General features: G+C 41.8%; 2 protein-coding genes and 1 non-coding gene across 5 annotated transcripts; 2 read left to right on the forward strand and 1 right to left on the reverse strand.

The window, feature by feature from the left end:
* The first annotated feature begins 11,111 nt into the window (after positions 1-11,111).
* On the forward strand, positions 11,112-161,732 carry LOC140068392 (poly [ADP-ribose] polymerase tankyrase-1). Of its 3 annotated transcripts, none has more exons than XM_072113995.1 (27): positions 11,112-11,890; positions 22,092-22,316; positions 60,771-60,866; positions 75,216-75,252; positions 76,467-76,542; positions 88,435-88,529; positions 92,048-92,114; positions 96,000-96,186; positions 99,155-99,276; positions 100,258-100,349; positions 101,024-101,102; positions 107,915-108,086; positions 110,153-110,232; positions 117,228-117,373; positions 119,241-119,406; positions 120,025-120,244; positions 121,794-121,903; positions 122,389-122,577; positions 122,729-122,966; positions 124,823-124,905; positions 142,406-142,526; positions 143,538-143,635; positions 145,190-145,264; positions 145,730-145,835; positions 150,090-150,276; positions 156,654-156,810; positions 160,098-161,732. In XM_072113995.1, exons 1-27 carry the CDS (start codon positions 11,314-11,316, stop codon positions 160,182-160,184), a joined length of 3,888 nt encoding a protein of 1,295 aa, XP_071970096.1. In that variant the 5' UTR covers positions 11,112-11,313; the 3' UTR covers positions 160,185-161,732. The 3 variants fall into 3 exon arrangements, with proteins under 3 accessions (XP_071970096.1, XP_071970097.1, XP_071970098.1); XM_072113996.1 differs by having other exon boundaries at positions 117,231-117,373; XM_072113997.1 differs by lacking the exons at positions 11,112-11,890; positions 22,092-22,316 and adding an exon at positions 32,793-32,900.
* Positions 161,733-162,022: 290 nt separating this feature from the next.
* On the forward strand, positions 162,023-162,169 carry LOC140088024 (small nucleolar RNA SNORA79). The gene has a single exon (XR_011850053.1). It is a non-coding gene; the product is annotated as a small nucleolar RNA SNORA79 (small nucleolar RNA).
* Positions 162,170-201,319: 39,150 nt separating this feature from the next.
* On the reverse strand, positions 201,320-215,224 carry DUSP4 (dual specificity phosphatase 4). Its single transcript, XM_072113999.1, has 4 exons — positions 214,665-215,224; positions 207,615-207,757; positions 207,038-207,257; positions 201,320-204,068 (listed from the first exon to the last, which is right to left on the reverse strand). Exons 1-4 carry the CDS (start codon positions 215,056-215,058, stop codon positions 203,692-203,694), a joined length of 1,134 nt encoding a protein of 377 aa, XP_071970100.1. The 5' UTR covers positions 215,059-215,224; the 3' UTR covers positions 201,320-203,691.
* Positions 215,225-288,358: the final 73,134 nt, after the last annotated feature.

The following is a 288,358-nucleotide window of genomic DNA, read 5'->3' on the forward strand; positions in this document are numbered from 1 at the left end:
GCGGAGAATTTCCATACAGGAAATTCCATCCAGTATGGAATTTTCCTGGATAAAGACAGCTGTGAATGCAGCATTCAATACATTGAACATTTCCTGATCCACCATGACCCACAATTTTTTCCTCAAAGGTACTGCAATGCTACATGCAGCTTCTCATCAGGATAAAAATATTAAGTGCTTCACATTCAAATTAATGAGGCAATGTTCAAATGCTTATAGAGTAACTATAAAAGTTTTTTTCCACAAATTAATAGCTCTTGGTATGTAAAATAACTTTGCCTATTATCGTTGTTACCTAAATCCAACAGTTTTTTTGCTATACCCCTCAGATTACCTCAGTTCTGCAGGTGCTGCTTCCTTTGCCTGTGCTAACCAGCCCTAGAGTCTGTACAGTAAACAAACTCTACAAACTAGTCGGTTTCATGGGAAGGGTGGGACTGCTGCTCCTTGCTCACAGAGGAGGAGGTCAAGAGACAGAGCTTTCTGTGTATGTGGCAGAGCTGGATGTGTTCAGGAATAAGGATATAGATGTCTCCTGCACAGAATAGTGAGATACAAGATTTCCCCTGTTCCCTTTCAGTTCCTCCATCCCAGTCTGTTATTTTACAGAACTTTCTCTGTCTCTCTCTGCACCTCATGCTGCTCCCCTCCCCCACCTAGTCATAAGCAGCTCTGTGCAGATAAGCTACTAACTCTTAGTGCTCACACAGCACAGACTATAGGCTTCTTGTAACTGGTTTACTTATGATTTCTACCACTTATTACATGTCCCCTACTGTTAAAGATATTACACTGGACTCAGACGCCATCTTACATATTGTCGGACATTTTAAAGTGGCCTTGAAGCACACAGAAAGCATCTGTGTTGAGTGGGGGAGACAGAGCTGACAGCCTAAAAGACTTCGAATTTTCTTGTGATAAGAATACAAAAAGACAGTATGATGTGACGTCCTCCTGTGTACCCCACGAACAGACTAAGCAAGAAGAAGCCCCCAACTTTATTACAGAGCCTACGTCTGACTTTTAGGAAAAAAAAAAAAAAAAAAACAACAAGTGTACCTGACTTTTGTTTGAGACTTGGAGTCTGGCCAGAACTTTATAGAGAGCACAGAACACTGAACTAGAGATGGTTGAGAGAATCTTATATGTCTAGATGAGATAAAGCGGAGACCGGTGTTAGCAGACTAGAGACGTCTCTGGCAGACTAGTGACAGAAAGCCAGGAAGAACAGAGACTAGTTTCACAGACCGCGCCAAAGAGAGACTGAGAGAAAGTTGGGTTCCGTCGACACCCCGACCCAAGTGGGCGTTACGGGGAGGAGACATTACTGAAGTGACTTCCCACACTCTAGGAAACGTAGACGGCCCCAACAGGGCGGGACAAGGGGGTGGTAATGGACAAGGATGTCAGCAAGAACAGTCCCCCTCTTCTGAAAGCCCCCCCCCCCCCCAAATAGAGTTTGTGCCTTTCATTGTAGAACTCTTCCCTGTTGGCAAATGTTTTCCTTTCTGTGCCCCTACATGAGGAGTACCATTACCTATTTGCCTTTACCAGTGTAGTATTCCAGTATACCTGGTGCAGATTCCCACAAGGGGGGTAAAACTCCCCCAGCCAGTACTCCATACTACACGGCCCTATAAGGAGTAGACTGGCAGACTAGCCCCTTACTGGATGTTCTCCTTATCAGTATGCGGAGGACCTACTGTTGTTGTTTGCCAGGATGCATTTATTGACCTTATGTGTTTTCTGTTCCAGAAGGGTTGCAAAGTTCCCAGAGACAAACTCCAATACTGCCAGGAGAAGGTGGTCTTCCTAGGCCACTTCTTCTCAGCCACAGGCTGATACCTGACAGAGGGAAGAAAGCTGGCAGTCCAGAATATGCCCCTGCCCTGAGGCCCTAAGCCTCTTCACATGTTTCTAGGACTGGCCAGCTCCTGCAGCCTGGGATAAGGTCTGCTGCCTCGAGCCTGATGTTGCCCCTTGATAATTGAATTGCCTCTTCTCCATTTGCCCTTAGTCAAGAGGCAATTGATGCATTCCATAGCCTTAAGGTGGCAAATCCTGTCTGCACCGGCCCCAGGCACATCCCACTGGATCAAACTTTTGTTTTATTTTGCACTGAGTATCTAGGCCAGGCCACAGGTGTCGAGTCCAGGAACGTGGTGGCCTCCCCAGTGGCCCATTATTAGGCCCGGTTAGACTCAGTCATGAGGGGAGCCCCTCAGGTGTCAGTAGCTGCAGCCAGCAATCTGCTCAGCAAGGTCAGTGAGTTGCAAACTCAAACCCCACATACCTTGCACAGTGTCCTCACCCAAGTACAGCCCAAGCATCTGAGCAAAGGCCAGACAGCTCAGACTCCAGTGTGCACTCCTGATTCCCCAGGATACACTGATAAGGTGCACAGCTCTGAATCCTTCATTCTATCGCCAGTCTTCCAGGATTCAGAGGGGGGGAGAGAAGGGTGATTAACCCAGATGTTGAGTTTTTTCTCATAGATGGCTCCAGGTCTGCAGGAGAAGACAGACGGTTCTACACTGGATATGCAGTGGTCAGTAGCGCACATGAGGTACTACAAGCAGAACCACTCCCTCCACACAGGTCAGCGCAGGAGGTGAAGTGACGGCACTCAGGGAAGCGCTACAGCTGGCGGAAGGTAAAAGGGCGAACATCTATACTCAAGGTGTAGTCCTGGGGTCTAAACACGACTATGAACCCATATGGAAGGCTAGAGATTTCCTCACCTCTGCAGGGAACCCCTTTAAGCATGGCACGCTGGGTAAAGAGCTCATGGATGCTCTCTTACTTCCACAAGAGGTGAGGATAATAAAAGTAAAAGCACACACAATTTGGTAACTCCACAAGCCAAGGGCAAGTATGTGGCTGACGGGATGGCGAAGGCAGCTGCACAGATGGAGCCCAGAGACCGTCCTGAAGTCTCAGCGGTGAGTTATGAGCTAAAAGTTTGATCCACAGGTGCTCCAGTCCCTGGTGGCCCGAGAGTCATCAGAAGTGAAGGGAGTGTGGAGTAAAGCTGGAGCCCAGATGCCGATGGGACCTGGATGCTGGGAGAGAGGGTGTGCCTGCCCAGAGCCCTGCACCCGACAGTAAGTCAAGTAGCCTACAGACAAATACACATCCAAAATGGCCATGCTAGTGCTCATAAACCATAAGTGGTTTGCCCGGGCATTACTACCCCTGTCACTAGACTAGTGAAAGCCTGTATAGTCTGTGCCCGCCACAACCCGGGTAAGGTGGTAAAGACCCCACAGAAGGTGACACCCAAGCCGCTGTATCCCTTCCAAAGACTGCAGATGGATTTTATCCAGCTACCAAAAGTGGTACGTAGGAGTACGTGCTTGTGTGCATTGATCTCTTTCCAGGGTGGCCAGAAGCTTCTCCCATGACCAAGGCTACTGCCAGAGCTGCAGCCAAGAAGTTGGTGAGTGAGATTTTTCTGCAGGTTTGGACTTCCAGAGACCATAGAGTCCAGTCGCAGAACCCACTTCACTGGACAGGTAAAGACCTAAAGCCTTGTCCCTCCTGGGTGTAGAAGAGGCCCTGCACACCCCTTCCCGAATTAGTTGTGGGTTTGAGAGACTAAACGGCACTCTTAAGTTAGAGATCCGGGAGGCCATGGAAGTAACAGGGAAACCATGGAGCGAATGCTTTCCTGCTGACCATCATTCAGTTAGGACCACCCCCAACAGAAAGATGGGATTGTCCCCCTTTGAAGTATTTTTGGGCTGTGCACCCAGACTAGATCCCTACTAGGAAACCAAGTGGAATATGCCATACAGTTGAGCCAGGCCTTGGAAAAGGTCCGCAAAAGTGTTTCTGATTACTTTTTCAGATCCAGACAGAGACCTCTGGATGCATAACCTGAAGCCTGGAGACTACGTGGTGGTAAAGAGACGCACCAGAGAGAGAGAGTCTGGAGCCTCGCTATGACGGTCCTTTCCAAGTCCTGCTGGCCAGTGCCACGTCTGTGGAGCTAGAGGGAAGTTAGCACGCTTCCCACACTTACTATTGCAAACTTACTTATTCTTCTTGCTAGCTGGTCTCTTCTGACTGACTGTATGCTCAGGGACACCCCAACCATGACTATCACTGTATCTATATGGGTGACCAGGATGCCCCCAGGGTAGGAGACTTTACCTACGGTTGGTGCAACAAGACAATGACCTTCTTTAACATTGACAGCACAGGTAACCCTGTATTAGCAGTGTCTGATGTACAGGATTTGTGGGGATAGGAGAGTCAGGTCAGGCCTAGAGGCTGGGAAGGTGAGTGTACGGTGATAACTCTTGTGCATTCCTTCCTCCTGATCCCCAGGGATAAGTTTGATCGGACACATAAAGTAAAGGCAGAGAATCCCAAAGGATTCTGGAGGTCTTAGAGAGAAGCGCCTAGATGACAACGTTTTTATAGATACAGTGGGAGCACCAAGGGGGGTCCCAGATGAGTACAAGGCCCACAATCAGATATGGGCAGGTCTAGAGTCCATTATTCCCCAAAGATGTTGGTTGGGTTAACTGGTTGTATTGTAATCAACAGAGATTTGTGATTGTATTCGAGATGCTTCCCAGAACCCCATGGCTTTGGACATGATCCTTGCTGAGAAGGGAGGAGTCTGTAAGATGGTGGGAGTGGCTTGTCGCATGTACATCCAGGATGACATCGCCCCCTATGGATCCATTACCCATGCACTTGAAGAGATTGAAGGACTGTCCAGGGAACTCAAGAGAAACTCTGGGGTGGACACTTTGTCCTTCACTTTGTGGTTGGGGGATTGGAAGGGTTTCCTTTAAGTGGGGGTGATATTGGGGATTGTGATTTTGCTCTCGTCACTTATTGCGTGTTGTGTGGTCCCCCTCATCAAGTCCACCATGTCCCAGATGGCCGTCCAGGTGGTAAGAACCATGACAGGAGAAGTGCCGGTGTGGAGGATACCGTCTTGTTGAAGAACCAGCCTGTTAATAAACCCATAAACTATGGAAACACAATTATGTAATTTGAGTATGCAGGCCTGTAACCCCTGAGTGACTGGCCTCCAGGGGATCTGGTGAAGAGTTAACAAGTCCAGCAGGTAAGGGCTTAGCCTACCTGTGGGTACCTGGAGTTTGAGGAGGTCACTCTGGACAACAGTTACAACAATGTTAAAGATATTACACTGGACTCAGACGCCATCTTACATATTGTCGGACATTTTAAAGATTCAGCATTATTTCACATAACTTTGTGTAGTGATAACTAAGTTTGGGTGTTTCCCTCTGCACACAAAGACTTAGTGCTCACTAGCACCACCTAGAGGAAGGTATCCAGGCGAGCACCTGGGATGTTTCAGTATTTGCATGTAGCCAATAGTATTAGACTCCTTTGTGTACTTACATCCAATAGTGTTACATTTCCTGGGTGAGAACACCCAATTATAGTTGCTGCTTTCCTAATTACACGCCTTATGTAAAGTGCCTTATGGTTTTCTATAAATGTCAGTCCCTCAATAAACTTATCAGTCTTGTTGCTAACTTCCTGCAAGGACAGGTTTTGTCTTCCTTTCAAGTTAGTCAAATTCCAGCGCTGGACACAGACTCATTTAATTTGAAAGTCACCTTACAATGATTAGGGGTTTGAGCCCCAGATATAAATCTATAAGACCTACTCCTCCATGTGATGGAAGCTGCCACGTTGTCACCATATACATCCGGCATGTGCACTTCGCAGTGTTCAGTGGATTTACTTGTGGGAAACTAAATTGATTTAACGCTAATTTACTTTGAGAGAGAACACAAGGCATCATGGGCAAGCTGCCTGGCATCAGCCTGAGGGCATAGACTGACAGATAGTAGTCTCCACCCACTTCACCTCTGGTGAGAAAGATTTTTGTCAAAAACTTTCAGAACAGAAAATGCCATAACTTTGGAAAGAAAAGGACATTCAGCACAAAGTAGGCCTCGTTTTGTTTGTTTTCAAAGGGGGAATCACATGTAATAATTTGGTAAAATCACTATAGCTTTACAGTTATGCTTTAAAGAGTGGAGATTTAGTTGATTAAACAAGAACTGAAAAAATGCAACCTGACTTCTCTACAATCACGCGGACCCGAGCGCTCAAGAACCTTCAGGACACTCGATATTCTACTATCAACGTATGTTTATTATTTAAAAAATAATAAAAACGCACTGCTGCGACGCGTTTCGGTCCGGTACTCGGACCTTCTTCAGGCAGTATAAGAAATTACACAGTCTGCTGTTACAAATATAGGGAAATACCGGAAACAAAGGCTTTCGGTGACTGCTTTAGCTTCCGGTTCGGAGGTTAACCGGGAACGGTAGAACATAAATAACTGTTTTTAAATAAAAATTCATAAAATCTTCTATGTATGATAAATATTAAAAACATTTACATATCCACGTATTGGTAAAAAATACATTAATTCAAAAGTAAAAACTTTTTTTGTGTCTTTTCAGTGTGTATCAGATGATAAGCTAATTGTATCAAACTAGATAGGAGAAATGGTAGGATTTTACCTTAGCGGGCCTCGTGTTGGTAAAAGAGTGGCCCCAGGTATTATTCAAATTAATTCCATCTCGGGGAATTTAGATATCACTTTGGCCGGTAGCCTTGGTGATGCATGACGCTGTTGTAATGTGCGCGTCAGCTAAGGAGGCCGAGAGGTTACACTTCGGCTGGTAGCCGTGGTGATGCATGACGCTGTTGTGTACGCGTCGGCTACGGAAGCCGAGAAGGATCAAAGGACCACTCGCGGCAAGCGGACTGGCGCTGCCATTACAGCGCTGCAGAGTTACGCTGGAGAATAGATGAAAAAAGCTGCCCTGATTCCTCACAAGTGAACCATAATACAAATGGACCATAGTGATTTGAGGTAGGTATGATTAACCTTTTTACGGGGGTATACTAACTTGTTGGATATATTCAACATTAGTTATTAGACGGATTCGATCACTTCGTTTAGACCTAAAGGGTGAAGAGTGCTAAGCTTAAATATCCAGTAGGACTCTCTTCTATTTAGGGTTTTGACTCTATTCTTTACGTCGATTGGAATTTGCTCAATGGGGATTACTGTGATTGTTCCAAAGTTTTTCTCGTGTTCTAAAAGTAAGTGTTTCGACAGACTGTGTTTTAGATACCCTATTTTTGTTTTGTGTCTATGGCCGTTCATCCGAACTCTAAGTGTCTGAACGGTACGCCCCACATATTGTAGACCACAACTACAATTTATAAGATATATAACAAAATCAGAGGCACATGATAAATTTTGTTTTATATTGAAAACCTCTCCTGTACTATTTGACGAGAAAGTGGTAATTCCATCTTGGATTACATCGCAGCACATACATTTTGTGTGCCTGCATTTTTTAGTGCCAGATGTAGATTGTTTTTTGGTATCTTTGGTTTTGATCTTTCGTAGTTTGCTGGGGGCAATTATATTTTTTACGGTAGTTGCTTTCCTAAAAGTAATTTTCGCATGTTCGGGTATTAGCCCTTTTAGGTAGGGGTCTTTTAGAAGTACCCCCCAATGCTTGTTCAGGACTTTCCTTATATGATTGCTCCCTTTGTCAAAAGTTGTGAGAAAATTAGCTGAAAAAGTTTGTAATGTTTCTCTGTTTTTCAGTTTTGGTTTCAGACAATCCTTTTGTGTGCGTTTCAGGTTCTTTGTATATGCCTCATTTATAATAGGTATCGGGTAATTTTTTTCCTTAAATTTCTCTTTTAGTTTTTTTGATTGTTCTGTGTAGTCCGCAGTGTGGGTACAGTTTTTCCTTATACGGTGGAACTGGCTAAATGGAATATTTTTTAGCCATTTTTGGTAGTGGCTACTTTTATAATCCAGAAAACCATTGCTATCCACTTGCTTAAAATGGGTTCTAGTTACAATGTTTTCTTTGTTGTGAGTGATTTCTAAATCTAAAAAGATTGTGGTATTTTTATTAAAATTTTCTGTAAATGTGATACCCCATGAATTGGTGTTTAGCTGGTTTGTAAAGGATCTGGCTTCTTCTTTTGTTCCCCTCCATACGAAGAACAGATCGTCTATATATCTTTTATAGTAGACGACGTTCGCTGTCCATTGAGTCGAGCCATAGATATATTGGTCCTCGAACCGCCCCATAAAAAGATTTGCATAGCTTGGGGCAGCTCGAGTTCCCATGGCCGTACCACATTTTTGCAAATAGAGTTGTTCTTCAAATTGAAAATAATTATGCTCAAGTACAAATTGTAGACTTTCTATCAAGAAATCAACTTGTGTTGGTGGTATGTTTTTAGTTTCCTCCAGATACCAGCGGGATGCTTCCAGTCCAAGATAATGTTTAATATTAGAATACAGTGATGCGATATCGAGAGTAAGAAAGCCATATTCTTCTTTCCATCGAAAGTCTTCTAAATCCGCTATTAGGCTGGTAGAGTCTCGTAGATAGGACGGAAGCTCTTTTACTAGTGGTTGCAGGAATAGGTCGATGTAGTGTGATAGATTGCATGGGGCGGTTCGAGGACCAATATATCTATGGCTCGACTCAATGGACAGCGAACGTCGTCTACTATAAAAGATATATAGACGATCTGTTCTTCGTATGGAGGGGAACAAAAGAAGAAGCCAGATCCTTTACAAACCAGCTAAACACCAATTCATGGGGTATCACATTTACAGAAAATTTTAATAAAAATACCACAATCTTTTTAGATTTAGAAATCACTCACAACAAAGAAAACATTGTAACTAGAACCCATTTTAAGCAAGTGGATAGCAATGGTTTTCTGGATTATAAAAGTAGCCACTACCAAAAATGGCTAAAAAATATTCCATTTAGCCAGTTCCACCGTATAAGGAAAAACTGTACCCACACTGCGGACTACACAGAACAATCAAAAAAACTAAAAGAGAAATTTAAGGAAAAAAATTACCCGATACCTATTATAAATGAGGCATATACAAAGAACCTGAAACGCACACAAAAGGATTGTCTGAAACCAAAACTGAAAAACAGAGAAACATTACAAACTTTTTCAGCTAATTTTCTCACAACTTTTGACAAAGGGAGCAATCATATAAGGAAAGTCCTGAACAAGCATTGGGGGGTACTTCTAAAAGACCCCTACCTAAAAGGGCTAATACCCGAACATGCGAAAATTACTTTTAGGAAAGCAACTACCGTAAAAAATATAATTGCCCCCAGCAAACTACGAAAGATCAAAACCAAAGATACCAAAAAACAATCTACATCTGGCACTAAAAAATGCAGGCACACAAAATGTATGTGCTGCGATGTAATCCAAGATGGAATTACCACTTTCTCGTCAAATAGTACAGGAGAGGTTTTCAATATAAAACAAAATTTATCATGTGCCTCTGATTTTGTTATATATCTTATAAATTGTAGTTGTGGTCTACAATATGTGGGGCGTACCGTTCAGACACTTAGAGTTCGGATGAACGGCCATAGACACAAAACAAAAATAGGGTATCTAAAACACAGTCTGTCGAAACACTTACTTTTAGAACACGAGAAAAACTTTGGAACAATCACAGTAATCCCCATTGAGCAAATTCCAATCGACGTAAAGAATAGAGTCAAAACCCTAAATAGAAGAGAGTCCTACTGGATATTTAAGCTTAGCACTCTTCACCCTTTAGGTCTAAACAAAGTGATCGAATCCGTCTAATAACTAATGTTGAATATATCCAACAAGTTAGTATACCCCCGTAAAAAGGTTAATCATACCTACCTCAAATCACTATGGTCCATTTGTATTATGGTTCACTTGTGAGGAATCAGGGGAGCTTTTTTCATCTATTCTCCAGCGTAACTCTGCAGCGCTGTAATGGCAGCGCCAGTCCGCTTGCCGCGAGTGGTCCTTTGATCCTTCTCGGCTTCCGTAGCCGACGCGTACACAACAACAGCGTCATGCATCACCACGGCTACCAGCCGAAGTGTAACCTCTCGGCCTCCTTAGCTGACGCGCACATTACAACAGCGTCATGCATCACCAAGGCTACCGGCCAAAGTGATATCTAAATTCCCCGAGATGGAATTAATTTGAATAATACCTGGGGCCACTCTTTTACCAACACGAGGCCCGCTAAGGTAAAATCCTACCATTTCTCCTATCTAGTTTGATACAATTAGCTTATCATCTGATACACACTGAAAAGACACAAAAAAAGTTTTTACTTTTGAATTAATGTATTTTTTACCAATACGTGGATATGTAAATGTTTTTAATATTTATCATACATAGAAGATTTTATGAATTTTTATTTAAAAACAGTTATTTATGTTCTACCGTTCCCGGTTAACCTCCGAACCGGAAGCTAAAGCAGTCACCGAAAGCCTTTGTTTCCGGTATTTCCCTATATTTGTAACAGCAGACTGTGTAATTTCTTATACTGCCTGAAGAAGGTCCGAGTACCGGACCGAAACGCGTCGCAGCAGTGCGTTTTTATTATTTTTTAAATAATAAACATACGTTGATAGTAGAATATCGAGTGTCCTGAAGGTTCTTGAGCGCTCGGGTCCGCGTGATTGTGGAGAAGTCAGGTTGCATTTTTTCATTTGGAATACCATCCCCGGTGACCCTGGAATACGGAGGACGGGCTTCAATCCAAAAATCGAGCTGCCAGGACCCATTGGACCATAAGGATGATATGCTGATACTAACCATGGAATAGGTGAGAGTCCACCTGGACAAATCTTCTATCTACACATGCTCATCGTTGTTAATACACTAGGAGAGCGCTCTTGTCTTTTTATCTCCCCTGTTCTCTCTCCTATTCTCTTGGAGGGAGACTGCATAGTGTGCAATCCACTCTGCTCCCAGGTCTTACGCTTAAACAAGAACTGTAAACTGTTGTGGGAAAATGGCATTACTGGCCCAACTCCGCTAAGACCACCAATCTATAATTTAACATAACGTTGAGTTTACTCTTTTTCATATTCATACTGTACCAGTTCTTATTGTGCGAATAAAGCTGATTCGAAAAAAACACCATAATTATTTTCATCCTGTCCCGCCCAGCAATAATGTTAACCAATAGAAACGTGCGCCAGCCATCCCTGGTCACACGTAGAGACGCCTTTCCCCTTAATCCCGCCCCTTCCAGACTGGTACAGTGTTGGGATAATTTTTTTGTTTATGCCCTACTTGCCCCGCCCATGTCGGTGACGTCACTGGTTGAGCTTGCGCCCGGTTATTGTGGTAGGCCGCACGAACTGGACCGAAGAGGGGATTGAGGAGCCTGCCGTCCCGTGTATTACTGTACGCGGGGGCAGCAGTGGAGTTGACTCCAGTTGTGAAATGGCGACGATGACTTCCCGGCGCTCCCAGCAACAACAAGTGTCCGGAGCAGCTGGACAGCAGCCTCCCCCGTCGTCCTCCTCTCCTCCTCCTGCAGCTCTGCCGCCGCTTTCCTCAGAGCCACAGACACCTCCTCGCAGCCCGGAGATGCCCCCAGCATCCGAGCGACAGGGCCCGGATTCTCAGCCAGAGGGAGAGGCATCTCCTCTACCGGGGTTCCTGCCCAGGCCGCTCTCTCCTCCTCCGGGTGAAGCCGCTGCCATATTGTCCCCCAGCTCGTCCTCTGTGCCCCCAGCGCCGGCACCCAGCTCCGGGAGCAGCAGTAGCTCCAGCTCGTCTTCCTCCAGCCTGTCCTCCGGGGGCAGTCCGGCAGAGAGCCCAGAGAGCGGGGCTGTGGGAGGAAGTGCCGGCATGGGCCCTGGGGGGCCACTGAGTGCTGTGAGCGGAGCTTTCCGGGAACTATTCGAGGCGTGCAGGAACGGGGACGTGTCCCGAGTGCGGAGACTGCTGGAGCCGGGAAACGTCAATGCCAAGGACATGGCTGGCAGGAAGTCTACCCCTCTACACTTCGCTGCAGGTCAGGGGCATGTGTGTCTGTCAGCCGGCCTAGTCATAGGGTCAGGGAGCCCGGGAGTCATTGTGTGTGTGAGGACAAGTGACCTACATGCAACTGTCATGTGGCTACTATCCTCAGGGTCCATGCCAAAAACCCCGGGGTTGTCCAAGTACAGGGCACTACTCCTCCTCTGCAATTACTGCTACATTCTCAACTCCAGCCACAGATAGAGCACCATACTGTAGTGTAGGATGCACCTGCTGTGTTGTGGAAATGAATTGGATCATGATATCATCCCTACTATTCTTGCTGTCAATGAATGTGAACATTCATCATTTACACAGGAAGGCTGTCATGGTGCTGCTCTGTATCTGCACAGATAGTTCTCCTGTGCTGCATCTTTGAATGGGGTTTTTTATTTGATATTATCTGAAGAAGTGATAACTGATCATTGAGTAACCTGCAGATGATATAGTTATTTTATTTAACAGCTCTTTATAAATTGCTTGGTAAAAAGGTAATTTGTAAGAAAATGGTTATTCTGCATGTAATATTGACCACAATACTCCATTTTTATACATTTGGAATGAAGAAGAAGGGTGTTAGACTACAGTTAGTGTTATTTAAATTGCCACAGCCCTTGCTGTTTAGCTATTTAATCTAAACACTTATTTGTAGAAGCCAACTGACTAACTGGGTTATGAAATTCAGAGCTAGAGTCACGGTGCTAAATCTCACCCAATAGTGAATGTGTTTGCATTGTAATCCAAAAGTTAACGTGGCCATGTCAAGGATTGGCAGACACAAGCGCAACCGCATTCACGAACATTAGAAGTACAATAGCTTTATCTACAGGATTTCCACTTTTCAGAAAAAGCCCATCTCTGGAGGGCAGCTCACAGCTCCATCAGGGATTTGCAACCCCAAGTTCTGAAATAATTTTGTTGTGTGTGTGACCAAAACCCAATTGTGCTCTCAGCGGTCGCTTACAGCTCATGTGAGAAATCATAGAAGTGATCACTGAAGTTTGTGAGCAATACTTCTAGTGCACTTGAGCTATATGGCCTTTCCTATGAGTGATTAGTAGGAGTCCCTTCAGTCTGTCCTCCATGGGGGTGATAAAATGTTGTTTGGCTGTGTAATTTTCTTGTAGCCTTGGACTAAAGAATGTCGTCTTTCACTGACAGAACGCGTAAAAATAATGAGGTGACTATAAACAGTGATTGCATATGGTTTTGCAATGTTAAAGTTAAGACATAAAAATATGAATAGATGCATGTTAGGCTATGTCAAGACCTGTGTTGTGGTTTGATTATAACCGGCAGGCAGTGACTGTTTCCAGGTCATCTGACAAGTCGGTTTATCACGCATTTATAAACTAGTAATGTATTTTATGAAATGATATCTTCCATTTATCTAGAATGCTTCCTTTAGAATCCAGTAATGTGGGTTTGAATTTGTGCTGGTCAGATCCCTTGGAATGAGCTCAGAGCAGTGGATGGGAGTCCTTGCATTGTTGTGAATTAGGATTCCCTGACTGTACAGTAGCACTAACTTTTTGGCAACTGTCGGTGTTGCTGTTCAGTTGACAGACAGACAGTCCATCATGTTGTTCTGAGATGCAAGGACTCCCATGCTCTGCACTGTGATTGGTCCTTGGGATCTGACCCTCACAAAGGTAGGTTTAGATGAACCGAACACGTCTGTGTGGAGCAGGCCAAAGGCTTGTTGTGCATTTATGTTAGCAAAATGTAAACACATTGTTAACACTATGTAAATACTCCATAAATACAGTGCGTGCACGATTATAAAAGCATCAGGAACATGAATTGCAGCCATGTGTTAGGTTCTCCTTCGCTGAAGATGCATCCAGACTGCTGAGTCTTGATCCATTTTCATTGTGTTTTGAAATACATTGTAAATGCATCTGGAAAAACACATTCCAAAACGCATTGTGTGAACGTGTTTGCTAGATTGATGGGATTGAACACTGCTAACCTCAACTGTCTTGACATGCTGAGTTCTGTCCAGCTGCTCACCACTCTGGCTAGCCGAAAGACAGTTTGTCGCAAAAACTCACTTGTGTACAACCGTGGAAACAATCAGATTTCCAAAAAGTTCTTAATTGTGGGTAGAAATACCTTAGATGGTGTCTTTGGACAGACCCCAAAGTCCACTTAAAAAAAAATTAGCAAAGCTAAAGGTACGCCTCGGGGAACATACAGCTGTGTGCTGGAGAAGAGGAGGGATGAACGTTGCTCTCCTCTCGCCATATAGTAGCGAGAGCGGCTGGTGCCATAACACGGCGAGATATAGGACATGCCCTTTATTTTGGTATATATCTGTTGTTTTCCGAATAACAGAAGTGAGGAGGACATAGGATGGATTAGTAAAGGGAGAGTTGACATTTCATGCAGTTAGCGAGTATGATAGGCTTGCCTTAAGAGATGGGTTTTAAGAGCACGTTTGAAACGTTGGAGGGTGGGTATTAGTCTGCGAGTCCAGGGAAGGGAATTCCAGAGAATTTGTACAAATCGGGAGAAGTCCTGGAGACATGCATGAGAGGTTTGAATTAAGTTTCAAGAAGAGAGAGGACATGATGTTAGAGCCAGCAGAGAGACAATCATTAGTGTTCTGGAGTAAGGCAGGGCTGATGTTACGTGCAGAAGTATATAGCTGGGTGTCATCAGCATAGATCAACCATACCTGTTGATAGTTTGTCCAATGGGGGCAGTAAAGGGAGAAGAGAAGAGGACTTGGACTGAGCCCCAAGGAACCCCGACACTGAGAGGAAGATGAGAAGAGAATGCTCCAAAAAAGGAGACGCTGAAAGTGTGGTCAGAAAGATGGGAAGAAAACCAAGACAGAGCTGGTTCAGTGGAGTGCATAGAGTGGAAACCAGATTGTAGGGGTCAAGGAGGGAGTTGGCTGAGAGATAGCAGATTAGTAGACTGTACCAGATGTGAGGGGATGGAGTCAATGATGCAGGTAACGGTTCGAGCAGAGAAAAGGAGCCTCGACACTTCTTCCTCTGTGAGTGGCTCAAAGGAAGAGAATGAACAAGATAAGGTACCAGAGTTAAGGGCATTAGTGGGGTGAGTGGATTGAGCAATTATTTCCGAGCTCATACAATCAATTTTATCCTTAAAGTAGGCGGCCAGATCTTCAGCCCCAAGGCTGCACCTTTGGTGAAGAGTATCAAAGAGCCTTTTGGGGTTGTAAGAGAGGGGATATTAGATTAGTAAAATAGACCTGTTTAGAAAGTTGAAGGGCAGAGTTATGTTTTTAGCATAAATTTGAAGTTTAGAAAGTCTGCAGATGTGCGCGATTTTCTCCACAATCCTGGAGCACTGCAGAAAGAAACAAGTTTTTTCGGTGTGTGAAAGTTGCCTGTGTCTGTGTTGAAAATTTCAGATAGTGAGTGGTGCCATCTCATCTAGCGCGCTTCTAACAGTGTGATTATAGTGATCTGTAGCCAGGTTTGGACAAGTGAAAGATGAGATGGGGGCAGTTTAGACTATAAGGTTTCTGTGAGTTCTATTGCACCTGGGTACCGGTAATGGGTAATAGGATTTGTAGAAGGTGAAGGATTATTGAAAGTAAAAGAAAGGAGGTTATGGTATTATGGTAAGTGGAAAGGAAGAATTGGTAAAATTAGATATTGAAGAAAGTCTGGAGAATACCAAATCCAGGATGTTTCCCTCATTATGAGTGGGGGAATCGAACAGTTGTGAGAGACCTAGAGAAGTAGTTATTGCTAAGAGCTGCGGAGGGGGGGGGGGGGGGTTAGAGAGAATGGGAGTGTTAACAGGGATGTTGAAGTCTCCCATGATGGTTGGAATGTCACAGGATAGAAAGTGAGAGAGCCAAGAGGCAAAGTGGTAAAGGAACTGATAGGGTGAGCCAGGAGGATGGTGTACCACAGCCACACGTGTAGTATGCCTCCCTGACAATTCTCAGGTCCGGAACAGTGAGAAAAGTGTAATCCACCATGAGGCAATTCTGCAACCCAGGAGTCATCCTGCTGGATCCATGATTCTGTGATGTCCACCAGGTCAAAGGACTTAGAAAGAAAGAGATCGTGAAGAGATTCTAGTTTATTACACACAGAGCTGGCATTCCATAGGCCACATTTATAAAGGGTTACGGCTGGAGGAGAAGGATAGGATACACCGAATATTTATAAGGTTTAGAGATTTGTAAGAAGTTATTTCTTGCTTCATAGCAGTAGACTGATAAGTTAGTATGGTTACATAAAGTATATAGTGTGTGAGTGAAGAAGTGAGGCATTGATATGGATAGTTGGTACTAGTGGAATAGATGGACGGTAGGCAAGTAAAACAACCATAGCAAACAGAGAGAAAATGGAAAACTTTTTTTAGTCAAACATAATTGTTTATTTTTCTCTGCCATCTTACCTGTCTCCTGCCCTGTAACTGCAATGTATAACTGCAGCCGCATACTTGTCAGAATATTATTATACTTAGCAGAATATTATGCTAAGCAAACAAAGAATGCAAGCATCCTATACTACCACTAGATGTATACACTGAGGGTGCAGTCATACGTTCAGTTTTTCTGATGCAGTTTTTGATGCCCAAACCTGGAATGGAGTAGAAGTAGGAGGGGGAGCAGCACCTTTTAATTATTTGTCTCACCCTTTATCATCCACACCTGCTTTTGGCTTCAAAAACTGCATCTGAAAAACTGAACATGTGACCGCACCCAGAGAAGACAAGAAACCAAGCCCTCATTTTGCTTGTAAAACAATTAAGTTAGGAGACTTAACAAATGTGGATCAAGTTCTAAACAGAGAAAAACAAACTTGTTGAGGGGCATAAATAAACATTAAATCAGGTAGGACAGAGAAGGAGTCAAATGTTAGAGAAAGAAACAGACACAATTAACAGATATATACCATTGCAGAAAGTGAGACTGGAATCAAAGACAGTAGATGGGTGAAAAATGGATTTGTCAATCGGAGATATATATTAAGGGTCCTTCGTATCTTCAAAAGTCAAGATAGAAAATAGACCACCATTTAGACATGCATACTTTGTCCTGTGAGACTGGAATCAAAGACAGTAGATGGGTGAAAAATGGATTTGTCAATCGGAGATATATATTAAGGGTCCTTCGTATCTTCAAAAGTCAAGATAGAAAATAGACCACCATTTAGACATGCATACTTTGTCCTGTTTCCAACGTACTCTTAGGGTGATTTCACACTTGGAGTTTTTAGGCTGTTTTTGGGCCGTTTGCGTTTTCAGATTTAAAAACTGATGCATTTTTTAACGCTTGCGTTTTTTACTTTAAAACGGCCCAAAAACGGCATGTGTGACATCACCCTTAGGCTTGTTGCATGCCTCAAGTATGCTCGTCCGGCAATGCTGCTCAAGGGTCAACTACCATCCGAATGTTCTTTACTAAAGGAAATAGTAGGGGCACAAGGCAAATGTGTAAAAATAATTCTGTCCACTTTTTTGTTGTCTGCTTATAATTTTAAAATTCACATATAACAATATCCAATAAAAATTTGGTATCCCTGTGATTGCACCAACCCAAACAAGAAAGGGGAGGTGTCATTTGGAGTTCACAGTGAAAACTGTAAAAATGTTGCATTTGTTCCACAATTTCACTGCATTTGGAATTTATTTTCATGCTTCCCCAGTTCCTGGTATGGAATATAAAATACTTTTACTAGGAAGTACTTGTTATGCAACAAAGAAGCCCTCATAGAGTGCTATACACAAAAGTTATGGACTTTTAAAGGAAAGAAGAAAAAATTAACACATAACCAAATGGGATTGGCAGAAAGGGGGTAAATAGCTTTTTAGCTAATTGCCTACTGTAGTAGTATTACACCAGGGGTGCACCTCCCGAGAAACTACAAATAACACAAATAACTTAAATAACTTATCATCCCTGTCATATTCTGGATAGTAGCATAAATACCCTCACCGAAATGATAAATAACACAGGCCCCAGGACAGATAATGACCCCAAAATATGGCTGCTAATACAGACCACAGACTAGAAAATGTTTGGTAATGGATGGGGCTACCTATGATTAATATTACGCTCATGTAGTTAGACCCTGTGTTGACCCTGGGACTTGAACCCAGGGCCCCAGCACTGAGACAACCTCCCTCCTGGCCACCTTTTTTTGTTTTAAGAAGTCTCGGACAACCCCTTTAATGATCTGCAGACATATAAGAAATTGAAAGGGGACCCTACCAACTAATACATAAAAGGTCTTGGAGAATGGGGAAGAGGTTCTGGAACCTTGAGTGAAAAGGAGAATCGTTAAATTAACCCCTTCCCGACATTTGACGTAATGGCGGGAGGTGGGTTCCTGTATATTGTAGCCGACACCCGCCTCTAACATCTGAGATCGGAGGATTCCTTAACCCCTTACACGCCACAGTCCCGCTTGACCGCAGAGTGTAAGGCGAATCGTAAGTAAATCGGACCCCCTCCCCTCTTCCGAAAGCCTGTTACAGTTATACATTGAGCTTGTGCAAAAAGTGTTCCAAAAAGTCATCAAAAGAAGTAACTTGTGCCAAAATGGTACCACTGAAAAGGACAACTCAACACGTAAAAAGTAAGCCCTAAACCAGCTCTGTCAACCAAAAATTATTAAAGTTATGTCTCCAAAAACAAATGAGATTTTCTTATTAGTTTTTTTTATTAGTATTACAGTAAAATTGGAAAAAAAGTCTAAAAAAACTATATAAATAAGTTACCACCGTAATCGTAGTGATCTATTGAATAATACGGCCCCCAAACAATATGAAAAGAAAGGAGACCAAACTTGACCTTTTTCTTTTCCTCTATACATTCAGGAGTTAATGAAATGTTGTGGAAAATAAGCCCTTACGTCCAAATTGCCAAATAATCAAAATCAAATCAATCAAAATAGATTGTATAGCCAATAAAAAGTGACAATGCATAATCTGCTCTGACTATCGCAGCTTCCCTTCAATGCCCTGGCGTGTGTCCATACTGCTGTTTACCACCACATATGGCGTATTGTTATACTCGGGAGGGATTGGGTATCAAACTTTGTGGAGCGTTTTGGTATTTTATCCACTGAGAATGTGTACATTTTATGAAAAACATTCATTTAGCAAAAACATTTTTAAAGGAAACCTACCATTTAGAATGGCAGGGGTAAGCTGTAAGTACCGAGCACCAGCTCAGGGTGAGCTGGTGCCGTTACTTACTTTCGTTAGTGTTATAAACCGCAGTATCGCGGTTTTAACACTTTTTAAACTCTAGACCAGAACAGGCTTCGGCGCTGCGTGCGCGCGCCTACATAGGAAATAGCGGAGATGTTGCGCGCGCGCCTCTCCTGCTCTAAAGTTTAACTGGTTCATGGGCTGAGCCCTCTCCATAGCCGGTAAGTCTTTGCTGCATATTGCAGCAAAGGCTTACCGGTAACATCCGCGATCGGTGCTAGCGGGTGTTTTTACAGCGTGGGCTGCTGGCAAAGCTGCCGGCAGCCTCAATCAGATAGCGGCGCATGGGCGCCGCCATCTTACCTGGGATCGCCGCTCCCCGTGACGTCATCGGGGGGCGGCGATCCGTCTCCATGGTAGCCTCGGGTCTTCCGAAGACCCAAGGCTATTTCGTTTTAACCCCTTCATTACAATGTGCTGATAGCACATTGTAATGAATGAGGAAGAAAATCCCCATATACTGCCATACTGTAGTATGGCAGTATATGATAGGATCGATCAGACAACCTAGGGTTAAAGTACCCTAGGGAGTCTGAAAAATAGTGAAAAATATGATAACGGTTTTTCAATGCGTTTAACCCCGTAACGGAAAATAGCGCCCAAAGTCGAAAATGGCCCTTTTTTGCCATTTTAAAAAATTTAAAAAAATCTATAAAAAGTGATCAAAAGGTCGTACAGTCCTAAAAATGATATCATTGAAAATATTATCAAATTTCTCAAAAAATGACACCACCCACAGCTCCGTACACCAAAGTATAAAAAAGTTTTATTAGCGCCAGAAGTTGGAAAAATCAAAAAAATTATTTTTGTACAGGAGGTTTTAATTTTTGTAAATGTATGAAAACATTATAAAACCTATACAAATTTGGTATCCCCTTAATCGTACCAACCCAAAGAATAAAGTAGACATGTCATTTGGGGTGCTCAGTGAAAGACGTAAAATCCAAGCCCACAAGAAAATGGCGCAAATGCGTTTTTTCACCATTTTCATTGCATTTGGAATGTTTTTCCCACTTCCGAGTACATGGCATGGAATATTTAATAACATCATTATGAAGTGCAATTTGTTACGCAGAAAACAAGCCGTCACACAGCTCTTTACGTGTAAAAATAAAAAAGTTATAGATTTTTGAAGGTGGGGAGTGAAAAATGGACATGAAAAAACAGGAAAGGGCCCGGTCCTTAACCGGTTAAAAAGTGTTAAAACCGCGATACCGCGGTTTATAACACTAACAAAAGTAAGTACCGGCACCAGCTCACCCTGAGCTGGTGCTCGGTACTTACAGCTTACACCTACCATTCTAAATGGTAGGTTTCCTTTAATTTCAAAATTGTATCCGATTTTTGTTTTAACGCCTGTAAAACAATTAAAGGGTTAACAAACTTCATAAAAGTTGTTTTGCGTAAGTTGAGGGGTGTAGTTTCTGTAATGGGGTAATTTATGGGGTTTTACTTTTTATTTAGGCCTCTCAAGGTACTTAAAACTTGAGCAGATACCTCACACCTTAAGTTCAAAGCCCCAAAAATGAGAGGATGCGCACAAATCTATGTTTACATAAAGTAGACATTTGGTGAATGTTCGTTATTAACCCCTTAAGGACGCAGGGTTTTTTCGCTCATTTCTCACTCTCCACCTTCAAAAATTCATAACTTTTTCATTTTTCCGTGCACGGAGCTGTGTGAGGGCTTGTTGTCTGCGTAACAAATTTTACTTTCCCGTGATGTTATTTATTATTCCATGCCGTGTACCGGGAAGCAGGGAAAAAAATTCCAAATGTGGAAAAATTAAAAAAAACCCACATGTGCGTAACATTCTTGTGGGCTCAGTTTTTACGACTTTCACTCTGCACTAAAAATAACACCTCAGCTTTATTCTTTGGTTCGGTGCGATCGCGGTGATACCAAATTTATACAGGTTTTATTGCGGTTTAATACATTTTCAAAAATTAAACAAATGTGTACAAAAAAAGGAGAATTTTTTCTTTGCCATCTTCTGACGCTAATAACTTTTTCATACTTTGGTGCAGTGAGCTGTGTGAGGTCATTTTTTATGAAATGAGCTGAAGTTTTCATTGCTACCATTTTGAGGACTTTGCAACATTTTGATCACTTTTCATAACATTTTATAATGTCATGTGAAAAGGTATAAAAGTCGCATTTCGGACATTTGGGCGCCATTTCCCGTTTCTGAGGTCACCGCCGGTTATAACCGTTTTTATACTTTGATATATAGGGCATTTTGGGACTCGGCAATACCTATTGTGTTTGTGATTTTTATTGTTTAATATATTTTATATCAGTTCTAGGGAAAGGGGGGTGATTAGAATTTTTTATATTTTATACATTTTATTACATTTTTTAAGTTTTTTTTTTTTTTTCACAATTTCTTAGAACCTCTAGGGTACATTAACCCTAGATAGTCAGATCGTTCCTACCATATGAATGAATACAACTGTATTGCAGTTTATGGCATTTCTGCAGAGTATACATAACAATGAGCCACTGGCTCATTGTAACGAATCTGCATAAACCAGCCTTGGGTCTTGGGTCTGATGAAGACCCGAGGCTGTCATGGCAACCGATCGCCGGCAGCGTTTTAAGTGCCGCTGGAAACTTTGGCGGCAAAGAAGAGGTTTACTATATGCAGCAAAGCCCATCTCTGTATGAAGAGGGCTCGTGATTAAAGAAAGGCATAGAGAAAGGGGATATCCCCAAAGTTTAAGAACAAAAACACAAGTGAAAGTATGAAAAAATATGATAAGGAGGATAAAAGTTCACATCCCATTAATCCTGTATTTATAACAAAATACTTAAAGGAAGCCCTTAGATTGAAATCTACGGTATGTTACAGAAACATTGGTACATTGTATGTGGTGATCCGGTTTTGGGGGAATTAGCACCTTCTGATGAAGGTTAAGGTTTTCTCACATTTTATGTAGGAACTGTTCAAACTAAAATGTTCTTTATTTTTTTATCTGTAGGTTTTGGAAGAAAAGATGTTGTGGAGCATTTGCTGCAGACAGGAGCAAACGTTCATGCTAGAGATGATGGTGGTCTCATTCCTCTGCACAATGCTTGCTCCTTTGGTCATGCTGAAGTTGTGACCCTTCTTCTTTGCCAGGGTGCAGATCCCAATGCCAGAGACAATTGGAACTACACTCCTTTACATGAGGCTGCAATTAAAGGAAAGATAGATGTTTGCATAGGTGAGTTGGTACTGAGGTGGGCTCAGTCTTCTAGTCATTGTAATTTTTACTTACAGCATTTTGTTTTAAGCAAGTAAAAGCATCAAGATAGGGATGGACAAATGTTAAAACATCATTAAGAATGTTTAAAATGTATTTTATCATGTTAAAGTAAACTTACCATCAGGAATCTACCTATTAAGGTAGATGTGATGGTAGGTTTCTATTAACATGCTAAGTCTTAATCTTCCACTAATTCTATAACACTTTCTGACCTTATCCATACTTTATATAACTAATTAGCTGTAGCTGTAATTTTTTTATGTATGTCGCTCTGTGACCGGTTTCTGGCTCTGTGACCGTCACTTTGTCTATGGGGAGATTTATCCGAAGTGTCTGAGAACAGAACTGCTTTAATTGCCTATGGCAACCAATCAGAGCTCAAGTTTGATTTTCCCACAGCTGTTTAGAAAATTACAGCTGATCTCTGCTTTGTTTCCATGGGCAACTGGAACAGTTTTACCTCAAACATTTCTGATAAATCTTCCCTTATCTCTGTATCCCTATCCATATTAGCTAACACAGAAGTGTCTTAAACTCATTGCCTATAGTAACCAATCAAAGCTCAGAGCTTATATTAATGACCTGTAGCAAAACAGCAACCAATCACGGCTCAGTTTCTAACTGCCACAGCAGCAGCAGACAGTGGATCCTGTATATGGCGGTTAATAAGTGTATTTTGGAAAGCCCGTGTTGAAAATTTCAGCGCAAAATCTAGTCTATGACATTCCCTGAGTCACAGAGAGTGGCACTGCAAAATTTTGTGAGTGTAAACTCGATGGTGCAGATTCTTTTAGCGAACACTCACACATTCATTTATTAGATATTCCAATTTTTGGCAGAGGCTAATGCATGGAGTAGCTTCTCTGGACTGTGGGACCAAGGGCTATTCAACACCCTGCTAACCACTAGCCACCTACCTTCAGGTCCGCAGCGTTCTTTGGTGCACTCCTTACTTATTTAAGTTCTGTGCACGCCAGTGTGCAGGCTGCTGCCACGAAAAGTTTGTGCACTCTGCCGCCAGCAATGAGTTACTGCTCATATGCAGAGCTTGAAGAAGTCGGTGATTAGAAGAAGCAGCAGAGGCTAGCGGGCATGAAGTATCCTTTGCTCCTACAGCCAGGAGAAGCTACTTTATGCCCCAATAGCCTCTGCCAAAAATGTGCATATTAATTAACTGGTTCGCGACCGCCCGCCGTGTATTCACGGCGGCGGTCGCGTCGCGCTGCATGGAGAGGGCTCACGGGCTGAGCCCTCTCCATAGCCGGTAAGTCTTTGCTGCATTTTGCAGCAAAGGCTTACCGGTAATATCCGCGATCGGTGCTAGCACCGATCGCGGGTGTTTTTACAGCGTGGGCTGCCGGCATCTTACCTGGGATCGCCGCTCCCCGTGACGTCATCGGGGGGCGGCAATCCGTCTCCATGGTAGCCTCGGGTCTTCCGAAGACCCGAGGCTATTTCGTTTTAACCCCTTCATTACAATGTGCTGATAGCACATTGTAATGAATGAGGAAGAAAATCCCCATATACTGCCATACTGTAGTATGGCAGTATATGATAGGATCGATCAGACAACCTAGGGTTAAAGTACCCTAGGGAGTCTGAAAAATAGTATAAATAAAAATAAAAAAAAGTTAAAAAAAAAAAATTATAATAAAAAAACCTAAAATTTCAAATCACCCCCCTTTCCCTAGAACTGACATAAATATAAATAAACAGTAAAAATCATGAACACATCAGGTATCGACGCGTCCGAAAATGCCCGATCTATCAAAATATGATAACGGTTTTTCAATGCGTTTAACCCCGTAACGGAAAATAGCGCCCAAAGTCGAAAATGGCACTTTTTTGCCATTTTGAAAAATCTAAAAAAATCTATAAAAAGTGATCAAAAGGTCGTACAGTCCTAAAAATGATATCATTGAAAATATTATCAAATTTCGCAAAAAATGACACCACGCACAGCTCCGTACACCAAAGTATAAAAAAAGTTATTAGCGCCAGAAGTTGGCAAAATCAAAAAAAAATTTTTTGTACAGGAGGTTTTAATTTTTGTAAATGTATGAAAACATTATAAAACCTATACAAATTTGGTATCCCCTTAATCGTACCGACCCAAAGAATAAAGTAGACATGTCATTTGGGGCGCTCAGTGAAAGACGTAATATCCAAGCCCACAAGAAAATGGCGCAAATGTGTTTTTTCACCATTTTCATTGCATTTGGAATTTTTTTCCCACTTCCGAGTACATGGCATGGAATATTTAATACCATAATTATGAAGTGCAATTTGTTACGCAGAAAACAAGCCGTCACACAGCTCTTTACGTGTAAAAATAAAAAAGTTATAGATTTTTGAAGGTGGGGAGTGAAAAATGGACATGAAAAAACAGGAAAGGGCCAGGTCCTTAACCGGTTAAAGTGTACTTCAGGTTAGAATTATTATTATAATTCAGTATTATAGAATTAGCGAAAGGTAGTTTAGGGCTTAGGATGTTGTTAGAAACCAACCATCAGATTTAGGTAGAATCCTAATGGTAGGTTTCCGTTTTTTATAAATCCAGGCACTGTGACTGTGGTAATCTTCTTAGGTTTGTGATCCATGGCCTCCTTCCTTCTAAAATCAACCTTTAAATGAGTCTGATCAACTACCCTAGCTCCTCTGTGATCTGGCTTTACAGACTTACACTCTCACCCCCCTTCTTCCTTAGCACTTGTGCAGTATGCACTTTCTGCCTAACACAGTGCATGGGTCTATGAGTAAGTGTCCCTGGCTTATCATGCTTGATTTTGATGGCAGATTTCCTTAAGAAAACTTACATTAAAATCTATAATTAAAAAGCTTTGTCCTTATTACTAAATGGTCCCTTTCCATGGCTTCAAAGTTTAAATAAATAAATAAATAAAACCAGTTTTTAAACTTGTGTGCAACTCTTCTGATGTGAGTCCACAGACAGTGATCCGTTGGAACTAGTACTCAGGGACCATCTGCCAATATTCAACTACACACATATACAGCTACCTTTACTTTTACATTCTGGGGCAGTAGAAAGTTGAACACAATTCCTTGCTGGAACGTTGAGAGAGACACACAGACAAGAGAAATAAAACTTATGCTTCCTTCAGGAACTGTTTTCAGAGAGTTGCATGCCTCTCACTCTTTAGGAGGCAGGACATGGGGTATACATACTGTGTATATGGCAGCTCTCCACCTCTAGGAACAGAGGGCATCAATTAAAGTTTTTTTTTTTTTTTTTTTTTAGAAGAATGCGGTCTCTAATCCCACAGAGGCTTCAGTGAAACCTGTAAAAACAGATATCTAAAGCAGTGTGGAAATAATGTGCTTAGATCATCAGGCTATACGGTCTAGCAACATTTTTATTTAGCTTCTGAATATTCTACTTATATCTGACACATAGAAAAAGAAAGATGAGACCGATCACAGATGGATATAAGACACAATGACACACTCTGCTGTGCCCCCATCCCTTCGGATACAGAGGTTATCTTGTCTGTAGAGTTGCTTCTGTCTGCTCTTCACGCTGCTGGAGAGGAAGTGTCTCAGTGCTGTAGTGCTCACTGCCTCCTGCCTCTCCCACTTCAGTACAAGAGAAGCTTTTCATGTAAGAGGAATCCGTCCGACCACGGTCAGGAGCAGGGCCGGCTTCAGGTTTTAGTGGGCCCCTGGGCGACAGAGCCTTAGTGGGCCCCTCCGTGGGCCGCCCTCCAGTGGCCACACTGCGCTCCCTCCCCCTGCGGACACACTGATCCCGGGGACACACTGATCCCACCCCCCGGGGACACACTGATCCCACCCCCCGGGGACACACTGATCCCACCCCCCGGGGACACACTGATCCCACCCCCCGGGGACACACTGATCCCACCCCCCGGGGACACACTGATCCCACCCCCCGGGGACACACTGAACACTGATCTCCTCCCCTGCGGACACACTGAACCCGAGCAGCATAGAGGCATAAAAGTGATTGATCCGGATGGTATCTTATAGCGACACTGGTACAATTGATCCAGTACCCCGGCACTTGCCCGGGTTTGCCGGGTGCTGGCGCCGGGCCTGGTCAGGAGTTTATGGTCGCATCCAAGGAAAACCAAAATGTAAACCCAGTACTGATAGATGGGTTGGATTTATTTCTGAAACACTGTATTTTTGTTAATTTGTTGGGTTTGCTTTTCAATGTGGCATTGTTTGAATATAATAGCATAATATGTAATTGTACTTATACATATGGAAGCTTTGAATTTTAGTGTGGTTCTCCTTATTTTTCCACTGCTTTAGTCAACAATTCATAAATTCTTGAAGTAGGAAATTGCCAGTAAATTTCCTCCTTTGCACTTACACAATAGGAGCAGGAACCTTTAAAGTAGCTGCTTCCCCTCTTAGGCTGGTAATCTTGTAGATGTTTCTAAGATGATTGCAGGTTAGAAACAATTGATTTTTTTTCCCAGCTCCTTGTATGTAAAGCATATTGTTAACAATTTAAGTGTGCTGACATGTGACTGCAATGTATCCATCTTTCAGTTTTCAGAAAAATGTTCATCTTTTTCCAAACTCTGTTTTATTTCTTTTTACTTTTGTAAATCTCATGTAGTGATAAATGGACAAAAATATTTGAAATTGACTTCTGTAGCATATGGTTTTATCGAAGATTCCCCCTACGAAGAAATACCACATACTACTGTTTATTCCAAGAAATAGAGCATGCAAAATAGAAGTATATGCTACATTAGCTAAGTTGGGCAAGAAGGAACTAGTTAAAAAGAAGTCAATATCAAATGGATATCCACATATTTAGGACCTTAGAGGGAACCTGTCACCACATTTTCACAAATACAGCTAATGAAAGGTTCCCATAGAGTCATATTAACTGACACCCAACATTTAACTAAAAATTGTTTCACTTGCATCCCCATAAATCAACTTTATCTTATATTACCTGCCATCAGAGTGGGCATGTTCAGCTCAGCCAGTCCCTCCCATTTACTCCTTCCCATGCCTCTTCTAAGCATGTCTTGTCAGGTTTGCAACGTCTACCCCATTTATGTATCTGATTACATGAAATCACTGCAGGCCTCTTTAGACTTCTTCTCCTCCCCATCCTCCATCCAGATACATACATGGGGGTAGACCTTGCAAATGTAACTGGGTAAAGGACCTTGGATAATGTCACCCTGGTCACATGACATGAAGTGCCAATGATGTAACAGAGCTCTCTCTCAATGTTCCACACCTATCAATCAGGAACAAGGAGGCAAGGAAATGGAGGAACATTTCTAATTCAGGAGTCACTGTAATTGTACTCCTCAAGGGAGTTGCTTGTAAGCTTACTAACTGATTTCTTAACAGTGCAGCTATAGAAAGGAATCATTTGGGGTTAAGGACAATGCTGTTTAATCAGTTTTTATTTAAGTATTTATTTTGGGTGAGTTAATTTAACCCCTTCCTGACGCGCGCCGTACTAGGAGAGGCCTCTCCATAGCCGGTAAGTCTTTGCTGCATATTGCAGCAAAGGCTTACCTTTAACACCCACGATCGGTGCTAGCACCGATCGCTGGTGTTTTCACCTTGATCACCGCTGCCGGCGGCTTCAAAAACATGGCGGTGCATGGGCGCCTCCATCTTGCTGCGGATTGTCGCTCCCCGATAACATCACGGGGAGCGGCGATCCTTCGCCATGGTAGCCTCGGGTGTTCCGAATACCCGAGGCTACTTCGTTTTAACCCATTCATTACAATGTGCTAGTTGCACATTGTAATGAATGGGGAGTAAAATCCCCATATACTGCCATATTGCAGTATGGCAGTATATGGTAGGATCGATCAGACAACCTAGGGTTAGAGTACCCTAGGAAGGCTGAAAAATAGCAAAAGTAAAAATAAAAAAAAGTTTTTAAAAAAAAATTATAATAAAAAACCTAAAAATTCAAATCACCCCCCTTTCCCCTAGAACTGATATAAATATAAATAAACAGTAAAAATCATAAACACATTAGGTATCGCCATGTCCGATCTATAAAAATATAATAACGGTTTTTCACTGAGTTTAACCCCGCATTTTTTTTGCCATTTTGAAAAATATCAAAATTTTTATAAAAAGTGATTAAAAGGTCGCACAGTCGCAAAAATTATAGCAATGAAAACGCCATCAAAATTCGCAAAAAATTACACCACCCACAGCTCCGTAAACCAAAGTATGAAAAAGTTATTGGCGCCAGAAGATGGCAAAATCCCCCCAAAAATTTTTGTACTGGAGGTTTTAATTTTTTTAAATGAATGAAAACATTATAAAACCTATACTACTTTGGTATCCACATGAGCGTACCGACCCAAAGAATAAAGTAGACATGTCATTTGGGGCGTACAGTGAAAGCTGTAAAATCCAAGCCCACCAGAAAACATCGCAAATGTGCTTTTTCACCATTTTCACTGCATTTGGAATTTTTTTCCCGCTTCCCAGTACACGGCAGGGAATATTAAATACCGTCACTATGAAGTGCAATTTGTTACGCAGAAAACAAGCCGTCACAGAGCTCTTTATGTGGAAAAATAAAAAAGTTATAGATTTTTGAAGGTGGTGAGTGAAAAAAACAAAATAAGGCCAAGTCGTTAAGGGGTTAAACGACAGGTTTTGTAACTGAAATCTGTTTGGATTAACACGCTAGCTGCTGTGACCAAACAGTTAGCCAGCCTCCCTAAGAAGTAGATTTAGATCTGGCATCATAAAGTTTCTGCTTGGGCCACAATGGTGCCTGCGTTAACCCCTCTGCAGCCACCTCCAAACTTGTGAGGGGTTCCTGCATCTGGCCTGTTGATTATTGTGCTCGCTGCATATCGAATGGTTCTAAAGTTCCGCCTGCTGGCAGTCCAGCATACGTATCTACTAAGAGGTTTAACAACCTGATGCATGAGGATTATGCACTCATTACCTTTAGACCACTAAGGCTATCTTCGGGTGTAACTATGCAAGGTTTTTTTCCCGTTTACAGTACAGGCGGTCCCCTACTTAAGAACACTCGACTTACATACGACCCCTAGTTACAAACGGACCTCTGGATATTGGTAATTTATTCTACTTTAGTCCTAGGCTATAATGATCAGCTGTAACAGTTATCACAGGTGTCTGTAATGAAGATATATTGATAATCCTGATTCTTATGACAACCCAACATTTTTAAAATCCAATTGTCACAGAGACCGAAAAAGTTCTGGCTGGGATTACAATGAAAAAATATACAGTTCCGACTTACATACAAATTCAACTTAAGAACAAACCTACAGACCCTATCTTGTATGTAACCCGGGGACTGCCTGTACTTGCAGCTTATTTTATACTATGGTTATACAGATGGTTTTAAAAACATCTAACATCAGTTTGACTGATGGTAGATGTTCAGCATTAGATGCCCGTTTCTCTATGCACTGATTGGAATAGGTTTTAATGTATAAAGAAACTGTATATTAGCTCAGAAAATTACTTATAAAAAAGCACACACCCTGTTTTGGAGTAGGCTTACAGCAAGGGAGGACAGAATATGTTAAAACCCGGGAAAGCGGAGAGACGCTTGGGCAACGTCAGCCTCCTGCTCATTTAAATATTTTTTGAAAGCTTAAACAAAAACTGTTCCAATTAGTGCATAATGAAACGGCATCTAATGCTGGACATCTACCATCGGTCAAACTGATGGTGGATGCCCTTTAAAGGGGTTTTCTCACAGAGCAAGTAAGGCACTATTCATAGGATAGAGCATAACTTGCTGATCGTTGGGGGACTTGGATAATAAGAACAGGACACGAACCCCTTTTGCATTCTGAGATGACCAGAGCACTCAGTTGATCATGCACAGGCTTCTCCATTCAGGTTTTTTTTTTTTGGGGGGGGGGGCCTGTTTAAGGTCGTCGTTGGCACCTTTTGAGTTATTTTCTTATATTTTGTGCAACATATACACTTTTCCCTGATGAACCCAATAAGGCCAAACCTGTCTTGTTGGGGCTCCTTCTCATTTACAATATACAAATAGGGTGCTTTTTAACTAGTTCTTGGCCAGAAAAAATTTCCATGTACAAATAAGAATGTCAAAATTATGATTTAGAACTATCTAAACCTCATGGGTGCTCTGTTTTGGGGTAAATGAAAAGTGTTGTATGTTTGCATTAAAATTACTTACAGGGGTATTCCCACTATAACACGATTCTTAAATATACTCAGGACAATAAAATACACATTCTCTAATTCAATGTTATTACAAAAAATTGTAAGCATTTCACATATATAATTCCAACCTGTCTCTAAAGTACTAGTGTATACAATTTTGGTTCTCCCTGGATAGGGCTGTACAGTCATGGCCATAAGTTTTGAGAATGATACAAATGTTAATTTTTACAAAGTCTACTGCATCAGGTTTTATAATGGCCATTTGCATATACTCCAGAATGTTATAAAGAGTGATCAGCTTAACAGCAATTAATTGCAAAGTCAATATTTGCCTAGAAAATGAACTTTTCCCCCAGAACACATCTCAACTTCATTGCAGGCCTGCCTTAAAAAGGAGCAGCTAACATTGTTTCAGTGATTGCTCTATTAACACAGTTGTGGGTGTTGATGAGGACAGGGCTGGAAATCAATCCTGTCATGATTAAGTAAGAATAACACCACTGGACACTTTAAAAGGAGGCTGGTGCTTGGCATCATTGTTTCTCTTCTGTTAACCATGGTTATCTCTAAAGACACGTGCAGTCATCATTGCAGTGCACAAAACTGGCCTAACAGGGAAGAGTATCGCAGCTAGAAAGATTGTACCTCAGTCAACAATCTATTGCATAGTTAAGGAATTTAAGGAGAGAGGTTTCATTGTTGCCAAAAAGCCTCCAGGGCGCCCAAGAAGGACCAGCAAATGCCAGCACCGTCTCTTAAAAGTGTTTCCGCTTCGGGATCGGACTACCAGCAGTGCAGAGCTTGCTCAGGAATGGCAGCAGGCAGGTGTGAGTGCATCCGCACGCACTGTGAGGGGGAGACTCTTGGAGTAAGGCCTGGTGTCAAGGAGGGCAGCAAAGAAGCCTCTTCTCTCCAGAAAAAACATCAGGGACTGATATTTTGCAAAAGGTACAGGGAGTGGACTGCTGAGGACTGGTACAGTCATTTTCTCTGATGAATCCCCTTTCCGATTGTTTGGAAAAACATCTGGAAAACAGCTTGTTCGGAAAAGACAAGGTCAGTGATACCACCAGTCTTGTCTCATGCCAACTGTAAAGCATCCTGCAACCGTACATTTGTGGGTTTCTTCTCAGCCAAGGGAATCGGCTCTCACACATCCATGAATAAAGAATGTTACCAGAATGTCCTCCAAGAACAACTTCTCCCAACCGCCCAAGAGCAGTTTGGTGATCAACAATGCCTTTTCCAGCATGATGGAGCACCTTGCCATAAAGTAAAGGTGATAACTAAATGGCTTACGGATCGAAGAGATTTTGGGTCCATGGCCTGCAGAGGTCCGGAAGAAGAAGGGCAACACTGCAAATATTGACTTGCTGCATTAGCTTATTCTAACTGTCAATAAAATCTTTTGTTACTCATAATATGATTACAGTTGTATTTCTGTATGTGATAAAAACATCTGACAAACACACATAAAAACCAGAGGGCAACAGATCATGTGAAAATATAATATTTTCGTCATTCTCAAAAATTATGGCCATGACTAAGTCTTCTGTCTATGCTCAGACAATACCCTCTAGCTTTTCTTGCATTGCTGGAGCAGGGGGAGGGGTAGGAGGCAGACAGAACACTACAGACCCAGACACTTCCTGGTTCGACTGTGCCTTTACAGCAGGGTGGAGAGGACACAGGAAGAGCTGCTCTACATACAAGACGAGCACTGGATCCCAGGGGAGGGATTAACATAGAAGTGCTTACTCTTATTGTGTCTGCATAGAGAGACCCTACCCACACTCAAGAATTTTACACTGCCCATCACTAAGTTATAGATGCTAAAACTGCAATAAAACTGAGTAAAATTGCAAAGAAAGGGGTCAAAAATGAACTTTATTGTGTAAACATGACTAGGGGATTAAAATTAATCTGGAGTCTCCAAGCACTGCTTTTGTTTCAGCGACCTGTGGAGGAGCGATTGGCATACTGTAATTGTCCTCATATTAATGGTAGTTACTGAAACCACACAGTCCCGGTTATTGCCGATGAGTTTAGTGTTATGTGAATTGTTTCTGGTTTATCTCTATGCATTCATTTTATAACGAAGATCAGAAATGCTCTGTATTAATATAATCCCCTAAAATTAAGCTGCGCCTAATCCACCTATATCATTTGGATGCATGACATGCAATTTTCAGGCGGGGGTTGGGAAAATACTTGATCTTTCTGGCAATTTAGAAATATAATCGTGTGGGTAGCTCTAGCCCACCAAACTCCAAGCTGCAGAGGCTGAGCTAAACATGAAATTAATTTTGCTAAAGAAGTACAACAAAACCTGTGTTAATAGAATATTACTTGCTGGAAACAATGCCTTTTCAGGTAAGAAATATGTAAAGGGTCTGTTGGAATTCTTGGATGTATACATGTATGGAATGTTGTATCATATAGTAGGATGTACAGTAGCATAGCATTTAGTTTAGCTGGGCACTACATGAAAATCATATCATTTAAGTAATAGGAGTTTTTATATTTTATTGTTTTGTTTTTTAGTAGACTTAAATGCTTAATTCACTATTTATTTTGGCTGTTGAATTGTTTGTTTTTCTTTATTTGTTATTTGCCAGCTTTTTGGTTGTAAGGTTGACCTAGCTTTCAACTTCTGGACTAAAAATAAGTGTAAATGTATGTATCAAATTCATTTTGAACAATAAGAATAATCCTGCATGATAAAACTTCTTTTCACATACTATTTCAATTTTAAAAGGGTATTTTATGAATAACTTTGTGTAGAAAATGATAATGGCATGTGAGTGGATTTGTAAAGTGGACAGTGTCCAGATTTGGCTGTATGTGAATAGTATATTTATGGATAAAGTCTGACATGTCATATTCATCTCTACTGCCAATTAGCTGATATATCTTTAGGATCCTTGTTAACGTCTTTTATTTCTGCTGCTGTAATTTTATGTAATTCAGTCATTTTACTTTGTGTAAATCACTTGTTTATATTTATGTAAATACTGTGTAGCTTGCGATGAAATAACTCATGACCAGAGTAATTAGCTTCATCTCCTTATGCGGCTCCAATTCTGCTTCACTTTTTAGCATTTTCTCCATCATTTAGTCTCCTGCGTTGTTTCTGACAGTTGCCATCTACTATGCAGTCTTGAGCTGCCACAATTCATTTTGTAAATGAATTTCTTTAGTTTTGCATAACATTTTGCATATACAGTACAGACCAAAGGTTTGTACACACCTTCTCATTCAAAGAGTTTTCTGTATTTTCGTGCCTATAAAAATTGTAGATTCACACTGAAAACTATCAACGTGGAATTCTATACTTTGATTACTGCTTTGCACACTATTGGCATTCTCTTGATGAGCTTCAGGAGGTAGTCACCAGAAATGATTTTCACATCTCAGGTGCCTTGTCAGGTTTAATAAGTGGGATTACTTGCCTTATAAATAGGGTTGGGACCATCAGTTTTGTTGTGCAGAAGCTATTTGGATACACCGCTGATAGTCCTACTGAATACACTGTTAGAATTATACTATGACTAGAAAAAAAACAGCAAGTTAAGAAAAAACAAGTCATCATTATTACTGAAGAAATGAAGGTCAGTCAGTCAGAAAAATTGGGAAAACGTTGAAAGTGTCCCCAAGTGCAGTTGCAAAAACCATCAAGCCCTACAAAGAACCTGGCTCACATGAGGACCTCACCAGAAAAGGATGACCAAGAGTCACCTCTGCTGCAGAGGATAAATTCATCCAAGTCACCAGCCTCTGAAATTGCAGGTTAACAGCAGCTCAGATTAGAGACCTGGTCAATGCCACACAGAGTTCGAGCAGCAGACACATCTTGCAGCGACATGCTATTCCATCCGGTTTGTGTTTAGCTGGACCATTTATTTTTCAACAGGACAGTGACCCCAAACACACCTCCAGACTGTGTAAGGAATATATGACCAAGAAGGAGAGTGATGGGGTGCTACGCCAGATGACTTGGCCTCCACAGTCTCCAGAACTGAACCCAATCAAGATGGTTTGTGGTGAGCTGGAACACAGAGTGAAGGCAAAAGGGCCAACAAGTGCTAAGTGTCTCTGGGAACTCCTTCAAGACTGTTGGAAGATAATTTCTGGTGACTGCTATCAAGAGAATGCAAAGAAGTAAATCTAAGTAAAAGGTGGATACTTTGAAGAACCTAAAATATAAGACATTTCGGTTGTTTCACACTTTTTTGTTAAGTATATAATTCCACATGTGTTAAAGGGGTGTTCCCATCTGGTCATTTAGATTTAATTTAATTATTTTTCCATATGTAAACATTTCTTCAATTGGATGTTATTAAAAAAAATGTTCCCCTGTGAAGATAATTTCTCATAAATGTAGTCATGTTGTCCATTAGAAACGAGATAGCTTCCTCGGATACGACCACCTCACGTTTTGGCAGCGGTGGCCAGACATGGGCTATTGAGTTCTGGCTGACCATCTGGCTTCAGGGTTTATTATCACAGGACAGCTCTAGTATATGCAGTAACTCCCAGACATTTCATATACAAAAACCTTTTGTTTCTTTGTGCAATAACTCATCCGAGGTGGTCATATCCAAGGAGTCAGTCTTGTTTCTAAGGGACCATATGACTACATTTATGAGAAATTATCTTCACAGGTACATTTTTTTTTAATAACCTCTTATTGAAGAAATGTATATATATAGCTGATTAATGAAACTGAATGTCAATGCCAAGGCGAGAATATCCCTTTAATTCATAGTTTTGATGCCTTCAGTTTGAATCTACTATTTTTAAAGTCATGAAAATACTGAAAAATCTATGAATGAGTAGGTGTGTCCAAACTTTGGGTCTGTACTGTACTTCATTTCATTTAAAGTTATGCTATTTTGTATGTGTATATGCTCTTTGGGATATTTCACTTAGACTGCCCTAATAAGGCTGCTCGTTACCTCTAGGGGATGATGAGATTTCTTTTCTCTAAATCCTGATCCTGATAAAGAAGTTTATTCAAACATGTGAATTAGCCTGAGGTGCAAGATGAGTTGTAGAGTTGAGTCCCACAGTCTGTTAGATCTCTGCTTGCTGTATACTTTCTGTAAATAAAAAAACAGTCCATAGCTATGTGATGGACACACATAGCTCCCATCACATGAGCATGGAAAGGTTGTGCAGTAAGTACATTGAAAAACTGTGTCCTTTCTCCTTACATAAATGAAAGCCAAATTGCCTTTAACCCTTTCACGACCCGTGACATAATAGTATAAAAGTAAAAATTTTAAAAAAATTTATATAAAAAAAAATTCAAATCCCTCCCTTTTCCCGAGAACTGATATAAATAAACAGTAAAAGATCACACACATTAGGTATCGCTGCATCTGAAAATGCCCGATCTATCAAAATATAATAACTGGTTTTCACTGCATTTAACCCCTTAACGGAAAATAACGCCCAAAGTTGAAAAGGGCACTTTTTTTTGCCATTTTGAAAAATATAAAATGTGATCAAAAGGTCGTACAGTCCTAAAAATGGTAGCATTGAAAACGACATCAAAAGTCGCAAAAAAAAGATACCACCCACACCTCTGTAAACCGAAGTATAAAAAAGTGTAAAAGTTATTAGCGCCAGAAGATGGCAAAATAAAGAAAAAATTCTACACGAGTTTTTAATTTTTATAAATGTATGAAAACATTATAAAAACCTATACAAATTTGGTATCCCCATGATCGCACAGACCCAAAGAATAAAGTAGACATGTCATTTGGGGCGCTCAGTGAAAGCCATAAATTCCAAGCCCACAAGAAAATGCAGCAAATGCGTTTTTTCCACCAATTTCACTGCATTTTGGATTTTTTTCCCCGCTTCCCAGTACATGGCATGGAAGAATAAATACCATCACTATGAAGTGCAATTTGTTATGCATAAAACAAGCCATCACACAGCTCTTTATGTGTAAAAAAAAAAAAGTTATAGATTTTTTTTTTTTTTTTTTTTTGTGGGGAGTGAAAAATGAAACCAACAAAAAATGGTGAGGTCCTTAAAGAATAAAAGAAAAGCTTGCACATTTGCAGTCTGAGAAGAATGGAGAGGCCCCATGTGCGGGTGGTTTGGGATTTCTTGAATTCTAGATTTAGCAGTATAAATTCTATAACAAGCTAACTTTAACCCTATTACTAACCTATTACTTTGGTCGTTGTAAACCGATGGTGTAATATAGTGATAATCTCACAGCAATTAGCAAAATAGAGCTCTTGCCATGTATTTTATGTTCAATCATGCCATACCATGTACTGTTAAGTGTGGGGGGTGTGGGGATTTGGCCCAGTAGAGACCGTGGTAGCGGGGTGCTGGGATGCAGTTCAAGACAGTGACACCAGGGTACAGTCCAAACAGGTCTCGCCTGCGTTTATTGCAGCAAAAATAAACCAGCCTTTACATTCAGGTATTTGAATAAACAAACAAAAAAAACCTACCCGTCAGGGTGCTAACTATACAGATAGTCCACTAACTCACACTAAACAAAGATCACGTGGCTGCTCCAGACACACAGGTCAGGGCTGTGTCCTCTCAGCCTCCTTCCACAGAGAGACAACCCACTCAACTCTGCTGAGTCATTTTATCCAGGCTAATTAGGCTGTTCCCATCACCTGTGTCCAAGGTGCTGGACAAACACACCTCAGCACTAAGGCCTTGCATAGAAGCAAAACCTAGGGGAAACATACCGCCCATCCACAGTTAACCCCTTCAGTGTCTCACATACCCTCCCCCTCTGTTTGACCCTGTGGGGACGAACATTTTTGGCCATCAGACAGTGGGTACGGGATAGGGCATCGAAATTCCCATGCAGCTTTCCTGCTCGATGTTCCACCGTGAATTTAAAATTCTGGAGCATTAGGAACTACCTTGTGACCCTGGCGTTCCTCTCCTTGGCCTGACTCATCCAGGTTAGGGGAGAGTGATCAGTCACTAGTGTAAACTGCCGCCCTACCAGATAATACCTCAGGGATTCCAGAGCCCATTTGATCGCTAAGCACTCCCTCTCAACTATACTATAGTTCTTTTCAGGTGTGAGCTTGCGACTCAGGAATGTTACAGGATGTTCCTCACCCTCCACTACTTGGGACAGGACAGCCCCCAAGCCCACGTCAGAAGCGTCAGTCTGCACAATAAAGGTCTTGGTGAAGTTAGGGGTGATCAGTATCGGTCCCTCACACAAAACCGTCTTAAGTCGCTGAAACGCCCCCTCAGCCTCTTCACTCCACTTTACCATCACCGCCCTGCTACCCTTAGTCAGGTCAGTCAGGGGTGCCGCTATTGTCGCAAAATCGGGGATAAATCGGCGATAATAGCCCACTATGCCCAGAAAAGCCCTCACTTGCTTCTTGCTCAAAGGTCGTGGCCACTGCTGGATCGCCTCTACTTTATTTACTTGGGGTTTGATGACCCCTCGCCCAATACGGTACCCCAGGTAACGGGCCTCTTCCAGACCCAGTGCACACTTTTGGGGGTTCGCTGTCAGCCCTGCTGCCCTCAGGGAGTCTACCACTGCTTGTACTTTGGCTAGATGACTCTCCCAGTCGTTACTATAGACTATGATGTCATCTAAGTAGGCCAAGGCATAACTCCGGTGAGGTTTTAGCACGAGATCCATTAACCTCTGGAATGTGGCGGGAGCCCCATGTAGCCCAAAGGGGAGTACCACGTACTGAAAAAGCCCATCAGGGGTAACAAAAGCGGTCTTCTCTTTAGCCCTGTCAGTCAGGGGTACCTGCCAATACCCTTTTGTCAGGTCAAGGGTGGAGAAGAACCTAGCCTGGCCAAGTCGTTCTATCAACTCGTCAACCCTGGGCATGGGATAGGAATCAAATTTGGACACCTCGTTCAACTTCCTAAAATCATTGCAGAACCGTAGGGAACCATCAGGTTTGGGAATCAACACAATAGGACTCGACCAGTCACTTTTAGACTCCTAGATAACCCCCAGGTCTAACATCTGCCTGACTTCTTCGGATATGGCAAGCCGGCGCGCTTCAGGGACCCGGTAAGGTTTTTGGTGTACCCGGATGTGGGGTTCGGTTATGATGTCATGCTTGATGACTGAAGTACGTCCCGGTAACTTAGAGAACACCTCCATATTTCGGAGCACAAACTCCCTCGCTTCCTGAATCTGGGCCCTGGAGAGGGACTCCGAGATCCGTACTTCAGGCACCTTGGCATCGGGTACACCTACCTCCGGTGTCCCCTTCTTGGAGACAGACGCCTTCTCTACTCCCATGGCCATCAGGGACTCTCTTTCCCTCCATGGCTTTAGGAGGTTCACGTGGTATATCTGTTCGGGTTTCCTCCTCCCCGGCTGAGATACCCTGTAGGTTACCTTCCCCACTCTCTCCATGACCTCATATGGCCCTTGCCATTTGGCCAAGAACTTGCTCTCCACGGTGGGCACCAGAACTAGCACTCTGTCGCCTGGGTTAAAGTTCCTGAGTCTGGCTGACCTATTGTAGACCCTAGACTGGGCCTCTTGTGCCCTTGTCATGTGCTCCTTTACAAGGGGCATTACCGCTGCTATGCGGTCCTGCATAAGGGAGACGTGTTCTATCACACTACGGTGGGGGGTCCTCTCCTGCTCCCAGGTCTCCTTGGCTACATCCAAAAGCCCACGTGGGGAACGGCCATATAACAGCTCAAAGGGTGAGAAACCCGTGGAGGACTGGGGAACTTCACGTATGGCAAACATCAAATAGGGCAACAAACAATCCCAGTCCTTCCCATCTTTGCTGACCACCCTCTTAAGCATCCCCTTCAAGGTCTTATTAAACCTCTCGACCAGGCCATCTGTCTGAGGATGATACACAGAGGTGCGGAGCTGTTTTACCTGTAGTAACTTGCACATCTCCTTCATTACCCTAGACATGAATGGGGTACCCTGGTCAGTCAAGATTTCCTTGGGGAGGCCTGTGCGTGAGAACACCTGGAACAGCTCCCTAGCAATATTTTTGGAGGAGGTGTTCCTTAATGGAATCGCCTCGGGATACCGCGTAGCGTAGTCCAGGATAACTAGGATGTATTGGTGCCCCCTGGAGGATTTGACTATGGGGCCAACCAGATCCATTGCAATCCGTTCAAAGGGCACTTCTATGATCGGTAGCGGGACCAAAGGACTCCTGAAGTGGGAGACCGGGGCAGTAAGTTGACACTCAGGGCAGGAGCTACAATACCGGTTTACCTCCTCCCACACCCCGGGCCAGAAAAATCTCTGCAGGATCCTTTCTCGGGTCTTCTCAGCACCTAAGTGCCCTCCCAGCACATGTTTGTGTGCCAACTCTAGCACCAGCCTACGGTGAGATTGGGGTACTACAAGTTGCTCAACCTCCTCACCCCGTATCTGGTCGACCCTGTACAACAGTTCCCCAATAATCACCATTCGGGGGTATATTTTATCAGCCCCTGGTATTTGGAGTACCCCATTTATCACCTTAACGTTCTCCCGTGCTTTAACCAAGGTAGGGTCCTGTAGCTGTGCAGCCCCAAAATTTTCACGGGAAATCTCAAGGTCCAGCATGTCGGCCACCTCCTCGTGGCCCTCGACCTCACCAGCTAGGACCTCTAGGGGAGAGAATTCATCACATGGGGTCACCCCTACTGCTGGTGTGTGTACATCGGCCTCAAAGGGTTCAGGGGCCAAGGCCGGACATACCTGATGTCCATTATCTGCAACAGCACCTGAGGTGGGTCTTCGTCTCCAGAGGTCCCAAAACACCGGTAAGTCTCTGCCGATAATAGCCTCATGAAAAAGGGTCCCCACCACCCCCACTTCATGGGTAACAGTACCACAAGGGGTATGTAGGTTGATGACAGCCGTGGGATATTCGCAAGTGTCCCCATGTATACACAACACTCCCACTCTCCGCCCACTGTATAGTCCAGGATCAACCAAAGTTCCCCGCACCAGGGTGACCAGACTCCCTGAGTCTAGCAAGGCTTCCACTGTGTTACCACCGATTGTGACCATGCATACTTGGGGTTCTGCATCCGTGACTGACTCAGCCGCCAGAACTGGCCGGGCAAACAGTGACACTCGCCGGGTCTGGTTGCAGTCCATTGGCTCCACTGACAGTGGACAGTTGGCAGCAATATGGCCCATTTCATGGCACCGCTAGCACTGGATGCGGCCATGACCTCTGTCACGAGCCTCACTGGGTTTCTGGGTATCCACGCCCCCCAATGAACCCCCTCCCAACCTGACATGTCTCCCCTTTTCCGCAGTAGCAGTCTTACCAGCTGGTTTGGTGACCCTGTCACTGGCACTGCTTCGTGTCGGAGAGGTAAGTAGAAGGTCCTCCGTAGCCCGATACCTCTCTACTAGGGACACAAGCTCCTCAGCTTTTGTGGGACCGGCCTCTCCAACCCACCGCTGGAGCCGAGAGGGCAGAGAACGGGTGAATTTGTCGAGGACCACTCTCTCTACCATCTGTGCGGGGATGCAGTCCTCTGGTTGTAGCCACTTCCGGACAAGATGGATCAGGTCATGCATTTGGGAGCGTGGGGGAAATTTTTCTGAGTAAGCCCACTGGTGGACCCGGCTGGAGCGAACTTGAACGGTGACCCCAAGACGAGCCAGAATCTCCACCTTTAGCTGGGGGTACTCACGGGCCTCCGTTTCACTCAGGTCGTAGTAAGCCTTCTGCGACTCGCCGGTCAGGAACGGTGCCAGGACATCTGCCCACTGCTCAGCCGGTAACTCCTCTCGCTCAGCTACTCGCTCGAACACTGTGAGATACGCCTCCACGTCGTCGGTCGCCGCCATTTTTTGTAAAGCCTTTTGTACTGCAGCCCGTGCGGAACGCTGGACAACCGGGTACCCTTGTAGACCAGTATGGGACCCCTCAGTAGTCGACGCTTGCGGTGCTGCCATAATGCCAGAAAACTTCTCCATCATCAGCTGGAACATGGCTCGGGACTCCTCCTGCTGTTGCTGGAGCATGGCTTGCTGCTGTCGGGACCTCTCCTCCTGCTGCTGGAACATGGCTTGCTGCTGTCGGGACCTCTCCTCCTGCTGCTGGAGCATGGCTTGCTGCAGCTGCCGATTAGCCAGGGACTCTTCCTGCTGCTGCTGCTGCTGCTGCCGATTAGCTCTGGCCTCCTCTTGCAGGTATTTAATAAAGTCCTCCATCTTGGCTTTATCCTGCACTTTGCCTGCTGCTTTCACCCAGGCCATGCAATGTTGCAGGATGTAGCGAGCCTTTCAGGTGTATGTCTTTTTGAACTGCCCGCAATCCGAAGCACCATATGTGGGGATTTGGCCCAGTAGAGACCGTGGTAGCGGGGTGCTGGGATGCAGTTCAAGACAGTGACACCAGGGTACAGTCCAAACAGGTCTCGCCTGCGTTTATTGCAGCAAAAATAAACCAGCCTTTACATTCAGGTATTTGAATAAACAAACAAAAAAAACCTACCCGTCAGGGTGCTAACTATACAGATAGTCCACTAACTCACACTAAACAAAGATCACGTGGCTGCTCCAGACACACAGGTCAGGGCTGTGTCCTCTCAGCCTCCTTCCACAGAGAGACAACCCACTCAACTCTGCTGAGTCATTTTATCCAGGCTAATTAGGCTGTTCCCATCACCTGTGTCCAAGGTGCTGGACAAACACACCTCAGCACTAAGGCCTTGCATAGAAGCAAAACCTAGGGGAAACATACCGCCCATCCACAGTTAACCCCTTCAGTGTCTCACAGGGGGAATTCAAATGCTGTAACATTGATGAAAAAATGCATTTGCACCATCTTCATGTGGGCTCGGTTTTTAAGGCTTTCAACTGATTAATCTCCTTTTATACCTAAATATCTGCAGGTATTATTGTGTGTTAATACATTTTGATAAAGGGATTTGGGGTTTGGGTCCTTTTTCCCTTCGTTCTATCCCACCCCTTAATCTGTGCTATTTATTGTAAGCACCCACTCCAGTCCTTGATACATCACATGAGTAACATATAACATACTTGTATATAAAAATACATGTGTCAAAGTAACTACAAAAAATAAAATACAAAATACATAGAGAACCCAACTACACACACAGGCCTCCTCATCTGCCCCCTCCTGGATTCCCAGTAATGTATACGTATAAACTATATATTCTAAAACTACAGCAACTCCTGGGTAGATCCCAAAGCAGGAGTCACATCCAGTACCTGACCACATAGAGCCTTTTGCACAGTAGCATCTATATATTATGGGGGAATTGCTCTGGTAGATAGGGACACACGCAGAGTTAAAGTCCAAATCAAGTGTTAATTCACACTTCTTTGTCAACACAAATTCAGCCTTGGCTTAGGCTCATGCAAAAATAAATCCTGCCCGGCTGGGCACTGCCTAATACAACAATTGCACCTAACTATACATGTACCAGGCTGCCTGGCACACGTTCCTGGCCAGCAGAATATCAGGAGGCACTCAGTTACCTTTGCTGTGTGAACACGGTCCAGCCTTATCTGGATTGTGCCTCTCTTACTGCTTCTGGCCTGCAGACTAAATCAGGCTCTAATGAGGTCTGTGACTCGCACCTGTGGGCTATACAGAAACCCAGGACCAAAGCCCGGATGGAGAGCGAGTCCCACTACCAGCCTATCCCTACTCCATAATAAGCAGGCCCAGTACGGACATTACAAAGGTGTCTATGCTAGCTAGGCCAACCTAGATTAATCTGACTTCTCCGGCTTACCACATGTCTGCATTAACCCTGGGGTTACGGCAGACAAATCCAAGGCTTTTACCATGTACCTTTGATCTGCCTGTAGGACAGAAAGCGGTTCTCCCAAACGACACCTCTCACTTTCTCACAATATCTAGTCCTCCAATACACGTGCACGACACAGATCCACATGTGAATGGGATATGGCTACAGGATGTAAATGTAGTTACACTAATATATACACACTCAGTTATGTATATATGGTATAATACACCAGGAATATCTATAGGTACATGTATAAAGTCTTCTATATTATAATTACTCTTGTAAAGTTATATACACAGAAAGCGCACACACAATATAATCTGGTTCCTTGGGGTAAATGCTTCTCCAGGATGTCAGGAAGCAGAGAGTAAGATTTCGCGTTTCAGCAGCCTAAATATCCCTGTGTGCAGCCACTTGCCCTCTCCCCCCAGAATTCCACCCTAAGACGACTCAGGATAGACCCCAGTGTGTGCAAATGGAAAATCTCACCCTGGTTCATGATGGCTTCTTCCTGTTAGAAACAATGTTTTCCTGTAGCACATTTTGGAAAATGAAAACCCTTTGCAAAATGAAATTACAGATTTTCCCCTACTTAAAGAGAACCCGTCATGCAAAATAACCCCCTAATCTAAATATATTTTCATAAACTGCCATTAGAGAGCATTGCCTCTATCCCTTCATTGTCCCTCTACATGTCTGTAAACCTAAGCAATGAGGTCCTAAAGCTGTATGCAAATGACCTGTGAAATGTCCAATGAGTCATTAGCATATTCAAGCTGTCCACCTTATTCATGAGTGGGAGGTACAGCCACACCCCCAGTGCTTGACTGACAGCCTGTGTAATGATGTGATGGCTGCTCCATGTGCTTGCTGGTGGCCATGCCCCCTCCAGCCTGTGTGTGCATGTGTGTGTGTATAGGAGAGATACAACAGCTCCAGGCAGCCATGTTATAGCAGAACATTTTATTACAGAACATGTCTCTGTGTATTAGGAAGATGCAGCATGTCAGCAAATGCAGCATACAAACTAGCAATGCACACAGACACATGAGCAGGGGGAGGGGTAACATCACTGCCTCTGACCATGTGACCCACCTCATTTACATAATAAATAATAGATGATTTTATAATGATTAATGTATGAATTGACTAGATAAAGGCTGTGATGGGATTCTTGTGAGCTGCTCCAGGTAGTAGTGACAGGACTAGTGACAGAGACCTGATGACAGGTGTCCTTAAGACGACCCCTAGTTACAAATGAACCTCTGGATGTTGATAGGTTACTGTACTTTAGTCCTGGGCTACAATAAATAGCTGTAACAGTTACCACAGCTGTCTGTAATGAAGCTTTACTGTTAATTCTGGTTCCTATGACAATTCAACATTTTTTCAACCAAGGAAGGGTAGGGATTGGATGAGGAAGGATAGGGGAAACAATCCTATATAGCATAACAATCAATGTTATTTAGGTGTAAAAAGGCATCTAGACCCTTCTTGAAGCTCTCCGCTGTCCCTGCTGTGCTCCGGTGATTAAACCTTGGTTTCTCCAAACGGAGACAGTGCCCCCTCGTCTTTTGATTTGATTTACCACCATACCACCATATTACCATCAACTTTACCATCAACTTACCACCATATTTTTTGTATGGACCATTCATATATTTATATAAATTAATCATGTCCCCTCGTAGTCGTCTCTTTTCCAGACTAGATAAATCTAGTTGTTTTAATCTTTCCTCATAACTAAGACCCTCCATACCCCTTATCACTTTTGTGGCTCTACGTTGAACCCTCTCCAGCTCCAGGGCATCCTTTTTATGGACCGGTGCCCAGAACTGGACAGCATATTCCAGGTGTGGCCGAACCAGTGCCTTGTATAGTGGTAATATTACATCCCTATCACGAGAGTCCATTCCACTTTTGATACATGACATGATCCTACTAGCTTTAGAGGCAGCTGATTGACATTGCATGCTGTTATTCAATTTATGATCTACTAGCACCCCCAGGTCCTTCTCAACAAGGGACTCTCCCAGATTTACTCCCCCAAGGACATATTTTGCCTTTGGATTATTGGCCCCCAGGTGCATAACATTACATTTATCCACATTAAACCTCATTTGCCAAGTGGATGACCAAACATTCAGTTTGTCCAAGTCACCCTGCAGCCTATGAACATCCTCCATAGACTGTATTACACTACACAGTTTGGTGTCATCTGCAAAAATAGACACAGTGCTATTAATTCCTACCTCTATTTCATTAATAAATATATTAAATAGTAGTGGGCCAAGCATAGAACCCTGAGGTACACCACTCATAATTGGTGACCATTCCGAGTAGGAATCATTGACCACAACTCTCTGGATACGATCCTTCAGCCAGTTTTCAATCCAATTGCAAATGATTTCTGCCAAACCAATAGCCCTAATTTTACCTATCAGGCGTCTATGAGGGACAGTGTCAAATGCCTTTGCAAAGTCCAAGAACACAATATCCACAGCTGCTCCTTCATCCAGGCACCTGCTCACCTCTTCATAGAAGCAGATAAGGTTAGTTTGACAACTTCTATTCTTAGTAAACCCATGCTGGCTATCACTTATTATTCTATTTGATGTCACATACTCCAGTATGTAGTCTTTTACTAACCCTTCCAACACTTTCCCCAGAATGGAAGTTAAGCTTACAGGCCTGTAATTGCCTGGCGAAGTTCTAGAGCCCTTTTTATATATTGGCACCACATTTGCCTTGCGCCAGTCACTTGGCACCACACCAGACATTACGGAATCCCTGAAGATTTTAGACAGTGGTACAGCAATAACAGAACTGAGTTCTTTAAGAATTCTGGGGTGTAACCCATCTGGTCCAGGAGCTTTGTACACATTGGGGGATATTTATCATACGCTGGCACTCGTGCGCCAGCGTATGATAGCCCCGCCGCTACAAATTGGCAGCCCGATACATAAAGAGGCTTCTGCCTCTTGATGTGTCGGGCTGCCAGGGCCTGGCGTAGAAAAAAACGCAACCGGAGACTTTTCACGTTTGAAAAGTCGCCGGCAGCAGCGAGTGCGCAGGCGCACTAGCATTTGCGATTATTTCAGGGCCTCTGCGCCACTGGCGGTGCGCAGAGGTCCTGATTAATATCCCCCATTGACCCCATTGATTGGATAATGCCTACATTCAGCCAGTCTACTATATTACAGGGTGCATGACCAGAACTGGCACCACCCAAGTCAGAAATTCTCTCTTCTATTGTATAAACGGAGCTAAAAAACCTACCTAAGTATCTCCGCCTTCTCTTGGTCTCCAGTCACCGATGCCTCATTTTCAGAATAAAGGGGTCCTGTTGTGACCCATTTTTTTTTTTTTGCATTGATATACCTAAAAAATTTCTTGGGATTTGTTTTGCTATCTTTAGCCACCTGTCTTTCATTTTGTATTTTGGCTGATTTGATTTCCTTTTTACAGATTTTGGTAAGTTTTTTGTTAGTATTGAAAGCCTTAGGTGACCCGTCAGATTTATATTTTTTAAATGCCCTCTTTTTCTCATTAATTGCCCTTTTAACTGTAGCTGTAAGCCACGAGGGGTGTAATCTAGCCCGTCTATACTTGTTACCTATTGGAATAAATTTAGAAGTATAATGACCCAGGATAGATTTGAATTTCTCCCATTTAACATTAGTATCACCATGTGACAGTATCTGATCCCAGTCTATATCCTGTATTGCAGCCCTGAATTTTTGGAAATTAGCCCTCTTAAAATTCAAAGTTTTCGATTTTCCCACCTGTTTCTGCTTTTTAAAGTTTAAGAGGAAAATAATTATATTATGATCGCTGTTCCCAAGGGGTTCCCGGATACTGACATTTTGGACAATCTCCGCATTGTTAGAAATCACAAGGTCCAACAATGCGTCACCTCTTGTGGGATCTTCTACAAGCTGCACCATAAAATTATCCTGAAGAATGTTCATAAAATGTCTCCCCTTCACAGATGAAGACGAGCCCTGACCCCAATTTATATTTGGAAAGTTAAAGTCTCCCATTATCACTACGGTCCCCTCCTGTGTAGCCCACTCCATCTGTTTATTTAGGTGACCCTCTATTTCCTCAGAGATGTTAGGGGGTCTATAAATTACACCAAAAATAATTTTCTCAAAGCTCTTTTGGCTTTGAATTTCAACCCACAAAGTTTCAGCCTCCTCACACTCGGAGACCACTGACTCATTCACAATCGCTTTTAAGTCTCTTCTGACATACAGACATACACTCTTGCGGAAAGACAGGGCAAATAGGAGGGGAGGTGGTGTAAAACCTTGAATATTAACACCCCAATCATGCGATGCATCAAGCCATGTCTCTGCTACACCAACAACATCTAACTGTTCCTCTAATATCAGAGCCTCAAGCTCGCCCATTTTGCCTGTGATACTTCTGGCATTTGTGAACATACAATTTAATTTTCCACAGTTATTTATCTGATTTAAAGTAATTTGACTGGCACATATATCCTCACCACTGTTCTGCAACTTGTGGATCTCCTTATCCACTGCCTTAGGCCCCCATACACCGCCCACATCACCACCCACCAACATAACCTGCCCCCTCTCTGACCTGTCTACCCCTTCAGTGTCTTCCTTTTCCTCCTCCCCCGAGCCTAGTTTAAATACTCCGCCACCCCTGCTAGGATCTTCTCCCCCAGCACAGCAGCCCCCCTTCCATTTAGGTGCAAGTTATCTGCGGAAAACAGCTTGCACCCCAGTAAAAAGTCAGCCCTAGTCAGCCCTAGCTCTAGGAACCCAAATCCCTCTGCTCTACACCAGGATCTGAGCCATGCATTTAACTCCCTGAGCTCCCGCTGTCTGCTCTGTGTAGCGCATGGCACAGGTAGAATTCCGGAGAATACTACCTTGGAGGTCCTTTCCTTAAGCTTTGAACCTAATTCTTTAAAATTATTCTTCATGCTCCCCCACCTACCATCTATTCTGTCATTGGTACCAACATGGACCACGACATCCCCAGCCCCTCCCAGTAATTTATCCGCCCTTTCCACTACAGGTCATTTGAATACAGCTTTAGGACCTCATTGCTTTACCCCTTAACGACTTGGCCTGTTTTAGTTTTTTCACTTCCATTTTTCACTCACCAACTTCAAAAATCTATTTTTTATTTTTCTACATTAAGAGCTATGTTATGGCTTATTTGCGTAACAAATTGCACTTCATAGTGACGGTATTTAACCCCTTAAGGACCAGGCCCTTTTTCGTTTTTGCGTCTTTATTTTTCACACCCCACCTTCAAAAATCCATAACTTTTTTATTTTTCCATGTAGAGAGCTGTGTCATGGCTTCTTTTCTGCGTAACAAATTGCACTTCATAGTGATGGCATTTAATTGTCTATGCCATATACTGGGAAGCGGGAAAAAAAATCTGAATGCAGTGAAAATGGTGAAAAAACGCATTTGCACCGTTTTCTTGTGGGCGTGGTTTTTACGTCTTTCACTGTGCGCTCCAAATGACATGTCTAATTTCTTCATTGGGTCAATACGATCACATGGATACCAAATTTGTACAGGTTTTATAATGTTTTCATACATTTACAAAAATTAAAACCTCCTGTACAAAAAAAAAATTCTTAATTTTGCCGTCTTCTTGCGCTAATAACTTTTTCATACTTTGGTGTATGGAGCTGTGGGTGGTGTCATTTTTTGCGACTTTTGATGACGTTTTCAATGCTTTTATTTTTAGAATTGTACGACCTTTTGATCACTTTTTATTGAATTTTTTATATTTTTCAAAATGGCAAAAAAATGCCATTTGCGACTTTGGGCACTATTTTCCGTTACGGGGTTAAACTCAGTAAAAAAAAACATTCCTATATTTTGATAGATCGGGCATTTTCGGACGCGGCGATACCTAATGTGTTTATGATTTTTACTGTTTATTTATATTTATATCAGTTCTAGGGAAAGGGTGGTGATTTGAATTTTTAGTTTTTTTTAATATAATTTTTTATTTATTTTTTTTTATTAAAATTTTTTACTATTTTTCAGACTCCCTAGGGTACTTTAACCCTAGGTTGTCTGATTGATCCTACCATATACTGCCATACTACAGTATGGCAGTATATGGGGATTTTGCACATCATCTATTACAATGTGCAGATCGCACATTGTAATAGATGGTCTAAAACATGATAGCCTCGGATCATTGTGTGATCCGAGGCTGTCATGGCAACGGATCGCCGCTCCCCGATGACGTCACGGGGAGGGGCGAACGGAGCCAAGATGGCGGCGCCCACGTGCTGCCGGCTCGTTAATGCCGCCAGCAGCTTTGCCGGCGGCGATGAAAGGGTTAACACCCACGACATTGTGAAGCAAGCACCCGGCGTGTATGAAGAGGGCTCAGCCCGTGAACCCTCTTCATACTACCCCATGCGCAATAAAACGTACAGGTACGTCTTATTGCGCTATGGGGTTAATATTCCATGGCGTGTACTGGGAAGCGGGAAAAAATTTCCAAATGCAGTGAAAATGGTGAAAAACCACATTTGCGACGGTTTCTTGTGGGCTTGGATTTTACAGCTTTCACTCTGCGTCCCAAATGACAGGTTTGCTTTATTCTTTGGGTTGGTACGATCACGTGGATACCAAATTTGTATAGGTTTTATAATGTTTTCATACATTTAAAAAAAATTAAACCCCCTCCATGCACCGGGATGGGAAGGGGTTAAAGAGAACCCGTCAGGCAAATTAACCCCCTAAACTAAATATAACTTCCATTATAAAGCATTGCCTCTATCCTTTCATTGTCCCTCTACATGCCTGTAAATTTAAGCAATGAGGTCCTAAAGCTGTATGCAAATGACCTGTGAGATGTCCAATGAGTCATTATCATATTCAAGCTGCCCGGCTTTTTCATGAGTGGGAGGCACAGCCACACCCCCAGTGCTTGACTGACAGTCTGTATAATGGTGTAATGGCTCCTCCATGTGCTATCTGGTGCTGGCGGCCACACCCCCTGCAGACTGTGTTTGTATAGGAGAGATACAACAGCTCCAGGCAGCCATGTTATAGCTGAACATGTCAGGTACATGTGTAACTGATGTCTGTGTCTCACACATGTGTATAGGAGGATGCAGCATGTCAGCAGATAAAGCACAGACACTAGCAATGCTTTACTATATGTTACACACAAACCTGTGCAGGGGGAGGAGAGGGAGAGGTAACAGGGGTGACATCACTGCCTCTCACCATGTGAGCAGCCTCATTTACATAATAAAGAAAAGATGATACAATGATTAATGTATGAATTGACTAGATAAAGGCAGGGATGGGATCCTTGTGAGCTGCTCCAACGGGTAGTGGTTACAGGTGTCCTTTAAGTTTACAGGCATGTAGAGGGACAATGAAGGGATAGAGGCAATGCTTTCTAATGGCAGTTAATGAAAATATATTTAGTCTAGTGCAGCGATGGCAAACCTTTTAAATACCAGGTGCCCAAACTACAACCAAGCCCACCTATTTTTTGCAAAGTGCCAATGCGACAATTTAAGCAGTAACTTTTTACTTCCTGCTCTGTCACAGGTTTAAATTGTATAGGCCCCTGAGGACACCAATACAGTAGAAAGAAGGAGAAGAAGTTTGGATTATCATTGTAGCTTTTTTCCAGGTTGCTGCCTGGGACAGCAAGAGGCCTTGAGTTCAGTCTGGTGAACTCTGCGCTGGGGTGATGGTACGGTGCCCATAGAGAGGGCTCTGAGTGCCACCTCTGGCACCTGAGCCATAGGTTCGCCACCACTGGTTTAGGGGGTTAATTTGCCTGACGGGTTCTCTTTAAATCACTTACTTTTCCCAGAGCATATTTATACATTATAAAAGTAAAAGATTTTTAGAATTTTTTAATATATTTTTTCCTAAAGATTACATATAACACACATCTACAAATCAAATCATGTGAAAAATATGTTATTGGGGGGGGGGACATCCAAATGTCCATATAAATGCGTTTTTTGACTTTTTTTTTTGTCTCCCTTCTTTGTAATTGTAATTCTTGATTATGTTGGAAACCCCCTTGAAATGTTTACTGCTCTCCTTATTTTCTTTCATGTACAATTGATAAGGTTTGTGAGTGTCATTGATAGGTCAGTGACAGTCTGGAGTTGTTCCATTGCTAACCTCAGTGTATATAAATAGGCATAATGTGGCTTTCGTTTTCCCGGTGTATTAGTTTTTATTTTTAGCTGGATGATGACCTTTTATTTTTGCTTTTTCCTTTTTTTTTTTAACTCTACCCTGGAAATGTATTTTATTACTTCATTCTTTTATTGGGCACTATTATGCCATAGTACATTGTCTGGTTAACATGCTTTACAATGGTTAATGGAACGGTATTCTGTAATAAGTGATAGTGGGTCTACAGTATTGCTTGATTACAAATGGAGAAATGTTTCCTAATGCTTGTCACCAGGAATGTCATTTATAGCTAGTTACTGGTTCCAATAGCCTATGTTTTGCAGATTTTAAAAATGCATCTATCAGCATTCTGAATAACTGCCACTACTTTACAAAATGTTTTCACATTACCGGACTCTCTGCCAGCAACTGCAGCTGTAGCGACCTCAACCTCCTCATGCATTCTTGCTCTCCCCCACACCATTCCCCTCTCTTCCCTGCCTTCTTAATGTACACAACAGGAAGTGAGGAGGAGTGAGGGAGCTAAATGTGTGTGGAGGTGAGTAAAAATGCAAAGACTGAGACGCTGGCTGCTGGCAGGGAGCCGAGCTAAATGAAATAAAGTTTTATAAAGTAGAGGAAATATTCATAAAGCTGATCAATAAATATTTAAAATCAGCGTAGCAAAGGCTATTGGAACCTCTCTCCAGTGAAAAATTATATTCCTAATGACAGGTGAATTTTAACCAGTTGCCACTCCTGGACTTGGCTAATTACGTTCCATGCTGTAAAAGTACCTCCTGGAACCGTTGACCGTTTAGCTCTACATCGGAGCTGAAGTGTCATCCGGGAAAACACAGGATTTCAGCAGTAATTTACAGCCAAAAACCCAATCTACATCCCCTCCCCCTTTCCCCCCCAAAATACGTTGCTACATTTTCAGCAAAATTGTATCACTGAAAATGCACCACATCCGGCAAAAATAAGACCTCACATGGCAACATGAATGGAAAAACTAATATTTTATAGCTCATAAAAGTGCGCCTATGAACCAGCTAAAAAACACTAAAACTGGCTAACACATACTCCTTTCCTTCTGCGCCCATACAACAAGTAATGTCCATTTGTGGGGTGTCCCTGTAATCGGGATGAATTGCATAACAAATTTTAAGATGGGTTTTCTCTTTATATGTTTTGTGAATGTGTCAATTGTTGGGATTAATGAATGTATTACTGAATTCAACTCCATTTTGTTTTAACTAGTTCTCGACCGCCCGCCGTGTATTCACGGCGGCGGTTGGGTCGCTCTGCATGGAGAGGGCTCACGGGCTGAGCCCTCTCCATAGCCGGTAAGTCTTTGCTAGCACCGATCGCGGGTGTTTTCACAGCGATGGCTGCCGGCAGCCTCAAAAAGATAGCGGCACATGGGCGCCGCCATCTTACCTGGGATCGCCACTCCCCGTGACGTCATCGGGGGGGGGGGGGGCGGCGATCAGTCTCCATGGTAGCCTCGGGTCTTCCGAAGACCCGAGGCTATTTCGGTTTAACCCCTTCATTACAATGTGCTGATAGCACATTGTAATGAATGAGGAGGAAAATCCCCATATACTGCCATACTGTAGTATGGCAGTATATGATAGGATCGATCAGACAACCTAGGGTTAAAGTACCCTAGGGAGTCTGAAAATTAGTAAAAATAAAAAAAAGTAAAAAAAAAAAAAAATTATAATAAAAAAACCTAAAATTTCAAATCACCCCCCTTTCCCTAGAACTGACATAAATATAAATTAACAGTAAAAATCATAAACACATTAGGTATCGATGCGTCCGAAAAGGCCTGATCTATCAAAATATGATAACGGTTTTTCAATGCTTTTAACCCCGTAACGGAAAATAGCGCCCAAAGTCGAAAATGGCACTTTTTTGCCATTTTGAAAAATCTAAAAAAATCTATGAAAAGTGATCAAAAGGTCGTACAGTCTTAAAAATGATATCATTGAAAATATTATCAAATTTCGCAAAAAAAGACACCACCCACAGCTCCGTACACCAAAGTATGAAAAAGTTATTAGCGCCAGAAGTTGGCAAAATCAAAAAAATAATTTTTGTACAGGAGGTTTTAATTTTTGTAAATGTATGAAAACATTCTAAAACCTGTACAAATTTGGTATCCCCTTAATCGTAGCGACCCAAAGAATAAAGTAGACATGTCATTTGGGGCGCTCAGTGAAAGACATAATATCCAAGCCCACAAGAAAATGGCGCAAATGCGTTTTTTCACCATTTTCACTGCATTTGGAATTTATTCCCCGCTTCCCAGTACACGGCATGGAACATTCAATACCATCACTATGATGTGCAATTTGTTACGCAGAAAACAAGCCGTCACACAGCTCTTTACGTGTAAAAATAAAAAAGTTATAGATTTTTGAAGATGGGGAGTGAAAAATGGACATGAAAAAACAGGGCCCAGTCCTTAACCAGTTAATTACTATGAAGATCTTCTATGGTTAGCAAACTTTCTAAAAGCTTTGAGGGGTGCAGATTTAAAAATTGAGAGCTATATTGGGGGTTTCTAATGTTATAAATGGCAAATCTCATTAAAAACTATAATGATTTCCAAAAATGTCAATTTTGAAGTCCTCTTGAAAATCCGAAACACTAATGTTCAGTTTGTAAACTGCGTGACTCCAAAATAAAAATCCAGACATTTAATAAAATGCTGAAAACCAGAGACATATATAAAATATATTATTTAGTAACTACTTTGGTTGGTAAAATTATCTGAAAAGTAGATAATTTAGAATTTTTGAAAAATGGCAAATTTTCAAAAAATGTAAACCTTTTTTAAATAAATGCAAAACTTATCAGCAAAAATTTACTGGTAACGAAAAGTACAACAAATGCTGAAAAATCACTGCGATGCATGTCAGATTACAAAAAAATGAGGCTGAGCCTTGGAGGGCACCTGTCATCATACATTAATCATTCTAAAATAATGTCTTTATTATGTAAATGAGCCTGGGCAAATCTTTCCTTTTCTCCCCTTGCTCTGGTCTGTGTGTAATGTATAGTAAAAGCATTGCTAGTTGTTGTGCTTTATTTGCTCCCTGTGAGAGACAGACATCAGCTCCACAAGTACCTGCTGATACACTAGTACCTGATATGCTCTCTTTTCCCATACACATGCGAGAGGCACAGACATCCGCTCCACAAGTACCTGACAAGCTCTTTCCTCTTATATACATGAGAGACAGACATCACCTACACAAGTACCTGACTTGTTCTGCCATACACATGTGAGAGACACAGACATTAGCTACACAAGTACCTGACATGTTCTGCTATAACATGTGAGACACAGACATTAGCTACACAAGTACCTGACATGTTCTGCTATACACATGTGAGAGACTTAGACATCAGCTACACAAGTACATGATATGTTCTGCTATACACATGTGAGAGACATGGACATCAGCTACACAAGTACCTGACATGTTCTGCTATACACATGTGAGAGACATGGACATCAGCTACACAAGTACCTGACATGTTCTGCTATACACATGTGAGAGACCTGGACATCAGCTACACAAGTACCTGACATGTTCTGCTATACACATGTGAGAGACACGGACATCAGCTACACAAGTGCCTGACATGTTCGGCTATACACACATGTGAGACATCAGCTATACAAGTACCTGACATGTTCTGCTATACACATGTGAGAGACACGGACATCAGCTACACAAGTACCTGACATGTTTTGCTATACACATGTGTGAGGCACAGACATCAGCTACACAAGTACCTGACATGTTCTGCTATACACCATGTGAGAGACACAGACATCAGCTACACAAGTACCTGACATGGTCTGCTATACACATGTGAGAGACACAGACATCAGCTACACAGGTACCTGACATGTTCTGCTATACACATGTGAGAGACACAGATATCAGCTACACAGGTACCTGACATGTTCTGCTATACACATGTGAGAGACACAGATATCAGCTACACAAGTACCTGACATGGTCTGCTATACACATGTGAGAGACACAGACATCAGCTACACAAGTACCTGACATGTTCTGCTATACACATGAGACACATCAGCTACACAAGTACCTGACATGGTCTGCTATACACATGTGAGAGACACAGACATCAGCTACACAAGTACCTGACATGTTCTGCTATACACATGAGAGACACATCAGCTACACAAGTGCCTGACATGTTCTGGTATACACATGTGAGACACAGACATCAGCTACACAAGTACCTGACATGTTCTGCTATACACATGAGAGACACATCAGCTACACAAGTACCTGACATGTTCTGCTATACACATGAGAGACACGCCTGTCGTTTTTTTTACAAAAAAACCCCTACTGACCTGGCGAGGGGGCATGGCCATTATGATATGGTGGTGCTCCTGCAATAAATCCTATTATAAATCTGCCCCCACAGGCCGCAGGGGGTGTTTAAGCCAGAGCCTGAAGTGTCACACCATTATACAGGCTGTCAGTCAAGCACTGGGGGTGTGGCTGCGCCTCCCACTCATGAATTAGCTGGACAGCTGAATATAATAATGACTCATTGGATCTCTCTCAGGTCATTTGCATACAGCTTTAGTACCTGATTGCTTTAAGAGTACAGGCATGTAGGGGGACAATGTAGGGATATTGGCAATGCTTTCTAAGGGCAGTTTATGAAAATATATGTAGTTTTGATGAGTTAATTTGCTTGACGGGTTCTTTTTAAGCTATAAACTATCTGCGTCCTAAATGGGTTTAAGGGCATTTCACTGCCTGTTATTTATTTTTTTATTTTTTTGTAAATTTGTAGCTCATGCAAGTATAACAATATAGAGATTTTCTACTTGCATACATACCGTAATTATCTATAATTAATGGCAAATGTATTTTCTATAACGGTTTGTGTAAGCTGTTTGATAGAAGCAGCGTGTGCCATTTTGGGTTGAGCTTTGTTTTGTAAGAATGTGCCATGGTGTTTGAGGGGTTTATATGCAAGACATGAGCCATGGCTGCCAAGCAATGAGTCGTGTCGGATGGAGCAGTATTATGTCAGTATGAGACTGTGTGCCTGCTGCTTCTCTGTTACATTTGTTTGAAGGAAAAGAGGGAGGGATGAGAGAAACTCTGTATCACTGGATACCCAGATTTCTCGTTGTGATGCAGAATCACGTGGTGCTCACATACCTTGACTAGTCAACTTGTTGTTTTTTATCTGCTCATTTGAGTCTCTTGCTGTCGTGGTTCACTAATAAATAGACAAAGAAAGGGAGAGAAATGAATATTCATTATAACATTATGCCGAGGAAAGTCTCTGCTGTGAGTACCCACACATTTCGGTTTAACCCCTTCATTACAATGTGCTGATAGCACATTGTAATGAATGAGGAGGAAAATCCCCATATACTGCCATACTGTAGTATGGCAGTATATGATAGGATCGATCAGACAACCTAGGGTTAAAGTACCCTAGGGAGTCTGAAAATTAGTAAAAATAAAAAAAAGTAAAAAAAAAAATAATAATAAAAAAACCTAAAATTTCAAATCACCCCCCTTTCCCTAGAACTGACATAAATATAAATAAACAGTAAAAATCATAAACACATTAGGTATCGATGCGTCCGAAAAGGCCTGATCTATCAAAATATGATAACGGTTTTTCAATGCTTTTAACCCCGTAACGGAAAATAGCGCCCAAAGTCGAAAATGGCACTTTTTTGCCATTTTGAAAAATCTAAAAAAATCTATGAAAAGTGATCAAAAGGTCGTACAGTCTTAAAAATGATATCATTGAAAATATTATCAAATTTCGCAAAAAAAGACACCACCCACAGCTCCGTACACCAAAGTATGAAAAAGTTATTAGCGCCAGAAGTTGGCAAAATCAAAAAAATAATTTTTGTACAGGAGGTTTTAATTTTTGTAAATGTATGAAAACATTCTAAAACCTGTACAAATTTGGTATCCCCTTAATCGTAGCGACCCAAAGAATAAAGTAGACATGTCATTTGGGGCGCTCAGTGAAAGACATAATATCCAAGCCCACAAGAAAATGGCGCAAATGCGTTTTTTCACCATTTTCACTGCATTTGGAATTTATTCCCCGCTTCCCAGTACACGGCATGGAACATTCAATACCATCACTATGATGTGCAATTTGTTACGCAGAAAACAAGCCGTCACACAGCTCTTTACGTGTAAAAATAAAAAAGTTATAGATTTTTGAAGATGGGGAGTGAAAAATGGACATGAAAAAACAGGGCCCAGTCCTTAACCAGTTAATTACTATGAAGATCTTCTATGGTTAGCAAACTTTCTAAAAGCTTTGAGGGGTGCAGATTTAAAAATTGAGAGCTATATTGGGGGTTTCTAATGTTATAAATGGCAAATCTCATTAAAAACTATAATGATTTCCAAAAATGTCAATTTTGAAGTCCTCTTGAAAATCCGAAACACTAATGTTCAGTTTGTAAACTGCGTGACTCCAAAATAAAAATCCAGACATTTAATAAAATGCTGAAAACCAGAGACATATATAAAATATATTATTTAGTAACTACTTTGGTTGGTAAAATTATCTGAAAAGTAGATAATTTAGAATTTTTGAAAAATGGCAAATTTTCAAAAAATGTAAACCTTTTTTAAATAAATGCAAAACTTATCAGCAAAAATTTACTGGTAACGAAAAGTACAACAAATGCTGAAAAATCACTGCGATGCATGTCAGATTACAAAAAAATGAGGCTGAGCCTTGGAGGGCACCTGTCATCATACATTAATCATTCTAAAATAATGTCTTTATTATGTAAATGAGCCTGGGCAAATCTTTCCTTTTCTCCCCTTGCTCTGGTCTGTGTGTAATGTATAGTAAAAGCATTGCTAGTTGTTGTGCTTTATTTGCTCCCTGTGAGAGACAGACATCAGCTCCACAAGTACCTGCTGATACACTAGTACCTGATATGCTCTCTTTTCCCATACACATGCGAGAGGCACAGACATCCGCTACACAAGTACCTGACAAGCTCTTTCCTCTTATATACATGAGAGACAGACATCACCTACACAAGTACCTGACTTGTTCTGCCATACACATGTGAGAGACACAGACATTAGCTACACAAGTACCTGACATGTTCTGCTATAACATGTGAGACACAGACATTAGCTACACAAGTACCTGACATGTTCTGCTATACACATGTGAGAGACTTAGACATCAGCTACACAAGTACATGATATGTTCTGCTATACACATGTGAGAGACACGGACATCAGCTACACAAGTACCTGACATGTTCTGCTATACACATGTGAGAGACATGGACATCAGCTACACAAGTACCTGACATGTTCTGCTATACACATGTGAGAGACCTGGACATCAGCTACACAAGTACCTGACATGTTCTGCTATACACATGTGAGAGACACGGACATCAGCTACACAAGTGCCTGACATGTTCGGCTATACACACATGTGAGACATCAGCTATACAAGTACCTGACATGTTCTGCTATACACATGTGAGAGACACAGATATCAACTACACAAGTGCCTGACATGTTCTGCTATATACATGTGAGAGACACGGACATCAGCTACACAAGTACCTGACATGTTTTGCTATACACATGTGTGAGGCACAGACATCAGCTACACAAGTACCTGACATGTTCTGCTATACACCATGTGAGAGACACAGACATCAGCTACACAAGTACCTGACATGGTCTGCTATACACATGTGAGAGACACAGACATCAGCTACACAGGTACCTGACATGTTCTGCTATACACATGTGAGAGACACAGATATCAGCTACACAGGTACCTGACATGTTCTGCTATACACATGTGAGAGACACATCAGCTACACAAGTACCTGACATGGTCTGCTATACACATGTGAGAGACACAGACATCAGCTACACAAGTACCTGACATGTTCTGCTATACACATGAGACACATCAGCTACACAAGTACCTGACATGGTCTGCTATACACATGTGAGAGACACAGACATCAGCTACACAAGTACCTGACATGTTCTGCTATACACATGAGAGACACATCAGCTACACAAGTGCCTGACATGTTCTGGTATACACATGTGAGACACAGACATCAGCTACACAAGTACCTGACATGTTCTGCTATACACATGAGAGACACATCAGCTACACAAGTACCTGACATGTTCTGCTATACACATGAGAGACACGCCTGTCGTTTTTTTTACAAAAAAACCCCTACTGACCTGGCGAGGGGGCATGGCCATTATGATATGGTGGTGCTCCTGCAATAAATCCTATTATAAATCTGCCCCCACAGGCTGCAGGGGGTGTTTAAGCCAGAGCCTGAAGTGTCACACCATTATACAGGCTGTCAGTCAAGCACTGGGGGTGTGGCTGCGCCTCCCACTCATGAATTAGCTGGACAGCTGAATATAATAATGACTCATTGGATCTCTCTCAGGTCATTTGCATACAGCTTTAGTACCTGATTGCTTTAAGAGTACAGGCATGTAGGGGGACAATGTAGGGATATTGGCAATGCTTTCTAAGGGCAGTTTATGAAAATATATGTAGTTTTGATGAGTTAATTTGCTTGACGGGTTCTTTTTAAGCTATAAACTATCTGCGTCCTAAATGGGTTTAAGGGCATTTCACTGCCTGTTATTTATTTTTTTATTTTTTTGTAAATTTGTAGCTCATGCAAGTATAACAATATAGAGATTTTCTACTTGCATACATACCGTAATTATCTATAATTAATGGCAAATGTATTTTCTATAACGGTTTGTGTAAGCTGTTTGATAGAAGCAGCGTGTGCCATTTTGGGTTGAGCTTTGTTTTGTAAGAATGTGCCATGGTGTTTGAGGGGTTTATATGCAAGACATGAGCCATGGCTGCCAAGCAATGAGTCGTGTCGGATGGAGCAGTATTATGTCAGTATGAGACTGTGTGCCTGCTGCTTCTCTGTTACATTTGTTTGAAGGAAAAGAGGGAGGGATGAGAGAAACTCTGTATCACTGGATACCCAGATTTCTCGTTGTGATGCAGAATCACGTGGTGCTCACATACCTTGACTAGTCAACTTGTTGTTTTTTATCTGCTCATTTGAGTCTCTTGCTGTCGTGGTTCACTAATAAATAGACAAAGAAAGGGAGAGAAATGAATATTCATTATAACAGTATGCCGAGGAAAGTCTCTGCTGTGAGTACCCTGTGTTTCCCAGAGATCAGACGTTGTTTCTGTTTTCCTTGTACAGTATTACTGCAGCACGGCGCTGATCCCAGCATCCGTAACACCGATGGCAAATCAGCCCTGGACCTGGCTGATCCTTCAGCAAAAGCTGTCCTTACCGGTAAGAATTACCTTCCTAAATTGCTTGTGGTGTTGTGTGTTGTGCTTCTGATTTCTCTGCTTTCTATTCTGTCCTAATAATACCCTGTTTTCTTTTACACTGCATTTCTAAATTGCTGGTGTAAAATGTCTTGATTCTGTCATTAGTCATTGTTAACCCTTGTTGGAAGTTGATGATTTTCTCCATGATTATAGTTTCCTGTTAAGTGGCAAAAGAAGGCAATTTGATTTGTGAAGTAAAGTAATGAGACTTGACAATAAAGTGGGAGGGATATTGAGCATCAGCTGCCTGTGCTTTCTATGTATCAGATGTAATCAGTTTATCCAGAGTTGTATGTTATTGGCACAGTGATTTGTAGGTAGCATTATGTACCGCCAGCTCCTCCACTTACATTCACCATCACCACCCCAGGGATTAATGCTGTGTTTTCTGCCTTCGATAATGACTGGGTTCTACCTTTTATTTCTGCTTAAAGAACATAAAACAAAATGTAAAGCATCGCTTTGTGTCCTCTGTATCTTTGCTTTTATTTTACGTGGCCTGAGCTCTCCACGTAATTTCTTCAGGGGGATGCAATGAGCAGAACCGTTTTTCCATCCTGAGCAATTTGTCACCAAGGATATCAAAAGCATATTAGTAAGTGAGCAAAGCATTCATGATACGCTGCACGGCCTGAGGGAAAGGACAAATGTATTTTACCCAGCACACTGTCTGGTAACACTCTGCATTTGATTGTGTAGGATACTAAGATGTTGGTGGTTCATATGCTTCTTGCTGCTATTTGCTGTGATAAATGGCATCAATTGTGCCGCCACCTACAGTGCTTAATGTGGCAGGCTAGAAAAACTTCTCTTTAACAGAGCATATTTTATGGCTACACTGGGCAGCTGAAAGGTGACTGCACAGCTAGTCCCAAACAGATCTCTGCTTAGTTCTTCCTCTCATTTCCTGAACTGTTTACAACAGGCTATGGAGGTATTGATAATGATTTGGTCTGAATTAAGTGGAGGAACACCGCTGGTCACCTCAAACAATTCCATGTGCTCTAAACTTCTGGAACACTGCGTCAGAAATACTGCCCTTCAGTATTTTCCCTTCTCATGTTGGAGTAACTTTCATCTATTATACAAGTTTATAAATGAAATGGTAGTTCAGCAAAATTGGATTGGCATCCTGTATGAGGCAGAGGAGTTGATAAGTGATTGCCCTAGTGGATCTGTAACCCTGGATGTTTTACTTATGCTGGCGTCAATAACAATGCTTGGCGTTCTTTGCTCACTTTAAGAACAGGTGTTGAGGTTTTTTTTATTTTGTGTCTTTAATGTATGGCATGGGTCCTTCTTGCTATCAACATAACTCGATTTTAAGTAGCTTCCTTTCAATTACTGTCAGGAAAGCAATTGATTTCGTCTCCCTAGCGCCCATACGATTGATGGGGTTGGTTTGAAAAGCTGCATTGTTGACATGCTGGCAATTAACTGCTGGTAGTCTGTAACGCAGCACAAAAGATTGGCATTCACCTTCATTGTGTGCAATGATTATCTGTTTCAGATAATGGGTAACTGGCAGCCATGTTTGATAAGTGCGTACTGCAAGATCTTATGGACTGTTGTTAAATATATCCTTGTTTGTTTAAAATGTCTGACCATATTCACCAATGAGTACGTGAAGATTAGGGTGACATCTGCCCTATAGGCTTCACTGTGTAGAGGGGTTTTTTTTTTCAATCATGGATGTTAAAGGGGACCTGTCAACAGAAATTGACCTAATAAAACACTACCAATATGTTGAGAAAATCTACTTGGAATAAGATGTAAATTGGTTGTATAAAGTCAAGTAGGAGGAGATTTTAACACTGAAGTCCAGCTCTCTCTTAGTCAGAAAGTTCCCTTCTCCGTAATTGATGGTCTTGCATCAAGAGACATCACTACCCAGATCTTCTGAAGTTCAATGCATGATGTCATTCACAGAGGAGGAGGCATTCAGAACTACCCACCTTGACTTCAGTGGTAAACTCCCCTGCTCCTTGACTTTACACAACCAATTTACTGCTCACTTAAAAGATGATTTTCTGGATGATGCGACCACACAGGACCATGAAAGAAACAATAACTAGAAGGTGTTGTGATGCTTGACAATATTCTGGTAGTGGTTTATAAGTTCAATTGCTGATGACAGGTTCCCTTTAATGCTTGCAGCCAGGATGATGGAGAGAAGGAAGAGCTACTGCTCCCATCTGCAAAATTGGGTGATGATTTTCATAGATTGCCCCTTTTACCAAATACATTGCTTTCATTCAACCCTCGGTAAAATCCTTTTTTTTTTTAAAACAAAGCTGAATGCAGGAGCTGGATAAAATCATTCTCCTTCCCCTTCTGGCAGGCGATAATAAAGCTTCTACTTCTCTTATTATATTTGCATACTGCTATGCTACTGCAGAGACTTGTATCCTACTTTGACAAGCAAGGTAGAAGGCAGATAGTCCACTATCACTCAACCCACACTGGAAATCTGTGCAGAGGTTTACAGAGGGAGGTGTAGAGGGTTGTGAAAACCCTATTATCACGCATGTGATGCGGTTTTAGGCATGTGTCATAATAGACAATATAATATGCAATCATACTGTTAGTGTAGCACTGGGTAATAACAAAAAAATTTGCAGCTTAACCCCTTAATGACCACCGTATCAGCTTTTTACGGTGGCCTTTATGGGTACTTCTTCTGACGGGGCACCTTTCTACGTTGGGTGGGTCAGAAGAAGACAACGGGTCCTGCATGTGCAAGTGTGGGTCTGGTGTGTGCCCAGAGGCTGCCAGCTTCTCTTCATGCTGGGTTCCCCTTCCTGACAGGACCCAGCTGTAACGAACTGACCATGCATAAGTGCAGGGAAAAGACTTGTTTAAACCCAAGTCTGGAAAATAAAAAAAATTGTAAAACAAAAAGTAAAAACCATTTTATAATAATAATTAAATATGATAAAAGTCCCCTAATCAACCCAATACAAAAACAATCTAAATCCATATCGAACCCGCTAGGTGAATGAAGTATTAAAAAAAAAAAAAAAAACTTCCCGTAATATTAAATTTTGCTTCAAATACTCTCACAAACAATAAAATTTTGTAGAAACTGAAGAGAGTTGACACTCACCACGATCGTTAAAACTTCTTTCCTTTTATTACACCTTCATAAGAGTCGTGCAACAATTACAGGGAGGGGGTACACAGCAGGAGACAAAAACGCAGGGACGAGTCGTTTTGCGCAATCCTTAGCGCTTCATCTTTCATCCTTAGGCAAGATAAAGCGCTAAGGATTGCATGAAACAACTTGTATCTGTGTTTTTGTCTCCTGCTGTGTACCCCATCCCTGTAATTGTCACATGTCTCTTATGAAAGTGTAATAAAGGAAAGAAGTTTTATGGATCGTGTTGAGTGCCAACACTCTTCAATTTCTACTAAATATTATTGCAAGAATTCTGTTATATTGCTTTTTATAAAGTTAGAGCACCACCACAGAATATTTTGAGCGACACGCCTGTGAAAGTGTTCCATTGCATATATGTTATCTTCAAAAATGACTGGGGAATAGTGCCCCTTATCTCCCCTGTGTACAAAACTCTCACAAAAAATGTTCTAAAAAGTTGTGTGCCCTAATATGATACAACTGAAATGAACAACTCATTTCACAAACAATAAGCCTTCAACCAGATCTGTCAACAGAAAAATACAGAAGTTATGCCCCTGAAAAGTTGTCGATCGTAAAAAAAAAAAAAATTGATTTTCTCCAATATTGGTTTTGCTCAGTAAAAGATAAGAAATATGATATAAATTAGGTATCACCCTAATCGTAGTGAACCAATGAATAAAGTAAAATAAAATATTATTCTTATGTTAAGGCAAACAGGAAAAAAGTGCTAAAAATCCTAAATAAAAATTGATCATTTTGTTTGTGTCCCCCTTTAAATAATTAACAAAATCTCATGAATAAGCTATAGAGCCTCAAATTGAATTATCTATACATAGTATCTCACCCCGCAAATAATAAACCGTCATATGTTCACATTATCAAAAAATTTTGTAGCCTGTACAATGTGACATTACAAATCTGCTGTGAATGGCGCTGCTTCCATTCTATGCCCAGCCATGTGCTCATACAGCAGGTTACCACCACATATGGGGTATTGGAACACTCAGGAGAAATTGGGCATTAAAATTTACAGAGCATTTCATCATTTTATTGATTATGAAAGTGTCATTTTTGGTCTAAATGAATGTAGTTTAAAAAAAAAAAAAAACCCATGTGAAAGGGTACTATATACTGTACTCTATGTATGTGATCACATGAAATCACAGCAGCCTCCATGGAGGATGGAGAGGAGTAGAAGTCCATAGAGCAGTGATGGCGAACCGTTTAGTGACCGAGCGCCCAAACTAAAACCATGACCCACTTATTTATCGCAAAGTGCCAACACAAAAATGTAATTTGTGATTTATACTCCCTGCTCTATCACAGCTTTCATTCATATCAGCACCCTGAGGACACCAATAAAGCAGAAAATAGGAGAAATTGGATGATCATTGTACCTTCCCTCCAGGGTCCCATAAACATGAAGAATTGTCAGGGCCGGAGCAGGAGCTACAATGATAATGCAGATCTGTCCACACCTTCCCACTTCTCCAGTTGTCCCAAATAGCGCTGTCACTTTAAAATACCTCTGTGCACAGCAAGTCCTGGGCTCTCTGGGACTGCAAGAAAATACCTGGGGTCCTCTGTGGTGATGGCCTGGGTGCCCACTGAAAGGGCTCTGGGTGCCACCACTGGTACCCGTGCCATAGGTTCACCACCACTGCCATAGAGGCTGCTGTGATTTCATGTGATCACATACATAGAGTACATAGTGGTCAGATTGATGCATTATTAAAAGGATAAACTACCTGAGATGTCGTCACTGGTCACATGACATGAACTGGGACCAGTAAGGAGGCATAAGGAATAGGGAGGAGTAGATGGGAGGGGCCGGTCATACAGGACATGCCCCCCCTCTGATGCCAGGCAATATAAGATTAAAGGTGATTTATGTGGATGGAAGTGAAACTATTTTTAGCTAAAAGAAGGATGTCAGTCAGTTATTAGAGCTCTATAGGAACCTGTCACTGGCTGTATATGGGCAAATGTGGTGATAGGTTCCCTTTAAGGATGTATGAAGTAGGTTCATGGGCTGAGCCCACTCCATGTATATTGGCACATCGAACACTAGTGATGGTACAGATCATGCGGGTTAACCTTTTTAAGTAAAAAGTGTAAAAAAAAAATGTTCCCCTTGAACACAGATAAAAATAAACATGATACATACCGGTATCACAGCATCAAAAAATTCAATGTTATTGTTCCCAGTGTGTAATCTCAAGAGACACGGACAAATCTCCGAATTACCATTTTTTTACCACATAAAATTTCAGCATGATGATGTGTAACAGTGACTGGGCAGGCTCATGTGTCCACTAAGTCCACAGAAGGTGCTGCAGCAGTCAATGAACCAGTGTACATGACCAATTCAAACAGGATAGTTGTGTACCTTTCGTTATACCAGGTAGCATGTATTTGTTTTTTGTAGGAGTGACAATAATCTACTGTACTTCATGTGCACTGCCTTTTTTATTTTGTGATGAACCGCCACTCTGGAGTTCAGTCACTGGATACACTTGCACTAGGGAGTCCTCACAGTTTAGCCTATAATGCCCACCTACATACTCAAGATGTCATCTTTGTGTTAATCTACTCCCAAGCACTCAACCCACTGCCACTGCCAAGGAATTTACTTAAAGGGGTATTCCCGTCTGAACATTCACATTTAGTTTCATTAATCTTCCATCTATAAACATTTCTTCAATTGGATGTTATTAAAAAAAAGTATCTGTGTGAAGATAATTTTCCATAAATGTAGCCATGTTGTCCCTTAGAAACGAGTTAGCTTCCTCGGATATGACCACCTCACACTCTGGCAGGGGTGGCCAGACATGCGTTATTGAGTCCTGCCTGACCACATGGCTTCAGCGATCATTACTACAGGACGGCTGTAGGACATGAAGTAATTCCCGGATATTTCATATACAAAAACTTTTTGTTTGTTTGTGTAATCCCTCCAGCAGTGGTGGCAGTATCCGAGGAAGCTATCTCGTTTCTAAGGGACCATATGACTACATTTATGGGAAATTATCTTCACACAGGAACATTTTTTTAATGACATCTAATTGAAGAAATGTTTATATATGGCAAATTAATGAATCTGGATGTGAATGCCCAGACGAGAATACTCCTTTAAGCTAAAAAGGCCATGGGCACCTCATTTGCACAGGCAGTGCACGCTAGTAAATCACGGAGAACATGCAACCACTAAATATACTATGCTAAAGAGCCTGGTAACGTAAATCCCTTCTGAAACTTAGATTCTCCAAGGCTATAGGAAGAGGCTTAAACTTTAATATATACGTATAGATACAATACACCTAAAATATAAACTTGTCAGATAAGAAAAAGGTTACAAACAACATATATACAATACATACAAACAGCTCCAAAAATATAATGGGATAAAAGAAACAAAATACCCTTTCTATGGAGTAGTTACTGGGAACGCAGCAAAGAAAATTCATCAGCCTTCCGGTGATGATGGAGTTCCCAAGACTGACAAAGGGGTCTTCCTAAAATCATAGGTATTCTGAAATTTGACTGGGTTCCCACACAGCTATTTTCATGAAACTCAGGATATAGGTGCACCCCAATCTTTTTATCCTCTACTGTAACTGAGGAAACATAATCATGAATATGTCCAAGTTATGGGACAAATATGATTCTCTTTGTGTGTTTCTTTAAGGACAGCAGATATATTTGTGCCTGCTCATTGTAAGTTGGGTAGACTTTTAGCCAAAACCCTGCATGCCGCGAAGGCGTTCACATATGTAGCGCTGATGAAAAACCTCTCAGGTCTCTGCGTCCATAAAACTGAAGATGGAGCAGCTGCTTTTCATGATTACTATAGCTCTCTTTATAACCTACCCCACCATCCTCCGCCTTCAGAACCACTTACACCCTGAATTTTGTAGTCTTTTTGCAGAAATTGCAACAGGATTTGGCTAATTGGGCTTCCAAACCATTCTCGAGGACGTGTAGAATAGCCTGTGTTAATATGACCGTTCTGCCCAGGCTTTTGTACTTGCTCTAGGCTACCCCCTAGCAACCAATATAGCAAACTGACAGGTATCTCGAGCCATTACCTATAGGTGTCTTCTCTTCCCAAGGATTCCTAGGGCGAAGCTGATACATAGGAAGCTCCGGGGTGGGCTGGTTGCAGAGGTTACGATGTGGTGTCAAGACTGGCAGGGATACATCACATGTTCCACAACAAGAGGAGTAAACTGTGGGTGCACCAACAGGAACAGGTTTCACCCTCACCTCTGACAACTCCACCCTGGTTGCCTATATACGCCTTAGACCACAGACTATTTAACTTACCTGTCATAGCCTACCAAGTGCAGCTGACCCTCAAAAGGTGAGACTCCCAACACAAAACTTTTGTTGGTCCTATGACTTCAATTACACACAACCCTGGTTTCCCACTGAGCTGATTTTCTTAGACCTCATAGGTCCCAGGCTTCATTAACTTTCAAAAGCTCCTCAGCAAAACGTGACAACCTACATAAGACAAAGGGATGTCAGGCCCACAGTGTCCTCCCAGAACGAAGTGGAACTACACACAACTGACACATTTCTAAAACGTGCAAGGGAAGACTGAACTTGCGGAGATCTCTCTTACCCTTCAAGGCACTATGTTGCTAATTTTTTCCATGCAATCTCAGTGCTATACAATCTTCTGCTAGATAAGTGGGCAGGGTTTGAGAATCCAACTGTACAAACTTGGGAGTCTGTAATTGGGACAACCTATTCTCCTGAGGATCGGGCAAAGGTTATGGAACTCTGCCGCACTCTCTTAGGCAAATCTCGGGAAACAAACTACAAAGTTTTATCCCATTGGTACTGGGTCCCTGCTCGCTTACATAAGATATGCCTCTCATGCCCAGCGGCATCTTGTCGATTTTTATTTGATTTTATGATACAAACAGACAATTAAATGTACATTACATTGTAACATCAGTGGAGTGTACCTTATAAGAAGGCATATACGAATATGTCCTATTAAGGGCCTCCGCTTTCAATGTCAGCTCCTAAGGGTAGGGTCTATCCACCTTAAAGTATAGCAATCTATATATTCACTGCCTCCCTTGTCTCCACGTGCAGGCTTAGAAAGTTTGTATTGCAGATCTAATGTATTGCAATGTAGCAATCGCTATTGCAGTCCTTGTGTGTCCATCTGTTTCCCCCAAATTTTCTCAAATTTGGCTTTAGAGTTTCTTTTCAAATATGAACCATATTCCAGTACATTGTTCACCCTATCTACGTATTCCCTTACAGACTGAAGCCTTGGCCTTATCTAGTGTGCAGCTATTAACTTTCTAACTTGATACAGGGATCACTGAATCCCTACAGTGTTGATGGTGATAAGTTATCTACACTCACCAGCCACTTTATTAGGTACACCATGCTAGTAACGGATTGGACCCCCTTTTGCCTTCAGAACTGCCTCAATTCTTTGTGGCATAGATTCAACAAGGTGCTGGAAGCATTCCTCAGAGATTTTGGTCGCAGATTTGTCGGCTGCACATACGAATGCGAATCTCCCGTTCCACCACATCCCAAAGATGCTCTATTGGATTGAGATCTGGTGACTGTGGAGGCCATTTGAGTACAGTGAACTCATTGTCATGTTCAAGAAACCAGTCTGAGATGTTTCCAGCTTTATGACATGGCACATTATCCTTCTGATAGTAGCCATCAGATGTTGGGTACATTGTGGTCATAAAGGGATGGACAGGGTCAGCAACAATACTCAGGTAGGCTGTGGCGTTGCAACGATGCTCAATTGGTACCAAGGGGCCCAAAGAGTGCCAAGAAAATATTCCCCACACCATGACACCACCAGCCTGAAACGTTGATACAAGGCAGGATGGATCCATGCTTTCATGTTGTTGAAGCCAAATTCTGACCCTACCATCCGAATGTCGCAGCAGAAATCGAGACTCATCAGTCCAGGCAATGTTTTTCCAATCTTCTACTGTCCAATTTCGATGAGCTTGTGCAAATTGTAGCCTCAGTTTCCTGTTCTTAGCTGAAAGGAGTGACACCCGGTGTGGTCTTCTGCTGCCGTAGCCCATCTGCCTCAAAGTTCGACGTACTGTGCGTTCAGAGATGCTCTTCTGCCTACCTTGGTTGTAACGGGTGGCGATTTGAGTCACTGTTGCCTTTCTATCAGCTCGAACCAGTCTGCCCATTCTCCTCTGACCTCTGGCATCAACAAGGCATTTCAGCCCACAAAACTGCCGCTCACTGGATGTTTTTTCTTTTTTGGACCATTCTCTGTAAACCCTAGAGATGGTTGTGCATGAAAATCCCAGTAGATCAGCAGTTTCTGAAATACTCAGACCAGCCCTTCTGGCAACAACAACCATGCCACGTTCAAAGGCACTCAAATCACCTTTCTTCCCCTTACTGATGCTCGGTTTGAACTGCAGGAGATTGTCTTGACCATGTCTACTTGCCTAAATGCACTGAGTTGCCGCCATGTGATTGGCTGATTAGAAATTAAGTGTTAACGAGCAGTTGGACAGGTGTACCTAATAAAGTGGCCGGTGAGTGTATACCCAGAACCTCCAACAAGCAAGAGAGCGGTAATGTTGGTATTGTGAACGAGAACATTTTACCCAAGACTGGGCCCGAGTTTTAACTTTAATACCCAAAGTATCCAGATTTTTGCCTGGAGAACTTCCCAGCAGTGCTCCTTCTATCCATACTCCCCATCATCCGCAATAAGGCTAAACGCTCCATAGTTGGTTTTCTACTTGCCTCCAGAACCATATTCCCAAAATTGTGGATGACCACTCGCACTCTTTTGGGCTCAGACAGATTCCCTGAGGTTCTTCTACTCCAAAGGATGGAGGAATTAACTGCTTATTTGAATAACACTAGAGAACAACTTGTTCTCACTTGGGGCCCTTGGCTAGATTTTAAGAATTCCCCTGAATACTCCACCTTCCAGTGAGATTTTTGCTTGATATTTGAAGTGCTACTCCTGCTCACAGCTTTCCCCTCCCCCACCTGCCTTGATCCTATTTGACTACCTCTTAGACTGTCCTTCCCTGTCCGCCCTGCCTCATCCCTTTAGCCATGTCTATTCTGTGTTTAATTGCTTTACCTTGTAGCGTTGCACCGGTGCCAGAATTTTGAGTGCGATACGATACTCGATACAATACATTCAAGAAAAGAAAAAAGTTTTATCTGAATGTTTAGGGTGCGGTCACATGGGGCATTTACATTACATTTAGAAATGCAATCCAAACATCTGTGGGCACATCTGTGCACACATCTATTCACAAATGCATTTCCATTGAAACGCATGCGATCAATAACAGTGATTTGACAGGAGACCTTTAGTGCTTTATGACAGTGTAGTATATATATTGCAAAGGTTATCCTGGCAATGTTAATATAAAATAGTATACTAAATAGCATAATTTAGGGCTCATTTAGAAGGGCATTTTTGATGTCTGTACCCTATTCTGGGACAGGAGCATCGGGACCGCCCGAAGCTGAGTATCTAAGTTTATTTTTCTTATGTGCTGACCAAACTGGCTACTGGTTGGCTACTAAAGGGGGCTGGCTGGCTACTAAAGGCGACTGGCTGTATAGTACAGGAGACTGGTTGGCTATATACTACTGGGGGCTGGCTATGTATGGGAGGCTGTGACCAATGCATTTCCCACCCTTCTGCTTATACACGAGTCAATGGGTTTTTCCAGTTTTTGGTGGTAAAATTAGGGGCCTCGGCTTATGCTCGGGTCGGCTTATACTTGAGTATACTGTAGAGCCTTGTGTGTGGGGAAGCCCTCAGCGACACCATATATGGACAGATTGTGCGTGGTCCCTGCTCTGTCACTAACCTGACACATTTCTCAAAAGGTTTCCCTTCCCGATGTCTGCTCTATGGGAATACCCTGCAGACACATTCAGTGCCCCAAATTACACAAACCCGGTATTCAACCAGATCTGACCCACCTGAACGCGAGCTTTGGGTGTGTTGATCAATGTATTTGCTGTATGTGCTGTCGATTTTGCTATATGATTCGCGTCCGATTCGGCTGTTTGTTTTACATTTTATCGTATGCTGTCGCACTTGGGACACATTCTTGCCTGCGTACGATAGTACGATGCCATACTCCACTGTTCCTGTAGTGCTAATGAATCGTTCAATAAAGGAATATTTTTAAAAAATCAGTTTGTATATTTACATGCAACTCTTCTGATGCAAGTCCAACACCACTATGTGAGTCCAATGAGGCCTTGTATATACCGTGGTTACTGTCCTACTTCGTTGTTCCTGTTTGACAGGTCTCACTGCTACAGAACATGGTGCTATGTGGAACATGAGAAAGATCTCTGTTGCATCATTGGCCACTTCATGCCATTTGACCAGGGAGATGTCATCTAAGGTCCTATTACATTTGCAATGTGTACCCCTTGTTATGTATTTCCATGAAGGCATACAGTGCTCATGCCATGATACAGCAATGTGATCAGATATATACATGGATTAGACTTTGCAAACGTTGCACAGTTTTATTTTTTTTCCTGGAATCTGCAGCAATAATTATTATATAAATCCCATTCACAATGTGGTGATGTGAACCAGCTCTAAATTGCAATGTCCACATCTCTGTTGCTTACTTTCAAATTCGGCAACAAATCTGTAATCTGTGACTAAGTGTCACGGATGGATGATTGTAACTCACCTGTCAATGACACACAGGATACATGCTCATGTGCAGGTAGCCTTATGTGTAGTTTATATTATTCCCATTCAGGGTACACTGGGTTAATATTTTGGAAGTATGGGTCCATGTGATCTTGGATCACTGCCTCAGTCTGCTCTTACAGCTGCAGTCAAAGCTGACTCAGATGCATTTTTTGAACCCAAAAGCAGGTGTGGATCATAATAGGTGAGGACTTATCATTGGGAGAAACTACTCCTCCTCTATTTTCACTCCACTCCTGGTTCGGCATCAAAAACTGCATCTGAAAAACTGAACGTGTGGCTGCAACCTAAATGGGCATTCTTATTTCTAGCATTTATGGCATGTTGTCCAAGAGATGGCAATTTCTGGATCTCCCATATAAGTGAGAGAGCAAGCTCTATGTGCTCAACAATCTCCCTCCTTACTATGGCATAAATGTTTGAGATGGAAACACCTCAGTAAGGATTCAGAGAAGTTTTTTCACAGCCCCTGTAACTGCAATATTTTATAAATATAACTGAAGATTCAAAAAAGATGTGAAAAGAAGTGAAGTCGCTTGCATATGGACGTAACCCTCCATTTTCTCTGTGCCTATGCCCCTGTGGGCCGTATGGAAATAAAATATTATTATAACAACTGTAATAATTATTTTGTCAGCAATTTAAGAGCCCGTTTTCTTCACTTTCAGATGTTCGTTCACCCATCAGTATGCGTAGGCAGCAGTACAAAAAATGTTGCATTTTAGTTTCACAAGTTAGAATTATAAGCTGCAAGAAAAAATGGATTTCAATACGAGAAAACTCATATCTGAAAAAAAAAGTTACAGTTCATATTCTCTACTTGAATAGCATTTTTGGTTCTAATGTCATGTGTAACTTGTAGTCCCCCTATAATAATTATTATGAGGAACCATTCTCATTTTTCCAGGATGTGCTGGTCCTTTTTTATTCCTCTTAGAAATGCATAAATGATGATGGCGGTGTGATGGGGTGTTACCATTCCTGTTGCCAAAAGGGTGCTCCTACACTTTCTGCACTATATGTCATGTGACACCCACATGGCACCTTCATTGCAGTAAAGCCAGATGGACAATATACTATGGATTGTGCTGTTTTACGATGGATTGCCACTGGTTTGGATCTTGCGCGGGCTCTTATGCGGGGCTCTGACAGTAGATCAGGTGACCTTGTACTGTCTGCAGGTTTTATTGGCAACCCCTGTAAATAACGCTCTATCATTATCGATCATCGGATTCCCACATCATGAACATTTGTGTATGGTTTATGGCTTAGATGCACCTGCTAAATAGTGGATGGCATTGCTCTTTTTGGTCTTCAAATGGTCAGCACAGTTGACACATCATTTTTGGGAAAAATATATAAATTAGTTCTAAATGCTGAACAAGTGTGTAGTTCGACCCTGAAATCTGAAGGAAATGGTGGTGTAAATGCACGAAAGTTCACATACTTATGCATGCTTGTTGTGGAATTGGCTTTCATATACTTGGCAAAAATTTATTTTTATATGTGTTACTATTTTTTTTTTCTGTTGTGTACTGAATGTATTATGAATTATATATTACATATCCTTTGGCTTAGAGAAGGTTAATTCAGAGCATCTATGACCTTTTCTATTTTCCTAATTTTCATATCCCTGCTTCTTGTGCTTGTAATGTCGTATTCTGTGTCTGATATAGATTGGTCATCTATTTGATGGGCTGCATTATCTGTCCGCTGGCAACCACTTGTTTACATTGCAGGTCTATAGAATATGTCTTACATTTGCTTTTGTCATTCTCAAACATATCATGTTTTCCGATTGGATGCAGTAATTCTCCTCTGTTCATGTTGCTCTTCAGGCAATCTAAAAATAAATGGCAATGCACAAAGGAAAAGAAGTAGGTAGATGTATTGATGTGTGACATCCCCCAGAGAGGCTTGTTTGCATAGGTTAGGGGTGGGGCACAGATGTGACTACTAATTTGTACCATTCGGAGATATGCTCAGTGGCTTCCTTTTGTCTGAATGCCTTCCACTTACCATGTGTACTGTGACTGCCCGTTCACGGTAGCAGGGGAGGGTGTAATGAACGGAGCAGAGAGACATTGCCTGTGGATGGCATGCAGTTGCTGGAGCAGAATGTGTATCTGGACACATAATTTTACATTCATTGGCTGTCTAAAGAAAGCCATTTCATGGGAGGATTGGACAAGGAGCTGCGTCAATTTGCCGCCCGTCTCCAAGGCACTGATGATGCTGCCTTCACAATCTGGCTAACGTCACTGCTCCATCACCCAGCCTGGGTGTGGGCTTGTTGCTCTTCCCCTTCTCTCTCCTCCTTTTTCTCTCCCCTTCGTTTTTTCTCTTTTATTTTGTTCTTGGATAGCTTGTACATTTCTCCTCCAGCCTCCTACTCAATGCTAACAGCATGATATTTTGCAATCATTTAGGTGAATACAAAAAGGACGAACTCCTGGAAGCTGCCAGGTGAGTGCCCTTTAAATTTCCTTTCAGGGTAGTGAGAATGGGAAGAGGTGTGGGGGGGGGGGGGGGGGGTTAGGGGTAAAAGGATACAGCCGGCTTACAAGCCTTACAATGGCATTGCAGTGTTATTGTTTTGTTGGTGCTCACTACACAGCTGGCCAAGTTCATTAGTATGGATCTTTGTACACTTGGCTGCCTGTGAGAAACAGAACAGGGGATTCATACAGATGACATGCCAAATATTGTGTCTTTTACGATGATGTTATATGATGCTTGGCGGAAATGTATCCTGCCTAGACTTCCCCCCTAAGCAACAGAATGTATCCCTCCCATAGTGGTCTTGTTACCTGTTCTTGATGGTTAAGACCTAATGCTGCAAGTTGAGCACAGGATTAAATATACAAATCTTCCACTAAATGATATATTTATTTTATTGTGTATTCATATATTGTATGTGTGTATGTATATATGTAATATTTTTATATTAAATTTGTATGTGTGATATATATTATATACATACCCACATAATATACATATACACACACACATACACACACACACAAATTTTGTGTAATTAAATTATGCTGACTTTTCCCATCTCCAAAGTTACACGTTATGTGATTGAATTTGCCCTCACTTCCTTTTGACATAACTAAAATGTACCTTTACAAATATTTTTTTTAATTGGTCAAATTAAATAATATTAGAGACAAACATAATTGTTTATGCATGCATTTGATGAAAAAGTAACAGTGAGGGGCCTCTTTTAGAGCCTGTTTGTTTTAAATAAATTAAAAATTAAAATAAAAGCCAGGTGTATGACATTGTGGATCTGGTAAAAAAGTATTTTGATGCTGCATGGATATGAAGGGCAGATGAAGAAGTCATTGCCATTAAGGAGTTCCTTAGTAGACCTAGCGCTGGACGAGTCTGGGCATTTTTTACTGCATCTACTTCACATTGTTGGTGGGATGCCATATAATGGTTTTAACTATAGGCACATATGGGATTGGAGGAGCTAGTCTTATAAAAAGAACATACTTGTGCATGTCTTTGGCACAGGTTTTTTTTCAGAACGGAAGTTTTTAGGTACTATTTGCCAGTTCTATGCCGCTTTCTAAGAATTCCCTCAGAAGCCAAGAGTGTATTAAATGTGTTTAGATGTTTCATTTGGAAATTCAGTTATGTAATATGTTTAATGTTTTCCATTTTTGTAGGAGTGGAAATGAGGAAAAACTCATGGCTCTGCTAACACCTTTAAATGTGAACTGTCATGCAAGTGATGGACGCAAGGTGAGCACCCCAGTGTATTCACATGTTTGCTTGTAGTGTGCCAAATCCTAAAGATAACAGAATTATTTTTTCACATCATTAAAGGGATTATCCTCTTTCAGCAAATAATTCATATTGTTTGTGTAATGAAAAGTTATACAATTTTCCAATATACTTTCTGTATCAATTCCTTGTGGTTTTCTACATCTTTTCTTGCTTTCCTGCTATAGGAAGCTTCTATGTTTACTTCCAGTGGACAGAAATCGGACCATGGTCACAACGGTGTACGGCTGGTTGGTACCACAGAGAATAATCCAAGCTGTATGATATAATGCATCTGCGTGTTCATCGCGTGACAATGGTCATATCTCTATCCACAGGAAATAAACATAGAAGCTTTCTATAGCTGGGCACCAAGCAAAAATGCGAGGAATGGATACACAGAGTATATTAGATAATTGTAAAACTTTTCCTTACACAAACAATATCATGTGGAGCGTACATCAGCAGCACTCTGCAATTTGCTGCTGATAATGAATGGGGTGTTCCTCCAGTGATGTCACTGTCCTAATATGGGCAGTGACATAACGGAATCCTGCCGAACAACGTATGCGCTTGGTGGGGCTGTGAGGAGGGATGCAATACACTGCCTCCGTTCCCCATAGTCATCCATTGCCTCCGATGAGCGCGTACGTTTTGGATGTTCATGATGTTAAATGGCAACAACTGTGCCTACGTCTGCCACCATTTGTCAATGTATACACGTCAAGAAAGCATGTATACAAAAGTGTAAAAAAAAAAAAAGACAAAACATCACAAAAAGGGGTGGGCAAAGCGTGTCTGATTACATGCTCAGTGGACCTCATGTTTCTATACTGTTTCACAGAATGTATGGAAAATGTATACTGGTTGCTCTATGCAGTAATTAGTTTCTCTAAATTGTATCCCTGGTCTTTGATATATTAAAGGTAAATAATATATTGTCCGACTGCTGCTGTAAAGCGACTGTGCACATTGCATCTAAAGCTTGCTGCCTATAAAGACAGGTTTGCTTTAAATAACCTTTTGCATTGTAAAGCAGCACATCTGTATTTATAGCATGCTCCAAATGTTTTACTGCAGAATTTAATAAATTGCTTACCTTTGCTTACACTATGGCTGCAGGCTCTGCAGTTAAGGTCATGGACAATGTGATAAGATTACTAAGTAAATTGCAAGTCATTCTTCAGACTATTAATTGGCTAGCAAAATAAACTTTTTATCTAAATGGGTAACTTTTCTAGTTGGGTAGACCCTTGTGTCTTTTAAACTGGTCCCATCCTCTTGCTCTTTTCACTTGGTGTTATCAGAAGCAATAATTAACTGCCAATTAGTGATAATGGAGCTAAGTAGTGTTGGCAGCACAGTGATACGTGACTACATAGATGTAAGAAAAACTGCACCAATGCTGTCTACAAAGCTTAGCATTAATTCCACTTGCTACTTAACTAGAGCCTTTTGTACAGTGCATTTTAAAGATATTGAGGCATGTTTTAATATTGCTAAAAAGTATCACTGAACACAATTGTAATATTTCTGCCCTAAAATAAGTTTCCTGACACGGGCATGTGAGCAGTGTTAGTAGTGTTTCTGTGTAGGGAAACTCTAATGAGCCCCCACGGTTTAAAGCTCTAAGGCCCTTCTAAGTATTTGTAACTTTGTTAAAGCTTTGCTAACATCTACCACATTTTAGTATTCTCTTTTGCATGTTTCATAAGGCCTTTCACACTGCTGTGGTTCTTGTATGACTCGGGGACTGACCACAGTGCCCAAGACTCCTTGCATCATATAAAACATGATGCATAGAGTTACTGCATCCCTGCAAAACAGCAGTCCCAAACTGTAATCATCTTCACAATTTTGCGGGAAGCAAGGACTTCCTGCATCATATATAACTATAACATATGCAAGTAGTCGCGTCCCTTGCATGTGGCCAGTGGAATCTGGCCAGTGCATTGTCCGTGATTCATGGGATGACCACAGCATTGTAAAACAGTCCACTGGGTATACCTGCTGTTGCACAAAACGCAGGTGCACACTATCTATGCAACAGAGGCCAGCGGTGACTGGAGATGAGGAGTTACACATGTGGGAAAAATTGCTGGTAGCCCTTGTTTAATGAATGAAAAACTCACAATGGTCACAGAAATGACTTGACCCAAGTAAAAATTAATTACGTTTCTATGAAAATAAACAACTTAAAGGAAGACATTGCTTTTCATGCTGCAACAGAATTTTAAAAAATCTGAAAATTATGAAACGAGCCAGGACGGAAATGATGTTAACCCTGAATAAATTGTGAGCAAAGGGACTTGTTAAATCCTGTTAAATCAATCGGCTTATACTCGAGTCAATAGATTTTCACAGTTTTTGGTGGTAAAATTAGGTGTCTCTGCTTATACTCAGGTCGGCTTATACTCGAGTATATACAGTATGTACGGTAACCCGGGACCGCCTGTACATTTTCTTTTGCAAAAAACAAAACATAGTACTTGGAAATGGTTAAAGGAAACCTACCACTTCCGATGGTTCCTCTAAGCCGCAAATGCCGTGCACCAGCTCAGGGTGAGCTGGTGCCGGCGCTTATCTTCCTTATGTTCTTAAACAGATGTAAAGCGTTTAAACGCTTTATTAATCTTTATATAGGAAGTGGCTTCACCACACCGTGGTCCACGCTCGGCGCACCATGAAAATGTGAAAAATCGCACTTAAAGTTCAAGCCCCATATCATACTACAAAAATGAGAGGATGCATAAAAAACCATATCCACATAAAGTAGACTTTCGCTGAATGTCTGTTATTCATTTTTTTTTTTTTTTTGCTGTTATGACTATGTGTGGAAAAAGTAGAACATTTTGAAATTTGAAAATTGAGAATTTTTCCAATTTGCCACCAAAATGTTTCAACTAACATGAAGTACAAAGTGTCACAAGAAAACAATTTCAAAATCACTTGGATTTGCTAAATCGTTCAAAAGTTATAACCACGTATAGTGACACGGGGAAGATTTGAAAAAATGGGCCGTGTCCGGAAGATGAAAAGTGGTTTTGGCATTTAAAAGGTTAAGCACAATTTTTATGTAAAGGTTTTCCTATGTGCTTGTATTTTCAGAGTGTTCTAAATTGAAATGTCTTTGCTAAGACTATTCTATATATGGTAAGGCTATAACTAATTACTTTATTCTGACCTTGAAATTTTAGAGGTTATGCTACTTTTTTTTTTAATCATTGTATATTGTGAATACACCGACACTAGTTTTCAGCTTAATGACCAGACATTTTTCGAATCTTATATGTTTCACAATAATTGGTTATAACTCCGGAACGCTTTAACATATGCAGGTGATTTTGAGATTGACACATTGTACTTCATGTTATTTGTAAAATTTAAGTGATAAGTTTTGAATTTCAATCTGAAAAACAAATTAAAATTTGGCAAAAGTTTGTAAAAATTCTTCAAGTTTGAATTGTTCTGCTTTCCAAACAGGAAGTAAAACTACCCAAAAAGCTAAATAACTAACATTTCTGGAATGTCTGCTTTATGTTGAGATGATATTTTATGCATCCTCTCATTTTTCTGGGATGTTATGAGGTGCAAAACTTTAGGTGCAATTTTTCTGATTTTCATGAAAATCACCAATACTCACATTTTGAGGGACAACTCAGCTTCCAAGTGACTTTGAAAGGCCTAAATAATAGTAAATCCCTGTAAATTACCCCACTATAGAAACTTCACCCCTCAACATATGTAAAACATTAAATTTATTAACCCTTTAAGTGTTTCACAAATACATTCATTTAGGCCAAAACTCACAGTTTCATAATGACTAAAATGATGAAATACTCTGCAACGTTGTATGCCCAATTTCTCCCGAGTGTACCGATACCCCATATGTGGTTGTAAACGTCTGTATGGGCGCATGGCCGGACATAGAATGAGCGCAATTCACCGCAGGTTTGTATTGTACAAGCTTTAAATTTTTATTTTTTTTGATAATGCGGACACTTGAGGTGAGATACAATGTATAGATAATTAATTTGGGGGTCTATAGATTATTCATTAGATTAACTATTTAGAGTGGGACACAAACAAAATTATCAATTTTTATTTTTGATTTTTAGCACTTTTACCCTCCCGCTGACCGTAACGTATAATAATAACATATAAAAATAATATTTTATCTTTATTCTCTGGTTCACTACAATTACGGTGATACCTCATTTATAAAGTTTTTCTTATCTGTACTCAATTTTACTGAGCAAAACCAATATTTTTCAAAGCCATAACTTCTGTATTTTTCTGTTAAGAGAACTGGTGATTATTTTTGTGAAAAGAGTTGTTCTTTTCAGTCGTATCATATTAAAAGCGCATAACTTTTTTTGATCACCTTTTAGAACATTTTTTGTGATGGTGGTTTGATGAAAGATTGTATATTACGGAAAGTTTTCCGTGGATTTTTTTACGCCGTTCCCCGAGCGGGTTCATTAGCGGGATTTATTTACTTTATTTGCATTTTATGTGTAACTGGGGAGATTATGGGACTTTTATTTTATTTATTTAATTATTATTATAAAAAAATTACTTTTCCATTTTTTACATATTCCATACTTGGGCTTGAACAAGTGTTCATCCTATTGCTCAGTTACTTACAGCTGGACCTCTTATAAGGCGGAACCCGGCGAGGAGAGGAGCCGGGAGCCTCTGGGCACTCCCTGGACCAAAGGGCTGCGACAGGAGGGATCAGATCCCCCAGTAAGCTCACCAGGGGGGTCCAATCCACGGGAAACAAGGGGATAAACACCCGGGATCAGAGTTTTTATTGCTGGGTCTGGGCTTTGACATCACAGCCCGACACCGGCACCAGCGAGGCCCGGTGTCCCGAAATCTTCTTCTGACACGCCGCCATAGAAAGGTGTTGCGTCAGAATAAGTACCCTTGCTGACTGCCGTAAAAAACCTTGGCGCTTCAGGAAGGCTCCTGACAAAAGTGGCAAATGATCTCTATACTCTTTCACCAGCACTGTGTTCTGTTACTTAGCAGCAGTTCAAAAAGTTTTGAGATTTGAGGAAGTGTAGTGGTAAACAATTTTTTTTTTCATTTTCCACTAAATGAAATTTAATTAGTTTTTTTTTAATCACTAGAGTTCATTAAAGGATCTAGCAGAAGTGTCTTAAAAATAATAGTGTGTAAAACTGAGATAAAAAGGCTGTCAATTTACAAAATAGAAGGCAGATGGTGTCAGTATGGTTCTATCCACAGTTGAAGAAAATGGGACCTGTTGTCTTCAGTTCACATTCACAACAGATACACGCCTCTAGCGATCATACTCTTATGCAAACTGAAATCTGTGAAAATGCAAATATGTATTTCATGCTCAAAAGCTAATGTGTGTAATGTGACAAGTAAAAAGATCTTGCCTTCTATTATGTCATTTGCTATATATGCAATCGGCTCCCCCATACAAGTAGGTTAACATCATGGAGGAACCTTGACAGAAGCAAGTTCTTGCTGACAATTGGTCCAACATACCTAGGGCTGTTTAAATGAAGCTTGCATAACTAGAAGTCGGTGTAATATGTCTTTCATTTGACATCAGGCAGTGGGTAAAAAAATTAAAGTAGAGAACCCGGCAGTCAGCACCATCAACGCGATAAATTGGTATATGACTATATGTTTGTTGTGTTATATACTAACCTGTTTCAGCATTCCTGATTGCTCCAGTGTTAGATTGTTTGAGGGACAAGGAAGCAGTGCCGTTACACTGTCCTATGACTCTCCGACTCTGGGTCAGAATGATTGCATTCTGGGGGCCGGATTGATGCTGCTGTAATGAAGACTTCTAGCCTCCCAAACAAGCAACCAAGAACAAGTTAGTAAATGATGGCACCCCGCGTTTCCATGCCATTGTTCTCATGTTTTTTTGTACAGTTATTTCCTTAAAAGCATATTTAAACATACCTATCTACCATCTTTAAAGAGGACCTGTCACCAGATTTTGACCATTCTGAGTAACCATAAATCACTGCTCTGCCTTCTTGTACTTAGGGACCGTCTGCTAATATTCAACTACAGACATATAAAGCTCTATTTACAGATGGAAAATATTGTGTCAATTCATTTACACGGTGCCTTATGTTACATTCATGGCATGTGACCAGTGACGACATCGCAGGTCCTTCAGCCTTCTAAGAATAGCAAACTGTACACCGTGTATGCGATTACATGAAATCACAGCAGCCTCCATGTAGGATGGAGAGGAGTAGAAGTACATGAAGGCTGCTGTAACTTTGTGGTCAGATACATGCATGGGGTACAGTTTGCTATTGTTAAGAGGATAAAATACCTGAGATCATGTCATGTGACCAGAGTGACGTCAACTGTGACCAGTAAGGAGGCATAAGGCATGGGAAGATTAGATGGGAGGGGTCGGCCAAGCAGGGCCCCCCCTCTAATACAAGGTAATATAAGATAAAAGGTGATTTCTGTGGATGTAAGCAAAAAATTTTGTCAGTCACTTAATAGAGCTCTACAGGAACCTGTCACTGGCTGTATATGTGCAAATGTGGACAGGTTCCTTTTATTGGGTTTCCATGTAAAGTTGCTTTTTTAAATCGGGGGTTCCAGGATTGAGCTCATACATTTGTAGAAACCGGATAATGGGCAGACCATCATCGCATTTTCATGAACCTCTCTTTTTTTCAGCAGTTTTAGGGGTTAGGGGTTTTTTTAAAGCTCTTAAGTTAAATAGATATGTCAAATAAATTCTCTTATCTAGAAATTGTCATTCTTCTGAAATTCTGTATACTTAAAGGGAAGATCTAAGCTGTCAGCTAGAGGAATTGCTCCAAATATGACAGATAATGTCAGTGAGCTCTTAAGTCAATATCCTTCTGCTGCTTTTTTCCTGTAGAATGGAAATGCAAGCAGTGACGTCAGTGTGTGTCTGTATCCTTCAGAGTCACCTTTGTAGTCCAGCATTGTAATGAATCTTGTTGAAAAGGACAGTACACATTTTTATGGATGCAAAAGCTCACAGTATAGCAGAACTGGGAACATTGGGAGGATTTAATATATTTCACCATCCATGAAGATGTACAGATGTGATGTAAATATAAAATTGCAGATGATCCACATCTTGCATATTTCTAGACATTGTAGATAATAGGCTTTTTATTAACCCTTGCATGGTAAGCGATGGATATTTGTGATGTGTGTTCTGGATAGATCTTTGTTCTAATGACCTCACGGATCCTATATGAGATCACAGCGATATAGGAGCTGTAATGGCCAGGTTCACTAATGCTGCAGCTACCAAGATAATACCTAACTTTTAATCCAAGCAACATAACCTCTTAGATATAGCTACAACATCTTCAGTATTTTATGGTGGAGGGCAGTCTATTAGATCTTTTGTGCCAGTGAAATGGAAAATAAGCTATTTTTTCCCAAAAAAAATTCAACCTTAAAAATTAAACCAGCAAAATTATAATTTGTACTACAAGAAATAATGTCTACACCAAGTGATATTGGGTTTCCTTGATGCACCACAATTTTGGGTGGAGTATCCTTTTTAACATGGCCTCTGGAAAACAGCGTCATCGGGCAGCAACGATTTGTTGCTATAACAGACTTGGGTCTTTATAAGACCGAAGGCTGTATAGCATCTGAGCATTTGTTACAATGTTCCAGCTGCACCAATATATGGTAGGATCAATCACACAACCAAGGGTTAAAGTACCCTAGGGGGTCTGAAAAATAGTAAAAAAAAAAAAATTAAATTAAAATTTAAAAAAAACTAAAAAATTCAAATCACCCCCTTTCCCTAAAACTGATGTAAATAAACAGTAAAAATCATAAACTTGTTGGGTATCGCCGCATCCCAAAATGTCAGATCTATCAAAATATAGTAACTATTATTCCCAGGGTTTAACCCGTAATGTAAAATAGCGCTACATGTAGAGTTGAAAAGGCCAATTTTTCTCCATTTTGAAACATTTTAAATAAGTGATCAAAATGGTAGCATTGAAAATATAAACTCATCTGTTAAAAAATAACACCACTCACAGCATGTACAGTTAAGTACAAAAAAGTTATTAGTGCAAGAAATTAGCAAATTGAAACTTTTTTTTTTTTTACAGGAGGTTTTAATTTTTGTAAATGAATGAAAACATCATAAAAGCTATAAAAAAAAATTGGTATCCCTGTGAAGATTATTTGAAGCAGTAAAATCCATGGTGCAAATGCATTTTTCACCGATTTCACTACATTTGGTATTTCTTTCCCACTTCCAGGACATGGCATGGAATATTAAATACCATCACTAATTTGCTATTACGGAGAAAACAAGAACTCGCACAGCTCTTTACATTAAAAAGTTCCAGATTTTTGAAGGTGGGGAGTGAAAAATCAAAACTCAAAATTAACAAAGGGCCTGGCCATTAAGTGGTTAATAAAATGTCTAGCAGCAGCTGCCCCTCATTAATAAAATGTCCACAGCAGCCTCTCCCCATTAATGAAGTGTCTATGGCAGCCGCCCCTCATTAATGAACTGTCCACGGCAGCCGCCCCTCATTAATGAACTGTCCACGGCAGCCGCCCCTCATTAATGAACTGTCCACGGCAGCCGCCCCTCATTAATGAACTGTCCACGGCAGCCGCCCCTCATTAATGAACTGTCCACGGCAGCCGCCCCTCATTAATGAACTGTCCACGGCAGCCGCCCCTCATTAATGAACTGTCCACGGCAGCCGCCCCTCATTAATGAACTGTCCACGGCAGCCGCCCCTCATTAATGAACTGTCCACGGCAGCCGCCCCTCATTAATGAACTGTCCACGGCAGCCGCCCCTCATTAATGAACTGTCCACGGCAGCCGCCGCTCATTAATGAACTGTCCACGGCAGCCGCCCCTCATTAATGAAGTGTCCACGGCAGCCGCCCCTCATTAATGAACTGTCCACGGCAGCCGCCCCTCCTTAATGAACTGTCCACGGCAGCCGCCCCTCATTAATGAACTGTCCACGGCAGCCGCCCCTCCTTAATGAACTGTCCACGGCAGCCGCCCCTCCTTAATGAACTGCCCATGGACCATTTTTTGGGTTACAGATGATTTTGAATATCAAGTGAAGGTTTGAAACTTGACCTCTACTCCAATAAATACCGGTAATTAATAATGCATGATGGGTACTACTAATGTAAATGCCCCTTAGCATGGTTTTTAGGTTTAGAGTATATTGCAGCCTGCACCTTTTTCTTTTCTGGTTGTTTGTCTGCCCCATATTGAAATAAGGATCTGGTGCAGACTCTGGCTTTTTTTTTTTTTCCGTGTAAAGCTCCTCCCCCTTCACTAAATTAATGGGAAAATCTAACAATATGACATGAAAATGAACAGCCATATATTTGAAATACAGCTATTTACATAACATGTGGCCTTTATAGTAAAATTCTACTGCACGTTTTAAATAGAAAATATCTTCTGATCTTACATCATCTTACATGTAGTTAAGTATATTTTATAATACCCTGCAATAATGAAGATGGGGATAATGCTCAAGGGGACAAGAAAACCCCATTTACCAGTTGACAGTTACTGGACAGTTACAGGAATATAGAGGCTCTGAATATTATAAGCGAATCGCTAGTTGAACAGAACTGGGATGTATATGGTCTTTATGGGAAGAACCCTTACTTCAAAATGTATTCAAGTGAATGCCACAATGATACATTTGAAGCCCAGTTGCCTTCTTCATGATAAATAATTTTATTTGGGTGTGTATCTTTTGGCTTGTTATGTGTGGCAGTAGGTTTTTGTGTAAGTAATATATGTCTTATAATACATATGCAACTCTTCATCATGTCTGTCCAAACTAAGCTCCTCTACTTTAACACTGAGCTCACATGTTTCAGCATTGATTTTAGAAAATCAATGCATAAATCTGCTCCAAAATCACAATGTTCCATCAGACAAAGGTGTAAATTAATAATAATCTCAATTGACTCGTTGCCTACTTCCTCTTCCCCTTCCACTCTCTACATACTACATTAAAAATCAGTTTTTTCTGTAAGTTTTTGGTAACAAGAATTGAGCAGAGATTTCTTGTTTTCACTTCTTTTTATCCATGCAAAGTTAATGACCATTTTAAAATAGAAAACAAGATGAACTGTAATTTTTTTAAGCACTTTTAGACACTTTTAAAAGTGCACCCTGTCTTTTAGACCTTTTTTAATTTTTATGTGTAGAGACCTTTCTTTGTAACAAATTATGCTTCCTAGTGATAGTATCTAATATTCCATTCTGTGTAATGGTAATCGAGGGAAGGGGATTGAGACATTTATGAGGCATTTTTGGTGGACACCTTTTTACTATGCCCTCCAAATTCCATTACAGGGTTCACTGCTGGGAATGTACATTTTTATATTTTGAAAGATGGGGACTTTTTGGGAAGCTGTGATACCTGACATGTTTATGATTTTATAAACCAAACAATTACAATAACTCTCCCGCACTGTTTTTAAATTCCTCCAATCTCTCAACTCAAAAAAATATATAGAGGGGTGATATATGGAATAGAGTGCACCTATAATAAAATCTGTGTAGGCAGAACAAATCAATAAATTAAGGATAGAATGTATGAACACCTTCAAAATATATAAAACGGAACTAAAGCTCACCCCCTATCACATAATTAAAAAATAATGGTGACAATCCTTTTTGGTATTGAACAAGTGCAACAGGACTGACGGGGAGGTACATGTATAAATTAAATGTCTCTGGTTGAAAGCAAGTGGATATATGATTTAAGTACCCTAATTCCAACTGGATTGAATAGTGGGTTGAGGGAACTTTGCTTTCTAAGAAGAATGAACAACTTCTAAGTTAACAATAATAAACTCACGGACAGCAGACACTTTGGGAAGCTATAAAGATACGAGGAGACCAGCCATGCCCAATTTACTTCTGCTCACTGCCTGGTGTCCTAATTTGGGACAACTGGCTGGAGCAGGAGCCACAGTGCTGTGCCTGGGGCCCTCTTTGCTTGTACCTGGAGAAGATTTGCACCTTTTGTTCTCTGTGGGATGTCTACAAGACATCTGTGTCTTTAGCTTTAGTATTCCTTTAAAAAAAAGTAGTGTATACTGTTGCATTTGCCTTCAAAATAGTTTGTTCATTTTGTTCATGAATCATTGAAACAAGGGAAGAAAAAAAAATCTCATGCAAGTTACATAAGGAGAAATGCTCATAAAGAGAAATGGTGGGTGGGTGTGTGGTTGTCACAAACATAGATTCCAATTAACAGTTTTCTTTACAAACTTCAGTGAAGATACTCCCACCTATTTTTTTAGAGTCTAGTCCACAGCTTGGCAGGTTTTAGTACTTAGGATTCCTTGTAAACTACTTTACATAATGTAATGGGAAAACACTTTAGAGACCAGTATTGCCTACCATCTGTTGAATTGGAAAGGTAAGCTGAGCTTGTTCCCGCATCTACAATGAAGGTTTTAAATGTTTCTTCTTGTCCATGCATAGTATAGTATAGTAGAAAATACAAGGTAAGATGGCAGTCATTCATTAAATGTCATTTTAAATAAAGTGAAGTTCACACAATTTATTGATGATGAAAGTGTTAAAAAATCTTGTTGCAAACTGGCGATTTCCTGCGTTAGAAAGATTTTTATTTAAAAAATCTTTTCCCTGACCATATGTGACTGAGAACTGTAGTCTGACTTCCTTTATAATAACCACATGCCCCAATAGAATACAGGAGTGCATGTGTTTACTCCTTTATTTGACTTTATTACATAATTGAAGGTATTTGTATAGTTTTGCATATTCATTTTTTCTCTATGTCCTTCTCTGTGTAACTTGACTTTCTAGTCTACACCCCTACACTTGGCAGCTGGCTACAATAGAGTCCGAATCGTCCAACTCCTCCTTCAACATGGTGCTGATGTACATGCAAAGGATAAAGGGTAAGTGCATGGAGAGCAAACCTATCCAACATGTTATAAGCCTCCTCCATACTACCTGAAGTTCTTCTCAGATACTTTCACTGTGATCAAAAATATTATTGTTTCTCCATTAGTGTTAATGGCTAGGTGTCTGAGGGTGCATTCACATGTGACATTAAAGGGAACCTGTCACCAGGAGACCCATTTTTAGCTCTCCCCCAGTCCCCACAGAGCATAGTACATACACTGCCAAAGTGTTTTTGTATTAAAAATTGGTTTTACAGGAAAAAAGATATGTTATATTGTACCTTTCATTAGCATCTGCTGTGTGACTAGGCAGTTGCCAATTGGGAGGGGCTGGAAAGGAGCAGTTCCCCCCCCCCCACCCTTGGGAAACATGTGACCTTTTCAAATATATGAATAACTTCCCACACTCGGGATTGGCTGTAGAGGAGCAGGGGGCGTCGCTAAGCCAAGTGATGAGTGATTTCATATATTTGAAAAGGTCACATGGAGAAGCTGTTCCCCAAGGGTGTGGGGGGGAACTGCTCCTTTCCAGCCCCTCCCAAAAGGCAACTGCCTAGTCACACAGCAGATGCTAATGAAAGGTACAATATAACATATCTTTTTTTCTGTAAAACCTATTTTTAATACAAAAACACTTTGGCAGTGTATATACTATGCTCTGTGGGGACTGGGGGAGTGCTAAAAATGGGTCTCCTGGTGACAGGTTCCCTTTAACACATTCATTTTGAAATGCAATTCAGCAGCTGATAAGGAGATTTGCCTAATTACATTGCTGTTAAAGGGGGTTTCCACAAGGCATAGTGCTAAGACCCCCACAGATTTGGAGAACGAGGGGTCCAACCAACCCCTCGCCAATCCTCAGACTAATGGAGCAGACAGCCGTGCATGACCCTTCTGCTCCGTTAATCTCTATGGAACTGACGGAGATCGGTGAGCACTCCGCTCAGCAATTTCCGACATCTCCATAGAGATTAATGGAGCAGAGCGGTCATGCGCGGCCATCTGTTCCATTAGTTTGAGGAGTGTTGAGGAGTCAGTTGGACCCCTCGTTCTCGTTCATTTTGTAAACGCAAATGTTAACGGTAATGTAATTAGGCAAATCTCCTCTTCTCAGCTATTGTATTGCATTTCAAAATGCATGTGTTAACGCCACATGTGAATGCAACCTGTTTGTTGAGACTCTTGGTAATTATAGGAAATTGTTTTCCAATTGCTTCATGTGAATGGAACAATTCTTGTCAAAATCTCCTTCACTTCTGTGGGGCTGAAGGAACTATGTTTTCAGTCAGTGTTCTAGAATGAAGTGCACAACTGGAACATTCATCTTTGGCACTCTGGGACATTTGTCAAAGTGGCCCACCACGAATACTTATTGTCTCTTGTGCCTTTACTCACACATTTCATCCCAGGCAGGGCCGGCACCAGCATTTGGCATACCTGGGCAAGTTCCGGGGGCCAAGGCTGCTGGGGGGGCCCACATAAGGCTGTACTTAAGGAATCCATGAGGGTGAGCAGGTTGTATCTAATGAATCCATGGAGGGTGAGGGGGACTTAAAATAACCTTGAGGGGGCTGTTTGGGATGGTCAACTAGGGAGATTGTTTTCATTTCTTCATTTTTAATGCTGCGACATGAGTTCACTGCAAAGGGGCCTACTGAGGCTCTGTCGCCCAGTGGCCTACTGAAACCTGGAGCCGACCCTGATCACAGGCTAAGCATCTTTATTGGACTGGTTGACCATTGGTGCCTGTATGTATTTTATATTAAATTGGCTCCAGGAAACAACATGGAGTTGTGTGAGATTACAGCATGTTGAGGGAGCAGGACGAAGGGTGCCACAGTTCCCAGAACTTATAATATAAGTCTATTTTAGAAGGAAGGAGGCCATGAACAACAAATAGAAGTCAGCAAGTGTCACTTGTGTATCATGCTTCATTTTAACGGTAGATTTCCTTTAAAACCAAAAATGAAGAGTAACTGTTTTTTCCTATTTATCATGTCATTACTTTAAGCGCTTTGGAAGTGGTGAAGCTTTTTTCAATTAGTTTTGTTATTCTGGGTTTGTAGTACACATTTAGTATGCTTACATTTCTATTTGTGGCACTAGAACATCTTGTGGGGAGGTAGGGAATACAGAGGAGAACCATATTGTCTAAATACAAAGAATCTTCATTTAAAGGGGTATTCCAGGAATCAGCATAATTCATATACAAGTGGGCACTCAAAATATAAGCTAATGTTTAATTAGTTGTTATTTAAAAATTTGCTCCCATTAGCAGAAAATGCTGGTGACATAGACTGTAATGAAGAATTAAAATGCTACTGGCCCTTTAATCAGTCCGTTAATTTCCTCCGCACGGTCCGTCGCAGGACAGAAGATGGCTGCTGGTCACATGTCCACATCACATGTCCTGCACCTGCCTGGACAGGTCATGTGATCACCACTATGTTTGGCTGTAGTCGGTTGGTTGCAATGCATCCAGTATGGCCAGTGTTTTGGTGATGGCAGTTACACATCATTACTATGGTAACAGCAAGAAAACCTGTTATATCATCACTGGGAGCAGAGCATAAGAGAGAGGAGGAGTTACTGAGAACTAAAGGATCATGAAACTTGTAGTTTCCAGTGGCGGCCATCTTAGTGATAACTCCACCTACTTTAGAGAGGCAATACATTTTGTAAATCATAAAATCAAATTATTTAAGCTCCGTTTTGTTACTAATGACATTGAGTATTGTTGTATTCATTTATTTATAGCATCATGGAATTTTGTGTCAGATGTTCATATTCCCGGAATACCCCTTTAACCTTGGTATTTCTAATTGGTAATTGCAATGTGACTATTTTATAAGTGGGTAAACTGACATATGTAATTGTTTTCATTAATATAAGAAAATGACGAGGTTCTGCCCTCTTTTTGATACCTTTTTTTGTTTTAGTGTGGTCCGTTATTCTATTCTATAACGAACTATACTAATGGACCATCCATTACCATTGAATTGCATGTAATCAAGTTGCACATTCGTAACACTTCTCTTATTTATAAAAGAAACACTGCAGCTGAGATTTACTGATGGACACTGGACATGTTGTTGTGAATAGGGATACAGTTCTGTAGACATTTTGGATCTATTGAGACTTGCTGATAGGTGAATGAGTCTATGACAGGAGATGAAGAAAGCACAGAAATAATTATTCATATGTTGGGTTGGGATCTGCATTCAGTAAATGTCAAAAGATATTAAAAAAATGAAAAGAAATGCAAAAATCAGATGTACAGATAAATTAGAAAAATGAGATGCAAAGGCAATACAATGTTATTGTGATATATAATGGACAAAAATTGCAATAAGAATAACATTCAGTTATTTAAACCTGACTGCAATATTCTTAGAAGTTTCTGTTTTAGGGCAATGCCAGTAGTAGTTTATTTCATTAGAATAGTATTTATGTTATTTCACCTTTTATTAGTCTGGTGTACTCATACATATTTTCTCTTTACCTACCTATAGTGGTTTGGTGCCTCTCCATAACGCTTGTTCATATGGACACTTTGAAGTCACAGAATTATTACTTAAGGTGGGTGGCAATAATGTAAATTCATGGTTAAGTTGACATTATTATAGATGCTGTGCTTATAAAACCTGCAAATCTGATGTATACATACATAGGTTGCCTGACATAAACTATATATAATATATATAAACCCACACACACCCTCTACTGCTTAAAAGTTTGGGGTAAATCAGAGAATTTTGTGTGTTCTATGAAAACCAATACTTTCATTTTGCAAATAATATATTTAATATATTTAATATTCCATGCCGGAATGGAAGGGAAGTGGGGAAAAATTCTAAATGCAGTAAAATTGGTGGACTTGGATTTTATTGCTTTCACTGTGCGCCCCAAATGACATGTCTTCTTTATTCTTTAGGTTTTATAATGTTCTCCTACAAAAATCTCCTGTACAAAAAAAATTCTTTATTTTGCCATGTTCTGGCACTAATAACTTTTTCATACACAGTACGGAGCTGTGTGTGGTGTCATTTTTTGCTATCATTTTGAAGACAAAAATGGAGAAAAGTGACATTTTCGACTTAAAAATGCACTAAGTGCAATATTTTCCGTTACAGGTTTAAACCCTGGGAATAATCATTATTATATAGATCGGACATTTTAAGACTCAGCGATACCTAACATGTTTATTATTTTTACTGGGGTTTTTTTTATATCTGTTCTAGTGAATGCGGGTGATTTGAAATTCTATGGTTTCTTAATATTTTTTTTTTACAATCCAAGCCAACAAGCAGTTTAGTTACGCCGGCAGCTAAGCAGGCGGCAAACGAAAGGTTAATACCCGCGATCAGTGCTACCACCAATAGCGTGTGTTAACGGTGGGTGTTTGCTGCAATATACACTCACCGGCTATGGAGAGGGCTCAGCCCGTGAGCACTCTCCAAACACCCACAGCCTATGTTAAGGGGTTAATTTGCCGAGATAATCTAGAGAAATTTCATCCCATGCTTTCAAAAGACCCTCCCACAAATAAGATTAGCCAGTCTCAGATATCGCTTTCCTTTTGCCACTCTGCGCTGAAGGTTAGCATCCTGTCTCCTCTTCACTGTAGGTTAACACTGGCATTTGGTGGGGACTAGTAAATGAAGCTGCCAGTTGAGGATATGTTAGGCGTTGGTTTCTCAAACTAGTGACTCTAATGTACTTGTCTTGTTGCTTAGTTGTGCAGCGGGGCCTCCCACTTCTCATTCTATTCTGGTTAGTGCCTGTTTGTGCTCTCTTCTGAAGGGAGTAATACACAGTGTTGTAGGAAATCTTAAGTTTCCTGGCTTTTTGTCGCATGGAACGGCTTTCATTTCTAAGAAAAAATAGTTTTACATGAAAGTTCTTTTTTTTGGCCATTGTTAAGTTTCATAGAACAAACAAATATGATACTCCAGATTCTCAACCAGCTCAAAAGAAGGTCAGTTTTATAGCGTCTTTAATCAGTCAAACTGTTTTCAGCTATGTTAACATACAGGTGGTCCTCTACTTAAGGACTGACTTACAGACGACCCTTGTTACAGAAGGTCCTCTCTGCTCACTGAAATTTCTAGTGACGCTGTCTAGATGCTTTACTTTAGTCCCAGGTTGCTATGATCAGCTGTAAGGTGTCTGTAATGCAGTTTTATTAATGATCTTTGGTCCCATTATAGCAAAACATCTAGAAAAATCTTTTGTCACTGGGACAAAAACATTTCTGGAGCTCCAATTATAAAATACAGTTCCAACCTGCATACAGATCCAAATTAAGAACAAACCTAAGGAACCTATCCTGTACGTAACCCGAGGACTGCCTGTACTTGAACAAGGGTTTTCTAAACATCCATTAGCCTTCTTACACAGTTAGCAAACACAGGGCCACATTTATCACTTGTTTTTTCTGTTGTTTTTGCGCCTTTTCGTTTAGGCGCACCGTTTTTGCGCCATTTTTGCGATTAAACGTCAAATTAGCCGCGCAGCTAAAATAACCACCTTTCCCTCATCTATCGTTCAATTCCAGATGTTTTGCTGCGCCTAATGATATTCATTACGTGCGACTTTTGCATTTAGGCGCAAAAACGGGCGCAAAAACACTCCAGCTCGAAGGTGGCGTTATCTGAGAAGAAAGCACTGAGCCCCTTTGCAGAAGAGCTCATTTCTAGCAGCAAAGCTCAGCCAGACACTAGAAGAGATAATAGATACAATTAGATACATTACAGACAGGAGCTGCAGACTATTTACAGTTCATCACCTTCTATTTACTAAATATTCTGCAAACGCTGAGCTCAGAGCAAAAGCAAGAGAAGTTTGCACAAGTTTGCAGAAGCTTGCAGAATTTAGCAGATACTGCAAACAAGTGTCCCCCATGTAATTCTGCAGTGTCTGAGGGGGATACTGTGCAGAATTACAGGGGTGCAGCAGGAGACCAGCACTGGGGGATCCCCTCCAGGAGAATCCCCTGCTGAGGAGGTCACTGGGTGCTGGGTGTCACACACCTGGGTGCTGCTGTGAGTGTTATCTTCATTCTGGGCTGTGGGAGAAGCAGAGAGGAGCTTGTAGCAGGATCACATGTAAGTGCCCGAATCTAACATTGCGCCTAAACTGCGCCTAAACTGTGTTAAAGTAAAGTGATTAATAAGAGGCAGAAACTATACTTATCACAGATGGTTGTAGCTTGTGATAATTCTGGCAAATCAGTGCGCCAGAATTTAGGCGCAACTACTACACTTAGGCGCACAAAAGTGATAAATGTGGCCCACAGTGTGGCAGATTTACTAAGCACCAAGAGCCAGTTTTCTGTCGGACTTTGCACATTTTTTTATGCACAACCCATTTGTGTTTCGGATGCACTATTCTTCATGCAACAAAAATTTTGTTACAGAAATGGGCATTCTGGTGCACAGTTGGACCGTGTGCCACATTTAACATACAAAATCTGACAGAAGTATGTTGCATGCCCCAGGTTAAGGATGCTCAAAAAAAAGTTGTTGCATTGTTGTTTTTGGTAAATGTGCCCCAATGTACCATTAAACCACTGGAGTGGTGGTTGTTGGAAATTGGCCTAAATACATCTATGTAAAATATTACATTAAAAACCAGAGGTTTTCAGCTAGAATAGTCATTTACCACATTAACAATGTGTATTTATGATTCTTTTAATGTTCGCTTCATTGAAAGAAAACCACACACTTAAAAATACATTACTACTATTACTCGATAGATAAGTTATAAATTCTTTGGTTAACCCTTTCATACTTCTTCTAAACATTGGGGAAGATTTTATCAGAAGTGTCTGAAGGCAAATTTGTTCCAGTTGCTCCTTGCAACCAATCAGAGCTCAGTCTTCATTTTCCCACAGCAGTTCATAAAAGAAAGCTGAGCCCTGATTGGATGCCATTGGCAACAAGAACAGTTTAGTTCTCAGACACTATAGGTCAGTTATACCAATTTCCCAGGGAATTCCGTGTAATGTAATGTGTAGGAAAGTAAATGCAGGACATTTCATAAAAACAAATTAAATATCCTAAAATATTGAGGGAGTTCAACTAAGCTACTACAAATTGCAAAATTTGCATCCGAAAATGGAAACATTTTGAAACATTTTAGTATGTGTCATTTTTAGCATAGTTTAGCAAAATATGTACATAAGCAGCATAGAGAGATGAGCAAAGAGAATCATTGATGGTGGAATGTAGAAGGGGGCATACAATCTGTGTGTGTCTGGAGCAACATATATAAATGGGGGTATAGAGGTAAAAAGGTGAAACACAGGTCACACTACTGATTTAGGCAGCGTAAAAATACTCCCGGTAGGTTTTTTTTTTGAGATTGTGTTTAAATGTCTGTGTATTAAATTTAACTGCAGGACTTGTCTTTTACTCACTTGGAATGATACAGAATGATGATCTAATGTCTTGCCTTTTCTAGCATGGAGCTTGTGTTAATGCAATGGATCTCTGGCAGTTTACACCATTACATGAAGCAGCATCAAAGAATCGAGTGGAAGTGTGCTCCTTGCTACTGAGTCATGGTGCGGACCCAACACTGGTCAATTGCCATGGAAAAAGTGCAGTGGACATGGCCCCTACTCCAGAACTCAAGGAGAGATTAACCTGTAAGTAGTTGTATTTTACCTTTTTAGATTTCATGCATATTTGAAGCAGGCAAGACATTGTGAATGTTGTTCCCCAATGTCATGTGGATCACACAGGCTCAGCAGCAGAGCCTGTGCAATCCGGGCTTGAGGCCGGCTGAATGTAATATGACGGGAGCACCTAAATGGGTTACCCACCTCTTCCCCCGGGCGATCGCCCCTTCCCCCGCGCCGAGTATGGGAAGTCGATCGTCTCAATGGTAGCCTCGGGGTCTGAAAAAGGACCTCAGAGCTGCCTTTCTGACTGCCTGCTGGGTCAGCCTCAGCAGTGCAGCTGTCAGCCTATGCATCTGACATCTGTTGTAATGCACTGCCATACATCCGCACAATTCATCAGTGTGGCAGTGTATTATTTTTAATAAGTGATCAGATGTGATAATAATACTTTCTATAAAACATCTGTGATGGTTAAAAAGCTCAATATAAACCTTGATAAATTCTCTGGGTGCTGTAGTTGCCACAGTAGAATCATTCATAGGGGGGGTTCACTGTACTCGGAACTTTTCAAATGTGTAATGGCACCTGAAAACAGTGTCATCAAAATCTGCCCTTTATAAGCTCTCAATGGTGCCCTTTCCATTCTGCGCTCCGCTTTGGCCCCTAAAGTAGTTTACATTGACATGTGGGGTATTGCCCTACTGGTAAGAAACTGCACAACAAAATCTGATATTTGTTTTCTTATGTGTAAATTTTAGGACTAAATAATAATTTTGTCAAAATGTAAAAATTCCAAATAGAACCTCCATTTTGTTTTAATTCTTGTGAGAAGCTTAAAGGAGTAACAAGTTTACCAAAGGATGTTTTGAATAGTTTGAGAGAAGCAATTTTAAAAATGGGGCGATTTATGAGGAGGTTCTAATAAATAGAACTTTTTAAACCCTTACGAAGATGAATTTGGAAAATCACTGTTCGAACTGTAAGCCTCCTAACGCCCTAATAAAATAAATTAACATCTAAAAATTATGTCAGCATAAAGCAGACATATGGTTAATGTTAGTTATCAACCAATTTGGACTGTAACCTGAACTGTATGATGAGTATAACATTTAATAAAAATAGGAAAATTTTTAAAATTTTCACTAAATTTCCATTTTCAATTACAAATAAGTGCAATATATTTCAGCTAAAATATAACATAAATGCAAAGTACAACATGTCATAAAAAACAGTCTGAAAACTTTTTGACAAATGTAATACTTTGGTATTTGGAAAGGTGTGATCCAGGCCACCCATTATTTATTCAAAAGAAAGCCAAACAGAATAAGGACATTTTTTTTTCCAGCTTCAAAGTACATGGCAAAGAATATGAAATGGTGCTACTAGAATGTACAATTTGTCTCACACATAACAAACCCTTATACAGGTAGTTGCCTACTTAAGAACACCCGACTTACAGACGACCCCTAGTTAAAGACGGTCCCCTCTTCCCACTGAGACCTCTGGTGAAGCTCTCTGGAAACTTTACTTTAGTCCCAGACTGCAATGATCAGCTGTAAGGAGTCTGTAATCAAGCTTTATTAATAATCCTTGGTCTCATTACAGCAATCCTTGGTCCTGAAAGGGTTAACCTACCCATTCCAATTTCCACTAATTATATAGGAATATGTTCTGATGTTAAATCGTAAATGTATTCAATTTTGTTTGTAGGTATAGTTCATAATTAGCTGTAAATAAGTTCCTCTACTGTTCAGGCTTACAAAGGCAGTGATCACCTGTAAAGTCTTCATCTTTATCAATGACAATACCAATTTCATAACAAAATCACTGCTAGTCCATTACTTTATGAAAACATATATATATATATATATATATATATATATATATATATATATATACGAGTATAAGCCGAGTTTTCAGTACAAAAAATGTGCTGAAAAACCCAAACTCTGCTTATACTCGAGTCAATAAAAAAAAAAAAAAGTCAATACTCACCTTGCCAGTGACCCCCCCCCAGGTCTTCTCCGTACTCTCGGGTCCTTCTGGCAGTTGCAGGTTAGTCGCACAAGCTGTGACATCAGCCGCTGATATTATCAGTGTGTGTGCTGTAGTAGGCACACACAATATTATGGCAGGCCGGCTTCATAGCCTGGGACGTCACAGCTGACGGCAAAGCTTGTGTGCTGGAACGTCACATGGACCTGCTGCTGCCGGACAGATCAGGGAGAAGACTTAGGGGGGCTTTGGAAAGGCGATTGTTGACACTTTTTTTTTAATGAACTGGGCAAACTGGGGCTGGCTGGCAATGTAATGGGGCAGGGGGCTGGCTATATACTGGGGGATTGCTAGCTGGCTATATCATAGTATCATAGTTTATACGGTTGAAAAAAGACACTTGTCCATCAAGTTCAACCAAGGAAGGGATTTGGGGGAAACAATTCTATATAACATAACCATCAATCGTATTTAGGTGTAAAAAGGCATCTAGACCCTTCTTGAAGCTCTCTGCTGTCCCTGCTGTGACCAGAGCCTGAGGCAGGCTATTCCACAGATTGACAGTTCTCATAGTAAAAATCCCTGTTGCCTCTGGTGATTAAACCTTGATTTCTCCAGACGGAGACAGTGCCCCCTCGTCTTTTGATTTGATTTAATCTGAAACAACTTACCACCATATTTTTGTATGGACCATTTGTATGCTCGGGGCAAGGGGCTGAATAGCTATATAGTGGGTGGCGGCTGTGACCAATGCGTTCCCCTCCATAGGCTTATACTCATGTCAATAGGTTTCCACAGTCTTTTGTGGTAAAAGTAGGAGCCTCGGCTTATATTCAGTTTGGTTTATACTTGAGTATACACGGTACCTTTATGTCTATATTCAGATAATAATGATAATGCCCCACTACTGCACATATGATGATTTTCTTTCTGTTTTGTCATTAATGGTTGTTTCCAATGTAGCAATGCTTACACAGCCAACCTTTTTACATTGCAGATGAATTCAAAGGCCATTCTCTGCTGCAGGCTGCCAGGGAGGCAGACCTGGCCAAAGTGAAGAAGACACTTGCTTTGGAGATCATCAATTTTAAGCAGCCTCAGTCACATGAGACCGCACTGGTGAGAACAGATGGCTCGGATTCCACATGTTGTGGGGGAAATATTGTATTTAAATCCACTATTTTTTGGCTGAAACATATGTAGCATTGCCAGAATGTAGAAATTGTCTTAGCATATTTGTTCCAGTGTCGCTTTATAATATTAATAATTATTATTATTTATGCTGAACATATTAGCGGACAGTATAATAATAAATTCCTTATATAAGGATATCTTGTTTAGTTTATGCATGGTAGCCCATATAGAAATCCAAAAAAAAAAAAAAATGGAAAACTGACTCGGTGCCTCAGATAAAAAAGGTTATATTTATGATGAATGGGTCGAAACACTCGGAACAAATTATGTGTGAAGGGGGGGGGTGAAACAAGATATGCTTCTGAATCAGTTTAGCTACAGCATTCTCAATGTATGTTTTTTTATTATTTTGATCATGCATCACTGTCTTATTTTGATCATGGATACAATATTGTGATTGTTTATTCCATGCCTCTTATGCAGATCTGTTTCCCTAAAAGAACACGTGTCACACTGAATGAATAATGTTTCTGGTGTGTGCCTTTGGGGATCTGTGCATTTCCCTGGCTAACAGAAAGTTTGTTTTTCTGGAGGCAATGCTTGGTTTCAGACCGCTGTACCAAGTAGACAATTTATTCTCTGGCTTCTTATTCGGCTGGATGACATGGGCATTGCTCATCCTTGGCACTGCAGTTATAGAATCGAAATTGTTTTCAGAGGAGCATAATTTACCATTGATCACCCTCTTACATTTTGCTCAGCGCATTGTATATCTGAGCCAGACTTTTGATAAATGACTGAAGGATTCCATCTGTGTGTCTTGTAGAAAGACTGCCTTAGGACAATATAACAAAGATAGAGATGATATCATAAAAAGCGGCAAAATCTAAATGCGCTTTTGGGCACTTTATGTATGTGTTTACTTGTGTTATTTCTTTGTCTAACGTGTATTGCTATGTCTTACAGCATTGTGCAGTGGCCTCGCTCCATCCAAAGAGGAAGCAGATAACAGAGTTGTTGCTCAGGAAGGGAGCCAGCGTTAACGAAAAAAACAAAGAGTATGTGTTGTGTTTGTGCCATTGAATTTTATAGGACAGTAAATTGGTCATTGTTCAAAGGTTTGTCAAATCTGAAGAAACAGTAGTTACTATGTCAGTGTGGAGGATGAAACTAAATAAACTTAAACTCTGTTTTCGTGAAGAAAATTTACCATCAAGCTTGATAAATCAGTGACACTTGCTCATAGATCCAGGCACTGTGACTGTGGTAATCTTCTTATATTTGTTATCATTTGTTTCCTTCTAAAATCAACTTTTAAAATTATGTTAACGCCTGTGGGCGTTTTTGCCTGAGCCCCACCCTGATCCCTTAGCACGTGTGCAGTTAGCACTTCCCTCTCCCACAATGTTCTGAAACTTCCTTTGCTGTCCTGAGATTACATGAGGCCGAAGGAAGGGTTGTTAGGGGAGCAGGGGGAGGGTGAGACAATGTAACCGCCTATGAAGCCACAGAACGAGGGGCTATTGCAAGGCCCCCTACAGGCCTTCTGGCTCATAAGCATAATTTTAATAGATGATTCACTGTTCCTGGATGAGTATTAGTAAGTGTCCCTGGATTATCCATGCTTGATTTTAATAATAGATTTGCTTTAAATACTGCATAATTTAAAATACTGAACATATAATTTATTATAATTTAATATTCTGAATGTATAATTTATTATTTTCTCTAGTTTCATGACACCGTTACATGTAGCTTCAGAAAGAGCTCACAACGATGTAGTCGAAGTTTTGCATAAACATGGAGCAAAGGTAAACAAAAATTTTTTATTTTAAGTAAAAATGTGTTTGTGTATTTATATTATACACACGTGGTATAATAAAAAGCTCAAAACGGTGGAATATATACATCGGATCGAAAAACTAAAAATATTATGTCAAATGTTTTTAGAAAATCTATCCAATGAAGGGGCAAACATTGACTTGAGAAAAGCTCGGGTTTGTAAGAGCCGAAACGTTGTCAGTTATGGATTAAATAAATACAATTTTTTCAACTTTAATTTTTGTGCTGCCTTTTCATCATTATTATTGGGAGGATCCTTTCTGCCTGGATTCATTTACGACTTTGCACTTATTATATGTTTGCTGTTTTGGATACCTGCTCTGCTGCTTTGAGTTTCCTTTGGAATATATATATTAGATTTATTTATTTTTGCCTATATATTTTAAATTCTATACCAAGCTATGTACTTATCTCTATCAGATAGCTTGGGGTTTAATACAATTAGAATATTAGGTCAGTACATTTATCTCAAAATCCTACAGTACCTCAAAGGCATGCAGCTTTTATGAAAATTACTTTGCTGCTCAGCCTCTGATTCATCTCCGTTCCTGGCAACAGGGCGAGTAATTTAATTGGAGTATCTTGGCCATCTATCTGAAATGAGCTCTCTTTGTGTCATTTCAATACAAACTGCTTCTGAGAGTTTAAAGCTTCATCCCTTGTAATTAGAGAAGGACAGAAGTCTTAAAGTAGAGAAAGATGAACATTTTCTAGCTTTCCTTAATTGAGATAGAATATCCAGGCTGTCCCTGACTTAAGGACACCCCACTTACTGATGACCCCTTGTTACAAAATGACCTAACTGTCCACTGTGACCTCTGGATGCTAGTAATTTACTGTATTTAGCCCCAGGCTGCAGTGTACAGCTGTAAAGTTGTCCGCTGCAAAGCTTTATTATTAATCCTTTTTCTATAATTGATAAAATCCAATTGTCACAGGGATCTAAAACATTTTTTTCTAGAGTTACACTTGCAAAATATACCTGTTCTGAATTAAATACAAATTCAACTTGGATGAAACCTGTCAGGCACATGTATCCCCCCAAACCAAAGGTTCTACCTCATTTTCTGTAGTAAGATGCTCTGCCTGATGGTACTGAAATGAGTCGGCAGGCTTTAATGCTTAATATTTCATGCAAACAGTTACCGTATATACTCAAGTATAACCCGACCCGAGTGTAAGCCGAGACCCCTAATTTTACCACCAAAAACTGGAAAAACCTATTGACTCGAGTATAAGCCGAGGGTGGGAAATGCATTGGTCACAGCCCCTCCCTAGTATATAACCAGCCAGCCCCCTATAGTATACAGCCTGTACAGCCTGCCCCCGAGTAGTATGCAGCCTGCCCCCGAGTAGTATGCAGCCTGCCCCCGAGTAGTATGCAGCCTGCCCCCGAGTAGTATGCAGCTTGCCTCCATCAGTATACAGCCTGCCCAGCTTGCCTCCATTAGTATACAGCCTGCCCCCAGTAGTATACAGCCTGCCCAGCTTGCCTCCATCAGTATACAGCCTGCCCCCCATGTAGTATACAGCCTGCCCCCCAGTAGTATACAGCCTGCCCCCCAGTAGTATACAGCCTGCCCACCATGTAGTATACAGCCTGCCCCCCATGTAGTATACAGCCTGCCCCCCATGTAGTATACAGCCTGCCCCCCATGTAGTAGACAGCCTGCCCCCCATGTAGTAGACAGCCTGCCCCCCATGTAGTAGACAGCCTGCCCCCCATGTAGTATACAGCCTGCCCCCCATGTAGTATACAGCCTGCCCCCCATGTAGTATACAGCCTGCCCCCCATGTAGTATACAGCCTGCCCCCCATGTAGTATACAGCCTGCCCCCCATGTAGTATACAGCCTGCCCCCCAGTAGTATACGTCCTGCCCCTCAGTAGTATGCGGCCTGCCCCCGTGTAGTATACGGCCTGCCCAGCCTGCGCCCAGTAGTATACAGCCTGGCCCCCAGTAGTATACAGCCTGCCCCCCAGTAGTATACAGCCTGCCCCCCAGTAGTATACTGCCTGCCCCCATGTAGTGTACAGCCTGCCCAGCCTGCGCCCAGTAGTATACAGCCTGCCAAGCTTGCCTCCATCAGTATACTGCCTGCCAAGCTTGCCTCCATCAGTATACTGCCTGCCAAGCTTGCCTCCATCAGTATACTGCCTGCCCAGCTTGCCCCCATCAGTATACTGCCTGCCCAGCTTGCCCCCCCCCCAGTGGCATACAGCCTGCCCCCCCCAGTGGCATACAGCCTGCCCCCCCCCCAGTGGCATACAGCCTGCCCCCCCCCAGTGGCATACAGCCTGCCCCCCCCCAGTGGCATACAGCCTGCCCCCCCCCAGTGGCATACAGCCTGCCCCCCCCAGTGGCATACAGCCTGCCCCCCCAGTGGCATACAGCCTGCCCCCCCCCAGTGGCATACAGCCTGCCCCCCCCCAGTGGCATACAGCCTGCCCCCCCCCAGTGGCATACAGCCTGCCCCCCCCCAGTGGCATACAGCCTGCCCCCCCCAGTGGCATACAGCCTGCCCCCCCCAGTGGCATACAGCCTGCCCCCCCCCAGTGGCATACAGCCTGCCCCCCCCCAGTGGCATACAGCCTGCCCCCCCCCAGTGGCATACAGCCTGCCCCCCCCCCAGTGGCATACAGCCTGCCCCCCCCAGTGGCATACAGCCTGCCCCCCCCAGTGGCATACAGCCTGCCCCCCCCAGTGGCATACAGCCTGCCCCCCCCAGTGGCATACAGCCTGCCCCCCCCAGTGGCATACAGCCTGCCCCCCATGTAGTAGACAGCCTGCCCCCCATGTAGTAGACAGCCTGCCCCCCATGTAGTAGACAGCCTGCCCCCCATGTAGTAGACAGCCTGCCCCCCATGTAGTAGACAGCCTGCCCCCCATGTAGTATACAGCCTGCCCCCCATGTAGTATACAGCCTGCCCCCCATGTAGTATACAGCCTGCCCCCCATGTAGTATACAGCCTGCCCCCCAGTAGTATACGTCCTGCCCCTCAGTAGTATGCGGCCTGCCCCCGTGTAGTATACGGCCTGCCCAGCCTGCGCCCAGTAGTATACAGCCTGGCCCCCAGTAGTATACAGCCTGCCCCCCAGTAGTATACAGCCTGCCCCCCAGTAGTATACTGCCTGCCCCCATGTAGTGTACAGCCTGCCCAGCCTGCGCCCAGTAGTATACAGCCTGCCAAGCTTGCCTCCATCAGTATACTGCCTGCCAAGCTTGCCTCCATCAGTATACTGCCTGCCCAGCTTGCCCCCATCAGTATACTGCCTGCCCAGCTTGCCCCCCCCCCAGTGGCATACAGCCTGCCCCCCCCAGTGGCATACAGCCTGCCCCCCCCAGTGGCATACAGCCTGCCCCCCCCAGTGGCATACAGCCTGCCCCCCCCCCCAGTGGCATACAGCCTGCCCCCCCAGTGGCATACAGCCTGCCCCCCCCCCAGTGGCATACAGCCTGCCCCCCCCCAGTGGCATACAGCCTGCCCCCCCCCAGTGGCATACAGCCTGCCCCCCCCCAGTGGCATACAGCCTGCCCCCCCCAGTGGCATACAGCCTGCCCCCCCCAGTGGCATACAGCCTGCCCCCCCCCAGTGGCATACAGCCTGCCCCCCCCAGTGGCATACAGCCTGCCCCCCCCAGTGGCATACAGCCTGCCCCCCCCAGTGGCATACAGCCTGCCCCCCCCAGTGGCATACAGCCTGCCCCCCCCAGTGGCATACAGCCTGCCCCCCCCAGTGGCATACAGCCTGCCCCCCCCCAGTGGCATACAGCCTGCCCCCCCCAGTGGCATACAGCCTGCCCCCCCAGTGGCATACAGCCTGCCCCCCCAGTGGCATACAGCCTGCCCCCCCAGTGGCATACAGCCAGCCCAGAATTTAAAAAAAACAAAAATCTTATATACTCACCCTCCAGTGGCCCGGTGTGCAGCGCTGCTCCCCCGATGTCATCGTGGCTCGTCTTCTGGCTGCCCGGCTCCTCTTTTTGCTGCAGCGCCCGTCTTCTGTCTTCTGTAACGTCGTGCTGGGCGCCGCCATTGTTCTTTCCCGCTGCTGACGTCAAACTAGGCGCCGCCCGGGAGAAAAACACGCCGCCGCCCAGCACGACGTTACAGCCGCAATGACATCAGGGGAGCAGCGCTGCGCATCGGGGCCACCGGAGGTAGAGTATATAAGTTTATTATTTTTTAAGTCCATTGACTATCGCTATTGACTCGTGTATAAGCCGAGGGGACGTTTTTCAGCACATTTTTTGTGTTGAAAAACTCGGCTTATATATGAGTATATATGGTATGTATAAATCACATAAACCGCTGACTTGGTTGACCTGACAGGTTTTTTAGGCCTGTTCCTAAAGAGATCCTATTTTGTACTGGAGACGGCCTGTAATTACCAAATTAGGTTGTAAGCTGGAAGGGGCAGTTTTGCCCTTTTTCTTCTACTAATTTTTATGCTGACTTCAAGTTGCAATGTTAAACTTTAATTATGAAACTCTTTAACCACTCATGGACTCAGCCTATGCTGTGGCATTTGATGGGAAAAAAACTAACATGGAGAATGAACAACTTTATAATTTTGTACTACAGGCCTTTAAATATCAAACCGGACCCATTCCGCTTGGGTACAGGAAAAATCTGGGGGCATTTGAGGCCCAGGACTACTATAGCAACCAATTTAGTCTTACCAATTTGCGGGATGCTGTGGGCTTACCAAAGGAGCTCATTCCTGATTCGAAACCTCTTAATGGCACCTTGTAAAAACAATAGAGCTTTACTTAAGTAAAACTTTTACTTTTCCCACAAAACATTATTCAGTCTATTTATTGTTTTGAAAGAGTAATTCCAACTGAACATTATATGTTCTTGCCAGGGTGTCCACCACCAAGCATATGTGTGATTTTCACAGGAAAGTAGGAAAAAAAATTATTCAGCAGTTAAGCTACTTCCAGGCTATACAGCAGGAGAAGCTGTTGATGGTACAAGCCAAAAATGACTTTTTCTGTTGTAGCTTTTATTAACCCCTTAATGATCAGGCCTTCTTTAGTTTTTTCATTTTTATTTTTCACTCCCCACCTGCAAAAATCTATAACTTTTATATTTACACGTAAAGAGCTGTGTGATGGCTTATTTTCTGCGTAACAAATTGCACTTCCTAGTAACGGTATTTAATATTCAATGCCGTGTACTGGGAATCAGGGGGGGGGGGGAATCCAAATGCAGTGAAAATGGTGAAAACCCGCATTTGCACCATTTTCTTGTGGGCTTGGATTTTACAGCTTTCACTGTGCGCCCCAAATGACATGTCTACTTTATTCTTTGGGTCGGTACGATTAAGGGGATACCAAATTTGTATAGGTTTTATAATGTTTTCGTACATTTACAAAAATTAAAACCACCTGTACAAAAAATTTGGGGGGGGATTTTGCCATCTTACGGAGCTGTGGATGGTGTCATTTTTGCGACTTTTGATGACACTTTCATTGCTATAATTTTTAGGACTGTGCGATCTTTTGATCACTTTTGATTTTTTTTTTATATTTTTCAAAATGGCAAAAAAGTGCCATTTTTTACTTTGGGCGCTGTTTTCCATTACCGGTTAAACTCTGTGAAAAACCGTTATTATATTTTGATCGGGCATTTTTGGATGCGGCAATACCTAATGTGTTTGATTTTTACTGTTTTTCAATACTTATATAAAAAACCTACAGTATGGCAGTATATGGGGATTTTCCTTCTCACTCATTACAATGTGCTGATGGCACACTGTAATGATATGGCTAACACAAGTCAGCCTCAGGTCTTAGGAAGAATCAACTACTATGGTGCGCGTCGGTAAGGGGTTAATGTAAGGTTTACCCTTAGAATTGCAGAGGTCAAAATATGTATTTAGACTCTACAGCAGTCATAGACAACAACAGGAAAAGTCCTGCATTGCCACACAATAAGGCTGCATTCTCACATCTGTATGGGTGATGTATATACGGCCGACGTACCGTTCCGTACCCTGGGAAAAAATAGGACATGTCCTATCTTTCCCCTGAATATGGCACCGTTCCCAATGTTTCTCTATGGAGAGGGCGGGGGTGAGCAGTTCCTCCTCTCCCTGGGGCCGACTTGAAAATTATAATCCAGAATCATACACTGTAATAATCTGGGTAGTCAAACTTTTCTAGCTATTACAGATTTTTAATTAATCTCCCTCTATGTTTTTCAGGGAGTCACTGAGCATAACATTGTTCATTTATGCATTCATCAAAAAAAAAAAAAAAATCTACCATCAAAATCAAGCTTCATAAATTAGTGGTCATTTAGGCATTGATCCAGGCACTTCTTATATTTGATAAAGTTTCCTCCCTCCCATTGTGAGAGATTACAGCAGGCAGAAGGAGGGGGAAGTGCCGAAGGGAAGGGGAGTGCTCCTGCACAGTGTTACAGCCTGTGAATCTGCTACATGGTGGGACTCTGGTAACATTCCCAAAGCCCTTCTGTGTGATTAGCATAATTTTAACAGTTGATTTTAGCAAAAATTAGCACTCTTTGAAAAAACCTATAGTAACCCTTTAATATCAATTTAGATACAATATTTTCAAATTGGTACATTCATAATAATTAACATTGATCTCAAGAAGAATTCTCACATCTCTTCTGACCTCTTCTGTTTGAGTTTCCAGCTGTGAAACTTCTGATATCAAAATAAGAGGCTGGTATCTTCTCAAAGTCTGCTGTTGCATTGTCGAAGTTTAATAGATTTTGTTATAATACATTTATGTACTTCTCCCTAAGGTGAATGCTTTGGACACACTTGGGCAAACAGCATTACACAGAGCAGCACTGGGAGGTCACCTGCAGACGTGTCGTCTTCTGTTGAGTTTTGGCTCTGATGCGTCAATTATCTCTCTTCAAGGTTTTACAGCAGCACAGATGGGAAATGAAGCTGTGCAGCAAATTCTAAGCGGTGAGTGAACACAACTTCAAAGCTTTGGTTTTATGGACAATTTTGCCTTTTATGAAAAGCTGGTTATAACAATTAGAATGTTCTAAGCTTAGTAAGAAAAATACAGACATTTGGACATAACAAAAATTACATTTCTACTGACTAATGACTAATCATTAATGGGAATCTTGCATACAACTATTTCAAAAACAATATTGTTGATTCTGTTTTTTATAATGCGACTTCCACAAAAACTACGAAAGATAAGGCTGGATTCACATCACATTTTTTGTATACACTTAGCCTATACATTGACAAACAGTGGCAGACTGAGGCATAGTTGTTGCCTCTGTCTGCCACTATGCTGGATAGAAAGAAGTAGCAAGCTCTGTCTTTTCATCCTCACCCTCTGCCTGAGCGACATATGCCTCAACAGAGGCAATGGACAGCTATGGAGAGCGGATGCAGCATATTGCATCTCGCCCCATGAGTGCAGGATATAAAAAACTGCATTGGCACTGTCCATTTAGGGGGTCTCCGGGAAAGGTATCCCAGTTGGAGAAGTCTATGCCATACATCGTAAGAAACAATATAGAAAACGACAGCAAAAGAGGGCGGTGCCCCGTGTGATGACGTCAAAAGAGACAAGGATATCCAGGTAGATAAATAAAGGTGCTGACCTGGTTACCACTTGTCGTGTCGTGTTGCGGAAAGGGCCCTATCCAGGGTCAAAAACCTGGATGTCGCATGTGAGTTGCTTCCACTAGTTGATTGTTACCTCAGCAGCTTCCAATAGCTTCAGATTCGGTGACCAACTACTAGGCAGAGATGTACAGAAGGAGAAAATGGGGCCTGGCGCAAGGTCTCCTCATCAGAAAGGAACTGATTCTACTTCGGTCCAATTGGTTTTATTTTGTAAATAGATTAAAGGGTAACAAGTTTCATGTAAACACCTTTCGTCAGACCAAACTATAGACGAAAGTAGCAAGAGTGTATATCTATGTCACATGGCTATAATTAAAAAGGAATAAATATGTATACAGACAAAGACTTAAAGGAGACCTACCACGTTAAATAGTAGTTGTAAGCTTCAAATACTTTCGTTAGTATCATAAACCACTGTACAAACCGCAGCAGCCAGTTATACATATGAATAAATAGGTAAATTCAATATATAGCAATGATGTCTAATAGCATCCTGTTAAATATGGATTCAATAAATTAACTATTAATTGACTAGATAATTAAATAAATGTTAATGATTGTCTAATAGTTCATATGAGTTGAACACTAAATTCATATTACTGCCTGCTGTTTCATATTTTGCATCTTTTTATAATATGAATTAATTTTATTATATAGTTTTAAGTACATACCTTGTTATATACTCACTGTGGAGGCTGTGACCAATGCATTTCCCACCCTCAGCTTATACTCGAGACAATTGGTTTTTCCCAGGTTTTGTGATAAAATTAGGGGCCTCGGCTTATACTTGGGTCGGCTTATACTCGAGTATATACGGTAACCAAGAAAATGAACAGTCACAACCTAGTTGGCTAGAATAGTGTGTGTTTGTATGTGTGCATTGATATTTATGTCACTTTGAATATGTTGAGATTTCTGCTACCCTTAGTCTTTTATGCTTCTAAATGTAATCTAGCAAAATTAAGTTGCCCCACAAATCCATTTGGCTACAATAAAATATTCCATATTCCAGGGAGATTTCATAAATCTTAAAATGATTAATCTCCATCATATTACGTATGTATGGTGTGAACTCGTTATGACAATGTACATTATGACAATGTATAATTAAAAAAAAAAAAATACTTTCTATTAAAACAAACTTAAATAAAATCCATGCAAGAGGGATCCACAATGAGCAGTGTGTCCTCCAATTCCAAGTATACACTTTATTGGTTAAAAAAAAAATAAACTAGAGCCTTCATAAGGTTAGAACATTAAATGTAACTTGATGTTTGGTTTCAGTAACAAAGTTTTTTTTTTTTTTTTTCAACCAGTGAATGGACATTGCTGTGCTATATGTATAAATATGTGTAGTAAAATACATACTTATCTCATTATAGAAAGCACACCAGCCCGCACTTCTGATGTGGATTACAGATTGCTTGAAGCCTCAAAAGCAGGAGACCTGGATACTGTAAAGGTAAGTAATACCAGCAGATAACCATTTATGATGCATAAAAATCCATGTAAGGAGCGGGCAAGAGGTAAAACAAAAATGAAAGATGCTCTCCCTGTCTGCCACATGGCCATCAGTTTACTGTTACAGTCAGACCTGAAGTGCTGATGCTTCAGTGACCACTGCATATACTGTTCTTGGTCATGTGAGTGGCTTAAATTCGAGTCCACATCCTTTTCCACCAAGGACCACCCCTTAACAGAACTACTTGGAAAGTGGCCGACACAAATACACAAAACGTTGCTAATTTGCTTATTTATGCACTTGCGAGCCAAATGTTAAAAAATATTACCTCCCTTTCTATGGCCTCTTTATAGTATAGGATAGCATACAATTTTCCAGATGACTTCTTTTAATTCATGTTTATTCACCACATGGTGACTAGCATCTGTAGTTATATTTGATGCAAGGTGTCCCTTAAAACATATATCACTATGCTGCACAGAGTTCTGTAGCCGGCACTATGGACAATCCGTGAAATCTAGCCACTGCAGATCTATGATTCATGGGCTGAACACAGTCATCTGAAAGAGCCTAAAAAGCAATGCTTTTAAAACAGAATGTATGCTTTATTTTTGTGCTCTATACTGAACTTTTCTAATACAGTGTAAGGCTACATGCACACTGCCGTTGCCCGCCATAATACGGGAAAAGATAGGACATGTACGGGTACGGAGCGGTGTCGCTCCCGTAGGGCGCCGTGGCCCATTGCCATTTATGGAGGACGTATATCGGCCGTATATACGTTCCCCAATGCGGCAGTGTGAATGCAGCCTAACAGTGTGTTGCAAGATTTCCTATAGGAAAACTTTCCTTGGTATATGAGCCATTTGGGTTACAAGCATGTTCCCGGAACAAATTAGGCTGGTAATCCAAGGTTCCACTATATGGTAATAGTTTGTTACATAAATCTCTTTTAAAGATGTGTGAGTACGGCAGACCTCCTAGGCATCTATGGTCTTTTGAGTGAGAATTTTCTTTAATATGCAGCCAATATTCATCTGCATTGGAGTCCGTTCTGATCATGGATGTTTATCCATTTACTGCCTCTTTGTTCCACACTAGGCCAACATGTGTTTCTGTACCTTATTATGGTCTGGTAAGGAATACCAAATTTAAAATGTTGTACAGTTAAAAATTACCATGCCATTTACTTACATTGCATTCTTAATCAATGGGAATAAACAGCCTGGTGTCCACAAGGGAGTTTGGTCCGTCAAACTTGCTCCATGCGTTTGCAGGATTTAATGGACTGAACCCAGTTTCACTGAACATAGCAGATCATTCTCCGTTTAGTGATTCTAGGATTAGTCCAGTCAATATATAATAACATAATAAGAAACATATAGTAACATAAACAGATCATCTATAGTCCAGCAATCATGAATTTTTAATGAAGATAAATATCCTCACCACTGTCCATGAAAAAGCTGTTTTGAAATAGCATTCGGAAAAACGGCCTGCGCTGTGTTATCAGGCCACATCTTGCTGTAGTGCACATTGACGTAATCAACGTGCATCCAATCAACCAACAGGTGCATTAAAGGGGTTGTCCACTTTCAGCAAATAATTGAAAAGTTTGTGTAAGGAAAAGTTATACAATTTTCCAATATTCTTTCTGTATCAATTCCTCACACTTTTCTAGATATCTGATTGCTGTCATTCTATAGGAAGCTTCTATGTTTACTTGCAGTAGATAGAAATCTGACCATGGTCACACAGGTGCACGGCTCGTTATATCACACAGCTCTCTATGATACTAATGAGCCGTGCACCTGTGTTACCATGGTCAGATTTCTATCTACTGCAAGTAAACATAGAAGCTTTCTATAGAGGGACCACAATCAGAGATCTAAAAAATAGTGAGGAATTGATACAGAAAGAATATTGGAAAACTGTATCATTTTTATTTGCTTAAAGTGTGGATCTCAACACCACAACTTGCCAGATACAGCATGGAATATTGAACCGCCAGTGCTTTAAAGGAAACCTACCACTTGTAGTGGCAGGTTTCCGATGAAAATACCGGGCACCAGCTCAGGGTGAGCTGGTGCCGGAGCTTATTTTAGTTAGTGTTTTAAACTGCGGTATCGCGGTTTAAAACACTTTTTAAACGTTGTAGCCGGCGCAGGCAGGTATGCACTCGGCGCTTACCGTGCGCGCGGCTACATAGGAAGTGAATGAGAGCCGCGTGCACGGTAAGCGCCGAGCGCGTACCTGCCTGCGCCGGCTACAACGTTTAAAAAGTGTTTTAAACCGCGATACCGCGGTTTAAAACACTAACTAAAATAAGCTCCGGCACCAGCTCACCGTGAGCTGGTGCCCGGTATTTTCATCGGAAACCTGCCACTACAAGTGGTAGGTTTCCTTTAAGTTTCCGCTTGATGTCTAGGAACTGCTTCCTTCTTTTTTGGCAGTTCTATTGAAAAGTCCTGGAAGAAAGTAATATGGGCTCCATTGATGGTTATATCTTGCCTTTTTGAGCCTGACATAGTATTCTATCACAGATTTTGTAAAATAGTAGTTTAATGTCCGTGGCTGGCATGCTGATGGTTTTTGGCAGTTGGGGCTCTGTGCGCTCTTTCAATTGCAAACAGTGGCGTCACACGGTCTCTACTGAAAGTTTCCAGCAGCAATTTTGTTAAAATAACAAAATTTTTTCTAGAACACCAACAAGAAGAATATTATTCTCGCATAGCTGGTACTCCAAATTGGCAGAGCAGTAGTATTCCAGAACTGCACATTTGGAACCTGGTACTGGGCTGCTACATTGCACAGTTGTTCTTGCAGCTGGTCTTTGTAGTTCTTGTCTTGTAGTACAGGAAGTTTTCTTAACACCACCTTGCAGGAGAAAGATGGCTGATGTTCCAAAAACCTTTAGAATTTGGTATGTTAGCAGCCATACTCCTTTCCCAGGTTGTCGGGCCACTACTCAAACCTTGGCAAATGAAAACACCACATTTTTTGTGTCCCCATGGAGATAATTTAGCCTACTTTTTTCTACTGTTATATAGTCCCTAAATATCTTGATGCTACTTTGCTGTTCCCATAGCAACCAATAAGTTCATCTTGAGGCTTTCATTGTGTATCTTTAGTATCACTGAAATATAGCCAAGAGCTTTAGCAAAATAGCAGGAATTTAATTTATTCTTCGGTACCTTGAATTGCCATTTTGCCAACTTACCCTTTAACATGGCATAATGACTTGCATCACATAGGCAAGGTTAACTTTTGTCCAAAAAAACACAGTCCTGCCCTTAAAGGTAAGTTGTAGAGCACCATACTAATGGCTGGCTCTCATCTAGTCCATCTCATACATCTTGTGCTTCTTTCCTTCATATAAAACTTGTATCATGGCTCATAATAGTGACTGAGCAAATTATATCCTGTCCACACAGTTATTGAGGGCCATGTAACTTAAGATTTAGTTAACCACAACTTACCTGGAATAGTGTGGTTAAGCCTCTGTTGAGAGCACTTACAGTTCAAGGGTCTGTTGTATTTAAATGAACAAATAAAATCCTAAATAGGTATTTTGCATCCTGGAATGCCCAATCTATGAAACCATAAAAGTGATTAACCCATAGGGTGAACATAGTAATTTAAAAAACCTCCAGATTTTTGCCACCCATAAAATCTTAAATAAAAAGTTGTACAGTTCCCAAAATATCATCAGTAAAAAAAAGTCAGCACGTCCTGCAAAGAAATGACACCTCTCTCAACTTCATACACTGAAGTATAAAATACACTCACCGGCCACTTTAATAGGTACACCATGCTAGTAACGGGTTGAACCCCCTTTTGCCTTAAGAACTGCCTCAATTCTTCGTGGCATAGATTCAACAAGGTGCTGGAAGCATTCCTCAGAGATTTTGGTCCATATTGACATGAAGGCATCACACAGTTGCCGCAGATTTGTCGGCTGCACATCCATTATGCAAATCTCCCGTTCCACCACATCCCAAAGATGCTCTATTGGATTGAAATCTGGTGACTGTGGATGCCATTAGAGTACAGTGAACTCATTGTCATGTTCAAGAAACCAGTCTGAGATGATTCCAGCTTTATGACATGGCGCATTATCCTGCTGAAAGTAGCCATCAAATGTTGGGTACATTGTGGTCATAAAGGGATGGACATGGTCAGCAACAATACTCAGGTAGGCTGTGGCGTTGCAACGATGCTCAATTGGTACCAAGGGGCCCAAAGAGTGCCAAGAAAATATTCCCCACACCATGACACCACCACCACCAACCTGAACCGTTGATACAAGGCAGGATGGATCCATGCTTTCATGTTGTTGACGCCAAATTCTGACCATCTACCATCCGAATGCCGCAGCAGAAATCGAGACTCATCAGACCAGGCAACGTTTTTCCAATCTTCTACTGTCCAATTTCGATGAGCTTGTGCAAATTGTAGCCTCAGTTTCCTGTTCTTAGCTGAAAGGAGTGGCACCCGGTGTGGTCTTCTGCTGCTGTAGCCCATCTGCCTCAAAGTTCGACGTACTGTGCGTTCAGAGATGCTCTTCTGCCTACCTTGGTTGTAACGGGTGGCGATTTGAGTTACTGTTGCCTTTCTATCAGCTCGAACCAGTCTGCCCATACTCCTCTGGCATCAACAAGGCATTTCCGCCCACAGAACTGCCGCTCATTGGATGTTTTTTCTTTTTCGGACCATTCTCTGTAAACCCTAGAGATGGTTGTGCGTGAAAATCCCAGTAGATCAGCAGTTTCTGAAATACTCAGACCAGCCCTTCTCGCACTAACAACCATGCCACGTTCAAAGGCACTCAAATCACCTTTCTTCCCCATACTGATGCTCAGTTTGAACTGCAGGAGATTGTCTTGACCATGTCTACATGCCTAAATGCACTGAGTTGCCGCCATGTGATTGGCTGATTAGAAATTAAGTGTTAACAAGCAGTTGGACAGGTGTACCTAATAAAGTGGCCGGTGAGTGTAGATGCTAGTGTCAGAATATGGCAAAATGTTATTTGTTCTTGTTTACAAAAATTACATTTTTTAACCCCTTAACGATCTGCGCCGTAGCTCTACGGCGCAGAGGTATAAGGGATGTATGAAGAGGGCTCACGGGCTGAGTCCTCTTCATACAGAGGTGGGGGTTTTTGCATTTTGCACAAAACCCCCACCGCTAATAACCGCGGTCGGTGCTTGCACCGATCGCGGCTATTAACCCTCTAAACGCCGCCCGCAAAGTCGCGGGCGGCGTTTAAAAGACGGCGGCGCGCGGGCGCCGCCATCTTTTTTTCGATCGCCACGCCCCCGAACGTCATCGGGGGGCGGCGATCGGTTACCATGGTAGCCTCGGGTCTTCTCTTGACACGAGGCTACATGGTTTATGCAGGTTCGTTACAATGAGCCAGTGGCTCATTGTAATGTAAGACCTGCAAAAACGCCATATATTGCAATACTGTAGTATTGCAGTATATGGTAGGAGCGATCTGATCATCTAGGGTTATTGTACCCTAGATGGTCTAAAAAATAGTGAAAAAAAAAAAGAAAAAAAAAAGTTTAAAAAATAAAAAAAATTAATAAAATATTAAAAGTTCAAATCACCCCCCTTTCCCTAGAACGGATATAAAACATAACAAACAGTAAAAATCACAGACATATTAGGTATCGCCGCGTCCCAAAATGCCCGATCTATCAAAATATAAAAACGGTTACGGCCGGCGGTGACCTCCGAGGCGGGAAATGGCGCCCAAATGTCCGAAATGCGACTTTTACACCTTTTTACATAACATAAAAAATGAAATAAAAAATGATCAAAATGTCGCACAGACCTCAAAATGGTAGCAATGAAAACGTCGCCTCATTTCGCAAAAAATGACCCCTCACACATTTCCGTGCGCCAAAGTATGAAAAAGTTATTAGCGTCAGAAGATGGCAAAAAATTTTTTTTCTTTTTTGTACACATTCGTTTAATTTTTGAAAATGTATTAAAACACAATAAAACCTATATAAATTTGGTATCACCGCGATCGCACCGAACCAAAGAATAAAGTAGGTGTGTTATTTGGAGCGAAGAGTGAAAGTCGTAAAAACTGAGCCCACAAGAACGTTTTTCCACATTTGGAATTTTTTTTCAGCTTCGCAGTACACGGCATGTTAAAATAAATAACATTACGGGAAAGTAAAATTTGTTACGCACAAAATAAGCCCTCACACAGGTCTGTACACGTAAAAATGAAAAAGTTAAGGATTTTTGAAGTTGGAGAGCGAGAAATGAGCCGGAAAACCCTCCGTCCTTAAGGGGTTAAAGACATCAAAAAGTAACAAATTGTATAAATTTGGCGTACATCTCTTTAAATGGTTAAATAAAAAAAATTATGGCTCTTGGAAGTTGGAGATTATAAAATGGGTAAGAGCTGAATCCACTTAAGGCTAAGGGCTTATACATTAGTAGTACATGATCAGTTATTCTTGCTATACAAGAACACAGCGCTGCTTATGCTGTCTCCACACCATGTTCATGGTGGTGTAATGTGTATCTGTTGTAACTGGACAAGAACTGATTTACTTCACTTGCATTGTGCAACCATACCCACAGTGTAAACATCGAGTTCCTGCTGTATGTTGCTGGTGCCAAAATGGCATGCCCTTAGCATTTATTCCCAGGTTTTTATGCAGACCAATAAAAAATAAATTCTTGTAGTACTAATTCTAAAGTAGGATGCTCTCCATTTAAACTGTCTTGTGGGTTGTATCCTGTTTAAAATAGCTTGTGTTTTTATTTTGATAAGTAATTATTTGACTTGTTTTTTGAGTATTTTGAGTGACAAATCTACAAGTGGAATATTTTTATATTTCAGTTTTATATTCCAGATTGAGTTGCGAAAAGTCACTTGTAAAAGCCTGATTTCAGCTGGCATTTAAAGGATGTTTGCAAATGATAAAGTCCATTATTTATTTATTCACTGTTTTTATTTTTTACAGCAGCTATGCAGCCCCCAGAACGTAAACTGCAGGGATCTTGAAGGTCGCCATTCAACTCCCTTACACTTTGCTGCTGGTTATAACAGAGTTTCTGTTGTAGAATATCTACTACATCATGGAGCTGATGTACATGCCAAAGACAAGGGGTAGGTTTGTCAAATCAATTAAAGAAGACCTGTCCCAAGAATTTTACCTCTCACACCAGTAATATACCTGCTGGTAAATGGTTAAAAGTCCTCCCCATATCCCCTTAAATTGTCTGCCCCTGAGGCACTGTACATTAATGACATCTGTTTTTCTCATATGAAAAGAGTAAATTTCCAAATAGAAGAGTCATGACTCCAGGCTGCCAGTGAACCCTCCTTCTTTTGATTGACAGCTCAGTGTCTCTTCAAATCTCCGCCTGAGCAGAGAGGAAGTCCTCTCACTGTCTTTAATAGAATGTTGTCCCTCTCTCTATGTGGTGGAGTTAGCAGTGAGAAACTGCAGATATTGTCAACATATTACGAAATCCGCGATGGGCAGGCCAGGTGACGGTGGGTGGTGCCAACTTAGATAAAGGCAAAGTTTGGGGTATGGTTTTACTGGTGGGAAGAGACAGATTTAACCTGGGATGCCTGGTCTGCACTTTTCAACAAATGAACAATGGGGGGGAGTAAGGTTTATTGTTCCTGTTTGTGATGATCCCTTTAAGTTCTGCGAATAATGCTGAGTGACGCAGTCCTCAGTTGATGATACCTTTTATTCACTAACAAAAAAAGTGATAACAATTGCAAGCTTGAAGAGGTCTACTCAGGTCTCTTCATCAGCCGTGGTATAAGACATCATCTGAATATACTTTTACACAAATGGACACAGTAACGCTATGTTTAATGAGACAAGGGATAAGAAACAGGACAATCAATGGATGAAGAAAAGTAGTGGGATGTTTATTGTCCCTTGATTGAGATCTGGTCCATTCCAATGATGACCCCACATGGTCTGATGAGAAGATTCCTTTAGAGACGTAAAAAGACATACATCTACGTGACACATTCATCCCTGTTATGAGAGTGTCAGATGTCATAAAATGGTACTCCCAGACCTTCCTTTCTCTCTGATTTGAAATAGTTTTTTTAATACGCATACTTCAGGTCAGCTCAGCTGCAGAAGTGTTTTGGCCCAGGAAGATCTGTCCTGTTCTTTTATGGTGTGATGGTGAGAGTTCATCCTTGTCCTCAGTTGCTTCCCTGTTTCACCAACATATAGTTCTCCAGAAGGAGATCTGGTACACACAATTAGATAGACCACATTGTGTGAGGTACAGATGAAGTTACCTGGGATGATGTAATCCTTCCTGGAGTTGGGTATCTTTATTCGGGCAGTGGTCATTATGTCAGGACAGGTTTTGCATCTTGGTTGCAGGAATATGTCAGGAGCTCATTGTCCTCTTCTGGAACAATTATATTTTTTAGATTGGAGACCTGTCTATTGCAGTGAAGAAGGGTCTCTGGAAATACGGATCCCAGGCTGTCATCCTTCTGTAAAATAGTTTGTAATTTGCATGCAATTCCCCTTAGCACTTCAAGATGTGGATTGTAGGTGACAACTAAGGGTACCCTTTGGTTCTCTCTATTTGCCTTGTATTGGAGGAAATTACTTTTTGGAATCCTCATCTGAGGACTCTCATCTTTCATTTTTTTAACCACTGGCTATAAAGGTACAAGTAGTATTTTAGCTTTTCAGACTGACACAGCATGAGACATATTTATTTGAAAACAGATTATAATTCTCTGATTGTTTGCCGAGTCAGTAGTCTTCATTCTCTACTCTATACTAAGAAAATACCATGCCATAGTGTTCTCTCTCTGTGGAGTACTAGTTGTGTCTTTGGGGGTTATTTTTTAAATAAAATAATTCACAATGCGTTCTGATGCCATTACGATTTTCTGTGGGAGATTGCTGAACTCTGGTGTGTAAATAAAGCTACGAAGATGTAAGAAATGAATAAATGTGTTTTCCGTTTACATGCAGCGGTTTAGTCCCTCTACACAATGCCTGCTCCTATGGACACTATGAAGTTGCAGAGTTGCTAGTGAGACATGGGGCGTCTGTAAATGTTGCAGATCTCTGGAAATTTACTCCACTACATGAAGCAGCTGCTAAAGGGAAATATGAGATCTGTAAGCTTTTATTAAAGGTAAGATGGCAAAATATTTTATTTGTGCCTCTATTCTCTGCTGTTACTTATGGCTTTGCAGCATCTTTATAGTTTCTTGCACTAGTGGGCATTGGAAACGCATTACAAAGGCAAAAACAAAATTTCTAAAGGTTATTGAAGCCATAAATTAAATGTTGTTTCTGTGTTTATGCTAGGGAAAGCTCTATGCTTGGATTTTTATTGCTTTGGATTTTTAAAAAGGCCTGAATATGTTTCTCTTGAAGGCTTTGCAAAGGGCACTTTTCTTTAATTTACCTAACATTGTTTAAAAAAATGTATATGGCATTTGCTGTGTGTGTTGTAACAAATATGTTGTTTTCTGTGTGCTGAATAGAAAAACATATTTTTTATCTGCTGTGGAAGCCTTTTATTAGTAGAGATATAAATGACACCATATTCAGTTTATCCCTTTTTGGCCTGAGGTGACATACAAGTCTGTTTCTTGAACAAAATTATGGTATTTCTCATATATTTATCTGTCGTGTGTGTGTGTATATATAATATATATATATGTATGTGTATATATATATATATATAGATTTTCTTTTATCCATTTGAACATTTCTAAACCATTTTAATTTTGAGTTTGTCTCCTAGCATGGAGCTGATCCAACCAAGAAAAACAGAGATGGGAATACACCCCTGGATTTAGTAAAAGATGGGGACACCGACATTCAGGATTTATTAAGAGGAGATGCAGCACTACTTGACGCAGCAAAAAAAGGCTGCTTAGCAAGAGTACAAAAGCTTTGCACACAAGAAAATATTAACTGCAGGGACACTCAAGGGAGGAACTCAACCCCTCTGCATCTAGCAGGTGAGAAATACAGTGTCAGTGTCAGTGCAATCCAAAGAATCCAAAATCTGATAAGCCGTGTCCTGAGGTAGACCACATCATCCATTCCTCTTAGGGATCTTTCACACATACAAACATACATACAGGGATTCCTTGCTTCATATAAATATTTGATACCAAGGAATTCCTGCTTCCCTGCTTGTTACACATGTATGAATATATTGGCTTCTACACAAACGTGTGAAAACGGTCATATATAACCCATACTGTTCTGTTGCCATACCGGTTGCATACTTTCTCATCACTTTCTTTGGGCAACACATCTATCCATTTTTATGGATGTATTCCCCACTGTGCCATATGGGGGGGTGGGGATAGAGCAGCCTCTATCTTCCCCGTGAGTACGGGAGTGTCACACTACTTCCTATGGAGATTGAAGTGTTGAACAGCGCCCATCTCTCCTCCTCTCTAGCTCGCTGACGTGTGTCCATCCAGGCTAAGGCTGGCTGAGCAAACTTCATGTGTAAAGTGCTTAATGCTCGGGACTAAGCCGAGCCAAACAACAAGAAGCGCGTTTAGCTGTGTGCTTTTGCCTCGTCATTTTAGCGATTTGGGGGTAATATGAAACAGCACCCCATGACCAACACTTCTGACCTGTCTCTGTCTTTTTCTAAAATCGTAAGAGAGAGAAATCGGGAGAAAATTAATCCATTCACTTTATTCCCAAGCATTGAAATTTATCTCGGCTCCCTGCACATAATTATTGTTTTTGTCTGTTTGCTGTCTGTTGATTCAAAGGATAGCACACAAATTTATTTCTTCATGCTCACACACAAGGGTCATGTTTTCCCCATTTTTGTATGAGAGCCGACTGTCCAAGTCACAAAAGACAGAGCATGTCCTGCCTGTATTTGTGGCATAGACGGCTTCCGTTACTTTCATCGGCACAAGAGTGGACCTCACATGCCAATAACTCAGTCTGCAAAAACAGACCACGTATCCATTGTTTGCGACTTGTGAAATGCACACGATGTGTAGGGTAGCTTTGCGCATAAATTAATTTTTTGAGGGTTTTGCTTTTCACATGGGTTGATGCTATTCAGGCCTGGCTGATAATACATTTGATACTTTACCTAGCTGTATAAAAACTCAAGCCTCAATTATTTCTGTCATTGTGCCTGCCTGCTTCCCATTCTCTCACATAGGCTAAATCTGACTGGCTCAGTAAATGCACATTCGTATACAGCATCGTGTTTATGTCACACCCTAAAGTATAAGGTGAATTTATTCCAATGTGTACCACATGCTGTTCAGCGGTCAGTCAGCTACTACTCTTTTATATATTTTATATTTTCTCTATGTTTCTTTAAAGAAGAATTTTACTGCCCAAACCAGGTGCTGGTAAAGGGCTACAAGTACTCCGCATTTCAACTAAAATTTGTTGCCAGTGAGGCAATATGGCTCTATTGGAGCCTATCACTAGCTGTATTTGTAAAAATGTGGCAATAGGTTCCCTTTAAAGCTTTTATCACTCTGTTTCTTAAATGCTTTTGTTTACTTTTTTCCTCAGCTGGTTATAACAATCTGGAGGTGGCTGAATATCTCCTTGAGCATGGTGCAGATGTCAATGCACAAGATAAAGGAGGACTTATTCCCTTACACAATGCAGCATCATACGGGGTAAGAAGAAAGCTGCACGACAGTGTTCATGAAATATTAAAGGGGTTTTCCCACGAACTAAAGTTAGGCCCTATGGACGGGATAGTACCTAACTTGCTGATCAGTGGGGGTCTCGGTGCTGAGAGCCCCACAGATTGCGAAAACGAAGGATCCATTAGACCCCTCACCGCTCCTGAGACTAATGGAGCAGACGGCCACTCATGACCGTTCTGCTCCGTTAATCTCTATGGAGCTGACGGAGATCGGTGAGCGTGGCAGATATACAAGAACTTCAATAGACAGAGGTATCTTTTGAATGGCTGTGCATATTAAACAAAACAGACTGGTCATCTTTTATCACATTATTTATCATGGACAGTGTTTCCAGCTCTGATGCAGATTTGACTATAGCCTTACAGAATGTTGCACCATTTTAATTAATCCTACCCAGGAATGGTCTAGAAACTGTTTGTAGGTTCTAATTTTATCTATTTGTTTCTTTCTAGCATGTTGACATTGCAGCCTTATTGATCAAGTACAACACTTGTGTAAATGCCACGGATAAATGGGCATTCACCCCCTTACATGAAGCCGCCCAGAAAGGAAGGACACAGTTATGTGCTTTACTTTTAGCTCATGGAGCAGATCCCACGATGAAGAACCAGGAAAGCCAAACTCCATTGGATTTAGCTACAGTAAGTGTTTTGGTTTATGTATTTTTGTTGTAATAGTAATATTCAACTTGTTTCATGACAACACTATTAGGGTTCTAATACTTTAATTAATTTGTAACTTCTGCTCATTTAAAATAGGTTAATTAACACTGGTGTTTCACTTTTCGTTTAGGCAGATGATATTCGAGCTCTGCTAATAGATGCAATGCCTCCCGAGGCTTTACCTAGCTGCTTCAAACCTCAAGCTACGGTAGTCAGTGCCTCAATAATTTCTCCAGCATCTACCCCCTCATGTCTTTCTGCCGCCAGCAGCATTGATAATCTAACTGGTCCCTTGGCTGATCTTGCTGCAGGAGGATCTTCAAATGCTGGTGATGGAGCTGCAGGGACAGAAAGAAAAGAAGCTGAAGGTAAAACCTATGTTTATCTTTCTCGAATTACCTGCACGGGATAATTATTTTATGAGAACCTAGTAGGAAAAATAATATGAGCACCATGTTTCAAACACTAACCTATTGGTGAAGATTTCCGGGTGTAGGTACATCCGTGGCTGGTCCCTGCACTCTGTGAGCGTAGTTGCCATACACTAGAAGGATCCCCCGGCTAGTCGAGACACATTGCAAATTCATCCAAAGATGGTCAAACTTGATATACAAATCTGTGGTTCCTTAATATAATCCTCGTAGATAGATATTCTCATAGTGACCGTACAGCAAAGAAGCCCCAGCTGGTAGCTTCGCTGAAACTGTGTATCGGAGGTACCGGTGACGTCAAGTGGGACAAACAATAGACAAAGATCCAATTCCAGCAGATACAAGATCCACATGAAGGTTAAACAATTTAGGCTTTATTGAAAAAAAAAACTTCTTGATAAAACATCATAGATGACAGGATAACAAGCTCCTGTAGCAGGAGAAAAAAATGCCTTACTCATGGCTTATTTTTTTTCCCTGAAACATTAATTTGTTATGCTGTCATCTGATGTTTTTAAAGAAGATTTTGCAATAAAGGATACATAATTTTACATAGGATCTCAAAGGAAGATTTATCAGAAGTGTCTGAGAGCACACCTGTTCTAGTTGCCCATGGAAACCAATCAGAACTCTAGTTGCTATGTGCAACTAGAATAGTTCTGTTCTCAGACACATCGGATAAATCACCTATCTGCCAGTGTTTTGTGATTGGTTGAAATTGATAGCATTCAAGCCAATAAATACACTTTAACTAAAAACCCTATAACTAACTGCTAAAGAACTCAATCTGAGATTTTGCTGGATTTCAGTGTACAGGTTTAATAAAGAAAGTACTGTATATACTCAAGTATAAGCCAAGCCGAGATACCTAATTTTACCACAGACCTAGGGTGGGAAATGCGTTGGTCACAATCTCCACCCACTATATAGCTAACCAGCCCCATGCCCCCCAGTACATAGCTAGCCAGTCCCCTGACCCCCTGTATATAGCTAGCCAGCCCTCTGACCCCCTGTATATAGCTAGCCAGCACCCACCTCCAGTATATAGCCAGCCCTCTTGCCCCCAGGTAATAGCCAGCGCACTCACCCTTGGTAAATAGCCAAACCCCCGCCCCCAATATATAGCCAGCCAGCATGCCTCCAGTATATAGCCAGCCTCTCCGCCCCCAGTATATGACCTGTTCTTAATTCGGGAACTGCCTACAGTTCCATTGATACGCTTCCTCTGAGTCCAGCTAGTTAAGGGAACACCCCAGTCACAGCTTATTTAAACAATACTACATGGTGCCTGACCTGAAGGGTGGACCATGAATTATTCAATGCATTATCTTTGACTGGAGTGTTTCTTAGTGTGTGTTCAAAACGCAACTGTAAACGCATGCTTTAACATTTTCTTTTTGTAAACACAAATGTTAACAGCTGTTTAATTAGGCAAATATCTCTTCAGCTGTTGCAATGTGGTTTTAAACAAATGTGTTAAATGCTACGTGTGACCGCACCCTTAGAGTAATATTTAATTGCAACTATTTAGATCATTAAAAGTAATATGTCATTGACATGTGAATTCAACCATTGATATTTTGTCTGAATTTAAACTTTTTTTTTTTGTTACATTGATATGTTTACTGTTAGTTTTTTCCTTTCCGTTTACGGTCTACTTTGCAGCACATGCTGTGTCCTCACTTTTACTGCAGATATATAATAAGCCATATGGTATTGCGTGAAATATTTTTTTTGTAGTCAGCTGAATGTCCGCTGGAAGAAATATATTCTGTCTTTTTTCCCCCTTGCAGTTGCAGGTCTTGACATGAACATCAATCAGTTTCTGAAAAGCCTGGGTCTAGAACACCTCCGGGATATCTTTGAAACAGAACAGGTAAGATACAAACTAAATGTGTTATCTCTGCTGATGCCGAGCATCTCTACTGTCAAATCTATTCTATGGCTGAATCTTTGACCTGAAGGATCTAAAGGTATTGCTTCAAATGAGATTATTGTTATAAAATATTTTGAATGCCATCATGCATATGCTACAGCCCCCCTTGAACTTTTCTACCTTTTTTGCCACATTTCAGGCTTCAAACATATAAAATTGTCATTTGAAAAATCAACAAGTGGGAAACAATTGTGCAGTGGAACAAAATTTATCGGATATTTTAAACTTTTGAAAAAAAAATAATAAACTGAAAAGTGGGTCTTGTAATATTATTCGGCCCCCTTAAGTTAATACTTTATAGCACCACCTTTTGCTGAGATTACAGCTGTAAGTCTCCATCAGTTTTGCACATCGAGAAACTGAACTTCTTGCCTGTTCTTCCTTGGAAAACAGCTCGAACTCAGTGATGTTGGATCGAGAACATTTTGTGGACAGCAGTTTTCAGCTCTTTCCACAGATTCTTTATTGGATTCAGGTCTGGACTTTGACTTGACCATTCTAACACCTGGATAAGTTTAGTTCCATTGTAGATTTTGCTTTATGTTTGGGATCATTGTCTTGCTTAAAGGTAAATCTTGCTCCTGTTTGGTGTGTCTCCCAGGTTGCTTGTGGCAAACTTTAACAAGACTTTTTATGGCCATCTTTGTGAAATGGCTTTCTCCTTGCAACTTCCATAAAGGCCAGATTTGTATAGTGCACGACTGATTGTTTTCCCCCCGACTCTCCCTCCTCAGCTGTAGATCTATGCAGTCTATCCAGAGAGATCATGGGCCTCTTGGCTGCATCTCTGATCAGTCTTCTTGTTTGAGATGAAAGTTTAGATGGACGGCCGGGTCTTGGTAGATTTTCAATGGTCTGATACTCCTTCCATTTCAATATGATAGCTAAAGTTTGTGAAATCTTTTTGTATACTTCTCCACAACAGTATCACGGACCTGCCTGGTGTGTTCCTTGGTCTTCATGATGCCCTTTAACCCATGGTGCGGGTGCATGGAGAGTGCTCATGGGCTGAGCCCTCTCCATAGCCAGTAAGTCTTTGCTGCATATTGCAGCAAATACTTAGTGGCAACACACTAAGTCGGTGCTAGCACCGATCACTGGTGTTATTCTGACGATCACTGCCGGCGGCTCCAAAAAAGATGGTGGCCCATGGGCAGCGCCATCTTGGTGATGGTCATCTCTCCCCATGATGTCATCGGGGAGCGGCTGACTGTCGCCATGACAGCCTCGGGTCTTCCGAAGACCTCGTTTTAACCATTTCAGTACAATGTGCCATTTGCACACTGTAATAAATGTGGAGGAAAATCTCATATACTGCCATACTATAGTATACTAGGGAGTCTGAAAATAGTAAAAGTAAGAATAAAAAAAGTTCTCAAAAAAATTATAATAAAAAAACTTAAAAATTCAAATCACCTCCCTTTCCCTAGAACTGATATAAATAAACAGTAAAAATCAGGTATAATTGGGTATCGCCACGTCCGAAAATACCTGATCTATCAAAATATAATAACGTTTTTTTCACTGTGCTCAACCCCGTAATGGAAAATGGCACCCGAAGTTGAAAATGGCCCTTTTTTGCCATTTGGAAAAATATAAAAAATGCTATAAAAAAATGATCAAAAGGTCGTAGAATCCTAAAAATGGTAGCATTGAATACGTAATCAAAAGTTGCAAATAATGACTCCACCTACTGCTCCGTACACCAGAGTATAAAAAAAGTTATTAGCGCTAATAGATGAAAACATTACAAAAACCTATACAAATTTGTTATCCCCATGATCGCACTGACCCAAAGAATAAAGTAGACATGTTATTTAGGGTGCACAGTGAAAGCCCACAAGAAAACGTCACAAATGTTGATTTTCACTATTTTCACTGCATTTCGAATTAGTTTTCCCACTTCCTAGTGCATGACATGCAATATTAAATCCCGTCACTATGAAGTGCAATTTGTTACACAGAAAACAAGCAGTCACCAAGCCCTTTACGTGTAAAAATAAAAAGTAAAAAATGGAAATGAAAAAAACAAAAAAAAGGCCCAGTTCGTTAAGGGGTTAAACAGAACCCTGAGACTTACACAGAGCAGGTGTATTTATATGGAGACTTGATAACACACAGGTGGATTATATGTAATTTAGGAGAACAATGGATCATTCAGAGATCCTCACTGAACTTTTGGAGTGACTTTGCTGCACTGAAAGTAAAGAGGATGAACAATATTGCATGCCCCACTTTTCAGTTTATTATTTTTTTTTACAAAAGTTTAAAATATCCATTACTTTTTGTTCCACTTTTTGTTCAAAACGCCATGTACCATCACCCTTAGGGTGCTGTCACACGTACCGCTTTGATTCTGTTGAAGCTCCTGTTGAAGCTTAATGAAAAGGAACAGGGACGTGCCAAATGCTTTTCTATGAAAACACATGTAAACGGTAGCCAACACCCGATGCTGTGGCACGCCCCCTGTCGCTTTCATTGTGCTTATAAACTGAATGAAAGCCGTATGTGTGACATATAGGGGGCAGCAGCCCTAGAAGGGAAAAGCCATTGCGCTGACTTCATTTCCTACTTTATTGTCTAAACCAGGGTATGTTCACTCTAGTGACTAGTTACAAACGGACCCCTGGATTTTGATCATTTATTCTACTTTAGTCCTAGGCTGCAATAAACAGCTGTAACAGTTATCAAATGTGTCTGCAATGAAGATTTATTGTTAATCCTGATTCTTATGACAACCCAACATTTTTAAAATCCAATTGTCACAGAGACCAAAAAAGTTCTGGCTGGGATTACAATGATAAAATATACAGTTCTGACTTTCATACAAATTCAACTTAAGAACAAACCCTACAAACCCCTACAGACCCTATCTTGTATCTAACCCGGGGACTGCCTGTATAGCTCTGTGGAAACTTTGCTTTGCAAATGTGTTTGGTCATGGTTACACAAATGTTACTACTGAATATCAAGATCCCACTTGCTTTTAAGAAACTTAGGAAGGTGTATTCTGCTTGTTCAGGCAATGCTCTCCATGGACCGGTGTAGTCCAAGTATTGGTAGAATGTATATATTGTCATGAATATTTCAGAATATATTTCTCCTGTGATATCAAATTGTTTGCATTCCTATGTTAAAGCAAAAAGCATCAAAGAGAAAAGTTTGATCTTGAAGATCGGTTACTAGTCAAGAGTATGAGCAGCATATAGGTAACCAGTTAAAAGTAAAAACACTTTATTAATTTCTATTAAAAATAGGATAACCGACTCACATATAGAATATTGGGCCCAAGGCCTCGACGTCCCAACACCAACACCCTAGTGGATATTTATATACACAATTATTTAAGATAGGCGCATAAGGTGGTACACACCTGTTGGAGACTAACAGAGTTGAAAAATGGGTACAAATGAAAACATACCTGTTCTGGGGGTACCTCAATATACTACCCACCAGTGGTGTTATTTACCCATACGTTTGTCACTGTCTGTCTCAGTAGTGTAGTCCTGGCGGGGCCACCTCTTTCTCTCCTGAAGGTCAGTGGGGGAGGGGTGTGACACCTTGTACTAGGCTTCCCCTACTCCCCAACAAGCTCCCGCCCTTACATGGGCAGTCCCAAAAACTGTCCCTTGTGCTAAATTTTATGTCACACCTCCCTGACGCGTTTCCACAGAATGTTTCATCAGAGGGAGAAATTTCATACGTAAATTGCCCTAGGAACAATAATTAAACTGATATCAGTACAAACACTGCATCCCTTGCACCCAGATAGATTCGTTCTATCCAGCTCACCTTAGGTCAGTGGGGCAGTTCCATAAAGACTGGTCCGGTGGGGGAGGAGTGCCTTCACCCATCCGTTTGCGCCTAGTGTCCACACCGGGTAGTTGGCGTGTGACGCCTTACCAAATGTGAGCCGCTTAAATAGCGGCCTGTCCCGCCCCTCGTGACGTCATCCAAACGTGTAGGGGGCCCACCCGTTTCCCTTCAGCGTGTTCCCTATATCATAAGGTTTCAACTTACCACGCTGTCGGTCAAACCGGAAGTGCCGCCTACGTCACTTCCGGGACGGCGGCCGAAGATTCTAATGCTCAGGCGGTGCCATAGCAACGCCTTAGGAAGCCGCGCTTGCGCAGTTCAGTCGCAGGCAGCGGTGCTTTCACTCTAATAGGCCTGGTTAGACCCATATCGTACAGGTACAGATTAACAGTCTCATAGTGCTACAGATTTTGGCCAATAGTCATGACACCCTTGATTTTCAGGTAAGTCCCAATCCAAGTGCTGCAAAATTATCCTGACATTGTGGTTGATGTTCGGGTCAAACCCGATCAAGGAGGAGGAGCCAGAGGCAGAAAATATAAAAGATACACAAATTACATCTAGTACGTTTAAGGTTATGCTTATAGGAGGAACGAGGCTGACACTGTTACTCCTATAAAGAATATGAAAAAGCCTATACACGAGGATCATCTGTGTTCTGTTTTAGATAAAGCAGGCATATTGTAACTGGAGGTTGAGACCCCTAGGGGCTACGGTGTTAAGTAGATATATCCATCTCGCCTCCCTCTGTAGTACTCTACGGTCCCAGTCACCTCCCCTGGGTGGGGGGGGGCACCAATTCGATTCCTGTAAATTTAATGGCAGCGGCTTGGCCATTATGCCTGGCATGTATGTGGCGCGCTATTGGAGTGTCCCGATTATGTTCAATGTCGCCTAGATGGTTTCCAATTCTTCTGCGGAACTCTTGAATCGTCTTTCCTACGTATTCGAGTCCGCAAACGCATGTGGCCTTATAAATGACTCCCTTGGACCTACAATTAATGTAGTCTTTAATGATGTATGTCCTATTATTGTTGTTCCCGACAAATGATTTACCTGTCTTCAAAAACGGGCAGGCTACACATCCGCTGCATTTGAAGCAGCCAGATATTTTACGCTCAAGCCAGGTGCCTTTGGGGGTAGGGGCCATATAGTGGCTATGTACCACTCTGTCCCGTATTGATCTACCTCGCCTGAAGGTCACCATGGGTCTCTTTCCAATGACATCCTCTAGGTCTGGGTCCATCATGAGGATGGGCCAATGTTTGGTCAAAATTTCTTTGGCCATATCGGCCCCGTTGTCAAACGTGGCAATCATCCTCATGATTTTCTGTTCCCTACTCGATTCCTCTTTCTTTGGGGTTAGGAGATCCTGTCTATCCCTTTCCGCTGCATGTTGGTATGCTGTACGGAGACACTGGTCAGGGTATCCCCGCTCTCTGAACCTGCCCCTCAGGTCGTCAGCAAGTGTTTTGAAATCTTTTCTGCTGCTGCAGTTCCGTTTCATCCTGAGGTATTGGCCCTTGGGGATGCCTTTACATAGTGCTCTAGGGTGATTGCTTTCCCAGCGTAACAATGCGTTTGTGGATGATGGCTTTCTATATACTGACGTCTGTAGAAAGCCCCTGCTATCTTTCCTAATCAGTACGTCCAGAAATGGGAGTTGGTATTCCTCAATTTCACACGTAAAACGCAATCCGATGCTGTTTTTATCCAGATTTTTTACAAATGTTCGAAAGGACTCTTTATCGCCTCTCCACAACACAAATCATGAGGATGATTGCCACGTTTGACAACGGGGCCGATATGGCCAAAGAAATTTTGACCAAACATTGGCCCATCCTCATGATGGACCCAGACCTAGAGGATGTCATTGGAAAGAGACCCATGGTGACCTTCAGGCGAGGTAGATCAATACGGGACAGAGTGGTACATAGCCACTATATGGCCCCTACCCCCAAAGGCACCTGGCTTGAGCGTAAAATATCTGGCTGCTTCAAATGCAGCGGATGTGTAGCCTGCCCGTTTTTGAAGACAGGTAAATCATTTGTCGGGAACAACAATAATAGGACATACATCATTAAAGACTACATTAATTGTAGGTCCAAGGGAGTCATTTATAAGGCCACATGCGTTTGCGGACTCGAATACGTAGGAAAGACGATTCAAGAGTTCCGCAGAAGAATTGGAAACCATCTAGGCGACATTGAACATAATCGGGACACTCCAATAGCGCGCCACATACATGCCAGGCATAATGGCCAAGCCGCTGCCATTAAATTTACAGGAATCGAATTGGTGCCCCCCCCACCCAGGGGAGGTGACTGGGACCGTAGAGTACTACAGAGGGAGGCGAGATGGATATATCTACTTAACACCGTAGCCCCTAGGGGTCTCAACCTCCAGTTACAATATGCCTGCTTTATCTAAAACAGAACACAGATGATCCTCGTGTATAGGCTTTTTCATATTCTTTATAGGAGTAACAGTGTCAGCCTCGTTCCTCCTATAAGCATAACCTTAAACGTACTAGATGTAATTTGTGTATCTTTTATATTTTCTGCCTCTGGCTCCTCCTCCTTGATCGGGTTTGACCCGAACATCAACCACAATGTCAGGATAATTTTGCAGCACTTGGATTGGGACTTACCTGAAAATCAAGGGTGTCATGACTATTGGCCAAAATCTGTAGCACTATGAGACTGTTAATCTGTACCTGTACGATATGGGTCTAACCAGGCCTATTAGAGTGAAAGCACCGCTGCCTGCGACTGAACTGCGCAAGCGCGGCTTCCTAAGGCGTTGCTATGGCACCGCCTGAGCATTAGAATCTTCGGCCGCCGTCCCGGAAGTGACGTAGGCGGCACTTCCGGTTTGACCGACAGCGTGGTAAGTTGAAACCTTATGATATAGGGAACACGCTGAAGGGAAACGGGTGGGCCCCCTACACGTTTGGATGACGTCACGAGGGGCGGGACAGGCCGCTATTTAAGCGGCTCACATTTGGTAAGGCGTCACACGCCAACTACCCGGTGTGGACACTAGGCGCAAACGGATGGGTGAAGGCACTCCTCCCCCACCGGACCAGTCTTTATGGAACTGCCCCACTGACCTAAGGTGAGCTGGATAGAACGAATCTATCTGGGTGCAAGGGATGCAGTGTTTGTACTGATATCAGTTTAATTATTGTTCCTAGGGCAATTTACGTATGAAATTTCTCCCTCTGATGAAACATTCTGTGGAAACGCGTCAGGGAGGTGTGACATAAAATTTAGCACAAGGGACAGTTTTTGGGACTGCCCTTGTAAGGGCGGGAGCTTGTTGGGGAGTAGGGGAAGCCTAGTACAAGGTGTCACACCCCTCCCCCACTGACCTTCAGGAGAGAAAGAGGTGGCCCCGCCAGGACTACACTACTGAGACAGACAGTGACAAACGTATGGGTAAATAACACCACTGGTGGGTAGTATATTGAGGTACCCCCAGAACAGGTATGTTTTCATTTGTACCCATTTTTCAACTCTGTTAGTCTCCAACAGGTGTGTACCACCTTATGCGCCTATCTTAAATAATTGTGTATATAAATATCCACTAGGGTGTTGGTGTTGGGACGTCGAGGCCTTGGGCCCAATATTCTATATGTGAGTCGGTTATCCTATTTTTAATAGAAATTAATAAAGTGTTTTTACTTTTAACTGGTTACCTATATGCTGCTCATACTCTTGACTAGTAACCGATCTTCAAGATCAAACTTTTCTCTTTGATGCTTTTTGCTTTGTCAATTTTCTTTATACTCAGGCTATGGCAGGATTCCTGAGTACAGGTACAGACAAACAACAATGGCTGGTAGAGGCAAATGAAGTGTTTTCTGATAAAACATTTGTACAAAAGCGCTATACTCCCACATATCAGACGGCCTTTAAAGAACTTACTCGCACATTTAAGGATCAGTACACGTCATGGTGGGAAGTACAGTCTCTGGAAAATTACTTAAAGAGTAATATTGTACCACGGGGACTTCGCATCACATTATCCCCAGGGAATAGATTTAGGAACTCAGCACTTCTCGCCAAATGGGAGAAGGAGGCGACTGCGAGTTCGCTAAGGTTCATGCAATTACTGCTAATAGAAGAGAAACAGAATCTAGAGAACCTAGAAAAGAGACTGGCAGAACAGATTGACATTGTTAAAAAATTCTCTGGGGAACCGGACTTTACAAAAAAGGAGTCACAATTACAGTCGGTTTTGGAAAAATTCCAATATCATCTTAAAGACAGGAAACACCGACAGTTCACAAGGGATCTACAGGACTTCAGGGACAACAGGGCGTACACCGTCCTGACCCCGACCAATACAAATAGGGAGGTTGAAACAGACCTATCATCCACGGATACGGACCTGTCAGAGACAGAGAGTAGAGGAAGGGGGAAAAGAGGTGGACAGAGATCCAGAGGAACAGGGAGAGGTAGGGGAAGGTCGAATACATACACACAACAACCCTCCCAACAACATTTTTTAGAAACAGCGTACCCCCTGAGGAATCGAAACCCACCTCAGAATCCCAGGTGATAAATCTGTCCTTAAGACCCCTGACTATAGATGAAATAGAGGTCCTGAAAAAAGGGCTCAATTTCGTCCCCACTACCGATTTTGACTCGTTTACCTGGACAAAAGACCTACATTTATTTGCCAGAAGATTAGGATGGCATAAGTTCTTTAAAAGGAGAGATAAGAAAACAAGTACGGATTTAGGTATCCCAATAGAAATGTTGGAGGATGTCAGACTGTTACAGAGTCTGGAGGAAGACTCAAATGTAAGGGGTTTAGGACCATTTACACCACTGAGAGGGACTAGTACAGCCTTGCCCCCTAAAACCGATGTGTCTTGTATAGATGTTTTTGTAGAATTGGTCGAGCACGACCTACGAACAGTGACTAAAGGCAATAGACGATTTAATCTATCTAAACGAGAAATGACAGCATTGAGGACATTGGAGCAAGATCTAGAAATCACGATAAAGCCCTCAGATAAGGGCGGAAACGTAGTAGTGATGGATAACAAACAATACCATCAGATATGTCTGGATATATTGAAAGACAAAACAGGCTATGAGATCTTGAACGAAAACCCCACCCCAACCTATAGGAAAGAACTAGATGGCATACCAAAGACGGCCCTTGGGAAAAAGTTGATATCCGAAACAGAATATAGATTTCTTCTCCCGGCACACACGACAATTGCCACCTTTTATACTTTACCGAAAATTCATAAGGGTGTCACACCATTAAAAGGGAGACCAATAGTTTCCGGGGTCAATTCGCTCTGCCAAAATATTGGGGTGTATATTGACCAGATCCTAAGGCCTTTTGTCGTGGCTCTACCATCATACATCAGAGACACGACAGATCTACTGAGACATCTTGAAGGAATCCAGATAGACACAGGGGTATATCTAGGGAGTATAGATGTAGAAGCCCTGTATTCCTCAATACCACACAGCAAGGGAGTAGAGGCAGTCGAGGCATTTCTGTCTACAAGAGGCAGGCACTTTGGTCCCCACAATCAATTTATTATAGAACTATTACAGTTCTCTTTAACCCGAAATTTTTTTCTTTTTGACCGGAAGTTTTACCACCAGCTCAGGGGCACTGCAATGGGGAGCCCATGCGCCCCCACCTACGCAAACTTGCTCCTGGGCTGGTGGGAGAAGTCTTTTGTTTTCGGTGACTCCCCCCCAGATGACATTGAGAGAGTAGAACTCTTTTTAAGATATATCGATGATATATTTGTGTTGTGGAGAGGCGATAAAGAGTCCTTTCGAACATTTGTAAAAAATCTGGATAAAAACAGCATCGGATTGCGTTTTACGTGTGAAATTGAGGAATACCAACTCCCATTTCTGGACGTACTGATTAGGAAAGATAGCAGGGGCTTTCTACAGACGTCAGTATATAGAAAGCCATCATCCACAAACGCATTGTTACGCTGGGAAAGCAATCACCCTAGAGCACTATGTAAAGGCATCCCCAAGGGCCAATACCTCAGGATGAAACGGAACTGCAGCAGCAGAAAAGATTTCAAAACACTTGCTGACGACCTGAGGGGCAGGTTCAGAGAGCGGGGATACCCTGACCAGTGTCTCCGTACAGCATACCAACATGCAGCGGAAAGGGATAGACAGGATCTCCTAACCCCAAAGAAAGAGGAATCGAGTAGGGAACAGAAAATCATGAGGATGATTGCCACGTTTGACAACGGGGCCGATATGGCCAAAGAAATTTTGACCAAACATTGGCCCATCCTCATGATGGACCCAGACCTAGAGGATGTCATTGGAAAGAGACCCATGGTGACCTTCAGGCGAGGTAGATCAATACGGGACAGAGTGGTACATAGCCACTATATGGCCCCTACCCCCAAAGGCACCTGGCTTGAGCGTAAAATATCTGGCTGCTTCAAATGCAGCGGATGTGTAGCCTGCCCGTTTTTGAAGACAGGTAAATCATTTGTCGGGAACAACAATAATAGGACATACATCATTAAAGACTACATTAATTGTAGGTCCAAGGGAGTCATTTATAAGGCCACATGCGTTTGCGGACTCGAATACGTAGGAAAGACGATTCAAGAGTTCCGCAGAAGAATTGGAAACCATCTAGGCGACATTGAACATAATCGGGACACTCCAATAGCGCGCCACATACATGCCAGGCATAATGGCCAAGCCGCTGCCATTAAATTTACAGGAATCGAATTGGTGCCCCCCCCACCCAGGGGAGGTGACTGGGACCGTAGAGTACTACAGAGGGAGGCGAGATGGATATATCTACTTAACACCGTAGCCCCTAGGGGTCTCAACCTCCAGTTACAATATGCCTGCTTTATCTAAAACAGAACACAGATGATCCTCGTGTATAGGCTTTTTCATATTCTTTATAGGAGTAACAGTGTCAGCCTCGTTCCTCCTATAAGCATAACCTTAAACGTACTAGATGTAATTTGTGTATCTTTTATATTTTCTGCCTCTGGCTCCTCCTCCTTGATCGGGTTTGACCCGAACATCAACCACAATGTCAGGATAATTTTGCAGCACTTGGATTGGGACTTACCTGAAAATCAAGGGTGTCATGACTATTGGCCAAAATCTGTAGCACTATGAGACTGTTAATCTGTACCTGTACGATATGGGTCTAACCAGGCCTATTAGAGTGAAAGCACCGCTGCCTGCGACTGAACTGCGCAAGCGCGGCTTCCTAAGGCGTTGCTATGGCACCGCCTGAGCATTAGAATCTTCGGCCGCCGTCCCGGAAGTGACGTAGGCGGCACTTCCGGTTTGACCGACAGCGTGGTAAGTTGAAACCTTATGATATAGGGAACACGCTGAAGGGAAACGGGTGGGCCCCCTACACGTTTGGATGACGTCACGAGGGGCGGGACAGGCCGCTATTTAAGCGGCTCACATTTGGTAAGGCGTCACACGCCAACTACCCGGTGTGGACACTAGGCGCAAACGGATGGGTGAAGGCACTCCTCCCCCACCGGACCAGTCTTTATGGAACTGCCCCACTGACCTAAGGTGAGCTGGATAGAACGAATCTATCTGGGTGCAAGGGATGCAGTGTTTGTACTGATATCAGTTTAATTATTGTTCCTAGGGCAATTTACGTATGAAATTTCTCCCTCTGATGAAACATTCTGTGGAAACGCGTCAGGGAGGTGTGACATAAAATTTAGCACAAGGGACAGTTTTTGGGACTGCCCTTGTAAGGGCGGGAGCTTGTTGGGGAGTAGGGGAAGCCTAGTACAAGGTGTCACACCCCTCCCCCACTGACCTTCAGGAGAGAAAGAGGTGGCCCCGCCAGGACTACACTACTGAGACAGACAGTGACAAACGTATGGGTAAATAACACCACTGGTGGGTAGTATATTGAGGTACCCCCAGAACAGGTATGTTTTCATTTGTACCCATTTTTCAACTCTGTTAGTCTCCAACAGGTGTGTACCACCTTATGCGCCTATCTTAAATAATTGTGTATATAAATATCCACTAGGGTGTTGGTGTTGGGACGTCGAGGCCTTGGGCCCAATATTCTATATGTGAGTCGGTTATCCTATTTTTAATAGAAATTAATAAAGTGTTTTTACTTTTAACTGATTACCTATATGCTGCTCATACGCATTCCTATGTTAACGGTGCTTTAGTTTATTTTCATTTCTGTTGACTGCATACTGGAAAACAGAATTAATTTGGTTCGAGAAGAGTTGAGGCTAAACTCCACATGTTCCTGAATAACAATGAGATCTGATACACTCAGCAGACATACATGAATATATCCTGCAAATCTGGGCCTGCTCCTAAAAGATGATGTGAAATAAAAAAAAGTTGTGTTGCATGTGAAGTCTTCATATAACTTTCGCAAGGAAATATTTGTTTAGAACCTGATTCCCATTACATTGACTTTAAAGGAAACCTACCACTTAGAATGGCAGGGGTAAGCTGTAAGTACCGAGCACCCACGATCGTGCGCGCGCCCACATAGGAAATAGCGGAGATGTTGCGCGTGCATGGTCGCGCGCAGCGCCGAAGCCTCTCCTGCTCTAAAGTTTAAAAAGTGTTAAAACTGCGATACCGCGGTTTATAACACTAACTATAGTAAGTACTGGCACCAGCTCACCCTGAGCTGGTGCTCGGTACTTACAGCTTACCCCGGCCATTCTAACTGGTAGGTTTCCTTTAACACAAGTTGAGATTGGAAATTTGTCAGAATAATACTATGCACCATCTCTCACTAAGGATATATTCACACCCTAAAAAGTAACTTCTATTCTGTGAACATTTCTACATGGTTAAATGAAATCACCCCTTCAAAACAACAAAAAAAAGACTAAAAATACTCACCTCCACTCCTCTTCACCTTAATCCCAGCGCTGTCCTTCACTTGTTTCGACATGCTGTGATCACCTAGAAAAGAAACTTCTAATAAGCAGCATGGATCTCAAGGACAAGATAACCTCCTGCTAATTATGCACGCCTCTGCACCTCTGAGAGAGGTGACGTCATGCGAGAAGCGTGAATTCATGCCTCTTGCGTGACATTACCATGGTGGAAGAGGGAGTAGCGTGGGCATGCAGAATTGGCAGCCCATAGCGCCATACCTCGCAAAGGTGAGTATTCCTAGCCTTTAAAGAAAACTTTGTCTGGTTTAGATTATATAAAGCTGCGTACATGACTGAATCCTTTTGACACCCTGATGTAGGATTTGTGGATTTGTAGGGTGCTGGTGGGGGGGGGGGTGTTATGTGAAAGTAATAGAATCTTTTACTTATTAGTAATTTACGTGGACACTTTTTTTAGCTAAGGTAGCCAATTTTTAACTGGTTCCATATGTTCCTTAAATTTTATTGGTCTTGAGAAATTAAAGGAATCTAAAATAAAATTAAGCATGATAAACTAAGTGCACTTATTCATAGATCCAGGTGCCATGACTATAGTAATCTTTTATTTTTTTTCCATGGCCTCCTTCCTTCTAAAATCAACTTTTAATATCATTCTTCTTATCCTTATTGTTTATCTTCTATGATTCTTGACATTTACCGGCATATCTGTGAACAAATCTATGGCCAAAATACAGCTCTCTGCACTACCCTTCCTTGAACCAAACTATTTCTGGAAGGTCAGGAAAGCTGAATTGGGCTCATTGCAACAAAGACCCGGCATATCTTTATTTTACCCTCAGTTTCCTCCAGTCTGGTTTAATGATGGTGAATATTTTGAATACAATAAATCTCTACCTTGGCAATATGCCCTCCAAGTATAACCATTGGGTGAATAGAAATTATGTTTAGGTTTTATGCTGTTCTCATCTACTCTGAAATTTAAAGGTGGCTTCTGTCTAGACAGCAGCTATGTGCTGTCACTTCAGAGTGGACATTTCACTTTTCAATTATACGAACTTTACAGGCATAATTCTGGCTGCTGTGATGGTGCCAGTGTTTGGACAGTTTATCTATGCCCTGTGTTATTTTGCTATTTGTCTAAAGAATTTGTGTGTAGGATGTATGATTACCATAATTTAGAAAAACTCTGTTTCTCCTGTGAATGGTGCAGATTGCCATTCAGTAAAGTAAGTTTTCTCACATAGATACTTTAGATATATTCTCTAAATAATTGTGTGCATAGTTGAGATGAAATAAGGCTTGTAACCTCTAATGAGAAAGTAAACTGCTGGTAAGATGAAAGCTTGACTGACCTATGTGTTGGCAGCTTTCAATAGCACGATTCCTAAGTGTGTGTGTGTTAACCCCTTATCACCGACACTTGTTTTCAGCTCAATGACCAGACTCGATTTTTCAAATCTGACATGTCTCACGATAATTGGTTATAACTTCGGAACGCTTTAACATATCCGGGTGATTTTGAGAATGTTTTCTCGTGACACACTGTACTTCATGTTAGTTCTAAAATAAGTTATAAGTTTTGCGTTTCGTTCTGAAAAAAGTGAAAATTTGGCAAAAGTTTCTAAAAATTCTTCATTTTCCAAGTTTGAAATGTTCTGCTTTCCAGACAGGAAATAAAACTACCCAAAAAGCTTGATAATTAACATTATGGAATGTCTTCTTTATGTTGGGATGATATTTTATGCGTCTACGATGTTATGAGGCGCAGAACTTTAGGTGTGATTTTTCTCATTTTCATGAAAATTGCTAAAACTCACATTTTGAGGGACAACTCAGCTTTCAAGTGACTTTGTAAAGCCTATATGATAATAAAACCCCATAAATTACCCCACTATAGAAACTTCACCCCTCAATGTATGTAAAACAACTTCTATTGAGTCTATTAACCCTTTAAGTGTTTCACATGGGTTAAAACAATATGGACCTGCGATTTAGAAACTTTTGGATTTTTTTTGGAAAATGCATAAATTTAGGCCAAAATTCATAATAAATAAAATGATGAAAGGATCAAAGCAGCGCTACTCACAATATGTCATATTGTACAAGCTATAAATTTTTATTTTTTTTTGGTAATGCGAACATATGAGGGCTTATTTTTTATGGGATGAGATACAATGTATAGATAATTAATTTTGGGGGTCTATAGCTTATTCATGAGATTTTATTAACTATTTCAAGGGGGACACAAACAAAATCATCAATTTTTATTTTGGATTTTTAACACTTTTTTTCCCCGCTCACCATAACATAAAAATAATATTTTATCTTTAGTCTCTGGTTCACTACAATTAAGGTGATACCTCATTTATATCGTTTTTCTTATCTTTGCTCAATTTTACTGAGCAAAACCAATATTGGAGAAAATCGCATTGTTTTTACTATTGACAACTTTTCAAGGCCATAACTTCTGTATTTTTCTGTTGTCAGATCTGGTTGAGGGCTTATTTTTTGCGAAAAGAGTTGTTCTATTCAGTCGTATCATATTAGGGAACGTAGCTTTTTTTGATCACTTTTTAGAACATTTTTTGTGATGGTGTTTGATGAAAAGTTTTTCGAGAATTTTTTTTTTTAACTTTCATACATTTTCCACCTTTTGGCTTGAACAAGCAATCATCCAATCGCTTGATCATGCCTCTACACTGCAATACACACTGCGCATGCTCAGTTACATACAGCCGGGTCCTGCCAGGAAGGCAGAACCCGGCGTGAAGAGGAGCGGCAGGAGGGATCGGATCCCCAGGTAAGCACACCGGGGAGGGGGGGTCCGATCCACGTGGGACACACTTGCACGCCGCGGTCATATTTGACCGCGGCGTGTAAGGGGTTAAACACCCGGGATCTGAGTTTTTTCCCGATCCCGGCTGTTAGTGCCGAGTCTGGGCTGTGATATCACAGCCCGACACCGGCACTATACTGACCTGATGTCCCGAAATCATCTTCTGACGCTGTGCCGCAGAAAGGCATCGCGTCGGCAGAAGTACCCTTAATGACCGACGTAAATTCCTGATAGGGCGGTCATTAAGGGGTTAAAGGAATCTGTACCTTTGCGTTTACAATCACCAAATTTGGCACAGGAATCTCTTAGATCAGGTTTTGAGACGAAATCTTCACCCCAAGCGTTCCAAAATCCACTTATTACCCACCATATACAGGAGCCATTGTCTGTTGCTGTGGTAGTTGGAAGCTGAGCCGTTATTGGTTGCTGTTCTGTCACAGGTCATTAATATGAGCTCTGAGCTGTGATTGGTTAATATAGGCAATAAGTATGAGACTCTTATATGTGAGGTAAGAAGGATAAATAGATAGGGGCAGATTTATCAGATGTGTCTGAGATAAAACTGTCCCATTTGCCAATGGAAACCAATCAAAGATCAGCTGTAATTTTATAAACAGCTGTGCAAAAATGAAACTTAGGGCACATTCACATGGCCGACTGCGGGGACGTACATGCGGCCGCAAATTTGTACGTCCCCATAGACGGCAATAGCGGCGCGGCACATGTGTGGCACCGATCTGGCCCACACACCGCAAAAAGATAGAGCATGCTCTATCTTTTGGCGTGTGTGCGGCCGTGCGCCGCTATTCTCTATGGAGGGAGGAGGCGTCACCTCCTCTTCCTCTCCAGCACACGTGCGTCGTGCGGGCATACCGCTGTGTGAATATACCCTTAAGCTCTCAGACAGTCGCTGAAAGAGACGGCTGCCGACAGGCAGACATTCACTGAAGGAGACCGCCGCCCACAGGCAGACAGTCACTGAAAGAGACAGTCTGTAGATACATATAAAATATTTTATATGTATATTATATATACCTTATATACTCGAGTATAAGCCTAGTTTTTCAGCACAAAAAATGTGTTGAAAAACCCAAACTCGGCTTATACTCGAGTCAAAAAAAATAAATAAATCAAAACTCCCCTTTCCGGCGACATCACATCATCTGACATCAACAGCAGCCGCTGCAATGGTATTGTTGTGCTGCACGACAGGGGAGGGTGGCTATTTACACTGGGGCAGGGGCTGGCAGGATATATACACTGGGGCAGGGGCTGGCAGGCTATATACACTGGGGCAGGGGCTGGCTGGCTATATACTGGGGAGGCTGTGACCAATGCATTTCCCACCCTCGGCTTATACTCAAGTCAATAAGCTTTCCCGAGTTTTTTGTGGTAAAATTGGGGGCCTCGGCTTATACTCGGGTCGGCTTATACTCGAGTATATACGGTATTTAATTTTTTTGTTAACCTATTGTATTTTGTTGTAGCTAAGATCAGTTATTTACTATGCTGGGAGATACAGCTAGTATTGACAGAAATCTCATTACAAGTTCAGTCCAGTTCCAATAGTGTCTGTCTGATATGTCCTTGTTCGCTTTCTTTATTTTAAACACTAAAATTCTGTTTGTTTGTTTTTTGTGCCTGTGTTTTGTTACTATAAATGGGATTCAGGGTTGCATCTGGAAGAAAAATTTTACCACAAGTTATTAGTACCTGTATTTGGTTTCTTAAAGTTTATTTAATCTCAAATGCAACTCTATTTTCAGATGTATTTTGCAGTAAAGTCTAAATTCTTATTCTTCTATGCACTGCAAACAGTGCAAAGCTTATATTGCGGTAAAGTAAGAACGATAAAACAAAAGAAATTGTGATGTGTCTTTATTTCTTTTCAGATCACATTGGATGTCCTGGCAGACATGGGTCACGAAGAACTAAAGGAGATTGGAATTAATGCTTATGGTCATCGTCACAAGTTGATCAAAGGGGTTGAGAGACTCCTGGGTGGCCAACAAGGTAAATGTAGGGAAAAAACATGAAAGTCTGAGTGCTCTTCTATTATACTTTTTTACTGTTTTTACATGTACGTAAGAGTTATTAGTTTACCTTGTGACATAAAGGACATTTATGGAAGTAAAAGAGGACCTGTCACCCTTAAAAACGGCAGTTGGTAAAGTAAGCAGTGCCTAGTGCTACAATTGACCCAGAAGTGTTAGACTGCTGGCGTTATCAGAAACCTCCGATAACGCAAGCAAACACTGCCATGCTGTACAATAGAAACACCGCGGTGTGACTGCCGAGCATCAGGCGGCAGTCAGTTCTCCTAACTCCGCCCCTTCATGAATACACTTTGAGAGCGGTCCGTCGTTTCTAGTGTACATCGCGGCAGTGTCTGCTAGCTTTATCAGAGGTTTCGGATAACGCTAGCGATGTAACACTGCTGCGGCTCCTAGTGCCGTTTTTAAGGTTAACAGGTCCTCTTTAAGAACTGGACTTTGATGGGGTGCATCTGTATTTTTGAGCGCAACATTAACACTGCAGACTCCCCACCTAATGCAAAGGAAGTTTTATAGGAATTATTATTCTTAACAAGTAAAGGAATGAAGCGCGGTATGCGTGTTATAGAATCCAATTTATTTTAATTGAAAACTGCTACGACACAGTGAACGCACGAAATACAGTATATTTAGTTAAGATACATCAATATTCTTAAATAAGACTGAACTACTGCTTGGCCTTGCAAGACTCCTTTGGAAAGTGACATCTCAAGAGCAGGATTTGATCTTCCATCATTTCTAACCACAGAACACTTTGTGCAATTAATCTTCAAGACTTTTCTTTTCAAGTACTGGGTAGCTTTGAGGCATCCAGGTATAGTCACAATAATTGCTTAGCTGTGCTTCATGTACTGATTTTGTTCTGTGCAGAATTTCTCATCAATACTCCTTTTTTCTACTATCACAACAGCCCTGGGGCTCTTGAATTCCCTTTATGATTTTGTTACCCTTTGATTCTTTTTCATTTCAGGAAGCAATCCTTATTTGACTTTTCACTGTGTTAGCCAAGGCACTGTTCTCCTGGATCTTGCTTCAGATGATAAAGAATATCAATCAGTTGAGGAAGAGGTAATTTCTCTTGAGCTGATTCTTGCTTCCTATGATGAGTGTAAGTTATCCTGTAGCACTACACCCCTATACATTAAAAAAGGAAGCCCAAAACAGGTATAGAATTGTTCCTTGTGTGAACTAGCACTCGCTCCTGGCAATTTGCCACCATAATCCAATTTATTGATTGTATTCCATTTCCTTCCAAAAAAAGGAGCTAGTCAGTGGTTATACATAGTCACACAATGTAAGGTTACAGTGCCACACTATACTAGAAGAGAATTATCATCGCATTATGACCAACTCGACTCTGCAACAGTCGACACAAATCCAACTCTACTGGATATCTCCAACATTTGTGATGATAACATTGTATGGCACCGTGTAAGCCGTTCCTGAACGTTGAAAAGGTGTTATTTTAGTAGGTCTCAGAGCTGACTTTGATTAAAGGAAACCTACCATCTGGTGTCTACCTATTAGGATACATCCGATGATAGGTTCCTCCTTCTGTCCACAGCCCTAAAGTGTGCTTCCTTCTATATAGTTAAACCTGAAATAAACTTTATCTGTGATTTATGCAAATAATCTGCAGATGCTACTGAGGCATGAAGCAGCCTGTCTGGGGCTCTGGGAGCAAGGCTACTTCATGCCCAGTTGCCGCTTCTGTCCCACCTCCTTATGCATCCTAGTCACACTTCTGATACAGCTTGTACTTACACACAACCTGTGCTCTCGCCTCCAGTTACTTCAGGGCTCTGCTCATGTGCCGTACGTCCTGATGTAATCATTTCTTATAATCTGCTTGCTGTCATTTGAAGAAAACTTTTGCTATGGTGGTACCTAAATATATAAATCTACCATTAGAATTAAGCATGATAAACCATGGGCACTTACTCAGGCACGGTGACTGGTTATCTTGTTATATGTGCTATTCATGGCCACCTTCCTTTTAAAATCAACTTTTTAAATTATTCTGATGAGTCCGAATGGGTTTTGAGGTGCATTACCATGGCCCCTCTGTGCTGCAGATTCTCAGGCTGTTACACTATTCAGTAGCACTTTCCCCTGCTTCCTTGGGTTGAAGCATGTTCCTTCACAGTATAACAGCCTGGAGGGGTTCAGGTAATGGCCCCCATAGCACTTATGTCTCAGTATCATAATTTGAAAAGTTGAATTTAGATTGTAGGAGGCCATGAATAACAAATAGAAGATGGCCAACACAGTCATGGTGCCTGGATCTATGTGTAAGTGTTTATCATGCTTGAATTGATGGCAGATTTCATTTAAAGGGCTTGGGAATTCTGTCCTTGTGTACCCACAACTTCTTGTCATATTTCAGTTTTGTAAACCTCACCGAAGTTCATATAAACTCAATGCATCAGATTATGTTCACACCAGATTTGTTGTAATTATTTCCACTACTTGAACTCATATATTCTAAATGAATGTTTCTTTAGCATGTGCTGTATTTTCTATGTTCTCCATTGAGATGAAATATTTAGGACTAATCTGCTGCATGAAAACTATTTCCTCATTTAAAATCTATACACCTCAATTTTTTGCTCTGCTTAATAGATGCAAAACTCTATACGTGAGCACAGAGATGGAGGAAATGCTGGTGGGGTTTTCAACAGATACAACGTCATCAGGGTATGTATGAAGTTAATTACTACAGAATGTTACAATGCATATTGATTATAGCCTGTTTTCTAATATTAATATATATTACTCTTTTATGGATACATATAGTAGCAAATAGCAGTCATTCATTTGTATTGATCTCTGCATGTTACGCTTTTCAGCAGGTTTGAAATGTAATATATTTGCCACCCACATTAAATTAACATATTAGAACTAGGATTCTGGCACAGGTTGTAGCAGAAATCTATGCCAGCCAGGACCTAGAGTGGATTTCAATCGGGCCGTAGAAGAAAAACACATAGGATTGTAAATCCATTGTTATCTCTTGTGGCGAGAATGAACCTTCATTCATATTGATTGACTTCTGCTGATCCATTAGTACTAACTATCATGTATAGTGGGTGTTACCAGACATCCTAATTTGATATTTATTATACTGTGTTTTTTATACATGAATTTTTTTGTATTTCGTAGATTCAAAAAGTTGTAAATAAAAAACTTAGAGAACGTTTCTGTCATCGTCAAAAGGAAGTGTCTGAAGAAAACCATAACCACCACAATGAACGCATGTTGTTTCATGGTATGGTGCTTTCCCTTTGTAAATTGTCTCATACAGTGAATGCTGTAACGAAAATGATTGGACAAATAATAGATCAGACGTTTACATATTTACGACTTTATACAAAGGATAGATTGTGTAGTGATTTCAAGTGTTTGTGTGTAGATGTATAAATGAATATATTTCATGCAATGTTTTCTAGGTATGTTACAGCAGATACCTGCCCTCTCCATACAACCTTGCTCATACTGGCAATAGTGTAGAATGTGTCTGTAAGGTGCTAAAAGTCAACTTCTGCTTTCTCTCATAATCAGAGTAACCTTGGAGCAGTTTTAATCTGTTTGTGATAGAAATATCTGATAATTGACTGTTGAAAAGCTATTCTAGGGATTGTAAGATTAGACACAGTTTTTAGACACTTTATTTAGCTTCTGCACAAAAGGTTCCTTTCCCAAGAGTTTCACAAAAATGGCAAAAAAAAAATCTGGCATTAACAAAGCCAATAGCAGTATAGTCATACTATACAGTTCTCCACTGAGCCAGATTTATTACAGTGTTTCATGCTGGAGAGTAAATCTGTCTCAGATCAAGAATGTCAGAATGTCTTGCTGTCGATCTTTTACTTGTAGATTGTGCCAGAACAATGACATAACTTTTTGTTCACAGGCACTTTAGGACAGATCCATATCTCTGTGGAGCTGTGCCCTCTTTTTATACAAGTCATAAAATTGTCTCACAACGGTCTATAAAACACTTGTTTAAAGTGGTGCAATGCATTTTTTGGTTCACATTGCACCATAATTCAGACCTTTTAAAGGAAAGCTACCTGTATGTACTTGAGTATAAGCTGACTCGCATATTAGCCAAGACACCTAAGTTTACCAAAAAAAAAATGGGGAAAACTTATTGACTCGAGTATAAGCATTTGTTACAGCCTCCCTTCAATAACGAAATGCCTCCAGTCTCCCTCCAATCTACAATACGTATTCGAAAAGAATTATCGAAATTCAAGATGTTTAGCGTGCGGTCACATGGGGATTTACATTGTGTCTAGCAACGCAGTGCAAGTGAGCGCCATGTTTTTTCCAATGAGAGTTTTGGTTTATGACAATTTATTATATGTATTGTAAAGATTATAAAGATACAGTCACTCCTGTGCTGGATAAGCAAAGGAAGATGGTGTTTGCAAAACTAAGTATAACAGATTACAGCCTGATGGAATGTGACCCTGTGCTTGGTTCAATAGAATGGCTAACAGCAATAGTTTTTCTTCCACAAAAAGACGTTGTTTACCTTCAAAGGAGGCATTGTTTTCCTTTTAACACCTTGGTAAACATATTTGCATACTTCCCAGAATTCCCTGGTGGAACATCTATGGCTTTAAGTTTCCACACGCCTTTAAGGAGGCCTTAATTGTCAATCTCTCCATAAGGAGAACACCTACAGTCCGTACCTTATTGCTTGTAAGTTTGTCTTGCCTTCCTTCGCGGCTCACATAGAACTCTGTCTGAAGCTGAGGATCTTCGGGACGTGGTGGGTTACCATCTTTTGTGCTGCTGGGTATTGAGAGCTCAAAAAAATATCACCTAAGTGGTAGCAATAAGGTAAACAACATCTATTTGTGGAGGCAAAAGAATTGCTGTTAGCCATTCTAATGAACCAAGCACAGGGGCAAACACCATCTTCATTTACTCAGCCAGCGCAGCAGTGACTGTATCTTTATATGTTTTAGTGCTTTTTATCTAGCCTCTTTTTGCTGGAAGGAGGGATTTTCAGCAACACATCAGTGAGAGCACCAAACACACAGACACAACACTTTCCACTCACAGTACTGCCTCAGTCGGTGTCTTGTGCATTATTTCACAATTTTCTTCCGTATTGTAAAGATTGTCCACCCTGCACACTACACAGGCAAACTGCATTTACTGCAGTTTGCACTGTTCTTAGTAAATGTGCCCTATTGTTTTACTTTTTGAAAATGTATTAAAACACAATAAAACCTAAATAAATTTGTTATCACTGCGATCACTGAACCAAATAATAAAGTAGACGTATCATTTCACAGTCCTAAAAACCGAGCCCACAAAAATGTGACTCAAATGCATTTTTTTTGCCAATTTGGAATTTTTTTTCCAGCATCCCACTATACTGCTTTGAATAATAAATAACATCCCTGAGAAGTAAAATTTGTTATGCAAAAAATAAGCCCTCACACAGCTCTGTACACGGAAAAATTATCCATTTATAGATTTTCGAATGTGAAGAGTGATCATGGCGTAAAGTTGGACTTGGGACACTAGAGGACATCACCCTGGTCACATTTCATGCTGAGAAGAGGCATGGGGATGAGTATATGGGAGGGGCCGGCTGAGCAGCACAGATTTCTCTGATGGTAATTTATGGGAATGTAGGGGAAACCATTTTTAGCTTAAAAAAAAAAAAAGGTTGTTGGTTAGTTAATATGGCTGTATTTGTGAAAATGTGGCTACTGGCTCCTGTTAGCAATGCAATGCTGTGCACACCTGTATACTGAAGACTGATCCTACTAGGGACATCAGTCACAAGTGTTGACCTTTTATGTTCTGCAGTTGAACCCAACCATGGAAGTTGCTTGAACTGTGCTGCCTATTCACCTCCTAACCTCTATTTCTCCAGTTAGCCTCTGTGTCACGCATGTCTTGGTTGCTGTGAAGTTGTAGCTGTGGTAGAATTTAGTTCTATATTCACCTCCTAATTTATTCATCTAGTTTCTTTTGGGATGAGAAAAGGCAGCTCTCGTGTGTTTGCTGCTCTGCTCCTCCTTTTATATTTTTAACCTGTAAATGTATAGTTATTACTCACTGACAGCCAACAGTTTTCTCGAAAGAATGAAGGCACTTGCAAATATACACCTTGTATAGTTATTACTTAAAGAGAACCCGTCATGCAAAATAACCCCCCTAAACTAAATATATTTTCATAAACTGCCATTAGAAAGCATTGCCTCTATCCCTTTATTGTCCCTCTACATGCCTGTAAACCTAAGCAATGAGGTCCTAAAGCTGTATGCAAATGACCTGTGAAATGTCCAATGAAGTATTAGCATATTCAAGCTGTCCACTCTATTCATGAGTGGGAGGCACAGCCACACCCCCACTGCATGACTGACAGCCTGTATAATGATGTGAGGCTGTATAATGATGTGCTTCCTGGTGCTGGTGGCCACGCCTCCTGCAGCCTGTGTGTGCATGTGTGTGTGTATAGGAGAGATACAGCAGCTCCATGCAGCCATGTTACAGCAGAACATGTCAGATTCATGTGTAGCTGATGTCTGTCTCCCACCTGTGTATTAGGAGGATGCAGCATGTCAGCAGATGCAGCACAGACACTAGCCATGCTTTACTATACATTACACACAGACATGAGCAGGGGGAGGAGAGGGGAGGGGAGGGGTAACAGGGGTGACATCACTGCCTCTGACCATGTGACCAGCCTCATTTACATAATAAAGAATAGATGATTTTACAATGATTAATGTATGAAATAACTAGATAAAGGCTGGGATGTGATCCTTGTGAGCTGCTCCAACAGGTAGAGGTGACAGGGCAAGTGACACAGACCTGATGACAGGTGTCCTTTAAAGATGACATGGATACATGGCAAGTGAGAGAAGCGCTTTCAAAATAGCCCACGCATAATTCAGGCTCCATATTCTTAGCATTTATGTTTTACCTCAAATAGATTTTCCAAGTGGCAGTATTTATTGCAGTGTACAGATATACTGTCCATGCATTTATTCTTCCCAGGTAGTCATTTTATCTGCAGAAGTTATATTAGTAGGGAAGGCAATAAACCACTGTATATAGTCTGTGTATTATGCTGGAAGAAGAGGCCTGACCTTTAGTTACATATCAAACAAGTATTGTAAATATTCCAAAATATGAAATCCAAACAAATCTCACCCCTATCTCATCCTGGAAACTTTACTTGGCCACCACCAAAACTATTAGGGTAGTTGCAGATGGTGCATGCTACATGCAGATTTACTGCATAGAATATCCACTACCTTGAAATACAGATATTCGTATTGTTCTCCCTAATCAGGTACCCTTATAATCCTATTTATGTATAATATATACTTAATATGAAGCATTATAGCACAGGGTTTCCACAATACAGAGAAAACTGAACTCTTCCCCATAAAATTTGCCCACAATGTGCCAATTGATCTGCATAAACTACCATGTATAATATTCAGACTCATTATTTTTCTAATTTTTTTTTTTTTATAAACAGGTTCTCCATTTATCAATGCAATTATTCACAAAGGCTTTGATGAGCGGCATGCATACATTGGAGGCATGTTTGGTGCAGGCATCTATTTTGCAGAAAATTCTTCAAAAAGCAATCAATATGTTTATGGCATTGGTGGAGGAACCGGGTGCCCAACACACAAGGATAGATCCTGTTATATTTGTCACAGGTTTGTGCCCATAAGAAAGAGTGTTATTTGTTTACAAATGTTTGTATAATGGATCTTGGTTCTACCACCACATTAGACAATTTACCATGAGTTTGATATAGGTTTTGGATACTTTTGCACAATTGGGTCTGTGGAGTTGGAGTAGGTGACAATTTTGGTGGAGTCAGAGTTGTGATAAAATTGCCTTTCACCAACTCCACAACTTCTGTAAAATTACGAAAATGTTGAAGGTCCCTTTAAATGTGTGTACAATTCCTGATTTACAGATTTAGGCAAGGTGTGAGCAACATTTATTAGTCCAAGGGACATACTCCTCAACTTTAAGGGTCTGCATCAGTAACCAACACCCTAAATGCACCGACAACCATAGTACAGCACAAAATGCCAACCCAAAAACTTTAAATGCCACAGTGCAGAAATAGATACCACCCCAGAAATGCAATAATGCAATCAGAACTGACAATAATAGTGCAGATCCCAGAGTAGTTAATAACAGTACTAGAGATCCCAGGGCAGTCAACAATAATAATGGAGGAACCTCCTCAACAGATAATGATAGTGAAGACCCCCCAAATCATACAACTTATTACAAAAAACAAAAAAAAAAGTCAATAAATCCTCTTTCCAGACTTCTCTTTTGTACCCAGCGCCACACTGCAGCTTCTTTCCTCCACATGCCGCTGAGCTCTGTGTCTTGCGCAGATTGAATGTGTGAACATCAGGACCCCGTAGCATACCTGACAAGTACTTACCACTCCTGGATCCTCTCCTGCTCCTTTGACCGATCTGCTCAGTGCACTTAACCCGACACGTACAACCAGTGCCAGAAGTCAGTGCAGTGTCAAGAGAGGAACTAAGAGCAGCTTGAACTTCTCAGATGTACTTTACTGCTACCAGGTCCTTTCTGAGTCCGGTTGCTGGAGTGGGGTCACAGAGTGGAGCGGCAGGAGAGCACCCAGGAGCCCCCTGCCTCCCACTATAAAGTCCACCCCCCCCCAAGTATATAGTCTGCAGCCCCTTAAGTATATAGCCGTCGGCTCCATCGCATGCACCATGACTTCAGCCGCTCGCTGACATTATAGTGTGTGTGCCAATGTCGGTGCACATAGATTATCAGCGAGCGGCTGACCTCATAATCCCTGCAACGGACTGCGCATGGATACTTCGAATGCCAGAGCTTCGAAGTATAGAAGAGGACCTGCCGGAGGGGCGTCGGTAGGCGAGTACACTTTTTTTTTTTTTTTTTCTTGAGTTGAGTATAAGCCGAATTAGGCTTTTTTCATCACATTTTTTGTGCTGAAAAACTCTGCTTATACTCGAGTATATACAGTACTACACAAATATGTACATATAATACTGTTACGGTATAAATGTTAAATTCTGTTTAGGAAAATATGTTTCCTTCTATGTTAAAAGTTGACAAGAAATATTAGTGTTTAATGTTCTGAACAATGGTTTTTGCAAGTCATTCTTTGTATTACATGTATTATTTTGCTGACAGAGCAAGTCAGAGCTTGCTTTATTCATTTTTTTTCTCTGTACCAACAAGTTATTTGAAGGACATCGTAGGACTTTCTCCTTGTGATTTATTGTGTTTAAGTTTATGGCAGTCTGTATAATATGCAGTCTGCATAGTTTTTGTGAAATCAAGACTTGTATAAAACATGCCTGCTATGTGCCTGCATTTTGAAGCAGAAGAGCATTATTTCATGGCGCTTAAAATTCTGGACAGGTTTTGTGCGGTCTCCTTACTGAATTGTTAAAGGGGTTTTCCAATGAAGACAAAATTCTTAAAGAGACCCTGTCAGGTAAATAAAAACCCTTTTAGCTGCTTATACTAAAGTAAGCTGCTCCTTAGCCCTCCCCAAATTATGGTATTGTTAAATCTCTAGCTTTATAGGAACATACTGATAAGCTAAGAAACAAACCACTACGAAGTGCTACGATAGTCGGACCTAGCTTACAGCAGTTCGGCTTATTCATGAAGGGGCGAAACGAGAAGGCGGTGATAGCATTGAGTAAAACGGAACAGAAGATTTGATGGATCCAGCTTTCATTAAGGATAAAACTGCCTTTATTCGTCATTACATAGCATCCAATAGCAAAATACAGGTATTCAGGGTATTGTCAACGTGTTTCTAGCACTAATCCGTGCTCTTATTCATGACTGCATATTGCTGGCACTGATCGGGCAAAGCAACCGGTGGCTTCAAAAAGATTGCGCCCCATGGGCGCCGTCATCTTGCCAAGGATTGTCACTCCCCGTGACATCATCGGGTAACAGCAATCCGTTGCCATGACAGCCTCGGGTATCAGCACATTGTAATGAATGAGGAGGAAAATCCCCATATACTGCCATACTGTAGTATGGCAGTATATGTTAGGATCAATCAGACAACCTAGGGTTAAAGTACCCTAGGGAGTCTGAAAAATAGTAAAAAGAAAAATTAAAAAAAGTTTTAAATTATAATAAAATAAACCCTAAAAATTCAAATCACCCCCCTTTCCCTAGAACTGATATAAATAAACAGTAGAAATCATAAACACATTAGGTATCGACGCGTCCGAAAATGCCAGATCTGTCAAAATATAATAACTGTTTCTCACTGCATTTAACCCCGTAATGGAAAATAGCAACCTAAGTCGAAAATGCCATTTTGAAAAATATATAAAAATCTATAAAAAGTGATCAAAAGGTCGTACAGTCCTAAAAATGATATCATTGAAACATCATGAAAAGTCGCAAAAAATGACACCAACCACATCTCCGTACACCGAAGTATGAAAAAGTTATTAGCGCCAGAAGAGGGCAAAATCAAAAAAAATGTACAAGAGGTTTTAATTTTTGTAAATGTATGAAAACTTAAAACTTATACAAATTTGGTATCCCCGTAATCGAATTGACCAGAAGAATAAAGTAGACATGTCATTTGGGGCGCTCAGTGAAAGACGTAAAATCCAAACCCCCAAGAAAACGGCACAAATGCGTTTTTTCACCATTTTCACTGCATTTGGAATTTTTTTTCCACTTCCTAGTACACGGCATGGAATATTCAATACCACCACTATGAAGTGCAATTTGTTACGCAGAAAACAAGCCATCACACAGCTCTTTACGTGTAATAATAAAAAAGTTATAGATTTTTGAAGGTGGGGAGTAAAAAATGGAAATGAAAAAACAGGAAAGGGCCTGGTCCTTAACCGGTTAATCTAGGTCCAACAATCAGACTGCTACATAGTGAATTGTTTATGCTTATCAGTATGTTCCGATAAAGCTAGAGGTTTAACCCCTTATCACCGACACTTGTTTTCAGCTAAATGACCAGACTCGATTTTTCAAATCTGACATGTCTCACGATAATTGGTTATAACTTCAGAACGCTTTAACATATCCGTGTTATTTTGAGAATGTTTTCTTGTGATACATTGTACTTCATGTTAGTTATAAAATTTAAGTGATACGTTTTGCGATTCGTTCTGAAAAAAAGTGAAAATTTGGCAAAAGTTTGTAAAAATTCTTCATTTTCCAAGTTTTAAATGTTCTGCTTTCCAGACAGGAAGTAAAACTACCCAAAAAGCTTGATAAATTACATTTACGGAATGTCTGCTTTATGTTGGGATGATATTTTATGCATCCTCTCATTTTTCTCGGATGTTATGAGGTGCAGAACTTTAGGTGCGATTTTTCTCATTTTCATGAAAATTGTCAAAACTCACATTTTGAGGGAAAACTCAGCTTCCAAGTGACTTTGTAAGGCCTAAATAGTAGTAAAACCCCATAAATTACCCCACTATAGATACTTCACCCCTCAACGTATGTAAAACAACTTCTATTAAGTCCATTAACCCTTTAAGTGTTTCACATGGGTTACAACAATATGGACCTGCGATTTAGAAACTATGGAATTTTTTTGGAAAATACATTCATTTAGGCCAAACTGACAGTTTCAGAATAAATTAAATGATGAAACGCACTGCAACGTTTGATGCCCAATTCCTCCCGAGTGTACTGATACCCCATATGTGGTGGTAAACTGCTGTACGGGCGCACGGCCGAGCATAGAATGAATGGAGGCGCCGTCCACAGCAGATTTGTATTGTCACATTGTACGACCTATACATTTTATTTTTTTTGGTAATGCGATCATATGAGGGCTTATTATGTATGGGATGAGATACAATGTATAGATAATTTATTTAGGGGGTCTGTAGCTTATTCATGAGATTTTATTAACTATTTCAAGGGGGACACAAACAAAATCATCAATTTTTATTTTGGATTTTTTGCATTTTTTTCCCCCGCTCACCGTAATGTCAAAATAATATTTTATCTTTATTCTCTGGTTCACTACGATTGCGGTGATACCTCATTTATATAGTTTTTCTTATCTTTGCTCAATTTTCCTGAGCAAAACCAATATTGGAGAATATCGCATTGTTTTTACTATTGACAACTTTTTAGGGCCATAACTTCTGTATTTTTCTGTTGTCAGACCTCGTTGAGGGCTTTTTTTTTGCGAAAAGAGTTGTTCTTTTCAGTCGTATCATATTAGGGAACGTAACTTTTTTTGATTACTTTTTAGAACATTTTTTGTGATGGTGTTTGATGAAAAATTGTATATTACGGGAAGTTTTTCGTAGGTTTTTTTTTCATCGTTCACCGAGCGGGTTCAATATTGATTTAGATTTATTGTACAGATTAATACGGATGCGGTGATACCAAATATGTACATTTTTCTTGTGTTTTTCTGTTTTATATACTGTATTTGCATTATATGTGTAACTGGGGAGATTATGGGACTTTATTTTATTTATTTAATTATTATTATAAAATGATTTAATCTTTTTTTTTTTTACTTTCACATATTTTCCACCTTTTGGCTTGAACAAGCGATCATCTGATCACTTATTCAAGCCTCTACACTGCAATACACTTGTATTGCAGTGTATAGTGTAAGTAACTGAGCATGCTGCGCATGCTCAGTTACTTACAGCCGGGTCCTGCCAGGAAGGCAGGACCCGGCGAGAAGAGGAGCCGACAGCCTCGGGTCACTTGTCGGGACCCGGGGCAGCGGCAGGAGGGATCGGATCCCCCGGTAAGCACACCGTTGGGTCCGATCCACAGGGGACACACTTGCACGCCGCGGTCAAGCTTGTCCGCGGCATGTAAGGGGTTAAACACCCAGGATCGGAGTTTTTCCGATCCCGGGTGTTAGTGCCGGGTCTGGGCTGTGATATCACAGCCCGACATCGGCACTATACTGACCCGATGTCCCGAAATCTTCTTCTGACGCAGCGCTGTAGAAAGGCATCGCGTCAGAAGAAGTACCCTTAATGACCGACGTAGATTCCCGATAGGGCGGTCATTAAGGGGTTAACAATGCTATAACTGGGAGAGGCCCACGGCGGTGCTTACTGTAGTATATGCAGATAACAAAAAACACATTCTCTAATTCACTGTTATTAACAAAAAATATAGCATTTCAAAGATATAATTCCAACCTGTCTCAGTCCGGGTGTTTACAATTTTGGTTGTCCCTTGATACGACCATAAATCTACTGACTATGGATTCATCTCATGAAAAGCTTCTGTTTTGTGCACACTGCAGTGCCCTCTGCCTCCTGCCCCTACGCCCTGCATTACAAGACCAGTTCAGACAGAAAAGTGCATGCAATGACTTACTCTACAAAAAAAGATGACTGTGTTTCATTAATTTGCTTGTTGATTGTTGACATAATGTTAACATTGCGTTAACAATTGTCTTTTTTAAAAGCAAATGTTAACATCTGTGTAATTAGGCAAATCTCTCTTCAGCTGTTGCAATGGGTTTTAAAACACATGTGTTAAACACCACATGTGACCACACCCTCATTGTGTTTTATATCCATCTCATGGATCACATAATTTCTTATATCTGATCTGTCTCCTCTCTTTCTGTGTGTCAGATACTAGTACAATGTTGAGAAGCTAAAGAAAAGTATAAATAAACATGGACTCTGAAAATCTAAGCACATTGTTAGCATACTCCATCTAACACAGCACTAGAGGGATATAAAGTGTCCGGTTAGAGAGTCCCCCACCCCCACAAAAAAAAACTGTAATAAACCTGGGTATAATTGTAAACTAAGGGGGTTAAAAAGGATCTTTGCGTTCACAGCACTAGGGGGTTAACACTTGAAAACTTTTTCATGGGCTAACCCCTTTAAAGAGATGGAAATATATCAGACATATGTGGTATATATTTATGTCTGACAGATATTGGTTAGCCCCTTTTTAAATTAAATTTAAGCCTAGTACAATTGGAGTTATGTAATGATTTAAAAAATTTTGGTTATGAAATTTTGTTCGTGTCAAAAATAATTTCTCATTTTTTCAGGCAAATGTTGTTCTGTAGAGTGACACTTGGAAAGTCTTTTCTGCAATTTAGCACTATGAAGATGGCACATGCCCCTCCAGGCCATCATTCAGTTATTGGCAGGCCTAGTGTGAATGGACTTGCATATGCAGAATATGTAATATACAGAGGAGAACAGGTATGTACAAAATCAGTCAATGTTGGCACTTCTTAGAATAGACATTAACTTATAGTTTAGGTACAATCCAACAGGTACCAATAGAAACATCTTTAAAAAAAATAAAAGAGCAATGCTTTGTATAAAAGTATTCAAAAAACATCAAATAATCGTCCTATATTATATATACACCATATTGGATTTGCTCATTCTGTTTTTAACTCATTTAGATTATTCTGGCCCTTAACTAATCTGGACTTTATATGAAATGTACCAGAGAATAATAGCCGAAATCTAATATGAAAAGGAATCCAGCAAATGTATTTCTTATCTAACTGCAAGTGCTATTTGAGGAATGAAACCACCCACAGCCCTATGAGAGCACTTTCTGTGACATTATTGAAAATCAAAAAAACTTTAGAATTACCAGGATCCACCACTCCCTGGTTTACTAAACTAATGATTTTATTGAAGCTGGAGAAATTTCTGCAAATGTGCCTAGATCTTCCCAAATGTTGTCAAACGTTATGGTTCTAAAACAATTAAGTGCCATAAATATGAAGCAGAATGCATGCAGCCCAACTCCCAATAGAGCATGGCTTGTGATAGACCACACGCCTGTAGACCTTGCTGGGGGGAGGGGAGCTGGCTGGCTGTGTACATAAGGGGGGCTGGCAGGCTGTGTACAAAAGGGGGGCTGGCAGGCTGTGTACAAAAGGGGGGCTGGCAGGCTGTGTACAAAAGGGGGGCTGACTGGCTGTATACAAAAGGGGGGCTGACTGGCTGTATACAAAAGGGGGGCTGACTGGCTGTATACAAAAGGGGGGCTGACTGGCTGTATACAAAAGGGGGCTGACTGGCTGTATACAAAAGGGGGGCTGACTGGCTATATACAAAGGGGGGCTGACTGGCTGTATACAAAAGGGGGCTGGCTGACTATATACACTCCAGGAGGGATGGATGTATACTACAGGTGGCTGGCTGGCTATATAGTACAGGGGACGGGCTGGTTATATAGTACAGGGGGTGGGCTGGCAGGCTATATACTACAGGGGGCTGGCTGGCTATATGCTACAGGGGCTGGCTATATACTCCAGGGGGCTGGCTGGCTATATACTACAGGGGGCTGGCTGGCTATATGCTACAGGGGCTGGCTATATACTCCAGGGGGCTGGCTGGCTATATACTACAGGGGGCTGGCTGGCTATATACTACAGGGGGCTGGATGGCTATATACTCCAGGGGGCTGTCTGGCTATATACTACGGGGGCTGGCTATATACTACGGGGGGCTGGCTATATATTACAGGGGGCTGTCTGGCTATATACTACGGGGGCTGGCTATATACTACGGGGGGCTGGCTATATATTACAGGGGGCTGGCTGGCTATATACTACGGGGGGCTGGCTATATATTACAGGGGGCTGGCTGGCTATTTACTACAGGGGGCTGGCTGGCTATATACTCCAGGGGGCTGGCTGGCTATATACTCCAGGGGGCAGTATGGCTGGCTGGCTGGCTCCAGGGGGCTGGATGGCTATATACTCCAGGGGGCTGTCTGGCTATTTACTACGGGGGCTGGCTATATACTACGGGGGGCTGGCTATATATTACAGGGGGCTGGCTGGCTATATACTACAGGGGGCTGGCTGGCTATGTATTACAGGGGGCTGGCTGGCTATATACTACAGGGGGATGGCTGGCTATATACTCCAGGGGGGACTAGCTGGCTATATACTACAGGGGGGACTGGCTGGCTGGCTATATACTCCAGGGGGGACTGGCTGGCTATATACTCCAGGGGGTTGCTGGCTATATATTACAGTGGGCTGGCTGGCTATATACTACAGGGGGCTGGCTGGCTATATACTACAGGGGACTGGCTGGCTATATACTACAGGGGACTGGCTGGCTATATACTACTGTGGGTGGACTGTACACTACTGGAGGCTGGCTATATACTACAGGGGCTGGCTGACTATATACTACAGGGGGTGGGCTGTATACTATAGGGGGCTGGCTGGCTATATACTACAGGGGGCTGGCTGGCTATATAATACAGGGAGCTGGCTGGCTATATACTACCGGGGGGTGGGCTGGCTGGCTATATACTACCGGGGGTGTGCTGTATGGCTATATACTACCGGGGGTGTGCTGTATGGCTATATACTACCGGGGGTGGGCTGTATGGCTATATACTACCGGGGGTGGGCTGTATACTACTGGAGGCTAGCTACATAGTACAGGGGGTTGGCCGGCTATATACTACAGGGGGCTGGCTGTATACTACAGGGGGCTGGCTGTATACTACAGGGGGCTGGCTGGCTGTATACTACAGGGGGCTGGCTGGCTGTATACTACAGGGGGCTGGCTGGCTGTATACTACAGGGGGTTGGCTGGATGTATACTACAGGGGGCTGTCTGACTATATACTGCAAGGGGCGGGCTGGCTGGATGTATACTACAGGGGGCTGGCTGGATGTATACTATAGGGGGCGGGCTGGCTATATAGTACAGGGGGCGGGCTGGCTATATAGTACAGGGGGCGGGCTGGCTATATAGTACAGGGGGCAGGCTGGCTGGCTATATACTACAGGGGGCTGCCTTTATACTACTGGAGGCTGGCTGGCTATACACTGGGAGGATGTGATCTATGCATTTCCCACCCTCTGCTTATACTCGAGTCAATAGGTTTTCCCAGTTTTTGTTGGTTAAATTAGGGGCCTTTTAGGGGACTATTTATGTGAGAATAGTCATATTTATCTGACTTTGAGGGACATTTTTTTATAGTTTCTTGATTGAGATTTGATATGAAATATGGAATTCTAGAAAGGACATTTACTACTACTACCCTACCTGAGGAGGGTAGTATTTTAGTTGATTAAAACCTGGTGACAGGTTCTCATTAACTCCTTAACAATAAACAAGACTGTACACCGCAACATTTTTCTAAAGATAAGGCATGGCAGAAAAAATTCCCTCCATCCTTAAGGTTATTGAGAGCGGTATTTAATACACTTTTATACCTGTAACCCCTGTGACCTGGAGAATGTATCTTATTTATGACAAAATGTACCTGTTGCTGGCATAAGCTTGAGTTACCATATTCACCATAACTACCATAAATCATGGCAATGGCCCTCTACAAATCATTCCCTTTACACTAATGGAACCTTTCTTTATGGCAGACAAATTCCCCCACTCTCATGTGTTTTGGCTAAATTTAACAGGTCAGAATTGGTACGGAATGTGCACAAATGATGACATTGATGTGTAGCCATGACCTAATATTGCATTTTAATCTGCAGGCTTACCCAGAGTATCTCATTACGTATCAGATTGTGAAGCCAGAAGCTCCCTTACAAGCTGCCACAACAGCAGAACAGAAAACCTAGATCTTGGTGGACTTTTGACAATTCACTACTACAACAGAGTGAATCTAAGAGACTGAATCAAAGTGTTACGTATATGGTGGATGCACTCCATCTGGCTACTGTTCCTTTAATGAAGATGTTTACAAGGAGCTGCCTTTTTAATAACTTTTCTCAGGCTTATTTTCAGTAGGTGATCAGAGGCATCAAAACAAAAACAAAGAAATTGGTTACAAATCTTGTCTGATGTTTCAGCAGCATTGTACTGTGTATTGCCACATCATCATTTCCAAACTGGTTTACGTGTTACATGTATGTGTAACATTTCTCTGACCTTTTTGGTTTACAGTCAGCTCGAGTACCTTGGGATAGGGGATGCAGTGTTATCTGCTATTTATTTGTTTTTATATTTCAGTATAAATACACTAAATGGAGCTGAAATATTCCATTGATTTTCTTCCATTCCTTTGTGCAAAGGCAAGTTCATAAACAATGCAATATTTACTTACTGTGGAACAAGTTAGAATATTTGATAAATGTCTTTTATTATATTTGCACTTTTATGAATAAATGTATTGTATACATATGAAGAAGGAACAAAAAGACATAAAACACTAAAGCTCATCTTCTATGAGATGGATATACAGGATAGTAAATAAAATCTTATTAAGATCATTATTGCTATGTACAAGATGGGATCTCTCACAGTCCCTTATTGATACACTTTTCACCATGTAATATGCATTGTGCTTTAAGGTGGTATTCTGGATTTTTTGTATACATTCAAGCTGATTTATTTTATTAAGCAGTTCTGAAGCTTGATAGTAAAATAAATATTAGTTGTTCTTGGTTTTTAAGATTTAAATCTCAGTGAGGCTTCATTCTTTACTTCATTGTCATGATCTCGTAATGCAAGTTTATAGTGTTACTATCAGGCGCCACTCTAGTAAGACACAGCTCTGATACACCATGTGCCCGGCACATGATCACAACAGATTCTCATCATGTGGAAGTAAATGGTGAATTGACCACAAGAATACATTAAAAAAAATCATAAAGGTTTGTAACATTTCTTTATTAATGATAAGCTGAAACCAGAATACCTTTTAAAGCAAAATGGGGCCCTTACAATGCATTGTGGTGTGCACCCAATTTCCCTGGAACGTTCTTTTGTTGTCTGTGGAAGGCTCATATATGCAATTACATATATACTGGGGTCCAGACAGTTGATTCTGTAGAATTCAGTCCACATGTGAGTATTGTTTTCTAGACCAATCCTAGAAAAGACAACATAATTCTCACTGTACAACAGATATAGGGCGAGATATATCGATGGCTTAGGCCTCTTGATGTATATGGCAATCAATGCCACTGGCATAGTTTTGCGTAAAAGAAGCAGAGAGCTGGTTTTTCAAAACAATGCAGGCAAGGGGCATAGAAGCAGTGATAAATCTCCCCCATAATGGCCTATAGGCAACCTTTTAGTAGAGGCTTCTCATATTGAGCTTACAGCTGTCATTTGAGATCATTACTTATATTGTATGAGGGGTGTGGTGAATATTATTCTGATAAATTTCAGGGCCCCAGTATCATTGCTTTCTGTTTCTTTACAAACTTAAGCTACATTCACGCGTAGTCTTATGTGTGCTTGCCCAACTGTAACCTGGAGGAAGAGTGGTGACCTCTCCATAGGAGATAGCAACACACACATATTTTTATCTTTTTCTTGTGTATGGTGCCACATGTGCCCAACATCGAAGCGCCTCTGTGTGCCTATTGCCTTCTATGGGGACGTACAGTGGCAGTGTGTATAAGGCCTTAGGAGAATTTCTTAATGAAGTATATTCAAAAAATGTTCACTGCGATGGCTGTTCCTTTCTGAGCCCAAAGCTATGGACCTAGGAATTTTAGGCTGTTGTAGATTAAATTTGCCTTTTTTTTACTCAGGAGTGGATATAGGTGGGTTGGCTGCCTCTCTGCACTTTTGAATTTTGCAGGGCAAGACAGCATGAAAAAAAAAAAAAAAAAATGTTCACAACACTCCCCTCCCCCCACAATATCAAAAATCATCTGAAATGACGGTTGCTCCTTAACCTTGAGAAGTTAGTTGCTCTTTACCTGTGATCTTTTCACCGTTAAGTAGATTAGAGAAAAGAGAAGAAGGGCAAGAAAAGCACTTCATCTCCATTTGCTTATTTTATTTTCTCTCCTGGATTTAACTGTTTACATGCTAATTATTATACTTTCTCTCCCAGATACCAATAGCACTGTTTACTTGCCAATTATTATATTTTCACCTCCAGTTTCCACTGTTTACATGCTAATTGATATATTTTTCTTTCCATTTTTACATTTAGCACATGCTGCATGTAATAAAAGACTTAATCCATTCTACTATCTGCACTGAAGATTCCCTGTAAAAGATTAATATGCTGTCTAAATACAGTTTTACCTTCTAGTGCCATAGAAACTCACAAGTGGTAGAATGTTTTGTTACAAGGTATTCTAGGCAATTTTGTTTGCCATATGAATAATAGGAACAGCTTACTCTAAAAGTAATTTCTCACAAGGTAATTTCCATAATGGTTAAATGGCACAACATATAAACTACAATTAAACATATGCATTCATGTAACATAAATTAGTCACATCCATTTTCATTATTTCATATTTACTGTAACAGCTCCTGCATTGGTCATTGTAATGGTTTCATGTACTGTATTTGTCAGAGAACCTCAGATTTACTATATACAGCAGGTCACAAAACAAGAAGTGAAAACATTAAAACAGAGAAAAACACGTGTGTGGCATCCTGCTTCCTATATGTTAAAAAATTATTGGTAATTCCTATGTGTGTCACTTTGTATTCTGGCCATCGCTCTCTACTTTGCTGTCTGCCTGCACATGGGAAATGAGTGGTATTTTTTCTAGATCAAAGATTGTGCATTGCTCCCATTCAGATAAATAGTTTTTATGTTTTGTGGTCAAGGAAACTTTGGTTTGCATACACAGAATTCTAAGACATTCCTTCTGACATAGAGTTTCTTTCCCTTTCTCTATTTTCCTGTTCTTTTCTGAGCAACTTATAATTATGCATTATTAATAATAATTAATAATTAAATTATTAATGAGACCCTAGGGAGAAGGGAGATGTGTATTGCCGGTTCTCTCTTCTCTGTTCCTTATAGTCATTCATAGAGGAGCAGAGCCGGTGCTATAGCTTCACGTGACTGCCGGGTCTAAAGAGTTAATCAGAGCAGCTGGCTCCCAGTACAGCTCTAATCAACATCACCAGTGACACGTAGTTGCTTTCCTCTGTAACTGAGGCTTTTATAGATGAATGCATATTCATAAAAATACATTTGCATTTTCCCCCTATAATAAAACAAAAATCCCCAGCTCCACTACAAAAAAACATCGCCATAGTTGCCCCGTTTGCCCGAGACTATAAATATTGTGTATGTCAAAACGACCAAAACTAAATGGAGAATTCATTAATAATGTTCATTTTAAGTTATTTTAAAACTTAAAATAAAAAATACGTACTAAAATTTAAAAAAAAAACAAAAAACATTTTTGTATATTTCACTTCAGGTCTGTTGGATTTGGCTCTAGAAAAATGGGAACTTGTTTCTACAATGTATCCCTTACACAGCGGACAGAGAACAATCCTTTTTCCCCATCTCTCTGTAGCACTCTAATGCTCTCTTATCTACACGTGAATATGTTTTCGTTCCCATATTTGTGTTCTGTATGTTGCCACTTTCTGAACTGCATGTATGTAATAATAGCAGAATGGCAAATGTCACTATCTTGTCCCAACGCCTTGAAGGATCACTTCATCTGCAAATAAATGCTGGAGAAGCACATGCTGTAATCACAATCAGGGATAGGAGCTGCTATGAGTTTCTGCCATCTGCCAAAAGAAAAAAACAGACAAAAACAATGTTACAATAGAGGCAACAGCCATTGTTGATATTGTAGGGAAGCAGCGACAAATGTAGTTGTGAATTCAGCACTGGATTAAGCTAGAACAACTACAAAAAGACTTTTCCAAACTATAAACTAGAGCAGGAAGGATCATCCTCCACCTGTTACTTTTTTGTTAGAAAAATGGAAACCCCTGCTTGTGATTGGTAGGGATCCCTGCAGGGCAACTTCTTTAACCCCCTAGCATTCAGCGCCGTACTAGTACTGTGCATGCTCCCGCTATAAGCGATCAGTGAAGTACTACTATGGTGCTGGGCCGATGCCGGTTCGGCTCTGCAAGAGAGTCGAGCTGGATTTGGGAGTTGCAGGGTGTCAGCAGTAATCCGAGTAACCATGGCTTTAATTTGCCTGCCGAGGGTCACTGCCCCACATTTGCCCCCTTCCCCGAGCCGTTTCCTGGGGGGCGCCAATCGTTATGGCAGCCCTGTACGTGGCAGTGCCTATAAGATGGCGTCTATGACGTCATCTTAGATTCACAAAGTCAGCCTGTACATAGCCTGACACAGCTAATACCCGGAAATACATCAGTATTGCAGGATATTATCATGAATAAGCAATCAGATGATCATGTCCCATGGTGGAACAAATAAAGTTTAAAAAAAGTTATTAAATGAAATAATAAACTAATAAATGAATAAAAATGCCCATAAGCCCCAAAACATATAAAGAGACATAAAATTCTCAAGAAAGCACAACCCCCACCGCGTCCGTAACAACCCGTAGAACAATAGTAAATAATTATTAAACCCGTACGATGAACTCATTAAAAACCCTTCCATAATTATGATTTTTACCTGTTTAATCCCACAAAACATCTTTTTGGAAATGTGTAAATTTTAGGGCTAAATGAACGTATAACTGTCAAAATTTGACCATTCTAAATTTCACCTTCATTTTGATTTAATTACTTTGAAGATCTTAAGGGGTTAACAATCTTTGTAAAAGCTGTTTCTGATAGTTTGAGGGGTTCAGATTTGAAAATGGGTTGATTGATTGTGTAGGGTGGTTTTAATGCGAAATATTTAAAATTTCATTGAAAACAGTAATTATCTCCAAAATAGTCAACTTTGAAAATATGGAAAAGCAATATTCGATTTGCAAACCGCATGGCATCAAAATAAATTATCCAGACATTTCAAAATTATGAAAATGTAATGTAGACATATGGGAAATGTTATTCAGTAACGTATTTAGGTGGTTTTCACTACCTTCTATGGTTTCAATTTTGAAAAATGGCAAATTTTTCAAAAAATTCATCATTTATTTTCTTTTGCGTTTATTTACATAAAAAATCTGCCAAAATTTACCACTAAAATGAAGCACAACATGTGAGGAAAAAACAAACTCAGAATCTCTTTCATAAGTAACAGTGTTCAAAAGTTAGAACCATATAAAGAAACGCAAGTCAGTATCCAAAAAGTGGGCTGACCCTTAAGCTACAAAAGGGCTTCGTCCTTAAGGGGTTAAAGTGGATGTAACAGGATAAAAAAGTCATGGCTGCTTTCTCTCTCTCCATACATTTATCAGCACTGTGTTTGGTTTCTTACACTACGTTTTAAGACTTTTTTTTTTTTTTTTTTAATTATTTTGTTTCACTGACTGTGCCATGAACAAGGATTTTTGATGCAAGGACTCCCTGAAAAACAGCAGCGCTAAACTGTTATCATGATTACAGATTGGCGCTACTGTTCTTTGACTAAGAAGGGACTACTTGCATCATATATAACTATGATGCCAGGAGTGCCATCCATGGAACAGGGATCGGTCTATGAAACCGGACACTGCATGTCCTCGGGCACGAGCTTTAGTTCTGATACATTTGCGGAATAGTGTATGGAATTTATAAAAATCCCATTCCCACAGTGTGGAAAAAAGCTTTAAGGTTTATGATCCACAGCATGTAATTTAACCCCTTAACGCTGAAGCCACTTTTCACCTTCCTGACACAGCCCATTTTTTCAAATCTGCCCTGTGTCACTATAAGTGGTTATAACTTCGGAACGCTTTGACATAAACAAGTGATTTTAAAATTGTTTTCTCGTGACGCTTTGTACTTCATGTTAGTTGAAAAATTTTGGTGTTTTGTTTTGCATTTATTTATGAGAAAATCAGATGTTTGGTGAAAATTTGGAAAAATTCTTGATTTTCGAACTTCTAAATGTTCTACTTTTTCCATACATAGTCATAACCGCAAAAAAATGTAATAACTAACATTCACTAAATGTCTAATTTATGTGGACATGGTTTTTTATGCATACTCTTATTTTTGTAGGATGTTATGGGCCTTTGAACGTTAGGTGCGATTTTTTACATTTTCATAAAAAACGCAAAATCCTGCTATTGAGGGACCTGCTCAGGTTTTAAATCACTTTTAGAGGCCTAAATAAAAGTAAAACCCCATAAATTACCCCATTATAGAAACTACACCCCTCAAGGTACGTAAAACAACTTTTATGAAGTTTATTAACCCTTTAATTATTTTACAGGGGTTAAAACAAAATCGGATACAATTTTGAAAGTAAACTTTTTTGGCTAAATGAATGTGTTTTTCAAAAAATTTACAAATTCTCAGTGGATAAAATACCAAAACGCTCCACAAAATTTGATACCCAATCCCTCCGGCGTATAACAATACCCCATATGTGGTGGTAACCTGCTGTATGGGCACATGCCAGGGCATCGAAGGGAAGCTGCGCCATTCAGAGCAGATTATGCATTGTCACTTTTTATTGGCTATACAATCTTTATTTTTTTGGCAATTTGGACATATAAGGGCTTATTTTTTGCGACATGAGATGCACTTTACAAATAATTAATTTTCGTGGGTCATTAGCTTATTGAAGAGATTTTATTAACTCTTGAATGTATGGGTGAAAAGAAAATTGTCAATTTTGGTTTACTTTTTTTTCATATTTTTTGGGGGTCGTACACCGTACACTAAAAATACTATATCATCTTTATTCTATAGGTGATTACGATTATGGTGATACCTCATTTATACAGTTTTTCATTTATTTTTACAATTTTACTGGTTAAAAACTAATATAGAGGAAATCTCATTTGTTTTTGCATCGCCATGTTTTCCGAGACGTAACTTTAATATTTTTTGGTTGACAGAGCTAGTTTTGGGCTTATTTTTTACGAGTTGAGTTGTTCTTTTCAGTGGTACCATTTTGGCGCACATAACTTTTTTTGATCACTTTTTAGAACATTTTTGTGTAGAGATTTTATGAAAAATGTACATTTTTGGCGTTTTTTACGGGTTTTGTTTTTACGGCGTTCACCGAGCGGGTCCAATAATGTTTCTGCGTTATTGTACAGATTATTACGGACGCGGCGATACCAAATATGTGGGGTTTTTTTGGCGATTTTGTGTTTTTTTCACTTTATTGCATGTGTATAGGGAATATTTGTGTTTAGGGGACTTTAACTTTAATTCTTTTTATTAAAAAATGATTTTATGTACTGTTTTTAACATTTTTTTATTAACTTTTACAGGTTAGCTTGAACAAGTGATCCACTGATCACTTGTTCAAGCTCTTCTTCACATTACACAGTGTAATACAGATGTTGCGCATGCTCAGTGTGTTACAGCCGGGTCCTGCCAGAAGGCACGGACCCGGCTCACAGAAGAGGATCGCGCAGCCCCGGGCACCGGCAGTCCCGGGGCTGTGATCTGAGCAGCGGACCCCCCCGGTAAGCGCCGCGGGGGGGTCCGATTCTTCTCAAATGCTCCTAGCACGCCGCGGTCATCGCGACCGAGGCGTGTCAGGGGTTAACACTCGCGATCGGAGAAATCTCAGATCGCGGGTGTTAGAGGCGGGTGTCGGCTATAATATATAGCCGACACCCGCAGCTTCTGGCGCGGGCTCCGTTCTGGAGCCGGCGCCAGAAGCATGACGTACTATTACCGCATTTTGCGGGAACGCACCTCCCGCCATGCAGTAATAGTACGTCAAATGTCGGAAAGGGGTTAACTGCTGCGGCAAAATCATAGCATAGACCGCATCAGAAATTGGAGGCTAAATTCTGAAGCTTGCAAGTGACCCCACCCCAAGTGACATGCCCTTAAGCTACACCCCCACAGCATGTGGTGCTTACCAGAAGAAGCAGCATAGAGGGGAACAGGAAACAGGAGGTAAGTGTTGTTTGGGTTAGTGATGAGAAGTCTGGCTCTACTTAGTGAGCTGGCTCATTAGGCTCCGCTTACTTAGAAGAGCCGGCTCTTTTGGCTCCTGACCGGCTTCCTAATAAATATATAATAGGAAGCTTCAGTCCAGCCATTCCCACACTCCAGACCATTTTTGACCCAATTTTATCGGGTTAAAGGGGGTGTGGTGAACCGACTAAGGGCGGTTTTATTTGCTTCAATGAAGAGAGCCAAGTGAAAGAGCTGGCTTTGAGGGGGGAATGTGTGTTGTCAATGGGGGGGTGTTTTCATTGAGAGGGAGCGTGTGTATTGTCAGTGGGGATGGGGAAGTGTGTTGTCTGTAAGGAGGTGCTTGTGTATTGTTAATGGGGGACGCCGTGTGTTAGTGGTGGAAGGGGAGCATGGATGTAGATTTCGGGGGAGGAGTGTGTGTTTTCAGTGTGGGGGAGCTTGGATGCGGCCAGAGGTGTATGCTATGTATGAGAGTTTGTGTGTTAATGTTGGAGCGGGAGTTTTGATAATGTCAGTCTGGGAGGAATGTGAGTTTCGGTGAGGGATTGCTTGGAAGTTGGCAGTGGGAGAAGGTTTTTGCGTGTTATCAGTGGGGGAGAATAAATGCGTGTGATCAGTAGGGGAAGCATGTAAGGGGAGAGCTTTGAGGTCTGTGTCACTGGTGTGTTCTCATGTCCCAATGGCAGGTGAAAATATTGCCTGACAAGCTTGAGCAGGAATACGGCCTGAGCTTTGAATTTTGCGGCTCAGGCCGTTAGCTCATACGATGGTCCAAAGAAATCAGGACCAAGTGCATGGGGCACACGTACATGGGAACATTCATGTGCATGAAGCCTATATTGCAATATTCCTGGGGCCAGGGTATGGTGGCTAGAGGTGGGCAAATTTTTCAGAAATTCAATTTGCCGAGTTCGATGAATTTTCCGACAATTTGATTTTACCCAAATCAAATCATGACGAATCAAGGTAAAAAACAGAGAGCCTGTAGGGTGTTGTAGAACATTGTGCCAAGCTCAAATATGCATAGGGAGCGTGGTTTAGTCTTCAAACAATGCTGTGTTTTAGTATGACACGCACATGACAGCCGCCACTCTTAGAATCGCTTCACTCTTCAATTCCATGGGCACTTACAGAGGCCAATTTCCACCAAATAAGCGAAGCGGGAACGCAGCCTGACAAGGTAACGTCTATGCCAGCTCTAAAGGACCGAGCTGAGGGCCAAGATCCCACTATAACATCAAAGAGTGCACTCTTTTTACACTGACATCAGATGATTCCATAGATTACGGCAGACCTGTTCTGTTAAACGCTAATACATGTAGATGTAATTTTGCATTGCCGTCACTGATCATTTTGCCCTTCTTTTCACGCGTCAGTGTCCGCTTTCAATTGGTCAATAATCCATCAGTATTGCTAAAGCCATAAACAAACAGGAGTTGATCCAAAACAGAGATGACCAGTAAATGGGATACTTGCATGTCCTCTGTGTTCTGTATCCACTCCTGCTTTTGGCCATCAATCCTGAAGCTTTTCATTCCTTCTGACAGATGAAATGAACAGGAAAACCAAACCAACGTCATAGAGCGATGGAAGGTGAAAACAGCATTATGGAAATCACAGGGTGTTCCAGGGAAACAGCAGTCAGTTGGCAGCAGCATGAGTAGGCCGCAGAGTGGCACATTGACAAATTATGGAGGTGGCTGCAACATCGTAGGCCACAGAGTGGTAGAATGAGTGTAGAGGTGGCGGCAGCAGCATCATGAGGTCAGAGAGTGGCACAATGACAAATTCTAGTTCTGGCAGCAACATGGTAGGCCACAGTATGGCACTATGACAGTGTGGAGGTGGCGGCAGCAGGAGGTCAGACTGTGGCACAATGGCAAATTCTGGAGGTGGCAACAACATGGTAGACCACAGAGTGGCACAATGACAAATTCTGGTGGTGGCAGCAACATGGTAGCAACAACAATGACAGAATGGATTTGACAGATTTCTTGATATCTACTTTAGCAACAAAAAAAGAATTTAAATTTTGGTAATACAGAGCCCCAAAAACTGACACCCTGGACTTTGAGAAAAAAAGCACTCCAGCAACTACTTTTATTGGACACGGATTTCTTGATATCAACTTTAGCAACAAAAAAAAAGATTTAAATTTGGGGTATACAGATCCCCCAAAAGGGACACCCTGGACTTTAAGCAAAAATCACTCCATCAGCTACTGACTACAAGCAGTGTGAAATGACGGGATTGCAAATGGCCATCTGTTTTTATAGGGCTGTGACATCACATAAGCCTGCCGGTCGCTGATTGGCTTACATGTCTGCACATGTGATTGAGGGTGTTCCTTTCTTCCTCCCAGAGTTCTCTGCCCCATGTAATACGTTGTGCTCGCGGCCATTTTGTTAATAAAGGGGGGGGGGAATTCTTCCCATGAATCACTGTAAACTTCGGATTCGGGCCGAACCGAAGTTTTCCTGAAATTCTAAACGAATTCTACTTCATTAGAATCGAATGGTGGCATTTTCTAGGTGCTAAATTTTATTGAGGTATAGGTCCATAATCGTAAATCACATTTTGCAAACAACTTTAAAAGCCTCAACAATGTAGATACTTCTGCATCACTATAACAGAAGCAATAGCTCTTAGTCTGATGTATCTTTGAAAAATGCAGGAAATTAAGATATGTTTTAGGGCAGGTAATTTTAAGCCCTTTTGCAATTGGATTAGTTACCTGAATCTTGCTCTTTCCACTTGTATCCTGCAGCCATCCCCCTGTTGTCAGTGACTCCTTAGATTGGTGTTGCCAGGCCAGGAACTGACTATGGAGGGAGAATGAGACCCCCCTCCCTGCTTTCAGCTGTGTACCTCGCAGCTCAGTACTCCAGCACTCAGTCATGTGCAATGTAAATGCCACTTGTTGTTGCAGCCTCATGGTGGTGGCACACGTGGCGTTCTGAACCTGTTTTTAGACCGTTTTTAAGCAGTCCGTTAAAAAACACATGCATTTTAAAAACGCATCCGTTTTTGACCGTTTTTCCCAATTATTATCTTAATTAAGATAATTGGAAAACGGACAAAAACGGTCAAAAAACAGATGCATTTTAAAACACATGTGTTTTTTAACTGACTGCTTAAAAACGGCCTAAAAACGCCACGTGTGCCTCCACCCTTGGAGGTGGGAAGTTTTCTTATCTGGTCCCTTGCTACATCAATGCCCTGCATCACTGGGTTTGACTCTTTTTTAACAACTTTAGGAAAACATGACCTGTATAAAGGAATCTGGGATCTTACTTTAGTTACTCTGAAGTATTGGTCTTACAGTTTCTGCTAATAAAGCTAATTTGTATAGTGAATTCTTGTGTAAAAATCGATATAATTTATTGGCATCCAAATCCTCTTTTTAATAGTTTTGTTTGTTCTAATTGATTCGAACTTTTGTTGTTCTGAATTTTTTAGCACATTAAACTGCATTCCTCCCCCCGATAATTATTTTAGGCTGTTTTTACCAAGTGGCCTAACTCATATTGCAATTGGTCTGTAAAATATAATGTAAAAATATGTATGTAAATTTGTTTTATTTATTTGTAGTCTTAAAAAAAAAGAAGTATACCCTCTTTGAAAATCTACCATCAAAATTGAGCATGGGTAAACATAGATCCAGGCACTGTGACTGTGGTAATATTCTTATATTTGTTATCCATGGCCTCCTTCCTTCTCAAATTAACTTTTAAAATTATGGTAATTACTGGGGCAGTTCCCATGGTGCAGATTCACGGCTGTTAATTGCCTCACGATCCCCCACCCTCGCCACTACCCCCTCTGGCTGACTGATGTAAACCCACTAGAGCACAGGAAGTTCCAGCACACAGTAGGACATCCTGTGAATCTGCAGCTCTGGGAATCGCCCCAGCCTTTCAGGTTCATTAGAATAATTATAAACATTAATTATCAAAAGTAGGTCATCCATAACAAATAAAAGAAGATTTCCTCAGCCACAGTGCCTGGATCTACGAGTAAAACTGGTTTCACATTAGTCCACGATCAATGACGTGAAAATAGCCGTGCCACAGACTGATGAATCTGCTGGAGACTGAACTCTGTGCACAATATTTATATATGATGCACGGTGTTCATGATTACCTGATATGCAGCAGAGCCAACAGTGTCAGTGCTGGTGATGCTGTAAAACGAAACATGAAAGGGTTATTGGCTTCAGAATATTTTGAAAAACCGAATTGAATTTTTTAAATCTACTAAAGCATAATGAAAACAATGTAACGTTGTTATTGCTGTGATGAAAGAATAATGTAGAGGTGTCATTTGGAGAGTACAGTGCAAGCCAATATTTTTTCCAGCTTTCCAGTACATGACATGGAATATTAAATACAATCTCTAGGAAGACTGACAAGCACTCAAGTGGTGGGAAATATTTTAGCCATTGTTTGCCGCCAAAGAACCTGAGAACCTGGAAATCATTGAGTTGACCATAAACTCTGCTGTGCATAAAAGTATTATGTCAAATATTAAACAGCTTGGCCATGACTCGGTTGTGCCAAAGGACAATATTGACATTAACACTAAATATTGCCGCAAAACACTAAGGCATTTTGGCCACAAGCAAGTGTGATGCGAGTAAATCGCATTAGGCCCCTTTCACACTTGCGCTGAAGATCAAGGCAGAATTTACATTTTCCATCAGAGTGCAATCAGTTTTAAGTCAGAGTTTGTTCAGTATCTCAGTTTTTCACACACATTTTTTTTAAATTTCCAATTCATTTTCAATGTGTTTTTCACATGCAGATTACGCGCATGAAAAACTCAGGACTGAGGTCTATCTTTTCTATGGGAATTAATCAGTGAAAAACGCATTGCACTTGCATTGGACTTGCATGCATCTCAGAGTGTAATGCATTTTTGAGTCTGAAAAAGTCTATTGATTACAATGGGTCAGAGTGCAATTCAAGTTCTGCACGTCAACACGCACATGAAAAACGCAAGTGTGAAAGGGGCCAAACTCCTACCACAGAATGTCTGAAAATGAATGTCTGATAGGTGTTGGAATGGCCTCGGTAAAAGTCCAGCACTAAACCCGAAGGCAAACTGTGCATAAAAAATATTCCCACAAACCTAAATGAACTGGAGCAACAAAAAGATAAGGTTGTCAACCTGTTGTTAATTATTTAAAAAAATTTGACTTTAGTAAATGTACAAACAATGTATTTACATATAGTATGAACTGAAAATAGTAGTGCGTTTGAAAAAATGTGAGCACATTGGCCTCATTAAAAAAAAAAGGCTTCAGTATTCACACACACCATCTTTAATGTTTTTACATGCTTGTAAGGCCGCGGTCACACGTTCCGCCAGGCGTCGGTTCATAACACGACGTTAGCACACAGGGAGGTGGGGGCGGTCCTTGGCCCGAACACACATGCGTTTCCAGGGAAACGCATGTGTTTCACTGGAAACGCATGTGCGTTCGGGCCAAGGACCGCCGCCTGTGCACTAGCGACGCATTATGAACGGACGCCTGGCGGAACGTGTGACCGCGGCCTAAAATACTAAAAGCTTTAGCAAAACAAAGACAACCCTAAAAGGAACTGGTTTCTAGAGGCCACTAATCACCCTAAACTTGTCTTTTTTTCCTTTAAGACTACAGGATAACCTCTAAATTAGCAATGATGAGGCCTCTACTGAGTCTATATGCAATGTACCTGTTGTTAATATGTAATTAACATTAGTCATTACTAATTATAAAAGCCCTAGACTGTTCACTTCATAGTAGTGCTATTAAATACAGTAGTGTTCAATACATTTACTAATCACTGGTCTCCAGATGACATCTCAGTGCAATATAAATATATATATATTTTCTTAGGCAGTCCCCTACCTAAGAACACCCGACTTACAGAGGACTCCTTGTTACAAAGTGCCCTCTGGGTGTTGGTAATTTACTGTACTTTAGCCTTAGGCTACAATAAACAACTGTAACAGTTCTCAGAGGTGTCTGTAATGAAGTGTAATTTATTGTTAATCCTGGTTCTTATAACAATCAAACATTTTTAAAATCCAATTGAGACCAAAAAATTTTGGCTGGGGTTAAAATTATAAGGTTCTGACTTACATACAAATTCAACTTAAGAACAAACCTACAGAACCTATCTTGTACGTAACCCTGAGGGTTATGCCACACATGGTGTTTTGAGACCGTTTTTGGTCCATCGTTAAGCCGTCCGTCCAAAAACCGTTTTTTTGAAAACCCATCCGTTTTTGACCAGTCTTAATTAAGATAATTGGTAAAAACCTATCAAAAATGGATGCGTTTTTTAAAGGATTGCAAGAAAACGGACCAAAAACTGGTTTAAAACGCCATATGTGGCATCACCCTGACTCATAGATCCAGGCACTGTGGTGATCTTCTTATATTTGTTATACACGGTTTATTTCCTTCTAGAAAAAAATTTATTATGCTAATGAGCCTCATCACTGAAATGTCCACAGCATCTTCTAGATTGGACTTGATGGACCTACAGCTAAGGGTGATGGCACACGTTGAGTTTTTCAGATGCATTTTTGAAGCCAAAAGCAGGTGTGGATCATAATGGGTGAGACAAATTATTGAAAGGTGCGACTTCTGCCCCTGCTTTTACTCCATTCCAGGTTTGGGCATCAAAAACTGCATCTGAAAAACTGAACGTGTGACATCACCCTAAGGGTGAAGCCGTTTTGAACGCGTTTTTGGCCCGTTTTTAAGCAGGTTTGACCAATTTTCTTAATTCAAACTAGTCAAAAAATGCATGCAAAATGCGTTTTTTAACGCACACGGTTTTTGATGTACTGCTTAAAAACGGGCCAAAAACACGTTCAAAACGCCACGTGTGGCATCTGTCCCTGGTTCATGATTGTGAATTTTGATGTGTATTTTCTTTAAATAACTGAGAGCATATTCTTCATTTATTCAGTAAATCTGAAAAGTGTAGCAAAACCATAGTAGTGGATGAAAATGTCCTCTGGATGTCACTATTACTCAACATGGCAAAGCTATAGTCCCTGGATTTTCTTTCAGAGGCAAAGTCACTTTCTGGATGAATAATTTGAGCACCAATATACATGCATTCTCAATATCTATCTATCTATCTATCTATATATATATATATATATATATATATATATATATATTATGTATCTTTCGTAAATGAAAGATGTTGGTTTTGGTTATCTTAGAATGCAGAATCCATTAAACAACCCAGAATTGTTTACTTAGCCAAGAAATATTTAACATTGGCTTTAAGATGCAGGGCAACCTCTCCTTTTATAACTTAGTTTATTCTTAGCTTGCCCTCCCAGGCAGCCACCTTACATTTCATTTCGTGTCCTGAGAGTTCCAATAATGATATATTTATCAGACATTTTCTGCAGTGATAAACATATTTGCATTCCACTAATTAGATCTCTATAAAGAGACATTCAGATGGCCCCCTGGGGGGGGGGGTGTATATGCGGCCACATGCATGTCCCTATAGACGACAATGACAGTGGTACGGTGCCACACATGTGTGGCAGAGATCCGCGCGGTACATGGGGAAAAGATAGATCATGCTCTATCTTTCCCCAGGTGTCACCTCCTCCTCTCCAGCGCACAGCTGTGTGAATGTACCGTAACTAAAGCAAGGGTAAAAAACAGCAATGTTGTATAACTTATAAGAAATACGTTTTAAATTCCTTTAATGGTGATGCCACACATGGCGTTTTGAACCCGTTTTTGGACTGTATTTCAGTATATTGTATGAGTGATCAGACACTCTAGGGTTAAATTAAATAATAATAGTACAAAAAAAAAAATTTTTTAACATAAGTTTAAAATAATTCCCAATGGTAAATCCCTCAGTGGAAAATGGTGCTCAAATCGCCACTTTTTTGCCATGTTGCAAAACACAAAAATTAAAATAAATATTGATCAAAAGACTGTATAGCCCCCAAAATGCTGTGAATGAAAATGTCAGCTTATCCCGCAAAAAAAATATACCTTACACAGCCCAGCCCCGTACACCACAGTATGAAAAAAATTATTGCTGTCAGAATATGGCAAAACTAAGAAATTTTGTTTTTCACAAAAGAATTAATTTTTTTTAGTTTAAAACATAAATCCTATATAAATTTGGTATTACTGTGCTCATTCCAACCCAATGAATAAATATGAGGTGTTATTTGAAGCGCATAGGTCTATGGTGTACCTGTGTTTTTTTTGGCAATTCTACCACATTTGGAATTTTTTTCCGGGTTCCTTCTACAATGAACAGAATATAAAATGATGCCACTGTGATGCCGGCTGTATAATATAGTCAACACCCGCGATCGGAGTTCCCTCTGTTCGCAGGCGTTAAACCCTTACAAGACGCGGTCACGCTAACCGCGGCGTGCAAGGGTCTTCTGTACTAGATTGGACCAGAGCATCACTTGTTCAATCCAACCTGTAAAAGAAAAAAAAAAGTTAAAAACACTTTATTAAAACATTTTTTTTAATAAAAAGAATTAATAAAGTGAAAGTCCCTAAACACCAATATTCCTTTTACATACCTAATAAAGTACAAAAAAAACACATATTTGGTATTACATTGCCGCGTCCGTAACAATCTGTACAATAAATCAGTAACAGTATTGGACCCGCACAGTGAACACTGTAAAAACAAAACCCCAAAAAAACTTGGCAAAAATGTAAATTTTTCATAAAATCCACCAAAAAGTGATCAAAAAAAGTTATGTGCGCCAAAACGGTACCACTGAAAAGGACAACTCAACATGTAAAAAAATAAGCCATAAACCAGCTCTGTCAAATATAAAAGTTATGCCTCTGCAAAGATGGCGATAGTGATCCATAGAATAAAGATAATATGTTATTTTTTTTGGTGGTACAGTGTACGGCTGCAAAAAATACAAAAAGAAAGGAAAGAATTTACAGTTTTCTTTCCCTACATACATCTAAGAGTAAATAAAATCTCATCAATAATCCAATAACCAACTAAAATGAAGTATTTGTAAAGTGCATCTGAAAAGAGTTTTTATTTCTCCAAATTGCGAAAAAAACTAAAGATTGTATAGTCGTTATAAAGTGACAATGCATTATCTGCTCTGAATGGTGCAGCTTCCCTTCAATGCCCTGGCGTGTGCCCATACAGTAGTCACCACCACCACATATTGTTATAGTTAGGAGAGATTAGGTGTCAAACTTTGTTGGAGTATTTTGGTATTTGGTAGACATTTTTTGAAAACACATTCATTTAGCCAAAAAAATGATAATTTCAAAATAGAACAAGATTTTGTATAATCCCCTAAAAAACAATTAAAGGGTTAACAAACTTCATGAAAGTTGTTTTACATAAGTTAAGGGGTGTAGTTTCTATAATGGGGTGATTTTATGGGGTTTTACTTTTATTTAGACCTCTTAAAATGACTTAAAATCTGACCAGGTCCCTCAATTGCAGGATTTTGTGTTTTTTATGAAAATGTCAAAAATTGCTCCTAAAGTTCAAAGTCCCATAATATCTTACAAAAATGAGAGGATTTAAAAAAAACCAAACATGTCAACATAAACCAGACATGTTAGTTATTAAGTTTTTTGCTGTTATGACTATGTACCGTATATGCTCGAGTATAAGCCGAGTTTTTTAGCACAACTTTTGTGCTAAAGATTCAAAACTCGGCTTATACTCGGGTATACAAAATAATAAAGTTACTACTCACCATTCCGACGGCCCGGACAGCTTCTCTTCATCGCGGCCCTGAGCCGGCATGAAAACAGAGGAGGCGCGGCCATGGAGCTGCCGCGGAGCTGCGGCATGAAGATGAAGAGGAGCTGTCCGGGCCGTCGGAATGGTGAGTAGCAACTTTATTTTTTTTTTTCCGGCAACAGGGGGCCGGCAGGCTATATCGATAAAGGGGCTGGCAGGCTATATTGATATTGATAAAGGGGCTGGCAGGCTATAAACATAAGGGGGCTGGCAGGCTATATACATAAAAGGGGCTGGCAGGCTATATACATAAAAGGGCTGGCAGGCTATATACATAAAAGGGCTGGCAGGCTATATACTGAAGGGGGCTGGCAGCTATATACTGGGAGGCTGTGACCAATGCATTTCCCACCCTCGGCTTATACTCGAGTCAATAGGTTTTTCCAGTTTTTGGTGGTAAAACTATGTATCTCGGCTTATACTCGGGTCGGCTTATACTCGAGTATATACGGGTATGTAAAAAATAGAACATTTTGAATTTGAAAATCAAGAATTTTTCAAAATTTTCACCAAATATCCATTTTTTTCATAAATAAATGCAAAACATACCAAAATTTTTCAACTAACATGAAGCACAAAGTGTCACGAAAAAACAATTTAAAAATCACTTGGATATGTTAAAGTGTTCCAAAGTTATAACCAGTTATATTGACACAGGGCAGATTTGAAAAAATGGGGATCATTTACTAAGGGCCCCAATCGCGTTTTCCCGACATGTTACCCGAATATTTCCGAATTGCCCCAGGATTTTGGCGCATGCCATCGGAACGCATCGGCGCTGGCATGCACACGACGGAAATTGGGGGCCTTGGCCGAACGAAAACCCGACGGATTCGGAAAAAACGCCACATTTAAAAAACAAAAAGTGTTGCGGAGCTTGCACTTACCTTCACCAGGAATAGGCCGGTGTACTTGAGTGCAATTCAGCGGACTTCAGCGCAGCAGCGCCACCTGGTGGATGTCGGAGGAACTACCTTAGTGAATCCCGGCCGGACCCGAATCCACCGCAGAGAACGCGCCGCTGGATCGCGAATCTGCCGCAGTGTCCCTTCAGGAAGGTGAAAAGTAGCTTTGGCGTTAAGGGGTTAATATGTAAATTAAATAATCTTAGATACAAAAGGTTCATCCAAATAGTATATAGTTAATATGTTGAATAAATAATTGTAGATACAAAAGGCTAAATAATATATCAATATAAAGTGCATTTGTAATTTGTATCTCATCCCTACATTATTCCCTTTTGAGCCTGACCATATGTGGACTGGCTAAATGGCACTCAAAAATGAATATCATTAGCTAGGGTGGCAGTGTGTAGGGTATCCATTATTAATGTGTGAATTTTCTTAATCACAGTGCACTATGTGGACATTGTCATAAAGGCCATGGTGAGGGAAATATTGGAATCAGGATTTTTTTTAACTTGGGGGCATGGTAGGGGAATTTATAAAAAGTTATCCACCAAAGTGAAAAGTTTTGCAGTTGAAAACTTATCATTCAAAGTAGACATGTTTTACATAAAATAGAAAAAAAAGACTAAGACTTGTATTTAGAAGAACAAAATTAGCCGTGTACCATAAGAACTGACACAGACTAGACCTGGGTTCTGTATATTCTTTTTTTTAATGTACAGGGCACTTTTCCCCACAATCAGATGATTGCTTGTTCATGTCCCATGGTGGAAATAGTGAAAAAGTAAAAAAAAAAGTTTTTCAATAGAAAATAAAATAATAAATCAATAAAAATGGCCAAAAGCCTCATAACATATAAAAAGTATATAACGCAAAAAAAGTTTAAATCATAACACAAACCCCACATATATAGTATTACCGCATCCGTAACAACTCGTAGAATAACAGTAAATAATTATTGAACCCCGACGATGAAGGCCGTTAAAAGAAACTGTTATAAACCCTTCAAAAATTATGATTTTTACCTATTCAATCCAACAAAAGATGCAATAAAAAGAGATCAAACATATGTATTCCAGAATGATATAATTGCAAAGTACAACATATCCCGCAAGAAAAAAAAAAGCCATCAACCAGCTCCATAGCCAAAAAAGTAACAATGTTATGCCATTTGGAAGACGGCAATACAAAAATGATAGATTTTTTTCCCACATTAGGGTTTTATTTGACAACATTATTTTGATTTGATTACTATGAAGATCTCAAGGGGTTAAAAATCTTCGTAAAAGCTGTTTCTGATATTTTGAGGGGTGCAGATTTGAAAATGGGTTGGTTATATAGGGGGACTTTAATGTTAAATATGTAAAATTTCATTCAATACAGTATTTATCCCCAAAATAGTCAATTCTGAAATACGGAAAAGCGATATTCGATTTGTAAGCCGCGTGACATCAAAATAAATTATCCATAGATTTCAAAAATTATGAAAATGTGAAGTAGACATATGGGAAATGTTATTCAGCAACTTATTTAGGTGATAAATCTAGCTGCCTGAAAATGCAATGATTATGAAATTTGAAAATGGCAAATTTTTCAAAGAAATTCATCATTTTGTCTTTTTTTTTGTAAATAAACGCAAAACTTATCAGCCAAAATTTACCACTAAAATGAAGTACAACATGTGGGGAAAAATCTCATTATCGCTTTGATAAGTAACAGTGTTCAAAAGTTATATATTCATATAAAGCCACACAAGTCAGAATCCAAAAAATGGGGCTGAGCTGTAAGCTATAAAATGGCTGCGTCCTTAAGGGGTTAAAATACAGGGGGCTGGCAAATGATGGATGGCTTACTATTGGTTGGATGACGAAATGCACCTCAAAGGTCGGACTGGAGTATCTGGGGCCCACCCATTATAAATAAAGAGTGCAAGACTATGCGTAAATACATTGTAAAACCTGCTATATTTCCTTGTGCAAAAAAACCCCATCTGTGTGCATTAGTAACATCAACACAGCTCTTCACCCTGAACACACCCTCCCCTCTAAAACTAAACTAAAACATGCCATTAACCCTTTAACATCAGCTGCGGGTGCATGGAGAGGGTACACAGGCTGAGCCCTCTCCATAGCTGGTAAGTCTTTACTGCATACTGCAGCAAAAACTTACCGGTAGCACCCGCGATTGGTGCTAGCACCAATCTCAGGTGTTTTCCAGTCCCTCGCCACCAGCAAGGATGGCGGGCCTGGGCGCCACCAACTTGATCGACATTATCAGAGAGTGCCGATCGGTCTCCTTGACAGCCCCACGTCTTCAGAAGAAAATCCATATATACTTATCAATTAGACAACCTAGGGTTAAAGTACCCTAGGGGGTCTAAAAAATAGTAAAAATAAAAATAAAAAAAGTTAAAAAAAATGATATTAAAAAACCCCTAAAAATTCTAATCATCCCCCTTTTCCCTAGAACAGTAAAAATCATTAAAGATTAGGTATTGCCACTTCTGAAAATGCTCAATCTATTAAAATATAATAAAAGTTTTTCACTGCGTTTAACCCTGTAACAGAAAATAGCGCCCAAAGTAAAAAACGCCACTTTATTTTGCCATTTTAAAAAATATTTAAAAAATCTAATAAAAAGTGATCAAAAGGTCTTATAGTCCTAAAAATAGAAACCTTGAAAACGTCACCAAATTTCACAAAACATGACACCATCCACAGCTCTGTACACCGAAATATGAAAAAGTTATTAGCGCAAGAAGATGGCAAAATAAAAAACATTTTTTTGTATAGGTGTTAATTTTTGTAAATGTAAGAAAACATTAGAAAAACCTGTACAAATGTGGTATCCCCTTAATCGCACCGACCCAAAGAATAAAGTAGACATGTCATTTGGGGCGCACAGGGAAATCTGTAAAAATCGAAGCCCACAAGAATATAGCGCAAATGCGTTTTTTCACCAATTTCACTGCATTTGGAATTTTTTCCCGCTTCCCAGTACATGGCATGGAATATTAAATAAAATCACTATTAAGTGCAATTCTTTATGCAGAAAACAGAGCTCTTTACATGGAAAAATAAAAAAGTTATAGATTTTTGATGGTGCGGAGTGTAAAATGGAAATGAACAAACAAAAAAGGGCCAGGTCGTTAAGGGGTTTAAGTCACAGGGCTCCCTTCCTCCCACCGCTGCCATTACAGGCCCCCCCTCTCCACCAAAGTTGCCAATACAGTGGCCCCTCCTCCCCCCATAGTAGCCATTACAGGCCCCCCTCCAGAGCTTCCTTAACAGCAGCCTCCCTCCCCCAGAGCTGCCATTAAAGAGGCCCCTCTCCCCCCAGACCTGAAATCACAGGGGCCCTTCTCCACCTATAGCTGAAATCACATGGGCCCCCCCCCCCCCCCCAGAGCTGCCTTTACAGGGCCACCCATCCCCTCACCTCTTTAAGTGGCCATCCTAGGTTTCTGACGCTGCTTCCTCTCATGTCACGCTACTGCTTCCCAGTCAGGTCCGTGCACTTCCTCTGCGAGTCCGCGCTCTGATGCTAGCGGCTCGCACAACAACAACTGTGCCGGCCCTGCTGTCAAGTGTCCCGACCAAGATTTGGCGCTGGCGGAAACAGTGTCCATCAGCGCCCGATCATTGTAAAACTAGGCATAGACAGCGGCCTTAGGCCTATGCCAATGGGGCCCACCAGAGGTTGCTCCGGTAATCCGGTGGGCCAGTCCGACGCTGTGCACCTCCCACTTCTTCTGGTCTCCTAGGATACTGTACATATATACAGCAGCATACGGTGCACAACCATATGCAGCTTGTTTGCAATGCGTATTTTAAAAACTTCCATAGACTTCTATGGGACATAAGGAATGCAAATACAGGAGAAAGTAGGACAAACTCTATATTTTTTTTACCAACATTTAAATGGATGGCTGCAATGTCCATTGAATTATGTTGTCTGTGTGCTGCCTATATGAAAACGGTACTGTACAGGTAGCATACGGCCTTTTGGATACATTCGTGGGTAAGAGGCCTAACTTCACTTAACCTAACAGTTGAGCCTAATTCCACTACGGTGCATAAAATAATGATAATGCAGCATCATTAAGGTGTACCTATCTACACATTTGTCAGGCAGGGCTTACTTTACAAATTTTAAGGAAATGAAACCTTGCGTCAAATAAGAAGCAATTCATGAGTGGGAGGCACAGCCACACCCCCAGTGCATGACAGACAGCCTGTATATTGTGAGGTATAATGGTGTAATGTCTCCTCCATGTGCTTTCTGGTGCTGGGGGGCCACACCCCCTGCAGCCTGTGCGTGTATAGGAGAGATACAACAGCTAGAGGCAGCCATGTTATATTGAAAACAAGAGGGGAAAGAAGGACAGAGTTGAAAGGTGCATGTAAGAAATAGATCTTTATTAGTAACACATAACCACAATGACATGAACGGTGCTAACATGAGATGGCGCCGTCCTTCGAATATCAATGAAGTACAATAAAATCACGAGTGGTGGAATACAGAAAAAGAAGCGGCCCAACCTGGACAACGTGGGGTAACAGGTAAGTGAGAAAGTTAATTAGCAAGAAGCTGGACAAACATGGGCCTAAAGCCTGCTGTTAAACCATAAGTTTATGGTTCCCATCAAAATAATAGCAGCGGTAGCCTTTGTAGTGCCTGTTATAAATAGTAACAGCGCTACCCTATGTATGAGCTGCATAACCAATGGCTATTTGAAAGATGGAAGCCAGTTCTTACCAAATCGTTGTAGCTGTTGGAAAATACACTGTCCGGGAGAGACCGCGTCCTCGACGTACGTTTAGGCTCGGAATCAGCCTTCGTCTGGGGGTGGCGTCTTCCCAATCTAGGGTCAGTATATAACAGGGGAATGGACCAATCAGCGTCCAAAGGAGGATGCATGTGATCGTGGCCTCCCGAATCACGTGATGTGGAACCGCGAGATCGCGACCGGTGGGTCAAGTGACTTGGTATGCGCAAGAGCGCCCCCAAGAAGAGGATGTCTACTAACGGTATTGCAGAAATAAGATGGATATTCAAAATTGTATCTGAATATTAATGGTTAATGGGGACACAATAAGTGTGAGTATCATACACATTAAAATTTGCTCAGCAGGCTCATTCATTGACTTTTAGTGAGTATGAATGATAATTGCCCGAAACTAAAACCAGTTAAAGTGAAAGATCTCCAACTTTTCGGTCGATCATTAGTTTTTAAAAAATGGTTCCACACGAGTGATCTAGCTGAACTGTTTGAAACAGACAGAGGAGATCAAGAAAATTCCCAAATCTGTCATCCTGCCCGGCAGTGGATCTATTTCTCAAAACGGTGACAAATGAATTCTCCAAAAGGGACAAACAGGTGAGTGATGATAATTTATCAAATATCCAACCTCAAGCCATTAATAACCTGAAGAGAGATAAGTCGTTAGTTATAAAACAATCCGACAAAGGCGGAAATGTATTATGGCCACGTGATATTTATGAGACTGAGGCTTATCGCCATAAGCAATGCTTATACACCATAAACAATGCTATAAACGTCTCACATTCAATCCACTGTCAAAATTCACAAATGAATTAAATGTCTTACTCCTACAGGCTGTCAGAGACTCTGTATTTGTTACCGAAAATCCACAAGCACCCTAAAGTGCTGCCAGGTCGTCCAATTATATCAGGGAATGGGAGCTTGACTGAAAATGTAAGCAAATTTGTAGACCACTATCTTAAAAAAAATTGTTGAGACACTACCATCCTACATGGACTGCACGTCGACAGTGACACCTATTTGGTGACCTGCGACGTTGAGTCCCTTTATACATGTATTGAACATCAGGATGAGGGCGGTGAAATATTTTTTGTCCATGGAAAATTTAACACAAGATTTCTCGTCATTTGTCTTACAACTACTGGAATTTATTCTTTATCATAATTGTTTTGTGTTTGGGGGTCCTTCTACCTACAGCTCCGTGGGACAGCTATGGGGGCGTCCTGTGCGCCCTCATATGCTAATTTGTTCCTGGGGCTGTGGGAGAGGGACCTCCTGGACGGTGATCGGGATGTCTCTATGGACTGGGTTCTTTTTTGGGCCCGTTACATAGATGACATGCTGATCATCTGGAAAGGTGACCTGCGGGAGTTACAGCAATTCTTTGCCACATTGAACAATAATCCGTATAACATCAAATTGACATACAGTGATGACAAATCTTGTGTTTCATTCCTGGATGTGTCCATTAGGAAAGATACCAATGGATTCCTACAGGCAAATGTTTTCAGAAAGGAAACTTCCGTTAATTCATTACTACACGCTACATCATCTCATCTGTCCCAAATCATCAGAGCTATTCCTACGGGCCAATTCATCCAGATCAGGAGAATATGCCCTACAGAAGAAGAGTTTGAAACACAAGCAATTGACTTGACAAATAGATTCCTACAGCGGGGATACAGCAAAAGATCATCGAAGCAGGCATATTGGCGTGCAAAGAGGACACCACACCAAACCCTCTTAATACCGAAAGAAAAGGAAAAGGCTCCAGATTTGGTAAGATTCGTCACAAATGATAACTCCCAATGCCATGAAATGCGCCAAATACTGGCAAGATATTGGCCAATTTTATTAGGGGACCCAATAATATGCAAATATGTCACACTGTATCCTTCGGTAACATCTCGAAGATGACAAAATTTGCGTGATATCCTTGTCCGAAGCCACTATACATCGGGTAAATCCGGCATTATTTTTGGGGTTGATCGACCAGCAGGGGGATGTAAACCTTGTGGCAGCTGTGTTGCATGCCCCAATGTGGAACGAGCAAATACATTTACTGATTCTTCAGCAAGTAAGGTATATAACATCATACATAGCATCTCATGTAAGACCAAAGCAGTGATATATTATGCCACATGTCCGTGTAATCTGATTTACATTGGCCTGACAAGTCGCGCCATGAAAGTGTGCATTAGGAAACACATGCGAGATATAAAGGCTACATTGGAGAGTGACGCGGATCTTGAGGGTAAACCAGTGGCACTCCATTTTAAGGAGAAAGACAACTCTGACCCGAGTCTCCTGAGGGTACGTGGTATTGATAAAGTGGACCTAGGCATTAGAGGTGGTCCGATTCAGAAATTATTAGCACAACGTGAAACTCGCTGGATTTGGACCCTCAATACTCTTAAACCAAAAGGTTTAATGAGACCCTCAGTTTTGCTCCTTTTCTCCAGTAGGCATCCCTTATAACTTCCTTCCGCCCCACATTTATTTTACCTTGCTGGGTCTGTGCTTTACAGACACACCAGTTTTTAATTGTTTTTAACTGTTTGTGACTATTGATTTTTGTATTTCAGTGAAATCTCCCATTGGTTTAAATCAACCATACCCTATAAATGACAATGAACTTCAAATCTGGGAAGACCTTTTGGTACAAGGTTTCGACCGACTAGGACTGACTTAACTAAAAGATACTTAATCTCAACTTATAGACTACTCGCTTTATATACTAACGCCTTTTTCTTTAACCTCCAGGTTTTCCAAAATGTTTACTATATGCATTTAGATGCATTATGCATCATGTATTAGGTACCTTTTTTCCTCTTATTTTATACAGTTACCGCAGGGCACTTTTCCATGAAAAAAATTTGAGTAGGGATCTTCGCATTTGAAACGCATTGTAATGTACTTTATAACCGTGTCCATTGTTTTTATGGCTTAACCAACCCTCTTAGTTTTTTTTTTTTCCACCCCCCCCCCTACCCTCACTTCCTCACTCTTCACATCCTACCCTCACTCAGTCCCCCATTGTTTTTCCCCAATATATAGTTCCCACATATCCAGCAACGCTAATATCGTGAATTAAGTGTTACGTTAACCTAAAAATCCTAGTTTTACAGGATAAATTATATGGCTTTAATGCTTAATATTTCATGCAAACAGTTACCGTATATACTCGAGTATAAGCCGACCCGAGTATAAGCCGAGGTCCCTAATTTTACCACCAAAAACTGGGAAAACCTATTGACTCATGTATAAGCCGAGCGTGGGAAATGCATTGGTCACAGACCCCACCAGTATATAGCCAGCCAGCCCCCTATAGTATACAGCCTGCCCCCAGTAGTATACAGCCAGCCCAGCCTGCCCCCAGTAGTATACAGCCCAGCCCATCTTGACCCCAGTAGTATACAGCCAGCCCTTCTTGCCCCCAGTAGTATATAGCCCAGCCCATCTTGCCCCCAGTAGTATACAGCCAGCCCAGTTTGCCCCCAGTAGTATACAGCCAGCCCGGCTTGCCCCCAGTAGTATACAGCCAGCCCGGCTTGCCCCCAGTAGTATACAGCCTGCCCCCAGTAGTATACAGCCAGCCCCATGTAGTATACAGCCAGACCCCAGTAGTATACAGCTTGCCCCCAGTAGTATACAGCCTGCCCCCAGTAGTATACAGCCACCTCAGACTGCCCCCAGAAGTATACAGCTTGCCCCCAGTAGTATACAGCACCCCAGCCTGCCCCGTGTAGTATATAGCCCAGCTCAGCCTGCCCCCATTAGTATACAGCCTGCCCCGTGTAGTATACAGCCACCCCAGCATAAAAAATAAATAAATAAACTTATATACTCACCCTCCGGTGGCCCCGATGCGCAGCGCTGCTCCCCCGATGTCTGCGCGGCTTGTCTTCCTTCTTCTGCTCGGCGCCGCCATTGCTCTCTCCCGGGCCGGCGCCTAGTATGACGCGCCGCTGCTGACGTCATGCTAGGCGCCGCCCGGGAGAAAAACAATGGTGGCGCCGAGCAGAAGAAAGAAGACAAGCCGCGAGGACATCAAGGGAGCAGCGCTGCGCATCGGGGCCACCGGAGGGTGAGTATATAAGTTTATTTTTTTTAAAGTAATTTTTACTGACTGACTGCTGTATTGACTCGTGTATAAGCCGAGGGGACGTTTTTCAGCACATTTTTTGCTGAACTTTATATATACGGTAACTTTAGCTGGGTATACTGGGCCTGCAATATATATATTTTTCTAATAATGCACTGTTCGCCCCTGCCTTTATAAATGCTAACAGTAATGGATTTACTTTATGTATTTGTCACTTTTTCATATACTGTATATTTTATATGTTGTATCATGTACTGCCTTTATAAATGCTAACAGTAATGGATTTATTTTATGTACTTGTCACTTTTTTATATATATTCTATATGTTATGTCACTAACATATCACTAAGTCATGAACAAGTCACTAACTTTGTATATCTTGCATTTATATCATAGTATCATAGTATAGTATCATAGTATATAAGGCTGGAAAAAGACGCAAGTCCATCAAGTCCAACCTTTAAGAATTAAATAAATGTTTTATACCCATAACCCGTGATATTTTTCTCTCCAGAAAGGTATCCAGGCCTCTCTTGAACATGTACATAGAGTCCGCCATAACAACCTCCTGCGGCAGAGAGTATTCATATATTTATTCCATGCACATGTCACTTTGTCGCATATATTCTATATGCTATACGTCACTAATTCTACATACCTTGCATTCTTTATTCTAATGCAAATTCTATATTTCGCACTTATATGTTTTTGTATATACTTTGCATAGGTTATCTTTAGTTTCGGGCGGTTATCATTCATACTCACTAAAAGTTAATGAATGAGCCTGCACTGATCAAATTTTAATATGTATGATACTCACACTTATTGTGTCTACATTAACCATCAATATTCAGATACAATTTTGAATATCCATCTTATTTCTGCAATACCGTTAGTAGACATCCTCTTCTTGGGGGCGCTCTTGCGCATGTGTTCTGTAGATATGCAGTAGGCAGTCATCCCAGAATCCGATGCATGTATAGCGCTCTCACGATACTGAGTCACGTGACCCGCCGGCCGCGATATGGCGGTTCCGCATCCTCCTTTGGATGCTCATTGGTCCATTCCCCTGTTATATACTGACCCTAGATTGGGAAGACGCCACCCCCAAACGAAGGCTCATTCCGAGCCGAAACGACGCCGGGGACGCGGTCTCTCCCGGACAGTGTATTTTCCAACAGCTACAACGATTTGGTAAGAACTGGCTTCCATCTTTCAAATAGCCATTGGTTATGCAGCTCATACATAGGGTAGCGCTGTTACTATTTATAACAGGTACTACAAAGGCTACCGCTGCTATTATTTTGATGGGAACCATAAACTTATGGTTCAACAGCAGGCTTTAGGCCCATGTTTGTCCAGCTTCTTGCTAATTAACTTTCTCACTTACCTGTTACCCCACGTTGTCCAGGTTGGGACGCTTCTTTTTCTGTATTCCACCACTTGTGATTTTATTGTACTTCATTGATATTCACAGGACGGCGGCATCTCATGTTGGCACCGTTCATGTCATTGTGGTTATGTGTTACTAATAAAGATATATTTCTTATATGCACCTTTCTAGCCTGTCCTTCTTTCCCCTTTGGTTGAGGGGTATGTTTGTTTTCAATTTGGTTATTGTGGACTAATAAGACTAGGTGCGTTACCTCATGGGGTTGACCGGATAGTGGGCTACCCATTTGGCCTTGGTATACATTTAGGGATGATCCCAATCTTCCCCAAAACCATTTTACCTGTATCCAGTTTTTTGTTTAAGCAGCCATGTTATAGCAGAACATGTCAAGTACATGTGGAGCTGATGTCTGTGTCTCTCACATGTGTATGGGAGGACAGCATTTCAGCAGGTAAAGCAAAGACACTGGCAATGCTTTACTATACATTACACACAGACATGAGCGGGGGGGGGGGGGGGATACCATGGGTGACATCACTGTCTTTGACCATATGACCAGCCTCATTTACATAATAAAGAAAAGTTGATTTTATAACGATTAATGTATGAATTGACTAGATAAAGGCTGGGATGGAATCCTTGTGAGCTGCTCCAACAGGTAGTGGTGACAGAATTAGTTACAGAGACCTGACGACAGGTGTCTTTTAAGGACTGTGTGAAAAGCCTCAAGAAAAATGCAAAAATTAGACAATACCACATTAAAAGGGACATGTTAGAAAATTAATTTTTCCCTTATTAGAGGGGTCAACCACTCTTTTACATAAGTTGCCCATGTGCCTTTACTTCTTTAATAATAACCCCTGAATGTTCATCAAGTGATTCAGCATTCCTGGTGTCTTTGGAAAGTTTACTTGCCATGCTCTGTACAGGGAAGGGGAGAAAATAAGCAGTTACAGCATCTAAGGCTGGTAGTGGATATAGTGATGGTGTTTTCTATAGAAGTGCTATCTTCTATTATAGTCCTGTCTGTGATACATCAATAGTCCAGTTATATTTTTTAAAAGAGGTTACTGTGCAGGAGGGCAAGTAGATAAGCTGTGACGTCAGTACTGGATGTAATAGAGGGTTTATATTCTATTGTAATCCTTTCTGTGATGTAATGGCATGACTGCTGTATAAATCCCTAAAACAAAATGTCCAATAAACCTGAGATACTGGATTGATTGAGAGTGAGACTAGTGACAGTTGTAGATGTGAGGGATATTTCTTGTGTAAGCCAGGATGATCTGCTTGCTTCCACCTCCTCCCTTTTCTATCACACCATGCCTGTAATGCTTAACCAGCAGATGTGGAATTATGTAACTCAAATAAGAAAGAATCAGGGCTATTTCATAACTGGGATCAAGCTGACGTCAAATGCCTCTTCTGCAGACAAACAAGCTTTTACTGTGTGCCATGTGGCCACTATATAAAGTACAAGACACAAGATCACTTTTAGAGGCCATAAATGGCTTGTGGTAATGCAAAAGAGGTACAGTAAGAAAGAAGATAAACAATAAGTTTTTCAGGCATACAGGAAATTGAAAAATCACATACCTAGAGCACACAGAATATTACTAATAAGCACCTCTGGGGTTTTACTATTTCATCTGCATTATCTAGTGACCTAACTTCTAGCATATCTACGAGACTTAAGTAGTCTCATATTGGATATTCAAGACTACACCTAGAAATAGGAACATTTCTTTCACACCTTAAATGTGTCCTCATTATATTCAAGCATAGCCAACAATCCAGACATAGAAACAACAGAATGGCACTTACCCCAACACCCAATTACCATCTGAGCAGACTGAGTTCCTAAACCAAAAACACAAAAGATAGAAGCTTATCACCAAAAAAACTGTATAATAAAAAATTTTATTATCTCAATTAATGCAAAAAAGTCGTGATAAAAATCTAATACATGGAAACAGTACAGCACTGAATGGCACTTTGTAAATATAAAATGTCGGCATAAGTACGTATTAATGTAAGTAACTATGCTAAAGACATATGATTACAAGGACAAGGTATGCAAAAAAAACTATTTGTACAATTGTACAGGGTTATCCTAACAAACATGTCAGATAAGAGTATTAGTAATAGCCCTCGCATTTTGGGTCCTGTGCATTCAAACAACGGTTAATGGAATAATATACTCTGGAGATTGGTGCAATCATACCTTTGTGTTTGGTGTTAGTAGCAGCAGGACAGCAATTATATTCCATGGTTACAGTTGGATTCAGAGTTCTCTGGTGCACTAGTGTGTGAGATCTCTTCACTGACAACTGTAGTGGATGATCACAGAAGTCTTTCTGAAAAACCCTATCATAAGAACAAACCAAGTGAAGAACACAGAAAGTGCGGACCTTTAAAGGGGTTGTCCGGTAGTTAAAATAAATCTAGGAAGTGGGCTGGGGAGGGCTTGTTAAAAAAGTAAACTAATACTTACCTCGTCCAGTGCTCCCATTCTGGGGCAGCAGGGTACAACTACCCGTCACCATTTCCCAGCGCCTGATACAGCTCTGGAATAGGGGACGGATTACTGTGCAGATGAGCACACCTTCAAGTGCAAGGGGCCTAAATCAAGGAATGGCTTCCAATGGTACTGGGTTGCTAGTGTTTACTTGATGATGTCACTAAAGACAGGAGCAACTGTATGAATTCTGAAGTGTATTCTCTGCTTTAACAAACGCATCAAGGTTGATTAGACAGCACTTCACAGTAGAGATACACAATGACCAAAAACATACCGCAAAAGCATATAAATAAGCATTTTAAATAAAGAAGTCCAATATTTAGCAATGTGCAAGTCAATCATCATTCATCTGCCTAATTGTACATAAATTTCAATTAATTAAGCCAAACTTCAGTAAGAAAGACCCAAAAACGAGCAACAGCTAAAGACAGCTACAGTAAAAGTCTGGCAAAGCATTACTATGGAGGAAAATGAGAATTTGGTGATGTCCAAGGGTTCCAGACTTCAGGTAGTCATTGCTAGAAAATAATTCTCCTCAAAGTATTAAAAACTTACATTTTATTTATGGTCAAATTAATATGCCTGATTATTTTTGTGCCCCTGAAATGAGGAGACTTTGTTGAAATGTTTGGATGCATTGCATGATTTTAATAGATGTCTCAGCCAGAATCACCTGAATCACCATTTCGAAGCAGTGTCCCCATCTCTCCAGGGTCATTTGCATGCCAAGATCTTGTTTCCAAACAGAAGTTTAGGTGGATGGTTGAAAGTTGAATAAAATAAGTTGATAATTCTTCGAGACATAGCATTGTTTTTACAGATGAATTCGTAGGGGGTCATGTTTGTGAGTACCAGATGTGGACATAGTCCTCACAAAATGTAATATCTGACGTAAGGCACAGTGTTCAGATTGAGGCAAATCATACTTACCAATGAAACTAGCGAATATAATTACCTTATCCAGAAAATGCTGCATTCAGGTCAATCCTCTAGTTTTCATCAAAGGAATGAACGTCAGGGAACCAAGGGTATAAATTACAGCCTTGCAGTGCTGGGGACCTGGGTTCAAGTCCCGGGTCAACATCTGCAAATAGTTTGTATGTTCTCTCCGTGTTTGCTTGGGTTTCCTCAAGGTCCTCCCACACTCCAAAACATACTGGTAGCTTGATTAGATTGTGAGCCCCATTGGGGACAGGGACCCATTTGGCAAGCTCTGTGCAGCGCTGCGTAATCAGCGCTGTATACATAAAGGAATTCTTCTTATTATTAAAGTCCTTATGTCAGATAATTGGTAGGAACCAAGAGGGGGAATTGGCAAGTGAGTAGGTGGAGTGAAGTTGGTGCCAAAATTTCAAAGAATAAAAAATATATAGTGCGGAGGCACGTATGTCGGGGGACAAGGGGACCATATCCCAGAATGCAGAAAGTAGTGTAGAGGGTCTAAGGAGGTCAGATTGCAAGGTAACCTATAGAGGAGGCAGTGTTCAAGGTGATGGTTAGGGACTGACATGCCACACACGCTTTTATGGTAATACATGACACTGGTTTTAATCCTAGGATGATTACTTACCCATAGAAAGCGGAATACAATTCTCTGAAATACGTGAAGATCTTTCGTGACCAAAGGGATTGGGAGTAAAGATGGGCTTGATGCTCGTCTGAGGATTAGCGTACTCGTAGGGGCTCGTTGCTCGGACGAGTATTTCCCCTGCTCGAGATCGAGCATTTAATTAAGAAAAGACAGTGAAGAACAGTGAACAATACAATGAAAACAGTGAACACAGTGAACACAGGATCTTTCAGTGAAAAATGCTCAAGTCTTCCATTGACTTCAATGGGGATCGTTATTCGAGACGAGCACTCGAGTATCGGGAAAAGTTTGTCTCGAATAACGAGCACTCGAGCATTTTAGTGCTCACTCATCTCTAGTTGGGAGGCATCTAAAAAGATAGAGAATTTTTGGAAGCATGTTCATTTTCACTGAATGCATCCTACTATCCTGTGGGAGCTTGGTGGCGAGTGTGCATTGATCCTAAGTGTGTGCAGTGTCCAAAGTGGGACTTAGGTTTAAGGTACTTAATTTTGAGGGACTTTAGCAGCTAACTGTTGTATTTTGTGTTACTTTTACTGTGAATTCTTCTTTTCTTCCGTATTTCTCTTGTAATCCCCATTAGAACAATGGACTTCATAAGTGGCATTGCTACACAGTGTACATCCTGTGCCATGTATGCTTTCCTTGAACAGCCGTTGGAGGGGGAATACTGCTGTGTGGCAGTGGCGTAACAACCACCGTAGCAGCCGTAGCGGTTGCTACGGGGCCCGTGAGGTTAAGGGGCCCGGGGATGCACGGACTCCGTGTGTCCCTGTAGTGTCGTTGTCTGCCATATTGTGCCCCCGGGCCCCTACCTCTCTGTCCACTCGTAAACCCACCCCCTCCCTCTGTGAGCCGCACGCCCGCCCCATGGTACAGGTGACCGCCCCCCGGCAGAGGCGACCTCCCGCCCATCCCCCTGCATGCTGGAGCCGGCCGCTGACAGAGCGGACGGATGCCCCACCTCCCCACTCTACAGCCCACTATACAACCAACCCCCGCGGCAAAACATGCAGTCGTCCCACTAACCAAACCCCCCACCCCTGTTCCTGAACAAGTGCCCGCCCGAAACCCCCCCCCCCGCGCGGCCGAACAAGCTGCCGCCCGACATACCCCGCCAATCTCCCCCCCCCTCCGCGGCCCAGCAAGCAAAGGCCGCCTGCGCGGCAGAACATGCACCCGCCTGACTACCCCAGAGTGTATCCCAATCCCCCAAACCCACCCCCCGTGGGCGAACAAGCACCCATCCGATCACCAACCTACCCGCCAGAACAACCAACTGAAGCCTCGGCCGGGTGGTCACCCATACAGCCCTAAAACATAGGTAAGTATATACATATGTATTTATATGTGTGTATATATGTATATCTGTTTATATATTGTGTATCTGTGTATATATGTATATACTGTGTATATGAGTATATATGTATATACTGTGTATCTGTATATATGTATATACTGTGTATATGAGTATATATGTATATACTGTGTATCTGAGTATATATGTATATACTGTGTATCTGTATATATGTATATACTGTGTATATGTGTATATATGTATATACTGTGTATCTGTATATATGTATATACTGTGTATATATGTGTATACTGTGTATATGTGTATATATGTATATCTGTGTATACTGTGTATATGTGTATATATGTGTATACTGTGTATATATGTATATCTGTGTATACTGTGTATATGTGTGTATATGTATATACTGTGTATCTGTATATATGTATAAACTGTGTATATGTGTATATATGTATATACTGTGTATCTGTATATATGTATAAACTGTGTATATATGTATACATGTATATACTGTGTATATGAGTATATATGTATATACTGTGTATCTGTATATATGTATATACTGTGTATATGTGTATATATGTATAAACTGTGTATCTGTATATATGTGTATACTGTGTATATGTGTATATATATATATGTATATACTGTGTATATGTGTATATATGTATATACTGTGTATCTGTATATATGTGTATATACTGTATAAAATCACTTATACAGACAGCACTCCAAGACGTCCAGCATTAGGTGAATAAAATGTTCTTCTTTATTCCATGTTTAAAAAGTACAACAAAGTACAGCGACATTTTGGCTCGTTAGGAGCCTTTTTCAAGTATGGAATAAAGAAGAACATTTTTTTCACCCAATGCTGGACGTCTTGGAGTGCTGTCTGTATACGTGATTATATATTGTGTGTGCTGTTTGTATTTTCCTGGAGTATATACTGTGTATATATGCATCTACTTTATTTCTACACGCACATATTTATATAAACATATATATATGCGCATATATGATGTATGTGTGTTTTTGCATATGCTGTGTATATGGTATGTATGTATATGCTGTATATACTGAATGTGTGTGTGCTGTATGTGTGTATATTCTATATGTATATGCAGCATGTGTGTATATGGCGTTTTTATACTACATGTATGTGTATATATAGTCAGTGTATACTGTATGTGTGTTGAATATATAGTATATAATGTGTAAGCAGTATGTGTGATGTTTATATACAGTATGTGTGTATATATTTTATGAGTTTGTATATACAGTGTAACAGAGTGCATAAATGTGCTTGTATAAGTGTATACTTGTATGTATATAGGTGCAAGTATGAGTGTAGAATTTTTGTGTTTGTATATAAGTATACAAATGTATGTATATATCAGTGTATAAATGTGTGTAATTGTATAAACATGTCTGTATAAGAGTACATTCACAAGAACGTGTGAGGGACGTATATCTGGCTGCAAATTTGCTGCCGGATATACTTCCCTCATAGGCGTCTATAGCGCCTGGGCTCGGTACGGTGAGTACAATGAGTACTCACTGTTTCGAGCCGTGGCTGCAAAAGGAAGAGAGCGTATCTATGGCTGTAAGAATGGCCATGCGGCTCTATTCTCTATGGAGAGGGGAGGGGTGAGCCGCGATCACCTCTCTTCCTCTCCAGCGCGCCAGACATGTGCCTGCCACGCTAAAGCCTGGCGGGCACACGTTTATGTGAATGCTGCCTAAATATGTATATATTTTTTGGGGGAACAGGGGGCCCCATGTAGAAATCTGCTATGGGGCCCAGCCTCTCCTAGTTACGCCCCTGCTGTGTGGGATGTGTGAAAATTGCTCATCTGGAAGCCCAAATTCTGGATCTAAATGAGCAAGTTTCAAGGCTGGGGGCAATTGACAATATGGAGCGCAGTTTGCTGCTCCTGGAGCACAAACTCTCTGGGGAAGATGGGTGTGGGGAGGGAAGTATGGAGGTGCAGAGTGAGGGGGCAGCTAGTTGGGGGAGTTTGTTTATATGTGAATTCTTGCCTCAAGCCCGTCCTGCAAGATGACATCGCTGACGCAAATGCAAATAAGATAAGAAGAGGAAAAAAGAATAATAAAATATTACTAGGGGTATGTTATAAGGCTCCAAATATAATGGAGGCAGCAGAGGAAATGCTGATAAGAGAAATGGATGCGGCTTTAAAGCATGGTGAAGTACTTATAATGGGGGACTTCAATTACCCAGATATTGACTGGGGGGCAGCAGGTTCTTGTCTACAACAAAAGCAATTACCTGTCGCAACTAGTCCTGGAGCCAACAAGAGGGGGGGCACTGCTGGACCTTATCCTTACCAACAGACCTGATAGAGTATCAAAACTACAGGTTGGGGGGAACCTGGGTAATAGGGATCATAATATTATTGATTTTGTATTATGCTTTACTAAGAGTGTTAGGGAAGGGGCAACCAACACTTTAAACTTCAGGAAGGCAAATTTTTAGCAACTAAGGGAAGACCTTAAAGACATAGACTGGGACAATGTTCTCAAAGACAAAAGCCCCCCCCCAAAAATGGGACTTTTTATCATATATTCTGAAAAAGTCCTGTGAGAAACACATACCTTATGAGAAAAAGCATAAGAGGAACACAAAAAAGCCAATGTGGCTAACTAGTCTTGTAAGGAAAGCAATAAGCGAGAAAGATAAGGCGTTTAAGGTGCTAAAACGTGAAGGTAGCGATGAGGCATTACAGGATATATAGAGAGAAAAATAAATCCTGTAAAAAGCAGATAAAGGCCGCAAAAATAGAGACTGAGAGAAATATTGCCAGGGAGAGCAAAAATAATCCCAAATTATTTTTCAAGTATATAAATGATAAGAAACTAAAAACAGAGAGTGTGGGCCCCCTTAGGAATAATCTGTGTGTATAAGCTCATCTTGGAATGTAAGGGTGTGGGCCAATCAGAGAGGAGCTCCGTGCAGCATCAGACAGGAGAACAATTTGCCCTGTCTGACCTTAGACTTCTGATTTAGGGTCGGATCCCAAAGCAAATGAAATTGTATGCACCAGGACTGATAGAGACAGGTTGTAATTATACAGTATCTGTGAAATGCTGTAGTTTTTTTTTTTATAAAAGTGAATTAGAGAATGTGTTATTTTGTTATCCTGAGTATATTTAAGAAACTTGTCTTTGTGGGAATACCCCTTTAATGAAATGTATAGCCATGTATTTTTATGGGCCATCTATAGTATCTGGAAAAGGACGAGGAAATTTTGGGGTCACAGGATAGGGTCCTTAAATAATGCTTCATTCAACCCCCAGGGATATTAGGGAGGAATTGAGTAAGAAAGTTATCATGGTCGGGCACATGAGATAAATCTTGTCTGGATTAGGTTAGGGATAATGGGAGCCAAGGCTAAAAGTAGATCTATGCATGAATATGAGCCATGCGCTCACAAGAAATAGGGGTACCCTCTGCGCACACCATGAACTTGACCAGTCTAGTGCCGGAGACATGCTAAAATTTAATCTCCCATGCAGAATACACTGTCAACAGTCAAGCTAGCCAAACATCTGATAATAAGTTCAAACGTTCATACAGGGTCCTGCGTTGCAGCGTAGGAGTTGATCAGAGCTACATTTAAACAAAATAATTCACCCGTAAGAAGCGGCCAAGGGGATCTGTAAACAGAGGAAGAGAGGGGTTTGATGGCTTTGTGAGGGCCCTATGGATGTGGTCCATTCATAGGTCATTCTGTTCAACGTGTGGCAACAAAGAGATTAAGGCGAACAAGTCAGTAACCTGACCCCTTGGAGACGTATCTGCCTTTTTAGTGGATTTGCCCTGCTTCTCAGACATTCAGACTTCGAGAGTAATAGCCAAACATGCGTAGCAGGTGCTCAATGTCTCTTATTATAGTTGGAACTGTAGCCTAAGGGGACAGATCTATCATCCCTGGCACGTATGCGCCTGTCACTGAGAAAATCAAAATGCCCCTGTGGTCATCAAAAGTCACTTGCCCCCCAGCAGCAACAGAAGTTAGTGTTCACGCCAGGAAGGGGGATAAGGGTGACCGCAGTAGCAAGGTAATTATCTGCAAGGAGGACAAGTGTATAACAGAGTCCCGAAGTCTTCAAGGGTCACATGCTGTAAACCTGCAACAAACCCCGCTGACCCGGTGGATGCGTATCAGCGGGGTGCAGGAGGGAGTGGAAGAGAGTCGAGGTGTGAAGGCAGATTACAGCAGACAATCCAACTCAGGTCCCAGACTCCTGGGGGATGTTTCGGGCCTAGCAGGACAGGAGGGAGGCCTTCCCAGGGTGTTGTGAATGCCCTGGCGGTGACCACACTAACCTGTTGAATGCGTATCAGTGGGCAGCTCTTTAGGGGGCTAGAGGGGGGGGGGAGAAGCAGTGGCCACAAAACCTGCAGCCTGCAGTAGTAGCTCAAATCCGGTTCCCTGGCCACGGTTCAACGTCACACAGTTAATAAGAATTCTCCAAGGTGCATGTTGAGGTTCCCAAAGGGGCCCTTTGACATGTGGAGACAGGCACCAGTGTGAGGATGCAGGCCTCAAGTCCCTCCTCTACTCCAGGCCAAGGCTTCTTTACTGATGGTAGGCCTTAAGAGGATGAAGGTCTTCCTTGCTCCCCCAGGACACCAAATGGACAGGGATCACTAGCTCCTAAAATAAACTTTAAAAATGTATGCTAATGAGGCCTGAAGGGTTATGGGAGTAATAACAGAGCTCTTCCGTACTATAGTTTGCTTTGTGAAAGGAGAATTTCCACAATACCCTCCATGGTGTGCTGAAACTTCCTCTCCTGCTGTGAGATTATACCAGGCACAGGGAGCACAGGGGGAGGGTGAGGCAGTCTATGAAGCTGTAGCATGGAGCTTCAGACTCTTAAGCATACTTTTTAAAGATTTTAGAAGGATAACAAATATAAGAAGATTACCACAGTCAGTGTCAGGATCTGTTAGGAAGTGTGCCTGGTTTACCCATGCTTGAATTTGATGGTAGATTCCAATTAACAGTTTTTTAGCCACACATTAGTATAGTAGTGCAGAATCTGCATAGAACCCACCCATATTCCTTGCCTTTGTGTGACAGGTTACCTCAACTCCCTCTCCTCCCCCACGGAAATACCCTCCCCTGTTTGAACAGAAAGTGAATGTGCATTATATTTAGAGGTTATGAAAATCTGAATGTAATGACAATATTTACAGTTAGTATAGTTATAAAACATTGAGAGTCCTTCATTTCATTGTTTTATTCTTCAAATCAATCCCTCAGGCAATAAATTAAACATTTTAAATATCATAAAACATATATACAACTTACAGCTGCCCTCATACAGAATAAAATAAACCACTTCAAAATGATGACAGGATATTTACAATAAAATAGAAATACACTATTGCATTTGATTTTTATAAAGTCGTACCTCCAGTGTTGAAGACTATCCTCCCTACCCTCCCACAATGCCAGCCAACATGTTATGATGCATATAAGATTCTTCTACTTGAGGTTACAGAAAAAACTAAACAAGGACCACAGATAGAATTTTACCTCGTCTAAAAACTAAACTACTCCTATGATACTTTCTGCTATAAGATGGTTGTTTCTACTGTATATAAACAATCCCAAGGGCGATATTTTTGATAAACTTTTGATTATTAAAATTTAATAAATAAGAAGTTGAGCAGTCTCAAATTAATAACTGGAATATATATTTTTTTTATTTTTTAATGTACGAAATACCTTTCTAACCTCTGCAGAAGCCATGATGCTACTGTTAAGTCACACAGTCAATCTGATGAATCAATGCATTACTCCTAGGATAGAATTTTTTTTTAAATAAAATCCGTTCTCTTGCTTAAATTTCCCAAATAATTAATAAAATCAAATGCTAATGACATATGAAACACTAGAAGTGTTTATTGCTTACCATAAAACACATGTAATCCTTGACCGTACCCCCTTTTTTTTGCCTACGGATACGTGTAAATATGACTTGCAGTTGCACGATTTACCCATTTGCTGGCTCTGCATGTGTGAAGCATTAGGTGTCTGTTCAATGGCTACTGTATCCATTTTAAGTGCTTGCACAGTCTAGGACACAGCCATGGAAGAACATTACACATAGAATGTATGGGCAGTGGAGGGCTTCTATGTGATGGTAAGCAATTAGAAGAACTAGTGTATCAAAAGTCATTACACATGAGCATTTAGAATGTCCGTACAAAGTGGGCACTTCAACCGCTTTCAAATTTCTTGTTTTTTCAATGGAACATTTAATAGGACCTATGCCATCATTTACTATAAAATGACAATACCTTGATTGAGGCGACCTGCAGCATTGCAACCATTTAGTTGGGAGACAATTTGCCACCCAAATAATGTGATGCAATTCTAAACACTGGCATATGCTATTGAAAATGGAAGCCCATGCACAAACCAGTTGCTGTTGCCATAATAAATATTATGCCAAGTTAGTATATTTCCACATGAATGTTATAAACAAAAAAAACCGCATTGTGCTTTAATAAGGAAGTGTGTTTGCTAGAAACATGGAGCAGTTCTTTTTAAAGTATTGATGTACCCTAAAGAACAATAACGGATCATCCTCCAGACTTTTCCACATATTCTACATAACTAAAGAAGTTGTAAGTTTTGCGGGTTGTTACTTTTTGAAAACTTGAATAAAACTCTGATTAAAAAAAAAAAAAAAAAAAGTTCCTAATGTAGTAAAATACTGTCAAAAGGTGAGGAAGCAGAACATCAGTGGCTTCTACATTGTAAAAGCTTTAATCCGAGGGGGAATTATTGACTTTCTAATTGTATGATTTAGAGTCCTCGTCCTGGCATCTTCAAAGTGATTTCTTAGTTACAATTACCAGCTCACTGTTAAAATTTGTGAAACATGCTATCCCAAAAGTTTGAGATTTAACTAAAAGAATTCCTTGCTTATGCCTCTCAGTTGCGACCCTCAAATTTGTCAGATCTTTATTACTTTACAGTAATATATTAATATACTATATCATTTATAATACTTCAACAGCGAAAATGATGTGAGATTTGAGAGCAAAGTTTACATTGAGAAGTGCCCTGTTAAATTTGATCTCACCAGGTAGTCGACTCTTTTAAAAAGTGCAAACCATGTTATATTATATTTAGGAGCCAAAAGACGAATTAAACAGTTCCCAAAAAGTGATTCACAAAAATAAACCATTTAAAAGTAGTGGCTGATACCAAAAATGCATTCTAAATGGCTTCAAGTTGCCCATTTTTGTGGTTGTGAATAATTTCAGGACATATCGACTATGCTGCTACACAAAATGCAGAGGTGTCTACAGTGGTATAACATCACATTTATAAGACAAACTTGAAAAGTAAATTACAGTGTACGATATACTTCATAAAGGCCTTTTCACATCTCGGACATTTCATCAGTTATTGAGAATCACACAGAAAAGATTTAAAATCTCTGCATTCTCTAAACCAGGTTTTGGTTCACAATCACTGATGCAAAAAAACTGATATGAGGTATGAACAGGCGTTAGCTGTAGTGCATACCCAAGCCTATTTTAGACATGGTTGATGGCATAAAAAAAAAAATCAGACTGGCAGCAAATCTACTAGAAAAAGGGAAGTGTATGAGAAATGTGAGAAGAGACAAGAAAGTACAGTAAGTGAAATATTATTTCCAAGCTAAAACAAAACCATCTCTTGTGAAAATTGTACCAATAAATGTGGAAATGCAACAACTGTTTAACAACCGAAACAATTTGCTGTATATGAATAAATAAGCCCTGTATAGCATATAAAACAAGAATTACAAACCTTTTACATCAGGATATAATAGTTGCCCCTATCATCAGGATATAATTCATATCACAGTATGCCCATTTGTCAATGCTACCAGATGAATGACATACTGGGTATGAACAGATACCAAATACATAAGAAGGGTAGTTACTGGTCAGATCTGGTAAAATCTGACATATGCAAACACTGAATCCGATGCACATTATCATTATACATGATCACCGTGCTTTCCCATGGCAAGAGGAGCATCATTATGATTTTCTGAATACTATGATCACTCCATCGTTGTTGCAACCAAGAATGTTTCATCAGAAAGCAATACACATATACAGTCATAATATGGAGTAGGAGTCGTCCTATCTAACACATTTCACAGCTGGCTGAGAGTTTGAATACATTTTCTTTCTTTAAACCAGTATATACTGCAAGCTTATATTAGTAGTATACTAAATCAAGTGCCATATTTCAAGCCCCACTAATACCCCAGGCATCTGGGTACAAACATACTGAAAACATCAACAATCCATTTATCTTCATTGGTAATAAATAATACAATGGTGCCTAAAGAACGGCATCTGGTGTCCAGGGTCAAAGATTAATGCCAAAAGACCAAATCTTTCCTTGTGCTCTTGATTTAGATTATATAGAAATATTGTTGTTCAAGAAAGATTGCCATTATTGCGTTTTGATACCTTGGAGGACAGAGTGCTCAAACACAAAAAAATAAAAACTAGATTGACGTTGGAGGGAAAAAATTAAAATAAAAAATAGGCACTTTGGGAAAATTAAAACATTTCCCAAACTTTTGCTTACAACTAAAAGCTGCCCTGAAGCCACTTTGTAGTAAAAAAAAGTAATAAATACAAGTTGAACATGAAATATCAATGTTAATATATAAATATTTATAAAAGCAACAATTGATAGAAGGGAAACCAAATAAAATCTTCAAATAAAAACTAAGCACTACAGCTCAAATGGCTTTGGAGATGGAAAACTGTTACTTATTATTGCTTATTGGGTTTTACCCTGTTGATTATTTAAGAATTTACATTTTCCTTGATGAAAGTTAATTTTTCAATAGAAAATATTGTATGGCCAAAAATAGCCAAAACTGTGTTAAGTCTTATTTTCCACTTTTTAGCAACTGGGTGAAGTTGTGATGGGACTATGAAGATAAGGAAGGTTGCTGGTTGCTGCTACAGATACTGGAAAGCTGAAGACAAAAGGAGATGAAGGCGAGGAAGAATTTTTACTTCGCTCCAGAAGAGTAGCTGAAGGGCTAGCAGCCTCCGTAGCGCATGTAGTAGTCAAGACCTGAGATTCAAACTGCAGCAACTGTCCCATGAAGCTAAAGTTAGGAGAGATTATGCTCCGACGCTGCTTCACAAACTCAAAGGCTTCTTCTAGTTTTACTCTTTTCTTCATCATCAAGTAGGCCAAGCAAATGGTGGCAGAACGAGAAATGCCAGCTTGACAATGTACTAATACACGTCCATGATTATCCTTGACTGAATCTGAAAAATAATGGAAAAAGCAATTAAACAAAGAAGCATATTTATTACATCTTTTTATACAAAAGTACATATTCATGTTTCATGAATTTAGGTCATTAAATAGGGGTAGCCGAGAAGGTATGAGAATTGATTGAACCAATAGCCAACCATGTGGGAATGCTGTACATCATTTTACTAGTGCAGTCAATCATTGACCTTAGGGGTCCCTGACAGAAAGGCATATTCACGCATTGTTGGAGTGGCCCACCAGAGATCCAGGGGATCCTCAAGTGGGTCCTGATTCAACCCAATACTAAACCCCAGATAATAAAGAGTGTCAGACTCCTGTCCGACACTGTATGTCTGTATACAATTTCATCCAAAAGAAAAGATACCTACCGCAGCTCCAAAAAGCACAAAGGGCTCTCCTTTAATCCGGTGTTTGTTTAAAGCATCATAGTTATGGCTACCTGACTAAGAAAGGCTCGTTATATCACTGAGTAATCAGCGCTGTGTGATATAACGAGCCATACACCTGTGTGACCATGGTCAGATTTCTATCCACAAGTAAACATAAAAGCTTTCTAAAGAATGACAGCAAGTAAAGATCTAGAAATCTGCGAGGAATTAATACAGAAAGTATAATGCAAAATTGTATAACTTTTTATAATACAAACAATAACATTAATTTTCTGTAATGGGTATACCCTTTTAATATACCACAAATCCCATACCATTTAAAGATGCAATTGATACTGCCATAAAGCAACAAATCGTGCAGTGACAGCAACAGAGACATGAAAAAGTTATGGCCTTTGTATGGTGACAATGAAAACATAAAAATATGCTTGGTTGTTTTGGTGAAAAATAGTCTGAGTTTTAAGGGGTTTAAGTAGTTCTCTCTTTAGCATATCCTCCAGAACCATATAGGTCCTCTCTACAAACCTCCAGTGCATCATAATCTCCCTCCACGGCCCTAACATGGCAGAGTTGGCATCTAGCCCCATCCAGCCTGTGATGTCTGCAGCCATGTGCAACAGAAGCTGACCAATTCGTCTTCCCTCCTCTACACATCATTGGGAATGTTCCCATCCTTTCAGTGTGAGGACTATGGTCATATCACAAGAAGTAGCAAAACAAGGGCCAGGAGAGGTCAGAAGAAGACCAGACAGACAAGCAGGAATCTGCACTAAATTTCTATATAAGATAGAAGAAATTTATATACCCCAATTTAAGTTTTGACTGAAAAACCGCTTTAATAAATTGTTTCATTTCCTATAAAGTGCCATTTCCCTTATGAACCAGTAAACTACAATATTTCAACATTGTTTGACAATTCTAGCAATAATAATAATAATGCTAACAGTCAGAGGTCGCACTAACATTTTTTCAGAAGGGTAAAAATACTCCTCTCACCATTTTTGAGGAGTATTTTTACCCGAGGAGGAGTATGAAGATTACGGTAATACACAGCGCACACAGCACACACTACACTACACTCACACAGCACACACTACACTACACTACACTCACACAGCACACACTACACTACACTCACACAGCACACACTACACTACACTCACACAGCACACACTACACTACACTCACACAGCACACACTACACTACACTACACTACACTCACACAGCACACACTACACTACACTCACACACTACACTACACTCACACACTACACTACACTCACACACTACACTACACTCACACAGCACACACTACACTACACTCACACAGCACACACTACACTACACACTACACTACACTCACACAGCACACACTACACTACACTCACACAGCACACACTACACTACACTCACACAGCACGCACACCACTACACTCACACAGCACACACTACACTACACTCACACAGCACACACTACACTACACTACACTCACACAGCACACACTACACTACACTCACACAGCACACAGCACACACTACACTACACTACACTACACTCACACAGCACACACTACACTACACTCACACAGCACACACTACACTACACTCACACAGCACACACTACACTACACTCACACAGCACACACTACACTACACTCACACAGCACACACTACACTACACTACACTCACACAGCACACACTACACTACACTCACACAGCACACAGCACACACTACACTACACTACACTACACTCACACAGCACACACTACACTACACTCACACAGCACACACTACACTACACTCACACAGCACACTACACTACACTCACACAGCACACTACACTACACTCACACAGCACACTACACTACACTCACACAGCACACTACACTACACTCACACAGCACACTACACTACACAATACACTACACTCACACAGCACACACTACACTACACTACACTCACACAGCACACACTACACTACACTCACACAGCACACTACACTACACTCACACACTACACTCACACAGCACACACTACACTACACTACACTCACACAGCACACACTACACTACACTCACAAAGCACACTACACTACACTCACACACTACACAATACACTACACAATACACTACACAATACACTACACTACACTCACACAGAACACTGCACACACTCACCCGGCCTTAAGTCCCGTCAGGATTACGTAAATGCAGGCAGCTGCGGAGATGGAGCAGGACAGGGAGCAGCAGCCCCGCTGTCCACAGGTCTCCCGGGGCCTGCGCTCTCGCTCCGGTGCGCTGGTGACACAGATCACTGTGTCACGTGTCGCACTGAGCGGCCCGGCGCGCGCTGTGATCGCGCTACAGACATTTCCCTCTTTTGCAGCGCGCGCCGGGCCGCTCAGCCTGCGCGCTGCAAGGAATAATTGCCATGCGTAACTTTACGCATGGCAATTATTTCGGGGGGTAATGGCGCCTCATCACGCGTCTATGACGCGTGGTGAGGCGTTAATGCGACCTCTGCTAACAGTCATAATAATGATAAAAATAGACTTCTAAAACACTTACCAATATATTCTATTGCTTCCATGAACCAAGAGCTAATATCCGCTTTATGATTATCTTCTACCGGTATACATTTATACTGAAAATGACCTTCAAAATGGTTTGGGCAATCAGAAGATACATTCAGTAAGGCTGTGATACCCAAGACATCCAGCATGTCCCTTCGGGCAGCATGATAAGCACTTCCAAGGTAAAGAAAGGGAAGGATCTCCACTGGCCCACCCTGTTCCAAAAAATAAGAAAACAAAAAACAGCCATGATTTTAAATAAATATACACTGGGGCTTAGTATACAGGTTCCTACTGCATTCAGGAGGACACTGGGCTTTTGCTATATACAGACATAGGTCAACGAGACGGCAATGTTGGTGGTCTACTGATAAACAGAATAAATTAGAATAATTTCTCCGTTTTAACTCCAATCGGAGACAAAATACGATAAAAAAATAGAAGAGAAAGTAAACATTTTGTTTTGTGCATTTTCAACAGTTTCCTAATTTTTGTTCTCATGAGCTGCCATTTCTCACGGACTATGACTTTTCCAGTACATCTGTACCATTTTAATTACTCGCTACAGTTACCTGATCATGCAGTGGGGTTGTACATGAACTGCAGCTTGTTTCTGCAGGCTCTATGCTGGGAGTGGCTGGTAGCGAAATACTGTTGATGGATTTTGATTTTGCACAGAATTCTGGATACTCAGAATGAAATCTCTCGTAGCCTCCTGAAGAAAAAACAAAGAAGGTTGCAAATAAAAAAGAAAATGCAATACTGTAGTTGATTAGCTAATGACATTTGGAGCTGCTAGTTAAAATTTACCCCTTAGGCCCCCACCAAGATGCTCAGTCCCTGGAAACAGATCCCACAGATTGAGCACAGTGCACCGGACAGGGAATCCATGCATCACAGTGCATCTCCGTCTCGCAGACCATCTGCAGGACAAGCACCATTTAGTGGCGCCATTTAATATGGGAAAACATTCCAAATAGAGTGAAAATCACACTGCTCTGCCGTTTTATCACAAGCTTGGTTTTTAAAAAATTTACTTTGAAGTCCAAATGAAACATTCCCTTCAATCTTTCAGTCAGTGATACCAAATTTATATAGTTTTATTTTGATGGGTGTCAATATATAGCGACATGAATACATACGAAATATACATTGGTTATCGTTATTTTCATGAGTGTATTGACTGAAAAAATAAAGGGTCAAAACCTACAAGAAAATTATCAATATATTTTAGCTCTCACCACAGAACTCCTAAAGATTTTATGTTTTATAAGTGGATAGTAAAGCTAGTTCTTGATGTATTAATGTGAATAAAGGATAGAAATGATTGAAATCATGTAAGTGGCATGACACAGACATAACTGGAATGACTTTAAAGCGTAATTGTAACGTTAATGATAAAAAAATAGTTTTAGCACAGTTGGAGAGAGACTTTGATCATTCCAATGATACCTGTATCATGCTGCTGGCATCTTCCCAGCCTTTGATACAGCCTGGTATATCTATCATCCCTTCTTATAAAATCATATTCGGCTATTTCTGAAGTGGGCGGCACTTCCTGGTTGTGATATCAGCTTAGGGCACTGAAGCCAGGGCACTTAGGGGCTTCATATGAATCAGGACAGAACATTTGTAATTGGACGAGCTGTAGCATGTGATGAGTCACATGCTTGTGACATCACTCAAGGTCCTAAGGCTAATTACATGAATCAAGACAGCAGGTTTGTGACATCACTGCAGATCCTATTTTCTGCCACTCATCTCCTACATCCCGTACCAACAAGCCTCCTCCCTTCTCTAGCTGTCCTATACGGTTTCCCATTGTTACCAGAAAGCATGGCAAAAGGATAATAGCCTGAGGGGACATGCAAAACTTCTGCTAGCTGCTAAACACCTGCAGTTAATTATAGTAATTTAGAGAAATGCTTATTTTTGTTTAGTGCAGAGTTAGGGCTCTTTCACATTGGCTTTGTTTTTAACGTCCGTGGTAGCGATTTCCATGGATGCCTCACAAAGACATTGATTGCTATTGGTGCTTTCACACTGGCTTTTATTTTCACGGATCTGTTGTCCATGGAAAAAATTATGAAACATATTCCATTTTTTTTTAGACATTGAAGGCAGTAGAAGTCTATGGGTCCAAAAAAAAATGAAATGGCAGTTTTTTTCATTGAGAGGCTAAAAAATTGGGTGTAATGTGTTCAAACCAATGTTAAACCTTCAGTTTTTTTGCAGACACAGAGACACAACGGAAGAAAAACTCCAACATATGCGCAACTGAAGCTGAGCGCCAATATGAAAGAGCCAAAAGTTAATCAGTAATCTTTAAAGGAAATGTACCACCAAAATCCAGCATGATAAACAGGGACGATTATTCATAGATCCAGGCACAGTGACTGTGGTAATCTTCATTTAATTGTTGCCCTCCTTCCAAAATAAAACATTTTAAACTATTCTATTGAGCCTGAGGAGCTATGCCAGTCCCTCTATGATCTGTCTTTCCTGGCTGTTACATTGTCTCCTCCCCCTGCTCCATCAGCACTGAAATTACAGCAGGAAGTACTTACTGCACATGTGGCGAGGAAGCAGGGGGGAAGGGTGAGACAGTATGTTAAGGCAGTATACAGAGGGGTTAGGGTAGTCCCTCAGGCTAATTTTAAAAGTTGATTTTAGAAGGAAAAAGCCATGGATAAATATAAAAAAATTACCTCAGTCACAGTACCGATTTCCTTTAAAGAGGTCCAGGCATCTATTCAGAAAGGTCTGTTATATATATGTTTCTGTTAAGTCTACCAGAAACTTGTGTAAAACTTTACAGCTGCAGGTGAACAGCGTGTCCAATAACATGTATAAATTTATGTACGTTCTAGAAAAAAATTAAATACACACTACACACACTTAAGACAAAAAAATGTTCCACAAAAAGTACTGCCAACAGATCCTCTTTAAAATGTAGCAAAATTTTCATCTACAGATATTTTCCAATATTTCATAAAACATGGGGCAGAATGATAGTTGGTGTCTTTTAATATATTGCTGCATATATACAAAGACATCAATTTTTTTTTCCTACAAAAGTAGTATTTATATAATTCAGCCAACATATTTCTTGTGTAGGTAACAATAAAGCCAAGGTGGCTTGTTTGGTTTCTAATAAATGCTTAACTCGAGCTGCAGATAAAGCAGTGTGCACATTTGTGAATGAACCATGGGGAAAATGTGAGTGGGAGGCAAGATTAACACCTCAGCTACAACTGGAAACACAAGCTCAGGAAGGAAGCAGAGCAGCTGCCGTGCTTTAATTTCCCAAGGGTGGCTCAGAATTTTCTGAATGAACCCAGGTTGCAACGGCTTCCAAGGAGAGAAGCGTTACGTCCATTAATTATCAGCATTGTACTCTGAGCGAGCAGCCTTACCGATCGTTATCAGGAACACCGAAATGATTCATACTGATGGCAAAGCTGAATGAATATACCAGTTACCATGGCAGCAGGCAATATACATCAGCATTACCACAACACTCACACCAAGAGGCAGGTCTAGAGGAAGCTGAAGACAAAGAGGTCATCTCCAGCATATACTCAAATGTATATGTGGATGGACCGATGGCTGCTAAACACCCATTAAAATTGTACAATTGGAAGGGAATGTGAATGACTCTTCAATCTCATTTCATAAATTGCTGGCATCATTTCCAAGCTATATGCCACTACTGTTATAGAGGGCAAAACCTCCTAAAACACAAACTAAATACATAAATATTAATAAAAAAATAATAATTGCCACCTTCGATAGCAGATGCTCAGTGCTTCTATAGACTCTGATGTGCAGAGCTCTACACTGAAAAACAAACTATTTCTCATCCTCAATTTCTCAACAAACTCCCGGCTGCTGTACTATTCTGCTAGTATCACTTTATATACAGGCGGTCCCCTACTTAAGGACACCCGACTTACAGACAACCCATAGTTACAGACAGACCCCTCTGACCTCTGGTGAAGCTTTCTGAATGCTTTACTATAGTCCCAGATTGCAATAATCAGCTGTAAGGTGTCTGTAATGAAGCTTTATTGATAATCCTTGGTCCAAATACAGCAAAAAAATGTTTAAACTGCAATTGTCACTGGGGGCAAATTTTTTTTTGTCTGGATCTACAATTATAAAATATACAGTTTCGACTTACATACAAATTCAACTTAAGAACAAACCTCCAGACCCTATCCTGTACGTAACCAGGGGACTGCCTGTAATTACTTTTATCATATTGGCTCATAATTATGTACGCCTCCTGTGTGACATCACCGGGATCCCGCAAGGCAGAGGAGGCGAGTAGCGCTCCATAGGTGTGCATAATAATTATCTTGGAGTGCTTGTGTGTCATAAACAGAACGCCCCAGGCTAATTAGCATATTTTCAAGTGTCTTTTGCTCAAAGGTACCCAAGGTGTCAAGCTTTAAGAAGATACGTCCTGGCAGCAGGTAAGTATAGTTAGTGTAAATTTATAAATATTAAATGGTTAATTTCAATTAAAATTAAGTATCTCACAAACCATAAAAATGTTAATTCATCAAAAAAAAAAAATCACAGCAGTGGAATCAATTAAAATATCAGCTTGCCCAATTTATACCACAGAAATTATATATAATTATATATACTCGAGTATATACGGTATAAGCCGACCCAAGTATAAGCCATGGCACCTAATTTTAACACAAAAAACTGGGAAAACCTACTGACTTGAGTAGAAGCCCAGGGTAGGAAATGCATTGGTCACAGCCCCCTGCAGTAAAAAACAAAACAAAAAACCCTCTACTCACCTTTCTGATGTCCCCCGTAGGTCCTCTTCTGCTTCCAATGTTCCAGTTCCTTTTCGTGCCCTTTGGTCCTCTTCAGGTCTTCACACTCAGCCGGCACACCGAATGACGTCAGCCGCTTGACAACGTCATTGTTTGTTAGCCACCGGCATCACGAGGGGACCCGAAGAAGAGTGGAAGACCCGAAGTGGATCCGAAGGACCCGAGGAGGCACCGGAGCATTGGCAGCAGAAGATGGCCTATGGGGGAGGTCGGAAAGGCGATTTTTTTTTTTTATAGGCTTGCGTATAAGCATAAAACTCGGCTTGTACTCGAATATATATCTATATATCTATATCTCACATATGGCTTTGTGAACTGAAAAATAAAAGTTTTAGAAGATGGAAAGTTAAAAAGAAAACAAAAAACAAAAAAACAAAAAACAATTCCTACTACAGAGGAGTGACAGCTTTATGTCTCTGGTGCTTAGGATACTATATAAAATGATTCCACAGAGGAAATACTTTTTAACGGAAACCTATCATGAAAAATTTGCGTTTGTTATAGCAATGAAAATGTGCTTTATCAAATATGCAAATTAATCTGAAGAGCTTTGAGGGAGCCCCTCTCACATATAATCAACCCCCCCCCACCCCACTCCAGATACACCCATCGCTTTTTCCCCCCATTGCCTTCTCATAGCTACGTCACTCCTCTGCTTGATCGCTAGGACTTGCAATCAGGAAGAACATTGATGTACTCGTAGATATGAGCAGCTATGGGAGAACCAATGCATTATCATCTATGCCTTCTAAAAGACTATTATGCCTTCCTCCATTTTAGCACAACAATCTTTTCAATCTGGGGATTAGGTTCTGTATAAAAAGTAATTCTTTATGTTGGTGAAATGGTGTACACAGTTAAAACAAGAATGTAGATAAAAATAAAAGTTTTATTTTTAAGCGTTTCTGGATTTTTAGCAGTTAAAAGTACAGAAGAGGTGGTTTGGGTAAGTAAAATGAAATAAAAGACAAAAACATGAATGGAATGTAGAGAGGAAAAGGAAGACGAAAGAGGAAGTGGTTTACATGACACTGCGGCTGATATTCTCATGACTTCTTATCTCTTCAGACTTCTCTACAGTTATGGTCACAGATGATAAAAGGGGGATTAAACGATGTATTTTCTCCCATCATATACTTTCCTACATTATCACCATGACCAGACAGAATAACTAAATCCAAAACAAAAAGCTTCATGTTCCCCAATTCCTCCACAATAATAATTCTAGACAAGAAAAACAAATAATAATTAAAAATATAATATGTATTCATAAGGAATAAGAATATAAGACAATTAATAGGTGTGCAATAAGAGGCACCTGGAATCATAATGCATGTGTGCTTTTATTTATTCATTGCAAGGTATTCCATCAGCAAAAATACATTTTCAGTACACAGAAATCAAGACAACTATTCCCCACATTGCTCTGAATATTGACCTCATGTGGCACTCCATTCTTAAAATAAGAGAATGAAAGTGGAAAGCCTTAACAATGCGGAATTGTATGTTACAATAACAGGAGGCTAATTGCTATTGAGGGTTTCCTTGATTGTCAAGAAGGCAACAGCCCTTGTGTCTTTTCATTGGATAATACAAGGCTGAATGCAGGAGGGGGGGGGGCAGTTAATGCTCATTCACAGACAAAAGACATGAATTAAAAATCAGAATGCTAAATATTTACCCCTAAATACCAAATAAAAAAAAATTAATGTTTATATCTCCTAGAAATGCATAAGAGAAAAAAATAGGTCAAAGCTGTGAACAGTTGTTCATTTGCCTCGGAATCAAATTATGAATGGGAATGTCTAGCTATCTGTAAGAAGTTATGAATGGAAGGAGAGGGCGACAGAAGGAATTGTTTTACCAGCACAGATCTAGTCTCACTGAATGGCAATATATAAAATGCTGAAGGAGTTTTATTCCTTACTTAGCCTCGCTGTATCAAAAATGTAATTTATAACATGTGAATGACCTCAGATCATTTTTATTTTATAACAATATTTAAAATAGAACATTTTTGTATTTGACACAACAATGTCTATTTATATGTACAACGCTGCAGTCCGATAACAGAAGGCGTTTTCTCACGCTGCAAAAACAAGGCTGGGTCTAAAATAAGCATAAACAGACAAAAGAAGCAACGGTGTCCGAAAAATACACGGTATAATAGGGAAGGTTTTATTGGCAAGAAATGGAGAAAAATTGAAAATATTAAAATTGAAAGTAGTCAGTTTCCAATTATGGAGTAGGACATTGAGTAGGTGTCAGATTAGTGTGCAATCATCGGACCACACACACATATTACCTTAATAAATATGAAAAATAATATCTGGTCACATGACAATGCTCTATGGACAGCTATTATCACACACTGGTCTGTACTTATAAGCACAGTCCACAGCAGGTTATTATAATGTACACAAGGAAGGAGGATACTGGGCTCAGGTAGGATCTCATGCAGGAGCATATGACAATTCCAGTCAGCCATCTTTGCAGGTAAAATGTGACCCCTGGAATGACTGTACACCAGTGGCATATAATAACATGGAGGAAGGGTTTACCAAATTACAGACAAACTCGTCAGGTTAAGATGCAGCCACCCTGAAGGGATTGTAGATGGATGTGACGCCTCATCCTATGGGATTTCACCTGCGGCCTAACAAGGCTTAGCATACAAGGTAGAGAGAATATATAGAGGCAGGCATAGGACAATGACAGCTCGTCACCATCACCCCCATGAGGGGCACATTCTAGGGAGGCCATTACCTTTCAGTAGGCAGATGTCGGCGCGGTCGGTGTCCCTGCGCAGAGCCTGCACCACCAGGGACACGGTGCTGTCCTCCCGCAGGGACTCGGCTCGGGGACTCCTCTCGTCGTACACGATGATCGCGGAGTAGAGCCCGGAGCGCAGCCGGGTCAGCACCTCCTCCTCGTCCTTACTGCCCGCCGGCAGCATCTGCTCCAGGCTAACTGAGCCCTTCGCCCGGCGCCGCACAATGGTATTGCAGCGCACGTTCACAGAGCCCTGGATGAAGCCTGCGCTGTGCGCCAGGAAGGGTCTGCAGTCCAGGAGCAGGCAGGTGCTGTGCACGGCTTCCCTCTTCAGCAGCCTCTTCAGTACACTGCAATCCATCTCTCTCAGATCCTCCATGACGAGCATAATAGAAGGAAGGCAGGCAGCCAGCACAGCGAGTACTCCCTCAGCCAGCGCCGGTGGATGGAGCGCTCTCACTGACGTGCTGTCTGCGCTCCTGCCGCACGTTGTCCCAAGCCCCGCCCAGCAGTTGTGACGGCTCCATGGCTGTTAGAGGGGAGGACGGACAGAGGCAGAATAGAGAGTAGGGCTTGTGTGGGATTAGTAAACGTGACCCTTCACGCATCCTGTCCCCTGTCACTCGGCTTTCACCGCAGGCACAGCCTCTCATTTAGGAAAACGGCAGCGGGTTGCCACAACAACCACATGACATTTTAGTCCAATATAGTGCAGTTACAATATCAGTGCTACATTAAAGGGAACCTGTCAGAATAAATAAACTAATAAACTACTACCAGTATGTTGCCAATCAGCTCAACACCTCCATCATGTTTCTTTTATGGTCCAGTTTGGTGGCATCATCAAGAAAATCAACTTTAAACTCAGGTGTTCTATAAAGTCAGTGAGGCAAAGAGTTTGACACTGAAGTCAAGCTCTCCCCACCTCTGAACTGGACATCATGCACTGGACTTCAGGAGATCTAGTCAATGATATCCCTGGACACAGGATCAGTGGCAGTGAAGGGGGCATTCTGAAGCAGGGAAAGCTTGATTTTAGTTTTAAACTCTCCACCTCCTAGACTTCATAAAGGCAATTTACACATCACTTCAATGTTGATTTTTTTAAATGGTGCCACCGCACCAAACCATGAAAAAAACATGATCGAGAAGCTGCTTGTTTATGCAGTCTATTACAATATATTTAGTTTTGGAGGTTAATTTACCTGACAGGTTCTCTTTTGTATTGAAACTCATTTCAATGAGATAATAGAGAGAGAATGTGCAGTGATGGCAGTTACACATATCATTACTAAATTAAAGGAAACCTACCACTTGAAGTGGCAGGTTTCCGATGGCAATATCGGGCACCAGCTCAGGGTGAGCTGGTGCCGGAGCTTATTTTAGTTAGTGTTTTAAACCGCGGTATCGCGGTTTAAAACACTTTTTAAACGTTGTAGCCGGCGCAGGCAGGTACGCGCTCGGCGCTTACCGTGCACGCGGCTACATAGGAAGTGAATGAGAGCCGCGTGCACGGTAAGCGCCGAGCGCGTACCTGCCTGCGCGGGCTACAACGTTTAAAAAGTGTTTTAAACCGCGATACCGCGGTTTAAAACACTAACTAAAATAAGCACCGGCACCAGCTCACCCTGGGCTGGTGCCCGATATTGCCATCGGAAACCTGCCACTACAAGTGGTAGGTTTCCTTTAACACCGGGCAGGGGAAGCTGTTGCCAAGGACACAGGGATCATGGGAGTTGTAGTTTCCAGAGGTAGCCATCTTGGTAATAACCCCTCCTACTTTAGAAAGCACATAAAATTTTGTGAACCGTAAAAGCAAACTAGTAAAGCTCCGTTTTGTGATTAATGACACTGAATTTGGTTGTATTCATTTATGTCATTATGGTTTTTTGCATCAGATATTAATGTTCCCAGAATACATACAAATTCAACTTAAGGGATAAGTCAGAACTAATATATTTAATATGGATTTTCAAAATTGTGTACTGTCATGGGAACAAGGGTTATCTATAAAGCTTTATTACAGACACCTGAGGGCGCGTTCACACGTTGCGTTTTGACCTGCGTTTTCATTGTGTTTGAAACGCATATACAACAGCTGAGGAGGGGGGATTTGCCTAATTACATCACTGTTAACATTTCCGTTTACAAAACGCATCGTAAACGCGATGTTAACGCATGCGTTTTGTTAACACATGCGTTAACATTGCGTTTACAAACGTAAACAGTAATGTAATTAGGCAAATCACCTCTCATCAGCTGTTGTATATGCGTTTCAAACGCAATCAAAACGCATGTGTTTTTTGAAAACGCATCCGGTTTTGACCAATTTTAATTAAGATAATTGGTAAAACCTGTCAAAAAGGATGCATTTTCAAAACCAAAAATGGGTTCAAAATGTCATGTGTGGCATCACCGTAAGTCAGGTGTCCTTGAGGCAGGGGCCATCTGTGCTCACAAGAGTTTGCAATCTATGAGAAGCAATATTATCCTTTTTTATACAATGTAACAGATGCAATATATTTAAGGCCAGTGCCATAGGATCATGTTCAGTCCATGAAAAATATTATATCATAATATATCATAATGCTACAATACATGGAGTTCCTTCTTTCTTGACAAACAGCGACACTGCACAGTCATTACAATAAGTTACATGTAGCAAATGTGACTCTGGACACACATTATCTGCAGATGTGCAACAGATCCACACAAGGCCTTGTCCTTCAGCAGAGCTGCCACAGGGTGCGTTCACACGTTGCAGTTAAAACTGCATCGCAATCAGCTTTGAGGTGCAGTTTTGTCAATTGAACAGGTGAAAGACATGAACTGAACGAGTGAATGACATTTGTGGAGCAGGTTTCCCCTTCAAAATCAAATTCACTTGTTCAGTTCATGTCTTTCACCTGTTCAATTGACAAAACTGCACCTAAAACCACCTCAAAGCTGATTGCGATGCAGTTTTAACTGCAACGTGTGAACGCACCCTCAGGTGCAGTTTTGTCAATTGAACAGGTGAAAGACATGAACTGAACGAGTGAATCTGATTTTGAAGGGGAAACCTCCTCCACAAATGTCTTTCACCTGTTCTATTGACAAAACTGCACCTAAAACCACCTCAAAGCTGATTGCGATGCAGTTTTAACTGCAACGTGTGAAAGCACCCACAAACGTGTCCCTGCGTGCACACAGGTGTACAGAAAGCCTGCTCACACCTGCAGAACTTCTAATGTATCACGGCTGACCAGACGATTACAGGCAAATATGGCACATGTCAGGCAGGTCAGCCTAGAATAGTGCACAGCTTTCCACTGCTTTTCTCACCACCTGTGTAGTAGTCCATATTATTTCACGTTTGTACATAGACTGGGTACCAAGTATAAAATGCTGTGTGCCCACTGTGGATAATAACACTGCATATGCTTTGTCTACAATGCAGCTTCTTTGTCTTCAGAGCAGTCTATTTCGTGTGCTTGACAACCCCCTCCTCCGACAACAACATGGACGCGCCCATCTCCCCTCCTTTTGCTGAATGAAGGCGCGGGGGAAGCAGCAGCAGTACGCGCCATAAATGAAGTGTGACGTCACCAGGAGAGCGGGGCTGGACAAGCAGCCAGGCCAGGGTTCTCATTCATAAGCGAGTGTTTGGGTGGAGGCGGAGGAAGAGACGTGTGAATGGAGGAGAGGGCTCTGCAGTGGCTTCCTGCTGTCACACGGACTATGGCTGTGCCATTCACAAAGCAGCAGACAAAGGCCCCGCAGACTAGAGGGAGACGTGAGCTGTAACGTGACCTGAGGCAGGCGGCTATCACATTTCTGCCTGTGTAAGGAATACAGCGTCACATTAACCCAGTGCAACCCAATACAGGAGGTCCGGTGCCTGGGCATGGTCATGTGGCGATGGGAAGCAGATTCAGGATTTGCATAGGTTTATTTTTGTCCTCATCAGTTTTGCATATGGACATCTTAGTATTTACACACAGCCCTCACGCAAATCCATATGGCGAAGGTTTGCACTTGTGTGACGTCACAACCTGCTTTCCATTTATTACATGAACCCATTTTCTTAGTTCTGAGCGCTCCATGATACTGGTTACTCGCACACAGCTATTCTGCTTTGCATCTTTCACTGTTGTGTAAGACCTTTATAAGAACAATGGATCTCATATGTTGTGGAAAAAATGTTATAGCTTGCAGTTTTCTATCAGCTATGGAAGATTTAATGCTGATCTAAAGTAAAAAAAAAAATGCATGGAAGGGCAGTAATAATAAAGCTTTGTTTATATAGCGCCATCGTATTCCGCAGCCCTGTACAGATTAATGTAGGTGCAACACCCCTGCCAATGTAAAGGCAAAGGGGTAGTTGCGAATAGGGCCCTCTATCTGTCTCTCCCCAGCTGGTGAGCCTGCACAACTCGCCTAAGGGTGATTCCACACATGGCGTTATAAACCCGTTTTTGGTCCGTTTTTAAGAAGTCCGTTAAAAAAACGCATGCGTTTTTGACCAGTTTTAATTAAGATAATTGGTTAAACCTGTCAAAAACGGATGCGTTCTTTAAAAATGCATGTGTTTTTTAATGCATGCGTTTTTAACAGACTGCTTAAAGGGAACCTACCACCACAAATCTACCAATCTGCGCATGCAGACTGCAGGATCGTCGGACGAGGTTGCGCAGCTACGAGCAGCTGTGCGCCAAAGATGGTGAGTAGGAGGAGAAAGAGGCTACCAGGGCGTGGAGTAGCAGTGCCATGTAATCTCAGATGCGGCTACTCCACGCCCCGGTAGCCGCATAATAAAATTTGCATTAAAGTCTGATAAAAGTTACTAAAAAGTGCGGGGACGGGAGGATTAGCCCTTAAAAGGGCTATCCTCACGTCCCATTGATCCACCTACCACCCGATCTACCTTTATAGGTAGATTTGTGGTGGTAGGTTCCCTTTAAAAACTTACCAAAAATGGGTACAAAACACCATGTGTGGCATCACCCCAAGGCAGGGGTGGCGAACCTATGGCACCTGTCCCATCCTCCCAACCACTGCCAGGTGCGGACAGGCAATGTGTCGGTGCCGACTGAACACTGTCCCAGCTCAGATTTAAGCAGTATCGGAGCTGCGCACCGATACTGCTAAAAGCCATGACAGAGCAGGGCGCTGACACTGCCTGCTCTCTCACAGTGATCACTGCAGAGCACAGGACGGTAAGCGTCCCAGCGCTGGCAGCGTAATGACGTCATTACGCTGGCAGCGCTGGGCACCTTACTCCGTGTGCAGAATAAAAGAAGCCGGAGGAACGCGGAGTCTGAGGTGAGTTTATTTTATTTTTTTTATTCAGGGCATCCACAGGGCATAATAGATCAGCAGGAGGGCTGATTTCCTGCCCGCTCCTACCCCTCCCTTAAAACTCTGCCCGCAACCTGGCCAAAACTCACAGCACAAACTGCGCCCGCTACCAAAAGCCCCCCCGCGCGCCCCGAACCCGCTATCGCGAACCCCCCCCCCCAAGCCCGAACTCCGCCCACTACCGCAAATCCCACCGCCCGGCGGAATTCTGCCCGCTGCCACAAACCACACCCCGCCCAAACCTCGCCCGCTAACCCCCGCCCGAACGCTTCCCACTTCAGCAATTGGCCCCCCTGAACTCCGGCCACTCTCGCTATCCCCCAACTCCGGTCACTGCCCCCCCCATCATCCCCTCCACTGGAACTCATGCCTCATAACCCCACTACCCCAAACTCCAAATGTCGCATTACCTCCCCCCCAGCCCTAACTCTGGCCGCCCACCCTCTGCCCATCTACCCTACCGACCCCACCCCCCCTGGAACACCAGCACCTGAACTTCTGCCGCCAGCACGGCCGCCACCTTGGACAACCAAAGAGCAAGTAACATATGTATTTGTTACGCGATCTGTACATCGCATCACTGGTGCGCCCGAGCCCCTCTCCGCTGCCCCGGCGCCGCTCCCATGGACTTACCTCTCCACGCTACTGGCCACTTCCGGGGGTGCATTTAATCCAGCGGCTCCCATCATTCCCCGCCGGCTCCTCAAGCCATTTCTCTTAAGAGAAAGCCCTCCTGTGTATCCTGCGTTCCTGTCCTGTGTGCCAGTCCGTTCCTGTGTTCCTGATCCGTGTGCCAGCTCCTGTGTTTCCTGACGCGAGTCCTAGTGTGCCTTCCTGTGCTGTTCTCCCACTGTCATCCCGGGTACAGACTGTCTCCTGCATTACTACCTTGGCTGCCACCATGGGCTAGTCACACCTGTGGAACGACCTGGTGGTACCCTGCCACAGCAAGACCACCCCGCTTTGCGACAGGCTCCGGTCCCAGGTGTCAGCTAGTACCATCTCCCGCGATGGTCCAGAGGGTCCACAGACTCACAGCCCTGACACACAATAAAAAGAACGACACACAGTGGAAAATAGTTTTATTCACCAAGCAAAGCGATATTTCAACATAAAGCAAGACTTTCTTAGAGATCATAAATTTTACACCTACAATAATGTACTTAAAACTTCTTGGCCATGCCGAGAGCTTCTATGAACTAGATCCTGTCTTCGCTCCACTTGATCACAGGTTATAAAGAATATAGGTAAGTACTATTATAAAAGATGGGAAAAACTCTACTCTTAGCTTTCTAGAAAGACGCATTTGCAACGGTGCGAGGGCCAAATCTACTGTTGCAGAATGGCCACTGCAGCTGCTGCCACACAGTGTCAAACTTTTCTGTTACCTCTTGTACATTGGTGTTACGGATGATCAATCCAAGCAGAGATTAGCCACAAGGGAGTAAAGGGTACACAATTGGTCAGGTTGGAGCAAGTAAAATCCTTAACTTGGGTCCAAAATCTTTGAATGGGCTATCCTTACGTACAATAGAGGCACCTACCACCCGATCTACCTTAATGGGTAGATCTGTGGTGGTAAGTTTCCTTTAATCGAAATACTCACAAAACTTATGTATAAAAAGGCCTTATAAAAAAGAGAAATGAATGCTCAGTTTTCAGATATTTGGTGAAAATATGGAAAAATTCTCAATTTTGAAATTCAAAATGTTCTACTTTTTCCACACATAGTCATAACAACAAAAAACATGATAACTAACATTAACCAAATGTCTACTTTATGCCTGCGTGGTTTTTTATACATACTCTCATTTTTGTAGGATGTTATGGGACTTTGAACGTTAGGTGAGATTTTTCACATTTTCATAAAAAACGCAAAATCCTGCTATTGAAGGACCTGCTCAGGGTTCAAGTCACATTGAGAAGCCTAAATAAAAGTAAAACCCCATAAATTACCCCATTATAGAAACTACACCTCTCAACGTACGTAAAACAACTTTTATGAAGTTTGTTATCCCTTTCATTGTTTTACAGGGGTTAAAACAAAATCGGATGCAATTTCAAAATTACATTTTTTTGGCTAAATGAATGTGTGTTATCTATATACTATCGGGAAACAATAAACCATGGCAAGGATATATTCTATTTATGCTATTGAGGGAAAAAGAAAAGGCTTTTAATAAAGTGCTATAATGAAAAGTAAAAGTGCTTTATTTTTATAGGAAACATTTAATTTCAAAGTCTGCATTAAGACCCAATGAGACTAAGGTTATTAGTTGAAAGATCCAAAAGGATTCTCTTAGGATTCTTTTAATAATATTCAAATTCCTGGAAATTACCACCTGACTGATACTAATCAACCTTATAATAATGAGTCCAATTTTGTGCTTTTTTTTTTTAAACTAGATATCTATTATGCTGAACCTTTATCTATATTCAACTTTATTTACCAATGTAAAATTATATTATATTTCAGTGTGTTGATTACTTTACATAGCTTAGAATTGTCTGCATATTTTGAAGTTCTACTTTATGCACCCACTATGTGGTCCTACATTTTCAGAGGGGACCTAATACTGACGTTTGTTTCTTTTTAAATGCCAGACTCTTTTTTTTTAACCTCTTATGGCCTTGTTACAAAAAAGAGATTTGAATTACGGTATTTATTAATGCAAAAACACAGGTTTTTAATTTTCTTATGATCCTCCAGATGTGGACTTAAAGGAAACCTACCACTTGTAGTGGCAGGTTTCTGATGGAAATACCGGGCACCAGCTCAGGGTGAGCTGGTGCTGGAGCTTATTTCGTTAGTGTTTTAAACCGCGGTATCGCGGTTTAAAACACTTTTTAAACTTTATAGCCGGCGCAGGCAGGTACGCGCTCGGCGCTTACCATGCGCGCGGCTCTCATTCACTTCCTATGTAGCCGCGTGCACGGTAAGCGCCGAGCGCGTACCTGCCTGCGCCGGCCATAAAGTTTAAAAAGTGTTTTAAACCGCGATACCGCGGTTTAAAACACTAACGAAAATAAGCTCCGGCACCAGCTCACCCTGAGCTGGTGCCCGGTATTTCCATCAGAAACCTTCCACTACAAGTGGTAGGTTTCCTTTAAATACATTGGGAGGAGAAAAACCTGGGTCAATGAACATTTTAGGAATATTAGAAAAGGAAAGTTAGACCATTATGCTAGACATCATTAACCCCTTAACGCCGAAGCCACTTTTCACCTTCCTGACATGGCACATCTGCCCTGTGTCACTATAAGTGGTTATAACTTTGGAAAGCTTTAACATATACAAGTGATTTTAAAATTGTTTTCTCGTGACACATTGTACTTCATGTTAGTTAAAAATTTTAGTGGTATGTTTTGCATTTATTTTTGAGAAAATCAGATATTTGGTGAAAATATGGAAAAATTCTCAATTTTGAAATTCAAAATGTTCTACTTTTTCCACACATAGTCATAACAACAAAAAACATGATAACTAACATTAACCAAATGTCTACTTTATGCCTGCGTGGTTTTTTATACATACTCTCATTTTTGTAGGATGTTATGGGACTTTGAACGTTAGGTGAGATTTTTCACATTTTCATAAAAAACGCAAAATCCTGCTATTGAGGGACCTGCTCAGGGTTCAAGTCACATTGAGAAGCCTAAATAAAAGTAAAACCCCATAAATTACCCCATTATAGAAACTACACCTCTCAACGTACGTAAAACAACTTTTATGAAGTTTGTTATCCCTTTAATTGTTTTACAGGGGTTAAAACAAAATCGGATGCAATTTCAAAATTAAATTTTTTTGGCTAAATGAATGTGTTTTTCATAATATGTACAAATTCTCAGTGGGTAAAATACCATTTTATGAAAAATGAAAATTTTTGGCAAGTTTTTAGGGTTTTGTTATTAAGGCGTTCACCATATGGGTCTAATAATGTTTCTGACTTATTGTACAGAATGTTACGGACGCGGCGATACCAAATATGTGGGGGGTTTTGGTGATTTTCAGGTTTTTTTACTTTATTAGAAATATATAGGGAATGTTTGCGTTTAGGGGACTTTAACTTTATTTAATTATTATTTTTATTAAAGTGTGTTTAATTAGTGTTTTTAACTTTTTTCTTTACTTTTACAGGTCGGCTTGCATGCTCAGTGTGTCACAGCATGCTCAGTGTGTCACAGCCTTCCGGCAGGACCCGGCTCCGGGAGAGGGTCTCCCTTTCAGAGTTATAGGACATTTTCTGATATTCTCCTTCCAAAATTGTTGGAGGTCTTTCAGGAGTCTTTGGGTGGATTAGGTCTTCCGAAATCAATGTGGGAGGCTGTTTTTATGTTGATTACTAAGAAAGCAAGGATCCCTCAGAGAGAGAGTATTACCGACCATTAGCTACAAAGGCATTCGCTACAAAGGCATTGATGGAGTGCATGGGGTTTTATGATGGCTTTATTGGTTGGTTAACCCCTTCCCGCTCAGTGTCCGATATATCGGACGCAGAGCCGATGCCAGTTCAGCTCAAGATCTGAGTTGAACCGGCATCGGCAAACACGGGCACCCCAGTGTAACACCCACGGTCGGAGCTTTGGGGAGCCGTTTTCGGACACGAGTTGCTATAGCCCCAGAGATGCCTGTAAGAACTGCAACTCTAAGGCTGACACTGCTACACTTCACACTACATCAGTATTGCAGAGTATTATCATGAACAAGCAATCAAATGATTGCTTGTTCATGTCCCATGGTGGAAACTGTAAAAAAGTTCCTTAATTTTCAACAATAGGGGATAACAAACCCCAAAATGGTAACACTGGAACAAGCATCTCATCCCGCAAAAAAAGCCATCACATGGCCCCAATAACGAAAAAGCTAAAATTTTATAACCTATAAAAGGGACCAATAAGGAAACTAAAATCCTTCCCTTCTGCGCTGTGCACCCATAAAACAAGTAACGTCCACATGGGGGGGGGGGGGGTCTCTGTACTCAGGAGAAATTGTAGAACAAATTGTATGGTGGGTTTTCTCTTTTTATCTTTTGGAAATGTGTAAATTTTAGAGCTAAATGAACGTATAACCGACAAAATTTGACCATTCTAAATTTCACCTCCATTTTGATTCAATTACTATGAAGATCTCAAGGGGTTAACAATCTTCCTAAAAGCTGTTTCTTGAGGGGTGCAGATTTGAAAATGAAAGTTGATTATGTAGGGTGGCTTTAATGCTAAATATGTAAAATTTCAATCAAAACAGTATTTATCCCCAAAATAGTCAATTCTGAAAATCCGGAAAATCACATTTCAAAAATGAAAGTGTAAAGGAGACATATGGGAAATGTTATCCAGCAATTTATTTAGGTGGCAAATCTATCTACCTGAAACCGCAATGATTTTGAATTTCGAAAATGGCAAATTTTTTAAAAAATTCATAATTTTTTCTTTTTTTTTGTAAATAAACACAAAACTTATCAGCCAAAATTTACCACTACCACTTTACCACATGAAGTACAACATGTGGGGAAAATCAATCTCAGAATCACTTTGATAAACAGTGTTCAAAAGTTATAACCATATAAAGTGATGCAAGTCAGAATCCAAAAAATGGGGTTGAGCCTTAAGCTATAAAATGGCTGCATCCTTAAGGGGTTAAAGACCGAATGCCTGCATTCAGTTAAATAGGAAATATACAGAAAGTTTTTTCCTGTCTAGAGGTACTAAACAGATGTATCAATGTAATGTAGCGGGGAGAGGTAAAATCAAATGCAGTTGCATTTTGCTATTTGTCATATTCTGAAGTCTTTGCACAGAACCATAAGAGAAGTAGAAAAGTTTGGGGGAACTGTTTGTTCTTGATTCCTTACAACATTGGGTACTTAGTGGTTCAGGTTGGAAGGAAAGTATGGGGATTATATAGATCTAAATTTGAAACTTCTCCTCTCCAGAGTTAAAAAACTGCATAGAATAAGTCTCCTTTGATCCCACCAAATATAATCCAGTCTGTGTGAACCCATAAAAAAGCAGCAAAAACACAATAAGGCTGCATTTAGACGAACAGCTATGGCCGGGCAGTCATATGTCCAGCGCCCTGAAGAGGAGGAGGAGAGACCCCTCCCCTCTCTATAGAAATGCACGGCATACGGGGCGCGTAGACGGGGAACGATAGGACATGTATTGCTCCTTGCGGCCATTGCCGTCTATCAGGGACCTATGTAAGGATGCAAGCTTGTGGCCTTACATACATCCCCCATATGTTCGTCTGAATGCAACCTAAATCAAAAAAAATATTTTATTGTGAGCGATACTGAGTTAAACCTTGAGAGTGTAACTCAGAGATGGAAATGGTGAAATACATTGATTTTATTCAGCCCCATGTTTTTTAAAGAGCGAAAATAAAAATGAAGTTTTAATTTTCTCATGTACAGTCCCTATACTATACTGAATTTGTAATCAACACTGATAGGTGTTTCATAGGTAATCGATATCCAGAAATTCACCTTAATATTGAATCGTAGAATCAGTCTCCTTTGTCCCAGATGGACAAAATAGCTCTTCTTCCCCCTCAGATCAACTATTTCATCTCCATTTCTCCATTTCTTCACAGCGTTGTCATCTATGATGGATGGATTGATCTGTGGGAGAAAAGGGTTCAAATAAAGCAAATGTTGCTTTTTAGACCATGGCAAGAGGGTGGCCTAGCAATTTTGAATTTTCTTTTTTATATTATGGACACACAAATGCAATTTGTGATGGAAACACAAAATGGTTCCACTATAAAAATCTAAGTTTTGGGCAGTAAAGAAAACCAGACACTGCTCATCCCCTGCCAAATACAATCCCAACCATAAAACACAGTGGTGGCTGCATCATGCTATGGGGGTATTGTTGCAATTGAAGGAAAGATTAATGTGGCCAAGTAAAGAGGATCCCTGGATTAAAACCTCTTACAGAGTGGTCAGGAACTTGAGACTGGGCCGAAGGTTCACCTTCCAACAAGACAGTGACCCTAAGCACACAGCTAAAATAATAAAGCAGTGGCCACAGAACAACTGATTGGCCCTGCCAGAGTCCTGTCCTGTCTTCAATTGAGCCTCCCTGGAGAAACTAGAAAATGGTTTCCACCAAAGTTCACCATGCAACCTGAGGGAACTGGAGAGGATCTGCAAGGAAATATTACAGAGGATCCCCAAAAATTTGTTGCATCATTCCCAAGAAGACTGTACAAGCTTAAAAGGTGCTTCTACTCCATACTGAGCAAAGGGTCTGAATATTTATGACCATGGGGTATTTCAGTTTTTCTTGTTTAATAAATTAGCAAAAATCTCTACATTTTTGTCAAGATGGGGTGCAGAGTGTATATTAATGAACAAAAAAAGAACTTTTTGATCCTACCAATTGGCTGCAATGAAACAAAGAGTGCAAAATTTACAGGGGTCTGAATACTTTCCCACTGTACCCCTCATTTAAAAATGAAAAGATTAAAAATAGATTGTGTCGTGATTAAATCAAGGGCAACTTCTTCATCATCAGTTTTTTGCATCCATTTTAAGCCAAACCCAAATGAGATGAAACGCAGAACAAGAGCAAATCTTTCAATTATACATCATCCTTGTACATTCCATTATCCCTCATATTGAGTCAAAATAACGGATACATAAAAATGATGAATTAACTGAGATATGAACTGACCCTGACGTTCCAATTGCATATGATACCAATATTATAAACATAATTATCCTGTATCTTTTCTTGAATTGTGACCATGAATGGATGCTACCCCCTAATTATACAGTTGGTTAAATAAGCCACCTGTTAGCGCTCTTAAATGAATTAGGAGGCATTTAAGCTAGACCTAGCAATATAACAAGTGTCATTATGCAGTTTGCAGTCTCCAGCAGGCTTTTTACATACACAGAGCAGGAAGTTGGCTTTTAATGTAGACCATTAATTACAGAAAATCTGTGATCCATGTACTGCTTAAGTGACGTAAATGATAACTGCACACATTTCACTGTAATATACATATGGATAATGTCCTGCCAAACACAGACTTGTCGCTGTGCAATGTTGTAAGAGCATAGTACCCCTGCACATCATATTCTACGACTAGAAAGAGGTGATTTTATTTAATTTATTTGTTATCTTTTTTCTTTAAAAGTAGAACAGATAAAAAAATATAATTGCAGTTAAAATAATTATCCATCTCATTCATATGCACTTTTATATCTGTAAATTAAATTAGTGAGCGATTATATTAAAATAGTTGGCTAACATTTAGAAGTTATCTAAATAAACATATCTGTTTATGCTTTTATATGTATATTTTTTTATATAGTGTTTGCACTATCCATAACAATTTTATATATGTGTTGTTTGTTTTTGTAACGTTCCAATGGCATTCAGGGCGCTGTCACACGTTGCGTTTGCAAACGCAGACGCAGACCAAACCGCGCCCACCGGGGCGGTCCGCGGTCCAATCGCATCGGCGTTTCTCTATGTTTCTATGGAAATCGCCGATGCGATCGGACCGCGGACCGCCCCAGTGGGCGTGGTTTGGTCTGCGTTTGCGTCTGCAAACGCAACGTGGGACAGCGCCCTGATAAACGACTTTTTGTATATAACTTTGACCACTGTGAAATTCCCAGACATGTGCATGAACCCATAAATGTTAACGATGATATGTGCTGGCTGTTAAAAACGACTGGTAGCAAACGTCCAAAATTCACATTCATCTCCACTTTCTGTGTCTACTCTTATAAAGAGAGAAAGATATATGTACGGCTCAAAAAAATTAAGATATGAATTCCAAGGCCACCGAAAATGGAAGTGAACAATTAGAAACAAATCCAAATCTTAGTTGTCTAATTTTATCATGGCAACTCATAATTCCAGTAATTTTTTATGCCTGTATGAACTTCTGACAAAACAGTTGTCAATGGCTATGTCCTGCTTAGCAGCCATGTAAGCAGACACTTTTACATTCAATTAGCTTTATTTAACTCCTTCGTGCCGCGGTCCTTTTTCGTTTTTGCGTTTCCATTTTCACTAGCCACTTTTAACAATCTATTACTTTTTTATTCTTACATGTAGAGAGCTTTGTGAGTCAATGAACAGTGTTCTATAAAATGACCATGAAAAACTTTTTTTTCTCGTATATTTTTCAAACTTTACTTCATTTTGATATATACATATATTTACAACAATTCTTCTTTTGTCTTCATATACATTTTCTTACATTCATGAAGTTTTAATCTTTCTTACGGCTAGCAAGTACATATACAATCCTGTGAGTGTGTTAACATATGCTGTAGTTTTGTTAGACGTTTCACCTCTTTAGGTGTTCAAAGATATCTTCTTAACACTCACTTGTTTGGAGGCCCCCGGGGCTGAGACACAGACTTCTCTGACTGTTGGACAGAGTAGTATCGTCCACCTGCTGTGACGTTTCGATGGACACGCCCTCTTCCTCAGACGTCTAACGAAACTACAGCATATGTTAACACACTCACAGGATTGTATATGTATTTGCTAGCCGTAAGAAAGATTAAAACTTCATAAATGGAAGAAAATGTATATGAAGACAAAAGAAGAATTGTTGTAAATATATGTATATATCAAAATGAAGTAAAGTTTGAAAAATATACAAGAAAAAAAGGTTTTATGGTCATTTTATAGGACACCTCTGTACATCTATATCAAACATTTCTACTATATGAGAGCTTTGTGAGGGCTTTTCTTCTGTGTAAAAAATTGCACTTCATCGTGACTATATTTAATATTCCATGCCACGTAATGGGAAGTGGGAAAAAAATTTCAAATGCAGTGAAATTGGTGAAAAAAAAAACGCTTTTGCGCCATTTTCTTGTGGGCTTGGATTTTATGGCTTTCACTGTGCGCCCCAAATGACACGTCTACATTATTCCTTGGGTCGGTGCGATCACGGGGATACCAAATTTATATAGGTTTCATAATGTTTTCTTGCAGTTACAAAAATCAAAACCTACCGCACCAAAAAAAAAAAAAAAAAAAAAATTGCCATACAGCTGCCGCTGCCGTTCAACTCTGTGACCATTTTTGACTGATCTGGCCAGAGCCCTGACCTAAACTCAATTGAACATCTCTGTAGAGGTGTGAATATGGCTGTCCACCAACATTCACTATCCCACCTGAGGGAACTGGAGGGGATCTGCAAGGAAGATTCCCCAAATCTAGGTGTGGAAAACTTGTTGGATGATTCCCAAAACTCATGGCTGTACTATCTCAAAGGATGCTTGTACTCAATACTAAGCAAAGGGTCTGAATACTTATGACCTTATTTCTTGTTCAACCTGTTATCCGACCCTGAACGCGGTGACTCAACGTTCAGCGTTCGATATATATATCAGCGCGACTGCGGCATCTAACATGCCTTCCGGGGGTCTTTCCCCCGCAATGCCCCCCCCCGAACTGTTTTCGGGGGGGCTGATCGTTGCTATGGCATCACTGGGGTCCGATCGGGACCCCAGAGATACCTGAAGGCAGTGCCTGAAAGATGGCGTCTGTGACGTCATCTTTCAGGCACAGTGCCAGCCCATGCATGTGCATGGGCTGACACTGCTAATACCCTGCAATACATAATTATTGCAGGGTATTATCATGAACAAGCAATCAGATGATTGCTTGTTCATGTCCCATGTTGAAAGTAGTAAAAAAGTTAAAAAAAATGTTTTTCAATAAAAAAATAAAGTAATAAATCACTAAAAATGCCCATAAGCCCCATAACATATAAATAGACATATAACGCTAAAAATAGTCTAAATAAAAGTCACATATATAGTATCACCGCGTCCGTAACAATCTGTAGAATAAAACTAAATAATTATTGAACCTGCACAATGAACGCCGTTAAATAAACTGTTAAAACCCGCCAAAAATTATGATTTTTACCTATTGAATCCCACAAAAATGCAATAAAAAGTGTTCAAAAAAACATATGTACTCCAGAATGATACTGGTGCAAAGTACAACATGTCCCGCAAAAAACAAGCCATCAACCAGCTCTGTAGCCAAAAAAATAAAAATGTTATGCCACTTGGAAGACGGCAATGCAAAAATGATAGATTTTTCCCACATTAGGGTTTTATTTGACAAATTTAGTAAAACGTAGAAAAAATATTCACGTATGGTATCCCCGTAATCGTATCGACCCATAGGCAGCTGCAGGGTGCTCCTTCTATTCTGCGCCATAACGATCATAAAACAGGTAACGGCCACATGTGGGGGGTCTCTACACTCCGGAGAAATTGCAGAACAAATTGTATGGGGATTTTATCTTTTGGGAATGTGTAAATTTTAGGGCTAAATGAACGTACAACCGGCACAATTTGACCATTCTAAATTTCACCTCCATTTTGATTTCATTATCTCAAGGGGTTAACAATCTTCCTAAAAGCTGTTTCTGATAGCTTGAGGGGTGCAGATTTGAAAATGGGTTGATACGTAGGGTTTTTTTTTATGCTAAATATGTAAAATTTAATTAAAAACAGGATTTATCCCCAAAATAGTCATTTCTGAAAATACGGAAAATCGCTATTCGATTTGTAAGCCGCAGGACGTTAAAAATAAATTATCCAGACATTTAAAAAATGATGAATGTAAAGTAGACATATGGGAAATGTTATTCAGCAACTTATTTAGGTGGTAAATCTATCTGCCTGAAATGCGATGATTTCAAATTTCGACAATGGCAAATTTTTTAAAGAAATCATCATTTTTTCTTTTTTTGTAAATAAACGCAAAAGTTATCAGCCAAAATTTACCACTAAAATGAAGTACAACATGTGAAGAAAAAACAATCTCAGAATCGTTTTGATAAGTAACAGTGTTCAAAAGTTATAACCATATAAAGCAACACATGTCAGAATCCAAAAAATCGGGCTGAGTCTTAATAAATTAGCAAAAATATTTACATTTCTGTTTTTTTCTGTCGAGATACATTAATGAGCGAAAAAATGAATTTTTTAGATCTTACCAATTTTCTGCAATGAAATTTAAACTTAACGAATTTAACGAGTGAAAAACTTAACAGGATCTGAATACTTTCCATACTCACTTTAGCTGAGCTGCTGCAGAATCTCAAAACACACTTTAGATGGAAAACAACATCACCACAGCACATTGACAGATTTAATTTCTTGCTTAATCCCATCTACTCCCATACTACCATTTGTTTCTGCTCATCTATAATGTGACTACTACTCAGTCCACTTGTGATAGCCCCCCAAAATTGGAACCTCCAACTGCATGGTGAACTTTTAGATTTTTTTTTTCCAGGGCGACTGTAAAATTCCCTGTCCGTCCGTTAATGTTATGACTGTAAATTCATTATTGCGACCTAAATAGCACACAACCTGAATACAGGTATTTTCCAAAAATCATGATGCATTATAAAAATATAGTTATGTTCAGCTCTTGTATACTTCCCAAGAGAATGAAACATTCCTTAATTATTGCTATGAATTTCCTCACATAAACACAGATCTTCCAAGGACAGTCATGTCAACTGTCTTCCCTTCAGTTCTTGCCTTTAGACTGCAAGGGTATATGAGAAATGTCATTCTCTGCCCCACTGGGTTTAAGCAGATAATATCTTTAAGCTACTATACTTCTATCATCACATTAGAGGATCTAGAAAATGGCTTGCGGCATATACATTTTTGTCCTTGCTGAAGCAACTACATGTCACTTTGTATTATTTTATGTAATTTGCTAAATGTGTACGTTACTTGTACATACAGCAAATAATACATGTTTCATATGTAGCGTAAGCAAAATATCTTAAAAGGAATGTGCTTGTTAGACATAAATCTACTTTAGAAGTGACTGGACACCCCCAGTCACTTACCTGTTCTTTTTCTTCTTATCTATATATCGATCAAATTCTTATGGTTGTTTAGTAGTGGACCATCAGGTTTTTTCTCAATTTTGAAGACAAAAATGATGACAGAAACTCCCATGATAATCATAGTATGATCATGAATACACCCAAAGGTGGGATTCATATTTTTAATAACAGGTCCCCTACTTTAGGAGGGAGAAGTCAGTGCAGCGCATTGTGAGAAAAAATTATACCTACTCTAATAAACAATTTAATATAAATTAATATATTTAATATTTAAAATGTTTTTGATATTAATATACTTTAAATTAAAAAGGTTAACATACTTTCGACTTTATAGCCTTCTTACCAAGAATACGAAATAAACATTTGGCTAGCTATGAATCTAACCATTCACATAACACTGTAACCAAGTTCTTTTCACCAATACAGCACCAGAATGAATTTTGCACATAATACTGCTCCAATACCAAGTTCTGCACATAAAACCAGTGCCCAAAGAAAGCACCACAACCAAGCTCAGTAGATAAGAACAAAACCATGCAAAACCCAGATCAGTACAAAAAATGCAGAAGCAGAAGTTGCTCGGGAGATATACACACCACCAAAACCAAGCTGTGCACTGTAGCTACAGTTAATTCTATGGCTGTCCATTTTAGCAGTAGCTCCATATGTTGCTGTAGATCCATGTATGGCTGTGTGTTGCGGCAGCAGCTCCATGTAAGGTTGTGTACTGGTTGCTCATAAATGGCTGGTTTGATTAGAGAAGACTCTCATCTTCTTCTAGGACCTAGCCTGCCATGTAAGCTTTTTCTGGTCACAACTTGCCTCTGTAGATTTTCCAACACAAACATTTTAAGATCCTCACTTCATCATAACCTCTTCCATCTTCTTAATGCTGTTCTATTGTTTCCCTTGAGATCACTATGGTTCCCCTACAGTAGCCAATAAAGTAACAGTGGCCCCTTCAGTAACCACTCGTAACAGGACCTCCTCAGTAGCCAATTTTGTAACAGTGTCCCGACCATAGCCAATATAGTAACAATGCTCCCACTGCAACCAATATAGTAACAGTGCACCCACAGTAGCCAATATAGTCATAGTGTCTTCACACTAGCCAATACAGTCACATGGCCACCTCAGTTGCCAAAATAGTAACAGTGCCCCCACAGCAGCTAATTTACAAACAGTGTCACCAAAGTAGCCAATATAGTAACAGTGTACCCAGAGTAGCCAATATAGTAACAGTGTACCCAGTGTAGCCAATATAGTAACAGTGTACCCAGAGTAGCCAATAAAGTAAAAGGGCCCCCTAATTAGCCAATATAGTAGTAGTGTCCTCACAGTAGCCAATATAGTAACAATGGTCTCACAGTAGCCAATATAGTAACAATGGTCTCACATTAGCCAATATAGTCAAAGGGTTCCCGTTTACCTAATATGGTAACCAAACCCCCCACATTAGCCAATATAGTAAAATGGCCCTATGGTAGCCAATATAATAACAGTGGATCCACAGTGGCCAATATAGTAACCTTGTCCCCACAATAGCCAATATAGTCAATGCTCCAACAGTAGCAAATATAGTAATGGTGCTCCAACAACACTAGACATTATAGTTACAGTGTTTCCACAGTAGACAATAATGTAACAATGCTCCCACAGTAGCCAAAATAGTAACTTGGCCCCATAGTAGCCAATATAGTAACAGTGCCACCACAGTAGCCAATATTGTCACATGGCCACCTCAGTTGCCAAAATAGTAACAGTGCTCCCACAGTAGTTAATATACTAACAGCATCCCCATAGTAGGCAATATAGTAACCGTAAGTGTCTCTACAGTAGCCAATATAGTAGCAGGCCCCAACAGTAGCCAATATAGTAGTAGGGCCCCAACAGTAGCCAATATAGTAACAGTGTCCCCACCATAGTCAATAAATTAAAAATGCTCTCACATTAGCCAATATATTCAAAGGGCTCCATAGTAGCCAATATAGTCACATGACTCCCTTGCACCCAATATGCTAACCAATCCACCACATTAGCCAGTATAGTAATAGGGCCCTATGGTAACCAATTTAATAACAGTTCCACGGATCCACGATAGCTAATATAACAACAGTGCATACACAGCCAATATAGTAACATTGTACCCACAATAGCCAATATGGCAACATGGCCTCCACAATAGCTAATACAGTAATATGACCTCACAGTAGCCAATATAGTAACAGTTCCCCCACAAAAGCAAATATAGTACATGGCCACCAAGATAGCCAATATAGAGATAGTGATTCAACAGTAGCAAATATAGTAATGGTGCTTCAGCAGTAGACATTATAGTAACAGTGTCTTCACAGTAGCCAGTATTGTAGCATTGTAGCAATGCTCCCACAGTAGCCAATATAGTAACATGGCCCATAGTAACAGTGCCACCACAGCAGCCATTTTATTCAGACTAGTGCCCCACAATAGCTAATATAGTGACAATGTTCAACAGTAGCCAGTAGTCACAGTGTTCCACAGAACCCATTATTCTCAGTGGCCAACAGAAGCCAACCCACTGTGGCCAATAGTAATATAACCCCAACATATTAGCCAATAGTCACAGTGTCCCCAGTAGATAATAATCACAGTGCCCCCAGTAGCCAATAGTCATGTAAGGATGCCTCAGTAGCTAATAGTAACAATGTCCACAGTAGGAAATAGTAAGAGTGCCCCCAGTAGTCAGTAGTAATAGGCCCCATAATAGCCAGAAAAAAACAAAACAGTACATACTCACCTCTCCACTGATCGTGCCTCCAGAACCAAGATAACTACATAGACATGTTACCAGAACAAAGCTTGCTACATAGAAATAGCACCAGAACCAAAATAACAATATATTTACAGGATCCGAATCAGAGAGAGATGGGGCACCAGATTTATTCCCATGATCTGTATTGAGATTGTCTTTTTACCCATGTTATATAATTTCTTTAATATATTGTTATTATTAATGTTGTCCATATATTTACTGACTACATGGGTGGCATGTTGTTTACATGAGGTGTATATTTAAGTATGTCTTTTGCTGACCACTATGATACATGTTCATTATTAAAGGGGTTATCCGGGTTTAAACATTTTTTTATGGCCGGGCTGGGGAGGGCTATTTAAACATAATAAACATGTACTTACCTCCTCCGGTGCTGCCGATGTCCCGCGCCGCGGCCCGTCTTCTCCGTGCGCCGGTTTCATTACACCAGCGCACAGGGAGCTTCCGGCCGGCCGGATGCTCCCATGCGCACCATCTCCCAGCGCTTACAACGCTGAGAGATAGGGACGGATGGGAGGAGTCCTCCTGATGGAAGGGATTGTCATGTATAAGGTACTAGATGCCACTAACATTTGTTAACACAATGTTAACACAAGCGTTCACTCAAGCGTTACCATTTGCGTTTTGTAAATGCAAGTGTTAACAGCTGTTTAATTAGGTAGATCTTTCTTCAGCTGTTGCAATGCCTTTAAATGTTTTCGTTAAAAGCAACGTGTGACCGCACCCTCAGTGATCCTGTCTGTGGGGATGTTAATTGTTAGTAAAGTTTTCAGCATTTACTGAACCTGGAGTGGATAATGGAACGGGAGTGGCTACTGAAAGGGGGGGGGGCAGCATTTTAGTTTTCGCCTCAGGCAGCAAATATGCTAGAATCAGCCCTGATATTGACCCTACTCCTACTGAGTGTTACTTCACACAGCTACCAATTTTCTTTACAAAGTGCCTTCTCTAGTCACTAACTGATTTCTTGATCCAATGCGTCCTGATCTAAAATATATAAAAACGGTTATTTACAACAGTGAAACCCATAACAAATATAGTGTCCAAATCTCCAACATCACTCTTAACACATTTTGCAACTCATGAAAATGTAAATAAATACTGATCAAAAGCTATTAGAGTCCCACACATGGTATCAATGTAAACATCATCATGTCCTGAAAAATATGACACCTCACACAGCTCCATATGCCAAAGTATGAAAAAGTTATTAGCGCCAGAATATGGCAATATGAGGAAAGGTTAACATTTTTTACAACCTATAAAAAACTGTATAATCGCACAGACCCAAAGAATAAAGGGAAGGTGTCATTTGGAGTGCACAGCAAAAGTCAACAGGGCCCACAAGAAAATGGTGCAAAAGTGTTTTTGTCAAGATCCTGAAAAAGGATCTTACAGCCAGATCTGCTTCAAAGAATATTTTACATGAAGAAGAGACCTCTCCAGTAACTCATTGCCTAAATGAAGAAGTCCTTTGAACCTAATGTTAGCCTCCTTAGCTTCTACACATCTGTGCGTCGGATACCCCCGCCTTTTGAATTACATAAGCCAAACAGTAGTTCACTGTAGCATATGTAAATAACAAAATAAACTACTAAAAAACTATAAAATATACCACTATGGTTTTACTTTCAATCTAAATAAAGAATTCTTTTCATGGCATTTCATAACTAAGGCTTTGTTCCGATGACTGTATTTCTTCTGTATTTGGAAGTTTCTGAATATGAACTTGATTACATTACAACACAATTGTTTCTATTTTCATACATGTAGCATATTTTTGTAAAATATATTTTTTAAAAGTGAAAGGTGGTTAAAAAAAATGGCAGCGTATTTTAATGCTGTATTCATACTAATTGTTACTTCCATACTTTCTCCTTATGCAACTGCAATCTTCAGCCTATGAACTCAAAAACACTGACAATGAAAAATCAATATTATCACCAAATATATATATATATATATGCATATTTGAATATGTGTGTATGAATCAGACCTGAGCATAATTAGTTATACAAGAATTGTATGGCATGGCCATCTAGTGATCAGTGCTCTGGCACTGCCTTTAGTACATTCTAAAGATCAATAGAGATCCTTACATACCTCTTGAAAAAAACAACTATTAAATACACATAAGGGTTTTCTCTTCGACAGTCGCCATATTTAGCAAAATCTAATATTTATTTTACGATTGTAATATTGTAAGTTTGCCTAATCCTATTTACACACATTGACAAAAAGAGTAAAGCATCCAGTTAGAAATATTGGATTGCTGAAAAAGTTGAGTTGTATGGAAATGATTACAGGTGAGATCTGATAACAGTGTTTCTTGCCAGAAGAGGCAATTTTTGAAGATCCTTCAGAGCCTTTCATCAATAGCTCCTATGAGACCTGCGGCATAGGGAGGGTAGAGTTTGTCACCTTATATTTTCTGAGATGAACACAAATATGGCAGTAGGTTTCCTATCCTTCCTCTTTCTAAATTTTATTTCTGCATCACAGACAAGCCAGAAATGTATTTGTACCCCAAAAACCTGATAATGGCAAAAGCAATAAACAGGGCATATTGACTTTAAAACAATTGATGGCAACCTTCATTTTTTGCAGGACGGTCACCAACAATATTCCTCATAAGACTGGCCCTATGCTTTCTCTCCACACTCCTATTACTGCACTCTCTCTATTGGTCCATATTGGTTTTCCTGTAGACCACTGCCACCACTTCCTTGCATTGCCCGGGAAAGTAAATAACTGCTCTTAATGATTGCAAATAGAATATGTTAAAAGAAAATATTTTGCACATAGAAATCAGAAACCAAAAACAGAAATTTCATTATGAATTTTATCAAAAAGTTAAGTAAAAAGGATTTCACAACATACATTCTACACCATAGATATGCAACACAGATAAACTAAATGATTACCCAAGTAATTTGAAGACCTATATCTGCGACTCCTTTTTACAGAGCCTTTTGATAAATGACACATCCAGAGTTATTCCAGGAATTTGTGCTCTACCCGGCAGAGGGGTAGGGACACAATATTGTGAACCTAAAGGGGCATTCTGGTGCGTATTCCCACTGGCCACCACATTTATGTCTGAAGTCTGACATAATTGTGGCACATGCCCAATAATATGAGTGCACCAGAAAAAAAATATGGTGCATTCAGTTTATGCAATCTGGGCAATCTTGCCTGCTCAAATTACCCAAATAATGGCTTATTTTTGTTTGTCATTACTGATTATCATGCTAATTTGTTACAAAACGTGAGTATACTAAGTGGGGATACCAATGTAAGTATACCAATGCATTTTAACACCTCTAGGACATGTGACAGAATAGTGGGTCACAATGTCTTTAAAGATTTATGAAGAGGCATGGTGATCAAAAAGGAAAGAGTAAAAAAAAAGTTGCTAAACATTTTTAAAGATGTAATAAAAACGTCAATCAAAATATAAAAACAACTATTCCTGGCAGTGATCGGACTGTGGAACCCCTCCAGGTGCTTTCATTGCACTTAATTGCTAAACGCAATCAAAGCAGTACATGTGACCAGACCCTGACAAGACACTATAATTGGAAGTGCCACTGGCTGCAACCATTAGAGCAAGAGCTGGGCAGTCTTTCAGGGCCAGGCTAATTGAATTCAAGCTGGGCATAGATCTGACCCAACTGTATAGGCACACTACCTTCTGAATATTACATTGGTTAACTCATTTTGTGGCAGGTTAATTTCTGGGCCACTGTCGGGTCGGGTCGACTGTCACTGAAATTCAGCCCTTAAATTTACAAGCACACTATTCCACTTTTTCTGTGATGTATGTAAGTTAATATTCTTTTCAATTGCAGCTGACCAGTTTGTAAATTACAAAATACAAACTACTGTAAACTGCACAATATCAATTTTGCTCTTTGGAAACTGAAAAGATGTGGTCAAATTTGATAGATTTGGCACCCTCAGACAAGCACTGCGGTTCAGGATTCAGGTTTGTGTTTGTGAAAATGCACCAAGCTTCTTGATTGACTGCGGAAGCAGCCAAACCTGCTGCTAACAGTTATACACTCCATATGTATACAAGATGATCCAAATTACAGTTCATAAAGGACTTACTTTCATATGTTTTTTTCAACTGACAAATGTTTGTTTACAAAATTGAAGAAATTATACCTTGCAAGGAACATTTTTGTCATAGCCAGGTTTTACCATGCTTGGCATTTTTTTAAAGTAATTAGGTGACAAGGCAGAACCAAGGGATTTTCGCCTCTGCATAACACATGTGAATCCCTATTAAAATATGCGTTAAGTATAGGAACATATCTGTTTACAATAGTACATATATATCCTTATATTCACTAATATTTGCCATTGAGAAAATAAGATTTTTTTGCTTACTGCACAAGATTACATATTAATATAAAAACTAATAGGAACTAATGTAAATACTTACATAAACTTTTAGATCCAAGCACAATACATGGATACACTGACAGAGGCACTTCATTACTGCCATGAGAAGTAAGCATAAAGTAGATATATGCCAACAAAGCTACATTTAGTATTTTGGCATGTTTAATGTACTTAGGTACATTAAGAGTACTAAGCTACCGGCAGCTCCCCCATGCTATATATTTATATTAGTAGATATTTTAAAGGAAGATGAATGAAGAAAACGTCAGCTCACCCTGATGATGTATTTCATAGCACCTGGAACCATTCGAGCATGGATCACTCCGTCTTGGAGAGTAGAAATGTAACAAAGGACAAGCACGATCCAGCTTCAAAGGATGCAACAGGAATCCATATAAAATTTTCAAGGCTTTATTCCATCTCATTAAAAACCATAAATTCGGCCATGGGATACAACAACATAAATTGTCACAGCATAAATCGTCTATGTGTTTCGGGTGTTAGACACCCTTATTCATGACTAACCTTAAGGCATTTAATATATAATAATATAGATATTTTAGATACTGAAAGAGGTTGTGAAATGGTGGAGAATTCATAGGATAAAATAACTGACAGTTGCACTTCAAATGCTTTACAAGCAGATGCCTGAAGAAGTGCTGACAAGAAGGGCTCAATTACGAAAAGTGCTAAACATGAGAGATTGGGGCCAAATGCTAAAAGAAATGGAGTTACAAGAAATTCAGAGTTTGGAGAGTTATGGGGACATTCCATAACACTAGAGATGAGCGAACATACTCGTCCGAGCTTGATGCTCGATCGAGCATTAGCGTACTCGTAACTGCTCGTTGCTCGGACGAGTATTTCGCCCGCTCGAGAAAATGGCAGCTCCCGCACTCCACCCAGCATGACGTGGTACCCTTACACGTAGATAGCAGTGGTTGGCTGGCCAGATCAGGTGACCCTGGGATAGACTAGCCGCTGCCCGCGCTGCTCGGATCATTCTCTGTCTGGATGCCGCTAGGGAGAGAGCTGCTGCTGCTCAGGGAAAGCGTTAGGGTGTTCTATTAGCTTACTGTTAGGCAGGAGTGATTCTAAAAGAACCCAACAGCCCTTCTTAGGGCTACAATAACGTTATAATTTATTTTTTTTTTTATTTGCAGCTAGTACCATATTGTGAGGAATTAGCAGGGGGACTTGCTACCGTTGTGTTTAGCTCTTAGTGACACACATATCCACCTCAAACACCAAAGTGGGAAAATTTATTAGGGGTTTGAGTAGAATTAGGCACAGTCTGCCAGTTTCTTTTTATTTTACGTTTATTTTTTTCATAACTCAGCGTCATCTCATCTGGCATAGTAGTGTGCTGTAATACTTGGCTAGAAAATAGCCATAGGAGAATACAAACGTCTTAATTACGCCTACAGTAGCGTTATATATATTTGATTTCTGGTTGATCTGCTGGTGGCTGTACTTGCTGCAGTGCATCTACTATCAAATTGGGAGCAATTTGGAGTCAGACTTGCGACCACTGTGTTTTAGTGACGCACATATCCATCGCAAAGACCGAAGTGGGAAAATTTATTAGGGCCCGGGGTTGTATTTCAATTAGGCACAGTCTGCCAGTTTCTTTTTATTTTACGTTTATTTTTTTCATAACTCAGCGTCATCTCATCTGGCATAGTAGTGTGCTGTAATACTTGGCTAGAAAATAGCCATAGGAGAATACAAACGTCTTAATTACGCCTACAGTAGCGTTATATATATTTGATTTCTGGTTGATCTGCTGGTGGCTGTACTTGCTGCAGTGCATCTACTATCAAATTGGGAGCAATTTGGAGTCAGACTTGCGACCACTGTGTTTTAGTGACGCACATATCCATCGCAAAGACCGAAGTGGGAAAATTTATTAGGGCCCGGGGTTGTATTTCAATTAGGCACAGTCTGCCAGTTTCTTTTTATTTTACGTTTATTTTTTTCATAACTCAGCGTCATCTCATCTGGCATAGTAGTGTGCTGTAATACTTGGCTAGAAAATAGCCATAGCAATAGGATAGCATCGTTTGGTTTTAAAAACTAAAAAACACAAAAAAAAAACAAAAAAAAAAAAAAAAGGTAAAAAAAAAATACAAGTTATAACTCTCATTTTCAAAATGTTTAACCCGAGGGCTAGGGGTAGAGGACGAGGGCGGGGACGTGGGCGTCCAACTACTGCAGGGGTCAGAGGCCGTGGTCCTGGGCGGGGTGAGACACCACCTGCTTATGAGGGAGCAGGGGAACGCCGCAGAGCTACACTCCCTAGGTTCATGTCTGAAGTTACTGGGAATCGTGGTAGAGCACTGTTGAGGCCAGAACAGTGCGAACAGGTGATGTCGTGGATTGCCGACAATGCTTCGAGCAATTTGTCCACCAGTCAGTCTTCCACGCAGTCCACCCATGTCACCGAAATCGGCACTCCTCCAGCTCCTGCACCTCAGCCTCCTCCCCCCCAGTCTGCCCCCTCCCAGCAAAATTTGCCATTTGAACCGGCATACTCTGAGGAACTGTTTTCTGGACCCTTCCCACAGTCACAAACCACTTGTCCGGTTGCTGATGAGCAATTTTCCGATGCCCAGGTTTTCCACCAGTCGCAGTCTGTGGGTGATGATGACCTTGTTGACGTAGTGGAAGAAGTGTGTAAAGAGGTGTCCGACGATGAGGAGACACGGTTGTCAGACAGTGGGGAAGTTGTTGTCAGGGCAGGAAGTCCGAGGGGGGAGCAGACTGAGGGATCGGAGGATGATGAGGTGACAGACCCAAGCTGGGTTGAGAGGCCGTGTGAACACAGTGCTTCTGAGACGGAGGAGAGTCCTCGACCAGAACAGGTTGGAAGAGGCAGTGGTGGGGCCAGACGGAGAGGCAGGGCCAGAGCTGGTGCATCAGCGCCAAATGTGTCAACTAGTGAAGCTCCCGTGGCGAGGGCTCCTGCGGCGAGGGCTAGATTTTCAGAAGTCTGGAGGTTCTTTAAGGAAACACCGGATGACCGACGGACTGTGGTGTGCCACATTTGCCAAACCAGGATCAGCAGGGGTTCCACCACTACTAGCTTAACTACCACCAGTATGCGCAGGCATATGAATGCTAAACACCCCACTCAGTGGCAACAAGCGCGTTCACCTCTGGCCGTGCACACCACTGCTCCTTCCCCTGTGTCAGCTGATAGTCAGCCCCCTGCCCAGGACCCTGCCACAAAAACCCCATCGTCACCTCCACGATCCTCCACAGCATCCACCAGCGTTCAGCTCTCCATACCCCAGACGCTGGAGCGGAAACGCAAATATAGTGCAACCCACCCGCACGCCCAAGCCCTTAATGTGCACATCTCCAGATTGCTAAGCCTGGAGATGCTGCCCTATAGGCTAGTAGAGACCGAGGCCTTTCGCAGCCTCATGGCGGCGGCCGCCCCTCGGTATTCGGTCCCCAGCCGCCACTACTTTTCCCGATGTGCCGTCCCAGCCCTGCACCAGCACGTGTCAGACAACATAATCCGTGCCCTGACCAACGCCGTTTCTGACAAGGTCCACCTGACCACGGACACGTGGACGAGTGCTGCCGGGCAGGGCCACTATATATCTCTGACGGCACATTGGGTTAACTTGGTGGAGGCTGGAACCGAGTGTGACCCTGCGGCTGGTCATATACTGCCGACGCCGAGGATTGCGGGGCCTACCTCGGTCCAGGTGTTTGAGGCCTACTATGCCTCCTCCTCCTCCCACCCCTCCTCCACCTCCTCCTCCGAACGACCATCCGTGGGCATGGCGCCATCAGTCGGTAGCTCTAGGCACAGCAGCAGTGTTGTCGCTAAGCGACAGCAGGCGGTGCTCAAACTGCTGAGCCTAGGCGATAAAAGGCACACCGCCCAAGAACTATTACAGGGCATCACGGCGCAGACTGATCTGTGGCTGGCACCGCTGAACCTGAAGCCAGGCATGGTTGTGTGTGACAACGGCCGTAACCTGGTGGCGGCTCTGCAACTCGGCAGACTGACACATGTGCCATGCCTGGCCCATGTGTTAAATCTGATAGTTCAGCGTTTCCTCAAGACATACCCCAATCTGTCTGATTTGCTCACGAAGGTGCGCCGCATCTGTGCGCATTTCAGGAAGTCCAGCACAGATGCTGCCACTCTCAGGGCAGCGCAGCGCCGCCTCCAACTGCCCGCTCACCGACTGTTGTGCGACGTGCCCACGAGGTGGAATTCAACACTGACCATGTTATCCAGAGTTTACCAGCAGCGCCGAGCGATTGTAGACTGCCAGATGTCAACTTCCACCAGAACTGGTAGTCAGGTCAGTCAGCTTCCTCAAGTCTACAATGAGGAGTGGACGTGGATGTCTGATATCTGTCAGGTGCTGAGTAACTTTGAGGAGTCAACACAGATGGTCAGTGGCGATGCCGCCATCATCAGCCTCACCATCCCGCTGCTTGGCCTGTTGAAAAACTCTCTGGTCAGCATGAAGTCGGAAGCTTTGCGCTCCTCACAAGAGACAGGGGAAGAAGATTCCCTTGTTGATAGCCAAAGCACCCTTAGGTCTGTTTCTCAGCGCATATCGGAGGAGGTGGAGGTGGAGGAGGATGAGGAGGAAGAGGAGGAGAATGTTGGCGAGACACAAGAGGGGACCATTGTTGAGTCCTACACTGTTGAGCGTGTATGGGCAGAAGAAGAGGAGTTGGAGGAGTTGGAGGAGGAGGAAATGGACAGTCAGGCCAGTGAGGGGAGTGAATTCTTACGCGTTGGTACTCTGGCGCATATGGCAGATTTCATGCTAGGCTGCCTATCCCGTGACCCTCGCGTTCAAAGAATTTATTCCAGCACCGATTACTGGGTGTTCACTCTCCTGGACCCACGGTACAAGCAAAATCTTTCCACTCTCATCCCTGGAGAGGAAAGGAGTGTGAGAATGCATGAATACCAGCAGGCCCTGGTGCACAAGCTGAAACAGTATTTCCCTTCTGACAGCGCTAGCGGCAGAGTGCGTAGTTCTGCGGGACAAGTAGCGAGGGAGAGTAGGCGAGCAGGCAGCTTGTCCAGCACTGGCAAGGGTACGCTTTACAAGGGTTTTGCCAGCTTTATGTCACCCCAGCAAGACACTGTCACCTGTCCCCAGTCTCGGCAGAGTAGGGCTGATCTTTACAGAAAGATGGTGAGGGAGTACGTAGCTGACCATACCATCGTCCTAAATGATCACACAGCTCCCTACAACTACTGGGTTTCAAAGCTGGACATGTGGCACGAACTGGCGCTCTACGCCTTGGAGGTTCTTGCCTGCCCTGCCGCTAGCGTCTTGTCAGAGCGGGTTTTCAGTGCAGCTGGTGGCATCATCACCGATAAGCGTACACGCCTGTCGACTGACAGCGCTGACAGGCTGACGCTTATCAAGATGAATAAAGCATGGATTTCTCCTAATTTCAAATCTCCAGCAGGTGAAGGAAGCTCAACCTGAATAATTTATCCACTCCTCCTCCTCCTCATTTTCCTCCTTCTCCTCCTCTTTCTACAGTAAAGCAGAGGAAACTGGCTGTTTTTTGACAGGGCCCACTGGCTCTAGGTATAGTACTTTATGCATTTAATTTTTCTGGAGGGCCACCGACACGGTCCTCTGTTTTAAACAATTTTTGGGAGTGCCACATACAGGCACTCAATCTATTCAATTTTTCTGGAGGGCCACCTTTCCGGTCCTCTGTTTTAAACAATTTTTTGGGACTGCCACATACAGGCACTCAATCTATTCCATTTTTCTGGAGGGCCACCTACCTGCTCCTCTGGTTTAAAAACTTTTTTGGACTGCCACATACAGGCACTCAATCTATTCCATTTTTCTGGAGGGCCACCTACCTGCTCCTCTGGTTTAAAAACTTTTTTGGACTGCCACATACAGGCACTCAATCTATTCCATTTTTCTGGAGGGCCACCTACCTGCTCCTCTGGTTTGAAAACTTTTTTGGACTGCCACATACAGGCACTCAATCTATTCCATTTTTCTGGAGGGCCACCTACCTGCTCCTCTGGTTTGAAAAATTTTTTGGACTGCCACATACAGGCACTCAATCTATTCCATTTTTCTGGAGGGCCACCTACCTGCTCCTCTGGTTTGAAACATTTTTTGGACTGCCACATACAGGCACTATCCAAATTGAATTGTCTCCATAGCAGCCTCCACACGTTGTCTCCATTGCTACCTCCAAAAGTCGTCCATATAGCTGCCTCCATACATCGTCCCTTTATCAAACGAGGTTTGTCAGGCCGAAATTTGGGTTGTTTTCATGGATTCCACATCAAAGTTGTTAACTTTGTCGCCACCCTGCTGTGTTATCCACAAAATACACTGGCAAACTTTTACCATTTACGGATATTATTTCAGCGCTTCTTGCGCATCTGTTTACATTCCCCTCACCCGCCATATCCTAAACTTATAAGAACGCTACTACACTTGATCTTATACAAAAGGTTCTTAGAAGTGCTGTTTGGGGAGTAGCCTAGAGACAGGGGCTTGGATTGGCGAAAGCTCGCCTAGCAGCGGAGCGCCAGCTCCATGCGCATCATGCGCTTCTTGCGCATCTGTTTACATTCCCCTCACCCGCCATATCCCAAACTTATAAGAACGCTACTACACTTAACTTGGTGCAGGCTGGGACCGAGTCTGACCCTGGGGCTGGTCATATACTGCCGACGCAGAGGATTGCGGGGCCTACCTCGGTCCAGGTCTCAAAGGCCTACTATACCTCCAAATCCTCCCACCCCTCCTCCACCTCCTCCTCCTCCGAATTACCATCCGTGGGCATGGCGCCATCAGTCTGTAGCTCTAGGCACAGCAGCAGTGCCGTTGCTTAGCGACAGCAGGCGGTGCTCAAACTGCTGAGCCTAGGTGATAAAAGGCACACCGCCCAAGAGCTATTGCAGGGCATTCCACATCAAACTTGTTAACTTTGTCGCCACCCTGCTGTGTAAGCCACAAAATATACTGGCAAACTTTTTTCATTTACGGATATTATTTCAGCGCTTCTTGCGCAGATGTTTACATTCCCCTCACCCGCCATATCCCAAACTTATAAGAACGCTACTACACTTGATCTTATCCGAAAGGTTCTTAGCAGTGCTGTTTGGGGAGTAGCCTAGAGACAGGGGCTTGGATTGGCGAAAGCTCGCCTGGCAGCGGAGCGCCAGCTCCATGCCAAGAACCAACTAACATAGTTTTAACTGCAGCACCTTTAATCTACTACTAGTTCACTGCCTCCATACATCGTCCCCTTATCAAACGAGCTGTGTCAGGCAGAATTTTGGATTGTTTTCATGGCTTCCATGTTAACTTTGTCGCCACCCTGCTGTGTAATCCACAAAATATACTGGCAAACTTTTATCATGTACCAATATTATTTGAGCGCTTCTTGCTCACCTCCTTTGGTTCCTCTCTGCTACCCATTGGTTTGAAGCCTGAGTCCATTTAGGGTATGTCGCCATGCCACTCTCTAGCCTTCCGCTGCTGCCGCTGCCTCTGCATGCCGTCCCCTATAGTGTCAGGGTCAATTATTGGATGTTTTAGATGCTATCTAGCTTCATTCTGTCACTCTGTCATGGCCATGCTGTTGGCCATAATTTTGGCATAATGGTGCATTTAAGCAGCCTCAGAGGCATCCATGCATGCTGCCCCTGCTGTTTCCTGTCCATTTCCGTGGTGTTTCCATCCTTTTCTGAGGTTCCCAGGTGTTTGGCCAAGCTTCCCTGTGCAGAGCCTTGGTCCCCTTGAAAAATGCTCGAGTCTCCCATTGACTTCAATGGGGCTCGTTACTCGAAACGAGCACTCGAGCATCGGGAAAAGTTCGTCTCGAATAACGAGTACCCGAGCATTTTAGTGCTCGCTCATCTCTACATAACACGATGATATATCTTTCATTGAATAAATGTTGTTTTTTGTTCATAAATTCTTGGAATTTCATTTTTCACTCCCCACCTTCAAAAATCTGTAACTTTTTTATTTTTCCATGTACAGAGCTCTGTTTGGGCTTGTTTTCTGCATAACAAATTGCACTTCATAGTGACAGTATTTATTATTCCGTGGCATGTACTGGGAGGCAGGAAAAAATTCAGAATGCAGTGAAAATTATGAAAAAACGCATTTGCGCCATTTTCTTGTGGGCTTGGATTTTACAGCTTTCACTGAGCGCCCCAAATCATATGTCTATTTTATTCTTTGGTTCAGTACGATAACGAGGATACCAAATTTGTATAGGTTTTATAATGTTTCTCATACATTTAAAAAAATTAAAACCTTCTGTACAAAAAAAGAAATTCTCCATTTTGCCATGTTCTGGCACTAATAACTTTTTCATACTTCAGTGCACGGAGCTGTGGTTGGTGTCCTTTTTTGCAACTTTTGATGACGTTTTTAATGCTATCATTTTGAGGACTGTGTGGGCTTTTGATAACTTTTTATAGAATTTTTTATATTTTTCAAAATGGCAAAAAGTGGCATTTTCGACTTTGGGGCGGCAATTTCCTTTACGGGGTTAAACGCCGGTAAAAATTCCTAATATATTTTGATAGATCGGACATTTTGGAACGCAATGATACCTAATGTGTTTATGATTTTTACAGTTTATTTATATTTATATCAATTCTAGGGAAATGGGGGTAATTTTTTTTTTACCATTATTTTAGATCCCCCAGGGTCATTTAACCCTGCAGGGTCTGATTGCTAATACTATATACTGCAATACTACTCTCTCCATACACCCATCGCGGCACGAGGACGATATAGTTCGTCCTCGTTCGCTAACATGTTAAATAAAAATTAGCTCTTTCAGATTTGAGCTGGTTATGCTGATGTTTGTGATTACATCACCACAGCATATTGATAAATGCTTATTTATTTGTTCAATGTGAATATTTGGAGGCGCATGCACGTAGAACTCCGCGCCTCTTCAGACCGTAAGCAGCTATTATAAGCGATTTTCAGCACTTACCCTCTACACAGCACACTGGGGGACGTAGGAGGACAGCGGGCTACCCGTGATGGCCAAAGGCAATCAGAAAAAGACGTGAACTCCAGCAAAATCGGCTCCAGAGCCTATCCAGGATTTCCCGTCGCCGCCATCTTTGATGGAAGACTCGGCCCCACATGCGGCGCCAACTTCTCCTCAGCTATATGAGGATATGGCGAATCTTCCTGAGGGAACTTCAGCTATAACCACCCCAGACCCTTCTCAGGGAAACCTGAGAGCTTCACAAGATTCACAAGGAGCCATGGATAAAGCTATGGCCGAAATTGCCTTCAGCCATCAGAGCTCAGCGGCCTCAACTGATTCAGAGCAGCCTGAGGTAGGTCAAGGAGACTATCACTACTCTGGGGATAAGCATCTGATAGCAAAATTCTCTCAGTTGCTCCAACAAGAACTAGGCAAAGCCTGTAATAAGATCACCTCAGATATAAAAGAGGACTTTCAAATGCTGGGCAACTGAATTGATTCTATTGAGGTGGACTCGACAGTAGCCCACATCAATCAACACTCTGCAGCCATTTCAGATATTCACAGTCAATTAGAGGAAGCATGGTCTAAAATTGAGGACTTAGAGAACAGGTCCCGCAGAGAAAATTTCAGGATTAGGGGCCTCCCAGAGACAGTGGTGGACCTGGAACAATTTGTGCACAATATATTTAAGAAAATATTACCTTATCTCCCAGAGAGATATTATGATGTGGACAGGGTCCATAGAGCCTTTACTGCTCCTAGATCAGATGGCATACCTCGGGACATAGTGGTTAAACCCCATTTTTTCTCTGTTAAGGAACAGCTTATAAAAAGCAGCAAGGGGAGCTGAATTCTTACATGTTCGGGACTTTGACATACACATTTTTACTGATTTAGCACCCCGCACTATACAAAGAAGGAGGAATTTAAAGCCACTACTCCAGGTCTTGCGCTCACAGGACATTAAATATAGATGGGCTTTTCCGTTCAGAATAATGTTTTATTACCACAACAAATTGCACCAGTTTGCGTCTTTACAGGAGGGATAAGAAGTCTTAGCCGAACTGGGATTGCTGCAAAAGTAACCGGGACGTATGGAATTGCGATCCTCCCAGAAATCCACTGCTACTCGACCGCCTCGAAAGACTACGCCTCTTTCTCCAATATGGAAGAAGAAATTGCCAACTACCTGAGGTTACACTTTACCAAAGCCTGCTGATAGTCAGTCATTATGACGTAGAAAGTCACTTATTGTTGATGTTTTCATTTTCAAATCACAAAATTGTTTGTTCTCTTTGATGTATAATGAGGGTTAGTAGGATACCCTTGCTGCCTCTGGTCTGGGAGGTTGTCGCTTGACCTCCTCTGAATTTGTGACCCCCTCTGGTAGCTAGCTGGTCTGCTCCCGGGACGGATCCGAATTCTGCTTTGGGGTTATGGTATTTGTCCACGACCCTACATTGATGAACAGAGTTAATGTCTTTATGGTTCTGTATGTGTAAAAAATTTTTTTACTTTTATTGTATGATGTTTCACCCCCCTCCCAGATTCCTTCCTCCCCCTGGCCTGGGTTTAAGTGAGAGTGAAGGTGCGCCCAGAGTACGACAAAATAACTGAACATTCTTCATCTACCCAGTCGTTTAAATTAACTTCCCACAATGTACAGGGCCTTAACTCTCCAATCAAAAGGAGAGCGGCCTTTAAATTATTTAATTCCGGGTGTGGCCTGACTATGGCGCCGTGAAGACGCTCAGTGTTTGAGCTCCGCGCATACAGGCCCTTACCTCGGGCTCCCGGTCCGGAACACCCGCGCCTGTATGCCGGCAAAAAGAGGCAGCCGTGCCAACAACCCCACCGGTCCCCAAAACGCGGCTCCTGCTCGCACGGCGGGCATCGGGAGGTTCTTAACTCCCGCAACGGGACCATCCAATATGGCGCCGCAGCGCCCCTCCACGCGGCAACAGCCGGCACATGCCGCAGCAGCTCCTTCCTCTGCGGGGAGTACCAGCGCCGTAGTAAGGGGGAAGCCCAGCACGGGCACGGCTCCATCTCCATGATCCAGCAGTGCTGGAGGCAGCACGTCAGGTCAGTGTCAGGTACAGGAGACCTACCCTAACGGCTCCATAATGGCCAGTGAATGGAGCAGGGAGACACCATATGACCCCCCTATTCAGTTAGGGGCAGCTCAGCCCCCATCACCTGCAACTTCCCTTTCAGACATGCAGGTTCTAAAAGAACTCATAATGGCTCTTCCTACTAAAGGGGACATGGACTCTGTAGTAGCCCGCCTGGAGCATTCACAACAACAGGCTTTAGAAGCTGTGAGGCAGGAAGTGGACGAGATAGCTGAGCGCACAGCGGCCACTGAACTTGCCCTTACTTCATTGTCTGAACGTGCCTCTACTACAGCCCAAATGCACTTTCAAACCCTCTACCTGCAGCTAGACGATCAGGAGAACAGGGGGCGCCGTAATAATGTAAGGATTAAAGGCTTGCCTGAACGCCACCCATCAGATAACCTGCAGACGAGAGTGAAAGACATTTTCAATCTGGTAACTAACAACTCCCCCGATTCTCCGTTTGCAATAGATCGGGTGCATAGAGTTCAACGACTGGGCCGCCCTGACTCGGAGACTCCCCGGGACGTCCTGTGCAGATTGCATTATTTCACAGATAAAGAACGCATTATCCAAGCTGCATGGTCATACGGACCATTACTAGTTGATGGATTGCAAGTCAAACTGCTACCTGATGTATCCGCCCGCACTCTATACATGCGACGCACCCTCCAACCCCTCCTAGCCAAGATCAAAGATAGTGGAGGGTCCTACCGCTGGGGCCACCCTTTTCATCTCATCGTCAGAAGAGACTCCGAGGTCTTCACACTGAGACGGCCCGCGGACCTGCCTGCACTCTTCTCCTTCCTCAATATCTCCCCGATCTCGCTACCAGATTGGCTACAAGTTACAGCGGAACCGGCTGGACCTGGTCGACAAAGGCGTCGCAGAAGGGACCGCTCACCCACTCCAATTAGACGTTCTGAGCCGCCAGCTGCAGAACTTCAGCTCACGGATTCTCCGAATCTTCCTGGGGACTTCCCGGACTTATCAGCACCTCTGCCATTTGAAGCTTAAGTACCGTCTCCACATGTAGCTGCCTTCATACAGTAACTATTTTCTAGTTATGCAAACTGTAACTGCCTTACATTTAATCTCTGTTTAATGTTGGCGCGGGGGGGGTCGACCGGTGGGCCCCCTCAAGTTATGTGCCTCCCACAGCCTGGAAGGGATCTCCCACCCAGGCTGGGGGACGTGGTTGCCCTTACCTTTTGGGCCCTGTTGGTTCGTGGTAGCGACCCCCGTAGTCTCTCACGTTCCCCATTAACTAACCCGGTGGGTCTCCAACCTTTTGCCCTTAATCTCTGTGGTAGGGCACACAACCTAACTTCTACTTCCTAGTGTTTTGTTGTTTTTTTTTCTCTTTCTTTTTTTTCTCTTTTTCTTTTTGTGCCCCTCTTTCTTTCCCATATCCCTCCCCCCTTCTGCATCCACCTCCCTCCTCAACTCCCCGGATACTCACTTCCCCACTCGCCCTCCCCCCCCCTTTTTTTTTTTTTTTCTCTTTTCTCCCTCGTTCCCTGCCCCTATCCTTTCTCTTCCTCCGGCAGCCCCGGCCAGCCACTGACCATGGCCACTGCAGCCCAGTCAGCTCTGACGGTGGGCTCCCTGAACGTTAAGGGACTTCACAGCCCGGGTAAGCGCTCAATCGTTTTTAACTTGCTGCGTAGCAAAAAATTACAGGTTGCTTTCTTACAGGAAACCCACCTATGCCTCCGTAAGCCATTCCGCCTGACGGATTCACACTTTCCACATGCCTATCACAGTCATACCACAGACCCGAAAGCCAGGGGGACAAGCATCTTGATCTCTAGAACGCTGCCCTGGGAACTTCTGGACTCTCTTTCTGATGATGAGGGACGCATGCTACTTGTGAAGGGACGTGTCTCATCCCAGGTCTACACCTTTGCATCTTTTTACCTCCCCAACTCCGGACAAGGTAGAGCTCTTTCTATTTTTTTGGACCGCTTGGGTGAATTCGAGGAGGGGGTGGTAATCCTTGGGGGGGACTTTAACGTGGCCCTTGATCCCACTCTGGATATATCCTCGGGAGTGTCTCAACTGTCAGGCCCTGCCCTACGTTACATCAGACGCACACTTCACGACCATAGACTTGTAGATGCATGGCGACTGCTACACCCGACGGACCGGGATTTTTCATTCTACTCACCCCCCCATGATGTATACTCGCGACTCGACATGTTTTTCATTAAACACCAGCACTTACCGGATCTTAGGGACTCCCAAATATACACAATCTCATTTTCGGATCATGCCCTCACAACGGTCACAATTTCCTTGCATTCCCACCTTCCCCGCCAGTGGCAATGGAGACTCAATCCACACCTCCTAGATGATGCGCTTGCATTGGCGGATGTCAAATGAGACCTAGCAGCCCACTTTGACAAATGTGAGGGAGAAATTTCAGACCCCTATTTGGCATGGGAAGCACACAAGATAGTGTCCAGAGGGACCCTTATGAGTCATGGGGCTAGGCTCAAAAAAGAGAAGGCAGCAAAAATTTCAACTCTACTGGGGCAACTCAGGGACCTGGAAACGTGTCACAAACGTTCGCTAGATCTGGAACTGCGTGCCCAACTAACACAAACTCGCGACGAACTTAAAAACGTCCTACTCGATAAAGCGAAAAATACCCTTTCAAAATGTCGCAGATTCTTCTACGAATTTGGGAATAAAAGTAGCAGGGGATTAGCGAGAGCCCTACGGGCGCAAAGAGCGGTAGCTTATGTCCCCTCAATCTCGACCCCCTCCAGTAATCGCGTCTCCCTGCCCAAAGAAATCGCCGCTGAGTTCCGCGATTATTATGCAGCTCTATACTTGGTAGACGGCACAAATCCAGATACCTCGCGGGCAGGCTTCCACAACCAGATACAAGCCTACATTGCAAGCTCAGGGCTCCCCTCCTTATCAGAAGACGATCTCACTTCCTTAGAGGGCCCAATAACATCGGAAGAACTAACGGATGCCATCAAGAACTCCCCAAACGGGAAGGCCCCCGGACCCGACGGGTTCTCACTCATCTATTACAAACGTCTTATGGTAGAACTATCCTCTCACATGCTAGCCGCCTTCAACTCACTCACCTCCGGCCGCCCCGCACCCACGGACTCATTGCGAGCCAACATCACGGTCATACCAAAACCTGGGAAGGATCCCGCGCAGTGTGCCAGCTATAGGCCCATTTCTCTTCTTAATGTAGATACTAAGCTATTTGCCAAGATACTTGCCACTCGTCTTATGCCTTTAATAGTCAAAATTGTACATCCTGACCAAGCAGGATTCCTCCTTGGTCGCGAGGCCAGGGACAACACCACGAGAACCATTAATATAATACACCACGCTCGCATGCACTCTAAAGCCTTAGTGCTGCTGTCCACAGATGCCGAAAAGGCGTTTGATAGGGTTAATTGGGTCTTTATGGCTGAGACACTGCGCAGCATTGGGTTAAAGCCCAATATGATGCACTGGATTCTGTCCCTCTACTCAATCCCTACGGCCATGGTCCGGGTCAACGGTATTCTCTCTAACAGTTTTCCAGTACGCAACGGTACCCGACAAGGTTGCCACTTATCACCACTTATCTTCGTCCTAACCCTCGAGCCACTCCTACGCCACATCAGAGCTAACCCAGACATCTCCGGCCTAACAATTGGCGGTCAGGAATCGAAGATTGCTGCATACGCGGATGACCTCTTATTCTTTGTGACCAATCCCAGAGTATCCTTCCCCAACTTGATGAAATGCCTCCACGAATACTCTCGATGGTTGAATTTTAAAATAAACTTCTCGAAGTCAGAAGCCTTAGCTGTGACTTTGCCCTCCGTCGAGAGGGACCATCTAGCAGGGGCATTTTCCTTCAAGTGGTCTTCGGAGGCACTATCTTACCTGGTGTGGAGATTTGGCCCAGTAGAGACCGTGGTAGCGGGGTGCTGGGATGCAGTTCAAGACAGGGACACCAGGGTACAGTCCAAACAGGTCTCGCCTGCGTTTATTGCAGCAAAATAAAACCAGCCTTTACATTCAGGTATTTGAATAAACAAAAGAAAACCTACCCGTCAGGGTGCTAACTATACAAATAGTCCACTAGCTCACACTAAACAAAGATCACGTGGCTGCTCCAGACACACAGGTCAGAGCTGTGTCCTCTCAGCCTCCTTCCACAGAGAGACAACCCACTCAACTCTGCTGAGTCATTTTATCCAGGCTAATTAGGCTGTTCCCATCACCTGTGTCCAAGGTGCTGGACAAACCCACCTCAGCACTAAGGCCTTGCATAGAAGCAAAACCTAGGGGAAACATACCGCCCATCCACAGTTAACCCCTTCAGTGTCTCACATACCCTCCCCCTCTGTTTGACCCTGTGGGGACGAACATTTTTGGCCATCAGACAGTGGGTACGGGATAGGGCATCGGCATTCCCATGCAGCTTTCCTGCTCGATGTTCCACCGTGAATTTAAAATTCTGGAGCATTAGGAACCACCTTGTGACCCTGGCGTTCCTCTCCTTGGCCTGACTCATCCAGGTTAGGGGAGAGTGATCAGTCACTAGTGTAAACTGCCGCCCTACCAGATAATACCTCAGGGATTCCAGAGCCCATTTGATCGCTAAGCACTCCCTCTCAACTATACTATAGTTCTTTTCAGGAGGTGTGAGCTTGCGGCTCAGGAATATCACAGGATGTTCCTCACCCTCCACTACTTGGGACAGGACAGCCCCCAAGCCCACGTCAGAAGCGTCAGTCTGCACAATAAAGGTCTTGGTGAAGTTAGGGGTGATCAGTATCGGTCCCTCACACAAAACCGTCTTAAGTCGCTGAAACGCCCCCTCAGCCTCTTCACTCCACTTTACCATGACCGCCCTGCTACCCTTAGTCAGGTCAGTCAGGGGTGCCGCTATTGTCGCAAAATCGGGGATAAATCGGCGATAATATCCCACTATGCCCAGAAAAGCCCTCACTTGCTTCTTGCTCAAAGGCCGTGGCCATTGCTGGATCGCCTCTACTTTATTTACTTGGGGTTTGATGACCCCTCGCCCAATACGGTAACCCAGGTAACGGGCCTCTTCCAGACCCAGTGCACACTTTTGGGGGTTCGCTGTCAGCCCTGCTGCCCTCAGGGAGTCTACCACTGCTTGTACTTTGGCTAGATGACTCTCCCAGTCGCTACTATAGACTATGATGTCATCTAAGTAGGCCGAGGCATAACTCCGGTGAGGTTTTAGCACGAGATCCATTAACCTCTGGAATGTGGCGGGAGCCCCATGTAGCCCAAAGGGGAGTACCACGTACTGAAAAAGCCCATCAGGGGTAACAAAAGCGGTCTTCTCTTTAGCCCTGTCAGTCAGGGGTACCTGCCAATACCCTTTCGTCAGGTCAAGGGTGGAGAAGAACCTAGCCTGTCCAAGTCGTTCTATCAACTCGTCAACCCTGGGCATGGGATAGGAATCAAATTTGGACACCTCGTTCAACTTCCTAAAATCATTGCAGAACCGTAGGGAACCATCAGGTTTGGGAATCAACACAATAGGACTCGACCAGTCACTTTTAGACTCCTCGATAACCCCCAGGTCTAACATCTGCCTGACTTCTTCGGATATGGCAAGCCGGCGCGCTTCAGGGACCCGGTAAGGTTTTTGGTGTACCCGGATGTGGGGTTCGGTTATGATGTCATGCTTGATGACTGAAGTACGTCCCGGTAACTTAGAGAACACCTCCATATTTCGGAGCACAAACTCCTTCGCTTCCTGAATCTGGGCCCTGGAGAGGGACTCCGAGATCCGTACTTCAGGCACCTTGGCATTGGGTACACCTACCTCCGGTGTCCCCTTCTTGGAGACAGACGCCTTCTCTATTCCCATGGCCATCAGGGACTCTCTTTCCCTCCATGGCTTTAGGAGGTTCACGTGGTATATCTGTTCGGGCTTCCTCCTCCCCGGCTGAGATACCCTGTAGGTTACCTTCCCCACTCTCTCCATGACCTCATATGGCCCTTGCCATTTGGCCAAGAACTTGCTCTCCACGGTGGGCACCAGAACTAGCACTCTGTCGCCTGGGTTAAAGGTCCTGAGTCTAGCTGACCTATTGTAGACCCTAGACTGGGCCTCTTGTGCCCTTGTCATGTGCTCCTTTACAAGGGGCATTACCGCCGCTATGCGGTCCTGTATAAGGGAGACGTGTTCTATCACACTACGGTGGGGGGTTCTCTCCTGCTCCCAGGTCTCCTTGGCTACATCCAAAAGCCCACGTGGGGAACGGCCATATAACAGCTCAAAGGGTGAGAAACCCGTGGAGGACTGGGGAACTTCACGTATGGCAAACATCAAATAGGGCAACAAACAATCCCAGTCCTTCCCATCTTTGCTGACCACCCTCTTAAGCATCCCCTTCAAGGTCTTATTAAACCTCTCGACCAGGCCATCTGTCTGAGGATGATACACAGAGGTGCGGAGCTGTTTTACCTGTAGTAACTTGCACATCTCCTTCATTACCCTAGACATGAATGGGGTACCCTGGTCAGTCAAGATTTCCTTGGGGAGGCCTGTGCGTGAGAACACCTGGAACAGCTCCCTAGCAATATTTTTGGAGGAGGTGTTCCTTAATGGAATCGCCTCGGGATACCGCGTAGCGTAGTCCAGGATAACTAGGATGTATTGGTGCCCCCTGGAGGATTTGACTATGGGGCCAACCAGATCCATTGCAATCCGTTCAAAGGGCACTTCTATGATCGGTAGCGGGACCAAAGGACTCCTGAAGTGGGAGACCGGGGCAGTAAGTTGACACTCAGGGCAGGAGCTACAATACCGGTTTACCTCCTCCCACACCCCGGGCCAGAAAAATCTCTGCAGGATCCTTTCTCTGGTCTTCTCAGCACCTAAGTGCCCTCCCAGCACATGTTTGTGTGCCAACTCTAGCACCAGCCTACGGTGAGATTGGGGTACTACAAGTTGCTCAACCTCCTCACCCCGTATCTGGTCGACCCTGTACAACAGTTCCCCAATAATCACCATTCGGGGGTATATTTTATCAGCCCCTGGTATTTGGAGTACCCCATTTATCACCTTAACATTCTCCCGTGCTTTAACCAAGGTAGGGTCCTGTAGCTGTGCAGCCCCAAAATTTTCACGGGAAATCTCAAGGTCCAGCATGTCGGCCACCTCCTCGTGGCCCTCGACCTCACCAGCTAGGACCTCTAGGGGAGAGAATTCATCACATGGGGTCACCCCTACTGCTGGTGTGGGTACATCGGCCTCAAAGGGTTCAGGGGCCAAGGCCGGACATACCTGATGTCCATTATCTGCAACAGCACCTGAGGTGGGTCTTCGTCTCCAGAGGTCCCAAAACACCGGTAAGTCTCTGCCGATAATAGCCTCATGAAACAGGGTCCCCACCACCCCCACTTCATGGGTAACAGTACCACAAGGGGTATGTAGGTTGATGACAGCAGTGGGATAATCGCGAGTGTCCCCATGTATACACAACACTCCCACTCTCCGCCCACTGTATAGTCCAGGATCAACCAAAGTTCCCCGCACCAGGGTGACCAGACTCCCTGAGTCTAGCAAGGCTTCCACTGTGTGACCACCGATTGTGACCATGCATACTTGGGGTTCTGCATCCGTGACTGACTCAGCCGCCAGAACTGGCCGGGCAAACAGTGACACTCGCCGGGTCTGGTTGCAGTCCATTGGCTCCACTGACAGTGGACAGTTGGCAGCAATATGGCCCATTTCATGGCACCGCCAGCACTGGATGCGGCCATGACCTCTGTCACGAGCCTCACTGGGTTTCTGGGTATCCACGCCCCCCAATGAACCCCCTCCCAACCTGACATGTCTCCCCTTTTCCGCAGTAGCAGTCTTACCAGCTGGTTTGGTGACCCTGTCACTGGCACTGCTTCGTGTCGGAGAGGTAAGTAGCAGGTCCTCCGTAGCCCGATACCTCTCTACTAGGGACACCAGCTCCTCAGCTTTTGTGGGACCGGCCTGTCCAACCCACCGCTGGAGCCGAGAGGGCAGAGAACGGGTGAATTTGTCGAGGACCACTCTCTCTACCATCTGTGCGGGGGTGCAGTCCTCTGGTTGTAACCACTTCCGGACAAGATGGATCAGGTCATGCATTTGGGAGCGTGGGGGTAATTTTTCTGAGTAAGCCCACTGGTGGACCCGGCTGGAGCGAACTTGAACGGTGACCCCAAGACGAGCCAGAATCTCCGCCTTTAGCTGGGGGTACTCACGGGCCTCCGTTTCACTCAGGTCGTAGTAAGCCTTCTGCGACTCGCCGGTCAGGAACGGTGCCAGGACATCTGCCCACTGCTCAGCCGGTAACTCCTCTCGCTCAGCTACTCGCTCGAACACTGTGAGATACGCCTCCATGTCGTCGGTCGCCGCCATTTTTTGTAAAGCCTTTTGTACTGCAGCCCGTGCGGAACACTGGACAACCGGGTACCCTTGTAGACCAGTATGGGACCCCTCAGTAGTCGACGCTTGCGGTACTGCCATAATGCCAGCAAACTTCTCCATCATCAGCTGGAACATGGCTCGGGACTCCTCCTGCTGTTGCTGGAGCATGGCTTGCTGCTGTCGGGACCTCTCCTCCTGCTGCTGGAACATGGCTTGCTGCTGTCGGGACCTCTCCTCCTGCTGCTGCTGCCGATTAGCTCTGGCCTCCTCTTGCAGGTATTTAATAAAGTCCTCCATCTTGGCTTTATCCTGCACTTTGCCTGCTGCTTTCACCCAGGCCATGCAATGTTGCAGGATGTAGCAAGCCTTTCAGGTGTGTGTCTTTTTGAACTGCCCGCAATCCGAAGCACCATATGTGGAGATTTGGCCCAGTAGAGACCGTGGTAGCGGGGTGCTGGGATGCAGTTCAAGACAGGGACACCAGGGTACAGTCCAAACAGGTCTCGCCTGCGTTTATTGCAGCAAAATAAAACCAGCCTTTACATTCAGGTATTTGAATAAACAAAAGAAAATCTACCCGTCAGGGTGCTAACTATACAAATAGTCCACTAGCTCACACTAAACAAAGATCACGTGGCTGCTCCAGACACACAGGTCAGAGCTGTGTCCTCTCAGCCTCCTTCCACAGAGAGACAACCCACTCAACTCTGCTGAGTCATTTTATCCAGGCTAATTAGGCTGTTCCCATCACCTGTGTCCAAGGTGCTGGACAAACCCACCTCAGCACTAAGGCCTTGCATAGAAGCAAAACCTAGGGGAAACATACCGCCCATCCACAGTTAACCCCTTCAGTGTCTCACACTGGGGACTCAGATCCGCCCGGATATCGATTAAATTTCCCTCCACTCTTAAAGGCGATAAAAGCAGACTGCGATTCCTGGGGTAAAAACACCTTTACATGGCTAGGACGCTGCGCAATTTTCAAAATTAACGTTCTCCCCCGCATTTTCTTCCTCTTTCAAGCGCTTCCCATTTGCCTTCCGTCAGCCTTTTTTCGTGCAATCCAAGCCATCCAGCATTCATTCATATGGGCCGGAAAACCGGCGAGACTGAAAAGGGAGGTTTTATGTAGACCCAAAGACCGGGGGGTCTTGCTCTTCAGGACATCAGATCCTACCATCGGGCGGCACATTTAGTGAGGGTGATTGACTGGTGTCGTCACGCTAAAAGTAAATCCTGGGTACCCCTTGAACAGCACTGCTCAACGGTACCGCTATCTGCCACCCCGTGGCTCGACAAATCCCTGACACACGGACTGCGCAACCACCTGACTATATGGCCCACCCTAAAAGTATGCCATTCAGATGTTGTTAGAGGCACTCTCATCTCCGCTCACTCGTCCATGTCCCCTATTTTGGGGCACCCCAAGTTTACTCCGGGACTGGAAGACCCGGTCTTCCGCAATTGGAGGGCAGCTGGCATATGTAATGTTTCACATTTCCGAGCAAACAACTCTTGGCGATCCCTTCTAAACATAGCAGAGTCCTCAGGGGTTTCGGGTCTGAGTCCTTGGCGTACCTTCGCAATACAGTCCTTCTTGCACTCCTTACCCCCCCCCCCCCAGACTCATACGACGATACTCCTACCCCCTTTGAAACTATATGCTCGGGCACCGGAAAGTTGAGACATGGCCTCTCCATTACTTATAACATCTTACAATGTCCAGAAAACCAACCCCCTCCTCGTTTCATCTCCCAGTGGGAACAAGATCTCCAAGTGACGTTTACACCAGAGCAAAGGGAGCTAATTTTCTCTCTATCTCACGAGTCATCTATCAGCTCATGCTTCCAAGAAGGTAACTACAAATTGTTTTCGAGATGGTATCGGGTTCCGTCCAGACTCCATAGCCTGTTTCCGGATACGGAGGTGTGGAGCGGCGGAGGGCACGTTCCTTCACACTTTCTGGTCATGTCCCACTTTGACTCCCTTTTGGGACACAGTCCAATCTACGATTAGGCAGATTGATGACTACTCTCTGCCCCTCGAAGCGGCTCTATTCCTTCTTCAACATAGCGAGATCTCACTCCAGGTATACAAGCGCTCGCTTCTCCGCTTTCTCGTTATGGCGGCAAGATCATGCATTCCCCTTTTGTGGCGACAAACGGTCGCCCCGTCTGTGTCCCTCTGGCTTTCGAAGGTTAACGAAATAATGCTCATGGAAGAACTCACTGCCTCAATTCATGACACATTTGAGAAATTCCACAAGACCTGGCTTCCCTGGACTCAGTTCAGGCAATCACCCGCGTACAGGTCCCTCCTGGCCACTGGCGAATAGTGAGCTCACCTACATGGGCGCCCACCCAGTGGCTGCCCTGGCTGCCTGGAAATCCCATAACACCCCAACCCCACCCCACCGGTCCCTGTATGTGGCCGGGCTCCCCCCCCCCCTTTTTTTTTTTTCTTTCTTTTTTCTCCCTTCCCCACTCTTCTCTGACCTCCCCCGTTATCCCTTCTTCCCCCCACCCCATTTCCCAACCTCCCCCCATGTCTTTTTTCTCTTTCCCCTTGGAAAGCACCTTGTCCCCCCCTTCTTTCTGTATTTGGCCTTCCCGGGCACACCAGCGAACGTTTGGCCGCCCAGCGCAGCTGACGGTAAAAACCTAAGCCTGACCGTGTTTCTGCGATCATGTCACATATATGCAATCTTTTGTTCTATTTGTTGTCCTGTCTTGCTTATATGCATATGCTACTCCACTTACTGTTAAAAATTGTTATATAAATAAAGAATTTAAAAAAAAATTAATTATTTAATTCCATGCACAGTGATGTAATTTTCCTTCAGGAACTCCATTTCTCTACTACAGCCTCTCCCAGATATATGCACCATCATTATCCATTGTTCTACATGGCACTGTCATCAGAAAAGAAGAGAGGAGTGGGCATATTTTTCTCCAAAAAGGTTCCATTCTCATTAGATCATACGATTAGTGACCCAAATGGAAGATATATACTTATCTCTGGTTCGATTTAGGGAGCCCTGGTCATGTTCGTAAATTATTATGCACCAAATGAGGGCCAACTGTCCTTTTTTTCTCAAATGTTTAAAGATTTATCACCTCACTTTAAGGGAAGTGTATTTGTAGGCGTTGAACTCTAATTTAGCATTGGATCATATCTTAGATAAATCGCATACCTCTAACTCAACACTACGCCCACCACCTAAACAGTCTAGCTAAGCTCTTACACTCTTTTGATTTGGTAGATGCTTGGAGGACCAAAAAACGTCAGCCAGGGATTACACTTATTTTTCGGCGGCTCATGCCACCTATTCAAGAATAGATCATGTCTTTATCCAGTCGCATCTCCCTTTCCATCTGCTTTCTGGCAAAATAATCCCTATATCGTGGTATGACCATGACGCGATTTCATTGACTTTGGAGTCTCTCTGGTTGAGACCCCCAAGTTCTCCATGGAGACTTAATGAATCATCACTCACAAACCCAGAAATAGCAGATCAAATAGAAAAGGCTATCAAAGCATATTATAGTGAAGAACAAAGGGTTCCTACTTCATTGGCAGCTAGCTGGGAGGGTCACAAGATTTTAATAAGAGGCCTACTAATGCAATCGGCTTCTAGATTGAGGAAACAGCGGGATAAAGTGAGAAAGGAGTTGGAAAGGAAATATTATTCTTTACTGGCCGATCATAAAGAGAACCCTGATAAGGACCTTAAGGCCCAAATTGAGGAGGCAAGGACTGAACTTAATCTGTGCCTTACCTCAGCGGCGGAGCGTAGTATTAGATGGTCCAAAATTAAATATTTTTCTCAAAGTGATAAGACTGGTACTTTACTAGCGCGTAGACTAACTCCCCGCCCTCAAACCTTTTCTGTTCCCAAAATTCGGAAGCCAGATGGTAGATTAACCCAACATCCAAAAGAAGTACTGGAACTTTTTGCAAATTACTATAAAGAGCTCTATGGTCATGAAATTCCCTGTTGGTCTCCTGACCTCCTATTCGTGGATATACAGTGAATAAAGATAAAGATCTGGTTGATGCACCCTTTACCCCTACTTCTGAAGGCTATAAAATTGCTTAAACCATCTAAATGTTATGGTCCGGATGGATTTTCAAATTTTACTATAAGAAAGTTGCTGATCTATTGGTGCCTCACTTAGTACAATACTTTAATTCTATTAGAGAGGGATCGCTTCCCTTCCCGGGGGCCCTAGTGGCTCATATTTCTCTAATACCCAAACCTGGGAAAGATAGCAATAAATGTCAAAATTATAAGCCAATGGGGCAGATTTACTTACCCAGTCCGTTCGTGATCCAGCGGCGCGTTCTCTGCGCTGGATTCGGGTCCGGCCGGGATTCATTAAGGTAGTTCCTCCGTTTTCTACCAGGTGGCGCTGCTGCGCTGAAGTCCCCCGGAGGCGCGCTGGAATGCCCTGAAATTCACCGGCCTATTCCTAGTGAAGGGAAGTGTAATTTTCGCGACACATTTTTTGTTTCAAATGCGGCGGTTTTTCCGAATCCGTCGGGTTTTCGTTCGGCCACGCCCCCCGATTTCCGTCGCTTGCATGCCGGCGCCTATGCGTCAGAACCCGATCGCGTGCGCCAAAGTTCAGGGGAAATCGGCGCAAATCGGAAATATTTGGGACGACGGGAAAACGCGAATCGGCCCTTAGTAAATGACCTCCAATATCTTTGATTAATAGTGATGTGAAACTCCTTTCAAAAATTTTGGCTATAAGAATTAAAACCTTTCTAGAGGGTTCATCCTGACCAGGTGGGTTTTGTACCCCACAGACAGGCGGTAGACCAAACCCGTAGAGTGATAGATTTGATCTCCCTGATCCATGCTAAGTGGGATAACACCCCACCAAAACAGGCTATGTGTTTAGCAATTGATATCCACAAAGCATTTGATTCCCTCCAATGGGATTATCTTTTTTATATTCTCAAGCGTTGGGTTTTTGGGTAAAAGTTCATAACAATACTGTCTAACCTGTATTCCTCACCAACTGCCGAAGTTAATATTAAGGGGTTCATGTCAGATCGCATAAAAATTAAATGTGGAACTAGACAGGGTTGCCCCCTTTTTCCCATTCTTTTTATACTAGCCATTGAACCCTTGGCCCACTTGGTTAGGATAAATGTGCTCTGTTCGCGGACGATATTTTATTTATGATAACATCCCCTCTAACTTCGCTCCCGAATCTGTATCAGGTTCTGGATAGGTTTGCTTCCCTTTCGGGCCTTAAAATTGACCATGACAAGTCCGAAGCCTTGAATTTAACTGTTCCCACGCATATGGCGAAATTAATACAACTAAATTTTGAGATGCGTTGGAGGGAAGATGAAATCTCCTACTTAGGGCTCAACCTGATGTCTAATTTTGCCAACTTATTTGAAGCAAATTTCAAACCGCTATGCAATAGATTTTTAGAGGAGCTGAGAGTTTGGTCCTCCTTGCAGATGTTGTGGCTTGGCCGCATAGTGGCACTAAAGATGACTTTGTTACCTCGCTTGCTTTATCTTTTTTGTACTATTCCTATCGATATTTCAGGGCTTTTTTTGAAGAAACTCCATTCTATGTTCAATAAATTTATATGGGGGCAAAGACACAGTACGATTGTGCAAACCACTCTATATACTCCAAGAATAGATGGGGGCCTGGGAGTTCCAAGTGTCACAAAATATTACTATGCAGCTAGACTAGCTCCACTGGTTTCTCTACAGAGACTGCCTAGACTTCCTCTATGGGGTCTTATTGAACAAATGGCATGTTCCCCGACTCCTATAGATCTGCTACCCTGGTTGACGCCCAAAGACAGACCGGCTATAATGTGCCCACTCCTCTCTTCCAATTTAGCAATGAGGGATAGGTTGAAACGAAGGTTTAGGATGGTTTCTCCTCATACACCAGCTGTGAGGCTTTTCTCCAATTCAAGCTTCACTCCGGGCTTAACACCATCAGCTTTTCAATGGTGGTTGGACAAAGGCCTGTACAGAATCACTGACTTTATTGACAGGTTGGGAATACGGACTATGTCGTACTTCCGCTCCATACATAAACTTCCAGATACAGAATTGTTCAGATTCTCTCAAATAACACATTTTTTTGCAGTCACTCAAAAAAGTGACCCCTGATATACATCCTAGATCTATGTTTGAAACACTCTGTTTACACAGCTACACGAGGAGAGGTATCTTATCTCAGATATATACTATGATGGTTTCTTCTGCTAATAAGCTTCCTTATATGCTTGCGTGGGGAAAGGATTTTGCTATCAACCTAACAATGCGAGAGTGGCAAGACATGGCGGAGCGTACCTTTAAGATCTCAATAAATGCTAATTTAGTGGAGGCAAACTTTAAAGTTTTTTCACAGTGGTACATGGTGCCCTCCCGCCTGTCCCACAGTAGCATCTAAATGTTTCAGAGGGTGCGGGATGGAGGGCACTCATGCTCACATATGGTGGCATTGCCCTAAGGTCAAGCGATTTTGGAGATGTATATTAAACATGTTATATTCCATAACGCAAATTAATCTTAAGCTTTCTCCAGTATACGCACTTTTGAATGGAACAATACCGGACCACTCGATTGTACAACATAGATTTACTTCTTACCTATTTTTAGCAGCAAAGATCGCAACCTTGTGGAAAAAAGCTGTTGTTCCAATACATTTGTTAAAATCTAAGCTAAATTGGATTATGATTAACGACAAGTTACATAGTATGTTACATGACAAAGAAGCAAACTTTAAAAAGATTTGGCAAGACTGGGTCACATATTCCTCTACAGAATAAGTAGTGAATTTGGTATTGTTGGTCCTTCTTCGGGCTCTCACCCCCAGGCCAGGGTACCCAACCTTCCTTCCCTACCCCCCTTCCATTCCCTTTTTATGTTCTTATTGTATGGTCAGAAAGATTTTGATATATTTGATAGTCTCAGCTTCAGAGATCTTTGTTGAGCTATTAAAGCTAATAATTAGAATATACATTGTATTTGTATTTTATTTTTTTACTGTGTATTTTATGGAAAATGTATTTATGTTGCTACAAAACTGACAAAGAATGTTATATATTTAAAATGTTTTACATTTTCAAAAAATTCCAATAAAAATTATTGAAAACAATGTGAATATTTGTTCATGGAAAAGACATCAACTTAAAAATACCTGGTGTGTCTTTTGGTGCAAAAATTTGTATAAGACACTGTCTTATTTTTAGGGAAACACGGTAGTAACGTTCCCCTCACAGTAGACAATATAGTCACAGTATCCCACACTCTAGCAAATATAGTCACGGCGCCCTCACACAGTAGCCAATATAGTCACAGTGCCTCCAAACAGTAGCCAATATAGTAAACGTGTCCCCACACAGTAGCCAATAGAATAAGTGTGCCTGCACCCAGTAGCCAATATAGTAACAGTGCCCCCACAGTAGCCAAAATAGTAATAGTGCTCTCATGCAGTAGCCAATACATTCAATGTGCCCACCCACAGTAGCTAATCTAGTCACAGCGCCTTCACACAGAAGCCAATATGCACATTTCCCAGTGGTCACGCAGCCCCACATTTGCCAACAATTACACCAGCAGCCCCTGGCAGCCATTAGTCACAATGCCTGTCCCCAGTATCCACAGGAATCACAGGGATGCCCCCAGTAGCCACAATAATGCCCTCAGTAGCCATAATAATGTCCACAGCAGACAATAGTCCCAGTGCCTGCTGCCAGTAGCCACATTGATTTCCCCAGTAGCCATAATAATGCCCCCGGTAGTCACAGTGATGCCTCGGGGTAGCCAAAAGTATAACAAAGAAACATACTTACTTTGTTCCACTGTGTGCCTTCTCTCTTTGGTCCCAGAGAAGCAGTGGAAGAGATGTGTGGTGACATTATGCATCCGTCTAGCTAAGGTCATTTTCAGCCACAGGCCTATGCGTCTTTCACCAGGCGCAATCAGATGTATTGTCACAGGTCGCCTGCATCACATCCACCACCACGTGGGCTGCTTGCTGGCGGCCTGTGTGATGGTCAGTGAGCAGCTCAGCTGCAGCAAACAAAGGGTGTGAGCTAGTTCTCTGACCTGGGTCACCTATGTTAGGCGAGCTGGGCATGATTTTAACAACTGTCTCACACTAGCTAGGGCAAACCAGTCATATCTCGCTCTTGAATGCACACTTTTTGACCATAGTCAAGATTGCTTTTACAAATACAAACACACTTTCAAAGTATATTACATTTATGTACAGTACATAGTAATGCTGATTAAAAGTTCACCTATTAGCATTTTTTTCATTAAAGGCTATTTGTAGAAGCTAAGCAGATTGACAGAGCCTGCATATTCAACTGTTTTGTATATCAAAGAGTTTATTGATATGTTGATTGAGAAACCCTCCACCCTCAGGCTGTCACCTATTACAATTACCAATTTTGTAAAACTGGAGAAATTTGCACCTCTAATGCCATGTGACACATTTTTGAGGGTGTCAGAACTTTTTTTCGGCAGTTGTCTGAGTCTTTGGAAAAAGGGGCATGGGCTTGGTAAAAGGGGGCCTGGCCTAGTAAGAAATAGCCTGTGCGCCAGCCTTAACTGTAATAGAGTCATCATCAGCGTAGTTTCACATTGGCATATGTGCTGCGCTTCCGTTGTGCATCAATTGCATTTTATCTCTATTGTGTCTCTCTTTTGCTTACGTTTTGTCTCAGCTTTTTCAAATAAAAATGAAGGTTCAACATTGCTTTGAAAACATCACACCTGGTTTTTCAGCCTCATCAGTGAAAAAAAGGACCGGTCATTAGTTTTTCTGCGGACCCATAGACTTCTATGGCTTCCGCAACAGTGAAAAATTTACAAATATGGTGCACAATATTTTTAACAAACAACACCTATTTATAATCACTGAACCACGGATGTGAAAAACAACCAATCCGAAAGAGCCTTCAGACACAGCGATTGATGAGCGACACATTAATACATTTCCCCCAATAAGTTAAAATTTATTTTACTGTTCTATTACTTGTAAATATTTGACAAGTTTGCGTTGCAGTAGCAGAATTTCCATATGTTGTAATTTTTCTTCTGGCAGCAGGTGGAATGATGTCAGACGTAATGTCTCAAGTCACTATTAACAAGTACACATGAGTGCTACTTAGCTAAGTTCCTTTTGCCTACTACATCCTGAGTGGGAGGCAACTTGTAATGATTAATACTAATAGTCTGCAATTATATTCTAAATGGATCAATTCCAGCCTGACACACCGAGCTAAAAAAAAAATCAACATTGGGGACATTACTGGCTATTATTTTATTGATGCATCTGACACAGGAAAAAATAGTCGCTAAAAGCTAACTAAATTAAGAGGAACTAATTGGGTTATTTTTAATTAATTTATTTGCAAATTATGGTGGAAAATAAGTATTTGGTCAATAACAAAGGTTAATCTCAATACTTTGTTATATATCCTTTGTTGGCAATAAGGTCTCTTCTAGAACATGTTTTTGGATTGCCACTGAGCAACCCAGACTTTCAAATCTCTCCAAAGGTTTTCTATAGGGTTGAGATCTGGAGACTGGCCACTCTAGGACCTTGAAATGCTTCTTATAAAGCCACTCATTTATTGCCCTGGTTTTGTGCTAATGATCTCTGTCATGCTGAAAGATCCAGACACATTTCATCTTCCATTCCCTTGCTGATGGAAGGAGGTTTGCACTCAAAATCTCACACTACATGGCCCCATGTATCGTCTTAGTCCTTTTGCAGAAATACAGCCACAAAGCATGACATTGCCATCCCATGCTTCATAGTAGGTATGGTGTTCTTTGGATGCAACTCAGCATTCACTTTGTTCTGGCACTGCAGGATCTGAGGTCCTGATGGCGTAGTGTTTTACTGATAGTAACCTTTGTTACATTGGTCTTCAGGTCATTCATTAGGTCCCCTGTGTGGCTCTGGGATTTTTACTCACTGTTCTTGTGATCATTTTGAATCCACGGGGGGAAATCTTGCATGGAGCCCCTGATCAAGGAAGATTAGCAATGGTCTTGTATGTCATCCATTTTCTAATTATTGCTCCCACAGTTGATTTCTTCACACCAAGCTGCTGCCTATTGCAGATTCAATCTTCCCAGTCTGGTGCAGGTCTACAATTTTGTTTCTGGTGTCCTTTAATGGCTCTTTGGTCATCGACAGTGGAGCATGGATTCTGACTGTTTGATGTTGTGGTCAGGAGTCTTTTATATTGATAACAAGTTCAAACAGGAGCCATTTCTACAGCTAATCAGTGGAGGACAGAGGAGCCTCTTAACACATCTTTAGACCTCGCTCCAGTTTTCTAATGCTCCCAGGCTAGCCGCGGGAGCAAGGCCTCCCTTCTCTAGCATCGAACTGAAGTAGCACAATGCAAAGATTAGTAGAGCTGGCGCTTCCTTCAGCTCTATAGACTTGGTGGTCACGTGATCGCCGGGTCTAAAGGGGTTAATCAGAGCTACTGGTTCTGATGAGACCCAGTACAGCTCTGATCAACATCAGCAGTCACAGGGGGTCATTTCCCCCTATAACTGGGGCTCAAATAGATGCCCCAGTTACAGGGGAAAACTTGTAAAAGAAAAAGAAAATTTTAACTAAAAAAAAAAAAACGGTGAAAATGTCCCTTAAGGGTCTTTTACGACCTCATGGAGGACATGTAAACTTAAAACACACATGCACAAAAAATATCCATAAATATTCATAAAAATACATTTGTATTCCCCCCAAAAAATAATCCCCCGCTACACTACAAAAAACATTGCCATAGTCGCCCCGATTACCCGAGACTAAACATATTATATATCAAAACATCCAAAACAAAATAAGGAATTCATAATGTTTATTTTGAGTTAATTTGAACATTTGAAAAAATATATACCATATTTTTCGGACTATAAGATGCACCATCAATAAATGCCTGCTTAAATGTGTAGGTTCATATATAAGGCACACCGAATTATAAGGAAGAATGACCAGCAGGTGGCAGACCTGTGCACAGTTCAAGGCAGCTGTTGTCTGTAAGTACGGTTCAAATATAAGGCGCACTGGACTATAAGGTGCACCTTTGATTTCTGAAAAATACAGTAGTATAAATTACAAAGAATAAGCCTTTTTTCCACTTTTAACTCCAAATAAAACTAAAAATGAACTTAAAATCTTTAAAACTTTTATTATGTTTTAACGTGCCCTATGTCAGTGATGGCGAACCTTTTAGAGACTGAGTGCCCAAACTACAAACTAAATCCACTTATTTACCGTGAAGTGCCAACATGGCTTTTAAACAGTAACTTATTGGTACCTGTTCTTCCACATCTTTTAATCGTATCAGCCCCCCCAGACCACCAATACAGTTGAAAGAAGGAGGGCAAATTCAGACTCATTGTAGCTTCTATCCAGAGTATCTCTGTAGAGGAAAAATGGTGGGTCCAGCAGGATGACCTCCAAAGATATTGCAGTTCTGTCAACACCTTCTCACTTTTCCTGCAGTTCCAAACAGCCAATGAAGTGTTGCTTTAAAATAGCGCTGAGAGCAGCATCTCTTAAGTTGCTGGGACTGCAGGAAGATTTGGTGGATTTGGTCATATTTGGTGAACTTGGGCAATGGTCTGAGTGCCCACAGAAATGGCTCCGAGTGCCACTTCTGGCATCCGTGCCATAGGTTCACCACCACTGCCCTATGTATACAAAAGATTTTAGGGTAGCACACAAAAAAATAGTTATGGCCTTTAAACCTCCATGCACAAAAATTCGTTAAAAATGAGTACCTAGCAATACAAATCCACTAGTATTGCTTTTATAATCTGACAAATAAAAGTGACGTTTTAATTTATTTCTCAGTGTCTGGATATGGGCTGTTTTGTCTGCCAATGGCAGTTTTGTCTTATATATTAGTGCACGCTATTCACTGACAAAAGCAACTTTACAATCAAGGTATTAGTGTGCACTATTCATAGACAACAGCACCATGACAATCAAGTTATTACTGAACGCTATGTGGAGATGAATCATCCAGATACAGCCCGGGCCAATCACAGGCCTGAGTTTTTGAGTGCCCAACCCGCTAAATTTGGTACAAACTGGAACTTTAAAGTTTGGGTGTAGTCATCACTGTTCCCCTGCTGCAGCTATGTATAAAGGTTGGCAGGTGCAATGTGATGATGTCATCATGCCTGCTGGCATTACTGCACCAGAAGCAGTAGAGGAAGAAAAGTTATCCACTAACCCCCGATAATGCCAGTTGGTGGAACATGTCGGGTGGGACAATCTCAATAGCGTTTTTCATCAGGAGCATATTAATTAGTATAGAGATAGCAAATTTAACTCCTTTATAGGTAGACAGGATTGTCTTGTTCAGCAAAGGGGAAGCCTCTTGATGTATGGTACAAATAACAAAGCAAAAAATGCAGTGGTATATGCTCACCCCTGAGTTTGTATTAAGCTCGTGTATGCCATGCACAGATGGTTTGGTTGCTGGTCCGGTTCCAAGCACATGAAATGAGAATGAATGAAAAAGTGATGTTCATCGGCAGCAGGCGAAAAAAGTCAGTGGCTGGTAAAAAAAGGCTTTATTGAAAAAACAATGGTTAAAACAAGGATACCATGGTAGCAAGTTACGCGTTTCAGACCCTAGAGAGCGGGTCCTTAGTCATACCTAAGAGGTAAAGCAATGAACTGGTATTTAAAGGAAAAGGAAGTAAGCCATTGAGGGTTACGCTCCTTCAATACTCAGTAACAGGTGATGATATTCAAATGAGCACAGGCACAGAATATACAAAAGATGCAGAAATTAGGCATGAAAAAACAACACTGTTGTTTCTGAGTAACAAATTGTACTTCCTATTGACAGTATGCTATATCCCATGCCATGTACTGGAAAGTGGAAATAAAATGCAAAATGGGGTAAAATTCACAAGAAACCGCATTTGCACCATTTTCTTGTGGGCTCTGTTTTTACACTTTCACTGTGCTCTCCAAATGGCATATCAAATATATTTTTTGGTTCGGTACAATCACAGTGATACACAATTTATATAGGTTTTATTAGATATTAATAGATTTTAAAAAATTAAAACCTTTTGTATGAACAAGAAATTTCTTCATTTTGCCATATTCTGACTCCAATAACTTTTTATACTTCAGAGTATGAAGCTATGGTGCCATTTTTCCCGGGATGAGCTAACATTTTCATAGCTACAATTCTGGGGACTGTGCAACCTATTGATCACTGTTTATGACAGTTTTTTATGTGTTGCAAAATGGCAAAAAAGTGTCGATTCAGAAATCTGGGTACATTACGGTGTTCACCGCCATGAATAATTGTTTTTAAATTTTTATAGATTGGAAATTTTGGGACACTTTTTTACACTTTTTAAAAATGATATATTGTTTCATATATCTCAGGGGATTTTGGGACTTTTTAGTAAATTTTACTTTTAATTTTTTGTTTTTTTTTTTACTTTTTTTATTTCCACATTACAAGCATATGATCATGTGATCACTAGTTCATACTAATGCACTGCAATAACCATGTATTGCAGTGCATTAGGAATATCAGACAATGACAGACCAGGGAACCTTCATTAGAGAAGATGACACCCCACCATTGCATTGCAGGGTGCTGGGAGAAGAGGGAGCCCCACACCGTCTGCAGGTATGTAGATCCCCCAGTCACAGCATTGCCCGTGGGATCCAACGGGTTATACAGCTCTTCCCTGCCTTGGGGATCCGTGAAGAACTTGGGCTAGGACGACAGAAAAACCTGTCTAGCCCAAAGCCCTTAGTGACCGACGTAAACATCTGTATGGGTAGTCATTAAGGGGGTTAATAAATGTGGGACAATGGGGCAGATTTATTTACCCGATCTATTCGCGATCCAGCGGCGCGTTCTCTGCGCTGGATTTGGGTCCGGACGGGATTTTTAAGGTAGTTCCTCCACCGTCCACCAGGTGGCGCTGCTGCACTGAAAAGCATCGGAACGCACTGGAGTTCACCGGCTCGGGCTGAGTGAAGGTAAGTGCAAGCTCCGCGACAGATTTTTTTAAAAAAATGCGGCGGTTTTTCCGAATCCGTTGGGTTTTCGTTCGGCCACGCCCCCCCCAATTTCCGTCGCGTGCATGCCAGCGCCACAATCCGATCGCGTGCGCCAAAATCCCGGGGCAATTCAGGGGAAATCGAAGCAAATCGGAAATATTCGGGTAACACATGCCACACGTCGGGTAAACGCGAATCAGGCCCTTAGTAAATGACCCCCAATGTGTTTCAACTTGCAAACTAAAACTAGGCACATTGCACCAGTTTTTATAAATCTGGGCCATTGACTCTATTTTATTTTTTACTGCAAAACAGTGGATATCTCCAGTTCTGAAACTCTAACGTGTGGCATGGCAGGCTCACGTCGACGCACCGGAGAGGAGGAGGGGGTGAGCGCTGCTCGCCCCACACCTCTTCATAGAGATATGGCACTGCAATATCTTTTCCCTGGCTATGGAACGGTATGGTGCCGCACGTGTGAAGCACCGTATGCGCCCATTGCCGGCCTATGGGGGACGTATATACGGTTTCTCTGGGATTATGTTAAACCAAATATTAAAGGACTGCAAAGTGAATGCAGTGAAAACAAATCCCTCAATTAAAATTGTGCAACTATGATATTTGGAATTTGGAACATTTATGCAGTTTCTCAGTAAGTTGCATGTAATATGAAATTATGTCACTGGGAAGTACAATTTGTCTACACAGCTCTGTAAAGGGAAAAATAAAAGAATGATGGCTTTTGAGTAGTAAAAAAATGGAAATGAAAAAACGGAAAAAGATGCAACAATAAGAGGTTAAAATGTAGACATCTTTTCATTTACAATCTTGAAACTGCATTGATAAACTGAACAAAGGAAGGTTTTGGCCAGTGCTGTCTATATGAAAGTTCTGCCCACACACAATCAAGCACATGCACAAACCACATCCCGAGAGCTTGTATACCTGACACAACAAATAATTATTTTCAGCAAACCTTCCCTTAGTCATGAATTCACTTCATACTTTAAACTACTATAAATAGACTCTCTACAAATGCACAATGGCTTCACAAGTGAAAAAGCCACATGATACTTAAAGTTTTAAAAAGTCATGGAACAACCCTGTGTTTATAAAATAAAACCTTCTCTTAACCCCTTAATAACTTGACCCATATTTGTTTTTGTGTTTCTATTTTATGCTACCTCTGAAAAGCTAGAACTTTTTTTTATTTTTCTACGTACAGAGCTGTACTTGTTTTCTGCATAACAAATTGTACTTCCTGTAGCTTTTATTTAATATTCCATGTCATGTAGTGGGAAGCAGGAAAAAAATCCAAATGTGAAATTTGGCAAAATAGCACATCTGAGGCAATTTCTTGTGTGTTCTGTTTTTACGGTTTTTACTGTGCACCCCTTTTTTCTTTGGGTAATAACTATCACATGGATTCCAAATTATAGATTTTATTGTGTTTTCATAGATTTTTAAAAATGTAAACCTTTTGTACAAGGTTTTAAGTTTTTTGGTTCCATTCCTTAGGGGTTGATGTCACAAATACAACAAATACTAGAAGGAAGGAGGTGGCAGAAAGTAGAAACGTCTTGGCCCATAGCAGACATAGTTATGGGCCCTCAGCATATGTAAAGTAGAATGTCTCTTCCTCACAAATCGCATTCTAATTAATTATTTTCATATGGCACATATGAGTCAAAGCAGAACATCTCCATATGGATATTAGTAAAGGAGTTCATTTCATATCTCATTGTGCTTTACATATTCTTTTGATAGATCACAAACAAATTTTAAGGTAGAAAGAGATCATATCCGTAATTAAAATAGTATAAGTCATAGATTATATCAGGATACATCTTTGTGTCTTACACTTTCCTGTTCATGTTGTAACTCACGTAAACATAGGTTACATTATGGGATTGCTTATGTAAATGTGAAAAACAATCAATCCAGGTGCAGACAACAGGAAATTCCTAACTCAGAATCTAAATTTCATTAATTCAGTGAATTAAATCAGCCAGCATTAATTACTTTAAGCATGCTGTTTTGAATGTGTTCATGGATATGTGAGCTTGTTACTCATCAATTCATTTGCATATCTCTCTGGAGAACCCAGTTCATCAACAGTAAGCTCAGTTTATACTTAATTCCTAAATGTACTCATTTAACACATTCTTTAATTCACTGATATTAACAAAAAAATCTGCATTTCACAGATATAATTCAAACCTGTCTGTATCAGTCCTGGTGTACACAATTTTGGTCGCTCCTGGTTCCGACCGTTAATCTTCTTACTTTAGGGTCGGGGACATATTGTTCTCCTGTCTTACGCTGTCCTGAGCTGCCCTCTGCCTCCAGCCTCCAGCCATTTCAAGACCAGCTAACACAGAGATTTCCTGTCCTCGCTTGAGGAGAGTAAAGCTACAGACAGATAAGGTCTTTATCCAGGGGAGGGGGGCACATCAGATTTGACAGTATGTTGTGGTTAAGATGTAGCTGAGCTGCAAATGTATTGTATATGCATCTCATGGATGTTCTCAATGTTCAGAAGCTAAATAAAAGTGTATATAAACCTGTACCCTGATAATCTAACCACATTTCAGCACACTGTATCTCACAGCACTAGAGGGTTTATAATTAGAGATGAGCGAGCACTAAAATGCTTGGGTGCTCGTTATTCGAGACTTTTCCTGATGTTCGAGTGCTCATTTCGAATAACGAACCCCATTGAAGTCAATGGGAGACTCGAGCATGTTTCAAGGGGACCAAGGGTCTGCACAGGGAAGCTTGGCCAAACACCTGAAAACCTCAGAAAATGATGGAAGCACCACGGAAATGGACAGGAAACAGCAGGGGCAGCATGCATGGATGCCTCTGAGGCTGCTTAATCACACCATTATGCCAAAATTATGGGCAACAGCATGACAGAGTGACCGAATGAGGCTAGATAGCCTCTAAAACATCCAATAATTGACCCTGACACTATAGAAGACGGTATGCAGAGGCAGCGGCAGGCTAGAGAGTGGCATGGCGACATACCCCAAATGGACTCAGGCTTCAAACCAATAGGTGGCAGACAGGAACCAAAGGAGGTGAGCTGTAATTATATGTGAAAAAAAAGGTTGACGGTATATTTAGTCGATAACACAGCATGGTGGCGACATAGTGACCAAGTTCCATAAGGTATCTGGTGAAACACGCGAAAAATGAGCCTGACACAGCTCATTTGATAAGGGGACGACATGTAGAGGCAGCCATGGAGACGACTTCCATGATTAAGAGTGACAGTATGGGGCATCCATATTGCGCTGCTATGATTGAAACTTCAGGTCTCCAGCATGTCGGTGACAGATGCACCGAGTTCCATTATGTATCTGGTGAAACACCTGAAAATTCTGCCTGACACAGCTCGTTTGATAAGGGGATGATGTGCTGTATATCCTCTTGCGCTCCAGCGTCTGGGGTATAGACAGTTGAAAGTTGCGCATGGAGACATTGGTGGAAGCTGTGGAGGATCGTGGAGGCGAAATGGACAGGAAACAGCAGGGGCAGCATGCATGGATGCCTCTGAGGCTGCTTAATCTTGGGATGGAGCTGGCGGTCCGCTGCCAGACGAGCTTTCGCCTGTCCAAGCCCCTGTCTCTCAGCTCCTCCCCACCCAAAATGGGCCTGGGGGCCAGAAGCGTTTACTTTGAAAAAATTATAATTTTCAAAGCAGGCAGGTTGTTTGAATATTTCATCTAGGAATAATGGAATAGCATAGCAGTTCTATATTTAATTGTTTTTTTCGGAAATGGTTCCATGATTAAGAGCGACAGTATGGGGCATCCATATTGCGCTGCTATGATTGCAACTTCAGGTGTGCAATCAGATGTGCCGAGTTCCATTATGTGTCTGGTGAAACACCCGAAAATTCTGCCTGACACAGCTCGTTTGATAAGGGGATGATGTGCTGTATATCCTCTCGCGCTCCAGCGTCTGGGGTATAGACAGTTGAAAGTTGCGCATGGAGACATTGGTGGACACTGTGGAGGATCGTGGAGGCGAAATGGACAGGAAACAGCAGAAGCAGTATGCATGGATGCTTCTGAGGCTGCCTAATCTTGGGATGGAGCTGGCGGTCTGCTGCCAGGCGAGCTTTCGCCTGTCCAAGCCCCTGTCTCTCGGCTCCTCCCCACCTAAAATGGGCCTGGGGGCCAGAAGCGTTTACTTTGAAAAAATTATAATTTTCAAAGCAGGCAGGGTTGTTTGAATATTTCATCTAGGAATAATGGAATAGCATAGCGGTTCTATTTTTAATTGTTTTTTCGGAAATGGTTCCATGATTAAGAGCAACAGTATGGGGCGTCCATATTGCGCTGCTGTGAGTGCAACTTCAGGTCTCCAGCATGGCGGCGACAGATGGGCCAAGTTCCATTATGTATCTGGTGAAACACCAGAAAATTCTGCCTGACACAGCTCGTTTGATAAGAGGATGATGTGCTGTATATCCTATCGCGCTCCAGCGTCTGGGGTATAGACAGTTGAAAGTTGCGCATGGAGACATTGGTGGACGCTGTGGAGGATCGTGGAGGCAAAATGGACAGGAAACAGCAGGGGCAGTATGCATGGATGCCTCTGAGGCTGCCTAATCTTGGGATGGAGCTGGCGGTCCACTGTCAGGCGAGCTTTCGCCTGTCCAAGCGCCTCTCTCTCGCCTCCTCCCCACAGAAAATGGGCCTGGGGGCCAGAAGCGTTTACGTTTAAAAAATTATAATTTTTAAAGCAGGGCTACAAACAGCACTTCTAAGAACCTTTTGTATAAGATCAAGTATAGTACTGTTCTTATAAGTTTTGGTTATGGCGGGTGAGGGGAATGTAAACAGATGCGCAAGAAGCGCTGAAATAATATCGGTAAATCATAAAAGTTTGCCAGTATATTTTGTGGATAACACAGCAGGGTGGTGACAAAGTTAACAAGTTTGATGTGGAAGCCATGAAAACAACCCAAAATTCTGCCTGACACAGCTCGTTTGCTAAGGGGACGATGTATGGAGGCAGCTATATGGACGACTTTGGGAGGCAGCTATGGAGATGATGTGTGGAGGTAGCAATGGAAACAACGTGTGGAGGCAGCTATAAAGACGACGTGTGGAGGCTGCTATGGAGACAATTAAATTTGGATAGTGCCTGTATGTGGCAGTCCAAAAAAGTTTTCAAACCAGAGGAACAGGTAGGTGGTCCTCCAGAAAAATTTAATAGATTGAGTGCCTGTATGTGGCACTCCCAAAAATGGTTTAAAACAGAGGACCGGGTAGGTGGCCCTCCAGAAAAATTAAATACATAGAGTACTATAGCTAGAGCCAGTTGGCCCCGGCAAAAAATAGCCAGTTTCCTTTGCCTTAGTATACAAAGAGGAGGAGAAGGAGGAAAATGAGGAGACGGAGTGCATACATTATTCAGTTTGAGCTTCTTTCCCCTGGTGGAGAATGGAAATCCTGAGAAATCCAGGCTTTATTCATCTTGATAAGCGTCAGCCTGTCAGCGCTGTCAGTCGACAGGCGTGTACGCTTATCGGTGATGATGCCACCAGCTGCACTGAAAACCCGCTCAAACAACGCGCTAGCGGCAGGGCAGGCAAGAACCTCCAAGGCGTAGAGCGCCAGTTCGTGCCACATGTCCAGCTTTGAAACCCAGTAGTTGTAGGGAGCTGTGTGATCATTTAGGACGATGGTAATCTACTCACCATCTTTCTGTAAAGATCAGCCCTACTCTGCCGAGACTGGGGACAGGTGACAGTGTCTTGCTGGGGTGACATAAAACTGGCAAAGGCCTTGTAAAGCGTACCCCTGCCAGTGCTGGACAAGCTGCCTGCTCGCCTACTCTCCCTCACTACTTGTCCCGTAGAAGTACGCCCTCTGTCGCTAACGCTGGGGAAATACTGTTTCAGCTTGGGCACCAGGGCCTGCTGGTATTCATGCATTCTCACACTCCTTTCCTCTCCAGGGATGAGAGTGGAAAGATTTTGCTTGTACCGTGGGTCCAGGAGAGTGAATACCCAGTAATCGGTGCTGGAATAAATTCTTTGAACCCGAGGGTCACGGGATAGGCAGCCTAGCATGAAATCTGCCATATGCGCCAGAGTCCCAACTCGCAAGAATTCACTCCCCTCACTGGCCTGACTGTCCATTTCCTCCTCCTCCAACTCCTCCAACTCCTCTTCTTCCGCCCATACACGCTGAACAGTGAAGGACTGAGCAATGCTCCCCTCTTCTGTCTCGCCAACATTCTCCTCCTCATCCTCCTCCACCTCCTCCCATATGCGCTGAGAAACAGACCTGAGGGTGCTTTGGGTATCAACAAGGGAATCTTCTTCCCCTGTCTCTTGTGAAGAGCGCAAAGCTTCTGACTTCATGCTGACCAGAGAGTTTTTCAATAGGCCAAGCAGCGGGATGGTGTGGCTGATGACATCCACGTCCACTCCTCATTGTAGACTTGAGGAAGCTGACTGACCTGACTACCAGTTCTGGTGGAAGTTGACATCTGACAGTCTACAATCTCTCTGTGCTGCTGGTAAACTCTGGTTAACATGGTTAATGTTGAATTCCACCTCGTGGGCACGTCGCACAACAGTCGGTGAGCGGGCAGTTGGAGGCGGCGCTGCGCTGCCCTGAGAGTGGCAGCATCTGTGCTGGACTTCTTGAAATGCGCACAGATGCGGCGCACCTTCGTGAGCAAATCAGACAGATTGGGGTATGTCTTGAGGAACTGCTGAACTATGAGATTTAACACATGGGCCAGGCATGGCACATGTGTCAATCTGCCGAGTTGCAGAGCCGCCACCAGGTTACGGCCGATGTCACACACAACCATGCCTGGCTTCAGGTTCAGCGGTGCCAGCCACAGATCAGTCTGCGCCTTGATGCCCTGTAATAGCTCTTGGGCTGTGTGCAATTTATCGCCTAGGCTCAGCAGTTTGAGCACCGCCTGCTGTCGCTTAGCGGCTGTGCCTAGAGCTACCGATTGATGGCGCCATGCCCACGGATGGTAATTCGGAGGAGGAGGTGGAGGAGGGGTGGGAGGAGGCATAGTAGGCCTGAGAGACATGGACCGAGGTAGGCACCGCAATCCTCGGCGTTGGCAGTATATGACCAGCCCCAGGGTCAGACTCGGTCCCAGCCTCCACAAAGTTAACCCAATGTGCCATCAGCGATATATAGTGGCCCTGCCCGGCAGCACTCGTCCACGTGTCAGTGGTCAGGTGGACCGCATGGCTGGGACAGCACATCAGGAAAAGTAGTGACGGCTGGGGACCGAATACCGAGGGGCGGCCGCCGCCATGAGTTTGCGAAAGGCCTCGGTCTCTACCAGCTTATAGGGCAGCATCTCCAGGCTAAGTAGTTTGGAGATGTGGACGTTGAGGGCTTGGGCATGTGGGTGGGTTGCACTGTACTTCCTCTTGCGCTCCAGCGTCTGGGGTATGGAGAGCTGAACGCTGCGCATGGAGACATTGGTGGATGCTGTGGAGGATCGTGGAGACGAAGGTGTGGTTTTCGCACGGGAGGTGTTTGGGCCGGGGTCCTGGGCAGGGGGCTGACTAGCAGAGGCAGCAGGTGACACAGGGGAAGGAGCAGTGGTGTGCCTGGCCGGAGGTGAACGGCCTTGGTTCCATTGAGTGGAGTGTTTAGCATTCATATGCCTGCGCATACTGGTGGTGGTTAAGCTGGTAGTGATGGAACCCCTGCTGATCCTGGTGTGGCACAGGTTGCACACCACAGTCCGTCGGTCATCCGGTGTTTCTTTAAAGAACCTCAAGACTTCTGAAAATCTAGCCCTCGCCACGGGAGCTTCACTACGTGAAACATTTGGTGCTGATGCACCAGCTCTGGCCCTGCCTCTCCGTCTGGCCCCACCACTGCCTCTCCCAACCTGTTCTCGTCGAGGACTCGCCTCCGTCTCAGAAGCACTGTGTTCACCCGGCCTATCAACCCAGCTTGGGTCTGTCACCTCATCATCCTCCAATCCCCAGTCTCCTCATCGTCCGACACCTCTTTACACACTTCTTCCACTACGTCAACAATGTCATCATCATCCACAGACTGCGACCGGTGGAAAACCTGGGCATCGGAAAAGAGCTCAGCAGCAACTGGACAAGTGGTTTGTGACTCTGGGAAGGGTCCAGAAAACAGTTCCTCAGAGTATTCCGGTTCAAATGCCAAATTTTCCTAGGGGGGGGGGGCAGACTGGGGGGTAGGAGGCTGAGGTGGAGGAGCTGGAGGAGTGCTGATTTCAGTGACCTGGGTGGACTGCGTGGAAGACTGACTGGTGGACAAATGGCTAGAAGCATTGTCTGCAATCCACGACATCACCTGTTCGCACTGTTCTGGCCTCAACAGTGCTCTACCACGACTCACAGTAACTTGAGACATGAACCTAGGGAGTGTAGCTCTGCGGCATTCCCCTGCTCCCTCATCAGCAGGTGGTGTCTCACCCCGCCCAGGACCATAGCCTCTGACCCCTGCAGTAGTTGGACGCCCATGCCATCGTCCCCTACCCCTAGCCCTCGGGTTCAGCATTTTCAAAATTAAAGTGTAAACTGTAATTTTTGGTGTTTTTATGTTGTTGTTTTTTTTAACAAAACAACGCTATCCTATTGCTATGGCTAGTTTCTAACCTACACTGACAGCACACAGCAGGATTTTGTGCTGTGTCTGATGACTTTTAGTTTTGAAAAAAAGAAAAGAAAAAGCAGACTGTGCCTAATTCAATGAAAAACCCCTAATAAATTGTCCCACTTACGTGTTTCAGATGGATACTGTCACTAATTGCTAAACAGAACGTTCGCAAGACTCCCTGCAAATTCGTCACAATATGGTACTAGCTGCACTACTAGTGCCAGCAAGGCCAGCCACAAGCAAATCAACAAAAAATAAAATATATAACGTTATTGTAGCCCTAAGAAGGCCTGTTGGGTTCTCGTATGGCTAGTTTCTAGCCTACACTGACAGCACACAACTGGATTTTGTGCTGTGCCTGATGACTTTGAGTTATAAAAAAAAAGAAAAAGAAAAAGCAGAATGTGCCTAATTCAATCAAACCCCTAATAAATTGTCCCACTTAGGTGTTTGAGATGGATATGTGTGTCACTAAGAGCTAAACAGAACGTTTGCAAGTCTCCCTGCAAATTCGTCACAATATGGTACTAGCTGCACTACTACAAAAAAGGATCAAATAGCGATCCGGGAAACTACAGACCCGTAAGTCTAACTGCTGTGGTGGGGAAAATATTTGAGGGGTTTGTTAGAGATGCTATCCTGGAGTATCTCACTGTGCACAACCTTATAACCCAGTGTCAGCATGGGTTTATGAGAGATCGGTCCTGTCAAACTAATCTGATTAGTTTCTACAAGGAGGTAAGTTCAAGACTGGATCTGGGGGACGCTGTGGATGTTGTATATCTGGACTTTTCAAAGGCATTTGACACCATGCCACATAAAAGGTTGGTATATAAAATGAGACTGCTGGGAATAGGAGAAAATCTGTGTATTTGGGTAAGTAATTGGCTTAGTGATAGAAAACAGAGGGTAGTCATTAATGGCACATTCTCAGATTGGGTTGATGTTACCAGCGGAGTGCCACAGGGGTCAGTATTGGGGCCACTTCTTTTTAAAATTTTTATTAATGACCTTGTAGTGGGTTTACACAGTCAAGTTTCAATATTTGCAGATGATACTAAGCTGTGTAAAGTAATAAATACTGAGGTCGATAGTTTAGCATTACAGAGGGATTTGTGGAAGCTTGAGGAGTGTGCAGAGAAATGGTTGATGAGGTTTAATGTAGATAAATGTAAAGTTATGCACTTGGGCCATGGAAACAAAAAGTATAATTATGTTCTAAACGGTCAATTACTTAGTAAAACTGGAGCTGAAAAGGACTTGGGGGTATTGGTGGATGGTAAACTTAATTTTAGTGACCAGAGCCAGGCGGCTGCTGCTAAAGCAAATTATGGGATGTATCAAGAGAGGAATAGATTCTCATGATAAAGACATAGTTTTGCCCTTATACAAATCCCTGGTCAGACCACACGTGGAATATTGTGTACAGTTTTGGGCATCAGTGTATAAAAAGGATATAGTAGAGCTGGAACGGGTGCAGAGGAGAGCAACCAGGATTATTAGGGGAATGGAGGGATTAGAATACACAGATTACAAAATTTGGGATTATTCAGTTTAGAAAAAAGACGACTGAGGGGAGACCTCATTACAATGTACAAATACCTAAACGGACAGTACAAGGATCTCTCCAAAGATCTTTTTATACCTAGGCCTGTGACCAGGACAAGGGGACATCCTCTACGCCTAGAGGAGAGGCGATTTTACCATCAACATAGACAAAGGTTATTTACTGTACGAGCAGTGAGACTATGGAACTCTCTGCCGCAGGAGGTTGTTATGGCGGACTCTATGTACATGTTCAAGAGAGGCCTGGATGCCTTTCTGGAGAGAAAAATATCACGGGTTATGTGGATAAAACATTTATTTAATTCTTAAAGGTTGGACTTGATGGACTTTTTCCAGCCTTATATACTATGATACTATGATAAGGCCAGCCACAAGCAAATCAACAAAATATATATATAACGCTATTGTAGCCCTAAGAAAGCCGGTTGGGTTCTTGTATGCCTAGTTTCTAACCTACACTGACAGCACACAACTGGATTTTAAGTCACTTTAAGTTTTGAAAAAAAAAAAAAAAAATCATCAGACTGTGCCTAATTCAATCAAACCCCTAATAAATTGTCCCACTTAGGTGTTTGAGATGGATATGTGTGTCACTAAGAGATAAATATAACGTTCTCAAGTCTCCCTGCAAATTCGTCACAATATGGTACTAGCTGCACTACTAGTGCCAGCAAGGCCAGTCACAAGCAAATCAACAAAATATATATAACGCTATTGTAGCCCTAAGAAAGCTGGTTGGGTTCTTGTATGCCTAGTTTCTAACCTACACTGACAGCACACAACTGGATTTTAAGTCACTTTAAGTTTTGAAAAAAAAAAAAATCGTCAGACTGTGCCTAATTCAATCAAATCCCTAATAAATTGTCCCACTTAGATGTTTGAGATGGATATGTGTGTCACTAAATATAATGTTCCCAAGTCTCCCTGCAAATTCGTCACAATATGGTACTAGCTGCACCTAGTGCCAGCAAGCCCAGCCACAAGCAAACAAAAAATAAATAAAATATAACGCTATTCTAGCCCTAACAAGAGCTGTTGGGTTCTTGTAGACTCACTCCTGCCTAACAGTAAGCTAATATAACACCTTAACACTATCCCTGCAGCAGCAGCAGCTCTCTCCCTAACGGCATCCAGACAGAGAATGATGCGAGCAGCGCGGGCAGGGGCTAGTCTATTCCAGGGTCACCTGATCAGGCCAGCCAACCACTGCTATCGACGTGTAAGGGTACCACGTCATGCTGGGTGGAGTGCAGAGTCTCCTGGCTTGTGATTGGCTCAAAACGGCGGGAGATGCCATTTTCTCGAGCTGGCGAAGTATTCGTCCGAGCAACGAGCAGTTACGAGTACGCTAATGTTTGAACACGCATCAAGCTCGGAAGAGTGTTCGCTCACCTCTATTCATAATGTGTCTGCTTACAGAGTCTCCACCTACACACTGGATTTTTACACTGACCAGCCTATGGAGTGATTGGAGCTAAAACAGTAATAAAACTGAGTAAAATAGTAAAGTAAGGGGTTAAAAATTATATTTATTCTGTAAACATCACTAGGGGATTGAAATTTGAGAACATTTTTATAAAACTAATATTAATGCAGAAAACTATCTTTAGTCTCCCCAGTTTCATAAAATTCTTTGCCAAATCGTCCATTGCTGATGCTGATACATGTGTATTATTTTCTAACAGGTGTAATAGGTATAGTTGCTAGTGTTTACAATCCAGCAGGGGTAGATGTGGAGCAGCGGGCACCATGAGCCCAAATGCAACAGGATCACTAAGCTAGGAGGATCCAGAGGGTCCCTTCACTGCACATTCTATGATCTGTAGCAGCATACAGAAGCTACATGGAAAAGGCAATAGTCATAGAAATCCAGTTTGTTTAGCTAATGATTACATTAACCTTCTGACGCAAGAACAGACACATAGTACATACAGTAGATTTATGGCTCATTGTCATAGACACATAGACACCCTTCAAACCTCCCTATCGTTCCTATTGTCCTTCTGTCTCTAAATAAATAAACTTTTATTGCTCGCCGATTAACAAAATAACCATATACTGTAATGCAGTATCATTACAGTATATGTTATGAGTGATCACACTAAAAAAAAAAACAGCCGAAAAAAACTGTAAAAATCTTTTTCTAAAAAGCCTTCCTTGCATCCCTTTCCCTAGAACACATATAAACATAAATAATAAAAATCATAAACAAATAAACAAAAGCTATCAAATCTTTTAGAGAAAAAAAGAGGGGAAAAACAGATGGCAATCACCATCTTTACAAAAATGTTCTTACTATATTTTCTTAACATGCCTACAAATTCGGTAGGAGAACAATATGTATAAAATAAGAGGGAGGTCAAACAGATACACCTTAAAGGTGAGACTGTTTCACACTTAGCTAGCATATATGTGTTGTGGGAGGACCTTTGGTTTTTCATAGCGCCTATTGATTGGACCTGGCTTTTGCCCATCCAGGAGATAAACTTAATACACAGCTTAAATGCTGTGCTGGTAACCTATAGATGCTTGGTCATCCAAGTCAGGACAAGATTGATTCAACTTTGTTCCAAATGCTCTTTATTTAGATAAAAGGTAAAGCATTTCAGGTAAACACCCTTTGTCAGACCAAGCTATGGACAAAAGTAACAACAGTATATAACTATATACCCTTATCACATGGCTATGATTGCGTAAACATAACAGGAATATAAAATTGATTGTATAACTAATTAAAATGGCCAAAAGCATGGGTAGGCACCAAAAAGGTAGGTAAGTTATTACTAAAAAAAATAAATACAGAGAATAAATAAATAAAAACATATGAATATAAAAGAAGCCAGTAAATAGATATCAACTTAATAAATAGCTGATAAATAGTATTTTGAAAAGATCTCACTCATAAATAAATAAATATCCAGATACATGTACTGCAATAGTATAGTAAATTGATTGACATGGCAGGCTAAAATGTGTGAGTACATACATAATGATAATTATATAGTAAACTAATTAGCAAAACAAGAGGTGGTAAATAATACAACATTGAATGCACTGGGATTAGTGGTCTCATAGTAAAAACAGCTGCTAATGTGGCTGATATCAGAGGGAGTGAAATGAAAAGTATGGGTCTTACAGTATAGAGATCTGGGACAAACGCAGCAGTCGGCACATGTGCTGAGCAGGCACTGGCTGTCCTGAAGTAAGAGAAAGTTGCAAATTGATTTACACGACATATAGCCTAAGATCGTAACAGTGTAATGGTATAACGCTCTACTACAAGCAGTATATGCCTTTCTAGATGAAGGTTTCTTAATGGGGGTTGATAAAGGGGGTTTAGGGATTGGGTTTTTACTCAGTTCCTATAGGTTTCAGTTGTTTTATCCAGCCCTTTAGTCTGTGCTATTTATCATAAGCACTCCAGACCTTCATACATTGCAGGAGTAACATATAACCCTCGCAAATACTTATAAGTACATTCATAAAGTCTACTGCATTATAATAAGTAATATCTTATAATTACTCTTATAAAGTCATATACATACACAGAAAGCACACACAACCTGGTTCCTTATGTTAAGTGCTGGTCATCCATGAGGGTCGGGAAACAAATAGAGAGATTTCTAGTTTCACCAGGCTAAATATTGCTTTTGGGCAAGCCCCCGCCCAGCGCCCATAACTCTACCCTAAGACCCATCAGGATAGACCCTAGTATGTGTAGATAGAGAATATCAGACCTGGTTCATGGTGGCTTCTTCCTTTTGCTATGTTAATGACCAAATGGCCTCAGTACACACTGACATCTCACCACAGAATATCAGAGAATGCTGTTAGTATGTACTATATCGATTTACCATATATATATATTCATAGATCAGAGTGTCCAGTTAGGAACAATGTCCCCCTATAACAGGGGTCCTCAATGAAAATGAACTGAATTATTTGAAGATTGAGGAACCAGCAACAGCACTTTTTTACTATCTACCAAAAGTACACAAGAACTGCAACAATCCACCATATAATTTCAGGAATAAACCCTCTCACCGCAAATTTATCCCATTATGTAGTGTGGGGAATTGCTCTGGTAGTTGACAGGTAGCAGTGCAAGAAGCAGTGACACACGCAGGTTTAAAAGTCCAACTTAAGTGTTTATTCACACTTGCAAAACAGAACACAAATTCAGCCTTGGCTTAGGCACATGCAAAAACATTATAAAAGTAATTCCTGCCCGGCTAGGCGCTGTCTAATACATTTTGAGGACCCTAGCTATCCGGGTACCAGGCTGCCTGGCACACGCTCTTGGCCAGCAGCAAGACAGGAGACCCTCAGTTACCTTTGCTGTGAGAATGCAATCTCACTTTCAGCTCTCCAGGTAGGGCCTCTCCTACTGCTTCTGGCCTGCAGACTAAATCAGACCCTAACGAGGCC

Source organism: Engystomops pustulosus, chromosome 1 (genome assembly GCF_040894005.1).
Source record: "Engystomops pustulosus chromosome 1, aEngPut4.maternal, whole genome shotgun sequence".
In the NCBI taxonomy this organism is placed as follows: Eukaryota; Metazoa; Chordata; class Amphibia; order Anura; family Leptodactylidae; genus Engystomops; species Engystomops pustulosus.

Excerpts from the sequence above, each read along its gene's own strand:
- LOC140068392 (XM_072113995.1), top strand. The coding sequence starts at position 11,314 with ATGGCGACGATGACTTCCCGGCGCTCCCAGCAACAACAAGTGTCCGGA. Across the intron at positions 60,867-75,215 it reads AGCAAAAGCTGTCCTTACCG|GTGAATACAAAAAGGACGAA; the intron begins GTAAGAATTACC and ends GCAATCATTTAG. Across the intron at positions 75,253-76,466 it reads GAACTCCTGGAAGCTGCCAG|GAGTGGAAATGAGGAAAAAC; the intron begins GTGAGTGCCCTT and ends CCATTTTTGTAG.
- DUSP4 (XM_072113999.1), bottom strand. The coding sequence starts at position 215,058 with ATGCTCGTCATGGAGGATCTGAGAGAGATGGATTGCAGTGTACTGAAG. Across the intron at positions 207,258-207,614 it reads CAACCCCACTGCATGATCAG|GGTGGGCCAGTGGAGATCCT; the intron begins GTAACTGTAGCG and ends TTTTTGGAACAG. Across the intron at positions 204,069-207,037 it reads GGAAGCAATAGAATATATTG|ATTCAGTCAAGGATAATCAT; the intron begins GTAAGTGTTTTA and ends ATTATTTTTCAG.